Source organism: Chlamydotis macqueenii, chromosome 2 (genome assembly GCF_036417535.1).
Source record: "Chlamydotis macqueenii isolate bChlMac1 chromosome 2, bChlMac1.mat, whole genome shotgun sequence".
Classification (NCBI taxonomy): Eukaryota; Metazoa; Chordata; class Aves; order Otidiformes; family Otididae; genus Chlamydotis; species Chlamydotis macqueenii.
In genome coordinates this window covers 127,446,633-127,688,906 of record NC_141557.1, presented here as the reverse complement: position 1 = coordinate 127,688,906, position 242,274 = coordinate 127,446,633, and the positions used below count along the sequence as shown (strand labels likewise).

The 242,274-nt window shown below is 38.2% G+C and overlaps 1 protein-coding gene across 1 annotated transcript; it reads right to left on the bottom strand.

Annotated features, from left to right (window-relative positions):
- Nucleotides 1-15,190: 15,190 nt before the first annotated feature.
- Nucleotides 15,191-198,090, bottom strand: PREX2 (phosphatidylinositol-3,4,5-trisphosphate dependent Rac exchange factor 2). The gene is made up of 41 exons (XM_086740922.1): nt 197,999-198,090; nt 197,692-197,900; nt 145,708-145,779; nt 145,511-145,633; nt 143,509-143,613; nt 140,596-140,697; nt 138,581-138,742; nt 130,360-130,493; nt 126,574-126,677; nt 120,037-120,186; nt 114,497-114,641; nt 113,762-113,862; nt 109,816-109,919; nt 108,423-108,472; nt 107,792-107,867; nt 106,995-107,067; nt 105,716-105,858; nt 105,470-105,562; nt 104,059-104,207; nt 101,499-101,584; nt 99,150-99,286; nt 94,967-95,084; nt 93,872-94,056; nt 90,932-91,093; nt 86,866-87,088; nt 86,308-86,515; nt 79,222-79,401; nt 75,718-75,812; nt 73,709-73,791; nt 73,282-73,372; nt 71,656-71,784; nt 65,813-65,854; nt 62,966-63,183; nt 60,098-60,200; nt 57,741-57,884; nt 53,933-54,047; nt 40,537-40,603; nt 38,282-38,472; nt 27,780-27,882; nt 20,957-21,024; nt 15,191-16,630 (listed from the first exon to the last, which is right to left on the bottom strand). Exons 2-41 carry the CDS (start codon nt 197,830-197,832, stop codon nt 16,585-16,587), a joined length of 4,821 nt encoding a protein of 1,606 aa, XP_086597048.1. The 5' UTR covers nt 197,833-197,900; nt 197,999-198,090; the 3' UTR covers nt 15,191-16,584.
- Between the last annotated feature and the right edge of the window lie 44,184 nt (nt 198,091-242,274).

The following is a 242,274-nucleotide window of genomic DNA, read 5'->3' as shown; positions in this document are numbered from 1 at the left end:
GGGAACTAGGGTTGTTTAGCCTGGAGAAATGGAGGCTGAGAGGAGACCTTATCACTCTCTACAACTACATGAAAGGAGGTTGTAGCAAGGTGGGTGTCGGTCTCTTTTCCCAAGTAACAAGTGATAGGATGATAGGAAATGGCTTCAAGTTGGGCCAGGGGAGGTTTAGGTTGGACAGTAGGAAAAATTTCTTCACTGAAGGGTTGTCAAGCAGTCAATCAGGCTGCTCAGGGAAGAGGTTGAGTCCCCATCCCTGGAGGTATTTAAAAGACATGTATATGTGGCACCTAGGGCTTAGTTTGGTGGTGGACTTGGCAATGTTAGGTTTACACTAGGACTCAATGATCTTAAAGGTCTTTTCCCATCTAAACTATTCTATGATTCTGTGATTATTTTTGTCTACTATTTTGTATATTATTTTAGAACATATTTTAGAAAAATTTCCAAATTACGGCAGGTTTTTCTGAAGTAAAAAAAAAAATAATCTTCTCCCTCTTCTCAATGTCATAAATTTAATAAAATACAAGAATATCAAAGAAAATTCTACCTCCTCTCTGTCAAAAAAGCCTTTACAGTAAGCTTTCAAAATGTTTTTTACATTGTACATAGCAGAACACAGATGCAAGACATGATATTGACAGTGCCAGTGCCTTATTTTACCAGAAAAATCGTGTAGAAATAGGTGTAGTTTGGTTTTATATTCATAGCACCACGCTACATAAAGCCTTTCCTCAGAAGCTTTTTTTGCTGCATATCTAAACATGAAGACTTACAGTAAAATACTCTGTACTCCTTCAAACACGGCACTACAGAGCTTCACCGACTCAGCTGATATGTCCTGTTTTCAAAACCAACTTAAGCTTTCAGGGGCCTAAATCTTATTACTTTTCACTCAAGGCTTAAGTGTCTTTTGATCCAGTGCTCACTTTAGACATACAAAACCACGTGTAGTACTTCTGCGACCAGTAGGAGGCCATGACCATGCTGAAATCCAGATTCAGTTCTGTATCATAACTTCCATCCAAAAGAAACATCTTTACATTCTGGATGAGTACCGTCACTGGTATTTCAAAAAAGGTGAAATAAAATTGGAGTTACTTGAGACATCAGTGAGTCAATCAAAGCCAAACACACCTAGTCTTAAACTACTCCTTCTCCACTGTTTCTGTACAGCCAAGTAGAAATGTCTTTGCTAACACTTACATGGCAAATAGCACAAGAGGCAGATCCAGATAAACATGTTGTTTATGCCACTGGAACAACTGGACCAGCAAATTTCTGGTCTATTGAGGCTCCAAATGCACTCTTTTCTTCTTCCTTTCCAAAGGTAATAACACCAATCTAATTCAGATGTACATAGCTGTCTCTACTGCAAAAAGCAAAGCTCTAGCTTTCATTAACCAATGTTCAGATCTAGAAGACACTCCCAAATGCAGTCTGAAAAACTGGAACAATTGATGCCATTTCCATCTTACAGCTTTACGTTATTGCGTAGCAGGTCCTCTCAACTGACAAGCAAGAATGATTTTTTCAGCCTTTTCACAGTTTATAAAATGCCAGCCCTCAGTTGTTTTGAATTTTGAAATTTTGAATTTTGAAAATATTGTGCAATGATGAAAAAAGTATTTTTAATTTTTTTCCTGGGAGGTGTGGCCCCTGATGTTTTAAATGCTTCACTGAAAATACAGGAATTCACTCCAAATGATCAATACCAGTCCTATACAATTTTAGTGATTTCAGTCCCACATACTTAGTAATTCAAGTCTTTCGGTGGTCAATAATCCTTCTCTCCTAAGGAGACTCTTAACATCTTATTTGTCACAGAAGAAAAAAATTGTTGGTTTGTTTGTTTTTTTTTTCACAGCAGATAAAGCTATTTGGTGTTGCATAAATTCCAGTGGGAAAAAAAGAAAAGAAAATATATCAGCAAAGCAGACCCCCCCCCCTTACTGGAATTAAAGTTTTATTCAGTACACAGAAGCTCCCTGTTCTTCACGTTTCTATGGTGATTCGTTTGCTTTTCTTTACTATAATCCAACCATAGAGAATTTTCTGCACACAGTGTGTGCATCTAAAGCATTGTGGGGGAGGGCTTGGGGTGGTTTTGTTTATGTTTTACAAATATATTGTTTCCTCAGGCCTATGTCCTTGTACCTCAGTTTTCTCACTGGAAGTCCTGAAGAACTGTTGAAAATTAATTGCCAAATTGTTCTTTCTTGGGATAACAAACAGCCATGTTAAGGAAGTTTCAGGAAAAAAAGAAGTTCAACAGTCCTAAGAACATCTCATTTACAGTCTCTGGATTTTTTTTTAATTCATTTTGGAAGTTAAGAGGTAACTAACGCAATAATGCATTACTTTCCCAGTAAGTATTCTGCAGTGAAGTAAAAGCAAATGCCTATTGGCAATATAGTCCATTTACTGATTCCTTTCCTAAGTAATCTTTCTTTGAGGTGCAATATGAAACTTTTTTTCCTGTTTCACAACTTTTATACATGCACACAGTGTATGCATTTAAAGAACTGTGACTAAAAAGTAGCAAGAATGTTCTGTTCCAGGTAGACATCCTAGAGACACTTTTTCCAAACAAATTAAAGCAACAATGCACTTTAAGGCTCAGGCAAATCTAAATTTAAACCGGTGTCAGCTTGACTACTTGAGCCTGGAAGACGCTTCTGCACATTAAGGATCCTCAAGGGCTCTTCAAAATACTTGCCACCAACAAAAAAAAAAAATGGCAGAAAACCTGAAACATTTTTATTCTCTTGTGATCGTAGGTGTGATCCTGCTCCCAAAACCCTCTTCCTTCAGCATTAACACCACTGGCAATCAGCGGTGTATGTTTAATGTAGCTTCTGAGCAATATCAATGGCTAAAGCCTCTGTATTCTTCTTTACAGAATTGCAAAATTACGATTTATACAGCTTACTCAGCCCACGTCGTAATAACCAGACGACAAAGCTTTGTCATTATCTGAGCAAATTTTATGAAGAAAAAAAATCACCTTAGATGCAATCCAAAACCTATTCAAATTACAGATATATGAAAGATGAATCTGTTGCTCTAGTTCTTCCATAGTTGTTTTTCCTGTGTGTGTCTGTAATGTACATCATGGATTAGTGTCTGTATTTTTCCTGACTACACAATGCTCCGTGTACTTGCCCAGCTGCCAACCCCCACATAGTATGAGAACTGAACTTTGAAAGGTTTTATACTGCCATGCTGATGATTTTTTTAGTTTCATCAGTAGGAGTGAGGAGAGCTTTCTCTCATCTTCTCATTCAAATGAAGACTCTTTCAAAGCCACCTGCGGCCAAAAGAGCTTTTGCCATTAATGTTACTGGATTCTGAGCATGGCATCTATCTAATGAGCTTACTCATCTTACCAGGTTACTTATCTCCCCCTCCTCCTCAGCTGCTCTCTTCTTCCTCACCAAGTTTGGTAATTTGAGGGAAAAAAAAAAGATTCTGTATGCTTAGAGAAGGAGAATATGCTAAATAATTAATACACTGATGTAAAACTTAACTTGTCTTGCTCACTATGTAGACAGAATACAGAAATATTGCTAAACACATTTTGTTGCAAACGACCAATTTGTTAGAACATTTAGGGCAAACCAGAGCTAATTATCACCAGCAGAATTATAGACTTGGCAAATTGCATAGCTTCTCTTTTGATAGCTTCAGAATAAATACCATCCTAATAGTGAGCCTGAAGAGTATTGACAAGGACCTGACTTGGCATGTCTGGCCCATGTAAGACTTTATTATAGAAATAATCTACAGTTATGTGCTGAAATAATTAGGGTTCAGCTGTTCCTGGAAGCCTCTGCCAGAAGAACTGAAAGATTCAGCCATGCGCCCCCTCTCTCAGTTGGTGCCTCTGAAAGGTTACCAATTCTCCAGAAAGTCCAAAGGACACTGATCTTCCTCTCTGAGTTTCATGTAACTGTATAAAGTGCTTTACTGCTTGTAAAATCAATAAACACTGGTAGGCTGGACTCCCTATCTGCCGGAGGATGACCTGGCTGTACCACCTCGCTCTCAAGGTTGTCTATGAGCTCTGATCTGACATTTGTCTTCTAAGAAAACTCCTGCTAGCAAAATATGCAGGCAAATATCTACTTTAAGTTTCCGAAGAGGTTAAATTGTTTACTAGGTAACAATAGAGATTTGCATAGTTTTGAGTATGCCCCAAAGCAAGCAGGCAGGCAGTTGACTATGGAATTTTACTGGTGCAAATATAATGACTTTAAAGGTTGGTTGGCATTAAGAGCATCAAAAACTTGGATACAGATGCTTGTAAGCAGTGTTTGCATGCTTTTATATAAAGAAAGAGGGAACAAAACCAGAAAGACCTTAAAGGCTGAAGGAATAGTGTTATTCACATTTTACAGATAGAATCATAGGATAGTTTGGCTTGGAAGGGACCTTCAAAGGTCATCTAGTCCAACCCCCTTGCAAGGAACAGGGACATCTCCAACAGATCAGGTTGCTCAGAGCCCCGTCCAACCTGGCCTTGAATGTTTCCAGGGATGGGGCATCCACCACCTCTCTGGGCAACCTGTTCCAGTGTTTCACCACCCTCACTGTAAAAATTTTTTTTCCTGATGTCTGGTCTGAATCTACCTCCTTCTATTTGAAAACCATTACCCCTTGCAGAAAAGATGCCATGAATGAACCTAAGGTAAATCCTTAATTGCATGTCAGTGATTGGAAACTAATCTAAGACTACTTAAGTCCTTGCAATGGTTGGGAGCTATCCTCCTTTCCTAACTTAGTTACAACCCTGCAATAGGACAGGGAGCTTATACATAACATTTGCACATGGATCTAAGAATGATGTGGTATCTAGAGCACTGAATAACAACATGAATATGATGACTCTATAACAATCCTTTAAAATTATCATGGTGACTTTCATTATCCTCAGGGAATACTTGTTGGGGATTAGCTCTATCCCTGCTGTTTCAACAGAAACACTGACTTACCCGAGTTCTGATCTTCCAGACTGTGCACAATTTTTAAAAAAAATCTTTGGATAGTTGAGATATCTGGGAAGCTGTGATGGTACAAGTACAACATGATTAATAAGGTTCACAGTGGGTGGGAGCCAGCCAGAGAGCCTGTCATTAGGTGGTTAGCCGAGACATTTATATATTCAAGGACATTTGGCAAGGAGGTTAGAGAAGAGGAAGCTCTGAATATAAGCCAGAATCTCTGAATAACTGATCATTTTGCCAGTAAGGATTTAAATATAACTTGCCATACACTGAGATTGGCGGTTACAGGGAGAGGTCTTTACAGCAATGACTCAAGCCAAGTTAGACAAATACATGGTGAATTGAACTACAAGTGAAAGTCTGTTGCTTTGGCAATATTAAATATGGGAACTTCATGTGAGTATGAAAAAATATGCACTGCTTTTATGGCTGGAAAATAATAAATGAAAGATCAAGTTTGTTTATAAGAATCGGTATTTCACTCTTACTCTGAAGGAAGTTTATGGCACCGTGAATATTACCTTCTTCATCCTACATTTTATAAGTGTCTAGATGAGACTCTTAAAGCTACCTCTTCACAAATGGTGCAGATAGCCTGGCATGATTTTCAAAAGCGTTTTGATTACTAACTGCCATGGCAATAATTTGGACAAGGCTTTAGAAATCGTAACAAGTGGTTGTTTTCATGATTAGGTATCCAAATACAAATGTCTTATAAAAGGGATTTAAGATTTTCCTTGCCGTAAGTCAGAAGAACTTAGGTGTTTACTGTACAATTATCAGAGCTGGCTAATGGAACAGGAGAATTAGTTCTGTTCTCAGAAGTGATTGATATACCTGGGCACTTAGTATTTGTTGACACCAGTGATTAAATTAATAGAAGCCAGGTTGCACATCAGAATCTAAGTCCAAAGCTGGATTTTTATTTTTTTTTTAATTCATGTCTTAATGCCAGTAGGATATATATATTTTTTGATAACCTAGCCCTGAGTCACTTTTGAAAAAAATTACATAATGTCTGATTGTACTTTTAGATAACTACAACTTCAGTACGTATACCAGGATGTCAATCATTAAGTCCAAAGGTGTTACTCAAAATGGCTTGTGAGTCTGCCTAAACTCTCCAGATGCCTCCCCTCTGGATGAAAAAAAAAATCCCTTGAGCAACTGCAGCTCTGCTCTGGGAAGGCCTAGGGCTGACAGGACAATAGGTTGGAGCCTAGCTCTCATCTAAGTTCCTCCAGGATCTGGAAACAAAGCAGGCCTGATCCAAAGCACATACATTTATAACATCTAAAACACATGAGACTGGGCCACATGCTGAAAGGGTATAAAAATCTTCTCAGAGTTTTTGGCCTGGCAAATTAAACTTTATAGTCCAAACTAAACATCCCACTCTCCCCTGTATGAAAACAATTGAACGTGCTTATCCCAAACTGCACACCAGTAGCCTGGCTGTGCTCTAGAAGAGGAGCAATTCTTTATCTGTCCTGCTGAAGCTACACAAGATGCACTGGACTAACAAGACTGCAAGGGAAAGGAACCTCGACATTATCTCTGGTCTGTCCTCCCACGTCTTCATGCTGCTATCCGGTAGCTGAAAAACTACACAATGGTCACTTCAAGATGTTGAGAGCAGACTATTTTTCAGTAGACTGACTGTTTATATCCAGGTTGACAAAAGCCTTATTTCCCATAGCAGCATATTTGCATAGTCCTGTACGAGATCCCAAGAAGAAATTTCACGAGAAGGGGAATAATATTTCTTCTGTTTCACCTCATCCTTTTCAGAGCAGATCTACTTCCAAGTATCACAACTTTGAAATAATCTGACAGAGCTTGTATTTCTGCACTGCACCAACAGCCCTGCTCAGTGACATACATCAGACCAACGCTGAACGGAACAGAAAATGGCTGTGGCTCAGCACACTTGAAAAGCCTTCGGCACCTGTGATTTTCTTTCCTTTAAACATGAACAGAGTCCATTTTCCATGCTGGTTTATTCTTTGACCCCTTCATTGAGTTTGCTTTAAGGAACATTCCCAGGGATTATTGGTGTTTGGAAATAGGGAAATAGGACTTGGAGAGCAGAACAGTAGAATGAATTCCTCAGTTTATATAAAATTCTCTACTTCTTCGGAGGAAATTTTGACCTGCTTTGAATTTTATTGAAATCCTGATTATAATCAGGATGCATCCTCATTCTTTTGATCTAATGTGGCCTAAAGCAAATTTAAATATTGTGGACACCTAGGGACAAACTAGAGATTTCCACTGGTTTTTTTCTGCCCTTCTCATTCAAACTTTATTACCATTCTAAAACATAATATAAGCAGTTGTCCCACTTTTATTCTAACTAACTGGTACAGAATATCTGTTTCCTGTTTTTCTAGCAATCAGATATATGAAAGACCATCAGTAAGGCTTATGTTCTACTTTCACTATACTGACCTGTATTTTTTGTTATAAGCTCATTTAGATCACAGCTAAACTCAAATGAAAACAGAGTGCATTTTTAGCACAATCTCAAGAGGAAGCACTTTGGTCACTCCTCCATCTTCAGAGTCCTCTCTTTGCCTGACTCCTCACCACCAGGACAAGGGCACCTGCAGGAAGCTCCACATGGACTGTGGTCTTCAAGAGAGGTTTTGAAAGCACAATGGGCCCATAACTCCTATGTAACTGGAATCTTAACTTCACCTGTTCCTCTGAAAGGTATCTCACCTGGCATGAACAAAGGAGCTTATTAAATGAAAGAAGGAAAAAAAAAAGGAAAAGAAAGTCTTAAAATCTCATTTAACACATTGTTTTGTTACTGAGGACCATAGACAGAGACTGATGATTTCTCACACTAGATATAAAAATAGAAGCTATGATTAGGTAGGGAATTTGTATTTCTTTAAAGATAGGGGTTAAGAGATTCTCTTTCTCCTCATGACTGTGGTGTGATGAGTGTCCAGATAATGTTGTTTAGTCCCACAGTACAGTGTCAAATATTAATGCTTTCTCTCATGGGAGCTAGTCCAGAAATGAAAGCCTTCTGTCTGTACTGTCTGTATCAGGCCCACAAATGTCCTTTAAAATTGGCACATGATTATACTTAATTCCCTGTGTTTCCCAAGCTACCAGTTTTCTAGGGCATGTTAACAAAATTCCAAACACCTACCCTACTTCTGAATATATGGAAGAACAGCATCTAATTATTGCTAAACATTCAATCAAGCTTCACCTTATCTTGAATTTGAATTCAACTGTCACTCTGCGTATTTTGAAATGTATTACAATACAAGGAAGTAGCACTGTTCAGGATCAGACATTATTTCTCTCTTAATCTGGGTGATACTCGGTCAACTTTTGCAATGATGCATTGACTTTAGTTAATGCAATACTGATGTTCATTTGCTTGCAACCATGCCCTGTATTGGTTTGATTAGACTTACTGTATGTCTGGTTGACGACAAAACCCCATTGATTACATGCGGTCTGCTTCTCATTTCCAGTCAAGCTTGAGACATGAGTAGTTTCATTAATTAGGTGACCTAAACACATTGACAAGCGTTCAAGCTAGCCTGGTTCTGGTGTAATAGTCCCAGTATTATGGATTCACTCCCTGTAGCCAATGAAAATTTGGTTATTCATTTAAATGAAAGCAGAATAAAACCTATTGGTGTTCCTTATATTTGATTATGCTCCCAGAATATATCCAGTACAATTTCCTCCTGCTTTTAGAGGCTGTTATGCTTCACAAGGGAAAGACACCACTTATTTGTTCTAGATGTTAAAATGCATCCTGCTCTGACAAAGAAATCTAACAAGAACAAAATATGACTAGCTAAAACCTAGAGCTTTAAAAACAGTTCTGAATGTAAGCCAAAATAGTAAGAATTTACACTGAGTATTCTATAAAGGATGTAGTTGTTTAATAACGTATCAGCTGTGCTAAATATTTGGAAAAACTGAAGTCAGATCTTCAGGATATTTCATGGCTGTGTTGACACTGCTCAGCACTCGTCTTGCCTTGCACTCCTCCCCAGTATAACGAGTTGTTTTTTTTTTTTTATCCCCACCTGCCCCATCCTGCCAGGTTCTGGAGATGCATTTTCAAATGTTTCCACCAAATCAGACCTATAGAGCATTTTTGGATGCCACCCTTAGTCCCAAGATTAAAATCAATGGAAGAGGCCTCCCATCTGTCTTGTGACTGGAAATGGGCACTTTTCCCCCCAACAGCACTCTTATCCATTATCTGCTTTAACGCAGCATAAGCCACTAGTATGTCAGATGTGGCAGAACCTGTACCAGCATTGGATGTTCCTCTTAGGGAGCAGCAAGAGCAGGCCCACTCCCCGAGAGAAGACAAGCCAGGATTTGTGGGTGAACACAGCCCAGTTGCCTCCCCCTGGCAGGACCAGGGTGACCACAGGCTCTGCTGACATTCAGAGATCATCAGAGAAGATGAAATTTTGAATCAGGTGCAGAGTCCATCCAGAAAGTCCAGTCAGAATACAGGAGAAGATGGGACTAAAGACAAGGCTAGCCGTAACACAAGTTTCTAGGTCCACCCAGGAGATGAAGCTGGAGACAGCAGCTGCCCAGGCCTGAGCCGAAATGCTGCCCCAGACCCATGGCCAGCAGATACACGGGTGAGGCTCACTGAGGCAATTAGGGTTTGTTAGTGCCCTCAGGACCCTGGCACCTCCACAAAGGAAAGTGTACACAGAAATGAGTGGGGAAAAGAAAATCAAGTACTATCTGGAAAAACAGTTTCAGAGAATTCACATATCTACAAGCAAAAATGAAGAAATTGTTAACAATTCCACTTCATTAGTATGAGCATCATCTATGTGCATGACAATGAGCCATTAAAAAAAGCAATCAAATACATAGTGAAAGTAAGTTTAGGAGTAACATTTAAAAAGAAGTGTCTTAATTTTCAAAGATTAGCTGACACATACTTTGATGTGAAGCAAAGATATATTTTTTTCAAACTGTGGACTCACACTGTGCCTCATATGACCTCTGACATGTAGGTGTAGCAAGTCCCTTTGCAGACATTTTGACTTTCAAATCATTATGACAGCAATACTTTCTTGTGAAAATGAGAAATTACTGGACAGCCAAGTGCTGCCACGGTATAATTTATATCTTTCTCAGAAGCTGTATCAAAGCATTATTTATTCCCATTGTGTACACTGATCAAGAAAGCAATTCATGATTCTTTGGATTTTTATTTCTGGTGTATATGTGGCAGCAGATCAAGACCCCAGAAATGAGGAGCACTGAAAAAAGAAACCTAGTTTATTATGGTAGAAAATCAGGCCGTACTTGAAATCATCTGAGCTCTTCTTCTTGATACTAATCCAAAATTCCATGCTACCTTCCTTCACAAAATTATGGAGAGAAGAATACTTGGGCCGGAGGAAAAAAAAAAAAAAAAAAAAGTAACCCATCTTTTGAAGTCTAGTTATCCAGAAATACTTTCATCCTCCTGTCCATTCCCATGCTAGAAGGTGGAGGAAAAAAAAAAAAAAAAAAAGGGATTTTACAAAATCATTGTAGCTGCTTTTAGACCTGCCTCCACTGTTCCTCTTGGTCTTGATTACAACAACCACATAGAAATCCGAACTTCCTTCATGTAGAGACAACTGCTCAGCAGGGTCTAATATTTCATCAGCTTCAGTCCTATGAAAGAAACATTCGGTGCAAGTCCTCAAACCCCCAGCATCTCAACAGTAGCACGGAGCTAGTCTGCAGCTCCTCTAAAACATCAGACATCTATAGGTGTTTTTTTTTTATCACAGGGAATGCAACACTACATTATCCTCATCAGGTTAATCCCTCTTCACAGCAGTAAACAGATGATGGCCGCTTCACACTTCAGTCTTCAGACAAGGGAATGCCAGAAACAGTGGATGTTTTGGACCCTGCTGGGGCAGTAATGGCACCATAGGGCAAGAAAGGGCTTTCCTCTCTTCCAGCATTTCTCTCTTCCAGCCTTCACAAAATACAGCTGCCCAAAGCCAGGGACTACTGCTCATGCAAACTTCAGTTTTCCACTGGCTATAAAGATATACTTTAATTGTCAGTAGTGAACCTATATTGAGCCTGGATTCTCAGAAGAGATTCCTATTATAAACATGTATTTCTAGAAATCTAATTTCTGTTCTCTGGCAGCAGAATTCCTAGAGCAGCCATACTGAAAGGGTTAAAGACACCCACCCCCCAATTCATTTCTTGCTTACAAAGAAAGAGATTTGCAGTGGCCATATTATGAATGGTTTTATTGCTGTCTGACATTTTGTAATACATTGTTACCATTCCAGTCTTTAATATGTAGACTAAAAAAATAAACCATAGATCTAAAAGTACACAGTATTAGTTTAACCCATAATCAATATAGCAACTGATTCAAAATATGCTACACAGGCACTTTACAAAAAAAAAGGAAAAAGTAATTTAAATCCACATTTTAAGGATATTTAACATTAAATCCCAAAGGTTACTTCCAACAAACTCAACTACCCACAGAACTGCTAGTTTGCCTGTTTTCAAAGAAAAGCTCACTGAGCGATTCTGTGTATGGCTGTACTTATACAAAATATTTCAAAGCAGTAATGCTCTCTTGTGCTTAATGAGACGTTACAAACAATATATTCTTCATTTGAAAAACGTGTGCAATACTCAATGCAAAATTTAAGTTCATTTTTAAAGTCTAACACAAGTATAACCAAATACGTACACTATATACAGGGTGTTAAAAAGTTAATAAGGCTGCTTAGTCTTTCTAATCTGGCACATGGTACAGACAGGACGCACAAACACTAAAGATGTTGCTGATATTTCCATGAAAGTCCAAATCTAAGTACTTGCAGAAATGTCCCAGCTACTTTGAATACTCCATTGGACTTTCACACTGAAGCAGAAGTTATTTCTAAAGTAGTTCCACCGTAGCCATACAGGACTTCTAGCACGGAGATGTTATTTCTGGAGAAGACCATAGGAAATGACTACTTGATTGGCCTCTGGACAATCTGAAATTTCTCACCGGTGTTAACACCTGCGTGACTGTGCATGCTGTATATTCATTTATACACACATAACAAGAAAACATAAACCCACGTCTTCTAGCAGAAAGAGGGAAGTGTTCCTAATAATACATTTTCTGTAGGAAAACTTGATTGATATATACAGTATACATAAAAACCCTACACAATTCTCAGCATACAAAAATATGAGTTCAGTATCTTTTTATACTTCAAACCCTAATGATTAAAAATCCAGGTATCCTGAGATGGGTAGGTACTGTGCATCTAATATACCAATGCTGGTGTACTGCTGGAGTACAATTAGAAAAGCACTACCTGCATTTATCAACAAGTACAGAGATAAAATACATAAGGCAATGCATTAGCTTGAGACTCTCTCCTCTTTTCATAATATTAAACAAAAATGGTGCAAAAATATGCGTAAAATGCTGGCAGACATATCCATGAAATAGCTGTAAAGAGTATGGAACAATATGTATATATACTACAGTTACTGATTTCACAATTTAAATGAAAATAAATGAAAAACACTTTCCTTTTTTGAGTATCATGCTTAACCACAATGTGTATACTCACATTCAGGCAATTGTCTTCTATATATATATACAGACACACTACATCTGACAATGAATTAATAAAGCAAAAAAAATCACTGCTGTTTGCTTGTGAATTTCTCTGGATAAGAAGAGATCAATAAAACTGGTTCGTTGTTTTTTTTTTTCCATTAGAGGATTCTAACAAATGAAATGAAGTATGATTACTATAAATCCTCATCAACTGAGATTTAATTGTTTTGGCTCTAAAACTGCAGAAGAGCAGTTCTGACTCCTATTGACTGCATTAATAGTATAAAACAAATAAAAACAACCTGAAAACTTGATGCATTTGCTAAAACACAGTGAAAACAATCTAAAAAGCCACTAAAGAGTGCAATTCTCTCAGTGGACATAAAATTGGTTGGTTGGTTCAGCTGATAGCAGGAATATTTACTTTAAAATAGATCCTAAACACAAAAATGTTTGACATTTTTTTATTAATTTACATTTATAATCTGCAAGGAAAATAAGCATTATGAAATACTTGATTTGGGGAACTAGACTGAATCAAAGCTCATTTCATAGATTAAAGACTGTTTAGCATCCTATTATTCATAGATGATGGTTACAAAGATAGGCCAAACATCATCAGCTCTACCTTAAAATCAAAAATCTAAGTTTTCAACAAGCATGAACCCTATGGCAACTTAGTTGTTCCTTGGCCCTTAACCTTCCCTTCCCAGCTGTTAAATCTCCTGTACACCCCCCATAGACTACCACTGAATCATAGCAGTCAGTATTTGCTAATGTATGTCTCTATATCCTTGAATTTGTTCCCAGAAGAATTACACTTGTCTTGGATGAAAAAGTGACCATTACATACGGAATGCTTTCCCTAAACCAGTACAACACATTGTCATAAAAATAGGCTGCATAATCTGTTGCTGTAGAAGCAAAGCTATGGGTGTTACAGTTCTTGTAAATCATCACTCTTGGTCATCTCTTCTTGTCATCTGTAAGTCTAAAGATTTATGAGAGGATAAACATACTGTGATGAGAATGGATTTTTTTTTTTTCTTTTCACACTTTGCAAGTGCACCTTGCCTAAGGAACAAATACCTCCTCTACATATAGCAAACAAGATAAATAGTTTTAATAATGAACATATGAAAATTTATAATTTAAGAATGGGCTTGTTAACAGTCCATCTAATATTATTAGAAGCCAGATGTGTTAGAAAACAAAGGGACAAGAAAAGCAGTCGGAAAAGCTGCACAATCTTTCAAGGAAACATTGGCTTTTGAAAGAAATTTTTATAAACTAAGCACCCACTTTCCATAGACAGTCAGTGGGACATTTATGTCTGATTTCCTCTGGAAATCCTATCTTTACATGCTGCCTGTAATCCCAGAAAGCCAGGGCTTAAGTTTGTCAGCCCATTTGATACCAGGCGAAAGAGATACTTTATTTTGCAGTATAGGTCACCCATGAAGCTCATAGTGCTGAACAAGTTTTTGGAAACTGCCTTGGGGGTGGGGGAAGAATAAAGAACAAAAAATTAGATACAAAAACAAGAGGTCAAGATTTCTGATGCACACTCGTAAAACAATAGCTAAAGAATGTGGTGACTGATCATAACTATTTGTCCCTCAGTGTTTACAAATGTCTATTATTCCATGTTTTCAACAACAAAACAAATTAGACAATTACCATATTATACAGAGAGACTATTTTGGCATATTTGCACTCCTATCATGTCCAATGCAATAAAGAAGTGATGAGTAGTGACAATAATATGTGTGCATACAACAGATTTTGTCCTCTAGGTTATTCTATATTACACAGGATTAGCAGCTCCGTGAAGCTGACTTGCCTCATAGTAAAAAAAAACGAAAACTCACATGGACAAATCTCACAGGAAGATGCAAGCTCATACCTGGGGCTGACACCACTACCATCCTTGGCATGAGGGGGTTATAGCTTCTCTGTGTTGCTGATGTCTGAACAAGAAGAAACTGAAACATTTTGGGCACTTTTGCCTGGAGCAGGAATTGCCCTAGCCACTACTGCCTCTCTGAATAAAACACATCCAAAAGTATGAGATCCTGACTAGAACAGCAACTACAGAAATCGTGACTCTTTCTTAGTACAAGCATCAGGTCATTCTAGACAAAAAGAGTAAGTTTCTAAAGAGTAAAACTTTGCTTTCTGGGTTTTGTTTGTTGTTTTGGGTTTTTTTTTAATCAAAAAGATTATAGTCCCACAGCTTCCAGAAACTATGAAAGAGTGTAAGCTTCAAAGCACAAACGTGAAATTGTAACTGAAGTGTTCGTTACTGCATGTCTTTGTCACAGTTTAAGGCAAACATTCTATATTTAAGGTTGGACCAGTAGTTGATATTGATATGGGTACATAAATACATACATATTGAAACTCACATATATGCGTAGACAAATGTTTTTATATATCCACAGATTATATTTTTTCTTCGCAAAGTTAAAAGTCTGTGTAAAAACATCAAGAATACTGAAAAAGGTAGGAGACTAATTCCTCCTTTGGAGAAAAGTAACAAGTCCCCTAGATATCCTATATAAAAAACACTCTCTGGAAGAGTACAGCTCATTTTTAATTCTCATTTCTTTCATTGTGGATTAATAGATTTGTTGAAGATTTCATAAATAATTAGATAATATGCAACAATTATGATGTGAGGTTTGATGCTACAGTGTAACTATAGGCCCCTGTTGTACAAAAAATAAATTTTATTCAGACAGAATATGTCTTGCTCTAATAGAATGTGAAGCTACTGCTACAAGTAAAACTATTTCAGAATATAGTTTTTGTTTTACATCTTCACATAGGAAACCTCATATGGGGGCATTTTCTCTGAAAATTCTTTGGCCAATAGAACAGCCAAACACAGATACATTTTCCCTGGGCCCTCTAAATACTCAGTAGAATTTCAAAATAAATCTATAATAATTACCGCTCCAAAGAACTGAAATGCTATACAAAACAATTCTAACAGAATACGGGAAATGGTAGCATTAAACATCAAACCCCCAAACTATGCTTCAACTTAAACCACTGACATTTCCAGTTAAACATAACAAAACTGCCTCGTCCTCACCTTATGTAGATTTGCTAGTACAGTGCTATATAAGAATATACACAACTCTGGAAAACTCTGAAATGCCGAGGCACAATAACGTAAAACATCCATTAGAGTCTGAAATTCAGCCTAACTATAGATGAAGATCAGACTTACCCTTCTTCTCCCTCATTATAATGGCAACTGAAAAAGGGCGACACTTCCCCTCATATGCCCTATCAGTATTCCTTCTAAAGGAGTATGACAACGGACTGTTTAAAGGCATAGCTGAGTTTACCGATGGTAAGCACACGTTCATAGCAGCAGCCTGCCTGCAGCCATTAGGCACAACTCTGAGATGAGTTTTTCATCTTTAAACCTCACTTACATTATATCCTTGAAAGAGTAATGTCATCATTCTGAGAAATTCTGATGGCGACAGGAAAAAAGGGATTATCAGTGCAAAGAGCCCCATATGAAGTGCATACTTGTTAACAAGCCTAGTTTATCTAGGCTTTTGTTCCTTCCACAAGAACACAGTCTGTATAGTGTACAAGTGAAGCCGTTCTCTCTGAACGAGACATTTGTTTTCAAGCTGCTGGCTATACCTATTGTGTGGCTGAACGAGACACATCAAATGAATGTGATTCCAGTGTAAAATTCCCAAGGAAGATTCCTGTTCTACTAGTGTAAGGCTGGAGTGCACAGATTACAGAAACACTTTTTGAAAGTAATTTTTTTCCAATGCCAATACAGATTCTGTAGGGTATTTCTTTCTTTATCCTGAGTAAAGGTTTTTTTTATTTATCAAAGCCCCAGGCACACACTGCTATAGTGCAGTTAGATTTTATCATACAGTTCCAGTATCCTAAAGGCCATTATTGGATTATTTTCTGGAGCAGTTCTCCTCATTCTTCTCCAACAGGTGGTGGTGGCTGGCACAGCTTGTACAATCTGACAATGAAAAAAAACAAAGCAACTGTTATTCTGAGACCTTGGGCATTATTAAAATGGGTAAATTTAAGGAACATAAACTAAATCTAAGTCTTCCTGCACTGCAAAACTAGAGGTACTGAATTCAGTTTAATAACATCAATATAAAACCAGTAAAGTCTTACTCATGAGCATGAGTGTTTACAGTGGTATCATTAAAACACACATCTATAAGCAATCTAATAGAGACATTCCAGTTTAGTCAAGTTTCCATATTTTTGCATTGAAGGCCTCATCTGGAGAAAGCTGAGTTTCCACTAATCCAATTACCAGTTGTTGCTCTGAATTTCTAAATTGGAAAAGTTGCTTGGTGAATGCAATTGCCTCCGTTTTTGTTTTGTTTTGGCACAGATAGACCTCACTCACATAATTCCCTATAAAACTGATGCTGTTTGAAGAATCTAAGACAGATGTCAGACACATGATGCGCTAGCATGAAAGTTTTAAACTCTCTCCCCTCTGTTTTTACATGTATTAAGTCAAGACCAGTAAGATTTGATTCAAATGGCTACCTCAGTACAGACTGAAATAACCACTCCATTTATAAAGACTTTTGAACTTCCATTAAATCCTTTTTCATGGACTTGGTTATTAGCAAGTATTTGAAACTTTACCCTAATATGAGGAATACTGAAAATAAACAGCAATCATTCTGACCTCAGGCTCTGTGTTCTTTAAGTTTGTCCAGCATACAGTGTCTCCCCTGCATCCACAGCAATGAGAACCAGCAACAGACATGATCTCATTTGGAGATTACATATTTGCCTCAGGGAAAGTGTGTCATTGAAGGAATAGCAAAGAGAAGAGACCAAGCATGGCATGGGAAGGAGAAAAAGCATCAGAAGCCAAAAATGAAGAGACAATCACACCGCATGTGTGTTAATACTTAACATGGAGAATCTCTGATATTGAAATATCAAAGCAATAGAAACAGCAGGTTTGGTAAGTCTGGCTACAGGCAGGGTGTTGAATCATCTGGTGGCTTGGGGTATTTAAGATGCTCAGGGTATCTGAGTTTTCCAGGTGTATTTTGCAAATTTGCCTGCTAAACATCATATTAATTTATATGACTCCATTTTAACTAAGCATGAATTTCAAAATCATACTACAAATCAACAGAGAAAACAAAAATCTGTACATGTGGCTGGGCTCCATGAACAATTCAAGATCAATGGCCTGATAAATGGGCACGATACTCTGCTACTAGAATTATGTGAAGCATGATATGTATGGCTGCCCTTGTAAGTATTAAAAGTCTCTTCAACATCTAGGCACATATTGTCATAAAAAGCGTCTGGGGCTATGCAAAAGCCGATTTCAGTTCCTACTCCGATTTCAGTTCCCTTAGGAGTTAAAACTCACGGGGCCTTGACAACACACAATGGCCGTGGGCTAAATAATTTTTCTCTGAATCTCACTGGAAGTGATTATCAAGCGGTGCTGTTTCTGGATGGTAAGAATGGGGAGCGTCAGTTCTATCAGCCATACAGCAACTGCAAACCTGCTTTCAAACCTCCGCCATTCTGTTCTGAAGATCATTGCGCTCTTCTGCACTGTCATCTGGCAGATTCAGAAACCTGATCGTTTAAGGTCACATTGTGCAGTCACCAGTGTATTTGTTAGGAGCTATCTATAAGCCAATACACATGTATCTCATAGCTGTATACCTTCAAGACAATAAGATGGCCTGATCTTTATACAGACAAGTATGCAGAGAAAAATAAACAGGGGTTATTAGAGTTATTTGATTCTGCTGATGTAATAAAGCAGTAATATTCAATGCTGGCAAACGACAGATAAAATTACTGTCAGAATCTCATCTAAGTGATTGCAGTGGGGTTAGTTCTTGATTGTGTTTTAGCAAGATCTAATTTCTATGGAACAGGGTGCAGAAAAGCTCAGCCCCCAGTACCAAGGTCTGTGTATTCTTCAGGTTAAAATGATAATAATTAAGATTAGTTGTCTTCAAAACAAGTGATGTAGGGGAATTCTGAAGCAAACTAACAACAGGGGTAATGGTTTTTAAATAGAGGGAGGTAGATTTAGATTAGATATTAGGAAAAAATGTTTTACAATGAGGGTTGTAGAACACTGGAACAGGTTGCCCAGAGAGGTGGTGGATGCCCCATCCCTGGAAACGTTCAAGTCCAGGTTGGATGAGGCTCTGAGCAACCTGATCTAGTCAGGGATGTCCCTGCTTCTTGCAGGGGGGTTGGACTAGATGGTCTTTGAAGGTCCCTTTCAACCCTAACCATTCTATGATTCTATGGCAACCTAAATCCCTAAGGAGCTATAGTTGCTGAAGATGGTATAGAGCAAAAACAGCCTGTTCTAGGTCAATATATATGAAACAACTATTTGAGATGGTATAAACAGATCAGGTAAGAAAAGGCAGAAAACATTGGCAACTGCATAGAACCAAGAACACTGTCAAGTGATGTTGAATGGAACCAAAGGTAATGGTAGAATTCTTTCCAAGGCAAAGAATTGAGAACCCACAGTATCATCTATCTATATATCAAAAAGTATCACTCCTGCTGATGACTATTCTCACTTACATGACTCATCTCTCTAATGGTACACCAAATGCCCCAAAGACTGAGGTCAATGAGATATTCCTGTGACACTGCTGTTGCTGCTGACTGGCAAGTGTGCTGGATGCATCTGTCTATTCTATGTTCTAGGAGCTCTCTCTTAATTTTTCTTCAGCTTTTCTTTGCTATGTTGTGGAAGTGTCAACTGGAAAGAGGCGATCTCTTCTCAACTGATGCAAAGCCAAAAAATGTCTAATGGCTACGTTTTTAATAACTTAGATTTTTCCTTCACCACAAAAGCTCTGAATCTAGATAACGTGCCTGTCATTTAGAGGTGCAGAAAGTTTGGGTTGCAACAATTCTTTGGTTATCTTCAGAATTATGTCATGAAGGAGGAGTCTATTTAAGGCAAAACTATACTGTTCAAAATCTGAAAAGGCTTCTCACATCTTTTAGTGTAATGAAATGTTATTTTACTGCCTTAGGTTTCCAAAATGTAAGACAGTTGGTCAGACAACTTTGGTCCTGGATTGTCTCTAAGCTAATCACTACTGTGAGAAGGGATGTCCTCATCTGCTGGGAAGGGCAATGACTTTCTTGCTGATGGGTTTACTCTAGAATCAGTACTTTTGTTGGATCTTATATAATCTCCTTTGTGGGGCATGCAAGATGTATATGTGCTCCAACAAATGCTGCTACTCAGCAACTGAACAGCAGCTGCTACTCAGATTTACTCATATCTTGTACACTTAAGGTACACTCCTTTTCTAGAATCAGATCGAGCACAGGCATGGAACAAGGTGCAGTGATTTGTTACAGACAAATTATGAGCAGTAGACTGATTCCCTACTGGGAGAAACTGGAACATCTGAGAAAAGGGCAGTAAATTGCATCAGAAAATGTTCCTGAGTATTAGTGGTCAGAACCCAGAAGACAGTCTTTCTGTGAGGCTATGGATAGCGTATGTGTTCATTCACATGGTTACCTCTTATCAGGTATTACTAATTCACTGCTTCCTTACTGAAATTTAAACACCCACCGCAGTGGGTCTGTTACATATTCCACATATCTGTTTAACTCATTCAATGTGTTATCATTAGTCAACCAAAAACATTATGTTTTAAATTTATGTTTAAAAAAAAAGTTTACATTATAGCTGGATTAATAAAACCACTTTAAGATAAAATTAAGAACATTGTTGTTTTGTTATTTTCATTTGTAAGTAATTGTGCTTGTTAAGAAACATTTCAGGTACCTACAATCCATCAAAGCATTAAAAAGCTGGATAAATATAGAACAGTCGCATTTTTCATTCTAATGAATGTTTCAGAAAGAGACAAAGAAAGACTACATCATCTCTAAAAGCAACTAGAATATGATTTTGCTGAGATATTGCAGTACAGTATTTCATTAAAATGGGGTTATGGATTTAGTTATGACTATTTCCCCAAAACCACTAAACATCACAAGTGATGAAGGACTTACTCCAGCATTTTCATAATTAACATGAATTAGGTTTTATTTTTCAAAATTGGACATGTTTTGAAGCGCTACATAGCCTGAACTTCTGCAACTAATTACTTTAAGAAAATTGTATGGCTAAGAATTGAATTGATTTTATGTACACGAGAAGAAAAATCTTACCAGTTAGTGCACAATACAGTCAATGTTTACCATTAGCTTTTGAGCAGCTAGGACAGAATTTGGCACAAACTAGACAAAATCATTGTCTAGGACACAAACAATCAGTTACCTCGGGACAGACTGTGGTGTTCGATCCCTCACTCCTAAATTCTTGGCTGTGTTCTGTACTCTCGCACCCTGTGAAAGAAAAAAAAAAACAATTTTGCTTCATTTATTCTAACACAAGATAGAAAGTTTTCTGAGCTTTCTAGATGAACATAACTATTGATTATAATTAATACATGTGCTCTGTGTCCCAAAACAACTCTCCTCTTCTAAGGTTAAACAAGTTAAAGCAGTACATTAATTCTCAACTTAGAGAAATATGCAGAAAAGAGACAAAATCTTTCCACTTGTCATTAAATAAATGCATATGTATATATCTTACTAAAATAAAAGACTTCATACAAAATTAACATTTAAGGTTTAAAACAATCCAAACACATCTTGTTTCAATTTGTTTTACTTTTGTCACCATTCTTTGTAGCAGGCATGGATAACAAAGTTCCCTTCTGAAATGTCACTTATTTCCTGTGAACTTCTGGACAAACAAATATTACAGATTATTCCCTATAAATAGCTTTCTAGTTAAATCTAGAGAAATTGCCTAAATTGAGGCACTGAATTAGGATTAGAAAAATACAGCTCCTGATCTTCCTTCATAATCAACAGAATCACAAAAAGAATCAGGTTGGAAGGGACCTCCAGAGATTGTTTAAAGCAGGGACAACTAGAAAAGCTGGTCTCCCTGTACCTCAACTGATCCTTTGAAAAACAATAATGAAAGTACTTTTGTCTCACTGACTCACCCAGTAATGAAGAAGTTGATAAAACACATAACGTTCATACACCACGATAGTGAAAATGCAGACTGCTGCGAACAGACTAGCTTAGACATATGGAAGAACTTACTAAAATTTGTTTTTAAATGATGAGGTCTAGCTTTTAAAGTGCAGTTATATTAATGTAAAGTAGTCATCATAAACACACACATCCGTTAGACTTACAGTCTCTTTATTTTTTCTAACATTTTAAAGGAGATGGAAACTACTTGTTCTGTCTATAATACATACACTGAGTCTCCCTTTATTTCTCCTTCTGTACTACCTAAGTTCAGGACAAAATAACAGGGAACAAAAATATATAATCTCAGAATTCTTATAATGAGATCTTAGATTGGAGTGAAACTTCAAAGATAATTCATATTCCAAACAGAGATGCAACAGCAGCTCCACATGATGCAAAAATGAAGTATAATCATTGATTCAATACATAGAATAAGACTAGACCTTGCATTAAACTGAAATCTTATACCCAGGCAACTGAGAAGGTATTAGTTCACTGTTACAGGTTCAAACAAAAGATGAAAAAGGCTGTCTGCTTACGCACAGGTAGGTTCTCAGAGTTGTAAATCAACAAGGCTGCAAAAAGTACTGGTCCTTACACTTGTTTTATGAAAAATAAAGTCGTAAAGTTAGAGAAAATAACTGCAGTACCTACAAAACTGAAGGCAGAATATAAAAGTGATTTTACTAGCTTTACATCTAGCTCAGAAAGCTTGTCTTCCACAGTTGCAAAAGACACATGACTACAGACCACGACACGTCTTTCCCCAGAAGATCCTTCAAAATTCAATCATTAGTCACTCAATACTTCCTCTGTTCAGCAGCGAGCACGTATTTGATCAATTTCAGTGATGCTCTTCTCTTCTTTCCCATCTCATCTTCAACCCATGAATAACTTCACATCACTAACCTCCTGGTGGAAAGAGATCCACATCTTGAGTACAATCTTAGCTTGTTGTGTCAAGAACCACTGTTTTCATTTGGTTTGAATCTGCCGGCTTCATTTGATGCCTTTAGTTCTGCACTGGTGAGGACAATGGTCAGTCCTTACCCATGTTATATGTTCTTTAGACCTCTGCCATATCCTCCTTCACTCGTGATGTCGAACTATCCTAGATTATTTCTTCTGTCTGTCCTGTCTATAAATCATTCCCAACCGTTGATCATTTTTTCTGACCTTCTCTGAACCTTTTCCATTATGCTTTATCCTTATGGAATGGATCAGAACATCAGACAGTTCAAAATGAAAGGTCATGGCAGCATAATTTCTACTTTCTCATCTATTCTTGCCTAAACCATTATAACTTCTGACTTGCTTTATTGATAGCAACTGAGAATTGAGCTGATGTTTTGTATCATATCCTGAGGTCTTGAACATGAGATGTAATAACAAACTCACAGTCAATTACTTTGAATGTGAACTTAAGTTTGTTTTGTCCTCTCCATGTGCATCACTAAAGAGTTAACTACACTGGTTTTCACCTGCATTTTACTGCTCAGTCATGAAGTTCTAGAAGATCCTTTTGTAGTTCTTCATAGTCACTTCTCAATTTTAATAAAAACTTGAAAAGAGTTCAGAGGAGAATAAGGAATCATAGAATCATAGAATCCTAGAATGGTTAGGGTTGGAAGGGACCTTCAAAGGAAGGAGAATGATTAGGTAAGAAAACAGATCAGATGAACTGATGTTCTTCTATCAACATAAGTGATGGTGTATCAGAGACATGATAATCAAATTTGGGACAAACTTTTTAGTAGGGCCTGTAGCAATAGGACAAGGAGTAAGGGTTTTAAACTAAAAGAAGGTAGATCCAGACTAGATATAAAGAATATATTTTTATTATAAGGGCAGTGAAACATTGGAACAGGTTGCCCAGAGAGGTGGCAGATGCCCCATCTTTGGAAACATTCAGAATACTAGAAGTCTACTGCTAAAAAGGGAGTAAAATCTGTTCTCAAAGTCTACAGTATGCTGGACAGAAAACAGTAGACTTAAATTGAAGGAAAAAAAAACCACGTCAAATGAGGCACTAAGTAAAACATCCTAATGAAAAGGTTAAGAAAACTCTGGAACAGACCACTTGGGAAGCACTGTGCAGGAGTCTCCATACTGGAGGTTTAGGAACAGATACAACAAGCATCTATCACTAATTACATAAGGGTAGCCGATCCGGTGTTGGTTACATAGCTAGACATGTTGAGTCCAGACCTTCATCATCTTCATTGTTCTTTCCTCAGTGCTGTTTTCTAAAATTTTATCATAATAAAGAAATCCTACCATGACAAACTGCTGAAACTGGCATGTGATTAACATAACAGAAGCCAGAATATAAATGGGAAAACTATCTATATTAATCACATGTAGATCCTGAACGTCAGTGCTGTGACTACTTCTGAGAACAAAGCCAGTCTATTTTTACTTGCATCACTCACTAGGCAAATTAATTTTGGTATCTTGCTCACATAAGAAAACAAACGCATTGATTTTAAAAGGAGTCTAGCTTTAAACAACCACATAATTTATTGTTTAGCCGGAGAACAAATTAGACCTTACTTACAACTACCAGATTCTTATTTCTTTTGAGGAAAAGCCCCCAAGAATAACTAGCAACTTGCTACATGACATCTTTTTGTCTCCACTGAGCACCATTATAGCACTTATCTTTCAATATGCTGCTAATTTATACTTCTTCAATATTATTCTTAAAGCTATAGCAATGTAAATATGTGAGATGAACAGTGCCAATAAGCACAGGGGATAGTTGTGCTACGCTGCTCCAGAATACTTCCCTCTGCATACCAGCACTGGTGAAAGATGCCGGCAATTCTGAGGAGACACTACCATCAATCTGGATTCTTATATACGAACTAGTATTCTCATTGCCATGAGAAAAAAAAAAAAATGATAGGTTTATTTTCAAACTACATACTAATTTAAGGATAGCAAGAACCAGTCACATAAAGAAAACAGATTATCTTTATGCCCTGCTCAAAGAGCTCTAAATCACAACAATTCTTATGAGAATTATTCAAAATGTAGTGCTGTTGTTATACTCATGCAAAGGCACGGAAAAATGATTACGCACTTAAAGACAACATAAATTCTCTCCTAGCCTTTTCTGTTTATCAGTGTTCTAGTCACCTTTCTTTCTCAGAGCCCTGTGCCCTCCTGCAGCTCCTTTCCTAGGCCTCTGTCCTCTCCACACTTCACTGCATTGTGAAGACACACTCCTGGCAGGATGCTTTATATATAGTATGTTGTCTGTACAGATGTTTACATGAATAAACATACATGAGTAAATAAAGTTAGTGAAAGATAGTTGGGACGTTTTGTCAAAACTTTTATTTTAAAAATAAATCTAGACTGGATTAGCAGATGAAAAACAGAAACTACTTAACTAAAACCATCCCACAGACCCAAGCTCATACCAGCTCCCACAAGTTGTCTCTTTTCTTTAGTTCTCGCAGAACAGATGCTTGCAAATACCTAATTATAATTTACAAGGCAATTACTTTGAAAATTCTTCCAACAATATAGTCAGGGCTATTATGAGTCTTGTTAAACATGATCATGACCTCATTCAATTAAAAAAAAAAAAAAAAAAATGCTTCCTGAGGTCATTCATTCAGTCCGGTGTCCCCAGTTATCCAGTACTGATGCCTCAAGCTGGAAGAGGTATCAGCTTCAAGTAGAGACAATTTCCACTTGTGGAATGCTGATACTGCTAGGGGCTAACGTTGCTGGCATCTCCAGAATAACAGATGGAATAGAGGTCCTTTCATTTGCACCTCCCTGTGGCTAATCTCTTTATTCCACAAAAGACTCAGGGTGTAAAAGGGCTAACAAAGTTTTTGTTTGGTTAGGTTTTTCATATTAAACCAGGTTAAAAGACACATGTATTGCCCTTAACTAAATGTTCTGCATCAAACCCCAAGAAGCTTCCCCCCCCCCCTCCAAGTTTTATGTCCTGTATTATGCTCCTGACAGTTAAATCCTACAGATAATTTAAACATTAAATCCAGAACAGGTTTCTAGAAAATACCGTAGTGTGTTGTTGAAATTACTCCAAAACATTTAGAATTTAATGGAGGGTTATATTTCTACTACAGAACTCCAAGACGATTTAAAATTACAATAAAAGATTATTAAATGCTGTAGTGGTTTCCTACAAGAGGAAGAATGTGTGAAAAAAGTCTGGCTTGATATACTAGCAGACTTTTTTCCAGTATCCGTGGGTGGTATTGAGATAGCAGTATCTTTAACAGCTATTGATCACCTGCTGTTTTACTTCAGACAATGTAGCCTCACTGGAGGCTTCTTTCTACATCTCTGTTTGAGCAAGTACAATTACAGCTGCTCAAAACCATGCAAGTTGCTTCCATTTTCATTTAATAAACTAATGAAGATCCACAAATGATTCGGCATTTTTGAAAACGGTCTAGAACTGTACATTGAAAATGTAGTCTTTGATAGAATATATCCTGCAAACAGTTGTATGCAAAACTATGTCCACATTTTTTGATTGCAAAAATACCCAGGTCTGCCTTTTTTTCTAGAACTTCAGGAGCAGACATATCAACCTACATATGGAAGTTTATCCTTCTATAGCAGTAGCTTTCTTCTCAAGTCAAATTAAAGCTGTAATTCCTGAGCAGACCTACATGACCCGATTCAAGAACTTTGAGGGTGTTTATTCACCGCAGAAACTTAATTTATGCATCAAATAAATTGAAAGTCCAATATGAAAAGGAATGAGACTAATTACTCTGATATCCATGTTAGGCAGCAGCACTTACATATAACTGATCAGAATCTATGGCTTGAGAATATCTACACAATTGCTTTAACAGACTGAAAGTTTGATCTAGCATATGTTTATTTTTGTCTACTGCAAGTTATAAGTAAAGTACAGCTGTTTAATCATTTTTATAACTCAACTGTGATTGCTGCACAGTATATGTAGCAGAATTAATGAAAATAATAAAATCAGATGCAAACTAAAAACAAGGAATTATGAATAGTCTGTGATTAATTGTTCCAGTATTTAATTATCTTTTTTTTCACTTCAAGATTGTGTGCACCTGTATCTTGTTCATACTTTTTTCATAAGGTTAAAAGTTACCACAGGCTGGGATATATGTTCCATATGCACACAGAGTGATTAAGTCCCCACTCAATCTCTCTTTGATCAACTGAATAGGTTGAGCTCTTTAATCTTCACTTCCTAAGCCTTGTCTAACAACCTCTAGATCATTCATGCTCCTCCTTTGAACTGCTTCCAAGATTCCAAACATCCTTTTGAAATTATTTATCTGATAACAAGATATTCTAGGAAAAGCTGTGCCAATACAGTAGAATATATCCCCCATTTTTAGTTGATACTGCTTTTTAATGCAGCATTTTTTGTCATACCTTAGAACTAAGAGTTCACATTGACGTGGTTATCTATGTACAACAGCCTCTAAATCCTAATATTCTATTATGACCAAAGAGTGAAAAACACTGTTTAGAAATAAGCACATTGTCCTCAGGAATCCTGCCTGGAAAGTTAAGAACTACAGTATTTATTTCTCCCCTTCCCTCCTACACTTCCCCTTCATTGAGTACATGAGTCACTTTTAATTAACAATAGTTAATAATCTTAACTTATTTTTATGGATAATATATGTTAAAATAAAGATTGTCTTACTCAGACTATTCTGATGTAAGGCAATAGCACAGCAATTACTACACAAAAATTAAGCAAAATCATAACCCTGTAAAAATTATGATCTCTTTATGTATAAAGAGAAAGCAAGGATCTGGTTGAAAACATTCTGTTTCATCATTTGAAAAAAAAAAAAAAAAAAGAAAAACTCACCTTTTAGTCAACAATAAAGAAAGAGAATTAGAAAAACAAAAAAAAAATACCCAAAATAAGAAAATTCATACAGACATTAAATGATGTTAAGATGGAGGTTAAAAAATGCTTGGTCAAGTCATTCCTGTTTGATTATTATACATCTTGTTATGAAACATCAAGATCTTACCAATAGCAAGCATCTTACCTGTTTACGCATGACATCTGTAGCTTGCATGATATAGCGAGGAGGTAGCCCATGGCTCCGAGCCAGGATGATTGCCTGCTCTAGAGTAACACTCAGAGTGCAGCTGCAATGGAAGACAGAATCTGCTAGCAGTGATTTCCTTAAGATAATTGCTTTTAGATCAATTATCTTTTAAAAAAAAAGAGTTAGAAATCAAAAGATTACATAGTAGACCTGCCACCTATCCCTTCCCCATCTGTGCAGACATTAGCCTGGACACAAAAATGTTTCTTAAATAGAAAGATTTTGAATGTAACAAGTGTTCCTGCTGACTTAGAACAAAATGCTGCTGTTTAAAAACAAACAAACAAACAAAACAAAACAAACAAACAAAAACCAGCAAAACCCACAACCCAACTATGGCTTAGCAAGTGCCATACAATTTTTGTAATTGTATAAATCCCTTTCCAGGTGGTTTCTGCACACTATCTCTCACTCTCCTCTGCTAATGCAGATCTCAGCTTTGGTACCAAGATCCTGACTTCTTGTCATTAATTTAGCTTGATTATTCTCATGGCAGTTCAGTTCAGTACAAAATTGGGACATTTACCCCTTTCAACAAAGAAAATAAATAAATATGGCATTCCGTCAAATAGATTGTCCTCTCCTACTTTGCCAATCTTTTTCAAGGGAACACTGGAGAACAAAAATTGATCATGGTACCAGATCTTAATGAAAAGGCTGTAATTGCCTTGTCAGAGCAACCCAGAAAGTTTTGGAGCTAAAGACCTTGCTGCAGGACAATCTGCCATCACATCGGACAAGAAGTAGTAGGGATGTCATTTTGGACATGCCATCTGATTTCAGTTGTCATGGTGAGGACAAGGACGGGCATTTGGTTTCTCACACAATTAAGACCAAAGCCGTAGAAGACACTCAGATAAAGGCAACAAAACTGAGTAGAAACAGGTACTTTTTGGAAAGCACTCCATATTTGAGGGCTGCTGTCATCCAAGAGGGGAGAGTGGCTCTATTCTGCACCAGTAAGCCAACTGCTTGATGATTTTTCTGTTCACAACTGAAGTACTGCAATAATCAAATCTCTTCAACAAAAAAGATGAGGTGTACAGAAAATGATCTTACCTCAGCAGAACCTGACAAAAGCTGCATATTTTAAGTTCAAATAAAAGTAAGACACCTGGTTAAAATATACTTTTGAGTAGCCTTTTGGCAAAATCCTGACCAAAAGATTCTGCATAGCTTATATTATGCACACAGAACAGACAATATGTTTCAATCACTCATCTTGCTGAGCAGAAGATCTGTAGGAGGAAAAATGTGTCTGCATTTATTTTCTTACTGAACAAAAAGAAAAACCCTGACACGTTTTAAATACCGCTTAAGTAAATTTATGGACTGTAAAAAGTTTCACAGTAGTGAGTGCAGAAGATATTAAATTTGATCTGTAGCTTTATTCATGGCCTTTCATTAAAAATTTATAAGCTAAGTGATTTTCCTTGGTAATGAAATAATTTTATCCCCCAGTGTCTTGTATACACTGCCCTCAGAGTTAACTTGAAGAAAAAAAAAAAAATCTATTGATCTTTTGTGTTATATGTTTGATTAAGGTGCATAGTAGTCAAATATTAGACTAGAAATTCTAAACACTGTCTTTTCATCTTGTCTTTGGAAGGTGAAATATTGCACAAATAAAGTACATGCTCATAATATTTTCCAGCACCAAAATCTAAACATCTAACCTTCAAGACCAGACTGCAAAGGAAGCTTTGTCCCACTGATAATGGGAAGAAGCAGAAGTATCTGAAATCTAATATGACAGGTGTAATCTAAGCCAGAGAAAAAGGGTAAAAAGTCTTTCTGTAGATATAATACAGGTTAATGGGCTCAAAGCACAGCTTTCAACCAACCAGATACTAAGCCAACTTTCCCATAAATCCCATCTTCCTGGAACTCAAAAGACTGAAAGAACAGATAAATCATATTTTGCATGCGTGAATCAAAACTAACAGAAGAACCTCCTAAACTAAGGTAGCTTGAAGAATTAGGTGCAAACACTAATCTTGTGATTGGAAAAGACTGCCAAACTGCTCCCTATCCAAAACCTGATGAAATGGCTGGTGATCATGGACATTATGAGCTGCCTACGTTTTGACAATGCCAAACGTGATTCAGAAATAAGGTTGTAGATAAAGACATAACCAGAGCAGGAAAAGCAGAGACAAAAAGTAAAGTAGCATAACAAAGACTTCTTTAATAGCCTACTATGGAGGTAGGCAACATCTACAGTACGAGTCTGAAACATATAGGCTAAAATTGAAGATCTCGCCTCAAGGCAAATAAGAATAGTAGTTCCAAGGAAAATATTTTTAATTTATCCTAGGAATTAGTAGTGAAGACACTCAAGATGACAGTAGTGATGATATTAACTATTATTACACCTCTTTAATAAAATATTTTACATTTGAGGTGAAATCCTACAGTAGTGCTGGTTAGATACATCCCCTATTTCTTTAAAAAAAAAATTCTTACTTGTTAATGTATGTTTTAAAATGTTAAAATAGCATCAGTAGCATAATTACATTTCAATATATTATTTCAGTAGAGATGTCATTTAATACCACTAGCTTTGTTTTCTCTTAAGGCTTGTAAAAGGTCTGATGAATGGCAGAATTTAATATAAATTATTGTTTATGGCTTTTGTCATGTAATTATGAAATAAGGTTACTACTTTTTAAATACAAAAACCAACAACACTCAAATAGCTTCATTTTGGTTGAATACCAAATCAATGAGATGGCATCCTCTAATAAAACTGATCATATAAGACATAAGGAAGAAATTTTTTACATGAGAGTGGTGAAGCAACTGGAACAGGTTGCCCAGAGAGGTGGTGGATGCCCCATCCCTGGAAACGTTCAAGGTCAGGTCGGATGGGGCTCTGAGCAACCTGATCAAGTTGGAGATGTCCCTGCTTTTTCCAGGGGCATTGGACTAGATGACCTTTAAAGGTCCCTTCCAGCCCAAACTATTCTGTGATTCCATATAAACCTTCCATGGTGCTATACTGAACTAACTCACTAGTAAATATGTATTTACATGCTGGCGCTTTCTCCTATCTCTTCAAATATAGTTTTTGAATTCCTACATGTTCATTATCACAAATCAAACTGCCCTGGAAACCCAGTGTGAAATAAACGAATGCACACACTGAACATCAGATGGTAACATGGAAAAGTCGTAACTGGAAGTACCTCAGCAATAGGGCTGCCAAGCACAGAGAGATCAACCAAATATAAATTTAAACAAATACAACTTGCACAATTTTATGAAAAAAATATAAAAGCTGGAAATTCCTGATACAGTGAGACTGTTCTAGTGGTCTGTGTAAAGTTCAATATCAAGGTTTGTCAGAAAATATGTGCAATATTAATAATCTACCCTTCTCTCTCATTTTGAGAGCTGATAAGCAGATGGTATTAAAGTTCACAAAGCAATTTAGAAGCAGTTCTGACCACTGAAAGTATCTGGTCATTTAAATGCAATCAGCCCAGAAAACCAAACAAGGAAAATATTAGGAGAAAAACTCATTCAATGCTCTTGTAACATTCTGTTATGGGAACCACAATTCCCAAATCCATACATTTTACAGTGTAAGCTAATCAAAATCTGTTCTCACTCCCTCTCTTTTCCTCTCATCTCTTCTTTCATGTCACAAAAACAAAAGATCCAAATTCATCATCTCAGAATCACAAATTCCTTGCCTTGACAGATTACAGCAGCAAGGCAGCACAGACATTTGGCTTTCCCAGCACAACTGGGCTGAGAATTCCTCATTTCACCCATTTGGTTTCCAAGAAACAGAAGAGGCAGCAGCTGCTCACAGCCCCTGCCTGCTATCCACAGTCTCCCATCAGTCATGACAGTATTGATGTGAAGATTAAATACAAACTTTCAAACATCTTCTGGATCAGACCAACCTGAACAAAAGAGGTTAAATCATTTTGTCACCAATAGTCCATTTGTTTCTGACTGGATGTGATTTTTAAAGGGCAGCAAATCAGATGGATAGTCATACACCTACATTGAAAAATGCAGTTGTAAAAGAGGAAAACAGATTGAAATTTTCTAAGAAATAGATTATTTCGTGACAGCTTGTTTAATGTCACCTGAAAGGAAAAATAATTTGAGTTCATGTACACCACCTACAGAGGTGCCACTCAGCAAACTGTATATCTATGTTACCACAGTAAAAAGAATCTAAATCACTCGATTCATTCTCAGGATTCAATTAGGATTCCAGCCATCCTACCTCCAAAGATGCATCAAAACATCCCATAGAAAAATGCCCTGAATAGAAAAGATGAGGTGAAACAAATTGGTTTAGTAGTTACCACAGTCAGAAATGTAGAAATGAATTATGTTGTGGCTACATGAATAGAAAAAAAATATGAAAAGGACGCATGTATGCTTAGTTTAATTAAAATCTAAAGCTTCTACTCAACATGCAATTTAATGCCATTGTTATTATTTTAATTACTTGTCTTTCCATACATCATAAGCTAATTATACCTACATTTGACCACCTTTTGAACCATCTACACTGTTATGTATTCATTTGTTTCTGTTGTCATTTGAATTAATGCTTATAGAGCAGCTGTTACTTATGTCAGTGTATGCAACAATTAAACACAGTACTAAAGTAAATCACTTTGGGGCAAAAATTTTTTGGAGTATTTCTCTATAATTACTAGTGGTGGCTGGGTAATATGTATTGATTCTGATGAGTAACCCAAAGAAGGTAATAAGTCATGATAAACCTGAAAAGGAGTGAAAATGTTGTTCAGGACTACAAGAAATAAGCGTTAAAAGTAAAGGCAGGTCTAACTCCAGACTTATCCAAAATTTCTAAGCTGTTCTTATTGTGGGAATATGTCTTCATGCAAGTAAAACTGAAGTTTGCATTCTCTGTGCCCATATACTGAAACTTTCCCGAACAGAATTTCATTTCACAGGGAGAGGGAAGCTGGGCTAGCCAATAGGTATTAGAGAGAAAATGAGCATGACATTCGTACATTAAACTTCAATACAGTGTTTAATCATTACAGTAAAATTTCTACTGGAGTTCAGGACTCGGGTTCAGTCCCTTTATGAACCTTTGTGAAGCTGAGATGTTCCCAATGTGGAAAGACCACTGCTTAAAAATCAGCCTTGGATTGAACCCACCCACTGAAGGTTAGGCCAAAACTTGTGTTATTTTTACCAACACATAGCAAGCCATTACTCTGCACATGAAATATATTTATTCAATTATGATGGTTCAGTAATCACAAACAACGCTTCCAAAAGTGACTATCTGTGGAAGATATTACAACACTACACAGAAATGGCCAGTCCATCGTTAAGGGGACTTCTGCCTTTTATTCATTAAGCATAAGCATGCACAGGTTTCCTTCACAACAGGCACCGCAATGTGCAAACCTCAAAATAAATAGATCCCAACTCCCACATCAGGCATACATCTACTATCCCATGACAGAATACTCAAACTCTGCTCTACTGCCAGGTATTTTCAAACACAAGCTACCAACAAAGTTCTGACTTAGTGAAGTAGATGGCATGAATTTATCAAGGTAGAGAATCAGTCTTGGGAGGTAAGTATACATTAACCATATTTCAGACCTAACCTTGATTAATGACTACTTTCATAGTTTACAAACATAGTTTTAATCAGGTTTATTAGATTCAATATTAGTAATTTTCAATCCTGAGACATGAAACATGCAGTAGGTAATGATGACGTCTTCTGTAATTTATTTGGAAGGTTATTATCATCCAATCTATTTCTGGAAATAAAATCTAACTGTTCTACCTTTTTTAAAAACAGAATGCTTCTCAAAGAATAATTAAAAAGACACTAAAATCAGCACTTCCTTTCACCATACATCTGTCAGTGTTAAAAAACTACACAGAGTATCTTTTCAGAAACAGTCTTCCTGTAAGATCTTGCCACCTTTAATCAGCTGGAAGTGTTGCAAGGAGGCAGTTCCACCATAAAATATTCTGTGTTTGATGAAAGAACAGCATTTTCAAAAGATTCAAAAGTATTCCATGCCTTTTGTTTGCTCATCCTCAGTCATACTTGAAAACAAACAAATAAACAAAAAAAAATCTAAAGTCAACTGAAAACCCAGCTTCAGTCATTATCTTTTGTTCTGTGCAAAAAGTCTTTCGCATTAAAGGCTTCTTCCCATGTAAGGCAAGTAAGTCTGCTGAAAAATTGCAATTTACTTCCCATCTTGTAACAGTTCAGGTTATTCAGTTAACTCTCTTGCACCTCAGAATTTAAAGAAGATTTTTATAAGTTTTTAATGTTAGCTTGTTCAAGAGGATCTATTCTGTTTTTGTTGTAATGTAGCAGTTTTTCTAAGGAAGAATCCGATTCTCCAAAAGACCTGGACTGCAGATAAGGTAATGTTGCAGGAACTGAAGCGTGAGAGGATGATTCTACAGAGCAAGGTGATAGAGTTGTGTGTCAGCCTTCCTACTAAATGTCTATCCTGGTCCATTATGTTAAAATGAATCTAAATAGGAAAAAAGAACACCTTGAAATCCATACTGGTAACAAGTTAGATCCATCTTATCTGTCTCAGTGCACTTTGCACACTTCTCTGCATTTTCAGATTGCATTTTAAACAAAATAGTGTCTCAGAATTTAAAACATGCAGTAGAACTTTAAGACTACAACCCTTCACATACATATGAGAGATGAATAAAGCAAAAAGGTACCAGATTGTCTATGAAACGCAAATATAAAATGATCATCACTGTAGAAATAACCTATTTGCGTTAAATGTCTTGTTTATTTTATCTTAAGACAAATTATCACATATTTAGCAATTACATAACTGTTTTCAAAGAGTAACCAGCACAGAATGAAGTACTCTACTGTCTTAAATTTTCTTAGGAAAACTGAAGTTTGTTTATGCCTCAGAAGGTAAGGTATCACAAAAATGCACTAACTGTAGACAGACAACACAGTTGCCATTTAAAAAAAAGAAGGGAATCTTGACTAAATGGGAAGGTAGCAGGACTAAAAGCACAGTTTAGACCATAAGGTTGGAGTGCAAGGGTTAGTTCTTCAGCCTGTGCTGACCTGCTGCCTGAAAGTAGTTCCACCGATTCCAGAAAGCCTTCTTACTGTGGAGCTAACAGTCAGCCTAAATACAGCTGCAAAAGTTCAAGACAACTTTTTTTTTTTCTTTTTTTTTTTTTCCGGTAGGACACAGTCATTGAGCTCAGAATTAAATTCCTACAGGAAAAGTTTCTAAAATAATCTAAAAGGAAGAATTCTTACAATAGAATATCTTAAATATAAGGTCAGAGTTCCTATTTTTCACCTTGTTTTATTTGATTCACAGGAAGGCAGCTGGCCACGATGGACAGCTTATGGTGTTACTCTGCTTTGCTGTGGGGAAGATGGAGCAGGTTTAGCTGGATTGCAGGAGCTGTGCCAGCTACAGGAGACAGCATAATCAACCCTTGGCAAAACCTGCCTCATCATTCAGCCGAGCGTCTGCCAGCCAGAACCCCACTGCTTGAAGGATGGTAGCAGTAAGGAGAGACTTTTTGGAGGGGAAATTAAAATTCAGAAAAGAAAATAAGACCGTGATTTTTTGGGGATTCATCAGGATTATAAAAGACTTCTCTCTCAATCCTCCAGGAAATGCAAAATTTTAAATAAACCTGGGATTTGTTTCATTTGGATGCTTTAAATGATTCCTTTGAGCCTGTAAGGCCAATGGTCCCTGAACAGACTTCTGCAGCTGCTGCACCTAATTTCATTTTGGCATGGAAAGAGGCTAGGGTATGTCTGTGCAGTGCAGTCTCACTCTTCTCCCTCAAGCACCAGCTAGCATCATGATTCAATAAAATTTAAAAGTGCCTTTCATCACCTACATTTGCACAGAGTGATTACAACTTCAAACAGAACGAATACAAGTAAAGAAAGCAAAGTATTGTTTGCGTGACAGCTGATTGGCAGGCAGAAATATAATTATGGATGATAAAAAAAGGGGGAAAATAGAAATGCAAACTATTGATTTCTTGGACTCATTTAGAGCTCTGCTCCTGATGTTGATCAGGAAAGCATGTTCACTTACGATAATCCAAAGGGAGTTTGTAGTATTCACATGTCACTTAGGACAGTGAAGGTTAAAGGGACTTAATTTTTCCCATCCTTGTTTTTCTGGTCATCAAAATATATTTGAAGAGAACTGCTGTCTGAAATAGATATTGGATTTCAGGCTCTAATGTAAATTGGTAAACATATTGTGATAACAAAAATCAAAGCAAAGCAATCACCAGCAATGCAAAATCCCCAGCATTATCTTGGATATAGGGATGAAAATATGAACTCTGTCAAGCTGTTTTAGCCTACTGCAGTGTAAAAAAAGCAATTTAATATGGATCACAGAGAAGTCAGAAACCAAGACACTGCTGATCCAGAGATCAGCAATCACTGTCAAAGCAAAGTTGCTGTTTCATAGTTCTTGGCCTCTTCTGCATTGGACTGCCACCCAGCACCTCCCGCCCAAGCTATCTGGGATTTGCTTCCAGTTAGGAGGAGACAAAGGGTACCAGAAATCTCCCCCCATTGCCCACACCTAAGCTGAGCAAATACTGAAAGGGATCTCCAGGCAGTTCAGTAAAGGGCAGATAAATTCAGTGAATTGTGATTCATCTATATTTTGTTTAAAGTATATTTAAATATATCTAAATTCTGACAGATAAAGGTTTGCTAAGTTCCAATTCCCCATGAACAAAAGAAAGATGCTGACCAGCAGAGCAGCCTGCACTCTTCCACAGACTCAGAGATTCTCTCCCATTAGAGACAAATCACAGAAATTAGGCTAGAATTAGTTTGTTTGTTTAAAGAAAGCATACAGGCACCTTGCTTTGAGTTGATTATTTTCAGGCTGGCAAGACTAATAAATGAAGCATATACTTTCAAATTTTAACCTGCAAGCAAAAATCATATCTTTCCCTCATTTGCTTGCCTAGTGGCATCTTTAGGTAATACCAGTTTTCAACTCATTCAGTATCAGCAGCATAGTGCTAAAACACAGTCATGAGTCCTATGTCTGGGCCTCCAAAATGTCGATTTCTGCAACTGATTTCAATCAAGCACTTCACAGCATTTTCTTTCTAAGAACACAGAAGCCCAGATCACCGCTGAATACAACCAGAGATTAATATCCTCTTACTGAAATTCAGTAGCATGAACTCTAAGAACCGACTTACAACTTGAAGAGCATTATTTTGCATGATTATCTGCCCTGATTAAATAATATTTCAAACAAGCAGAAGAATTAAGCCTTCAAGATTTCAGGCAAGAGGCAAAATCATGTGTGTCTTTGGGACTTGATCACATCCAGCATCTTATTCTTCCCTCTTCCATCCTCCTCACAGGATTTCATGGTAGTGCAAAACATTTTCACCCCATAGAGCAGCAAGGGGAGTAGGTACACAAAAAATACAGTTGAATTTAGCAGTACAAAGGTTGGGAATAAAATTCACACAGCAAGCCTACTAGCTGGAGACAAAACAAGTTTTCTATCTGGGTAAAGGCACTTTCAGAATGCCAAAAAGCAGATCCTTCTTAGTGTTGGGCTGTGGAGATGTGGCGTAGGAAGGCCAGAAAGAAAGAACAGCAGTGTGTGACTTTATATGACTTCAAATTATAAGGGAAAACTACTTCATCCATCCAGTTTGTATGCACAACAGTAACTTCAGGAAACCATTAAAAAAATTCTCAACTTTCACCACTTCAAAAAATAATAGCACAAGAACCCTTTCTAGTCTCTAAATACGTGAATTTTTTTCTGAACTTTTGGAAATCCACGGCAAAAACTAGAGAGTACTAGAGAGCTCTATATCAATGCTATTGTCATACTTACATATGTCTATTAAAATCTTTCAGCAGTGATGATAAAGATCAGTTCATTTTTTGAAATTGTATTAATGACACCAACTGGTCTGCAGGCTGAACTTGTAGTTATCACAAGGCACACCTGCAAAAATGCATCTCTTTTCTGCTTCATTTTTTGTCTTGAAACCAGCTCTACTATGATTCTCCCTAGCTTACAAAGCAAACACAAACTTCAGCACTTATTGCCTGTATTAAGAGTTTAATATAGAATGTGTTATTGACCTAGGAAACCTTCCTTTTTCTGCCTTAGCAATTAAGATTTCTGCCTTTTTCTGACTTGAATGAGGAACAATCCATTACAACTGCACAAAACAAAATTGTACTGCTCATTCCTGTCAATCACTGCAAATACAATTCTAGAATTTCACCACAGATCTTTCAAGTGTGTTAGATATTTAGTCTAAGATGCTACATATTTAGTGTAAGACCTCTCTATAAATAAAAAGCAGCAGTCTCCAACCTGCAATGACTGAATGACTGACTGAAACAAAGAGAGGAAAATAAATTGTCATACCGGTGAACTCCACTGTTGCACATAATGATGTGACAGGCTCCAAGTCTGCTACAGAGTTCAGAAGTCACTGAAAGCAATCCAACCCCGGAAGCACTGCACGCAGTGTATGCGCAGGCGGCGGTGCGCTTGGATCGGATAAAGGATCCTATCAGTCGGTAAAGTTCATCCAAGCAATTGAGAGGCCTCATCAGCTGCAAGAGAGTAACAGAGAGATATTTAAATATTTGCTACTGAGAGCCCATGAAATGCTCTTTTAGAGCAGGTCATCACAGATGCAGATGGAGCAGCAGGGCTGGCTGAGCCAGCGGAAGCCAAATTCCATAACATAAATACAGAGCATACAGTTACATCACCTATGGTAACTTTTTCAAACTTTTAAATTCTTACCATCACTGACACTTTCATTTCCAGTCCTGCCTACAGAAGTGTTTTTCATTTCAATAGACTGAATAGACCCATCAGTGCCATTTCCATCAATGATACTGGCAAAGAAAGGAAGCCATGAACAGGCAACCTACAACCATATGCATATACAGGAAGAATGCCAAGAATGGTTAATTGACTCAGTGAGAAAATCAGCTTATTAAAAAACCCACTGTCCTTTATTTATGCAAATGTGCAGTTCCTAATACTGACTAACAACGAGGAAAAATAAAAATGAACAGAAGTGACAAAAACATACTACAAAATAAGAACAGTTAACTTTGCAGCGGGACTTAAAACTACCTCAGCATTACTGTACGGAAAATAAATTATATACCTAGTAAAGAAGACAGTTTCAAGTGAAAGGCTGCTCTCAGAAGACAAACATTCAAGAGTGTTCTAGCAACGAAAAACATCATCTCGTGGTGCTTTGTGTAAAGGAGACATTCACAAGGCAGTTTTGCAGACCTCATAATTCCAAATTCCCTATTCTCTTTATTCCAGAAACCCTTAAAAATTCCAACAACCCCTCCTGCTACTCAGAAAATGAATCTTTGGAAAGACAGATTAATTCCCTAAATACAGTTTTAACTAATTAGGGAAATGGCAGCCTCACTTGCTCATGTATGAATGTTACTTAACTGGAAAGCATAGAGGGTCAAGTAAAGCAATTATAACAACCAGCATACTTAAACCTGGGTACAAATAGATTTAACTTTGTTTAGGTCCTATTGGTTTAACTTATATCCATTTAAATTTATTTTAGCTGGTGCCATTTACTAATGCAGAGCTACAGAGCAAAAGGCACAGCCACAAACAGTTCATGCACTCACTGCCAGCTTGCTCCAATTGCAAAATAAATGCATTAGCTTAACCTAGCTCCCCTTGGTCAGAACTGGATTAGGCAATGCTTTTATCTCGGCCTTGAACTTTTCACTGAAATAGGTAGGAAACAGGTTTAGGGGTAATAAGCACTCCACATAGAGCTAAATATCTCCCGCTGCACCTGTGACTGCTTACAAAGTTAAGTTGCTGACTCACCAGGGAAGGAGAGGCACAGGCACATGTCCTCCTCCCCTCCCATGCAGTCCAGCATGGATCCAAGAAACAGGAACTATCAGTCTGTTAACACCCATGCTGGATGCGACATAAAATTTTCCTCTGTCATAGGGCTCATTTGATGATCACTGTATTTCTCAGGCCACAGTAGCTCCATCACGTTTGAAGTCAGTGTAGGCAAGACCCTGGGAACTTCTTTTTTCCCCCCTACTGGGCTACAATACAGGCATTAAATCACCAACAATAGGAGAGAGCATTACATGAGTTTTCATAGCCCCCAAAATCTGTCAGCCACAGAGGTTTAAGGACAGATGAAGGCATTTGAAGAAAGCCCAAACAAGGAGGTTCAGAAGAAAGCCTTCTGAGCTGAAGGAGTATTCAATTTGGAACAGTGTTTCTAGTTTTCGGAACAAAGAACTTCTGCCTGCACCTGCTCTCCTCTGACCCTACCATTCCAATTCCCACATGCTGCTCGAGCAATTGCATTGCTCTGACAGCACAGTGAAAAAGGAAAGCTATGCTTCCCCTTCTCAAATACATTGATGCCCTCCGGCCACACCTTCTGATACAGAACCACAATGGCACCACATACTCCTAAAACACAGGTGGGACAAAATGCCGCAAGAGATCTCATCCTTTCCCTGCTCCCCCACCCCATCTCAGCTTCAAATAATTCAATTTTTCAATGGAATTCAGAAAGCCTCAGGAACGGATTACAATAACACAGCATGTAACATGCAAATTTTAATTAGGCACTTAACATTTTTATTTACCTTATCTATATAAGCCGCTTTAGATGTTGAATTTGGAGGCAAGTTTGACTTGTCCAGGTAGAATGCCCTGAAAGAACAAACATAATAAGGCAAAAAATGTTAATTGTTTAAACTCCTGAACAAAATGTATGTAAGTGACTATTCTTACAATGTCTGTAAGTGACACCATCCTAAGGTTGGAATTTGTTTTTTTGTTTTGTTTTGTTTTTTTTTTATTTCATGCTAAAAGAGGATCAAGGAATAATACATGCGTAAATAGGCACTATCAGTCTTTCTTTTAAAGTAATAATGAACATTTTTTTTGATCTGGAGACAAAAACTGTTCCCCTGAACTTTGATAGTAGGATGTAAAAATCTACTGTCTAATTAGTAGAAAATCTGGTTCTGAAAGTGATTTTCACCAAAGCTATCCATGAAAAGGTTTGTGACAACTGTCTAGATTTTAATAGTGACTTTGGGAAACTTGGCATATAAACAGTGCCTGAGCCTCATGCACTACAAGTTGTTTTTTAATATATATTAGCTGTATATAACTGCAATAATATAAAACCTGAATCTCAAACATGAAACAGTACTGACAGAGGAAGCCTACACAAGCTCACAATATAAAAAGAAACAAAAAAAAAAGCAAAAACCCTACAAGGGGCAAATATGCATCATACAAGCAAAGTGGTATTTGCAATGTGTGCACTCATGCATGTATGTGCAAATAAAAAAGAAGCTGCCTTTCTTTAAAATTTCTGCACATTTCTTTGAAAATGAATTACTGCATGAAAGGAAAATCCAAAGAAAACTGTCATTTACCTGCAAAACACAAATGTGAGAGAGAAAGTCTACTTACTGTATCAGATTTACCTATTGTGCACTAAAGCTCATCATTCTCCCAGTTCCTTCCATAACCTTTCACTTACCAATGAATAGTACCAGAAAAAGTTTCTATAAAATGGATAAATGCAACACGTGCTGTTTTAGAAGACAGAGGGTGGCTAATTTCTGTGTGGCACAAAGGAGGCTGACGTTTTGTACAGAGGGCTTTCATGCTATCCTTCTCTCCTAAAACAGGAAAACAACCCTTACTCAACACCAGAAAGGAAAAGCTTTAGCAAAGCCTACACAGGAAGCAGGGAGCTCTTCTGTCTCCTTCAATTCAGGAACTCAGAGCAATATTTTTTTTCTTACTACCTTATAAGCAAATTAGTTGCTTACCACAGATGAACTATCATTAAACATCTCATAGGCAGGCAAAATATCTTACATATCTCTGTGATAATATAACAGTTTCTCTCCCTCTGCAGCACTGTTTAATAAAAAAAAAAAAAAATTGTCCCTGCCTATATCAGAGGGGTTGGACCATATGATTTTTAAAAGTTCCTTTCAAACCAAACCATTCTGTGATTCTCTGATCACAAAACTCATTCTGCTGGTCGAAAAGCTCCTAAAACCTGCCGGAGCAGCTGAAAATAGAAACACTTGGTAGGCTTTCCTGCCTGTATGAGGCATGCAGCAAGAACCAGGCAACAGTTCCCACTGCAGCAAATCCAGTCAAGGTTAAAATAAAACAAAACAAGAAAAACCCCACTGAACTATGGAACACGTAGGAAGAAGAAATAGATTCTCCAGTGGAAACCTCAAGGTATTACTACAATACAGCTCCATTGCCTGTGCACAAGGAGCAGACCTGACTGAAGGTCAGAACTGAGCCATGACCCACACTGGAACTGTGGAGTGTGGGAACCAAATTTCAGTTGCCATAAAATATGGAAGTAAATACCGGACAGAACGCATCCTTGCATCCTTACTCTCAAATAATAGGACCATCTGGATCCTCCAGTCAAAAACATTGATTCATGTAACATATATGGCTAAAAATAGCTCTCCTCCCTTTTTTATGGTTTTATCTGTGAGAGAAGTTATTCACAGTTACGTATTTGCAGAATTATTCCATATTCTGGAATAACTGAGCTGAGAAAAACATACACCCATTTTTAATTCTAGTAGATTTTGCTTCCCAAAGCTTTGCTTTGAAAAGCATCTTTTCCCAAGTTTAAGGTTTGAATTAATCCCAACAGCAAAGCTAATCTAGTTCTATTATTCCATTAAGCCTATTGCACGATTCAGAATGTAGTCTGTGCAAAGGAAGCTGGAGACTATTGAAAGGAAAAGGAGTTTGCAGAGAAAATTACTCATAAATCACTTTGAGTGGCCACAGCACATAAAAGCTACCTCAGCAGCAGCAGACCAACCTTTTTCTTTGTTAGCAAAGCTAAAAAACAAAGCATCACCCTGCCACCCACAGAAAATTATCGGACTGAAAGCCTATACTCTTTTTTCCTGTTATGCCACAGGAAAATCTACTTCATTCAGAGTCTGTTCAGCACTCCCATTCTCTTTGGACTGTTATTTCAGCAAATTCAGCTGCATTAAATGAAACCAGAAACCAAATATAGAACAGTACACACATTAACGGAGTACATGGAAAATAATCAACTCGGGGTACAAAATGAAGCAACATGGACACTAGAATGGAATATACAATTACAGAAATTACTCCATTAATTCAGTCAATTATTCATTAACCTAAAGAACAAACAAAAATCAACTATACACAACAAATTTTAAATATCTAAATATCCTGTTACAAATGAAACTATCCCCCCTCCACAATCAGATAACACTCCCAGATGTTTCTCAAGTGCTTTATTTTTATTGCTTTTCATAAAAACTGTCTTCAGTATTTTACAGAACATGACAAACTGTGGACAGCATATAAATTTCCAAAGCACTTCACTTAATTACTAAATGCTTGTTAAGGTCCTTAATCATATTTTATGGGAAAAGTTAATGGCAATCTTGGCTTGGTGCCCAATTTGGACAATATTTTCTAATCCATTTGAAATGAACAAGAATGAAATCATAGTTCTTTGTCTGCAAATGTAATGCTTGCTGGTTTTGCTTCTAAAAGCCTTATAATTTCTCTAAGCTGTAGCAGAAATGTCTTTCTTTAAGGAAAAGGAAAGGTAGGAAATCCAACAGGCATTAAAACTACAGGAGATCATTGCTGTGTTCCACATTTGTAAGGTATCCCATGTGTAACAATGTCAAATAATGGGACAGCTTTCTTAAGGAAAATTTACACTGGAATGAGGTAACAAACATCTTAGGTTTCAAAAAGAAAGATCTATCACAAGATGAATGCTTTCCAAAGACCTTTTCCTGTAACTTGAGTATAAAGGAGATGAAGAAGTATTGATGTTTTTTTAGTGAAGCATTTTACAGGGTACCCTCCAAAACTGAGCTGGACATGTAAAATCCTGAGAATTTGAAATACTGAAAATCGAACTCTAAGGAGGCTCCAAACTTGTAGAGACACACATTCCTGTGTAACTTTGTACATGAAAATAATTAAAGCAAAGTCAAGTTTCTTGTCTTACTATGAGTTTGTTGTTCCAGGAAGCCCATAGTATTATCCTAGATGTTGATCATCTTTTCTCCAAAATACAAGGATAGTAAAGAAGTGATTGGAGTGAGGGAGAGAGGGAAGGGCAGGTAACTGAGTTATGGCATTAAATAAAGGCAAGTTAAGGGTTCTACTCTAGAAAGGTTTTGCTTTGATATTCTAGCAGAGAAGAATTTAGTCTTTCATACTTTCTTCATCACTGTGTCATACATATAAATAAATTCATACTAGCTTCAACAAAAGGATGGAAATACATTTTAATTCTACCTGATTTTCAATCCCTTGGTCACAAGATATTCAAGATCATGTAGATAAGCATGGTCCACAAGATGGCAAAGGATACATCAGTACAGAGGTGCAGAATCGGGAAGTGTTAGAATTAGTGTCCCTAATTCTTTTCTTTGGCTCAAACTAAATATGTCATAGATAAATAATATCTCTCTGTATTTGCATATATATGCAAACATACTTTTGTATTTCTTTTATAAAAATTCTGTGTTCCACCATCTGGTTATTAACTGTATAAGTGAGCATGTGTATAGCACACATATATATGTACACACATACATTTCATTTTTATATACGTACACACACACAATTTATAAAAATTCAGTTGTTTCTGTAGTACAAGGTGTCGCTTGCAAAAAAACCAAAAAACTATTTGCTGTCATAGCAAACAAATCTAAGTGTGTTTTACATGTTTTAAAATAGAGGGAGGTAGATTCAGACTGAACATAAAGAAAAGAAAACTAATACAGTGAGGGTGGTGGAACACTGGAACAGGTTACCCAGAGAGGTGGTTGATGCCCCATCCCTGGAAATGTTCAAGGTCAGGTTGGACAGGGCTCTGAGCAACCTGATCTGGTTGGACTTCCAGGGGGGTTGGACTAGATGACCTTTAAAGGTCCCTTCCAACCCTAACTATTCTATGATCCTATGTTCTTTCCACTAAATGGTAAATCTCAATAAGTGATAAATTACCAAGTATAATTACTCTCTCATCTCATACTAAGACCTAGTGATGTTAAATTATGTGTCCTAACATCTATATCAGTGATAGAATCCTATGCATGGTGTCATTAGTAGTTAGAGAAAGGTTTAGTTATAGCAAGAGAAAACCTTCATGATAGTATCGTGATTTTAAATTCTCAAAGAGCATAAATAGTAATATTGTTACCTTTCATAACTACTGTGCAACTGAAGTGCATAACAGAAAATTTTAACACCATGTGGCTCTGAACTTACCATGGGTAAACTCATATTTCACATGTAAGCAACTCAGTAAGCCCTTCCTTTGTATTCAGCATTAGTGAGGCTGCACCCCGAATACTGTGTGCAGTTTTGGGCCCCTCGCTACAAGACAGACATTGAGTTGCTGGAGTGCATTCAAAGAGCAATGAAACTGATGAAGGGTCTAGACCACAAGTCTTATGGGGACCAGTTGAGGGAACTGGGGTTGTTTAGTCTGGAGAACAGAAGGCTGAGGAGAGACCTTACCGCTCTCTACAACTACATGAAAGGAGGTTGTAGCAACATGGGTGTTGGTCTCTTTTCCAAGGTAATAAGTGACAGGACAAGAGGAAATGGCCTCAAGTTGGGCCAGGGGAGGTTTAGATTGGATATTAGGAAAAATTTCTTCACCAAAAGGGTCGTCAAACATTGGAACAGGCTGCCCAGGGAAGGAGTGGAGTCACCATCCCTGGAGGTATTTAAAAGACATGTAGATGTGGTGCTTAGGGAAATGGTTTAGTGGTGGACTTGGCAGTGTTAGGTTAACAGTTGGACTCAATGATCTTAAGGGTCTTTTCCAACCTAAATGATTCTATGATTCCTGCCTTACTCCAAGCACAAAGTGACAAACCAGCTTTTGTCAGTCTCTACCATAAGTGTAAGAAAACAGAACTGTGGGAAACAGTGCAGTCTATGAGGAGGAGGATGCGACTGTAAGGGGACACAAGGAAAATACACAGAGAAAAGAGGATAATAATTAGATTTAGTTATGCACATAAAAACCTACAAGTGAGGAGTGGTGTTAAGAAAACATCAAGAAATTAAGGCCTTTCTTGGCTACTGCCTGCTTTAGTATAGGCGACTGGGAGCATAGCTGGGACACAGACTTTCAGCCCTAGAAAGCCAAATTCTTAAGAAATTGAACTCTTAAACAGAGGGAATGATTCTTCAGAGTGCTCCTCATTTTCTTGCAAGCCTGCAGCACCTGGCTAAACTCTCCAACCAATTTAAACTCCCTCCAGTCTGTGAAGAGGGCATGTTGAGAAACTGGTGTCAGAAGGAGTACAAGTATCTGAGGTGCAAACTAAGGAAGATGTGCCTGCTACTACCCCAGCAGGCACATGACAGCCCCACTCTCAAACCTTTATAAACACACAAGCAGGGGATCATAGAAATGTGAACACAGAAATGTGAAGACAGAAAGTCATGGATGACAAAAAAAAAATGGAATAAAATCCCATCTGCTCTATGTAACACCGCCCTCTTTTCACATGCCACATTTTAACCCCTACATTTCCAGGAATCTAGTTTCCAGCATCTCTACTTGCAAAATCACTTGAAACAATTCTATTTGTGATGTGAAAGGGAAGTTCTTGGGCCATAGACCACTTACAGCTGCCTTCCTGCTCCTCCATCATTATCCAAACAGCCAAATGCACACTGAACCCATTAGTACTAACTAATTGCTTCCATATTTGCCTTTCAGACAGTAAATGTTTCATTTTGGCCCCTGATATTCCACACATGGAATACACTTTTAAAAAAAAAAGACAACATAACGAATAGTCATTGGGTGGTCAGAGTTTCTACTACAGCTACAAGCTGTACAAGCTACAGGCTTGGCCTGGATTCCTATCAGTGACCAGGGAGTGAAAGAAAAGGCTACACCTCAATCACTGCAGATACATGTTCTCTGTGTTTGCAGAGGATATATAAAGCAGAATAAACCAGATGTCCACCTCAGGGAGCAAAGACTCAGTATACATAACCTATCAAGACACGGAATTTTCAACTTCAGAACACTACCTATAATAAATACTGATCATACTTGGTAAAAAAATCTAAAGAAACAATGAATTTGCTCTCACAGAAACAGCATAGCATCAGAAGAGGAAAAAAAACCCAAAGTTAAATTCAAGCCAGCTGGCAATATCTTTTAGACCAGCTCGACAAATTTAATTTACTTTGTCCAGGATCTCTCTATTCTCTCTCTGGTCTTGCTTCACTTAGATGCAATGAATCTTAATTTCTGCTCTACCTAAAGTGCTTCTCATTAAGTTCATCAGGAGACAAATTTAGCTATTATTTCCTTGTTATATCCTTCAGAGTGAATGCTTAATTTTCAATCTCTCCTTCATAAAGATTTTCCATTTAGAGAGAGTTCAGCCACAAGTTATCTAGTTCATTTGCAACCACATCTTAAAAATCTAAAAGGCATTAGATTTCCAATTTTTATAGTCATATAAACTACATTATAAATTTCTGTATGTAGCATTGCAGTCCAGTTTTACTATTGCTTTTTTAAACACAAAACAATGTATCAAATACCTAGTATTGAAAATAGGAAAACAGGTTTTCACTTGCTTTATAAATATCCCACTGCACTAAAAAAGAAAATATTTTCACAGGATCACACTCTGAAACCTGTAACTCTCCTCAGATTACTCTTTTCTGAATTTGACAGCAATGACAAAAACTGTTCATGTTGCTCATTAACATGTCGCTCACTGAAGTGGATAAACATGAAGAAAAGCAGAGTAAGACTAAAATCACAGGACACCAGTGGCACAAGGACAAACAGCATAAGCTTCTTAACCACATGAGCAATTTGGTTTGGATAAGCTTTCCACTGGAAACAGTGGGGGAAGGAGTCTGCCAGTTTTAAAGTGGATTTTAGTCCATTTATTACAGGAATGATCTGGTCTTTGTGATAAGGCATGTATTGTCTTGAGGATCCATCAGTTTGTTCCAGAGACAGACAAGCTCTTTCTTTCATAGTAATTAACTATCTCTAAGTGGATATGTCCTTTATGTCATTGTATCTCATTTATACGAAAGCAACTATTAGACAATTTTTGTTCAGCCTGAAGCCATGAGTGCCATCACATCTATTTTGTGCCTTGACTAAATTATACAGGTTATGGAAAACATCAGCCTGCCAAGAAGCCTGCAGCTTCAGAGGCTGCTGTGCATGTATATGCATGTGTATAAATAAAAAAGATGTTATAATCCTCAGACAGATTGTGTCCCATGCTTACATAAATTCCAGGGATAGAAAATTTCCTTTGCTAGTCTTTTTAAAAATTAAAAGAAACAAGAAAACCCAACAACATGAAAACCTCACGGATTATAACATCCCTAAATAATTATATTAAATTTGCCATCATTCTGTGGAAGGCTACTTAGGCCGTAAAATAAATACAAGAGGCTTAAGACAGAGAAACTGTTTGAAGTTACATTGTAAGTGAAACACTTTAAAATGAAAAATATTACATTCAGTGTAATCAGATGTTCAGTGTAATGAGGGTAGTTAGCGAAATCATTTATCATTAGATTCACTGATTATAATTGCTTCCTTAGCGTAACAGATTTGCATTTACCTCCTAAAACGATATCCCAGAAAGCAGCAACATAGGGAAAAAGCCACAAAAATTGGCCTTTTCCCTTTACTGTTTGTTTTAATTTTTCTTCTATTATGGCTGAACAAGAGGCTACAAAAGTAGCTGCCAAGAACTCTGGACACAGCTGACTTCAAAGAATAGTTCCAAATCACACAGAATGGCAGGCAGGAAGGAAGGAACATTTTTTCCAGACCTTCTTTGTCTATTGATGCACAGGCAAGTTAATTACTACACAGTGGTAATTAGCACCCACACCAGTGGTGGGGATGGATAGCAGTCCTCAGCTGTCTTTCCCACAGCATGATCCTATTTTTGGAGCAAAGAACTGGGTCACCATGTAGTCGGGGTGTAACAAGAAAGTGCCATGCTGGGGATAAAGCAAAAGTCATGGGAAAGTAGAGCTCTTCTAACTTCACCTTCATCTATTATTTTCCTTATTTCCCTCTGAATATTCCCAATGCAAGCCATCATAACATCAGGAACCAATTTTTAAAGTTGTTTAGATGTCTAAATGCAAGCATAGGTGCTGAAGAGGCATTAAAAATGCTTATGAATCTAAAAGACAGTGATTTCACTTATTTCTTATTAGCTAAAAGTTATCTGCACAGACACTTTTGGAATCCAAACAGGCATATTGATGTGCAGCTTTAGGCACCTATATTCCACCATAGTTTGCTTTTGCAGTCAACAACATGGAGCAAAGCAGACTGCAGAGCCCTAGAAGCTGGAAGAGTACTTGGTATAGCCACAGTCCTGCACCTCACTGAATGACCTGTGCCCTGAACATCCTTCTCTGCCTCTGAGATACATCCCTCAAGTGCACGTTCATATCCAGACCAAAAAAAAAAAACACCCTCTTAAAGAGCAGATGTGTGTGGACTTTTCTGATCAAGAAGCTAACCAGGAGCACCCGTAGAAAATTGCATTCTAATAGAATGTCATAGGAGGGACTCAATTTTTTTTTCCCATAAAGTGAAATCACCAATGAAAAAAAAAACCCTAATCCGATACAATGTCAAATACAGAGAAAAGACAATTGGAAGAGTAAGCTTCCTTACTACTGTTGACTCAAAGTCCCACCCTGGGCCATCAAGTCCAAACCTCTGGTAACTTGGACAAACATCACGTAAGTTGTCATTTCTACACTCATTGAGGTCCATTTTTAAAAATGGCTTACTTTTTGCAGAAAGCTAATCCAAAATCTGAGTTCTCTGAGGATAAAAACTGTTCTCGCATTCACTAAATGTTTTATTTTAAAGTCACTATTCTGTCCAAGGATTGGCTGAGTTATGGCCATTCAGCTAACCTGTCTGTCAAGGTCTGCCCCAGGTTCCAACAGGCCTGCCTTGCAACCAATCTTTTGGTTGCAGTAATGACCTTAATATTTATTTCTATGCAACGTAATAATAACTACCATACTGAATCTCACTCTGCAGGAAAGAGACCTTTACCAAATATAAAAATCATATTGAAAGGACAGCATTAATTTTAACTAAATAATTCTTAAAGCAGTAATATTTCAAAAATTACAGTTAAAGTTTACCCTCATGCTTTTACAATTACATGGCACAAGATTTGCAAGAGAATACTTAAACCAGTGAAGCAGTCCTAGTAAATATAGTACATTTGTGAGTTTTCATTATTCCTATCAGTGCTTGTATTAGTTAAGGATTCAAACACAATTGTGCCCTGCACTGTTGAAGCAAAATGATCTCTGACATCCGCAAAAGCAAAAGGGCTGATCCAAGATGGAAAAAGTCTATTTGAATAACAAGGAGCACCAAAGGGGGAAGATGGGAAAAAGTAGGAGGAGGCAGGAGAACACAGAATGGTCTCACTTAACATCAGCCTCTGTACGAGTTCAGATACACAGGTTCTTTCTGATCCTCTTCTAAACTGGAAGACAATTGCCAAGTTATCAAACACATCATAACAGAGATCTTGAAAATCTTTGCTGACCTAATTACTTTCACTTGGTTGTACTGCACGTTTCTCATTAGTAAACATTTTGATGAGCTGAAAGCTACATTGCTGGCAACTACTAGCACCAGCTCAACTTGCAAAGAGAATCTGAGCACAATTTATTTCTCCTTATCAGTGTCAGAGAAACAGAATTGGTGAACTATAAAAATAAGTGAGATCTGGCTGACTGTGACAAAGAAATCCAGCACAATTAAGAATAATTGTGGGCCAGATGCTGAAGATTTCCCAGCAATTTCAGAAATTTCTTAATCTAGGTATTGGATTTAAAAAAAAAAAATCTTTATTTCAATAAAGGATTTCCTACATATTGCTGGGGTGAGGATGTTGCTCAGGAGCTGCAGAAAAACTCAACTTTAGCTGTCCTTAGAATAAGAGTTCCCTTATCTTATTAATTAGATTCAAATAGCTAGGGTTAAGTCTATTACAGAAGATGGAGGGACATTGTCTCCATTCCACATAAGCATGAAATTCTGTAACAGATTTTCAACTGTCTTTCATGCATTCCCATAAAAATGATAATCTTATCATTATTATTTCATAGTTGAGGTATTGTTTGCAAGAGCCCCAAAGCACGAACCATGAAAGACAGAAGCTCTTATGATGCTCAAGTCGGTGTCAAGGAGGACAATTTTGCACCTGGATTTATTGTATCACTTCTGATATTGTGGAAAAGCTGGTCACAGTTCCATAGTTACGAGTGAATTTTGCAATAAAAGCAAGGATTCAGCTTCTTGACTTTATATGATGAGGAAAGGTTATCCTTCCTGAAATCCACTAAAAATGTACTATATGTCTTTTGATTCATTCAGATAAATAAGTTGTAAATTAATTCTTTTAAGGCACACATCAGTATCAGATTTGTCACCCAAAAGACACCACATTCCTCAAAAATGTTGTATGTACTCAAACTTCAACAAGACTTTACCATGAGAAATTAAGACGTAGCTGAGCAAAGGTACTACTCATTTTTAATTTTACTGTCCTGCTTGGGGATATCCCAAGTTAGACCACTATCTTTGTTTTAAGTGGGATCATACACAACAAAGCATTCCATCTGTTTCGCATTGTTAGAGTATTATTTTCTAAAAGTGTTAGGAATAAGAGAAGTTGAACTTGTATCAAGAGTTCTCAGCAACGGATGGCTTGGCTGCAGAGTCACTGCCAACCAGTGGTTTCATTCCTACTAGTCCCCATCCTCTTCTCCCACTCCTTTTTCCTTTGCTCTTGCTCCCATTTGCTTTCCACTATGGTAGTGATAGAGAGCTAAGATGGACATCAGATAGTCATTTCACCAGCAAGTAGTGCATTCCTTTTCTATGGAGAAAGAATGGTTTATGGATTGTGTCTTGAATGACTGATTTTATTACCGATTAGGTGGTTCTGCACAGAGGATTTTTTTTTCCACATGAAAAGTTTAAGATAGTATTATTGCACTTAAGTAATGTTTCCAGGGAATATTCACTTTCACTTTTTTGAATTATCCAAATGTTAATGTCTTTTGCTGCGATAGTTACTTTAGTAGATTCTCCTGGCCAAACACCTACACAGGCTAGCAAATGGCAGAACAAAAACAAAGCATCTGCTTTTCTGTTTTTCCTCTTCACATTATGTCAGTGAATTCCTGAAGCTGTTTGTGTCTCATTAAAGAAATGGGTAGAGGTCACCAGAAAGCAAACAATAACAAAACAAAACAAAAAAAATAAATTACTGAATGTTCTCATCAGACATTAGACAGCTGGAAAAAAATCCAAAGTTTTCCTGTTCTTGTGACTGGACAGAGCTACCCATGGTAATTTTTGTTGAATGTCAACTTTTTCATAGTAACTTCTTGCAAAACTAGGCCTTAGAGGTTAGCAACTGTTAGCTGTGAGTCACAACACTGTAAGAGGAATGTACCTCATTAGAGCCACAGCATGAATGGAGGTCCTAACACACACAGTAAGCAAAGTCAGGGAACACTAGAGCATAAATCTAGGAAGAATTTCTTTTAACGATTTTCATGAGAGCTAAATTGGGCCTATTCATGGAAAAAAAAAACCAGCACAAAAAATCTTGCCGTGTCCAACTGATAGAAATCTCTTTCCAACGCTAGCTGACTTCATCTAGGCCAAATAATGGCATGACCAAAGCTTTCTGTAAAACTGATTTACAACATAAGCATTGTCAAATAAATACTCAGGATGATTTATTTTTTTTTCCAAATAGGAAGTGCTAACAAAAGAAGGTAGAAAACAGACTAAATAAATACTATGTTTGTTATTCACATAGAAGTGCACTGACACAGATATCACAAAAAAAAAAGAAATATACAGTGTATCACTGAATACAACTGGCTTTAAAATCACTTTTGCTTAGATTAAAACAGAATCTAGAAAGTCCACTGCTTTGATAGCATAATAGAGAAATGCTTTTGCAAGACCCATGAAGAAAACCTTCTAAAGACAAGAGTGGGCCAATAGATGAAGGAACTGGAAAAAGAAATGCTAATTTACCCCCTTTCCACTTCTCCACAGTCCTTAACCTCTTTTTTTAACTCCTCTTCTCTGCTGCTTTCAAAAGCTAACAATTCCAGTGAAATTATGTTTCCATTTGAATCAAGAATTTTAAAAGTTAATAGATGTGATTTTACTGCAGTCCTTCACACTCTTTTTCTTCAGTTCCTGTGCAAATAAGTGTACTCAACCAGGTGTTTTTCCACAGGTACAGTGAGATGCAAGAGTGGTCCATGTACACATCTTCATTATTTTACTTCATAAATAACAGATTATTTTGTATACCAGGAATTCTGTCTTTATGTGCAAGTTCTTAATGAAATATTTACTGAAATACAGGTGCATAATCTTTACATATACTAGCAAGTATGCACTCTGTAACCCATACTCGAATCTGATGCAAGTATCCAAATATTTTTATATTCACATTAGTATGGTGGGGGGTGAGGAGGAAGTTGCTCAGCTATGAGGAAAATAACACTATTTTTAAGTCCTATTCTGTAGAAATTAGGTAAACATTGTCTGCAAAATCAGATCATAATGTTTAGCAATCGTGATATTCCATTTGTGATCAAGTAGATATTTCCTTTTCTATACACATTAGTACAACAACCTGGAGGCAATTACAGCTATAGGTTTCATGGGAAAACAATTTTTTAAAAGATAATTCAACAATGCGGAAATCAAAAAAGTCAGAACCATAATCTCTGATCTGTTTCAACCATGCACCAGAAAACAACCACCATACATGCACTTCAGTTTAAAGACGTGTCATAGAAACTGAGCTGAAAAGCAGAACTCAGTTAACTCAGGAATATTGGTTTACTACCCACCGTAGTTTCTGATTGTACTGCTTGACTTTTTCTAGTGAGGCTGCATTAATCTGAGCTTGAAATTCTTCCACTGAGACACTGTCTCTGTAATAATATCCTTCCATGCTCTCCAAAGCTGTGAAAAGAGAAACAAGAATGGAGAATAGAAAAATCAGTATTAAATATTTAGTGTTTGCATCCTTTGTAGCTTTGTTCACACACTGGTGAATTAATTTTTAACCTTGAGGCTGTGACCCCACTGTGGATTTCCGTATGTTACCAAATTCATACAGATCACTATTTAAGATTTCATTTACAAGAAAAATTCTATTTCCTGCCCTGTGGAAATACAAAGGAGAGCTCTAGCTTGAGTTCCATTGCTCTAATTAAAGTACTCATGCCCTGTGAATGTAAATGTGGGGTTCAGTTCTGATATATCCTGGAAGAAAACAGTAGGATGAGCTGGGCTAGAGGAAAGAAAGGATTAATCTACAAACTGCTTTCACAGAGGGAGATCTAACAACTCCTTACGAAGCCCAAATCTGGGAGATGTGGAGCATCTGAACCTCTAGTTATTCCCACTGATAATGTGAATGCTTTCTTTTGGATCAAGTAAAGAAAACTTCTTTGGATCTTTGAAAATGCCCTATAAGCTCCTTTTCATGGATCTGGTAAATTTCTGAAGTGAAATACTTGAATCTTTCCACATTTATTGTATTCACTTCACCAGGAACTGAAAAAAAAAAAAAAAAAAAAGAGAGACTTCCATTAAAGGAAGGATCATGTGTCCTTCTCATACGATCATTTGCACAGAAATTAAAAGGAGCAAAAATTGAATGCACTACCATTCCATTTTGGGATGCTCTTCCTAGCAATAGTTTTCAGAAAAATAAAGGAAAGAACATTCCTCTAGCCCCTTTAATTTAGATACGCAAGGAAGTTTAACCTTTTCTTCAGACAAATCAAATCAAGTGTTTGAAAGGTTCTCAAGAAAATTTGAACTGCAAAAATCAAGATCTTCACTTTAAGAGATTAACCTTATTATAACATAAAACACAGGCTCTTGGTGAAATACATTTTTTGTGCAGAAGCACTAAAGATTTTACAATTAGGAATATTGCCACTTTAATAATCCATACACATGCTAAGAATTCATCACCCTACCAGAAAATGCAAACAATAAGTAGAGTTCTGATGGAGACATGCTGCCGTCTTCCAGCTTCAGCTGCACACAGAATATTAATTCTGCTTGTTCTGCTTAATATGACCAGTTAATAAATAATTCATTCATTGTGAAAGAACATGCAAATTGTACTCCCCTTCTGTGCTTTTGCAATTCTACTTCTGTGCAAAAATTATTAAGTTTCAACAGTAAGACTTGCTTCTTAATTTCCTTGGTTTTAAGTCATACCAGAAATCCCCCACAAAAATATCTCCTGAACTCCATTTATAATAGCCTGTTAGTGCAAACAGATTTGATAATCCATACTGCTTATTTTACTGGCATAAAGTTGGTTTTATCCAATTAGACTACGCAACCAGGGGACTCGGTAATCTGTGGGACTGGCTGGAGCACACAGTTCTGTCTCTACAGGCACCGTGGGGGCCACGCTCACAGATGTTGGCAGGGAATCTCACAGTGTGTGCTTTTGCTGTCCCCTTTCTGAAGGGTTTAACATTTTTCTAGCTAATATATTAGAAAGCTCTTTTGTAAGCAAGTTTTCCTTACAAACACATCTTCTATGGTATCCTTGAATCCAAGTTAGGATATTATGGACTGAATGCATAGATAACTGAATGGGAAAAAGCCTGGAAGGATGGGAAGGCTGAAAAGGGTAGTAGCTAATGGGACATGGTCTACCTAGGGGCCCACTACAAGCAGAATACCAGAAGGATCTATATTGTTCAACATCTTAATCACTGACCTGGAGGAGGTAAGTCAAGTTTGCAGCTAATACCAAATTGGGAGAAGCAGTGGATATACTCAAGCGCAGGGCCACGTAGAGAAGGACCCTAGACAGGCTGAAGGATTGGGCTGGCAGGAACCTTGTGACATATGTCAAGTCTTGCACCTGGGAAGGTAGAGCCTGAAAAGCAGCTCTGCTGAGAATGATCTCAGTGTCATGTTAGACAGCAGGCTGAATATAAGCCTGCAGTGTTCTCTGGTAACCAAGAAGGCCTACAGCATCTTAAACTGTATTAACATAAGCATGGCCAGTAGACTAAAAGAAGTGCTTGTCCTTACTTTACTCAACACTCATTAGATAGCATCTTGAATACTGTGTCTAGTTTTGGGCCCTATAGTACACAAAAGCTGTTGATGAACTGGAAAGAGTTTTCAGTTAAAGATGGGGATCTGCTGAGTTAGTTTGATGGCACCTCAGACAAACGCCATAGGAAAGAAGTAAAAAATAGAATCCCAATTTACTCATTAATGAGGAAAAAGACCTCAAAATAATGATTTAAACACCAAAATTTAACTTCTTATCCAGGACTTCTTATTCTTGGAGTCTAATGGACTATTTTGGAGGGGGATCCTTGAAAATTAAAGAAATTTGCTATGATAAGGAAAGAATAAATCTTCAGTATTACTGAACATTATTAAGCAGATGTAACACTTGAATGAATCTTTGCCCTTTTCCTTTAGTTGACTACACAGATGCTTATTCTAATACTCAAATATTTGGGGCTTCTGGAAACAGAAAAGGAAAAACTTCTGAAAAATAAATTCTGTAGCACACTGAATCCCCTCTCAAATAAAAAAAAATATATATATATATATATTATTTCCAGGATTTCATCCTAACCAAGGTATTTTCTCTTCTTTTTATGTGCTTTTTGTCTGCTCTGCTGAAATGTGTCTCCTACTCAGTGTTCTCATTTTCCCCTGTGACTGAAATCAGTGTATCCAAAAGAAATCCACCAAAATCTGTCTTTATTAGTTTATTTAAAAATCAGACTGCAGGGACCTTATTTTCAAAAAATTGTGTTTTAAGTTCACAGTAAGGTCAGCTATTTCTTCACGTACCTTACTGTTTGCTATTTCCTTTTACATCTTCTTTATCAGAGACCAAACCCTCCTCAAAACCTTCATTTGTATGCCTGACTTCTCCCTATTCCACATAGACCCTGGCAGCCTTTCGCAGGGTATGGAGTACTTTTAGCTCCCTCCGAAATCAAAGGCGGCTCAAGGCAATCAGCACCTTACATTCACCATTTCAGTGAATCAAATTCCACACTTCTGATGACTGTAATGACACTGCAGCTAATGCAGGCTGCCTGCAATTTATGAACAGTCTGAGCATCAGCGCCACCATTCATCACTTCGGGAACGCTTGCGGTGTCGTAACTACAAAAGCCTGGAAACGTTATTTAAGTCTTCATAACATTTTAAAGAGACAGAATTCTCAGGGGATAACAATTTAGTCCTTAAATTTGAAGTAACAGGAAAAGATTACGACAGCTTTTGGAATGCCAAACACTTTTAAAAGCAAGTTTCATGGTCTAACTATTGTCCACTAATGCCTACAAAGAACAAAATATTGATGAAAAAGGATTCATTCTTTGCTGTTGGAATCATATAACAGGTATAAACTTAGAAATGTACATCCATGCCTCTATTTTTTAATCATAAATCTCAGCATGTCTTAAATTCACATTTTAATTCAAAGTTCTCAATGAATGCCCACATTAAACAACATAATTAAATATAAGCATTGTGCCTTACAGTTACAAAAGACTTCAATCAGAGTGAGTAAGTAGGGTTTTAAAGACAGTTAGATATTATGTGAAAGAATTGGGGGAGGGAGGAAATTAAAACTCAAGTTACCTTGTGAAAAAAGTACTGGGTGGATTTTAAATCCTGCTCCATTCTTCAGCCTTTGAGGAAGCTGTTCAAAATGATAAGTATCAAGGTAGAAGTAAACCTTCAGGGTTTGCCGGCTTCCTTCTGCTTGGTATGTGATTGGTACATCTAAGAAAACAGTCAATATTACTATTTCATTAACATCAATGACAGGTGCTTTTCCAGAAACTGTTGCACCCAAAATTCACACGATTAGATAAAAATCACTGCAGACACTAAACTAATATGTGCAGTATTTTACATTATACTCAGTGTTGCTGTGGTCACTTTTGGCCTGTTTATTACCAGTAAGTAGATAAACAGAAAAGCAGTGACTGTCATCTTCACCAGCCTGTCAATGACAGCAAAAATACTAAGCAAATAATGTAGCTGGCAACATCCTACTTGTATTCTCTGTAAATCTGAAGAAACATCTATGTACAGCATGTAGATTGAAATCTCTGGAAGGATATCTTTAGCTAGATTTCACATTCCTTCCTCAGGTGCACAATGTATAAGGTCAGCGTGGTATATAGAGTCAGAGTCTCAGATTTGTGTGGGACGGAACAGAAGTAAATATACAGTAGCTACCAGCATATTCATTAAATTTTTATTAAAAGTCAGGACTCAACTGAGAAAACAAATGTATTATGATAGAATATATAAAATTGTAAGAGCACATTTCATTACACTTTGGCAAGGAAAATGTCATAATACATCAACTGGTGTAGAGTTCGGGGCAACTAGCAGTATCATTTTGCAGTCACAGTGATTCTTCAACATATGTTGTGTGTATTATGCCAGATGATTAATATGTCATGACCATTAGCAAAAGATGACAGAAATTTTCCATTTAGCTAAGTCTCTCAGAGGAAGTCAGTTTAATTAAATTTAAGCTTTGTATGTTTAAGTATTATTTCCATACATAAATCTCCAAGTTGAAAGCAGTAACAATAAAATTTGGTGATTTGTGTTAATAATACTATTATGTAGTTTTTACACTGCTTGCAAAAACTATTTAAAAGATTCCAAAGGAACATTTTTCACTATTTTTAGTAATAAGATTTTTTTTCTTTTATTGATTATGCAGAATCATAAATGGAAAAAACAAATTTGCCAGTTCCTTGTCTTCTGTAACCATAGTTGGGGTGACTGTGGTGGCAGCACTTAAACAAAAAAAAAAAACAAAAACAGAGTTTATTGCAATCCTGGAACACGTGGACTTTCCATTTATCTCTGTTTTAGCACAGACACCTCTGTTGGAAGACACAGCAATATGAACAGTTCGTGACATAGGTATAGGGTTAACTCCTCATCAAGGAGCCCCTCCTGAAACTCTCGTTCCATGTTGTTACCTGGCTTGGTAGGGCTTCTTTTGAAAAGAAACACTCTGAACAGGGTCCTTACTTGAATTATAGAGAAATAAATATAGTCCTTTATAGACTAGTTCCTACCTGACTACCAGCCCTGTGCTACTGAATTCTTCGGAGCATAGGCAGCATTGTGGAGGAACTTTGTGTCTTCTGGTTTTGGTTATTGCAAAAGTTCTCTCATGTGTGGTCTTGATCCGGCAAGGGAATTGTTTTAGAAAAGCTTGATGTGAAGCAGACATGCTTTCCTCCCTTCCCAAGGGATTTATGAGACTCAGGAAAAAATGAGGGCTTTTTGCTCACTACACAAAGTTCACTGCAGGAAAATCTCTACTGGCTGAAAACATATTACTAAAGGAGGGGCTGAAAATGAGTGTATGGGTATAAACAGCAGACTGCAAAGACAGTCGCTTCCTGTGAGCTGGGAGATTATTGGGATGAAGGGTTCAGGGCGCTGACTGTCTGTTCCAGCAGATCTCAGAGGAAGTTTCTTGCACAATTTAAAGCTATTCTAATAGTGTCTGCTGTGTCCTTTCAAGTAACTCTTCCAAAGTCTATTTTATCTTTCAGATGATATAATGAAATGGTTTTCATGCTTCTCAATCTTGTCTCAGTTGCATTTCTCTATTAAGACCTTGAAGCTTATTTTACACAGGACTCTTCAATAACAACTAGATCTTCCAGGGACTTTCTGATGGACTGTCAAACTCCCAATGGAGTTCCTCGATTAAGGAAACAGTTTTGTCCCCATGGTTACTGACATTGCCCAATAATGACTCTGTATTGTCACTGATGTTAACTGTCTTTCAGGAAATCTAGGAATATTAGGAGAGCTACAAATCTACTAATTATCCATAATCCCAAATTATATAATATTCCCTGCGGTAGCTTATGTTCTAGGAGAGAAAAATGATGCAAATACAGAAAATGTTTCTGAACAGTAAGGCCAAGATGTTAATTGTAATTACTCACTGGCAACTAGTGGTTCTGGCTCTGATTGCCTGAAGTAAAAAGTAACTTTTTCCAAGTCAAACAGTGCAACTAATGTATCTTCTAGCATGGCTTGCTCATCAGCCTAAAAAAGGCAAAAGAAAAAGTGAAATGGTCATTTGAACCAGATGTTTTCCCTACCAAAAATAATATGAGAGCAGGACATAAAAGTAACTACATAATGTTGCACAACATTTCACTGATGCAGTGTATAACCAAATTAACTCCTAGATAATGTAAATATCTTTGTTTCTGTTGGCACTTTTCCTTTTATTAGTAGTCCAAGATTATTAAAATGAATGTTATAGTTTCACGTAGTAAATTAACAGGTAATTTATAGCTACCATTACTTGTCATGGCTTTTAATCAAATACTGTATTTGATATAATTATTCTTTATGTAAGATACCAGACTTCAACAGGTTGTCTTGACATCAAGTCTAGCTTGTAAAATAACAGAGGAGAAAACTGAAAAACTAATTATTTTTAGCAATTTTCTTTTAAAAATGCCACAACTTCAGCAGTTCTTTTATAAACCACAGATTAGAGTTCATCATGTCCACTCTAAGCACCAATAATTGAACGAGTAGCTCAAAACAAGTACAACTCAGGGTGATTTGCACTACTCTAGATGCCAATCAAGTATGCAGATATGCAAATATTCTGATTTGCACCTATGGTTCACTCTGTGCACTGCTGAGCTAAAGAGATAGCTAAAGAGATAGCTAAAGAGATCCAGACTAATTTACCAAAAAAGCTTCATAAAGTAAATTACTAACTTCCCAGAACACTTTACTGAACTTTTAAAAAGGAAAATAGCCATCTACAAGTATGGTCAAATATGCAGAGCAATTATAGCAGAAATCAATAATCACTTGAAGTAATTCTATTCTTTATACAACCCTCCTGTAGCACCTTAAGTTAGCAACGGCCAAATGGAAATCCGAGGCATGCGTTTTTCCTCCTCTAAGAAATGAAACAGCAGGAAGGCAAAAAATAATAAACTAGCTGCCTATAAAAGAAGAACAAGCTATAGCTTACTGAATTACAGAAAGTAAAAAAAAAAAAAAAAAAACCATAATTTTCTCTGATCTATATTGTGAAATAGCATTCCCCCTTGTATTTATGAAAAAGCAAAGCTGCTATAAATATTTGGTCTCCTGGTTCAATTTATGAAGTGTCTACGGATGGAGCAGTTTTATCAGCAGAACAGTCTGAAAACCATTCAGTGACATGGGAAATCTTTGCACAACTGCTCATTCTTTGCTGAACTCTGGCCATAATGAGTGTCATTTCCTTCAAATACCCTTGTTTAAAATAACATGGATCATTTGTAAGCAAAATATAGTGCTGAGAAGGTATTGAAAAAGTTGCCTTTAAATACTTTTCCCTTGGTTAAGAACAGTTAGACAGAAGAGACTAAATGTAATTTTATTTTCTATTCGACAATGCATACTGCTGGTATCTGATTACGTGAAAATGGCTAAGTAGCATACATTTTCACTACAAAAGAAATCTCTACAATCTTGAAAGAAAAAAAAAAAACAGAAGTATTCAGTGCTGTAAAGACAATAGGTATTTTGTGATAACATGACAGCTAAGCACATGGAAAAACATAAGACAGACACCAACTGAATTTACTCTTAAACTCTGAAAACACTCTGAAACCAGCACCAGGATATTGCTGCCGCATTGTGCTAAAAAGCGTCCAAGACTCAAGACGTGACCCCGAGCTCCCTTGACCATGCTTTCTTCACAAACTCCTCATGTGGATAAAGAGCACTCCTGTTTCTCTTAGGCACTGACTTTATCTGGTTTTAAGCTGTGCACCTTGTCCTGACATACCATCTTCCACACAAGCCCATGTAAGTACCTTAACTACCTATGAGATAGGTGCTCATGCTAGCTCAAGTTGATGCTCTCCAACAATACCACAGACTAATACTTTATGACAGTGATTTAGAAACACTTTTATTTTTGTTGATCTCTTCTGCTTCTAAAGTTTATCAGGTCAACTTGTCAGCAATTTGCTGCTGAGATAGACAAGGCAAGGGAAGAAGACCTTTAATACCAGGAACAATGTCTGTTATTTGTGTAGACTTTTATACAGTAGGATGTACCAAATCAGTTATTCTCAGTGAGGAACTCCAGAGGTTGAGAAGACTGGCATGGAGCAGATCATGTAGATTGCTTCACAATTCTTCAAGCTAGCAGGAACCAGCCTAATGTGAGAAGCATCTTCAACAGCTGAAGAAGCACTTTGGAGAACTGGGGATTAGAGGACTACAAAGCCATGTCCCTTTCTCAACTCTTTCTTAAGCCACAGTTCTTTGCCAAGCCTTGTGAAGGAACAGCGGATTTCCAATTACCCTGACAGGCTATAAGGATTTGCCCTACGACAGGAGCAAAACAGACTAGCATGTCTAGTCCTTCAACTACTACAGACTTATTGTTTTTGGGGGGAGGGGGTGATAAAATTATCCAAACCAGGTATTTTCTTTATCTTGCATTGCTGCTTATTGCAAACTAAAGTTCTAGTTATCGCCTAATACTACATTCACTCTTAGGGAACAGCTACGATAGCAGTGGGGAGTCAAGGGTAAACTTACTATCCGCTCACTCAAAACAAACATAATACTGTCTTTGTGGAAAATTTCCCATATCACAAATAAACATTTCCCATATCTGTAATTATCTAAATTGCAAATTTGCCAAATAGCAGCTGATTAAGTAACAAGCTAAGCACAAAGGACACAGAAAATCACATTTAGAACTGAGACTGTTTAACTGTGCCCCTGGCTCAGAGAACAAACATGGGCTGTGACCAAGCACACCACATGAAGAGTCTTACCAGGTTAGGTGAGAGTAGAGACTGGAAATGAAGGAGAAGACCCGCACTGGCAATCTGTTCCAACCACCTTCTGCTGGCCTCCAGTGTCTCCATTTCATATTCTTTGTTGTTGTCAAACATCTGATTTAAGGCCACCATTAGTTGCTCTGAAAAAGCGCAAACTGTAGCCACTAGGCTCTGACAGAAGACCATGTCTCGCCTCAGTTGTATCTCGCTATCTGTAATGGGTAAAAGCCAAAAGAGGAAAAGCAAAAATAAAACAGGAGATTAATTAACAGCAAAAGAATCAGGATGGATTTTTTTTTTAATTTAAAAAACAAGTCATTTTAATGTAAAGTAAATTACAAGTTTACAGCCTAATGTTATTCGCAGCAAATAGCGCTCCATGACCAAACCTCCTATTTTCCATATTAAAATATTATTTTCTAATTCTAAAATTATATAGAAATGTATTTCAAATCTGTAATTTAAAGTAGTTCTTCATAAACAATGTATGTTTATCTTGTAGATTTTAATGTACATGCCATCCATTCTATGTACTTTTGCTGTTACAAGGTGACAGAGGTGAGTCAGATCTCTTTGCTGCAATGTGAGAACCAGCTGGGCACAAAAACATTTACTTTGCACAGGAAAGTAAGGATAGTCAGAAGCTCTTAATATGATCGCATCATCTGGTGAACTCAGCTACCACCTAGGTAGGACTGCCTGCTGTAAAGTGCAGACAGGGCATACGGGAGTGCTGATACTACAACACGGTCTATCCAAATAAAATATATATATATGAATATGAAATCTATAAAATAAGCACAAAGCAGCGTCATGTATCCAGATTTATGCTGTCAGGGAAGTCCAGGACAGGACCCTAGGTAGAAGTCTATGGAACCATTAGCAGCTGATTTACATTAGGGACTAGCTAACCTACCAATTTATCCTGGAGGGCACAGGCATTAGATTAGCTAAAGGTCAAAGAGTTAGAAAGGGAAACATGTTCTCAATAAAGCACAAAATTGTGGTGATAAATATTCAGTGCTTCCTTCTCCTCTTTTCTGAAGGACTTCAAGTATTTTTATCACTATGACCTGTTAGGCAAACATCAATCACAAATGGTACAGGTAGATTTAATCTTTCTTTGCGCAAGAGAAGATTAGGTGATATCAAGGTCTTTTCAAAGCCTAAAATCTTTGTTCTCACTTTTAGATTCCTCTGCCTCTAGAGGCTTAGCTCCTTTTCCACTTTCTCTATGGAGCTGACAAGACTTTATAAGACTGGATAAGTCAGTAAAAATAACTCTGTACTCACAAAATTAATACTGACTTCAAAAAGGTGCTTTTTTGGACTCCAAGTATTTCTCAAAGTAACTCCATTCTGTCTAGTTTCCTTCTGAGATCTTCCTCAATCTTTTCCTACACTGTTGATAATAGTCACCACTCTTTTACCATCACTTTGATTCAATTTGCCAGCCTCTCAGGACCTCAGGAATGTTTTCCATAAATGGTCTAATCACCACTACTTCCGCACTGTGACTCATTGCTTTTTGTTTTGGTTATCAAAATTAACCCCCCCCCCCCCTCTCTCTCTCCAGTTGTGCAGTATCCAGTACAGACAAAATCTTTAAAAACTCCACCCATCTCCAGTTTCAAAAATCCTACTGGCTTCTCCACTGTAAAAAAACTTCCCAATACCACAGCAGTGCTCAGACATTTGAGCCCAGCACACATTCTCTCTTCATTGTGCTCAATTTTATCCCTCTTTGTGTAACAGCAGCTAACTTCAGTGCCTTCCTCTGTATTGCCTGCTTCTGAAGCAGCCCTCTTGTGTCTCCAACACTTCATTTCCAAATCTCATTTAATACTACTTCAACATCAAATACTGCATACAAGAGCATTTTGGTCTGTTTTTTACAAAAAGAGTTTTATACAAAGTCAACTACAGCATTTATAAACTTGTGACAATATGTAAATAGGGAAAAATGCTTTAAAATAATCAAGTCTGGAGTATTTTCTCAGGTCACTTCTTATTTTAAAACATCTGAGCAATTACTAAAAACTTTTATAATATTTGGAAGAAATCTGACAATAAAGCAATGTTATATTCCCCTTTATAAAACCGCTGACAAATTAATGAAATAATAATGCATTCATATAGTGCTACAAGGTTAAAATAATCAGCTTCTACAGTCAAATGTGACTGCTTACTTGAACACTTATGCACCTACAAACTTTAAGAGAACCTTCTGCTTTAAGTATTATTTTCTAAATACTGATTTCCTCACATATATTTTGCAGACACACGTGCCTATTTTGTGTATTTGAAACCGTATGCTGTATGGGGTGATCGCAGAACAATACATAGAGTAATCAGACCCCTTCCATAAACGAGCGACTTAAAAAAAGGTATTCTCTAAAAAAATTATAAAAGGAAAGACGTGGGTTAGAACAGTAAGGTAAGTCTGGAAATAGATGGGAATGAAGATAAAAGAAAAAATATAGCAAATAGGAAAAAGCCTCAAAGAAGAAAGACAGCAGAAGTACTGTGCACAAGCTCAGTGATTTAGTAGTTAATTCATCTGCCAAAATCCAAAGTAAATGACCAGAGAAGGTATTCTGTATTAAGAAAAAAAAAAAAAAAGAATTTGCAATGTTAGTTAAAAATGTCTTTAGAATTGTTGTGTTCTTCAGGAATCCTCACTGTAAACACAACTGTAAAGTTGTTGATCATCAGGTTATCATATCTGAGATTTTTCCTTTTTCTCTAAACACAGTATTCTGTCCAAAAGCAAACAAACAAACAAAAAAATCTCAAACCATCCATGTTTACTTCCTGCACTCCCAAAACAAGCAAAGTTACCTGTATACTCAAGAAGCGCCAAGAGTATTCGTGCCTTCACCTCTAAAAGAAAAAATAAAATATATTGGGGTCATGGTTAAAAGTGTTTTCACCAACATAATAATGCATTTGCAGTTTCTCATTTTATACCAGCTTAACTCCAACTTCTTGTGTAGGCAATCCTGATTTATATCTACAAAACAGTAATGAGTCTCATCTTCACGTAATTTTACATATGACTTGATAAAATTGATAATAATCAAAAGCATCAACACTGAGAAAAACACATGAAGAGGCAGCTGCTGTCTCAGAGTACATGTGTACCAGTTGGCCAGTGCAGGTCCACATATGAAAGATTCCAGTCTTAAAACTTTGAAAAACAAGACCAGGTTTCAGTGGTTCCCACACTACACCAATTCTTTCTTTTCCTTCTCTTGTTCTGTACTTTAAAATCTAAAATTATCCTCCTTTTAATGTATACCAAAGCGTCCAGGAAAAATACAACAGCATTTTCACTTTATTCTCAGCCTTCAGGATTTTATTTTGCTTCAAACTTTTTTTTTTCACTTAACAATCTATGAAGTAAAAAAAGTACAGCTTTAAAAAGAAAAAAGGTCTTAATTTACAGTGACAAAAAATTGGGTTTATATCTCTTTGTCTTGTGGGAGTGGTTTTGTTTTTGTTTCCTTTCTTGAGTGGTGGGGTCTTCTCAAAGTTTGTAGGCTGAAGGAAGTGATTCTTCCCTCTCTACCACATACCAGAGCACAGATTTAAATATGTTAGCCACCACTGCAAGGAACAGGCAGATTAAAAAGCTGCCACAACCTTAGAGAGTGTCAAACTTCCAGCACAGCAGTTGACCTACAGTAATTGCCTGTAGGAACACACTGCTCCTTCAAATGCTTTCACATCTTTCCAAACTTTCACACACACAGTTTTCTGTGCAGTTCTATTCCAAGCCCTATTCAGTGGGCCAGAAGAGCTGCTATTGGGTACATGGAAAATAGAACAATTTGGGAATATGTTGCCCCCTACTAAAACTAACCTAATGCATTTGAAATTTGAATACAACTTGGATAACAGAACTGACATTGGAGATGACTGTATAAACAACACAGTCTGGATTCTGTGTGCACTCAAACATACCTATGAAAAGCCAGAATCTTCCCCAAAGGTGACTATGCTTAAAAAAAAAAGAAAAGTTTTCAAGCTTGATCTTCATCCATGCTGTACACACATTGCAAAAAGAAGTGGCAGTGTCTACATTTCTGAAATACATGCCCACAGTATCTTGAATACAAGCATTAAAACACTCAAAATTTCTAGTTATTCTTGAAAATTGCCTGGTGAAAGGTCTTTGCATTAGCCTTCTGTCTTCTAAAAAAAAAAAATACCACCAAAAAACTTACAGAGATTAATAACTTGGCGTCTTGGAGTCTGAACACAGCTTAGCAAGTGAAAATAGAATACAGGGAAATATAGCTTTTATCTGAAGAACTTAGATACACTGAGGCTATTACATGCAGCTTGTTTTATATGAGATTTGTTGGATCTCTGAATTCAAAAGCATTTGAGGTATCTATAAATAATTATTTCCTGCTTATGGGAAAATTACAGGACACTGCAACTCTCCTTTATCATTGTTGGAAGTCTTCTCAGTTTCAAAATACACCTACAGGCAAGAGAGTATTTTTAGGTTATTTGTATAAGTAAAGACTTTCCTGGGGTTAGAAGTGAATCTTGGATGTCAACCATTTGCATTTCAACAAATTCCAAATGCTGTGGAAGTTTTCACCCCTTCTTGCTACATAGCATATGGAAAGGAATAATTCCCCAGCAATTTCTACTTAGATTATATGATTTGTAATGCAATATGCCTTCAACTTCTTTTGTTCTTAAACATTCTTTTGTACTTTTTTATTTTTATAATGATATTCTGCTATTCTGATATTTGCCTGTAAAGGCTAGATTTTAGTTTTATTTTGTTTCTCACATGTGAAAATATTTTTGTAATAAGATGGAGATTTGCACTGCATCTTTTATGATTTAAGTTGAAAGACATTTTTTATACCTTTAATGACTGAAAGACTCCTTCACTCCTCACTCCTAATTTAAATTAAAATAGACATGAACTTTCTCAATTGCATAGTATTTCCTGTTTAAACTTAAAATTATTGTTCTAGCAAAACAACTGCACTTCCTCACACAGCTATATGACTAGCTGACTAGAAGCCTGACCTACTCTAAAACATTGATTCTTTTGCCCCAAAACCTTACCTTTTTTTTTCCTTTGGGAAAAAGCAAGTACAGAAATTTGTCCTCCTCTTTGTTCTCTTTACACCTGTCTACTGTTATGCTGGCCAGTTTTAATTTTACGTTCCTTCTGAAGGGTCCCTTTCTTTCCTTCCCTCTTGCTGATTTTCCTGGTTCCTACTCAAGTAATCTCTCAGCTTTTCCTCTTGTGCTTTCTAATTTTCATGTTACATATCTCACGTGTATCCAGAACCCTGTCCCAACATTATTCTTTCTCTGTTAAGTGATGGTTGAATTCCTGCCCTGACTACTGCTCTCTCCTGCACCAAAATCAAGCACTCCATCTTCAAAGATTTGTCTGTGCCAACAGCATATCTTTACTGGTTTAACAATTTAGTAGGCCCAGTCAGTCCAAGAAATAACTTTCATCTTTTCTTAAGTGACTTAGCTCCAGATAAATCCTCCTAGAATCTGTATACTATTTCAGAAAACTCTTTAATTCTATCAACTTGATTAGCCTTCTAGGGCTGCCTTTTATGTAACCATGGAAAACTTTTCTTTTTCTAATTATATGGTAGGACAAGCGAAATGAGACAAAGCAATCTCCACATACATTTTAAATTTACTGTCAAGAAAGGTTCGGTTAATTTTTTTGGTTGGTTTTTTTTTGTTGTTTTTTAATCTGTGCAACCTTCATAGGTTTGGTTTGGTTTTTTTTTTCCACATTGTTCTCCCAATTCCAGTACTAATAAAAAAGAAAACTGACAATCCAGAATGATCATCCTCAAAGCATTCTGAGTTTTCCTATTTCTTCATACTTATTAAACAAAGTAAATATAAAGAATGCTAAAATCTAGGACTTATAACGTCTCATTTTTGTGCACCTCCCATATCTCCTGCTTTACAGCACTAATCAGTGTAATCTAATGTAAGACATTCTACAATACAGCAGAACAATGACTAAAAAATTACAACAGCCTGTGATATTTTAATGAAAATTAAAATGAGTCAATTTTCAATAAGGAGATGCACTTGCCGCAAACATTCATCCTTTCTTCAGCATTCATCAATAACAGTTAAGTATGTTTATAACAATTACAGGTTTTCCCCATGGTGAACAAAGTTAATTTGTGGAACATGCTAGAAGAGACAAATATATCTCCTTTCCTCAATTATTAAAATACCACCTTTTACTTACAAATAAACACAAAGATTCTTCTAAAATCCCATGACTTTGTTCAATTTGTTCTTATAAGCCCAGCTAAGTAGTCAAATTAGGGGACATCTTTTTTTTTTTTTTTCTGAATCAGGAAAATAATAGGGAAAACAGGAAGGTAAATTTCTGCACCATGTGTTAGGTTTTCAGCCAGAAATAGCTCAGGGCAGTACTAGTGGTTCTCCTAGGTATCCTGCCCATTTGTGAATACAATGCATATGGCAAGATTGGAAAGGAGAAAACAAGAAATGAAGATATGAAAGGAAAATCTAGCTGCTAAAGCATGTTTAACCCAGCTTCATGCTCATCTGATTTCAGTTAGATCCAGTCACTGGTTGTGTGTCAAGTTTAATTTATACAGGCCTAAGTCTGTCTAAATCACAGCGGTCTCCCAAAACTGCCTGAGGTGCACATTTCTGCCCTGAATCTTTACAACACTGAATTACATATACCTGTCCAGACATGCCTTGGAAACTAATGCCTGAGAAGCAACCATTTACTTCCATTCTCCTATTTCTCCTTCATGCTGTTTGTGCCAGAGAAGCCACAAGAACCTAAGCTTTCAGGTATTCATTACATTACACAAACTCCTTGGTCCTGCAGGCAAATCAAAATTATGACGAAGGTGTGGATCATGATTCTCCAGAGTATTTCTCAGGAACAAGTACTAGTGATATCAGTTTGGGGGCTGGTGGTGATGGAGTAGGAATCAAATTAAAGAAAAAAAAATACAAGAGTACAAGAGAATAGGAAGATGTGAAGGCTGATGGTGAATAAACAACCCAAGATTATAATTTTACATGTAAGCTCATGTCTTTGGTCAAGAAGATGGCACAGAAGCCAGCTGTTGGAAGTCTCTGACAAAAGCTCAGATGCCACGGAAGGAATGGGAGAGCTAAGAATATTTAAAATTGGCAGAAAACTTCTGAGACCCAGTGATGAGAGAAGGTAAAGCAGAGAGCGTGCTCTCCTTGAACAGCAAAAGGATAATGTCTTTCACTATTTAGTACTAATTAGCTCTCTGAACCATGTAATAAACTCAGCTCAATATTGAGGGTAAACAACCAACACTGAAATGGGTTAAGTCTATTAATTCTATTTATGGGCAAACAAGTTATGTGAAAATGGTCTGTTAGGCTTGGCTTCAGAAGGGGGACAATGAAGGGCACTGTTAAAGACACATTTCCATTTCTTCTGAACTGTGAAAGAAACCGGGATTAATACTTGAATATAATTTGGCTTAAGCTGAAGATAGACTTGTAGTAAAAAGGATCAAAAAATATACATTCATTTTTCACTCAGTGACAGCCACCATTAAACTAAAAGAAGTATTCTTAGTATTGGAGAGTCAACCCACTGTGACTGACATCAAAACTAGGAGATATATTTGTGGTTGTTTTTATAATTTTCTAACCCAGGGTCCAAAAATATGATTATATCTGAAAAGAGAAATACCAAAACTCAGAGGAGGAGGAGTTTGTTTGGTTTGGCCTATTGGAATTTTATCTTAATAAAACTTATCACTAAGTCTTTTTCCAGTGATCTGAAATTTAGCAGTTTCTTTATGGGACACCATGGAAATTAGCCAACAAAACAAAAGCAGCTAAACACATACACAAATCATTTAAAGCTAGACCTGACACAAGTTTTTGTTCCCACGTAGACTCCTAGTGCAAAGTAGCTTTATAGAACTCACTTTGCTCATTATTTCTGTTTCTCTATCAAACAGCACAGGAAATAAAGCAGGTGATGAAGAGGAGCAGACTACTAGGTAACTTTTAGACAGTGGTGGGAGGGTGTTTGGAGGAGTGATAGGATCAGTTGTGATGGTAAAAAAAAAATCAGTGGAAGAGGTCTGGTTTCATGGCAGAAGAGGGAGTATGATTTTAGAGGGATAATGATTCCAGATCAATGATGGATAAGAGCAAGATAAAGGACAAAAGTTGTCCTGCAGAGTCTTCATCTTTCCAGTTAACATTGTAGAAAAAGAAAAAAAAAAAAAGGAGTTTAATTTCAAGAAAAGTCTGATTTTGGTGTACTGGTTTCGTGAAACTCTGTGACAAATCAGACAAGCCCAATGGACTTCAGCAGCAACTGAAATAACATAGCACATACAACATTCAGTTCAGTTGTTTTCACTTGTCAGAAGAGATCATTTTCTCTTCAGTATCTGAAACCAATAGAGTGAGCATGAGACAGCTGAGATACTACTCCACTAACCTTGTTACTAAGAACACAAAAAAGTCCTGAAATTCAGGCATGTCCCATAGACTACACTGTGTTCAGCAAAGCTTGTCTAGAAGCAATGTGAAGCAGTTTTATCTTTCCCGTTCCCTTCCTCAGGCTCTCTGTCATTTATCAAGTGTTTATTTATGGTCATGTCGTTCTTACCAACCTTCAACAAATTTTCTGATATTCTGGGCAAGACTTCGGACGCTGCTGGGGAGGTTCCAAGGGTCTTGCTTTATCTGGAGTCGTAGCCTCTTTGGACAGTTAAGCTTCGGTTCCATTTCCTGCTGAAACTCTAAGCAAGGACAGAAATAATATTTTCATGCTTGAACCTGCTGAGAAAGCCACAGTAGGATATTATTTCTTCCTAGGTGTTTTCACAGCTCAAGGAGTTGTCAACTTATTTATCTTTAGTTAAAGCTAGGGTGATGGATCTAACAGTCATTTAAGCTCCCTACTTAGTTAAAGGAGAAAGAAAGCAGTGTTCTCAAACATGATTCTTTCAGAATCAGGTACATAAGATGCAGGTATCTGTCTCCAAAGAGTAAGTGAGACCCTGGAACTTTTACAGTCAAAATTAACTCAATCAGAAAATTTAACTCAAAACAAAATTACTTCTTGCTTAACCTAGTCTATACTTCAAATCACTGAAGTGTTCCTTGTACAGTTCATGAACACGGTGCAGATCAAGAACAAAATATCTAACACATCCATATCTTGTGTCTAAGTGAATACTTATTAAACCACTGAAAGGATAATGTTTTGTTGTGTGAGCCTGCCAGGTACTCAATCTGAAACACTGATAAACATAAGAGAGTAGAAATGTTCTAGGTTCATCCCTATTATCTTGGTCCCAAAATAGGAAGAAAGGAAAAAAAAAAAAAAAAAAAGAGGGTCTGTGGTCTTCCACAGGTTCAGTGATGGGGAAGTATTTCAGGCTTTGTAAAATAGTAATTATGCTCTGTTGACCTCAGTAGGATTTTGGTGATTTATAAAAGTCAAAGATCCACCCGTTGACCACATAAAATTATTTTTCTTTACCAGAAGACATATGCAGGATCAATGACATCATAATCAAACCTATTATATATACTAATACAACATTCAATCTCCCATTGAGCCTTAAAAAAAAAAAAAACAAAACAAAACTCAGTTCACTGAAAGAAATCCTTTGCACTTTTCATCACAACCTTATGGCTAACACCAGATACCTTTTTATACACTTAAACTTAAGCAACTATGGGAGTGTTAGTAGAGCATCTGAAACTACATACAGGATTTTTTTTGTTCTTTTAAACAATCAATAATACTTATATAAGCATGTATTTGGCATAAAAATTACTGTGACTATAAATTTACATTTGCAAATTATTTATAAATCAACTTCACAGATAATGTATCTACAGAAAATAATAAAAATCTGACAGTAGTAATAAAATAGATCAGAAATGGCTTCAGTAGTTGAGACAAAAACGTAATAATCCGCAAAATACAAAACCTGTTTCTTGCTTTAAACACCTCAGTAATTCTATAGTAAGTTCAGATTTTACAATTTAAAGCTGACTTTCCAACAAACCTGAAATTCTTCCATATGTTGTGCGATAAAAGTGTAAGAAGCCAGTTTTGAACTAAGAATAAGATTTACTTAAGAATTTCAACAATCAATTATAGCAGAATATGCCAAGATTAAGAAAAAATCAGTCCTTTAACACCCAGCTCAAGGAGCAGATAGTCATATCCATGTACCCTTTCAAGCTGCCTTTTGATTCTCACAGATAAAATTAAATGTTACCTTGGAGGCCTCGACCTGGTGTAAAGTATTTTGTCTGCTCAAAAGCCCTCATCACAGCTGGTCCTTTCAGAAGACTGACAATTGAATCGACCTGTTGGGATTAAAGTTCTGTGAGAAAGATGGTTTTTACAGCAAAAATTTGAAATTATTTCTTTAAGAAATACAGACTACAGAAAATAAGCTTTGGATTCTTTCTTACCTAATGGCTCTAGTTAAATAAAAAGCTAGGGAATGTTAGACTAAATCTAAGGACCTGTTTAATTCACAGTTTTGAACTATTTACAGAAAACTGAAGGACAATGAGTAAATACATACCATCCCAGTAAACAGTGGAAAGCAAAAGTAAAAAGAAAAAGAAGTATTTGCTAAAGACATCTTAGCGCAAACATGGATATTAGTATCAAAGCCAAGAAAAATAATCTCATACTTGACCAAAAAGATGCTCCAAACAGCTATGGAGCTTGTCCTGTTTATCATGGGAGATTCGAACACTTATGGGAAGCTCATCGCCTGAAAAATATTTTTAAATGAGTAACTGTTTAGAAGTTTCAGCATATTTTGCAAAATCTCTGTAGCTTAGATAATCTGCTTTGCACACAGACTGACACTTGGGCCTTCAGAATTATAGTAACTGTTCTCCCTATATATTTTGCATTTAGTAGTCACTCAATAATACAGAAATAACTCTTAGAAAAAGGACAATATTCAAAACCCAACTGGACATGGTCCTGGACAACCTGCTCTAGGTGATCCTGCTCAATCAGGGGACTGGAGTGGATGATTTCAAGAGGTCTCTTCAAACCTCAATCATTCTGTGACCAGAACACATCATTCTTCTATGCTGGAGAACATCCTAAACACCAGACTAAATGGCTTAGTGCGAACCTAATATAGCAGACCACAAAGTCAGTGAAATCCATTCATCATAACATTTTTGTAGGGACTCCACAGACAATTCACAATCTTAATGTTCTTACTAATTAAATGATTCTGAGATTGTAGTAATTCAATATGAAGGTTTTAGTACACAGCACATAATTTCCTAAGAGAGTACAAAGGAGAAGGACTCTCCTAAGTCACTGCCCTTAGTCACTCGTGGTCTCAGACAATGGGTGATGCAAAGTGCACTCTTTCAAAAGCTGTGAAAAATTGAGCTTAAAACTGACTTTCCTCCTTGCTGTTGCAGTGACAGATAAGAAGTAGCCACTTGATAATTTATAAACCAAATTTATTCATGGTCAATCTAGACTAATTTTTCTTGTCAGTGAAACACTTAAAAAGCACTTTTCTCTCCTTGATTTTTTTTTAGCTCCTTTAGATGTCCTTACAGCCAGTAATTACAACCCTTCAACAGGATTTTAATTGCAACAGATGGAGCATGGTGCGAAAGAGCCCTGATCTGGAGTTAACCAGGTTAGCTTTGGAACTAGGAGAAAATTAAGTCATCAAGAGAGTGAGAGTTTCACTGAGCAGCAGTATTTATCAACTTGAACACCGTATCTGCACTTCGCTAGCACAGACGTGTTCTTTTAGGCACCTCAGTTGGTACTTCAGCTTGATGCTGTACAAGTGCGTATCAGGTCATTTATATCTTAGAGTTGAAAATATAGACTCTTCTTTTATTAACAGTTCATTAGGTCCTTCATCCTTTCCTTTGTATCTGCTCAGCTCTAAGTACATATCATTTCTGGAAAATAGTTGCCTAGGATTGTATTATTCACAAAGTATCTCGTATACCTTTCATAATGTCATTAATACTTTGCTGTCTCAACTGCAAACACCTCTCCTGGTACAAAGAGCAATAAAATTTGCCTCCCCTACAGCCAAGTCTCATCAGTGGCTCTTACTCAACTAATATACCCAGTTCTTTCTTTTCTGAAATCATTCCCAAATGATAAACTCCCAACTTAGAGCAAATATTTTTTATTATTAGTCTCTGAGTATATGACCTTGTACTCCGTGCAGCTAAATCCCATCTCATTCCTATTAGCAGCTGCATTTATTTAAATTCCATTTGTCATGGCATAAACAAGAATGTGCTTCTATGTGGTCTCACATTCCTTCCTACAAACATACACAGCCATACTCTACCGTCCGGATGCTGACAGAGGCTGGGAGAGCATTTCACACTCGCATAAAATACTACTTACTCTGTGCAACACACTGTCAAGGTCAAGGCATGAAAGTGGTTAAAAGCAGTGATTCTAAGAGCTCTAACTAACTCAGTCTATTCACAGAGATGCTGGAATGTTGGCTCTCTTTCACAAAAGGACTCCTAAGGGCAGCACTAGCATGCAGAAGCAAAATGATACACTTGTATTACCAAGAAGGATGCAATTTTTAAAACAAAACCAACAAAACTGCCAGGCAAATTAACAGAATAAAACTGAATAAAGGAACAGATGACAGACTCATAGCTGACTTTTCTAAACATACCTGAATCCATTTCATCACTGTGAAAGTAAGAACTGCACTGACTGCTACAAATGCTGGTGAACGAGGCAATGGAGTTCCTATTGCTGTTGCAATCACTTGGCAGAGGGAAAAAAAAAAAAAGGAAAAACGACATAAAGTCATGTTCTTTAACACAGGCTCTGTATTAACATTATGAAAATTCCCTTTTCCCATTTTAAATTTAATGAGGAGATGGTCTGTACAATTCTTTGTCAACCATAAAGATCCCTATACTTAGGCTATAATTTAATTTGCAATCCTGGTAGGACTCAGAACACCAGATTCCCAAAACAGATGATTCAATTGTCTCCCTTCACCTTGCACATGACAAGTACTTGCAGAATGATAATATACACTTTAAAGCAAAACAACCAACTTTTCTTACACGAGTTACAGTTTTTGAAACTCTAGCCTCAAATGTTTTAGTAACTTCACACTTAAATTCTGTACTCTTAGTCCATAGCTAATACAAATGCCGAAATACTCTGGTTTATGACTTGCAAACTAGAGACCATAAAAGGTTTATAAGAGATCTGATGCATTTGAGTAGCACCAAAACTCAAATTACAAACTACTTTACCCCGCCAGCCAAAATATAGTTTATGATCCCATCTCTTCCAGCTGTTCATTTTGGTAGAGATGTACAGAAATTTATATCTACGACTTCAGTGGAAACTTCTATGCATACAAAATGTCACTCACATTGGTCTAATAAGGAGATATGGGGATTAAATTTTCTCTCAAAAATAAATTGTTCTGTACAGAAAATAGATGGAGAACATACCAACTTCTGCAGAGTAAAACATAGCCTTTTATATTAAAAATTCTGTGAAGATAAATTTGAATTCAAAGTCTTCAGAGTTATTTAGCCACACAAAGATCGTTTTGTTTCACTGCAGAAAATGCTTGTGTGGTTATCCAGCAGAGGGAGTCTTAAAAACCCAGCTGAACATTAGATAATGTAGAAGTGTATCCAAAGGATATTTATATATAATGATGTAGAGTGGGGTTTATGAATTGGGTGTACCCATTCACCAAGATATACATATCTATGTTATACATAATGCTACAGTTACATATGTACTTATGTGCTCCCTACTTGTTTTTTGTTTGTTTGCAGAAGTGATCTTTTACTCATTTTTGCATACTGACTAATATTTCTTGGCTAAGGTATGTGTTTTGGATCTGTAGCCAACCAGGTAAGCGAACGGGGAAAACTTTTAAATGAAGAAGTATGATATAATTACAATAATATACATTAAGTAGATGAAAAGACATTACTAACAACATGTTCCTAACAGAAGGTGAATGGTCCCAAGGCGTATTAAGAATTTCTGGCTGGATATTAAGGAATATTTTCTAATCAACTCTGTTCACATATTAAAGTCTCCAAAGGCAAAATGAAGGTTATTTAAAACTGGATTGTTCAAAGCATGAGAAAATAAAACACAGGAAAATAAGAAACAGATTAGATGTATTAGTGTGATGGTGTGCTCCAACCCCCACTCTCAACCTGGCCACTTTTCCCATAACCCTGCTCAAGTGATAGTGATAACCATCAGTGATAGATGTGTCTGGTCTGATGGTAATGGTGGCTCTGACACAAAGTAGATTTGGGGAAGACAGATAACACAATAGCCAAGGAATGGTGATGCACTCCCTTAACCACGGTGCTGATCAATGTCCAACTCAAGACAAATTTGGAAGAAACTAACATCTACAGTTGGTGTGCAAATATGACTATGAGTCAATTATCTTACTCCATAAATAGTGAGCAGCCCAAGAGCCCTTTGAGCTCTCCTGCACGACAGCAAGCTGCACGTCGGGATCTCCCCGCTTCTCAAGGTTACTCCTCAAGGTTGAGAGATTCCTTGCCACAACAGCTCCTCGGTAAGCAACTAATAGCATGCTAAACTTTGAAATCTTAGCTAAGTGACATAAAGGATTGATTATGCACGTATAATCTTTTAGATATAGACTGTTGGTCAAGCCTGATATTAGTACTGGATCCAGCTGCACCTAGATACCTCTCTAAGAAGGAGTTCAGAAAGCAAAGAGGTCCTTTCTGAATCTCATGACTCAATGGAAGGGTCTTCTGACAGTTTTGTCTGATTCTGTCCTCTAAGCAGTAAATTATCCAGTGTACCTTGCCATCAAATCTTGTTAAATCACTGTTGCATTTACCATTTACTATCAAACTTTGTTAAATCACTATTTTAGATCAATAAAGTATATTGTTGCTTCTCTCTTATGAGTGAAGTGCATCTCTCCCATCCATAACAATTAGCTATAATATTCTGCATTTTTAGTGTTTTATTGCAAGATTGAGAATTAGACCCTACACAAAAAAAAAAATGAGATCATTAGAAAGTAGAGAAATTAGCCTACTAGTTCTAATAATAACCACAGTGGCATTATGGGATCTGGAGATTTTAAGTATTGCCTAATGTAATTATTTAAGCAAAGAAAGAAAAAATTCCAATTTCACTTGAACAATTGTTCTAAACTCACAGATTTTATTATTATTCTGCATATGGAACCCTAGATTTTATCATTCCCAAACAGTTATTTTGATTGGAATCAAAATAAAGAAACTGGTTTAAACCCCTAAACATACTTCAGCTCGAACAGCACTTTGCTTGTGTGTTCGCCATGGTTAGAACATGATGGACTTAATCTGTGAAAATAATCTCAATATTTATTTGTGTTCAAATTTATATTTCTGCTTCTACTCTGACAAAGAGTTCCTATCTACCATGCTGCAGTAATCAAATATTAGCTTATGAAAGAGATCTCAGCAACACAGGGTTCTGCAGAAAAATGATGACCCTACTGAGATTCTACTTTCTGAGCATAATAATGAACCATGATAATGAACAAATAATGAACCCTTATTTTACTTGCAGCTAAAATTTTAATGTAGATATTATAGCGTATAGTTAACTAATTCTCTCTAAGCAACAGAAGATAATCTTTATAAACCTATGCTTGCTAAAATTACTCCTTCCTTTTCAAAATTCTTTGTATTTTCATTCACAGTACATGTGATGCATTATGGATTCTAGAGATGAGATGATGGTACATATTTAGAGTGGAAGAAGGTGAGGAATATATGTTGAGAGCTAAATTTTTTTTTTTTCTTTAGATCAGCAAGAGTGGTGGCTCTCGAATCCTGCTTTCCATGCCAGATATTTGGTTTGTGGTTTGGGAACATAAAAACAGAAATTATTTCTGTTTCTTATAAGATAGATAATCTACAGTAAAGCTTTACAGTTCTGGCTGTGTTATCCTATAAAGGTTAGGGATATCAAGACCTAATAACTAATCTGTACTCATAAAAGAGTTCATTTTACACATCTTGATGCTATTTATTCCTCTCTTAGAAACATCAAAATCATTATATACTGAGAGTCTTCATAGCCACTTGACAGTCTACAAACCCAAAGGTCTGATTCAGTTGACAAATAAAAATATTAGTAAAGTTACCTGTAAGAATCCCTGTTGCTGATGGTATCATGACCAGAATCTTCTTGTTCATCACCTGTCATGCTGAAACAGACTTTCTTGCCATTCCTTTCCCCCTTTTCATTATCACTGTCTGCTGGTATTAAAGGCTCAGGTGTTTTACGTTCTGATTTGGGTGAGTATGTTATTGAAGAAAGAAGGCTGTGAGACAAAAAAAAACATTAATCATGTTTTTCAAAAGTGAGCTAACAACAGGATAACATTTCTCATCAACATCCTGCAACTATTCTTCTGTAATATGTGAAGGGTACATATTAATTCAGTCCATATCTACTTGAAACAAGGGAAGAAAGTGATATATTCTGGTGTTAAAAAGAGTAGCAATGAAACAGATTAGCATTACTAAACAATCTTGTATGAAGGCAATGATTCTGGCTGGGGAAGAAATACAGCACGTTCTTGAATGACTGGGGTCAAATTTTACATTAACGTAACTATTTTTAAATATGAACCATGTACTTCTCAGCATAAATGAAGAAAACAATCCAAAGAACCTACATCTCTGTGAAAAGTATATTTTCTCAGCTACTACTGCATTAGACATGCCAGCCTGCACCACAAGGCATTCTACAAAGGCATTTTAAGAATTTTTATTAACATATTTACATATTTCCTGACATTCAAAATGTCTAACCCACTATCACTAGTAAAACTGATAATTAATCTACATGTTTCTGTGATGAGCGCAAAAATGACATCCAGTCAAGAAGAAAGAACACTATAGACTGCTACATTTAGAACATGCACAAATACTGGAAGCAAAAGATTAATATTCTTGGGTGATTAACTCATATTGAGATGTTCTAATTTACTTTCAAGATCAGAACAGCTATAAGGTGCAATTGTCCTTTAATTCCTATTACTCAAACACTCCATTAGAATGAAGTTTTCAAACTAATATCTGGATTTGAAATGCAGCATTTTTCTGGCAAAAAAAAAACCTACCTTCTAGACACCGGAAATCAGAAAATACTGAATTAAGCTTTTTTTCCTGTAAAGTACTTTGACGCAGTAGCAAGGTTTTATTGTAGGAGCTGTCAGAATGGTCAACCGGCAAACTTCCTATCAAATACACATCAGGACTCAAACATATGTTAGATGTTTTTGTTATCCTTAATTCTTACTTCTAAAGGGAAACTATGGCAGATGTATATATATTTTGAACAAAAATGCTGCCCTAATTGTTATTAAAGGGTAGCATTCAGCATTCCTTCCTTTACTCTTAATTCTCGCCCCACATATTAGCATTGTTACATTATGCAAGGGTGGAAATCTGATTTTAAGCAGTTTAGAGCTCCATCTTAATTTTGTGGGGCTCTGCCAGTTGAAGTAATTAATTCTTAATCCTAACAAAGTTAAGTTTGTTCAGCTACAGTTACATCAGTACTGAGCTATCAATTTTTCTACTTTTTTTGACAAACATATTCCACCAGAAAACCTGATTCTAAGATGTTCTTGACAGTTGAAGTTTCCAGACTCAGAGCAATGACTTTTAGCATACAAAACATAGAAAATGTGTTTGACGCAATGTTCAACTATAACATTTTTGAGTATACACAAATAACTTCCTGACTCTCAGGAATGGCCAGAGTTTTAAGAAAGAAATTAAAAAATATACTCTGGAAACAGAATAGGGTAGATTATCCCTATAATGCTGCCTGTTGACTGTACAGCAATGAATACATACCTCAAATGGTGTATCAAGCTTGGTCTCATAAAAATCATGACCTGATAGGTGTTAACATAGGGTTTGACTTTAGGGAAACAAGGATGATAAGTAAAGGTTTTTAGCAAAACCTTTCATAATTTCTGCATAACTTTCTCTGGCTAAGAGCTAACAAGAGATAGATATTTGTCCTACACATAGGAAAAGAAGAGAGTGAACATAACCCCAATTTTTAAAAAGGGGAACAAGGAGGACCCAGGCAACTACAGGCCGGTCAGCCTCACCTCTGTGCCTGGCAAGGTCATGGAGCAGATTCTCCTGGAACCCATGCTAAGGCACATGGAGAGCAAGGAGGTGGTTGGTGACAGCCAACATGGCTTCACCAAGGGCAGGTCGTGCCTGACCAATTTGGTGGCCTTCTATGATGGAGTGACAGCATCGGTGGACAAGGGATGAGCAATGGATATCATCTACCTGGACTTGTGCAAAGCTTTTGACACTGTCCCACATGACATCCTTCTCTCTAAACTAGAGAGGCATGGGTTTGATGGACGGACCACTTGGTGGATAAGGAGTTGGCTGGATGGCCGAACTCAGAGAGTGGTGGTCAACGGCTCAATGTCCATATGGAGACCGGTCACGAGTGGCATCCCCCGTGCTGGGCCTGGCCCTGTTCAACATCTTTGTCGGCGACATGGACAGTGGGATAGAGTACACCCTCAGCAAGTTCGCTGATGACAGCAAGCTGTGTGGTGCAGTTGACATGCTGGAAGGGAGGGATGCCATCCAGAAGGACCTTGACAGGCTGGAGAGGTGGGCCCATGCCAACCTCATGAAGTTCAACCAGGCCAAGTGCAAGGTCCTGCACCTGGGTCATGGCAATCCCAGGCACAAATACAGGCTGGGCAGGGAATGGATTGAGAGCAGCCCTGAGGAGAAGGACTTGGGAGTGCTGGTGGATGAGAAGCTTAACATGAGCAGGCAATGCGCCCTTGCGGCCCAGAAGGCCAACCGCATCCTGGGCTGCATCAAAAGAAGCGTGGCCAGCAGGTCAAGGGAGGTGATTCTTCCCCTCTACCCTGCCCTGGTGAGACCCCACCTGGAGTACTGTGTCCAGTTCTGGAGCCCCCAACACAAGAAGCACATGGACCAGTTGGAGAAGGTCCAGAGGAGGGCCACAAAGATGATAAAAGGGCTGAAGCACCTCTCTTATGAGGACAGGCTGAGAGAGTTGGGGCTGTTCAGCCTGGAGAAGAGGAGGCTCCGGGGAGACCTTATAGTGGTCTTCCAGTACCTCAAGGGGGCCTACAAGAAAGATGAGGAGAGGCTGTTTAGTAGGGCCTGTTGCAATAGGACAAGGGGTAATGGTTTTAAAATAGAGGGGGCTAGATTTAGATTGGAAATTAGGAAAAAAATTTTTACTATGCGGGTTATAGAACACTGGAACAGGTTGCCCAGAGAGGTGGTGGAAGCCCCATCCCTGGAAACGTTCAAGGCCAGGCTGGATGAGGCTCTGAGCAACCTGATCTAGTTGGGGATGTCCCTGCTCCTTGCAGGGGGGTTGGACTAGATGACCTCTGAAGGTCCCTTCCAACCCTAACCATTCTATGATTCTATGATTCTAAGTGTTCAGCTTCAGTCTACCTGCTAGAGTATGCATGTTCTTGAAGATGTCTTAAGATAAATGTGTTATGAAAATGTAGACCTTAGAAAAATCAGTTCTTCATACTTGTAAAACGTTTTCTGAATTCAAAAATGCAAAAGAGGTTCAAAAAGGGATCAGACAAATTTATGGCAGATCATTCTAACAACTCTCTTAAAACAAAAGGTCCATTCCAAAACGACCTTGTAGCACTGCATGCTTGAATATCACATGAGATATGGACAAGGATTAATCTATACTTTTGCTTTTTATGGTGTTCCCATTATCACTCACTTCTAGGAAAACAAAAATGAACTTTGGGTAGATCCATTCTGGTAACTTCTTGTGGACTTTGTTGTTGCAAGGAAACAATCAAAGAGTAAGAAAGAAGCATAATGAACTGCAATTTCAGCTCCCAAAAATATCTTCCCCTGAGTAATTATTTGTCAAGACATAGACAGACTGTTATATCCTCTTCTTTTATGTGACTGTTTAGTCATTGCTGCCAAGATCGCAGTAAAAGACTGATGAAGATAGCTGGAGCTTTTCCTACGGGAGCTTTTCACTTTCTCTCAGCAGGCAGGCTCTTTTTCTAAGGAATTTTTTTCTGCTGAACTACCATGAACTTTGGTTAACAGAGTTCTGGAGCTGGTAGTTCCTGAGGTCACTGTAGTTCTCTTACAAACCCAGTTCAGGGAGTCTAAAACACACAAACCCAAACCTGACGCAAAAATCCCCCAATAATCATGCTTAAATAGGCCTTAAGTGTTTTTTTTCTTCTTCTTCTTCTTCTTAAACACAGCATATGCACGTTATATTTTCTTTGGAGATGTGTCTATCCCAAACAAAATTGTCTTAAGACCTCTATCTCTCATAGGAGAAATATGTGAATGAGCAGAAAGTCTCTAACTATGAAAAAAAAATTTCCATTAAGCAGAGAAATTTAAATCTCTACCAAAAAAAAAGTCCTTGCATGTAGAAATAATCCTATTAACTCAAATCAACACAATCCTAAAAGTATGTCAGAAACAAACAAAACCTGCTATGGTCAGTCAAAGCATTAAAAATGTATAGCCACAGGCAGTAACAAAAAGCCTATGTAACCTGTGAGCTGCTTTGCCTCTTCCTCACTCAAGGAAGCTCAGAAAATGTTCAAGTCTCTTGTATACGTTCAACAGATATCTTTCCAAAAAACCAGCTGAGATAGCGGGAGCACATTGAGTGCATGTGAACCAAGAACATAGTAGAGTCACCATATAGAAAATAAGTTGAAGAAGGACTTATTTCTGTGTAACAGCTAGCATCAATGGTGGGTATCTGGCAATGGTACTAAAGAAATACTGAAATACTATGCAACTATTTGAACGAGGAGTCAGTGGAACTTTGACAGGCTATGGAAAGGGGATATACGTGTTTTTTGTGTGTATCTCTCTCTCCATAAGTACTGTATTCCTTGCAACCCAATCTCATCAATGAGCCATGACAAAAAGTTATTATGAAGATAATGCTATGAGTACACAACTTTCTCTTAGACACTCCCTTCCCATAATCCACAAGCTCCCACAGACCTGCTCTTCAGGTGAAACACTCGTTTTTCAGTTCACTTTCATTCATTAACAGATAGCAGAGGTTGGACAGATATCACTGCCCCAAGATTTTAGGACTTGAGAAAGAGGCCATTACTGGCCTCAACATAGAGGGCAGATATGTAGCAACATGTTTTTCAACAGTACTGTTATAAAGGGTACCAAAGAGTCATTTAGTAGCCCAATTTTTCTATCACTCATATAAATTTAGAATTGTGATACCGTCTTCCTATTTTTCTATCCTGAGAAAATTAAATGGAGATTGCCTATAATAACAAACAATTCAGTAAATAAAGACATCCATTTTATTGTTGCTATGTTGTAATAGAAAACAGAAGTTCTACAGTCTTCATAACGTTCAAGGATCAGTATGTTTGAGCATTTCCTCCTAGCCACTGAAGTATGAATATTTCTAATTAAAGCACAACTGTTTGATTATCCTATCTTGTTACTCTGTCTTTTGTTTCTTAGTGGTCCTCTATTTTTTCTCAAGACTTAATTAGTAGCTGTAACTATGTTCTAATAACATACACCATGTACTGCTGAACTGCTCACACCCTGACTGTCCCAGCTTCCCTCTTCCCTGTTCAGTACTTTGAAGTAGGTTCCTTGGCTATTCTGTTTCCTGTAGAGAACCACTTTTCTCCACAGTCATTACACACTGGCAGTCCACTCAAAGTCTGTCAGGAATAAAGCATGAAAAGTCTCAGTCTTAAAAACAGCAAAAGGTAAAATTTGCTAAATAGATCTGCACACCTTATACAAAGCCTGCTACAAGGTCAGTGTACAGGAAATTTATGAAAGGAAAAAAAGTGAACCCTTGCGTTTACTGGTACAACTGTGTGACTCTCAAAATGAATACATGTATATGCATATGCGTATATACCCACACACACAATAGATGTCTGTGTGTTTATATACACGTGTATGAAAGAAAGGCGCAGAAGTTCCTGTGATTTTGCAACACAGGCTCAAGGGAGTGGAAAGGAAAGGTGTGGCAGACTGGTAACTGGAACTTCCCAAAATATTGACTGAACTTCCATATATAATTTTCTGACTTCCTTGAGGAAGAGTGACAACACAGGCTTTACAGACAGTCATTCTTAAGCGCACCCAACCACTGAAATGATCTTAAATTTAATTTAATGACTTCATCTTCAGCATGATAATTAGGAGAACTACATAAAGGCACAGAAAACATTGTTTCCTTTAAAAAAAAAAGAGGTCACTCTTAATTTAATTCCTATTGCAGTATGTAATACATCACAATTACTCATTACTGTGTAACTACCGCATTACATTACTATTATAACAGTACCAAAAAAAATTCCCACTCTGAAATAACTATGAAAGGACAAATCATTGTACAGTCTTCAAAATAACAGGAGAAGCAATGATACACCACTTTTCCAAACTGGGGATCATAAAAGACTGTCTTTAAACTGAAAAAAAGAAGATGTTATTCATATTTTCAAAATTAATAATTTCTGACATTTTAATTACATACAGGATTATTCAAAACTGAAAGATCTATCATCCTTCTTCATCCTCATCCCAAGACAGCAAATAGTCTAGCAGTCAACTCACTGACCTCACAAATTAAAAAGAAAGTTTTAAATCCTTGTCCCAAACTCGGACAAACTGTGATGGGACTCTGGGTCTCCCACATTCAATTTAAGTGTCCTAATCACTCAAGAGTGGCTTTTCCTAGATCTGTAGTTCTCCATTAAGGCCCTTTTTTTTTTTTTGAAAAATATCTAAAAATTGAGCAATCTTCCTACGAGTGAAAAATGCTTTAGCTACAAATTAATCTTGGGGACTATTCAGCAATATCTGAAGAATTCAGTAAAAGCTATTTTTATATCTCTGCACTTTGTTTCCATTCCTAGTGAAATTCTAGATGACATGTGGGCCTCATTTCTCTCACCTCAAAATAATTAGCATTTACGCATTCTAGAGAAAAGCTACAAACTAAAGTGGGGGGGGGGAGAAAGGGAAACTGGGAAAAAAATATATATTACTTACACTTAAATTCTTTGCCTTATTTCAATTACATCTGAAGTCAACATTGATCCTACGCTACACAAAAAGAATACCCAGATTTATCGGTATCGAAGAACTAAAGGCAAGTCCAGATGGTAACATTTACTTACTCGTCTATTTGACAGACACATGTTTCCACCTCTTTCAGTGCAGCCTGTAATTTGAACAGCAATTTTTGATAGACATCTTGTGTTTCTAAATCTTCTTCTTTTAAGAGGTACCTCAGACCATGGCCCTCTTGCTGGCTAAGAGACTGTCCTGAAGGTGCAGCCATAGTAGTAATGGTATGTTGGACATAGATCATGGGATTCAGTTTACCTGGGAATAATCCAAATAGATTACAGCATTATCTTTTTTCAACATTCATTTTGAACTTAGTCAAATACCTACCTGACATTGAAATATTTTCCTACTTAAAACTTAATGTAATTATTTAATTTTACTTTTTATTTTGCATACCAAAGTCAAGCTATTTAAAGAAAAAGTTATTGTGAAATTATGACTAGCCTTTATTATGCTTTAAAATAAACCTAAGTATCAAAAATAGGAGGATTTAATAAAGGCTTGTCCTTAATTTTAATATCTGGGACATAAACCTAAACCAGCTACCTTTTAAGATTCTATATCAAAAGCACTGGAAGTAGTTCTTTCAAGCTCAACTGTCTTACCTTGATCAGTATTTTTATTTTCCTTTTCATGGGAAGAATGTTTTCTGCTGTCTAACTGTACACCAAAGGCACTACCAAGGGAAGTTGAGGTTTTAGGGTAAGACACTTCCATCACATTGATATGGCAATTGGTTGGACAGAAATCACTGCTGTGAAGTGGTGAAATCTTTGACTTAGCTTGTTTGAAGGTAGGCCAAGCTCTGTTTTTTAATACTCTTGAAAACTGGAAGTGAGAAAGAAAAAAAAAATTTTGATTAATGGCTCTTGATGTGTCAGCACTTGGCTGACAAAACTTGTGTACCTGACTAGAAAACAAAAGTTTGAAGTATTTCTGGCATCCTTGACTTCAGATGCCTTGACTTCATAATCTCCATCTTTCTCTACAAAGGGAAAAAAAAAAAAAACAAACCACTATTTTTCATTTTATATTTTTGATGGGCTGGTTTTTGAAGTAAGTTATATTCACGAATGCGAACAGCCTTGTAACAAGGAGATATAATTTATTTTCCTTGCATCTTAACAAAATATTAAGTGTCTTCATGGGGAGAAAGTCTGGAAATGCTCTATGATCCACTGCTGTACTGCACATGACATTTATAGATGTCTGCTGACATAGATGTTTTCAAGTAAGTGTCGCAAATATTTCTGAATTTTTTGCCTGAAGTTACAAAAAAGACAGACTTGGAAGCTATGAATTATGAATTTCATACTCAGGGAAGATTAAGTCGCCCCTAATGGTTTCCTGGGCTAAATTAGGACAGGCATTGCCAGCAGGTGGAGTGAAGGGATGCTGCCCCTCTACTCAGCACTGGTGAGGCCACACTTGGAGTGCTGTGTCCAGTTCTGGGCTTTCTAGAAACAGAGAGACATGGGCACACCAGAGAAAGCCCAGTTAAGGGCCATTAAGATGATTAAGGGACTGGAGCATCTCTCCTATGAGGAAAGGCTGAGAGAGCTGGGACTGTTCAGCTGGAGAAAACTCAGGGCGATCTCATCAAGGTAGTCAAATACCTGAATGGTGGGTACAAAAAGGACAAAGCCAGGCTCTTTTCAGTGGTGCCCAGTGCCAAGACAAGAGGGAAAGAGCACAAACCAAAACACAGGAGGGTTTCCTCTGAACATCAGGAAACACTTCTTCACTGTGAGGGTGACTGAGCACTGGCAAAGGTTGCCCAGAGAGGCTGTTGGGATCTCCCCACTTGGAGATGCTCAAAAGCTGTCTGGAAATAGGCCTGGGCAACCATCTCTAGGTGGCCCTGCTTGAGCAGGGGGGGTGGACAAGACCTACACAGGTCCTTTCCACCTCAACCATTCTGTGATTTTGAATTATTCTGTAAAGGTTATAGACACTAGAGCATAAAAATTGCAAACACCATATTTTAGAGTTTGCTAGTCCATCACCTCTTCTCCCTCCATATATCAGCTCAGCAATAATCAACTTTTTTTTCCCCCCATAGTTTTATGGTCTAATTCTAATACAGTGCTAAGACACATCTGCACTACAACACTTGAAATTTTGTGCACACTCTTGTACAAGCTTAGAGTTGGGGTTTTTTTTTTTTTAAGATTAGATGACGTCAACCCAAAATGGCTAAGACTGAACTGTACTAAATTTGGACACTTAGAAAATACATCTACTTCAGAATCATAAAAGTCACAAGATCATGCTCTCCCACTGGAAAAGAGACTTGTCAGTCACAAGTAACATTTTCGTCAAGATGAATGTTTTACACGCTGTTTGTTGTTAGGGGAGATTTTTTTTCTGAAAAAGATATAATCAGTTACAAGTCCCTAGTATTTTAACCACAGTATCTCTCCAGTCAAAATATTGCACAGATCTTCCTCAGCTATGGAGCATAGCTCATGCATAAGAATATTTTTCAAAGTTAACTTGCAAAGTTCCTTCCCTGACAAATGTCAGTACAAATCCATTCAGTCAAGTTTTGACTAACACTTCAGCTGAACAAAAGTACACCACTTCTGAGTAAAACCAGCATTTTTGTGCTGGGATTTAAATTTCTGTTTATTTTGGTGTCACATTACTTCAGTCTGATGAACATTTGACTGATTAATTACATTTAAATCTTTATATCAGAACAAGATCTGAAAGGTTACAAGAAATCCAATTATGGAATTGTTTGAAAGCTAAAGAATGTACAAATAGTTAAGAAGGGCACTGAGGACATTCAATGATGAAAATGTTCCTGCAAGCAGTACATACTTCACATCTCAATCTCCCACACATCCTGCTCCAGAGAGACTAAATGCCTGGCTACAATTTAATCGGGTCATAAGTCAGGCCCAAAATTCTTTTCATATATGTGTTGAGAAACATCTGGGATTTATGGCACTGGACTCGAGGTCTATTATGAGCAAAATGTTCTGATAATCATAATAGTAGGAACTGCAGAAATCTACAGGGTTTCTATTTATAGAATTAGAACTTTCACAGTGAAACCAGGAGCCAAGCCGGGCTCAGGCGCTCTCAAAGTTTCCTGTAACTATGGTTACCTTTACCTTGCCAAGAAAATGACATATCTATTCCTGAAATTCATTGCATTACTAATTGTCATCAAATGCTGTAACTATGAAACTACTGATTTTTGAGCAGATGAGATTGAAAGTGCAGGTTGTATCAGCAAGATCTGCTTCTAGACAGTACAAGCACTATGAAAACTGCCTTGAGGCTGTTTTGAAATCCAGTACAACATAATAAAATTTCATTTATTGTCTGGCCTCCTGTAAAGACACTGTACATTATGCTCAATTTTTTTGGCTACAGGAAAAGTATAAACCACCTGCATATTACTAAAACTCTAAATACACTATTATTAATGTTAAAAGTAAACAAATTTGGTTTTTTTAAAAAAGGTATTTTGATTTTTAATCAATTTGAAAACATAGTTTTATAATTCAGGCAAACAGAGAGATAGGATGTTTGGAAATGCAGCATCAGAATCCTGTTGATGTCTCCTTCTGTAATTCAGCTCCTCAGTTTATTCCATTTCTTGTTGCAAAGCCACTTTTTGGCCTTCATCCCTATTGAAGCTACAGGTTTTCCTTACAGTTTTCCCTCCTTTTCCTTTGTAAAACAAGAAAATATTATCTGTTCTTTTCCATGCAACCATTAGAACTGTGTGAAGCTTCTACATTGAACCTCTTTTTCCTTTTTTTTTTTTTTGCATATTAACTCTTAGAACAGATGTTTGTAAACATCCCAACTCAGATCCCCAATTGAGATAAGACAGAGTAGAGCCAGTTCTTCGTAGCCATTTTGGGTCTACCTCAAACTAGGCCCAAACTCCCAAGAATAAGGTTATATGGGAGAGGAACCAGAAGCCAGGATGAAAAAATAAGTTTGCATTAACAAATTGACAAATGTTTGATACATTTATGCCCTGCTTAGCTAAACTACTATAGAGAAATACATTGACAGCAACTAAAGGTCATACTCCTGGTTATTTATTCATTCACATCTCATTAATTTAGATCTGAAGTGTATGGAAGTCAGCACCTTCTCCGTTTTCCCATGCTACAATGTTTTATTAACCCAAGTTAATCTAACAATTTACAGAGCTATTGCTATTAACAGCCATGCTAGAAAAAGTAACATCGATTTGAAGGGCATAAAAGAGGAATAAAAGGGTAATAATTTGCTATTTAAAATTAAGATGCATCAAAAGGAAAAAAAAAAAAAACAATTCTGCTGTTATTGCTTCATTTTTTGGTTAACATCTGCAAATTCACTAGAGTATTGGTTTAAGGCATTTACAAGAATGCTAGGCCTTTTGTGGGAAATATGCAGCTGATTTTATCTACAACTGAACACAGCAAACAAAAAAGGATACAATCTAGCCCGTATCTAAAACAGGGATATAAATAGCATGGTTTGAAAACAATTTATGCAATTACTCAGTTTAGGCATTCACGCCTCAAAATAGCTAAACTTTTAGCCATATTTTTGCATTGCAATAGACATTTTGAAGAGTTATTCAAACTGTACCACATTCCCCTGTTTTTGCCTTAAAAGACAAATATGACCAAGCTTAAGACATGCCAGTGATACCTTTTTATAACTAGAGATTCTTCGGTAGATATGTTCAATTTTCTCACTGCAAATGACACTGAATTTACTTTGAAGCTCGGTGGGAATCACTTCGTTTAAGGAATGGAGGCTGTTGCAATTCTGGACAAAGTGTTCATCGCTTTTTGCCAGTGCTTCAAGAATCTAAGATAATAAAAACAAGAGCAGGACATTATGAAATAAGATAACTAAGATAACCCCTTACTTATCCTTTATAATTAAAGCTGAAAAGCCTAATAATCAGTTGCCTTTTAACATTACAGACATTGCTGCATAACAACAATTAATGAAACTTGGGAAGCAAAGAGGTTTCTTTAAATCTATCCCCTGCATAAGTTAGACCTACAATAAGTAGGTATATATTTGGCTTCTCATGACATTGTCTGATAATGGAATTACTACTAATTTCCTACAAATGCAACCACTACAGATCCTCTGAAATACATTAACTACTGTACTTACTTGAAGAGCACATATTATGCAAAAGTGATGAATTAATTCATTACTCGTAGCAAAACTTTGGTCTAGCAGTATAAGGGATGCTAACACATTGAAAAAGTATACAGGAAAACTGAGTGCTATCCTCTCGTGCATTCTGCATATATAAACAGGAAACAGAATAATAGCTATACTGCCCAGCAAAGACTGAAGTCTTGCTATGATGGAAATAGCACCAGCAAATCATGGCGATAGAAAACCAAAAAAAAAAAAAAAAAAAAAAGGCATGTTGAAGAGATAAGGGTAGTATGTAGTCCTTTTTTTTGGAGTTTGAGTTAACATTCCAGGCATTGAAATTCACTGTGTTACGGAATTTGGACCCAACCAGCAATAGGTGTCTTCCAACTCTGAAGACGTGTTTGAAAAACACACCCAAAATAATTTTCTAACAAAGGCACCCAAAATCCAGATTAAGGCACCTAAATAAGAAAAGGCTCACATTTTAGGGATACTCAAAGAAGCCTGGACAAAAAAAAAAAATGCATGCAGTCTGTAATTCACTTCTGCTACAGTTCATCGTTATACTATCCACCATCACAGATGTAATATACAATTTATAAGCTTGACCAAAGAGTTTAGAAAAAAAAAAATGACAACGTACAGAATTTTGGAGTGCAGAATCTGAAGTTTTTAAGAAGTCACAGATTACAAATGACGAGATCTTGAGAAATTTTTTTTTCTCAGGTCCCCAACAGCATGAATGAAGGAAAGCCTTTAATTCTTCTGCTACAGTGTTTAATTACTGTATTAAAACACCCCAGTCACTTTGGTCACACTTTTAATCTTCCTTTATGTTAAGTTTAATAATACAAATTTCAATAATTCAAGTGGTTTGGTTTTTTTTTTTGCAGCTGTACTTTAATTTAAGTGCATTCAAAACCAGTAACTTCTGCAGTACAACATTGGATACTTCCTCATTATAATCAAGATTTGCACAACACAGGAAGTGGTCCAGGATTACTTCATTCCCCTACTACACATGATGCAGAATAGAGATGTTTAAAAATGCAGATCAACAATAAATTCACAGTAAAGAGAGAAAGAAGCATAAGATTCCACTGAATGCACAGAGAACTCTATGCTTAGATTATTCAAAATCGTTTGCAGTTATATTTGATGAAGTGCCACTACTATTTTTATTATTGCCTTTGAGTTAAGGGACCTGATTTTTCTACCGGTGGACTTTTTGTAGTCATTTAGACCACTATCACTTGATAGAAACTTTGTATTATTCTAACACAGTCACATTACATCTTCTTAGGTTATTTTAATAATTTCTAAATATTTAATTAGCCAGTCTAAACACTATGGGTGATGACACCACATTATTTAAGGCCAGAATCAGCGTGCTGGAAGTACTTCTTTACTTAACTACTCCATATACAACAATGGAAAAAATATTTCTTAAGTAGTTAGGAAATTATACCTTAAACATCTTCTACGAATTCGTAGTTATAGCAAAAATGAACATCTTTCAGGCCAATGACCTGAAGCATTGACTGGACCAGCTCTAGCAAATCTCGTGATGTTGGTGCAAGAAGTTACTTGCATGTCTGTCAACCTGACCTGCTCCAAAGTGAAGTCAGGAAAAACAAACACAAGCCAACGTCTCAGTCACTTCAGTAAAAGATTAGTACCTTAGTTTACACTTCTGATGGAAAAGTAAATTTTCAGTTATCAATATACTCCCTAAAAGTTTGGGTGTTCATACTTTTAATAAGTGTACTTTGTTAACATGCATATGTGTGTGAAAAGATTAAAAAAAAAAAAACTTAAAGAGCTGTATTACTACATTATTTGTCAACTTGATGCAGACAATACGAGATACATATAAAAAATTTGATCATCCCATTTATAGCCATCACCAGTTTTACCATTTGGAAATATTTGCAAAATAGAAGTTCCAACTTGCACTTGGGTCTTTTATCCTTCCACTGTGATTTTGCCAACGTGTGCACCTGTATATGCACAGCTTTATTTTACTTTCAGACACAGAAAAGACAGATGTCCTGCTACTCCTTTTACTGAAACAAGTTTTAAAAGTTGCACATGAAACCGATTAGATTAAATAACTTTTGGAAACCACAGTGTGCTTTCACCAAGTTTTAACACCTCAGTGAGTTTTTTTTTTTTTTACTTTCTTTCAAGTTCTATTTGATAATTAAGAAAAAAGGGAGAGGAGCAGGAGGAATGGAAGACTTTGAAGTTCTTTAACATCCTTTCAGTTTAGAGTCTTAATTTATAACCCCACCATAACTTAGTTTGCTTCATGACTACACAATCATCCTCGAAAATGTCAGAGGGATAACGATGACTAATTGTAAGATATTAAATGAAATACATATAATCCTAAGCAAAAGACACATGTTGCTCCATTGGTATTAAGCACAGTAAGAAATAACACATACGGAAATTGTTTCATACCTTTGCAGTCAAGCTGAAAAATCCCTTTGGTTCGATCATTTTTTCTAACACATGGCACTTTATTCCAGCTGTGCTGTCATACTCATAAACCACTCCATACTCCAGATGAACATTGTCAACAGTCAGACTCACATGATCTTTCTTCCCATCAATTATTGCCATAGTGTTAAATTTGTCAATTACCTCTAGAATAAAGAAAATAACACAAAATCAGTTGAGGAGGGCTGGCCATCAAACAAACTAAAAAGGACATAAGCAAACATTCTAGAAACAGCTATGCTCTGATCACTCTATTTAAAAATGGTCAAAAAAAAACCAAAAAAAACCCAACCAAACAAAAAAAACAAAACCACACCACCTACCAGCTGAAGGATTTAAAGATCAGAACACCAGTAGGTTTACACATGCTAAAATACTAAATTGTTAAAGAGACACGAACAGACAAGTCACAGTAGTTTCCCATTACAGTTATTTTTCTGAAGGGGACCAATTCAATTTCTTTTATAATCCAGAGAGACATAAAAAAGCAACCAAAAAAAAGCTGAAAAACTGAGAATTTCTAAACAAACTAGAAGAAAATTTTCATTAAAAGTGTCAGAAATGAAACCACAATATCATCATTTAACCAGAAAACATAAATACAGTTTACATGTTAACTGCCTCTTTAATTACCATGATGCATATGAATGCAGCTTTATCTAAATGTTAATTGCCTGAAAGTAATCCGAAGGAGAGCTGATTTGTTATTTCTCACACAGTAGTGACTAATGCATCTAATTTAGCCTTAAATTATGACTAGTGGTGAAAATAAATCAGGTATTCCTAGGATTATGTATCCTACAAATGACAATGGAACAGATTTTCCCTAAAAGTGTTCACAGCAGCTTTTTCTTGAAATGGGAAATATAATAATTTCCAGAGAACAGCATGTTAAACTTACATCTTTAGAATACATAAGAAAGCAAATCTTCATGTAAACTGCATCTTACAGCCTGCTTGCAATTTCCCCTCTGAAAACAAAACCACTGTCTATATTATCCTTGCTACTACACCAACATTCTCAGCAACAACAAAATCAAAACTAGCATCACATACCTTCCACTTTGCAGTCAAAGGCATCTCCTCCATCATCTCCAGATGGTTTGGTGTTTGTTTTCTGAAGATCTTCCTGTGCACTTTCAATGCTGTTGTAAACCCACTGTATAGAATCTTGCTAAAAAAAAAAAAAACAACAAAAAAAAGAAACCTAGGAAAAGCTTTGCAAGTGCAATTGATAGCAACTCATTTCACTGCTCTCAAAAAAGAAATAGTGGCTTTAATTCCCGAGTTATTATCAGCTTTATTGCCTTCTGAGTTCCAAGTTAAAAATAATATTTTGAAAATTATAGAGAATTTTGGCTTTGTCTAAAACAATCTGAAGCATTTTGTCAACTTATTTTTTATTTCAGAGTATACTGTCATGAGACAGTATGAAATCTGTGACAGCTTGACATCCATCAGTTTCATGTCTCTTCCAAAAATAATTTTAGACATTTCAAATCAAACAGCAGACTGAAAAATATTTGAGACAAGATACCATGAAAAAAAATAAAGAGAACTGATTTTTGCCTTGCTAAATCTGCTGACAAGTATTATGGAATGCCAACCAAAGATAGAGCATGTCCACTAGCAAGAAGAATATATACTACAGCCTTCATTACTTCTATTGGCCTTTAGAACAGTTACTTTCCTAGATGTTCTTTATTTTCCCCTCATATTAGAAGAACTGCCAAAAAAGAACATAATCACAGGCCCCAGAAGTCCAGCATCTTATGTGACTGAGTGACACGTGAGCACAAAAATGGTGGCTTGGTCATACAACCTCTGAAGAAGCCACACGTATGTTCAGCCTGGAGAAGAGAAGGCTCCAGGGAGACCTTATTATGGCCTCCTAGTACCTACACGGGGCTTATAGGAAAGATGGAGAGAAACTCTTCAGGAGGGCCTGCTGTGATAGGACAAGGGGTAATGGTTTTAAAATAGAGGGAGGTAGATTTAGATCAGACATTAGGAAAAATTTTTATGCAATGAGGGTGGTGGAACACTGGCACAGGCTGCCCAAAGAGATGGCGGGTGCCCCATCCTTGGAAACATTCAGGGCCAGGTTGGACAGGGCTCTGAGCAACCTGATATAGCTGGAGATGTCCCTGCTCCTTGCATGGGAGTTGGAGGGGACTAGATGACCTTTAAAGGTCCCTTCCAACCCAAACTATTCTTTGATTCTACATCTTGTTCTCCCCTCTCACTTGCTCAGCCACACGCCCATCACATCCTTGGGGAAAGGCCTAGCAAGTATGGCATCTCCAGACTACTCTTCTCATCCCCTTACACATCAAAAGAAGCTTGACAGTCACTACCTCTCCAACAGCTACAGCAGAATAAATGACACTATTATAACTAATCTGAATTCACAGACTTTAAGAAGTTGTTTGTGGAAGAGTTCAAAATTAAGCAAGGATAGCAAAAGTTCAAGCTGAATGTTAATTTTTTTTTTTTTTTTTTTTTTTTTTACACAAAATGCCAAGTACATCTGATTATGCTTTGCTAATATACAATATCCAGCTGCTATCTTTATCATGGATAACTAAATTTTGTTATGATTAAGGTACGATTTCTCTCTAGGTTTCCTAGATACATCCATGCCTTACTTTTCTCTCAATAGCACTGATATATTTAATAAGGAAACCTAAGTTTCAGAACTCTCTGTTGATTGTTGGAAGACAGTTCTGCACAAGCTGATCTACAGAAACACTTCTGAAAGCCACACTTCTTTGCAAGTACATCTGAAAGCTTGCTGCTTATTTATAGAGCCTTACAGGTTTTCTTGGCATCATTAAGACTATCATGCCAATCTCTAATAGTAGATTTACATTATTTGAACTTAATATGGCCTAATAGAAAGACTACCTACTTCAACCAGAAGACTTTCAAAAGTTAACACAAGATATAATGCAATATGATTTCGAGCAATATTTTCCAAAAGCATTACAGAGGCATAAACTACGCATAAATCTGTCACATCATGATTAGTTTCACTGCAAGGAAGTTGTAATTCCAAGAAGTAAAATCTGCTTTCAATTTTCTTAATCCAGACAAGACAGAAAGAATATAAATATTGTCCAAGAGAAGTTGCAGTTATTCACACTGCAAGAATCTTGAAACTTCGTACAAGGAAGACTCCTCCTCTGAGAAGTGGAATATACAGGAAACAGATAAAGATCCCCTTTCAATCATGCAATTCCCAGCCACAGGAGAGACTGCAATATTCCTGTTAATTAAGTGTTAGGCTACTGTACTGTACTTACAAAATAGGAGAAATCCATAGTCATCTTCCAAATAATTAAAAACCAAAATTTCTGACTGAGAAATTAAATTTTAGCTGTCTTGATACCAGTGGGAATACTGTCATTTATTTCACTCTAAACAGTTCTCCCATAGCATTCAACAGCACTACTCCTAAATTAAGTTTTTCTTGTCAGTCTGGGAATTTAGTTATCCGTGATTTGCTGAATTATGATCAGATACTTTTTAAGACTGAAATAAATACTCTGTATAGGAAAAAGGGTTATGTTCTCCAACACACGACACAAGTAGATTAAAAAAACAGAGTCATTTCGCATGTCAAGTCATTTGAGCCAGCCAACATTAATCAAGCCTCTTTCAATGTCACTTAGCTCTATGGGAACTCTATAGTTACACACAGAGGCTATACACTTGCTATAAAGAATTTAGTTTATCTTTTACTCTAGTCAGTTTTGCCCCTAGTGTAAAAAGCACCCTTTCTTTACTAGAGCACATCTTCCTTTAAAGAATAGGTGAGCTTGAACTTCATATGCTTTTGTGGTTTAGCCCCACTCAACAGCTAAAACACCACACTGTCTCTCACTCACTCTGCCCTCACCACCCCTTACAGTGAGATGGGGAAGAGAACTGGGAAAGAATAGAAAGCAAAACTGGTGAGTTGACATAAAAACAGCCTAAGAGGACAACAGAAGAAAATAAAACAGAGATAGAAAACAAACAAAACCAGTAACAGCAAATACTGAAGCACACAATTGCCAGTCCAATAGCTCCGCATAGATTCCAACACCCAGCTCCCTCCCAAGTATCAAGAGCCTCCCTTCTGCAATGTCCCCCTTTTTTTATACTAGGCATGAGTCACATGGTGTGGAAGAGCCCTTGGGCCAATTTGGGTAAACTACCCCCGCTGATGGCTGATTAGTAACCTATCCCAGCTGTGTCCTCCAGCCACAGGCCAACCAACTCCAGTTCCTCTCCCAGCTCAGATGAAAATTCACTCTATCATAGCCAGAACCTGTATGTAACAACTTCAATTCTATATCAGAGCTTAAATACAAACATCCACACAAATATTTTCATGAAGACTGCATTTGTATGACACAGTTCCAACTAACTCTTACTTACAATTCTTATCTCATATCTATGCAGTAGGTGAGGGAGAAGGATTTCACTCTTCATTTTAATTGGATTTTCTTCTCAACTAACATGCACTGGAAGAGTTTGTGAAGTTAATTAGTGATATTGGTTGACAGTTTACAAAAAAAAAAATTGCAGGGACTTGGAAAAATTACATTACAGAATCCAGCTGGTTTTTGTTTTCTTCCTTAAATTTGTGTCTTGGAAGCCTGAATTTTCTCCTAAATTAACGTGAAATAATAACAAAAATTGCAAGCTTATACTAAAAAAAAAGGGGAAATTTTAAGTACTTGAATGTGTGTTTATTCCCAAGATTGGAATGCAATGGGAACACAGAGATTTTTATAGATGGAATATGTGCACTCTGCTCTCTACACCCTGAAGTGTTGCAGAATTCTGGAAGAAGATCAGCTTTTGGCATTGCATTCTCATGCTGCTGAGCAGGCAGTGAGCTGTGTAAATCCCTCTCCATCGTGATGAGAATATTCCTCGTAATGCATAAAACTGCAGAAACACTTGAAATAATCCCTTAAAAATACCATATGAAAAAATAGTTATAAGCTTAGATTTATTTGAATGCAAAAATTAAATAAACCTTGAACATCAGCAATTCATTGAGCAATCTTCAGCTTTTATAATTCATCTGGCTTCCCTTCACTTTTATTCATCACTCCTTTCCTCTCATCCCATTCAAACACAACAGATACGTTGACAGAGATACACACCACATTGTTTACTTTGACCAAAAAAAAAAAAAAAAATATTTATAAGAAAATCTGCAAGGGTACCAAGTGAGACATACCTGCATTGGCCGCCTATACTTCCTGCATGCCGTGACATGAGCAATAACACTGGCATGAGTCTCTTTGCTGACATTAATTCCATTCACTTTGATTATGCATTGGCCAGGGTGCAGACCTGCCGCAGCTGCCACAGTTCCTATTTTAAAAAATCCATATAGTTAACAGACATCTCTCTTAAACATCTCCTTTAAAGCTTACAGTTCATAAGCTCCATTTTTTAATCACAATCTGCTCTCACCAATTCTTACATATCGTTCTCCCCTGACTACAGGTTGCTTCTGCAGTCAGCTGGACTCCAAGAAAATGGAGTTTCCCAGCAGATGATTCCATAAAAACAGACCAGACTAAAGGTTGTTTTATAATGGTTGTTTTATAAAACAAATGTTGGTTAGTAATATGAAAATGTGGAAAACTTGTCTTAAAGAAAAGGATTTTACAAGGATAAAAAGGTTCTAGCGTGAAACTCATTAATTACAACTTAGACCATTTTTATTCCAAATTCTTTTATATGCCTCAAGCTTATGAGCTTCTTGACTACTTTAGGTGTCTCTATTTTACATGCAAACCAGAAGCTTTCTAACAATTCATAAAGAAGAATCAGAGCATGCAAGAGTTCTTTGTTAAACATTAGGTGAAATATCCAAATTCAAAGACATTTTCAAGGATCTTGTTCTTATTTTAAAATTTTACCAACTCGATTATAACAGAGTGCCTTACAGCTTTAATCAAAGTACCCAAAGATAATCAAGTAGGAGATCTCAAATTCAATTTTGGTTTGAGGAGGGGAGGGGGGACAAAAACAAAACATTATCTTTGAGCAACATAAAATACACGATTCTGTGACTTATTTTCCACAGGGGAATAACCACTTTAGGAAAATCTTCTATCCACTGAATAGCTACAACAAAAATAGCATCTGTCCAGGTCTTTTCACTATGATTCAAGGCCACTTCTAAAAGACAGCCTGCTGGAGTATGACCTTAGTTCCAGCTACCCGAACCTTAGTCTCCTTATGTCTCTCTTGATACTACCACAAAGGTGCCATGGAAGTCAAAATCTATTGCCAAGACACTACAAGGCTGAGGTGCAGAAGCTACGTGCTATGAAAGAAAAGGCTATACTGAATTTGCAGCACTGACAAATAGAAAAGCTATGTCAAGACTTGTCAGCTGAGCATATATGACAAGCAAAAGACTTAAAGAATATACCTAGATTTCCCTCATTTTAGGTGCTATCCAGTTAGATCACAGTTGCATTTTAAATCTAGTATCAAAGACAATCTTTGGAAATGACACCGTAACCAGATATTGCAATCCCCTCCAAAAAAAAAGAGATTTAAAAATAAACACTTAAATAGGCCTTATTAAATATCTCTCTCAAAAAAAAAAAAAAACCTCTTTTCAAAAAACACAAGGTCCCAATTCAGCAAAGTATTTAAGCATATGCTTAAAATCTTTCAGGTTTAGCAAGCCACACAAGCAAGCACTTACATACTGTTCAGGCTAATTGGAATAAAGTATGTGCTTAATGAATAAGGATAGGCAGCTGAATTGAGATCCAGGTGCAGAAACAATTATCACATAAGCTCAACAGTCTGTAGTTTATTAGACTTTCTCTTGAAAATCTAATTTCTGGCACCACAACCTAGAAAAAAGGTCATCAAGCTCTGTTCAAATCTGGCTGCTTTGCAGATAGGTTCACTTTAAATTCCTCAATTACAAAGGGAAGAGGGGGGGAAAAGAACACAACCGCCCCACAATAGCTGAAAATACTGTGTCAGTTGGCTCTGCCATTGACAACATGTGACAGCAACAAAGAATGCTTCAACTTCTTTTATTGCCAGTGCACCAGTCAAGAACATACTGAGTTAGGGATGGCAAGCATTTGACAGTCACATCACAAAATGAACAAAACAGTATTTACAGGAGACATCTGCAATTACTTACATAGACTAGATCACTAGCACCCTTGAAAAGATTTGTGAAAAGTGCATTTTCTGTAAAATGTTTCATAAGATTGCAGAACCACATGGCCATGTAACAATTAAAGCTCAAGAAGTGAGTGGTTCCCAACACCCATTCAGTGGAGAAGATGATTTTGCATCGATCAGCTGTTCCTTAGACTATAAAGAATGCATGGCCTTAACTTTCCTACATTCATACAAATATATACAAAAAAAAAAAAAGCACAAAATAATCTTATCTTGTTTTACTTAATATTGTTTGTTACTTTGGGAGGAAAAAAAAATCTAAGCTGAATCACTGGACCTAATTTTTATTTATCTCAGCCACACCATTTAGATACTAAATGTATATTTACCACTACCATTGAGAGCTCTTACGGCTTACCTCTCCCAACAGCATGGACAACTGATGGGCCAAAGCCCCGGATTTGGAATCCAAGTCCATCTGCAGAGTCAGGAATCTTCACTGTCCTGATACAAGCCAAGATTCAATATTAATGAAGTAAAAGGTAGCATTTTGTTATTCAAGATAAAAGTGGACATCAGTAAGTAGGTTACAAGGGTGTAAAACTCCACACTTTCATTCAATTCACAGTTTCAGATTCAGCATAATTCATATTCCAGATACTTTGCACCACTGACATCAGAAATAAGAGCAAGCTGAGATAACAAAACCAGAGGAAGGCAATGCCATTCCACAGGGAAATTCAATATGTTGATTATGACCAAAGCACCACCATAGCTTTAAAATTTCTCCCAAAGGGACTGTGATTTGGGTAAGCTGCCACAGCACAGCAACACGGAAAGCCCTGGGAAGGCAGGCAATCTCTCAGCCAAGAGGACAGAGCCTGGGCATCACTGATGACAGCAGACCTCGTCAGACGAGCTGCAGAAGACTGCAGAGACTAGATCCGTATTACAATTTGTTAACATTTAAGTGTCTACTTGCTAAGTTTTATTGAAAAAAAAATATTTTGTTGCAGGTTTTCTGAGCAGCTATGTGAAGTACTGAGTTTTGTAAAGCAAGAACCGCCTACTACAGTTTATATAACTTGTAAGCACATTGTGCTACCACTCCCATTTGGTCTAAGTACAACAGTAATAAACCTACTGACAAACATAACCAACAAAAACTGTTCTGAGAATCAAAATTCACATTCACTGCTTAAAATTAAGCCCTGAGATCCCCCAAAGTAAGCTAGCATATGTGACAGCAACAAAGGTCCACATGGTATCAGCTCAGGTTACAGAAAAGCAACGCAGCTGCATTAGCCCTCATCAGAGCTCATTAGGTGACGCATAACAGTGCACTGATTTAACTTTGCAGCCTTTACTTCCGCAGCCCGCTCTGTTATTATTTAAGGGATCTTTGCTCCAAGCTCCATTTGCCACTGCAAAAGCAGACAAATTCAAACTGATGCTGAAAAGTTATTTTAAAATACATTTGGACTGTAATAAATTTCATTTACAGGTACTTTTGAATAACATCATTGTATCGTTTCTTGTACTTTCATTTTTTTCTACTATACATAATGTTTAGCATTCAGAGACAATTATCAGCAAAGGGGAGATCCAAAACCCCCTGAAGTGTATAAATTTTAAAAAAAATATTAGAATACTCTTGAGATTAATAAATTTTCCTTTTAAATATTTTTATAATTATAGCATAATTTAGTATACTTATATATTAACTAAGGTTGATAGAATATATATGGCTTCATTCTGACAATTCTTTGTGAACATGCTAATAAGCTATGAACGACCACCACCGGCAGTTTAGGCTAAGAATTTAGGAGAGAACTGTCTCTTCTGCCAACACAGCTGTGCTAGCAGCAGCTCCTGACAAAAAGCAGGAGGCACAGAGAAACAAATTCTTCACCTCCTCTGAACTCCTCATTCATTAAATCATCTCTGTCAAGCTTGAAATTCACCCACATTTTCACAGCAAGTTGGTCAGAAATTAAACCAAGATCTACATTAAAGAAAGGCCAAGATATGCCTTTTACTCTTGCTACAACACTATAATCTACTGGTTTGGGGGATTTTTTCTGTTGTTGTTTTTGTTTGCTTGTTTGTTTGGGGTTTCTTTTTTGAGTATCAGTCCAGATTATCATCTTTATGCTGTATTTGCTTCCATGCTCTTTTCCTGTTTCTGGGTGCCACTGTATTTCTCAGGACACCTTTGCTGATTAACAGGAGAAATACTTCTTCATTCTACCGCTGAACCAGAGCCATTTCCAAGGCACTCTGTGTGTGCCATCTGCTAACAGAGGATGGTTTCTCCCTACTCTGCAAAATTTGATCAAAATTAGTCCTGACCACTGTTTCTTACCCTCCTCTTTCTTTGGTATGTATAAACTAGTAACAACTGCATTAACTTTACTAACAGACCTATTTACATACTTACTGAACCTAGCCATTAGGCCTCACTTTGTCTTTATATTATGTAACAAAAATTGCATTCAAGTAGGAATGGTCAAAACTGTGTACAGAAATGCATCTCTTACGTAAAGATGAGGAGCTGTTTACTTGCTCCTGTTGTTTACACAACCAGCACACAGACTGAAGGGGCCCATTAGATCAGAGTTGACTTCTACCAAACCACTGACTAATCCCCAGACAGAGGAACTTGTTTAATAAACACAATGAGAGGCAAGTGATCAAAACTGTCCTTATAGTCAAGGAAACCTCATCTACACTTGCGGTTCTTGCATGTATTTAAAGTGGCAGAGCTGATGATCTAAAGCACTTACGTTTCGCTTTTGCCAACTGACAAATGTAATAAAACAAAATCAAAGCAGATCAAATGGCTTGACTTTACAAAGTCAGATTAGATACAGCATTTAAAATAACTTTACAGTAGTGCTGTCCGAAGTTTCACTGGTCTTTTAAAATTCACTTAAACTGTAGTTTGTAAAAATTCCCCCAAAAGAATGACAACTTACTCTCGTGGTTTCGTGCTCACAAGAACCCGCAGGGGCTTTCTGCTGTTTAAACACGCTTTCAGGAAGCAATCCACTTCACTGAAGGGTCGCAGAAAAACCAGGTCACCGTTAATGGCAAAGATTTTTTTCCCAACTTCCAAGCCTGCCATCTAGAAAACAATAACAGCTGTGTATGTTTTTGCCTTTTATAACCGCTAAGACTATGCTTTCTTCTACTGGCATGCAACCCCAATAGGAATAATGACACACGCATTTCCTTTACATTCTTTAAGCCTTCTTCACATACCATGCACAAAAGACTTACACCACAAAATGCTTCTAGAACTGGTTAAATTGAAATGAAGGGCACAGTCAACGCTCATTCTGAAGAAACCTAAATACGAGACCTAGTCTAAATCAAGATTTTATGAGAGCTTTACAATATCAGTTAATACTGGTAATAATTAATACAACAGCTTTTATTGAGCCAGTATATTTTTTTATGGCATTACCTAATTTGCCATCATTCTCCAATGGAACTAAGCTTCTTTTCATAAGGAGAGACCTGATTAATATTTTAGTAACTGAATATTTCTTAAGTTCCAAAACAAAATATTATCCTTAAGCGTTTCACGTCCTTTGAGCCAAAGGTATGGCAAAACAAATTACATACAGTTTTTAAATTCTGGTCTAACTTAGCTAGTTGGATGGCAGGAGTGCACAGAGTGAGTCAGGACACAGGCTAAACCTTAGCATCATCTGAGATCACGGCAGAACCTGACTGCTGGATGGTATGGAATTATGCAAAGCTAACAGAACTAAATCACTCTGGATACAGCTCTGTGGATGTATTGCATTACCGATTTGCTGTATCTATTTTTATCCTAAATTCCTATTCCACTATGAGATTTTAAAAGGCTTGAAATCTAGGTCTAAATTTTTTCTCTCATGGAAGAGACTCGTTCTTTATCTTTACATGTATACAGAATTTACTCATTCAGGTTCTCAAATTCTAGACTATTCAAAGCTTGATGAATCATTTATTACAAAAGATATCAAGTGCAACTCACAGACTAGCAAACTACCTTTATACTAATTTCATATTCTATCAAAAATGTTTAGTTCACTCACGGTTAATGTTATCACTGTAATATAAAATGTAAAAAAAATAAACCCATAACTTTTATATCACCACTCAATATGACAATTTACCTAGGCAGAAAATGAGTGTTGATAATGGTCAGAGCAATATTTAAACAAAAAGAAAAAAAAAACCACACACACACACAAAAAAAAGAAATTCATAACCACAGATTTCTTGGAAAGTTGACTTCTTACCTTCTACTACTATAGGTTCTCTTAACTAATGTACAAAACATACACTTGTCATTAAGTGAATAAAACAGGGAAGATATTTTTTAATACTTGATACCTCAGCATTTGATCCTTTCTCCACCACTTTAATTATTGGCACCTTATTTTTATCTTCTAAACCAAAACCATAGGTGCCTTCATTAGATTTAATCTGAAAAATAAAATTGTTTAGAATATTGTTCAGAAAGGCATTAAGAATAGTTAAAGTATAGCCCCATTAAGTAATAATACATGGCACTAACTTATTGTCGCTACAATGAGTTTTTTTACTCATCAAAACATACAATCCTTGGGTTTCACTCACCAGTAGTGACTTGGCTATGACATTTTCCACTACTTTCAGATCATGTTTCATGAGTCTGTGCTTCATATTTGACCCTTCCATTTCTTCATCCGCATAAAAACGGAACAGCAGTGGTTCATCTTTAAATTCACTTTTCTCTAACACTGTATGATACAAAACCAAACACATTAGTCCTTTTTTCTTTTGAACTTTTCAATATGTCTTTCATGAACCATAAAACACTGAACATGCGTACAAAGACTAAATGCCAGCAAACTATTTTGTGTGTGAATCTAAGGAAATCTTTTTTAACACAAGCAATTATTTTTATTTGGATCCATTACAGACAGGTATCGCTAAGCTCATTTTCAACATCTGGATTTCACTAAGCTGAGGAAGACACACTCGTGTGAAATGGTTTTAGTCAGAATACCAAGCACAAGAGGTTTTTTCCTAAAATGGATTTTAAAATATGATTTTGAAAAGTTCTGCTGGACAGCTGCTGGAGATGCTCACCACCAAGATCTGGCAATCTCCAGGTGGTGAAGCATGTCAGGTTCAGTACTAGAAATTGTTTCTGTGGGATGTGGAAGCAACTAGAACAGCAGACAGATGCAGCTTGTATGTTTAAAAATCAGAGGGAAAAGAATGAACGGTGCCAGAGGAGAAGTTAATTGTCCCTCCTTCTCTAAACAAGCTGATGGGAAAAACATTTCTTCCTCTCTGTATCTCAGCAAATGACCTGCTGCTTCAATCCCTTCACTGAAATCTTCCCTCTGGTGGTATTAAACACGACCTTATTCACTTTGGTTTTGGTACTGCACATATCTCTGCTCTCCTTTCTTCTTTGTTCTATGCTTACGATTTTCTCATTTTTCTACAGTTCACTTTCTCCTGCTGTCACCACTTCACTTTTTTAAACCCATGCTCCTCCGTACTTCATTCATTCCTCCAAAAATGCCTTCTTTCTTTCCTACACATTTCCTCAATTTTTATAGTCTCATCTGGGCAAACATGTATTACCGGCTTAAGAAATTTCTTCCAAAGTGCTTAATAAAACTGCCACCCCAAAATCCTTCAGAGGATGAATCCCTCAGTGCATGCTATAAAAATGACTGAAAATAATTTTCAGAGTATACAATAGCTATTTGTTTTTCTTGAAGACTGTGGCATAGGTCTCTTCAGCGATACAATGAACAATTTCTAGCCTTTCTGGAACATCTTTACCTGCCTCTGCATTTCCTTCCTACTACGAAGATAGTATTAAACAAAATAGCTTGTACATAATGTTTTTACTTACCATGGTGCATAAACCCATTATCACAAAGAGCTACACCAAATATCATAGCTTCTTCCCTCGTCCGGCAATCCCCCTGTTAAACCATAGCCAATTTTTAAACATATATTTTAATATAGCAGCAAAATAAATTCTATGCACAATGGCATAACCTCACAGAGCCAACAACGATTGTAGATTATATTTACCACCGCCACCTTTATAGATGCAGTTATAGCACACATTTTAAATAGTATATACATGTTTATATGGTATACCTCTGTATAGTTACAAATAAATACATAAACATTTTAGTACCACTGCATTCTCCATAAAAATTTGACATAGTAGAATCTAAAAGTATCAAAGTTTTTAAATTTTATTTTATAAAACTGATGCATGTTGACAGAGTTAAGACATTACCTTGTTCTTGTTCCTAGTTCACTTAAAATAAAACAGAACTGATGACAGCAAATTGGTACAGACTTTCATTCATCTAGTTAGTAATTTAGAATTTTCAGAGCCTATCAGTTTCATTTTAAGCCATGAACAATGTTACATGTTGAATCACAAAGGTAAGTCTCATTGAAACATTTAAAGTTCAACTGCAAACAAGGAAGATAAGCACAAAGGGGACGAACAGCATGGCTGCTGACAGCTGATTTCTGTTACTTTACTGGTTTAAGAGGATTACACTTGCATAACGCTGTTCTAATAACCCTCACACAAAGTGTTTGCATGTTATTCTGCTTAATACATCACTACCTTTGAAATTGGAATTTAAATGCAAAAAGTACATAAATCCAAAGGTGTATACTTGCCTGTGCAATCAACCAGTCTATGAGTTTGTTAGCCATGACTACAGATTTGTAGGTTCTCAAGTGATAATCTTTATCCCTGTTCAAAACAAAACCAAATTTTAAAATCAAACAAAAAGTCAAAAAAACCTAACAGAAATAAATTTGTACTTTATAAACAAGTTAGCACAGGCGTGAACTGAGTGTTTTGTAACAGTTTAGAAGTTGCCTCTGGAGTAAAAAAGCAAGTCAGACCTTTCAGCGTAGATAGAAAGGAGAAAGCTGACCGTATCCTACTTGGGCGATAATGTCACTGGAGTATTAAGGCAGTTGTCTTGTTACAGCTGGGACTCTCCAAATGAGACAATGGAGTGTTAGTAATTGTATATTAATATATACAGTAAGCATCTAAGCATATCCATCAAGACCTAGAAGGCTCTAAAAGTCTGTAAAAAAAGGTCATACTGAACGGAATTTGCAGTTATTTAATGATTCAGTTACGCTTTTGGTCTTGATAGCCCTTCAATCTTGTCTGATTACTCCCAAGAGACCAATCTTGAAAGGATGGGTTAGGTTCCTACATTCAAATACAGTGTCTTCAGATTATATATACCTCTTCCAAATGACTCTCTAAGGATTTCCCAATTGGACTCACCTAATTACTGGGGTAAACAGACTATGAAGGCGGCAGTACAGTCGTACACCCTGTTAAAGAGAAGGATGACGTTAGTCAACCACACGTTCACACCACAGAGAATATAAGAGGAACAGACACATTAAGGAAGCCTATATGTTCTAAACATATCTCATTCAGATAGTAAAAAAGTCTGTTCAAATATCTATATATTTTCATGTGCCAAAATTTAATATGTCCAGATAGCAATACTGATGAATAAACCATGAGAAAGAAAACATTTCCAATCTAATCTGAGCTTCACTGAGACACACAAAAAAAGACTATTAGCTTTAAGGTAGCACTAAAAAATTCTGAAGGTATAGTACTGTGAAAGAAAAGTACACAAAACCTGAAAGATAAAGCCATATTTCCATCCATTAAGGTTTCCCCAATCACTGGTTGCTATTCTACACACAAAGTGAGTAATTAAAGTAAATAACACTGCATTTGATTATATGCATCAATACTTTACTTACAAATTGAAATTATAACTAACTTTAAAAAAAAATACAAGAAGATTCAAAGATTGGAAAAGTTCTCAATTAAAAACAAGAAATAAAACGTGGAGGAGTTTAAGAAACTACCATCAGAAAATTGTATTTAAAAAAGAAATCACATCAGTATTAATTAGCAGACAATCAGAAAACAATTATGTTCGTAACATGCAAGAAGAACCATGTATAACAATTACAAGTTGTGTCAAATTAGATTCCATCCTATTTTGCTGTGCCTGGCAGTTCAGTATTGAAGATTCTTCTAGATATACCTTGCATTAATAAATGCCAGCAGAAAAGTGAATGACACTGTAATGTAATACCCACATGCTGACATCTACTGCCTCAAAATCATGAAAAGTCTGACTATTAATGAGTTTAATGGCAACTTTGTTAAATCATTTTATTATGCTAGATATGCAGAGATAGCACTACCTATCTCTGTTTAAACATCTGCACGACTGCAGATTTACTGCCTTGTTAAGGCACTAATAAAAGACACTCAGATTTAAGAGAAAATTAAAAACAATTTCTATATATAACTTCATATCTAACAAATTTGACTGAAAAATACAATAGACTAAAATGCCAGCTTCAGAATCACCCAGAAATAGAAGTAATGCATCCTGCATATGAAACCATTAAATAACAAAAATAACTAAAAAATAACAAACTTTAATTTTATATTTAAAATGTGTAACAAAAAGCCAAAATCTTCCCTTATAAACAGAAAACTGAATTTGATTCACACAACTACAGAGACAGGCAAGTGTGAGGGGATGTTGTTTATCCTAGTGTAATATTTTACATTATTTTTCAAGCAGAACCTCTATTTCTGATGTGTTCTTCCTAATAATAGCAATTATTTTATTCTGTACCTTAGAGATCACATCCTGCATCTCATTTCTGGGATAGTACGTTCCATCGTCATATCGGAATCTGTACAGCATGTGTTCAGGTTTGAATTGGTGCTTATCTGTAACTAAATTAAAAAAAAAAAAAAATCATATATTGTTTGGTGACTTTCTGAAGAAACCAGCGAGAGAGAAGAGGGTCAGCATCATTTCTTCTAATAACAGCCCATCACACAGCAACAGGTAGATTTCAGACAGAGAGGGCAGGAAGCCCAATTAGACCATCTGCCTTAAGTTCCTTTATGTCCCTGGTGACAATATTTCTCACAACTTTTAAGTAGTCCAGAAGAAACCAAAAATTTCAAGTCACAAGGCAAAGAATAAGAAAGACAAACACGCAGGGAACAGCCTCAGAAATTAAGCACTCAAATCTTTCTAGTCTTCAGTGCTTTTGCAAAGCTTACCAGCCAAATAGCCAAATAAAACTTCATTTGCAACCATTCATATTATTTTTCCACAGTATTCTCTGTTCTAATCCTTGCTGCGGCTAATCTCAGGTGAGTCAGTAAAGATATGAACCCTCCACAACACAGCTGACCAGTTTCGCACTGGGAAGGAAAGGGAGAGGGAACATCTTCCTCTATACAGAGCCAGCTGAGTCTTAAGTACAAGAGACCAGCAATCATGACGGTGTTGACAATTCATTTCCCCAAAGACCCACAAAAAGGATCTTAATGGCTGGATTTCCAGAGTTTCACAAGATTCCAGCAACAAACCTCATAACTTCAAGTGTTTTGTCAAAACAGTCATATCATACGATACAAAAATTCTCCTGGAAATAGTACTACAGGAAGTCTTCCTGAAAAACAGGTGATTCATTTGACGGCTGAGGACAGTGCTAGACACTAGCACCATCCTAGGATAACTGTCTTGTATTAATTACTGCTTTGCTTGCAGATATAAGCTTTAATTTTGAAAGTAAATTTGCTTGTCATCAGCTGATAAAGGAGGGTACTGTAATGTCTCCATTAATCAGAGTAATAGGCCTGGCAGTGTCAGGTAATTCTTCTGTGCATGCGTTCCTATACCGAGTGATTAAAACATCACACATTATTCTCTTCAAAAAATTTAGTTAGGCATCATAAACTTTGTATAGTAAGGTGCCTTCTGTCTGCATCATTTTTCATGCCCCTTCAAGCTCTTCAGTATCTCCACACACCATCTGATACACGGACACAAAAACTGGACTTCATACATTAAGTGGTTTCACCAGTGTCATATGCAAGAGCAAAATAACTTCTCTACCTGTATTTGATATATCTACTAATAGTAAAGCCCAGGACACTACTCCAATTGCCTTGAACTGATGGTACACACTGAGGTGATTATCCAAAATAACCCTTAAGCTGTTTTACATATCATTGCTTCTCAATACATCAGATTTAGACCACAAAATTTTCACATATAATGCCTAGTTTAAGTATCTAAATTAATTTTAATGCATTGTGACCATCTAACTCAGGAAAAAAAAAAAAAGAGATCTTCTACTTCTGCAATTAAAAAAAAAATTACTACTGTTTAAGAAAAAATATATTCCACTGGATTAACATATATTAAGAGTTTTTAAAACCAGCAACTACAGAAAATAGAAAAACAACCACCAGACAGTATTGCCTAAGGCCAAATTGTTCCTCTCTGTTACAGAGATACAGTGGGAGGAAACCAGGACTACCAATCACCTTTCCTTTCTTGCATGCCCATAACAAACAGAACAGGCTGTGCCCTCCAAGGAGCACAAGCACCGCTCTGTCTTTGCAGCCCCTACTTACACACAGTGCATCAGAAACTAAGGGAGCAGGTCCACAGAGCTGGCACATCCTGAATTTCAAACACTTAAAGCTGATAAAATGCTGCACTACCACTAAAATAAGGAACTCTGAGTTGTTCTGCGTGCCACTCCCAACAATGTACCTATATTTTGTGTTGGGATAGATATTTATATCACACACACTAAGAAAAGGGAACCGATCCAGGTTTAAACTGGTCTTTTCTTTTACTCTTTTTCCCAGGGGATTTTGACTCCGATCAGTACACCAGTACAAGAAACTGCATAGCCACATAAATATCTATTAATTTTAAAACTATCTGATATTCAGGTTATTTTTGTAACTACAAAGCTCCTTACTGCCCTGAGAGGAAGCTTCCATCTCTAATCACCAGCAGCAAGAGACTGGAGAAAATATCTCAGCCCATTGGCTGATATAAGTCATGTATTAGAGAATGCCATTAGATGGATTTAAAGTAGCAACATACAAACAGATTTTCCCCTTTTGCAAAACTGGAGGGGGAAAAAAAACCCAAACAATGGAAAACCATAACTTTTCTACTTGCAAGAGTTCATACACCAGGAAGTAAAACAATGTCCATCACAACACGGGTCTGGCACTGCTAGAATGAAGCCCAGCACAGTGAAAATAATGTCCAGCACAGTGAATATGCAAAGTCTAACAAAGCCCTCTACAACATTTGCAATGTGACTAACAGTCAAACTTTCTTTCCTCCTTGGTCCCTCTGTGAAAACAGATGGTGCATTCAACTTTATTTTAAGAATTCTATTTTCACTGAACCACAGCTGGATCCACTATTCAAAGTAGCATGTCTGGCTCACATTTCTGTGCTCTAATATAATTACCCTTTTATCTCATGAAATTACACAATATTCATTTAACTCTGTATTGAGAAAGTCTATGAGTGTATTTGGGATATAAATTACAAGATCAGGAGAAGAATCTTTGTCAACAGAATCATTCAACTGAAAACAATTCTCTGTGTGTAGTAAACATAATAGCATCTGACATTTGAATGACGGTGGAAGAAAATCATGTAGACTGATATTAAAGAATTAAAGACTACATGACTACTGATTAATAACTTTAATGTTTTTCCTCCTACTCTGCGTATGTTTAAAATGCACACAGCTAAGTGGCACTCTGTTACTCCTACTTTCTTACTAGACAAGGACACTGAAAACATCATGGCAAAGAACATAAAGTATTAAATTCATTGCTGGCTGAAGTATAGAAGTATTCAGATGTATATTATCAATTATTCCATCTAAATTTACACCCTGGATCTATGCTGGAACAGTAGCTAACTTCACAACTGTTTCACTACTTTTTTTCTTTTGAGTGACTGTACCTGTTGTAAGCCAAACATGCCTTCAAAAGCAGCAGTTTCTCTAGTTTGCTTATATGGTCCTATTGGACTATGCCTTATAAAACGAACAGAGATGAGAAATTGCTCTGGTAAGAGAAAAATGTTGCCAATGCAAATTACCTCCAGAAATCAAACCTTCTTATTGGCTCAAAACCTAAACCATTTCAGGGATACTCCGCTCCAGAATGAGCTAAATGCAGATAACTGACTGAAAGTTTTAGCATAAAAAAATATCAGTTTTAGTAACTATACACTGTGGTGAAAATAAGGCCTTAAAATTCAAAAGATTAAACTGTTGGGCTCTAGGTTGGATTCCACCAGCTTCACTTGTAATATCTAACAGATGAGCAGGCACATTTACCAACAGCCAACTGTGACTCACTCTTTTCTACACTTCTTAGTTGAACATGTATCCCTAAAAAGCCTGGCCTTAATAAAAGGTTTAAATCCTTAAAAACAGTCTACTGTTCTCTGTTGCCCTAGAATTTATTTTTGCTTACAAGAGAATAGGAATGTCCCTGTTTGCAATGTTGTGATCCCAGCAACATAGACGTAGTCTGATTAAATCAATGGAGCCTCTCAGTAAATCTGCTAGGCATGGACAATGGCCCCATGAGATCCCTGCAAGGATATAATGCAGATTCAACAAGCTAGCTTGTGTTAACAAGACCATTTTTTTGTCAAACAAAATTAAGTCCACTCTAATTACAACAATTACCTTGAAAACAAGTAAGTTAAAACTAATTATATTTACCATGATGGATAATGCCATTCTCTAATAAAGCTTGGCCAAGATGAACACCTTCTTCAGATCTGTGTATCTCTCCAATTTCCAACAACCAGGACACAAATTCACTGAATTAAAAACAGATACAAAAAAAAAAAAAAAAACCAAAACCTTTAAGTGTCATACCACCACATCTACTACATTTTCCAATCAGTTACTAGTGTTTCTTACTAGCCTAATAAGTGATTCTTAAGCCTTATGATCTTCAGAATGCCACAGTACCTTTAAAAAAAAAAAAACACTAATTTCAACTTTTTTTATTGAGATGTCTTTTATTTTCTGTTCAGAAGTTTTACCTTTGCACATGGTGCACCATTAGCAAGTTTGCTGACGATACCTAGCTGGGAGGTGGGTATCATCCACTTTTTTAAGTGGAATAAAGCAAATTTGATGCTCTAAACTGGGCATTTCAGAGACAAAATCCATTAAGCAAATTGGTAATTATTTATTTAAAGAAACTATTCTATTTAATGCATTTTCATATTTTCAACATACCTTTGCAGTCTTGTCCCTTGAAAAAACTACTTTGGAGTACAAGTACCCATAAATTTGAAGAGATCAGTTTCCATTTTGGCTAGATTCTGGGAGGCAAATAGGCCTAACAGACATTACAAATAAAGCATGGTTTCTGCAGAATCCCAAGTAGGATTTAAAATGTAGTTTTAGCTCATTCAAATTTATGCTATAAGATGCCTATAATACCTTCCAAGAAAGCATTTGGGGAAAGTGGTTAATTTCCTCTTCCTGTCTTTGATGAGATTCCCTTGTTTGCACATCATTTTGTACAGTCTTTCTCCTTGCTCAGAGATCATCACCCAAGTGTCTTGTTCCACGCCCAATTTTAAACCTGCCAAAAATGCATTAAAATTTTATGAAGTGATATTGCCATTATATTTCAATATCTTTCCTGAAATGCAGAAGCAATACCAATATTTTACATACAAAAACAGTAAAGTAATTGTTTTCCATTATTTTTCTCAGAAGTAAAATTGAAACCATTGATACTGCAGTAATAAATACACTGTGATTTTCAGATTTCAGTATATGAACATTTGCAAAGGAGTAGTCACGTCTTCACAAGTTTAAAAGAAAAGGGCCTTGGTTTTGCTCTTACCGTGTGATAACAAAAATGTTTTCATATAAAGGAAAGTTTTTCAGATGTCCAATAAACAGTAACTAGTTATCTGTCACACATTTGTTAGTTTCGCATAAGCTTAATTCACCCCTTTTCCACAAAAGCATTTACATAACTTGATGTTTATTTGCTTCAGAATATTCTCAACAACTGAAAGCTATCAAGGGTTTTAGTTCAATATTTCTTATCGGGTTTTTTTTCCTGTTTCTCTTCTTGAAAAAATCATATTTTCAGAGTAACACATGATCAACAGTTTTTGTTCAATTATGCATCCTACTGGCCACTCACAGAAGCTTGTGCTTCCAAGGAATATCACACACCTTCATATCCCATGTGCTTTCTCCATAAGCAATTATTAATTCTGGACAAACCACACATTTCTGGAATGTCTTATGTATCTGTTCTCAGTTTCTGTTCAGGTTTTCACATTTTTAAAACTATAACTGTACACAGTAAATGTGATTAATAGTCTGCCACTTCTTTAATTCTGAAAAAATAGGCAGAAAAAATGTACCTGTCGTGAGACAAAGCTAACAGATACAGGAAGGTCTCTCATTATCCATGAACCAGATAGTGATGATGCCACACAAACAGATAAAACCTAATTTATTCCCAGGAAAACTACTACCAAAATAAAACTTTTGGAGTTTTGTAGGATGTTGATGGTTTTATTTGTATTGACTGTTTGAATCAGGTCATCATAGTATCATCAGCCTTAAAGATTATCACCTTTTAAATAAATTTCTAACTTGCTGGATGCCTCAGATTGTTACAGGAAAGCCCCAAAGCTGACAGAAAGTCTTCCTAGCAAAAAGTTTCTGATTCAGTTTGATTCCTCCTAGCAAGAAAATACCATCTATAAAGTGGTCCTAGTTGATAACTCAATTACAACCGCTGAAATCTCTGCTGAAGTACTTCATTCGGGACATTCTCTCCCCTTTGCTCAGCTTCTGCTATCTGCATCCCAAATAAAAGTAAAGGTTGAGTTTCCCTAAGTACACTGAATCTCTGAGTCTCCCAGCATGAACAGCCCAGCAAGCCCCAGCTACAATGGCACACTCAAGCTGTATTTCCGTGCCCCACTCCTGCTCCACATGCTGTATTTACCTGGTCTGCAGATCACTGCAATCTGCCATTCTGTGTGAGACGTGGGGCGAACAGCATCACTACGAATGAATGCATGGGCATGTACAGCACAACCAGCATGGAGCCGCTCACGAGTCTCACTCCCAGCCCAGATCCAACAAGTGTGCCCCCTTGATTTAGCTGGTCTCAGACTTGCAAAGGAGATAAAGCACTGTTCTCACATGTGCAGTCACTTAGATTTCAGTGTAATTGCCTATATATAGACACATGAACAGGCTCCATGTCTTATTAAGTAAACATACAATTAAAGCATCCTTGTGTCAACAGTGAATGGGAAAGTGTTTATAGCTACATTTAGATATAGTATTTGAATTCTAAAAAGATAGCTGGTTCCCGAGTGATTTGGCAACCTGTCTGCAATTAAGTTGATGCATCCTGCTTTGTAAGACATGTTTATACATATTAAAAAAATGACATATTAAAAAAAATGACTGTGCTAGAGGAGACGGATAAATTTATAAGTTGACAGACTAAGAGAGATATTCAATAAATACTTTCTAAGATTTTGTGTTGCAAAATGAGTCTAAGTGTGTACCGAATCCTATTCTGCTCTGCCCTGCCCTCTTCCTCTTTCTTTCATGGTTGTCTCCTTGATGGCAAACCCACTGCAAACACCAGGATTTTAACAATTCCCCAAGTCATAGGATGCTAAAATCCTAGGTCACGGCTTGACCTTTGGAAGGCTAGCTCAGACCTCAAGCTTGGCAAGGTTTAGCTCTAACTCACCTCTACTACCAGCTGCTCAATAGTATAGTGTGAAATAGTAAGAATACACCAACATAAAATACTCTCACTTACTCTTTCTATTTCTTACCTAAATGTATCAAGAGTCTAAGGAAGCCAAGAAACTTAACACTAGAGTGGGATTTTCAGACAGCGCCCTATACAGAAGCAGACAGTCCTGGGGTTTGTTGTATTTGACACCATCTCTAGCACACTGATTTTTAATTTGTCACTTTAAAATGTGTTGCAGTTTAGGCCTGCTCAGGACCAAGCTACACGTCCTCTCACTCAGTCACCCCACCCTCCAAGGGAACAGGGGAGAGAGAACATAACAAAAAGGCTCGAGGTTTGAGATAAGGACAGAGAGAGATCATTCAAGTTACCATCATGGGCAAAACAGACTCACCTTGGGGAAAACTATTTCAATTTATTATTAATAAAACCAAACTAGGTTAATAAGAGAGAATAAAAACAACTTCCCCCTACACCCCACTCTTCCCAGGCTTAACTTCATTTCAAATTATCTCCACCACCTCCTTCCCTGCTAACCCAAGCAGCACAGAATGGGGGTTAAGGTCAGTTCATCACATGTCGCTTTCTGCTGTTCCTTCCTCGTCAGGGAAAGCACTCCTCACATTCCTCTCCTGCTCCATCGTGGGGTCCCTCCCATGGGCTACAGTCCTTTAGGAACTGCTCTGGTGTGGGTCATTTTTTCCTCAGGGTGCAGTCCCTCAGGAATGGCTGCCCCAGTGCAGGCCCTCCATGGGCCACAGTCTCCTCTGTGCGTGGGGTCCTCCACGGGCTGCAGGTGGACCTCTGCTCCAGCATGGACCTCCACAGGCTGTGGGGGGACAGCCTGCTTCACCATGGTCTTCACCACGGTCTTCACCACAAGCTGCAAGGGAATCTCTGCTGGGAGTGACTTTACTCCTCCCCCTCCTTCTTCACTGACCTTGGCATCTGCAGCCATTCCTCTCACAAGGAATTCTTCACAATTAGGCTCAGGCAGATGCCTCTCAGGTTCTCTTCACATCTCGTCTCTTCACTTCTCTCAGCTGGGCTGGGCAGTTTGGGCCAAGTCAGGCCCAGATGGCCACCCAGTGGGAGGCCAGAGGGTGAGGGCCACAAAGTCCACAAGGCTCACAGTGGGATAGAGTGCACCCTCAGCCAGTTCACTGATGACATTAAGCTGTATGGTGCCATCGACATGCTGGAGGGGAGGGATGCTGTCCAGAGGTACCTTGACAGGCTGGAGAGGTAAGTCTGTGCAAACCTCATGAAATTCAACCAGGCCAAGTGCAAGGTCCTGCACATGAGGTGTGGCAATCCTAAGCACAAATACAGGCTGGGCGGAGAATGGATTGAGAGCAGCCCTGAGGAGGACTTGGGAGTGCTGGTAGACGAGAAGCTCAGCAACATCCAGCAATGTACACTTGCAGCCCAGAAAGCCAACCGCATCCTGGGCTACATCAAAAGAAGTGTTGCCAGCAGGTCGAGGGAGATGATTCTCCCTCTTTGCTCTGCTCTGGTCAGGCCCCACCTGGAGTACTGCATCCAGCTCTGGAGCCCCCAACACAAGAAGGACATGGACCAGTTGGAGAAGGTCCAGAGGAGGACCACAAAGATGACCAGAGGGCTGGAGCACCTCTCCTATGAGGACAGGCTGAGAGAGTTGGGGCTGTTCAGCCTGGAGAAGAGGAGGCTCCAGGGAGACCTTATAGTGGTCTTCCAGTACCTACAGGGGCCTTATAGGAAAGATGGAGAGAAACTCTTTAGCAGGGCCTGTTGTAATAGGACAGGGGTAATGGTTTTAAAATAGAGAGAGGTAGAATGAGAATGGACGTAAGGAAAAAAATTTTTACAATGAGGGTAGTGAAACACTGCCACAGGTTACCCAGAGAGGTGGTAGATGCTCCATCCCTGGAAACATTCAAGGCCGGGTTGAACGAGGCTCTGAGCAACCTGATCTAGTTGGAGATGTCCCTGTTCCGTGCAGGGACCTTTAAAGGTCCCCTCCTACCCAAACTATTCTATGATTCTATGATTCTGTTCTTCCATTTACAAGACAATGGAGGCACAAAACAATGGCTACTACAATAGGCCACGGGAAATCTACGCAGACTGGGAAAAGAATACCAGATCTAACCACAAGGTCGTATTTTCTTTCAATATCAAGGCTCCAAACATCATTACTGATTAGGATATTTTGGCTTGCAAATTAAATTAGCTGCAGAAGATGATGATGCGTCATCTTTCCTTGGTTCTACTTCATGCTGGGTTCACCTTGAATACATGAGGTTGCTTATGGTTACACTGGAGATCAGGATTATATATCATCCAAATATTCTTCCACCGTAATACAGTTATTACAAAAAAATAGTTGTTTGCTAATGATGATTTCTTACTTTCTTCGGTAGGGGAGAACACAGCAAAGATGGGGTTGTATGTATGTTCCGTGCCATTTCATGTTGGATCATCTGCATGAAGATCCAACACAAAATCTACTCAGGTCAGTTGTGGGAACAGAGAGTGCAGCACAGCTGTCTGATATTGAAGAATTTGAGCTATGTCCTTGAACACCACTTGCTCAATAACAAAAAACAGCAATTAGAACAAGATAAGTAAATACCAAAGGCAAAAATAGTAAAGACAACTAAAAATCTATAACCAATCCAAATGAAGTTTAAGGCGCGTGAACAGTATATTGCTACCAATTGAATGAGATGATTAAGCGTGTGCATTCCACGTGTAACTGAGAAAAGATATAAAAGACTTAGGCTGATGGACAATAAAGGCCTCCGGTACACCATCCACGGAGTCCGTGTCCTTAATGCAACAGTCAGTGATCAAAATGTCCAGTCACAAAAGAGAATCAATGCATACAAATCCCATGAAGCATTTAAGATAGGCCCTCATATACCACAAACCGTAATAGCACACAGGCCTCAATGAAATCATTACAATTTGTACTGGTTGAAGATAAGCTGTAAAATCATAGATTAAATAATCAGCCCATTTCCAAAACAGTTTTCACTACCAGCATATATGATTCAAGCCATTATGCCTTTCCCAGTACAAGGTTGATTTATTTTTTCCAAGTTGGTATTCATAAACCTTCAGCCAAACGTGACAGTGCAAGTTTGCCTAGCAGATAGTTTTGCTTTATATCTCAACACAAAAAAAAAAAAACCCAGCATGGCTTTCTCGCAAAGTAATACAACGGAGTTTATTAACCTACCTTTTCTTCTCTCTCGCTCTTTCAAAATAGCTTCCAGCCATTCTTGCTTCTCTTCAGGGGTTTTAGCCATGCATACAAACCATTTGTTCTTTGCTGTGTTGTGGATCTTCCAGCCATTAATAACAGTGTGGCCACTGCTGTGATAGTCAGCTGGGAATAGAGAAAATGGCTTCAGGAGAAACAGCTCTTAAAAAAGCAATAGTTATTATAATTTTTAAGAACTCTTATCATTATAGATAAAGCTTAGGAAATGTAGAAGAATAAAAACAAATGTAAAGTTATCTGTGCCTCTTGTGAACTATATTATAAGTTAATGAGCTGTACTTTCAACTTTTAGTAAATAATGTCCTTTTTAAAATATAACAGACAATTCCTAGTGTGTGGAAGAAGGTACAAACTCAACACTAAAGCAGGCAGAGTCCTATAAAAAAAACATATCACAGTACTTGGAATATTTTTTTTTCTGATAAACTGTAATAAATAATTCCTTTAAAAGCAGCATTATGATTTTGTCCCTTAAATTACTCAAAGCTGCTGTGCTGATTGAATGATTTACTATTAAATCTTTGAAAAGACTAAATATACAGAGGGAAAAACACAATTTCCATTTGAAGAGTAAGCAAATCATATTAATTTGATGTATCTTTACTGGTTACCTGGATAAAGAAATATATATACATTTACTTGTTTACAAAAATTAAATATAAAACAAGATTCACTATGACCTCAAAAAAATGCACTAACCAAATGCATATGTTTTTAAAAAAAATTTCTAAACCTATGTTCACTGTGCATGTTACGGGAGAGAAATAACAATTGCTGATCTTAGATATCTTGAACTTCTGATTTGTAACTTGTAAACTACTATGCTATAAAAAGCAGGTAATTTACTACTTATTACTCTGTCTTTACGTACATAACATTTGATTATAACATGCTGGGCCATAAATCTTATTCAGAAATTACCTCTCCAAAACTAACACCCTTGAATAGCCTTCACTATATGAAGAACCATCTGCATTTCCTGGGGGAAAATTTGTGAGGCATATGTCTCATGATCACTTTTTTTTTTTTTTCATAAAATACAGATGAAAACTAGAACTAGCAAATATTGTACATAATATTAAAAAATCAAAGGTCAACATTCTCTCACCATGAACTTTCATTAAGAGGCAAGAAATTCCTAGGGCCAGCTCTGAACTACTATAATAAATACAGAGCCTTTTACTTTGTATATACTTTTCATAATTCAGCCCTGTTTTGTATAACGAGATGGGATTTTCCAAAACTGAAACCCCTTCTGAAATGCTTGCTAAAATTTATCATAAATCTCAGCAGACACGCTAGTATCTTTTCAATAACTCTGCATTTTAATTAGATGGAAAGCAGCCAAGCTTTGTATACTGGGCTGGGAAATGTCAGGAACTACTAGAAAATCATGAGACTGATGGCTAATTTCTAAACCAACAAAACTTTCTAGTAATCAAAAGTGTTTAAGAAAGTGCAACCAAGTTTATGACGGGGAAAAAATGTAGTAAGTTATTTTTGCAACATCATCTTTATACCAGCTACCCATTTATCATATTTTTATTCACATAACCTATGTATAATATCTTTTGTCCCTTTAAAACCACTGTTTCTTGAAAACTAGCCATCATATCATTCATGTACTGTCAGAAAAATCAGACTGAAAAGCCAGGGAAAATAAAGAAGTCTCAGACAGAAGCTATCAGCTGACAGACGGCAGCATTTTGGAGATCAGAGGCAGGAGGCTACTGATCGTAGCTACTAAGGTAGCTATCACCCAGTTTTGCAACATTAACCCATTCCACTGATGCCCAGCTTGACTCCAATCTCTGCCTTTAACTGCAACACCCCTGCTTTCTCTTTTCTCCTCTTGTTCCCCATGACTACAATCCACCAAGGCTCCTGTCAGCCATCTGTTCTCCCCAACACATCCATGCTCATGGTCTCCTGAAGAGCATTTCAGCATTACACTGTCATTCCATATAAACTCATACCTTTTTTCAACTGGCTATTGGACAAAATCTGGTCAAGAGCCACAGATGTGCTGGCCAGCCAGGACGTATGAGGTATGACTGGCCAGAGGCACAGGATATACACACACTCTTCACTGCAAGGCAATCAATCACAGCTGCCAGTCAGGTTAAAAGAGTGATTTGCAAACCCAAAATAATAGTTAGAGAAGGAAGAAGAGCATGAGACTTCAAGTGGCTCCATGCAAAGTCAGAACAAGCATGCTTAACAAATCATTAAGTGTCCAACTTCCCAAGAAAAGGTGATGAAAGATGACATCATCTTCTAATGATACTTGGTAGTACATTAACGCTTGTGATTCGAGCTGTAGTATACTGTTCAAAACTCAAGACTCAAACCTTTGAGAGATGCATAACAAGCAATTTGTTACAGCCATAAACAATAGAATTTGTTTCTTCCCTTAAAAAACCTAAACAGAAACCTCTGTACTGAAGTACATCTACGTTTCTCAGACTTAAGGTTCTTAGGAGCACTGATGCTTAGAAATATCAAGGAAATAATTTCTGCGTAGTATCAATTCCCTTCCACCTCTGTATACTTTTTGAAGCAGCCTCCGGTTACTATTATCACGTAGTGTTTTTTCTGTTTCATGCCTCATTTCAAGACAACAGGGGATAGAATTAAGATAGTATAAGCAACCATATATCTAGTATTTCCTAAGTCTCAAGTGCTTGTCTTCAAAAACTAAATAACATTCATGGCTGGTTAATGCCTTTAGAAATACACTTTCCTTTCAAAATTGAATTTTAAAAAATGAATAGAGAAAAAAACTATACCATCACAATATACCTTAGAAATAAACCTCTGTAATACTTGCAACTTGTTGTGTAGCCCCATTGTTTTAAGAACAAAAATAGTCCGCCCTGATAAGTAATATGCATTCCACTTTAATCAGTGCAATCAAAAAAAGGCAGAGTGCTTCACGATGCTGAAACAAACAAGAAAGCTTCCACCAACTGCACGGCTCAGCCAAGGCCTAATTTCATCAAAGAAAAATTGCTTTGTTAATTTCTGTAGGCATGTCATTAGCATGACAATAAACCACACTGGGAATCTGTTCTCATATTTCTATGCTTCTACTTACAAACAAGGAAGACTACATTCCTACATCTATCAATGCTGAGAGCAAACACCCTACATTTCCTTATACCAAGTGAGCAGAGGATCCCAAAATCTACAGTACAGAACTGTGGAAGTGTCATCTAGACTCAAGTCTAGACCCATGAAGAGCACATGAGAAAGAGTCATGCCTAGATATGAAAATATAAGCACCCTGCACTCAGAGCTTACACTCTAAATTAAGAATTATGGATACATAATAGATTATTAAGGAGAATAAAATAATACAGTATTTTAAAAAAGCACATGCAAAGCTAAAGTAAATGAGGCTCAGACGACCAGATTACTACATTTGGGAATGAGATGAGACAAAAAGGATGCAGGAGAATAGTACTGGGTTACAGTTCAAACGCAGACGACTACAGAGGATGAGAAACAAGACATCTGGGTGCAACAAATGAGAACAGTACAGAAACCAAGACAGAAGAAGGTTAAAGAAGGGCATCATGATCTGAGGGAAAGAAAAAGTATCACTGTGAGGAGAGGGAATGCACTTCTGACTACAAGGAAGGAAATTTTTTTTTTTTTTAAAAAAAAGGGGAGGAGGTGGCAAGAAAAAGGCAGAAAGGTGCCACAGGCCAGAGAAAAAACACAGACATTTCCGTATTTCAAAGAGAACTACAGAAAGGAGGGATGAAATAGCAGTAGTTACAAGAAAAAGGTATGTTAGTATATTGGACAAATTGAAACAGAGAAGGCGGGAAATGTGGGTATATGGGAAAAAAAAAAAGCAGGTAAGAATAATATAGAAATAAAAAAAAAACCAAACCAGTAACTGATGTCTCAGAAGTGTGGAAAGGAGGAGGGATTTTAGAAAAGTTGCATACATAAAAGTGACAAGATTTGATATGGGTCAGGAGAGCAAGTGGGAAGGAAGTATGATAGCCTCCAGTATTGTTTGTGAAGCTATAGGAAATGGAGATGGTAGCAAAATTTCCTGTGTCTGGAGGAAATTAGACTACTGGCGTCTGGAGTGGAGAGGAAGACGATTTGTGCTTAGCCAAATTATACTTGGAGATTCATTGAGGAAGAAAACAAATGAGCAGGAAGGAAAATGGACACTGTGAAACAGATCAAGGACTAGATAGCAGAAACAAGCAAATGAAAAAAGCTACAATGGAGTTGAGAAATACAGGAGAGACATGGAAGGAGGAAGGAAGAAATACTTGCTAAAGCCAACACTAAAAGCGTGGCAAAATATGGGATTGGAATTAATGAAAGTAAAAAGTTAGCAGAATTCTTGGAATATTCCTCAGGAAGAAGATCGTGGGTATAAGCCTCTGTGGCCACAGTAACATCAAGAGTTACAAGTAAAGAGATGCTGTCTTAGAAAGTGACATAATGGAAACAGGAAAACTGTGTTTTATTTCTATAGCATATGTAAGGATGATGAAGGAAAGTAAGTGAAAGGTAGTCAAATAATACATGATGTAAAAGACTGAAACACTTAACTGCCTTTTTTGCAAAAACAAAACAGTAAAACTGAGATTTCATACAAATAAAGCTAGTAACAGGGCATGAAAAAAAAAGCCAGAAAAAGGAAACAGCAGGATATAGAAAATTGGATAAATTATATTCAGGTCAATGAAGCTTGATGAAATTCACTGTAATGTGCCCATAGATATCTCTAAACCACTAACTAAATCAGTGGGCCTGGTGAAGGACATAACCCCAAACAGATGTCAAGGAATTCTTACAAAACATGTCTAGTAAACAAACAGAATGAATCAAGTGTGACCCCACAGTGCTCTACACCTTATATTTAGCATTTTGCAATAGTTTAATCAAGAGTTTAAATGGTTTGGTAATAACATTGCTTGTTCATGGAACCAAGGCAAGAGGCATTGCAAGAGCTCTGGGGAACACGACATGAACTGTGAAGGCTTAATAAATTGTCGAAATAGTAAGATAAAATTCAGTACAGAAAATAAAGCAATTATTAGGACCTACTCTCAGATATTAACACAGTATAAGATATAACAGGACAGGCACGAGTACGGCACAAAAGGATCTGGTGTGGTATTCTGGAACACAAACTAAAAAAAAAAAAAAAATAATGCTCTCGGAAAAGCCAAACAATCCCGGGATTAGTAACAGGCATCCCATATACAGCACTATAGTAATTATTCTGTTCTACTTGGCACCAGCAAAGTTTCAGCTCTGAACACTTCATAATACAAATGAAGCGAACAAATGGAAAAAAAAAAAAAAACAAAACAAAATCTCAAAGGACACAAAAAACCCTAAAAAACTTAGAAAACATAACCCATTAAAATGGTTGAGAAATTTAAAAATAAGATACAGAGGACAGACAGAACAGCCTTCAAATAAACTAGTTTGTTGCAATAAGAACAATAGTCAAATTGTTCTCCAAGACTATCAAGGAGCACAAGAAGTGAGTGAACTATTTTGAAAACAAGGAGCTCAAAATCAAAAAAAAAAAAAAAAGAAGTCTTAATTTTTAAGAAATATTTAACTTCTGTGAAGGACTTCTATGCAGCTTACTTAAGCAGTACAACCCTTGTCATTAACGCTCAATTTTAGAAAGAAGTTACATTAAGAAATGCTTTGAATCCATAGTAGATGTAGGACAAATCTAATGTTATTTTAAAATCAGGAGAAGTAATACACAACTCACAGAAATTTTCTCCAGACCTACATATTTGCAATGCCACTGCCAGTTTCTCCTATTATTTTTTAATTTTATATTAAAAAGCCCAAAATATATCAGGTTTTCTTTATTAATTGTACGAGAAATAATTGTTAAGGTCAAAGGTTAAACTCAAGACTCTAAAACAAAAATTTACATTTGTAGAAATATTTTGGGTTTTCACTCTTGTAATGTATGTCAGGAAAATTTCAAGTAATCATATGGATTATATCCCTAAAGGTATTAAAAAAAAAACTCTTCCTTTTTTCTTAAACACTTATGTTGTAATTTCAGCATTTATAGTGTTTGAGTTTTCTTTCCAGCAGAGGTAATTTTTCCATTTGCTTTTACAAATATATCACATACTTAGGGATAACCAACTTAGAAGTGCTGGAATGCTGTGAAGTGAAGTTAAATATACTATTTCAGCTGAGCAATAAATGTCACCTTATTTTAATACTCCATTCATGTTAGCATAAACTTGTCATCTATGACCGCCCAGCTAATAATGTATGAATCCAACCATGTATGAATCCAACTCATGCAGAAGTAGAGTTTTGATATGAGCAGACAGTCCTTTTAAAGTGGCATCTTAACCTTTCTTTTTAAGTACAAGGAGCAGCCTCCATTATCAAAGAAATCATGAAACTGCATTTGATTCCATCACCTTGAAAGTCTGCTCTATAAATGAGCAACACAAATATACTCACCTGTTCCATCATCTACATTCTCTACTTCCATCACTTCTGTGTTTATTCTGCCCCGAAAAAGGTAACGATGGCCATCTGTAGACGCTTTGCTGTTCTTCAATCGCCTAATAAAAGAACACAGGAGGATGTCATTCACCACATTTTGCCATGATTCTGCAATGCTACCTGTACATGTAGTATTTAAAGACTACTGTAAGAATCACAGCCCATTTATACATGTGAAATTCAACTATGGAAAACGTTGCTGAACGGGACACTGCTGATGCTAAAGCAAAGATGCTACCTCTGGTAAGAGTAAGCTGCAAATTGTTGGCTGATACAAGAGTTTATCAGGAAAGAAAGCCTCATTCTGTAAGTGCCCAGTTCAAAGACTAGTGCTTATATGCCACTGCCTGCCATCAAAGACAAAATACTGCATTGGGAGAATCTTTCCTGCTAACTGATTTAAGCCTCCTTATGCTACTCAAGAAATTCAACACAAGGGTAGCATGACTGAAAAACTTTTGGATATAAATCTTGACCTACACACATTAGCCTCATAATTTGATTTTATGCATGGAAGAGCTATGAAGACATTTTTAATTCCTCACATAAGGCTTAATCAAGAATTATAATTAAGAACTACCGAAATCGTGAAGTTGTTTCACAGTGACATATTCCAAAGTGCTTTGTATTCCTATAACTCTGCTCCCGGTGAAATCAAGGCTTTTTGAGAATCCCAGTTCTAGGCAGCTTTTCCCACCTCAGATTAGCCAGGGATGATATTCTGTCCATTTTGGTGTGTAATGATAATTAATACTGTATATCAAACCAAGTCAGTTCCTGAGAATTAATGATCATCTGAATTCTGACCTTCACTCACGCCAGAGAGGTGCCAGTCTTCGGAAAATGCCCTGCCACTCAATAATTACTATCTACTGAGTAACTCCACTATAGTATAAGTTTCTTATTAAAAAACTGAATAATACATTTTAAAAACCGAAACGAAACAGAAGCAAGCATAAAGGTTTATTATCACATGTTTTTTCTCTCCAATAACTCTCCTTTGTACCTATGAACCCTAATTTAGCAATCCACATTTATACAACTCTGCAGAAAAAGGATGCTTAAGAATTACATAAAATATCGCGTACCATAAAAATAGGACTTTTGTAAAATTTCCAAAATACAAACCTCCTGTGTGCGACACTCTCTTTACCTACTTGCCAATTAATACTTAAAGTATGTTGCTGGCATATAATCAATTCATTTTCCACCATAAACCCTGGTGGAAATTGAGTTATTCTCATGTCTGCAGAGGTGTCACCATGGTACCAGCCAATGTAGGACATGATTGCTCAAAACTAAAGAAACTATTGACTTTTCATGTGTTTTGAGATTTTCATCCAATAGTGCATTTTAGCGAGAATGTCTAAAAAAAAAAATATGTAATTTACTGCTTGACAAGTAAAAAGATACTATGTAATCAGTAATTGTAACTGCCAGACAACAAAATAGAGCAAAAATGTGAAATTTTGGAAAGAGCATGAGTTTGTACTGAACCAGTCTGCATAAAAATGAAACTGAGCAGTTGCAGAATTATATCCCTGAAATAAATTCAGTATTCAAAACCAGGTTTAATCACAAAGTTCTTAAACAGTTCATACCTAACTGTTCCAAGAGGTCTGCAACCTAAGCAACAGTCGAAACTTAAAAATAAAGGACTGAATCAGTATAGCTAGTGAAGTATTAATTATCTGTCTTCTCATACGTAATCCTTCCTGTTAACAGCGTAATCTACAGGAGGAAACTATTCACTGGGGAAGATTTTTCAGCCTCCCTCAGGGCTAGCCAGAAGCTTCTTCAGTAGTAATACACTGGGAAAAACAGCATTTCCAGTCCAGTCTGAGTAAGGTCCTGGTAGAACAAGCTCGGCAGCTTTACAATTTAGATAGATTCTTATAATGCATTCTTGATCAGTAGGGTCTATGGCTGCTTTCCACTACTACCACTTTCTGCTTTCCACGCCACTTACTGATGAGTCTGATCTTCCCAGATATTGGTTCAGCAAGAAGCTCTACAGGTGCTACAGTGAATCTAACCACAAGTCTACAATTACTACAGGAGGAGAGAAAAAGGATATCGCTCCCCTAGCCACCTGCTCTTATGTACGACATCACAAATATGAGTATAAACTTATTTGGAAAAATATTTTTTAAAAGATTTTGAAAAATACTTTCAAATTATGAGTCCTATGCAAAAACGCATGTGAAAAATACCATATATAAACTATATATGATAGCAGACAACAAGGGTTCCTAATAAAATTTTAAAGCATCCATTAAAAAATGGTCTCAGATTCATGCATTTTATGCATAAATTTCCATTTACTTTCCTGATTGTAGTTGTGCATATAATCTGAGGTTACAACTAGACTATACAACAGATTGATACTGTGGTACACATATACAGGTGTTCTGGCCTCTATTACCCAACTTTCACATCTCTTCCCTTTCATCCATCCCTACCAAGAACAGGCAGCAAGAAGGGGACAATAATTACCCACTATTTCCCAGCTAAAACAATGGAGGGGGAGGAAATCATTATGGCATCAAGCTGCGTGATCAGCCCTTTCATCCTCAAGTTGATGGTGCTGGATGCTCCCACATGCTGGGCTGCATGGCCAACTACCTTCACCCGAATACAGCAAGCATACATTTTGCTATTAATATTGCATTTGACCATCCTCTCATGCACAGCCTTCAAAAGCAGCTGGACCAGGATCCATCCTTTAACACATGACCACTGCCAAGCCAGAGCACTGATCAAAACAAATGGGTATTACAAGTGGATTACAAATTGATATTACAGTGCACTCACTTGGATGCCACACACAATCCAGGGCATTGGTAAAAGCCAGTTGGAAAAACAGGATGAAAGTTGGCTATCAAATATGGAGCTACTCCTGAACAATCTTATAGCACTCACTCTGATCTGATGGACATGGCTGTGGTGATGGCAGTACAACCCAGATTTATGAAGCAATAGTTTCAGCAGCTGCAGTCAGTTTCCTTGACTGGACACTGAGGTCAATGGTGGAGTTTCCTCTGACATCACCCACAAGCGTGCAGAGGCAGAGGCAAAGATAATGGTATTTAGCAGGGCTGTTAGAGAGCATGCTCAAGGTCTATCATGTATCTAGGAACCTATCAAGGATCTATCCAAAGTCAAAGCAGTTTCAAACTCAAGTGATTTCAAGTGAGATGCCTGTAAGTAGGAGAACTCTTATTTTTCAGAAGCATAAGAGCACCCAACATTAATGGCAAAAGCTTGTTGCTGAACTATGGAATCGCTCCTTGCAATGCAACAATCAACTGCTTTCTGTCTGTTTTCCCTGATTAGAAATACAAGGCTTGAAACTCTTGAATCTGTAGAGACTAATTTTCTAGCATAAGCTACAATACTAATTTGTCTGAACTAAAAATTCAGTTGGTTTACCCTTCCTAGAAGAGAGCGAGGTCATCACACATAACCTGTTGTGGAAGACTGACAAAACAGATTATTTCTCCCTGTACTTCACCATTTGGAGTCTGCATTCATAAAAATTTTTTCCAATGTTTGAATTAAATACATTTTTCTGTATTTCTGGGTTATAGCTCGCCTCTAAAAATGCTGACTTTTATATTGCAATTTACTGCAGTAAACACTTCAGTGTTGTTCAAATACTCTTATGAAACACCATACAGAGGATTAGCTCTACTGTGAGAAAAAATACATTATTTTTCAAAGTATAAATTAACCATTTACCTGTGCTTTTTTTTGCAGTAGACCAAAAGGTTATCAAAAAGAAAAAATATCCTCTCTTGGATATTTCCTGCTGAAATTTTCAGTAGTAGTCCACTTCGCAGCATTTCCGTGCATGTGTCTGTGATGTTGGACCCCTACAACCAAATGGAAACAGATTGGTTTTTATTCTGTGGGAACTGAAGGATTCTGCACCAATTAAGGAAAAGCTTCTTATACAAACTCACAACTGTAATGATTCTCTGGAAACACCAAGAATAAAACTCATGGTAATCTATTACATTGTAATTAAATAACCATTTCTAATGTTTACTTGACAATGCTTAACACCAGCTTTGTATTCATTTCGTATTGCCATTAACTAGGGGAGAGGGTTTGTGGCTTTTTTGACAGATAAAGTTTAATCACCACAGTTTCCAAATTGCATTACATCTGTGCATGAGACCTCTCCTGAAAAATCAGGCCAACTTTATACAATAATTCTTATCATCAGTAACTTTACTATTTAGTCAGAAGTGTCTGAAAATAGGGCTTTAGAATACATAACCTATGCCAAGATGAACTTGGAAGCTGAAGCAACCTAGAATTTGAACATCATTAACAGTTTATACTTCTACACCAAATCAAGCTAAACACAAAACCAAAAAACAGCAAGATTTAAAATTCAGACAAAGCTAATAGTGGCACGTACAACTAAGGCTGTCTAGTATACTTCCTCTTACCATACTCTGAAGACATCAGAATTTTGCTAAGCTTTAAATGTTTGGGATGAAACTTCCCATGTTTCATTTTTGCTTCAGGCAAATCATTCTTTCATGTGAAAAGAGGCAAGCATTTTCATAAAGGTTTTCATTGAAAAAGAAGCAACTTTAACAAAGCATAGCATTTTCCCCAAAATATTTCTATGAAAAAGTCCTGGCATTTCCATGTCTTATAAAGAGAAATTTACCTCTCAAGGAAGTCTGCCTTGAATTCAGATGTATATTTTGCTATTCTGAAAATCCATGCTCCTGTCCTCATGGACAGAGCTCCTGTCCATGTGCTATATGCACCCAGCCATGTGGTCCTATTGATAATGCTGCGTGCTGTCTGCATCGAGCACACGCCCATGGCTCGAGGAGTTTCCTATCTTGAGGCAGTCAACAGTAAGCTTGGAAAACCTGCAAAAGCCAGGACTTGCCTTTCATCTACACATGTTCTGAATGACTTATGCCTGCAATAGCTGCAGTTACTTCCTCTTCTTGACCTAACCACAGTCGCCCAAAGAAAAATGCATTCCATTAAGAGCCAAGAAGCAATCATGAGTCCTGCTCTCATCTTGCTGTTCATCCTCTGTATGTCACAGCACTCAATATTAAGCAATAGCTCAGATGCTCTTCTAAGGAGAACACGGTCTGTTTACAGATATGATAAGAGATATTGCACAACCATCACACTGGAACACAATTCAGGTCTCTAAATAAAAACATTCCAGTATCAGTATGAACTAACCACTCCTGCTTCCATTTTGGATCAAAGGAGCCAAAAATGAATGTCATCTATAGCCAACAGACCACACTTCCCCTCCAAAGACAGAATAAGCTCAAAAAGCTGGCATACTAATTTTACAGTTTTACTTTAAACTAAACACTGGAACACCTTAAAAGCACACTCAGTAATACAAAGTAAGAGTACATTAGGGCTGCACTTAATGTTTGCTGACCACAACTCCAGAAAAGCAGGTCATTTCTTTCCATTTTATTTCACTGCTTTTGTGTATTAAAAAAAAAGTAACTGATACCTTATGCTGCTTTTACAGTTTGCTGGAACAGTACTTACAAACAATTTGCATTTTAAAAGGCTGGATATTTTTAAAGGTTTTTGGCTTCTTTTTATTGAAGACTTCAGCTTTGCTGGAAATTCATAATTTTTTGTGGGGAAGCCAAAAAAAATTCAGCTTAAGGATTAAAAACTGTTTCAGCTTTCTAGAAAAGGGTGTATCTTTTCACAGAAAGGGTTTTATGAAAACATTTTGTCTCTTTTTACTGAAAAATTTCATTTTCACTGTAGAAAAACACAACCTTTTCACAACAGTCCCAGCAAGATCTGCTACTGTGCCATCATCATGTCATAAAATACCATATTTTATACATATTTTAAATGCATATAATTCAGGCTACTCGAATTATCAGAATTTGCCTCATTCGTGATTCAAGTTCAATACTGCAATATGACAGCAAGTATGATCTGCATCACATTACTACCCCTTTGTTATTGTTTTCCTCTTCATTTTCCTCTTTTTCTAACATAAACTACTAGATTATGACAAAAAAAAAAAACATTCTAGAGATATTTTTTCCCCTTGGAAACCTCCCGTCCAAATACTGAACAGTGTTAACGTCAGTTATTGGCTACCTTTTGACAAGATCACAACGCATGCTGGTGTGGCCACAGGTCAGTGAATATTGTTATTGCTGTTTTATTTGCTGAAGTTCAAGGGAATAAGATAACAGGATCAGAAGTCACATCTGGCTGTCCTACATAACACTGCCAGTGCAGAAAAATCCCTTGCCACCTTCTTGCCTATCTAACACTGTTAGGGTCAGCCTATTCCTAGAATCTGGGTGGGCATGGAGCTGAAAGGGACAAAAGACAAAGGCCATATAATGTAAAAGTTCTGCTGTCTCTACACCTGGGGTGACCACTCCTCTCCACCACTTACCTTAGGGATGGAAAAAGGGCCCAAATAAGGATAAAGCAAAGAGTACACAAGCACTGCCATATCCACCATGAAATTCAAAGGAGGACTGACAACTATAACATTTTCTGAAGGATGTAGCTACACCTTGAATCTCCACATGGGATTACAGCAGGATCATCAAGCTACAGTTGATATCCAGCCCAGTAGGGTAATTCATTTATCCAACTCCAAGCTGTTCCTCTCATGGGGGAAGGTTCAAGGCTGCAGTAACGGATGAGAGGTCGTCCTTGTCCCAGAAGCAGGCAAGGGTATCTACTGCACAGCTAAAACTGAACTACACTACCTACAAGCAATACTTTTGGAACAAGTATTACCAAAACCTTCTAACACAAACATGTTTTCATTAAAAGTTTGAATTGAAACTACCACAGAAATCTCAAATACGATCAATTTGAACCTGAAAAGTAATTTGCTATTTCAAAGTTTTCATGAATATGTACATTTATACTTAGTGCTTGCAAGGCAAGATCACATAGTCGCTCAACCTAAATGTAAAATCACTACTGCTGTGCTACAATTCATGTTTCTATACATTTAAAGTACCTGCAATTAGAGCTGATGGGGTATTTTCAGTGAAACCAGCATTTTTATAATACATCAATTTGAAAATGCAATGTATTGTAGAAAGAAATCTATTTTAATCACCTTCCAATAAAACATATAAAGGATTCAGTTGCCACCAAGGCAACAGCTCAGACAAGAGGTCTGCAATGTGGGCTACCATGACCATATCATAAAATAAATGAATTTAAAATGTACTGGAAGGAGAGAGACTATATGCAAGAAATTTAAAACAATATCTCCTCATCCTTAAGTAATTAAATACTCATCTTTGACATTAAAAAATGACCTTTATTATCTTGATATGAAAAGCAGCATTTGTTGGTTTTATTACAAAAACTACTTATCTACATATTCTCGGCAAATTTCAGTCAAACATGAAGGTCTGACCATACTGATTCAGTGGCCAGCACAATAACAGAAATTACAGATATTAACTTAGTCTTCAGTAATTGCACGTGGGCATAGGAAAAATAAAATAGGGGAAAGGGATAAAAATTCTGGCATTTAAAACAGAAATCTCTATTAAAATGCTACTTGATGATATGACAGAATGGAAAGCCACAGCATAGTCCATGCTATTGTCACTAAGTTGGCCTATGACTCAGACTGAGTTGCTCGGTTTCCAGCTTACAACAAATACAACAATTTTATTTTTTCTTCTCTCACTGAAACATCCACGCAAATTTTACTGACAGACTCCTTCAGCTGCTGAGCCATTCTCCAGCTGAGACAGCCACCTACACAAATACTGAATTCAGGCCAATAAATTAAACCACTTAGGAAATTAAGTGAGAAAGTCATTATACTCAAAATTTTCTTTCTTGAAACAGATGTTCCATTTTTCCATGAATTTGTATTTTTATCATAATAAACACCAGCTTCATTTTATGACACTTAAGTATAGGAATTCAAGTCATGCTTTGATCAGATTCTAAAAATAGTCTGTATTTTTTTCCCTTTCCTTCTAGTTGGGGCCAAGCAATGTGCTAAGCATTTCCTTCTGGAAGGAAATTCTCCAAGAAGTTTGCCACTTTATTTTTAGGCAATGCAGAAAACCAGATGTTTATTTAATTAAATCCACTCTCATACGTTGCATTCAGAGATTTTTGGTAGTTGTTGGGAATCATTCAAAATACTGTTAGCTCTTATACATACTCTGGAATTCTTACCATTTCAAGGACTAACCATATATTATGTTTGAAAAGGATGCGCACATTAAGATCAGGGCAATTTTGCAAGATTGGGCACCCAGTGGTTGCCGTATGATGACATCAAACCCGATCAACTCAACTACAATAAACACCATATAACCGTAGTGAAAACATGCTGTTTTAGGACAATGTCACTACTTCAGAGTTCAAACACAAGTGAAATCCTAAAATTAAATCTAGGGGGAAAAAAAAAAAAAAAGGAAAAAAACAAGGTTGGAAGGAAATTACTGATTACTATGTTACGGTTCACAGAATACATTCAGAGCACAGAAAGAATAAGTCTATGTTTCGCATGCTTCTGTCCATATTGTTACCCTTCCTTACTGTTACTTTTCCTTGTTAATATATTTTCAACAGCAAACATATTTACTACTGTATATTTTACTAAGGATTCATTAATGCAGGAAAGTGGATTCCCTTTTCAGGCTTAGAAGTTTGTGAACAGTCAGTTCTTAACCAACTTAAATGACTAATAACGCATTGAGTTAATAATACTGTAACTTTACACTTGAGTGTGTTCATTAAGATGCATTTGACAAATATCTATAAAACTCAGGCACTGAAAGCAACTAGAAGAATTTTAATCACTTTAGTGCAGTAGAAGACTTAATTGAAAAGCTGAAAATAATAGAAGGAATAATGTTGGTGATAGTCGATAAGGATTATTTAACAAATTTCCTTGCCATAAAATATTTAGCAACGTAAGCACTTAACTTGCAATTGCTTCTATCATGAAGTTATTGCACAAGCATGTCTAATGCATTTTAATGGTCACATAAACTAATCTTTCCAAGTTATTGCTGATGACAGCAAGTTCAAGCTAATTACAAAAAGAAACTTATTTTCACCTAGTCCAAAAAGCAGCTGTTACGATATTTGCTTCTTTTGGAAAGTGTTAGGTCAACTAGACCTCCTCTCAATTACAACATTTAGAAGTTTACTTTACCTCAGTAGTCCTTTCTTTTTCAAAACCCTGCCAGCAATATCATGGCAGGAGTACACGCTACCTGTCATTTGTCTTTAATGGCTTTTTTAAAAATTTATTTAAGATTGAGGATTACAATTAAATGTAGAAAGGCTTGTCTGAATACAGACCAGCAGTCATACAGCTTTGTACTTGCTAAAATTCCCTCTCTTGAGGCACAGTGATTTTTTTTTTAATGTGTTACAGTGACAGTCCTGTACCAAAAGACTACAGTGCCCTGAACACTGGCTTAAGTCTGTTCAGTAGGGCCTGTTGTGATAGAACTAGGGGTAACAGCTTTAAAATAGAGGGAGGTAGATTTAGATTGGATATTAGGAAGAAATTTTTTACAATGAGGGTGGTGGAACACTGGAACATGTTGCCCAGAGAGGTGGTGGATGCCCCATCCCTGCAAACGTGTTGGACTGGGCTCTGAGCAACCTGATCTGGTTGGAGATGTCCCTGCTCCTTGCAGGGGGGTTGGACTAGAGGACCTTTGAAGGTCCCTTCTGACCCTAACCATTCTATGATTCTATGATTCTGATTCTATAAGAGGATTTCGGTGCTCTAAATTATACCTTCCTCAATTATAGAAATTGAAAGGCAGTTCTTGAAAATGCTGCTACACAGAAAAAGAAAAAAAAAATACCTTAATTGATATATTTCAAATCCCACAGTGCACTAAGAAATACAAAGAATTTTGATTAAAGTAAAATAAGTGGCTTAACCATGTCTAGAATTAATCAAATCTTCCCACACTACTCAATTGACAACAAACCAAAGGTTTGTGGAAGTCCACAGATCAGGAGATTTCACGTGGAGTAGAGAAGGAAATCATTTTGCAGTGTCATGGGCAGTATTTAGGGGGTTCTTTGTTCAGTGTAATTTTTATGCTTCTTTCAGATAGTGGCTTGTTCCACTGAACCCTTCTGGAAGGCAGGGGGAGACTGAATCCACTGCCGCAGAAGAACAGCACATCCTTAGATACAGCAAGTTCAAAAAACAGCAAGTGTGGTAACAGCAGGAGAGGCAGGGAGGGAACAGAGCTGCATAGAAACAATATTTTTTGTTTCTGCTGTTTTATCTATTACTATGAATATCTCCTTGAAAATTGACTATTCTAGTCAATATTCTAATTTTCAGTTGTCAGACTTCTTGGGGACCTCTGTTAGTTAAAGTCCAGGCAGGTCTATCTCAAAGCTTTCTTGATTCAGTGTCCCTAACCTTTTCTTTTCTCTGCGCTGTACAAAGGCCATTCCCCACTACATAGCTGAAAGATCAGGTCTCATTCTATCAGACTGAAGTGCAAAAAAATACATTTTTCTTGCTACATTTTGAAGCCAGCAAGCCTTCCACAAAGATTAAAGGGATGAAATCTCTTCCTCTAGTTCTTCAGCAGCTCTCAGGAAGAGAAGTAGCACATCTGAGTAAAGTATTTAAAAAAGCAAAGAACTACTTGCATGTTGAAATTCATGTCTTTTAAAAACTGTATTATATTCAAAATTATTTTTAAAAAAATATATGTATATTACTTGCTTTATATTTCTTTTACTGAGACTTCACTTACGTTTCCCTCCCATCTCAGCGCAGGCAGCTCAGACATTTCAATACAAAACACCCAAGGCAATTTAAATATACACCTGTATGTACATCTATCTTTCTGGATAAAATAATTGTAGTGCTCAAAATAATACAAAAGGAAGATTTCATGCTACAACTACTTGATCTTGTTATCTAGGGGAAAGGGTGTCTCTTCTAGTTACTACTGAAAATTCTAACTCAGGAACCGGCCTATGATTTCTTCACAAAACTAAAGCATTAAAGCTCTTCCATTTGCAAACTATATTAAAAAAAAAAAAATCTTACACAGAGTCTATTGAACACATTTGTACTAGTTTAGCTCAGCTAATAGCAAGGGACTACCTGCAAGCCGACAAAAACAAATGGACTCAGTGTTTAATCAATAATAAATAATCTTTTTTTTTTTTAATCAGATAAAATGTTGTTAGATAGGCATTGACAGCAGTAAATCAGAGCAGCAGTTAAATTAGGTTTTATAGACGTGCATGTGGGCATACATACATGTTGATGAGGGCTGGAGCACCTCTCCTATGAGGAGAGACTGAGACAGTTGGGGCTGTTCAGCCTGGAGAAGAGGAGGCCCCGAGCAGACCTTATAGTGGCCTTCACTACCTAAAGCGGGCTTATAGGAAAGATGGGGAGAAACTCTTCAGCAGGGTCTGTTGTGATAGGATGAGGGGTGATGGAATAGAAGGAGGTAGATTCAGATCAGACATTAGGAAAGATTTTTTTACAATGACGGTAGTGGAACGCTGGACCAGGTTGCCCAGAGAGGTGGTAGATGCCCCATCCCTGCAAACATGTTGGATGGGGCTCTAAGCAACCTGATCTGGCTGGAGATGCTTCTTGCAGGGGGGTTGGACTAGATGGTCTTTAAAGGTCCCTTCAAGTCCAAACCATTCTATGATTCTATCATTCTGTGTAAATGATCAACATTCCAAGTCAAACACTAAACATTTGCTCTCTTTCCTGGAAGTGTGCTATTTTATATAGCTCAGTTATGGACAATACTTAATTTACAGAGTAGATGCCAAATAAAAGCTGTGATTTCACAGAACTGAGGAGTTGACAATATCTCAGAATTACAAAACCAGTCCAATACATGTTTGTTGAAAACTGTTACTCCCTCCTAAATATACAAAGCAACAAATCTTATGACAGTACCTCCCATCCTTCAACATGAGACTGCCATTCTTCCAAAAACTCTAATTTTTCCATTTGTCTCTTGGCTTCATTTATGTTGGAACAGACAGCTTTCATGGCCTGGAGGGCTTCCATTAGTGCTGCATAGTCACTGTGCTTCCTTGGAGTCCGCTTCAGTAACTCCTATTTACACATTAAAAAGAAGAAAAAAAGAAAGAAAGAAAAAAAAAGAAAAAATAAAAGAAAGGGAAAAAAAAGAAAAAAAAAGGAAAAAAAAAAGAAAAAAAAAGAAACCTGTGTTTCATCTCTAAATGTACATTACAGGAAGCTTAAATTCCCTAGGGTACAAAATCAAAAAGTAGTCAGACTTCTCTTTTGCTAGGTGGAAAAGTAACAAACCCTCCAGCATTGTGTCCTAGCAGGAGACTAAAACTCAGAGAAATACATTACTAGCAGTAAAAATAATCATTACTTAGGAAAAAGTTTGTATTTCAGCTACTTTCTTCCCCAACAATGTTTCTTCATGTTGAGCTTTGGGTGTTGTTTTTTTTGCTTGTTTGTTTTATATATTCCACAGGATAGAATGGTTCAACAGCAAGGATAACAACTCTGCTTGAAAATGTTAGCTTACTCATGTCAAAATTAACACCTGCCTTTCCTGGAACTCAGGGCAAAAGCCACGTTCTTTTAGCTCTACGCTATTGTTTAATCTAGAGCAACACAACAGAGCACTGAACAATATCTTAGGTGACTCACTGATTTCAGATGGTTACTGGTAACAGTAGCCCTACGAAAAAACAAAAGTGGAGTTGCCAGTATTCATCTGAGATTTCCTGTCTAAACTATCACCTACCCATTTGCAGCTGGACCGACTCTGGACAGCTTTCAGCACGTATCCTGGCTGAGTAGGCTCCTTCTGGAGCCCTAACTCTGCTGTTTAAATGTATTTAACTCTGCACTTAAGGGTATTTAACATTAATATACTTATATCATTGCCCCAGAGCAATTCCTTAGTAATTTTCCCCTGCTTTGTCTGTAGATCCTTCATTCAAAAAACAGAATATAAAAACAATTTCTAAATAGGCCAAGGGAACCAGCCTAACGCTACGGACACCTGGAATGACTCAAATCTCATTGCAATTATGACATTCTTTACCTTGCTTTAAAAATCTTTATTTTAACATGTTTGCTTTTAGGTTTTTATGTCAGTGCAATTAAATATACCTCAGTGCATATGCCTCATAACTGGCAATATTTCCCATCTAAACTCATTCATGCATTGTGAAAAATACTATTCAATAATAAGGTTTCAAGTAGCTTCTAGAATAGAATCTGCTTTGGCTCTTCTCTCACAGTTTGAAACAATAAACAATATTAAGTCTACTTTGTTAAGCATAAATTAATTTTAAATATTCACTTTCTTGATTACTGCATTATTTTATTTCCTAACATGCGAAAAAATTCAGTAACTCAGAGGTCTGAATATCTAATATTTATCAGCATATTTAACATTTTCCTTTAAGTTTTAAGTTGTAACAGCAAGATAAGAATAAACATACAAATGTGCATAGAACCACTTAGAGCATCTTACTGTTCCTCTACAGTTTTTCTTACAAATCATTTTCACAAACACTTTTCATTTACAGTTTGATGACTGTAAATTAGAATCATCAAAGCATGTCCCTAACAAACTCTGTTATCCGAAGCATTTTAAGCAAGGACCTGGTCAAACCTAGCTGAAATCAGTCTCATTAAACTCCTTTAAATGTCTCACTTCCGTTCAACAACGGAGAGGCAACCTTAAGACTAGATGCAGAAGGGAGCTAATCATCTTGACCCAGCCAAACTCCTCAGTCCTTTTAATACTGATGTCAGAAGACTTGCCACTGGCTTTAATGAGAGCAAGTCTGGGTCCAATATCTAACGAAGAGATTATTATTCACTGTGTAGAGAGATTGTTCCTGCAGTTCAGAAATATGCTTAGCAACCAGTTTTATACAGAAGTATAAAGTCCTAGATAAAAATCTTGTAAGTACCTTCAAAAGAAGCGGATACTTGCATATCCTCTGTATCGGTGTTACCAGATATCCCTCCAATGGTACATCTGTGTTCTTGCGTCCTCCAAGAAGCATGCAATTCTAGAGTGTGAAGAATTTCACAAATTATTTTAAAAACCCAATAAAATTATCAGTAATAAAGACAAGGGCATATACACACAGCAGTATTGCCTAAGCTATACACAAATTATATATATATGTTAAATATGTGATGAAGAAGATTTGCAGAAGTGTCAAAAGAACAAGCTTGAACACATGCACAGGGAGGTACATTGACTATCAAACATGATAAGGAAGCTGCAGTGGTGTTATGCAGGCATCTCCCCTAGGTATCCTCTTCATCCAGTCTGATTAAGAACTACCTTTTTTTAAAGTTTAAAAATAAAATACAGTAAATAAAATGCTAAAAATACACTTTCACACTTCAGCAAACAAAACCCAAATTAATTCAGGATGACCACTATAGATGCTGTTGGTTCCAAAAGGTGCATTCACGACAGTAAGTAGCATCAAAGATGCTTTGAAAAGTTTGAACGTGGCTATCCTAATACACACGCAAAAACCACTCCTGTTTACATGCTTTTATATTTGTGTAGTATGTAATGAATAAAACATCCTTAGTCATGGGCTAAAAAATACGTGAGTTTTGACAAGATATCCAACTATGGAAGCAGAGAATATGTGAAATACTGGGTGGAAGCATCCATTAAAAAAAAAAAAAAAAGGTAGCTGAGAGAGAAAATCGTAAGTGCAATTTGAGACAACAAAGTATGCAAGGGACATCACAACAAATGTTTGAAATTGCTGAAATTAAAGTGTAAGTACATAAAGACCTAAAGTAATGATGGAAACTATTTTATGGAGAGATCAGAAGGAACTGTGATGCAATGTTATGAGATAAACCACAGCTTCAAAGAGCAAGATGTCTAAACTGAGAACACTGAACAGAAGTAGTTTAACACAGCCAGATGCTATATGGACGCAGGCCACAAATCTGGATGAAGACACATTGTTGATGGAACATAGGCTACACAACTGGGTGGCAGCTCCGCTCAGCACGTAACTCACAATGCACACACCCCATGACCAGTGCTGCTATGGGGATCTCTATGCCCATCCTTAAGTGTCTGCTTTGTACTCACAGTTAACCAGCTTCTGTCTTATCCTAAAGGATCATTTATCCTAAAGGATCTCACTTAACCTGCCAACAAAATGCTTTACTGACAAAGACCAAGCAAGATCATGACAAAGTAGACTATAGGTGTGTATATAATGACTGTCTCTACACTTAAAGGCTCAAAAGTCTGGTTTCAGCTCCCAATTGCTTATAGATAATCACATCTCTAATGAGCTGAACTGTTCTGTCTGGCTAGAAGGCTTCAATTGTACTTTCAAATCAAACAGTTAGACCTTCTGTTCTCTCAGACTGCTGCCACTTTTTCTACAGACTTGTCCTGAATCTAAGAGCAACCCCAAGCAGATGTGGAAGCCCTGTGTGTGTGCCCAAGAGTACATGACACTGACACATCATGAACTGCCACAATTGCACACTTGGCTTCCTTTGTCATGAAACAAGCTCTTTGCAATCTTTCTCTGGAGTATTTTGGTTTTTGTCTCTGTAGTCAGCATTCACTCCTTCTTGAGTCCAGCCATTCTGCTCTCAATACAAGAACCATGTGTATGAAGGTTCTCAGTCTGAGGCAAGGTGAGGGATACTGTGTCAATCACTGAGGGAAAATAGGACAACTTTGAAGCTATTTTTAACTAGGAATGGAATATTGCTGAATAACAGACTCTTAGTAAAAAGGCAGATGGCAATTCATATCACCCAGTACCCCTCTACAGTAAGGAAATCCCCACACTGCTCATTAACTTGGCTGTAAGTAAATACAGCCAGGAAGGGAGTCAAATCCAGTATCTTTCAAAAATTTAGTGAGCTACAATAGGACAACTTCAGCAAAAATTCTGTCAATAGCAGTAGTGAAAGCCTACTCATGCTAAAAATAATTAATAAAATTACATAAAACTTGTGATACTGCCAGCATTGGCATCATCTCTTTTTTTAAAACATATCTGCGATGCTTTGCTGATAGTGTCTCTTGCTCTCCAGTCCCAAAATGCAATAATCAGATCTGATCACTCCAAAATTTGACATCATATCCAAGGGCACGTTCTCAGTTATTTAAATTCCAGTATAGCAGATCCCACATTTCAAAGCTGACCTTGTTATCACAGGACAACATGAAGAAAAACACAAAAATCATTCCATGCTGAATCCTTCTTTTAACAAGTAATGTCAACTATTAAGAAACTCAGTATTTACATGGAAACTAATTTTGCTGTGGGAAAATAATGAGGACTGCCATACTTAACATCTTAAAACCCTTCCTTATTTGTCTTCTAAAGTGAAAGACTAATTGTATAGCTGTTTCTTTTGACCTCAGATTCAGTCAGCGCCTAAGATCAGGATGGCTACTCTAAGATCCACAACAAAATTTTTTTCTGTTTGACACAGCTGTGGTTACAGCACCAGAATGTGGACCTTCTCTTCAGAAGTTCTGACAAGTCCTTCAGCTTCCTTTCTGTAATTTCTTTCCCTATCCTTCCTCATATGTCTTACCTTATTCTTTTTCCTTTGTACAGACATGGCTGGATTTACACCCTTGTCTCTTGTCCAGAAAGTTCAAGGCATACTGCCTAATGCTGTGTTACACACGGATTCAAGTGCAGCAGTGAAAATATGATGTACACAATCCCTTCCTCAGGAAACACCACCCCCAGCTGAAACTGCCTCCTAACCCCTTGCAGGTTATGTGGTGGAGCTGACAGTGCTAACAATTCACTGTCCAGTCAAAAAATATTAGTTGGAACACCAGTTCAAAGTTTATTTACCAGAAGAAATGTCCGCACTGTTCTTATTTTGTTAAGGTCAAGTAGAACTTTCTGTGCCTTCTCATGGTTACTGCAGTATTCATCATAGATACGGAATTTTTCTTTCTGCAGAAACAAAGAAATTCATTGTTCTTCACTTGCCATTTTTATTCTTCTTTAATTAATAAAACATGGAATGAACCCTTTTCAAAGCTAATATAGTCTTCATTTTTGAAGGTCAGCTCTTTCTCCTATGTTTATTATTTGAGATCCAGCCTCAAATTAGAACTATGAACAGTCTGGAAGCATCATTTGGGAATTTAAATCATAGAATCTTAGAATACCAGGTTGGAAGGGACCTCAAGGATCATCTGGTCCAACCTTTCTTGGCAAACGCACGGTCTAGACAAGATGACCCTGCACCCTGTCCAGACAAATCTTAAAAGCGCTCAATGCTGGGGAATCCACCACTTCCCCGTGAAGATCATTTCAATGGCTGATTGTTCTCATTGAGAAAAATTTTCCTCTTGTGTGCAATTGGAATCTCCACAGAAGTAACTTGTATCCATTCCCCTTCGTTGTTTCTTTTCCATGTGACTCCTTGTAAAAAGGGAGTCTCCATCTTCTTTTAGCCACCCTTTAAATACTGGAACATTGTGATAAGGTTTCCCCTAAGCCTTCTTTTCTCAAGGCTGAGCAAACATGACTCTCTCAGCCTTTCCTCATATGCCAGGCTTCCCAGTCCTTTCATCATCTTTGTGGCCCTTCTCTGGACCCTCTCTAGCCTGTCCACATCTTTTTTGTACAGCAAGGACCAAAACTGAACACAGTATTCCAGGTGTGGCCTGACAAGCACTGATTAGAGTGGGATAGTGACTTCTTTATCTTTGCTTGTGCTGCCCCTGTTGATGCAACCCAGCATTCTGTTGGCTTTATTTGCTGCAGCAGCATACTGTTCACTCATATTGAGTTTGTGGTCAGTGGGACCAGGACCCCCACGTCCTTTTCCAAAGAGCTGCTCCCCAGCTAGGTAGATCCCAGCCTGTGTTGCACTCCTGGATTATGTTTTCCCAGGTGCAAGACTTTACATCTTTCTATGTTGAACTTCATAAGGTTTTCCTGAAAAATTTCAGAGGCTGGACAATCACAAAAACACAGAATTAAACGAAACAAGAAGAAAATGCACAATGAGCAGCTTATTTGCTGGTATCATTACCTATTTTGTGTGTAAACATTTGTTTGCAAATATGATCACTGATGTTACTCAACTTCTGCAAAACGTTTCCATGAACCATTTATAATTTTCTCCTCCCACAATGAATAAACTAAGACATAGCAAACAAATGGGACTCTAACCAGAGAGAACAATGAAATCTAGACTTTTTGTTAGGCCTATAGTTGAAAGCAAACTAGCTTGTTCTGATCTTGCAGAGCTCTGTAACACTAACATTCTCGTTCTAGAGCTAAATGCTCTTAGAAATAATACTCCTTAAAACCAGTTACTACAGGATATAGAAACATATTTGTGGAGGTACTGCAGTTGTGAGAAGTAAAATATCTTCAAAGTCCAGAAACATGGAGATATTTTACTCAGCATATGCAATTCTTTGTTAAATATTCACATTTTTGCCTAGTATCAAAGGGGAATAAAAATAAAGCATACTATTAATTTTGCTGTTTCATACAACCCTGATCCTCACACCTCCGTCTCACGTATAGGCATCAGCCTCGCCCATGCTGCAGGGCTTATTTTTTCAGCCTGGGCTAATTTGGTGAGCATAAAAGTGATGAAACAGCAAAAGGTTGACCGTTTAATATTTTCTTTCTTCATTCTTCTCCCCTATCTTTTTTTTTTTTTTTGGAAATGACAGTAACCAAGAGATGACCTCAAAGTTTGCTACATTATGCAATCAAGTGATATTTTGTCTTCCTGGCTACATACACTCATAATCATGACAGTGATTGATAAAGACAATTAACGAAGGAAAAAAGTTAAATAAGACTGTAATAAAAGATAGCATACATAATGAAGAAAGCAGGTTCCAACTTCATGCTGTGCATTAGGTTCTGGCTGTAAGCACTCCTCCACCAGGGACAGGAAGTTTTTGTGAACTGCAAGAATATCTTCAATATTTGAAAACAACATCTGCAAAAGAGTAAATCATACATAAATAAAACATCAGATACAAACCAGAAGAAATATGCAATTAGGAGACTAACCTTAACTGTCTCTTCTGTGACATTTTTATCCACTTTGGCTGTAGCACACTGGATCATTCGGTGAAGGAAAGCCTGCATGAAACAAGCCAAATAAGGAAAAAGTTATTTCAGGAAGACAAGAACAACTTTTGGCATTTTACGCTTATAATTTGTTTCCCAAATTTCTTATGTTTTGGATATAGAGTCACATCAGAGTATTATTTGGAATCTAAAACTAGTATTTTATTTATAAAGCATTTGGTAGTCCTGTTATCCTAACATCAAATAAAACTCTATCTAAACAGTGTTAAAAAGAGTTAAACAGTGAATTATTAATGCAGCTGAGAAACCGAACATTCTCTCAAGTACTACTTCCACCCTGCACGCATATTAAAATCATAAGAGCAAAATAGGTCGTTTTCAAAATCTCACTCTAGCACTTTACAAATTGACTACAAGATAAGGCAAAATAAGCCACTAATTTCTAAATTAAAATTAGTTGGGAGACACTATTATGAAATGTAACTTCTACCATAGTAACCAACAGTAAGATTTTTGATGTATTAATAATTAAATCTATGGTAAAGTAAATTGGCTTAAACAACAATCAGCTGCAGCTGGTTTTGCTTAATGAAAACGTGCACTCTTCCCCCTCCAAGAACCTCATCCTCAGAGATCACATGAGAAGTTAGTAATACCAGTAATGAAATACCAAGAGAGTAAGTTTTCTTATATTTCACATTTAACAACTGGAAACAACAAAAAGAAGAGATGTACAGTAATTCATTCCAAAATAAATAAATCACATTTCAGGTACAAAGGACATAATTAATAAAAATTAATTAATGCCATTACAAAGACTTGGGCACTGAAAATCCCTACACACTGTAAACTAAAATCTCATGTTGCTAATTCTTCACACAGACACGTATATTCTTTAGTCATTAAAAACTGGCACCACAAGTGCACAAATGTCATGTCTTTCATAACCATTTAGCTTCAAGCCACCGTGCATTGTACACTGTACACAAACTCATCTAAATTCTGTTGTGGTGCAAATTCCATAAAAGAGGCAATAAATAACCCCTGTGTGGAAGGAGAGCAGTCACAGCATCCCTTTTTTTTCTCTCTGCTGGGATTTAAACATTTTCATTCCAAAGCAACTATCCTTTCTCTGCTGAAAAGTACTACGTAACTAGCATTACACATTTTTATTACTGAAGAGACAAATCTAGTTATCCAGGACATAAACAGAACTAAGTTTGGAATATTGCTAGCATATTGTATGTTTCATATCACTCTCCACCGTGATGTAGATTTTCTCCTTCTTTAAACCCCTCTTTTTCCTGACTATGCTTTCTTTCCAACGTTTTGTTGATGGTAAAAAATGCTATTAATTCATTTGCAGCAGTTAATTGTTGGTGGACAACAGCCCTTGATATCCTTCCTTGCTAGGAATATCCACAGGGGTTATGGCAAATCTGCTCTGCACATCGCCTGTACAGTGCACAACCACACAGAGTGAAAGCCGCTTTAACAGTATGACTAAATTCATTTTTGAAAGTTTTCCCTAAACCAGCCAACAATATTAAATGTATTTTGTTGAACTGAGAGGGGGGAAAAAAATCACGAGAACTACCTCTGAAACTCATGTCTAATATTTTTGTCTGTAATCTCTCTCTGTTCACATTATTTCCCCAAACATACTGCTCATCTGCACTCATGTTATCCCAGAAGATCTTCATTTCCTGTAACTGTGAAGGAAGGTGAACGTTCAGCTGGCTGAAGGCAAAACAGAAAACGATCTGGGAGCTGGGGCATTGGTTATTCTTGAGTGATTCAAGCCACTAGCTGAGAGTCGTGAGGTCAACAAGAGTATACATCAGCTGCAACAGAGTCCTCATTTGTCCAAGCAGCACTGTCTCAGACCCTCCATCTGCGGACGTTGTCAGAAACTAAACCCAGGAAAATCTGGCAGAATCCAGACACAAGTCACTAATTAAGATAGGGAGGCCTAGGATACCTTCAAGCCCTTCCAGCAATTTGACACAAGCCCATATGTTATTTGACTCATACTGCAGGGGTGGTGTGGTGGCAATGCCAGTTTTTCCTAAAGATTTGCCTCCTGTTGTCCCCATCAATGCAGATTTGCTTCCTGAAAAAATCATAACACTACCTTCCACAAATCAATGGATGTGATCATTTGAATCTTTTGGAGCACTTAGATGAGAGCACTATGAAATCACACATATCTCAAAGTAATTAGAATAATCTCACATTTTCTAGAGGAGCAGTGAAAGAGAATTCAGGAGAGTGCAGGTAGGGATGGAGGTGTCTACCTCCAATCACCTACCACCAAGACCTATCCCTGGTGGGCTTCACCTGCTGTGGAGTGAGCAATGCAAAGTAATGATGAAACCTCTGGCTTCTCCCCATGTTTCCCTGATGCCAAATGCCCTTACCAACCCCCTCCCTGGAACACAGAGACACTGCTTACTCCATACACACAACACCTCTGCTCTTGGACTTTGCTAGGGAGAACATATAGCTGTCATCAGGCAAGATGATGGAGATGTAATTGCTTTTGCTACAGTGTAAACTAACCTTAATTCAGCACTGTGACTATGGAAAGATAAATGTCTCTGAACTTGTATGAGCACACTGTAGGTCGGAGGGAGAGATGACTATTCAAAAGACTCCAGAATTGTTTAAACATCAACTAAGGACAACCAAGAACTGTTCTTCAAAAAGCAGTAAACAGAAAAAGCAGGTCATTTGTAGATATAGCTTTGAGGAAGACCTCAACATAGAAATAACAGACCTTAAAAAAAATATACAAGGACGTTCAGAAACTACTGAGGAGCTGACAGCTGCTGAGCTAAGAGAAAAAAAAATTATAGAATTATAGCAGCTTTTGAAGATAAACTACATAAACTATTACTAACCATAGAAAAAACACACCTGTAAAAAAAATGAAAGAAAAGTAAAATGGACCTCTCAGCCAATTTATGAGTCACTAAAGAACTGGACACACACAAAAAAAAAGTCAGAAACTCCTCTGAAATAGCACTAATTGGTTTCTAAAAGTTCTGTCATAACTTCAAGTCTGCTGCTCAAAGTCCAGACTTATTACTGAGCACGACATTACATGAAGGAGCAAAGCATTACATGTTGCAAGGACTAACTAGCCCCAGCTCCTGGACTGAGCAAACAACTGTAGCAATCAACTGGCATACATGATTCCCATGCTCATTAAAAAAAAAAAAAAAAGGGGGGGGGGGAAGTGAAAAATCAGCTCAAACTTAATCCAATTTCATTTATCACGCACACATGTTGGTAAACATGATTCATCTTTTTTTTTCCTGGAGTATACTGCATGTCTTGCTGGGGCTGCTTCAAGATTCATCTACATTACTGCAGATGTTTCTTAGCACAACATCAAGCACAGAGAATAACACGTATCTTTCTGCACTCCAGGATTCCAGACTTTTGTCTGAACCCCAACTTTCCCAAGGCTTTTCAAGTAGATCCTAGAGTTTCCCTTAACCTACCTTCAATTCTTAGTTTTCTCAAGTAACAGCAAAGCCATATGGTTTAAACATAACATAATTTTCCAAATTTTCACCTTGTGCTACCAGCATTCTAGCTATATTGCTATAGTACAGGGATTCACCCTTGCAGCATTGCAAATGGAGATCCACTGCCCCTGGCACTCTCTGCCAGCCAGACTCTTGCTGATTCCCTGAATTCAGAGTTGAAAAGAGATCTCCATGAAACATTTCAAAGGACCAAGTTGGCTGACTACTATAAAGAGCAGCCTAAATTTACAAGATCAGATGAAGAGGAAAGATAAAAGAGAGCATGTTTGTTATTTACATTTAAAAAAAAAAAATCCAGTTTCGTTTGCCAGTTTTTAGAGCTCTCTGTGGAAAACTTTGTCATTCTAGGAATAACATACTTGAGTCACAGAGATTGCTACAACTCCTGCCTCCACAAAGTTTGAAATTCAAATTACAAACCTAAACTTCCTCAAGCATCCTTCTGGAAACTCTGTTAGCACAAAACGGCATCTAAACGATCAGGATATAGCTGCTTTGGAGAAGGAGAAGAAATGACAAAAATGCTGAGAAAATTCTTGACATGAAAAGGCACATCTTGAGAAGTTTGGAATCTTTAGAAGCTTGAGGAACTCGCAGACCAAGCCGTGGGGTATCAACTGAGCCTTTTGGAACAGGGGAGCTACATGTAAAATAGATGATAACAGTTTAGGGCTAAGCTTCCCTAACGCTACTCCAGGCCTACTGGGGACTTAAAAACTCTGTTTCTGGCTCTGACTCAAGATCTTCGTACCACACTGGTAAGGAGGATGGTAATTCACCTCTACCTTAGAGAAATGTGGCAAAGAATTACACAGAACATTTAGAGAAGATTCCATATTAATAATACCAACGAAGATAACTAAATCCTTTTTTCATGCTTGAGCATTTATTACCTCCAAAATATTTTGACATACTTTCTGTATTAGTCCCTGTTCTAGCTCTTTTACCCTTTGCCTGGCAGTGCTGTAACACACTATAGGAAACATCGGGACTAAAAAGCCAAACATAAAAATGAAAATCCAAATTCAAAGAGTTATAAAAGAATCTGTTCATTATGTCAAATAAACACTAATGTGTTTGCCTGTCTGTTGATCTGCTGCCATTTTGAGAGGCAGTGTGCTTCAAAGAGAACGCACTCTGAGTTCCTGTTAAAGGGATTTTACTTCTGGTCTTATCAAAATAAGAGTAGCATTGCTGGGTTGTTTGATGGAGGTTTTTTTCTCTATAGTTGCTCTGTGTGTTGTTGAAAAAGAAAAAAAAAAAAAGAATAACACCACCACTACACATAGCACAAGAAGCTCCCAACAGCACAAATTACTTCTCTGACATCTGGAACGAAATCAGCGAAGACAAAGAAGCCTGCCTGCAGAAGATTCCCAGGGCACAAAGAGTTTTTGCCTTCTTGATAGATAAGAAATTAAGTCCTGAAATTATGTCAGAGCACCTGGCTCACAAAATATATGTAACTTTTTCTGAAAGAAACCATCCTACCTTTTTGAGCCTAGAAAGAAATATTATTTTTCATTTGAAAAAAAGAATTAAAGAAAAAGTTACTTATTTTTTCCCTTCAGACTGCTTTTAACATTGTTTCTACCCTTAAATCTATACTGTCATAAACAAAACCAAGATGGACTGCAAAAATATGTATCTTTTTATTAAGGTCATTTACTGTGTATTTTCACTTTAGGAAAACCAGTTTAACTGAAGCACCCAATCTGTCATATTGAAGCCTGCTGAATAGAGCTGGCAAGATGTTTTGTATATTAAAATGGAATAAAATTCTATTTTGTGCACTGTCAAAAACAAAACCCGGAAAGAAACTCTCAACAAGGAAAATGTTCATATATTACAATTTTATAAGTGTCTATGATAATAGGCTTGTCTTCACAAATTCAGAAACACAAAGCTGAAATACTTGTGTACTTTGTGTTTTCTCTTTACGTTCTTAGTGTATCTATAAGCACCTGGATGGTGGAAGATATTTTGCTCTTTTCACAATATTCCAAATGATCCTAGAGAGAACATGGAGACCTAGAGTTGGGAAGGAAACTGCTCAAGACTATAGGTGACCAGCCAAATGTATTTCTTTATCATGCCTAATTCAGCTCACAGACATCAAGGTAGCATTTTGCACAGCAGCCTGAGGTTTTGTGCATTATAATTAAAGCACGTCAGATTCCAGGTCCCAGAAGAACACCAAGCTGTTTTTGTTGAAGCACTTTTGCTTGATTTTACCACCAAAAAAAAAAAACAAACCCACAAACCAATTTCAACAGAGAAGGCTCCAGCAGCAATAGCAGCTGTGGTAAGCACTGTGTGCTTATCCCCCTTTTCCCATTAACCTGTGCCAGAAGCAGTGGCAGTAGCTGCTCAGGCTGGCTTCTGCTACTGAACAAAAGACTCTTCTTCTCTCTCCAGTTATTCACCAGCTGAGGCACCACCTGTTTCTCCCATCTTGCCTGTGGGACGGGATGAATCACAAGCAGCAGAGAGAGTATCAGCCAAGGTCAGACATATTCTTTCTCCCTACTGTACCTACAGCCACTTTCAAAGCTGGCTTCAGATATTGCTACCTGTAAGGACAGGGGAATAGATGGACCACATCTGCAATATTTTCCATTTTAGTGCAAATCTCCTTTCACACCTGACCAAATTGTTCCCTTCTCCGTTCATCCCACCCAAAGGGGCATCAGCCTGCCTGAAAGATCATCCCTGGCTTCTTTCCTTAAAGTAAACACACACAAAAATGATTGCGTTGAAGAAACATGGATCTTCATAACCTTCTCATACATGATGAGTGTGCTGCCACATTTTGGGATAATCTTAACACTTTGTCCGTCATGTATAATTTTTTTATTTTCTGCTAAAGCTTTTCTTGATCATATCTGAAATAAAACTTCTTCCAAGAGAAGAGCAAGAAAACCTTTCCTCACCCTGTCCTGTATCTCAATCACCTTTTCTGCACTTCTCTAGTCACTGATAATATTTTTCAACTTTTTACTGCACATCTTGTTCATCTTTTCCTGCCCATGAGACTCCTAACTCAGTTTCCTCCTTTGACGAGAAAGTGTCCCCTAAACTGATCTCCCTCACCTCTAAAATCACATGAGCTATTACTGTGCTTTCACTTTTGATCCCTTCCTTCCTTTCAGCTCCATCGCAGATGAAAGCAAGAGATTTATAGCCAAAGTCCAGTTCCCCTCAGCCAGGAGGGAAGTCAGATGTCTCCACCCTCTTCCTTGTACTGAAGCCATTCTCAAAAAGATTTAGTACAACCTTTTCCTGGCCCAAATCAGAAGATATCTGTTCCCTTTTCTTCCCAGATGTCAAGAATCCTGTCACTCATAGCTAATATTTTCATTTTGGGAAGCTGGTTTGCTGAGGACTGGCTACGCTCTGGCTGTTCAATACAAGTTTGGCTGATGAATAGCGACGGAGCTGTTACTCACACACTCATAGTTAAGGAAATTACCAGATGAAAGACTGGATGTCAGGCAGGCGCTCACACTCTGCTGCCATCTGAAGCCAAATGCAGAAAGCTGCCAGAAGATCATCTAAACTTTTTCTTGATTAAAATACAGCTTAACGAGAGCTTTAGAGCAAGGCCATACACTGGCATAAGGGATGAACATCCATCTGCAAGCTGAGCAAAAGGCAGAGTCCATCTAATATTTTTGGCAAATATTTTTGCATTGCTGCTAACCAGGCCTTTATCCCATTAAAATGCAAACAGGTTAGATTCCAGACTCAGCATTACCAATGGAGAGTTTTTAGAAGGGTAAGGGGAAAAGAGGGATTTGTCGGCCCCATGTGAATTTCTGACCTGACTGCTGGGATTGCAACAGATAAACCAAAAAACAAGAGGCATCCATATCAATAAATAAAATGTTTCCAGAATGCTTGTGAAGAAGTACAAGATTCATTTTTATTGTAATTTGAAGATTTCCTGATGACGAAAAAGCTAGTCTGGATTGAAAAAAGTTCACATGTATGTGGAATTCTCTCTGGTACTACATCATATGGTGCTGTTGGTGCATGTTACAAAGTGAGTAATATACTGGTAATGATACAACTGATCTTTTATCACTCAAGAGGGAATGGAAAAGAAGTGACGTTTACAAACAAAGTTCACCTCTAGTAAATGTCAGCAGTTTCCTGAATTTACAGAACACTAGGTTCTTCCTGGGAAATCTCAGCAAATTCAGCTGTGTCCACTACCAGCAAATCAAAACAAGAAACTAGGAAACCTCAGAGCAACTGTACACCTGGAAGTAACAGTATGTTCCCATTAAATTGCAGTCATAATTACAAAAGAATTCAAACATTTGAAACCTTTATCCTTCATACTATAGTTTCTGCTTCTTTTCTGCAGACACATCTGCTTACTCTATTCAATAAAAAAAAAAATCTTGAATTTTCATTTAATTTATACTCCCAAAATGATGATATTCCTAAATTACTTTTTTTTTTAGCAGGAGAACATCAATTCAGAAGAATTCAACATTTCCAAAATATTTTGGAGGCTTTTTAATTCTACACATCAAATTTTATTTCTTTTAGTAACTCATTAATTTCAGAAAGTGTAAAATAGTCAAGATGAGAAATAGATTTGTCAAAATTGATGCCTTTGAAAGAATCTTTTGGATTTTCTGATTCAATTTGAGAAATAATAGTTAGAAATCTCAAAAAAAAAAATCAAGAAAGTAATTCTCTGCTAGTCTCCCTTCTTTATCTTTCCAAAGTTCTTTAACATGTTTAAAAACAAGTTTCAGTCTCTTCTAACTCAAAAACATCCACCAGAACTGAGAGCTATAACCTTTATCATCAATTATGAGAAAGAAACCTGAAATAACACATCACATCTCCACTTGCAGAATTAAAATTTAAAGCTTAATTCCTATTGCTTCTGAAAAAGGGAGGAAAGCTGACTCAGCACCAATGAAAATGAATTATTAAGTCCTTCATGATTAAAGCAGCTAACTAAAAAAAACACCTGTTTTACCTATAAACCGAGCAAAGTTGAATCTACTGACAGGTGATGATGACGGAAGCCCACAAACTCTTTTTACATGCTCAGTTTTCAACACATAACACTTTTTTTTTCTAATATTGGATTGCAAGTCCTTAATTGGGAGTTTATTTAATGTTTAATAAGGTTAGATGCTAATTAGGGATTAGACTGTTTGAGAGTTCCACAATTTTTATTGCCAGAGTTGTATAAATAAAGTGTACTTCTCAAACCCTATTCAGTGCCAATTCTGGCTGCCATTTGTATTTGCACACTTACGCCAAGAAAAAAAAAAAGAAACAGCAGGTTTCTATCCAAATTTCAGTTAGAATCATAGAATCACAGAATGGTTAGGGTTGGAAAGGACCTTTAAAGGTCATCTAGTCCAATCCCCCTGCAAGGAGCAGGGACATCTCCAACCAGATCAGGTTGCTCAGAGCCCCGTCCAACCTGGCCTTGAATGTTTCCAGGGATGGGGCATCCACCACCTTTCTGAGCAACCTGTTCCAGTGTTCTACCAAACAGTTCTTCACAAAGTCTACAGGGAAGCTAGAGTCAGTATAGTACTTCTAAAATGAGCCCTTCTGATCACAGGAAAAAGCAGAAACATCCCATTTAAGTTCTTTTCGAATCAGCAGAAATCAAAACACTTCCCTACATAAGGAATCCTCTCTTATGTTTGAGATACATATCTCTAGTTCCTACCACTTGTCATTTAGATGGGTCTTGTGATGATGCCTCATTTCATGCAACAGTCATGTGCCACATTTCTGAGTCTTAATAAGACAATAGTCTTATTTTGGAAAAACTCCTAGACAATGATATACACTCTGGCTTTTCCTACAAATATACCAAATACAGAATCTGAATAATCAAAAGACATCCAGGTCTACACTATGACGATGCTGCTATTTAAATGCATTGTGAAACAATTTTTATCTTCAAGGCAAAATAAAGTTTTAAGAAAACTGTCTTACTTACTTACTTTACTGTCTTAGTTTGGTGGCCTTCTATGATGGGGTGACGGCATCGGTGGACAAGGGACGAGCAACTGACATCATCTACCTGGACTTGTGCAAAGCTTTTGACACTGTCCCGCACGACATCCTTCTCTCTAAACTAGAGACATGGGTTTGATGGACGGACCACTCGGTGGATAAGGAGTTGGCTGGATGGCCGCACTCAGAGAGTGGTGGTCAACGGCTCAGTGTCCATGTGGAGACCGGTCACGAGTGGCATCCCTCAGGGGTCCGTGCTGGGCCCGGCCCTGTTCAACATCTTTGTCGGCGACATGGACAGTGGGATAGAGTGCACCCTCAGCAAGTTCGCCGACGACACCAAGTTGTGTGGTGCCGTCGACATGCTGGAAGGGAGGGATGCTATCCAGAGGGACCTTGACAGGCTGGAGAGGTGGGCCCGTGCCAGTCTCATGAAGTTCAACCAGGCCAAGTGCAAGGTCCTGCACCTGGGTCATGGCAATCCCAGGCACAAATACAAGCTGGGCAGGGAATGGATTGAGAGCAGCCCTGAGGAGAAGGACTTGGGAGTGCTGGTGGATGAGAAGCTTAACATGAGCAGGCAATGTGCCCTTGCGGCCCAGAAGGCCAACCGCATCCTGGGCTGCATCAAGAGAAGCGTGGCCAGCAGGTCGAGGGAGGTGATTCTCCTCCTCTACTCTGCCCTGGTGAGACCCCACCTGGAGTACTGTGTCCAGTTCTGGAGCCCCCAACACAAGAAGGACATGGACCAGTTGGAGAAGATCCAGAGGAGGGCCACAAAGATGATAAAAGGGCTAGAGCAACTCTCTTATGAGGACAGGCTGAGAGAGTTGGGGCTGTTCAGCCTGGAGAAGAGGAGGTCTGGGGAGACCTGATAGCGGTCTTCCAGTACCTCAAGGGGGCCTACAAGAAAGACGGGGATAGGCTGTTTAGTAGGGCCTGTTGCAATAGGACAAGGGGTAATGGTTTTAAAATAGAGGGGGGTAGATTTAGACTGGAAATTAGGAAAAAATTTTTTATGATGCGAGTTATAGAACACTGGAACAGGTTGCCCAGAAAGGTGGTGGAGGCCCCATCCCTGGAAACATTCAAGGCCAGGCTGGATGAGGCTCTGAACAACCCGATCTAGTTGGGGATGTCCCTGCTCCTTGCAGGGTGGTTGGACTAGATGACCTTTGAAGGTCCCTTCCAACCCTAACCATTGTATGATTCTATGATTCTTAATTACTTATTTCACAGAGCATTAAGATGCTCTTAGCTTCTGAATTCACTTCAGCCACTAGTTTAGCAACACTGACAGTACTGCAGAATTGTTAAATAAATACAAACTGTAAGTCATAGAAAGGCCTTGAAAACATAGCAAATAATTCCAGACCAAAAGAAAGGTTTTACTATTGTCAACAAAAGCTAGAGTAAACAAAAAAAAAAAGCATCATGGAGAGTGGGCTCCCAAGAAACACAACAAAAATTCAAGTGAATCCACACTTTTACAGCCATCCCAACCACACTTACCTTTGCCCAGTAATGACAACCTGTGTATATAATGATGTCCCAATTTAAGAATATTAACATTGACATTTCCAGATTCATTTGAAATAATTTCACTAGAGCTGTTTTCATATGTTCAAGCATCTAGGCTGCACTCATGCATTTTAATGTTCTGCAAATCATGGGGGGAAAAAAAAGCCTTACCATTTCATGCACAATAAACGAAAGTCTATTTGAACTCCAAGAGAATGCTAACCTGTAACCTTTCCACTGGATGTGTAGCATTAGCTATAAACCAATTCAATTATAACTTTGAAGAAACTATGTACCAGAACAGCCAAAGCAGACAGAATAGTCATTAAAGCAGGCTTTAACAATAACCCCCATGAACAAAGTTGTTAAAGCACCTCCATGAATTTGATCTTTAATTTTAAATCCAAGATTATATACCTCACACTTTGGATCAGGAGAACCATTCCGACAGCAGTGTGTCTTAACAGCAATTCCTCTTCTATGCAGACATGTAGAGCAGTTAATTTTTGATGTAAATGTTCAAGGGCGTATTTGTATTCAGGTAGATAAACCAAGCGTAAGTCCTATATGCCTGCCCTGGTAAAATTACATGGGTTTGCAGCTTTAAATTACTTCTTTTTTTTTTCCCCTCTTTTGTAAGACTGTGAAGTTCTCAGAATTTCACTGGAAAATTGGATCTTCTTGACCAAAGAATTCAAACACAGAGAGCAGGATCTCTTTGTAAACAGGTTAGAAAGCAGTTTCAGCTGTAATGCGTTTCTCTATCCAGCATAAAATTAGTGACAGACCATTTTTGAATATAGTATTATTTATAGTAGTGGGTATAAGGAAACATAGAAACACATACACTTACTTATGCGTAAAAGAACAGTTTACAGGGAGAATTATACCTATTCTTGCTGTACCATCATGTAGTACAAAATGTCATCATCAGACAAATACAGTCCTACTGCACCTGTATAAAACAACTCTAAATGTCTGATATTTGTTTAAACTCAAAGCTCCTACTATCACTCCTAGTTTTCACACTTCAAAATTTTAATTAAATGTAATACTGTGATATGAATGCCCCCCAACATCCCAAACCAAGGAACAGTCGGTCTACAAAAGCTAAGCTGCATTGACTGCTATCAACAGCAGCTTGTATACCACCTGCATCTTACACTGTATTTGTCAGATGTGGGAAATGAAACCAAATTAAAGGATTTCTCAACAGTAACGGGGTCTTCTTGTCAAATAGTCAATAAACTCTTCCCTGAGCAGCACACAACAGTGAATTAACTTATTTCCAACACGGCTGACCAAAGCCATGGTAATTACTTAAGGCATGAAGATGAGAAAAAAAAAAAGTTAATTTCAAAGGAGAAACACACAACTTCATTACAAGAAGCTGACAAACTCTGCTTCTCCTGTTGGAATATTTTGCCAAAATTTTAACTACTTTTTCTTGGGAAATGATCAAGAGTAGGGAGGTTGAACAAACTAGCCTAGCAGCCTACTCTGAGAAATCAAATTGGCTGCAGGAGTAAACTGAGGTTTACAATTTCTGTATACTGGCACAGACCCAGCTCTCAGACCCCAGGACTTCGGAGTCAGGATCCCACAGGAATCAGTGACATTCAATGAAAGAACAGCTGGATGTTACTGCAGTGTTAAAGGATTAAACTACAACCAGGATTGATTCTCCATTGAAGATACTCTGATGATAAGAAATGGGCTTAAAATTCACCTTGAAAAACTAGAAGTATTTTAGTGTTTTATTAAAATGCATTTATTTTTTTAAAGAATTTAATAAACACTGCAGTGGTACATGTATACTTGTATCATCCATGGGAAAAAAAGTATGATTACAGCTAGGCAAGTCTTGCAACCCGACTCGAAAAAGTATTTTTTTTTACTTCAAACAAGAACTTAAATATAAAGAATAAAATCAATAAATGAGGAAACTATTGGCTTCTGAAGATTAGATGCCAATGTTAGTTGTCTTAACTCCATTCCAACAAGAATAGAACCACATCAAAGTTTAAATTACTTTATTTTACACATAGCTTAATACAAACAAAAGATTGTTACATGACCCTATTACCTGCCATGAATTGGTCTTGTGAATTTGCATCCGCCTATATGGTTTTGAGCCAATTTCCATGGAAATGCAATCATTAATAATATTTTTCCGGCTTATATTTGATTCATGAGATGCTTCAATTGTTCAAATGCAAAGAACAGTTCATCTTTCATTTCTTCATTGGCTTGATAACTATCAGAAATAATATATGATAAAAAAATTTTAGCTCTCTGACTTTTTTCTTTATGCTACCATCTAAACATCTGCTGACCATTAATTATATCACAGGATATTTACATGCTAATCTCAGTTTACATCCATCAAACAGGTTTCATTTTTTGAAGGACACAATGATCACCAAGGACATTACTTTAGAAAAATGAATGCAGTATATTCACATCCAGAATACAGCTGCAGGAATAAAGCCATGCCATTTGAATTTATCCACATTAGCTGGATTGCCTCACTGTCAAAAAAAAAATTCATAATTTCAAGAAATATGGGCCTGAATTCTATGTGCATGCTGGGGAGAAATAACACCTCACACACATTCACAGGCTTTCCTTCTCTCACTGGCCCTTTCTTTTCTCCTTTCCCTATTCAAGCATAGACATTTTTTTTGTAGGTCTTATGTAGGTCTATGGCCTCTCTTTGGCTTTGATGAGTTCCCACCATAACTGCACAATTTCACTGAACCATCTGTGAAGTATGTGTTCTTCAGGAACACAAAGATAGCATGGCTGTTCCTGCTCCTTTCATTAATTTTTATAAGGGAACAGAAGACAAAACCTGATTACAGTACAATTTTCATTGCCTTCTTAGTGAAATTTTTGTTTGAATGCTGGGACCTTAAGATGAGAGAGCTTACTATTACCTTTTCCTGAAGGAAGAGCCTCATTCTTTTCAGATATAAACAAAAGCCTTAAACAATCCTCCAGTTGCAGTAGAAAGGATTGAGGATTTTTTTAGATATTAAATCTATAAAACATAGTGTAAGAAAAACTGCCAGTCCCAATCAGTCCTCAGGGACAGTTTATAAGAGCACTACTCAAATTAAAAACAGCAAATATTCAAGTGTTATAGTGTCGTTGTTTAGCCCCAGCCAGCAGCTAAGTGCCACGCAGCTGCTGGCTCACCCTCCCATCTCCCCAGGCGGATAAGGGAAAGAAAATATAGCAAAAGGCTTGTGAGTCGAAATAAGGACAGGGAGAGATCATTCAGCAATTACCATCACAGGCAAAGCAGACTTGACTTGGGGAAAATTAATTTATTAAAAATCAAACCAGAGTAGGATAAAGAGAAACAAAACCAAACCTCAAAACCACCTTCCACCTACCCCTCCCTTCTTCCTGGGCTTAACTTTACTCCCAAATTCTCTGCCTCCTTACTTCCTCCTCTGTGGCACAGGGGGACAGGGAATGGGTGTTGTGGTCAGTTCATCACACGTTGTCTCTGCTGCTCCTTCTTCCTCAGAGGCAGGACTCCTCACAGTCTTCCCCTCCTCTAGCACGGGGTCCCTCCCATGGGAAAGAGTCCTCCACTAACTGCTCCAATGTGAGTCCTTCCCACGGGCTGCAAGTTCTTCATGAACTGCTCCAGCATGGGTTACTTCCACAGGTTGCAGCCCTTCAGGGACAGACTGTTTCAGCATGGGGCATCACAACTCCTGCCTGCAAATCTGCTCTAGTGTGGGCTCCTCTGTCCATAGGGCCACAGGTCCTGCCAGGAGCTTACTCCAGTGCTGGCATCCCACAGGGGACCAGCCTCCTTCAGGCATCCACCTGCCCCAGTATGGGGTCCTCCACGAGCTGCAGGTGGATCTCTGCTCCTCCATGGGCCTCCACGGGCTGCAGGGGGACAACCTGAGCTGCACAATGGGCTGCAGGGGAATCTCTGCTCTGGCAGCTGGAGCACCTCCTTCCCTTCCTTCTTCACTGACCTTGATGTCTGCAGGGCTGTTACTCTCACACATTCTCAGTCCTCCCTCACCATCGGCATGATGGGCTAGGCAGGGCCCAACACAGACAGTCACCAACACAGAAGGCCAGACTGAGGCCCACACCTCCCCCTTCTCTCCCCTCTGCTGCTCTTTTTCCCCTTCTTAAATCTGTTATCATAGAGGCGCTACCACCATTGCCGAGGGGCTCGGCCTTGGCCAGTGGTCCATCCCTCTTGGAGCCGGCTGGCCTTGGCTCTATTGGACACAGGGGACGCTTCTATCAGCTTCTCATAGAAGCCACCCCTGTAGCCCCCTTGTCACAAAAACCCAACACACACAGCATCATGCAAATCACCTTCCTCACCAAACTGCCTGCACCGTAACTGCAGACGAGTACAAGCAGAACATGTCATTGGCAACTGCCGTCTGTTAATACTCAAACGGAGTTTGAAAGCACTCAATACTGCTCGTACCAGCACATACTGCTGCTTACCACGACACCCACATTGATTACAGAAACTGAAGTCTTACTGAGTCTTTCAACATAAGGTTACACAAGGATACGGAACATTTTTAAAATTATTTTTATTTCATTAATTAATTGTCATGAGGAACGTACTTTCAGTTCCTATTCTCCAAAGTAAAAAATATTTGCTTAAACCATTCAAAACCCCAGATACCAGACTTCTAAGAACAACACAAGGGAACAATGGTGTTAGTGGGACCAGGAAATCAAGAAACCATAAATAAATATCAAGTATTGTTTTCCAGCATCTTTCATAGTTTTAGATCCTGCAGTCCTTCCTCTGGATGAGGAAATGACGCCTCCACAAGTTTTCCTCATGTCCATAATAGGCCACTATTTTTTGCCATACCTGGGCAAACTGAAGGCATTGAATGTGTAGGTGGCAAACCACGTACAGGCCCGTCTGCTGGGCAATAAAAGCCACTGTGACCACAGACTCATTTCTTGACTACAAGGTGCTCCTCCTCCACTACAAAGCCCAATTTCCCCATTTAAAGCAACAGAGTACGGCTGTCTCAGGGATGACCATCTGAGCCATGCACCAGTGTACTGGCAGAGATAGCCTGAAAATGCAGGCAAAATAGCTTCAGGAGCAATGTCATGGCTTGGGAGGAGAGCTGACAGCAAGATCAAGTCTGACAGTCTTCAGGTCTATATATGATAGTGGTAGAAACATCTTTATCTTCCTTATTCCTTTAGAACCTGCCCATAGGAAGGACCAGCAGCACGGAGGCAAGTGAGGCAGCGAGGCCAAGGCCATATGTTCTCTACTAACATCATTCCAGATGTGCAGTATTCACAATTATATCAAAAATGAAGAGACAAAGAAGCAAAACTTGTGGGAAGACAGGTTTGCTTTAAATTAGGAAGCACAAGCCCAGAAGAAGAATTAATACTTCACACACACAAATGAAGCGGACACTACACTAACAGGCTGAAATCCTGTTAGAAGGAAGAAAAAAGAAAAGCAGATTGCTTGGTGTTTCAGGCTTAATCTTACCTTCCCCAAACTGCCTTTTGAAAAGCTACTAATTGCTAGACTTTGATTTTTTTCCAGTGGCATGTGAAAGAAACTGGGATAAGTACAGAGGAAAGTTGCCAAATCCACAGAGTTAGAAACTTTCCACAAGCTTTTTTTTTTAAAAAAAAAGAGACGGAGTTTCATTTCAAAATATTTTTCTAGCCTCTTCTACTGTGAAGACTGCAATGCAATGATTTACAGAATGGATGCTATCTCTATAGATAAACAAAACCACCATTCCCAAGAGATTTGACCTTCACCTTCCGTCCTAAAATAGTATGGCCAATTACATAGCAGCAGCAGCCCACATCCTTAAAATATGTTTGACTGAGTTATGGAACTACGTGCTAGTTTTGACTTCTCAAAGTTTGCTACGGACTGCAACTAACTAGAAGAATAAAATAGACAATTAAAACAAACAGTTATGTTTGTCAGAAAATAAATTCCAGCAACTAAATGGTGATGCAGTAGTATGTACTGTGGAATTTGTTGTTCTTGTTAAAAAGAAGAGCTCAAAAAATGCACAAACTGACTTATCTTTGTTACATCAACTTCGGCAGTAAACTACAAGCTTCCAGGAAGTTTATCATCCTGTTTGCTGACTATAATTTGGCTTGTTGTGTTTTCATAACATGTTCCTGTTCCTTCAACTCACATCCTCCAAACCGGGCAAGCACTGGAGTCTCACTGCCTGTGCTCCACTTACACAGTCCACATATTTTTTCATCCCAGAGAGGCTGTAAAGAGTGTTGTAGCATAGAAACAGCTTCACATCTTCCCTCAAATCTGAAGCAAAGAGCAGAACTGTGGATCATTTGCCTAGAGAAGGATAACAAAAGCACATCCATGTGAAAAGCATCCTAAATACACTGGACATTACTGACCAAGCACAGTGCAAATATTTAAGTAACAGGATGTTAATCTGCTACGTTGTCACTTAAAGAGAAAAGCACTAGAGGTCCAATAAGCAAAAAGATTTAAAGTTTACAATTTGGTCGCTATTTGTTGGATGTTAAATTACATTTTAATCTTATTTTTAACATTATTTTTATGGAATTTCCTTTCCATTAATACACTGCTTCGCCAGAATTACCAGTAACAAATGTGCAGAAGAACAGCACAAATCCACAACACAGTCTCAGCCCTAATACTGCCACTATCATTTCTGCCACAAGGATAGCTCTTTGATGACCAACATGGCATACTGCTCACTACATAATTTACATTGTCATATCATTTAAATGGTTTTCTGCAAATTCTGGGATAATGGGATCAACTTACCACACAAGAGCTAAGTAAAAATTTAAATCCTTATCAGTGATTCTGAAAGCCCTCTTTCAATGACCAACTCAAAAGCAGCAACTTTTGAAATACAATAGTCATCACAGAAAACTGAGCTTCCTTTATAATAAGACAAATCAGCTGAACAACGTTTGTTCAAACATTAGCATGAGAGAAAAACTAATTTGGTATTACAAAACATCTCCTTTCCTTTGTAGTCTGCCATTATCTATGAAGCACAATAGACAGAAATCACATTTTCTTCTCTGTGTAACGAAACTAAGCATCCCGGAATAAGGCAACTGAACAAAAATAAAATTTCAAGCTGATAACACGCCAAATATGGCAAGCTTTCCTTCCGAACTCCAAGTGGACAGGCATCCTGGTCATATATAGCAGAGAAATATAACATCTGTTTTAACAGAAAAGTCTTCTAGAAATGCCTCCATTTAGTGTTAAGGACAACATGGCAAGGCTTTAGAGCACAGAGCTGTCCTACATGAGGGCTGAAATTTCCAGATCTGAAGAGCTGCAAAGAGCTCACAGACACAGGATCCCTTCTGGAAGCAACAGAAGGATTGTCTCATTTTCCAAAGGGATGGGTAACATCCAGATATTGTTTTTCAACTATCGTTTTAGACAGCAACGACACTTCTTTTTCATTGTCATCAAAAGAAATGAACCAAAGGAAAAGAGCACAATTTCCTGCCTATTTTGAAAAATCGGAGTTCACCTAAGGAACAAAGGAGGGTGGAGGCCTCAACACTACTTCTGAACCGGAGTAAGTGCTCAGAAATAGGCAACACTCATAGCATGTCAACTTAGAGCAGTCAGGTCACGCTCAAATAAATAAGCTTGACAGACAAATTTTTTTTAAGGAAAAGTAATCTCCATGTGCAGAAAAGCTAGGCCAAACTGAAGCCAAATTCCCAGTGAAGACAGAGCGGCTCTTGCATGAGCTACCCCCGAGCAGCTCAAAACTTCAGCACGCTTTGCAAGGCAAATGTAGTTTTCCTGGTCTTGTGACATTATCGAGCATTGGAGCGTGCATTTTTAGACAGAAAGGGGCCTTGGCCATGGGTCTTTTTTCAGGGGCTAGGGCAAGAAAAGGATCAGATTAGCTAGACTGGACTGAGAAGTCAAGCAAAAGTGTCTGTCACGCAGCTGGTACGTAAGCAGTTAACAGTGACTAGCATGGCTTTACAGAAATATCTATCTACACAACTAATCATTTTCAAGAAAGCAGGACTAAGTCATTCTACAAATACCCCACAACACTCTGAATTTTTATTTCTTCTTCCAAAACCGGACATCGATTTGAAAGGATTTCATAACATGCTCCTGTTCTGCAAATGGGCAAGAATATTATAATTGCACAGACAGGTTCTCCGACAGTATCCATTTTTGCCAAATTTCTTCTGCACATTAAAAATTCCACTACCAAAGTTCTGGATTACAGCACACTGTGAAACCAGAAGGGTTTCTGAATGAACCTTGTGCAAGTCTGTGCAATGCTGTCAATCTGGCATCCATCTCAATAGGCACTCAACATTTTTCTTTTGAGCAGCATGCAAAGGTCGGGAAATTTCCCAAACTAAAGAACAACTAAAGTTATCAATAGACATGAGTCTCCCACTTCTGCATAATCAGATTCTTACATGGTCCTCCCAGACTACCGTACGAGGAAATCCTCTGAGAAAACACAATAAAACAAAACAAATCTCTCTTCTTCCTCAAGTGTACAGCATTTATTGAAACTGAATGCATGTTTCCCTTGCCTCCCCACAATGGAGAAAAAAGGACCTGCTTGCTTATTGTATTTGCCCTGTTTTGTTCTTGTCCTAGGTAATGGAGGAACCGAGGTGAATTTCTGCTCTTACTTCTGAAAGAGCACTTTTCCCAGTTTCTCCATTAATTCCATGATCTAGATCAAACTCTTAAAGTGCACATCTTGTGTCCCAAAGCCTCCATCCTAGTAACCAACCAGACCACTGGTTTTCCACTGGATCACACAATATAGTGTAGGACAGGCTTCTTAAAGTCCAAAACCTCCTCTGGTATCTGGTGGGAAGTCAGTGCATTGTGCTGTTTTTGAGAGAGGTGCTCCTAGTAACTCATAGACAGCCAGGTTGCTGAGATATGGGCTATTCAAATTTTTTTTAGATTAGTAGAATTTGTACAATTCAGATAAAGTAACAAAGTCTGAATGAGCTTGGCTCACAATACTGGACTAGTGGCTGCAATGTTCATGTGAAAGCTCCCATGATCACCAGGAAAAAAATCAGCAGTTCCTTCAGGCTATTCAGTCTCACAATTTCCAGTGCTGTGAAGATCTGCACAAAGGTCTGATGTGTCTGTCTGGTTTCTGAGATTTCTGCGCACTAGAGACAAGCCAAGTAGACACAATCCTCCCAGCTCCTATGTTTAGACAGTGTATGCGCTTTGCAATCCCCATGAACGCCAACAGATTAATTTTTTACTGCTTGCTTCTGGTTAGAGGGGGTGCAAAACTGCAAAAACCTTGAAAGGAAGGAGGACCAACACTTATCTGCTTTGCCTTGCTTCCATGAACCAAGACTTGCTCTCAGAAAAAAATTACTTTGAAAAGAATAACATTTTGTCATCAGTTTGCAATGTTTACCCTGAGTTGACAAATTTTGTCTATTGACCACTCTATCAATAACTTGAATGAGATTTTGCTAAAAGCTGACTTTTTACTGTGCCTGAGAGTATACATACAGGATTACCACTCCAAAGTGCTTTACCAGTGGTCTTCACACTCACAGACATGGATACAAAGGCAAATATATCAACTATTATCAGATCCACAACCATGGTAAATAAAACCAACACATTCTAAATACAAAATAACAACATGCTTTCTAGCAATTTATAAGTGGCCTGGAACATGTCAGAAGGATATATCTGGGTAACAATTACTAAGGCTTTAGAAGATCACAGAAGATTTCCTGCCTAGTCAGTCATTTAAATCCAAGAAATAATAATCATTAAGCACTTGCTTTAGAATTCCTTTATCTCTATATAACATAAATATTTCCTCATTAATTAGTTTGAATGAGTTTTCCAAAGAAATAAATAGTACAGAAGGGGCAGAGGACAGGATGATAGATGGGACATTAAGATCTTAAGGTGTAGTAGCCTCTGTTACGTAGCCTGAAATACCAGACGCATTACAAAGTGGAGTAACTTCTCACTGGCTAAAGCCACCCTACATGGAGGCTAGACTGTCAGATTATACAGATGTAAAAATGCACTGTCTCACATGAAGAGGCCATACAGGTGAAACCAGTCAGAATATGATTAAAATGATGCAAAACTGAGAGGATAACCTGTTCTGGGTTCTTGGGTTTTTGTTTTGTGCTACTGTTGCCATTGTAGATAGCAGGTTTGTTCCCTTGTTTAGCAGTCCTAATGAACGGCATATTCTACCTGTATGGTAGAGTAGGTATGTCGTGCTCCTGTAGTTCTCATGCTATGAGATGAAGGAGAAGATAACTGAATTCAGCCACATATTTTTTATAAATATGCCATGTTACCTATTTAAAGTATGCTATCTGTATGATGTTAAACTAGGGTATTCTAAGCGAAAAATAAAGTAAAATGTCACTGCTGGATTTTGCCACTTAGAGCACACAATCTCGCATGGACAGAACAGTAATGCTATTTTAGAATTTGGTTTAGATGGCTACAGTGATTTCACAACATGTTTTAAAGTCCTCTTACATGATTCCAAGTATCTGGCTGGGTTTATACTGGGTTAGAACTTGAGGATCAAGCAATTTTGCTAATTGGGCATACCATCATTCAGTTTTACAAAGGATAGAGACTCTTACTGAAACATATTCTTCAAACATGAACTTTCTTTCAGCCAAAGCCTATGCAAGGCAAAATCCAGCATCAATGTTTTACTCTATCTTTTTGCTTATCCATGGGACTGTATGCTAAACATATCAGATTCGAGATTCAAAAGCTCATAGAAGTGCCAGTTAACTAGATATCTGGGATATAAAAAGAATCGCTTTTCCAAAGAATTTAATGTAGTATTTTGGAAAAAAAAAAGTAACCCTTGATAGAGTGTATTAATTTAACTTGCAATCACTGGCATGTTCTGCCTCTTTTTTCCGCACCACAACACAGTCAGATTGTAGGAACTTCCAAGGTCCAACATTTTTGTCTAAGCTCTATGAAAACAAAGCCCAGAAAATCATTTCACTCAGCCTCACTCACAGAAAAAAAAAAACCTGGAGAAAGCAGCCAGAACAATAAGGATGTGCTGTTGCAAGCAGGAACCCAACCCTTTTTTTTATGTTAGAGGAACATCCCTCTCAAGGAGGCATTAGGTCAGAGACCTCAAAGGCAAAAGACTGGTAGCTAACTCTGGGCTGAAACAATGTCAAGGACAATCTCTCTTTACTGTGCAACAGTGCAACGCCCAATACTAGTGATGCAACATTAGAGAATTAGTAGTTCTATTTCCTGTCATACATTAGTCAATTATGTTTGCAGTCTGCAGACCTCTAGAGTTTTGGATTACATCTTATAAAATATCCAGGTTACATCTTAAAAGGAAAATCATAGAATCATAGAATCATTAGGGTTGGAAGGGACCTTTAAAGGTCACCTAGTCCAACCGTGCTGCAAGGAGCAGGGACATCTCCAACCAGATCAGATTGCTCAGAGCCTCATCCAACCTGGCCTTGAATGTTTCCAGGGATGGGGCATCTCTCACCCTTCTGGGCAACCTGTTTTTCCCGTCTTTCCTGTAGGCCACTTTTAGGTATTGGAAAACCGCTATAAGGTTTCCCTGGAGAAAATACCAACCTCTGTGTAAAAAAGAATCTTTTAAATCATTTAAGACTTACAAGCCATGCTCTCAGAAGCATGCTCACAGCCCCAGAGGACTGAACCTGAGGCTGTGCTATTCCTGGTTTCTGCTACCTACACCAGCCAGCCCAGCACTGCTGTCCAGGCAGGGCGAGTGCCGCATGGTTGTCTCAGGGAGCTCTTCTAAGGTGTCCACAAAGACAGAAAAGAGGGCTGTGGTTTCTATCCTGAATGGGCCCCAGTAAGTGTTCAGTTAGGTTTTTTATATATATATTTATCTCTCCACACAACACACTGAACTTCCACAACATACTTGCAACATTAAATAACCTTTTCTGCACATCATAGCTGTAGAAGCTGAAAGTTAAACATGTACAACAAAGCACAACTTCTATGTATATAATCAACTGGCATTCCTTGCAAAGAAAAGTTAGTTCCAAAAAGATACAATGAAAAGGCTTAATTTCAATGAAGGACATTCAAAACTGAGAGGAGTAAAGCCACATAATTCATTAAATCCACTTATGTTCAGCTGGAATACGTATTAAGGTTCATATTCCCATAACAGATCTATGCAATTGTAAATGTACCCGGCAGGAAGCCTTCAGTGCCTAATAACTCCAGCTAGTGCAGAACACAGACACAACTCTGAAGCAAAATAAACTGGAAACGTGACGCCTATTCACTTTCTCTACAGTATTTTAATATGGCTTCAAGGAAACACACAGGCAGGGCCTTGACGATGTAACAGATTGCCAAACTGCAGCGTAATTATTATGATGGACGTTTCTGCTCCCTAGGCTCCACGCAGCTCTCTGCAAGTAATAGTCTAATTAATTCATACGAAAAAAAAAAGAAACTAAGAGCATAGTCAGTGGTTCTACAAGAAACATTTCCTAATGTTCTTACAGGAAATAAGGCACATTGCTGCCTCAGTCACCTTCCGCTTCAAGTGCGGAACACATTATTTCATTTTGTCTTCCCTGAACAAAAACATAGCAATAAGAGTATTTAAACAGGAAAACTCATAACCCTCCTGAAACAAAACACTCAACTGCACATTCTTTGCCCCTCTTCAGAAAAGATGAAAAAGCAAAGATGATACGACAAATGCTAGTCACATCACTTAGTATAAAAATGGAAGACACTCATCATAATGTCCACAATACAAGAACCTACAAAGGGCTAAAAGTTTTGGAGACAGTACCTGTGAGAAGAACTTCTGAGACTACTGCTGAAGCCTATCCTCTTCCTATGAGCAATTCACTCAAGGTCTCCTGAAAAGTATAATCTATTGCAATAGCAAAGGAAACTGAAATGTGAAGAGGTTTCCTTCCTTTAAATGAGTTAAAAATCTAAAGAAAAATGAAGTACATCTATAAACCTTACCGACAACAATTCAAGTGAGACTGTGTATGAAGCAGCTGCCTTTATAGCAGGGAGATCCACCATTTCCCTTCTCCACACAATGGAGAAATTCAGTGCCCTGAGAGAAAAGCGCAGACAGTTTAGGCTTCAGCTCTAACACCAACCACTGACAGCAACCCTGCCATCCGAGCCAGAGAGCCAGGCATCAGGTCAGTCCCACCTTTTATATAAAATTCAGGGGAATTCTACAATGGATTGTTGTAGCTTATTTCTTATTTTTACTCCCAAAACTTCAGTATGAATGAAGTCTGATTTCTTTAAAAGTAAAGGCTTGCTTTCAATGGTTGCTTTATCCTGCGCAAAGCTGTACTTCTAAGAGCAACGTCAAATGATGACTAGTATCATCATCTGTCCTATAAAGGGTTAATATTTGAGAATTCTGTCAATCTGCTTCACAAAAGTAAGATTTCTGACCCACGTAAGGCAATCCCCTCAACAGGGATTAAAGAACTAGCTAAAATGGTGGTTAGTCTACCACATAAGATCTTTAAGGTCTGAAGCTAACAGCATCTGCTTCAGGTTTTCTCAAGAGCAGCACAGCCAGCACCCATCCTTGACTTTTAAACAATTTATTAACATATTCTCAAGTACTAATAGTTCCCACTTCCTTCTGATAATTTGATCTTTTTCTGTATGATATTATCTCACATATACTCTTCTACAGGAGAGCCCACTGGCTGACACAGGAAGACAGGGTCATCAAGACATCTTTGTGAACGGGCTGTGACCGCTGCCTGCAACATCTTGCAGTAGCAAGTGGGGAGGTGGGTGTAATAAAAGAAGGAGCTGAACGTATATTACTGTTCCTTGCTTATAATTACAGTAAGAGGAGTTTTAATTATTTTTTTTCTTCTTAAACTATAATTTTCATATTGCCTCACAAGGTAAGGGAAAAAAAAAAACATTATAAATTATTATTACCTCAGAATTGAGGGAATTTATAACAGCGGACTGGTTTAAGGAGCATTTTTATCAATATCTACTAGATAAACATCTTGTTTCCTAAAATTACCATAATCTGCAGTCTCTGCAGTTAATTCTTAATTAGTAAGCACATAAAAGTCATAAATTTCAGAGTTAGAAATGCACTGCAGGTGCCTGGAACAGGCTACAACAGTAAGTTTATCACTCCATTTAAGGAACTATGTGGAGGAATTTACCCACTGAGCAATATATTTAAGAGGAGTTTTAGTCAAAAAAAAAAACTGTAAAAGAAGTTACAGTAAGATTAGAACAGGAAATAAATACTTACAAATGTTAGCATTCTGCCTAAGGACCAAATTCCAAACATTATTAAGTTTAACCATAAATTTGAACTTCCTTCATTTACTGTAGCATGAATTGATCCCTGAAATAAAAATATAAAATCCTTTCTTGGAGTTCTTTTTCAATTAATGGAATTGATTAGAGTATTTCATTATGGAAATACTTTTGCCTGTGTGCATTGCTTTAAAACCTCAGAATCTGAAGATTCAAAACTTTTCCCAGTTTGTACTTCTCTGACTGGACTGTCATCTGATGCAAAAAAAAACCAGTGAGGTAGAACAACAACATAAACCAAATGAACACATCCCTACTACTGCCAAACTTTGTTTGGTAACAATATTATGATAAAAATCAGAGGTTTTTGTTGTTTAAGATCAACTTAAAACACAGAGAATGCAATACTTAGTTGTGATCATCCTATTCTTGTACCAGAAGTATAGAATAAACTTAAGTGCATCTGCATATTAACACCATATTTTACCACGGATTTCTACAATTCAATTACTTTTTGATTATAACCTAAGTGTACTATCTGACGTATAACTTCCCATTTGATTTTTTTTTAATAAATCCTTGTAGAAGCAAAATAAAATTTCAGCATGTTGAAGCATTATAGTATTTTTATCCTTTCCTCCATTTTCATAGGTATTTACAGAGCTGTGGATTAGGATGAAGGAGAAACAGGTGAGGGTTTTGGTATTTTGGTTTGTCTGGAAATATCATTACATTGAAGGCTGTTATCTCAAACTACTGAGGTTTGGCACTTGCACAGAGCATGAAGATTGGGAACAGACTGCACTTCTAATTACACAACTGGAGAGCATGGGACCTCTGTGCTGGAATCATTTGTTAACAACTTTGTTTAGATAAGACACATATGCCTGAAAGTCTTCCTGTTGGAAATGTCAGACACCTTATGGATCTTATCATTAATTCACATTTAATTTCAATGGGATACAGTCTTCAGACTCTCTTGACCATCTTTGAAAACCCCTAGGCTTCATTCAGAAGCAATGAAACTAAGTTTAAGGAATTACAGTGTTCCTTTTATAAAATAAGAAATACAGGGTCACCATCAAGAAGAATCAATACATTCTCTTTCTCAAATTCTTGGGTGCTCCACTGAAGAAATATTTCAGGGGTTGAAAATTTTTACAAATATTGGAAACAGACAATTTTGTTCCCCAATCTATAGGTAAGAAGCTAGGTAATCTGTGCAGCACTGGAAGAATGAGTTATATTTTTTTGAAGGACCACTAAGAAAAAAAAAAAAATTGTATCAGAATCTGTTTTATCTTACATTTATATGTGTCAAACTATGCAGAAATGAAACAAAGGAAATCATTCTCCAAGTGTAATGAAGCAATGGGGAAAATCCTTAACAATTCTGGGTTTATGGAGCCTAATTTTTTGAAAATGGAAAAATTATTAAATTCTGCAACTGCCTGTTGGATTTCATAGGGACAAAGAATTCAAGTAATTTTACTAACACATTGAGCTTCATAAGCCTATGTATATGGTTGCTGAAATCTCTGACCTTCAATTCAAGACTCATGGAATATGAGGTACAACGCACTGCATTTCAAATACATTAACGTGTTGGAGACATCTTTAACACATCACATCTGGAAAAAAAACAAAAACTCCGATTCATATCCTGAACTTCAAGGCAGAGAATAGAGAATCATTGCAGCTCAAGTTGTACCAGAAAGGAAAATGCCAGAGCATAATTATTTTTAATTGGATCCCACTAACAATGAGAACACTTCTTACCACTCGAAAAATAAGGCAGAAGTATTAGTCTAATCATCATCACCCAGGGCACTGTTGTAACCACTGTTCTGTTTTCATACACTTTTTGGGGTCCTCTTTCATGAATATCTTTTCTATTGGGTGCAAATAATTTAAATACCACCTCTCAATTGCACTTTAATACAGTGGGGTATGTTTAAGGACTAAACAAAACAGCTACACAAATTTTTCCATTATGAAGACTTATTTCCATTTTTAAGCATCCTAAGAAACTGCAGACAGCTTAGTGCACTAGAGGGGAAGGAGAATGTCCTCAGATGGTAATAATAAACAAACACCCTTTTATTCTGGTCAGACCTAGTAACGGCTGGGCACGACAGCACTTAGCTCATCCTAAGAATTTAGATCACCAAGATCTTTTATTCTGATTCATCATCATCTTTAATTCCTTGAAATACTTAATTTTTTCTCAGGCACTGAACCCATCACTGTATCACTACTTGAATGTTTCTGACGGTGAAGTTTGGAACACGTTTTAAGACTCTTTACCTACCAGCCAGTAGGATGGTACAGGCTCATTCCATACACAAAAATGAATCTACTGTGGCTTTAGGCTGAGACCTAAACTAACACAAAACCTGACTATATACATCACATTGATCATATAAAACAAGCCACAAAACTAGAAAAAGACATAATTTCTAAAGTGACTGTTACTTTGCCATCTAGGTAACAACAGGGAAAAAGAAATCTGCTTAAATTTCTAGCTCTGCAGACTAATTCAAACTCAGCAAAGCTATGACGGTACAGGAGAAGATTATTTGCTCCTCATATTTCAAGAGCTGGTAAGAAAATTTATTTTCTAAGTCATACAGACTACTTTCGTCTTTAGAGCATTAATACCTAGTAAGTGGGAATACTTTTTGCAGTTTTTTCAGCTACGCACAGAATTTTTTGTCCTTGCTGAAAACAGTTTTATCATCCAATTAACAGTTTTCATTCATTAACATAACTTGGGGGGAAAAAAACTCAACCAACCCACAAATTTAAAATTATACAGTTCTAATTAGAGACATACACAAAAAAGTTACATGTGAAAACAGGTAAGGATAGTTTTCAAGGTTAAAGAAAAACCTCGACAAAAAGCTGATTACGGTCACACTGATCACTACAGCTTTATTCTAAATTCTTCAAAGAGTTTTTTCCTTTACAAAAACAACAGCACTACTGCCCATCCTCCAAACTGAAATCACATTAATTAGCTAGGCAGCAAAGTTTCAAAGCATACCAAATGCTTACTAGAGCTCACTCTGCTATTGTGTTTAACTTTGAAAACAAGTCATGATGAGGGAAATCTACATGGTAAGCAGACTTCAACTAGAGAAAAAAGGTTTTAATCTGCCTAGAAATTGGCAACCGCTCGCTGTGTTTTCTATACTTTATGTTATGTTTCTCTGCTCGCTGGAACGAATTGGCTGCTATGAATGAAAAGAAACTTTGCATCTAATCAGTGGCATGAATTTAGACTGAAAGCTGCTGTGCTGGACTTCTATGAAGAGTCTGGGCCTTCTGCCATCCTTGTGCTTGTGAATGAAACGGCGTGAGCCACATGCCCTACTCCTCCCCCCGCCCAGCTGGGGCCTTCGCCCTTCCCTTTGCTGAGGGAACCAGGGAACCAACCCTTTGCTGGTGAAACGACCATGACCCAGAAAGGCATTCAGTGCCATCAATGCGCTCGCTTGAGAGATCTCAGCTGCGCTTTCCATCCTTCAGCTTTCACTCCTGGTTTCTAAATCAACTTGCAAACCAATGGCGAGGCAGCCCTCCTGACTCACTCCCTTGACAAATAGGCCCCTAACCTGATCTCTGACCTCTCCGCATACTTCTCCTAAGTTACTGCTGACCCTGGAGACTCTGCACCCTGCTGCCTGTACAGGTTTGACTTTGTTTTTGTATCGGGACATACTGGTCAAGAAGAAAAAACAACCAAACAAAAAAAAACATTTATTACCATACAATTACTCGAACAGAAAAATCTCTATTCTTCTGTTCTCTCATAAGAACTACCATATGTTTTTTTATTAAAGTACTACAGCCAGTGAGTCTTAAGGAGACACAAAAGAATACAAAATCTATTTAGGCTAATAAAATTTCACTTTTCTTTCAAAATTAGTGATAGATGTCCTACTTAACCAAAGAAGTGCATAACAAGCTAAATTTTAAATATAAAATATTACTGAATCTGAATAAAGAACTAGCTGCTGTTGAGTAATTCATTTAAGTAACTTAAGAGCTGAGTCAGACTTGGAGAACAATTAAAAATTTCAAAGGACAAACAAAATTATCTGTTTCAGATGTGTATTTGTTTAGGTCTCTTCTATAGTCTTTAACTATGTTCAAATACTACTTAGAACAACTTCAATAATGCCCTTCTCAAAACAATTTTAAACATATATACTTAAAAGAGTAGAACTATAAAATACCACCATTTTCCATTGAATACTATATTATTGGTTTTCCCTCATGTGAAACATGAGTGTACTAAACTTCCGTGCACATAATTCAAGTTTATCAGTTACGTTTTCAGAAACTTCTTGATATAATATGCAAATTCTCCCATTCCAGGAGAAAAGCACTTTTTATATATCTACTCAAAGAATTTATGCAGATATGTTTCCATTCAAATAGTAAATATTACTAAACCCTTGAGCTTCTGGATTTTTCATTAATGAACACTTCTACTTTTCTAAGTTATTTTAAAAAGCATCCCATTTTACTAAAAAAGTATACCCTCATGCCTCTCAAATAACTTACAGTAATATACGAAGACCACAACAGATCAAATCTAAACTGTCAAGGAAGCTTCTGGCTTCCAGCATGAGGAAGGTTACTGATCTCCACCACATGCAAGAAACCTTTCCCAAGCACAGGACCGGTATGAATCCAGAGGCAGCTTCCCTCATCACCTCTGTCCATTCCACACACATGGCATCTCTTTGTCCCATAGTCAAAGATACATCACACAGCAAAACTGCAGATGAAATGTGAGGTGATATAACAAAAGTTGAGCTCAAAGCCGTCTTCAGAGGAACACTTCATACCAGAGGTAAAAGCAATGGACTTCTACTGTGATCAGTCCCATTCCGTGTTACATGACAGATCCTCAATACAACATATTGCCTGGCTGTTGCAAAAAAAAATGGGGTTGGTCAAGCAAAGAGATGCTCATGGCAGGAAGCAGAATCGGGATTAATATCTTGTCTAACCAGAAGAGCAGGGACTGGCCTAGTTGTCCCCAATGTCATAAGACTGTTGCACAAATTATGTCTTTATCGACAACACCAAGCAGATCCTATACGGAAAAAAAAGAAAAAGTTTTTTGTATGATGACACTCAAAACAACCAAGAGGAGGAGTAACAGGGTTAGCAGAACTTCAACAGACACCAGCCACTGGCACTGCAACAAAGACTGATCTTGCCCTGCCTCTGTCTGTCTCACTTGCCGTGAGCAAGGAAGTATGCTAATCTCTAGTAATCATTGTAGGGGCTTTTTTAAGCTGAAAAACATACCTTCTGCCGTGTACACTGATACTCATCTCTGCATAAGTCATTAGCCTTTACATTCAGAGCAGAAATCTCTACTGCTTCAGTAGACTAACTGGTAATAATGAAATAAGAATAGATTAAGTAATCCTTAGAGTTTACCAGAGCAACAGGTCATACTTTCTGAGTGCTTCACAACTATTTCTAAATAGGCAAGGAACAAGCAGGAAGACCTAGGAACCCAGAATTTCAGTCCAAGCTTTCTATGCACAGTGCACTCGAGTGTTCTTACCTATTGATTTCTGCTTATAATTTATTGGCTTTTCCTGCCTGTCCTCTCTTGGTTGCCATTTCCACTCCCATCACCCACTTCCAGCTCATAATTCTGTCAATTTCTGCTTTTATGCTCCTTTTCCCTGATCCTGCATTTATTGGCACATCCATGGAGTGGGAGAAGAGACACAAAGTCTTTTCCAACCCAGCTTTAAGGTTTGGTACGGAAAGGGTCTAGGCTATCAGAGATGTAACTGCGCAGAAAACCTCACTCAGGCCAGTGTCTCTGGACTGGAAGAGGCTCAGCAGCTGTAAAGAGATGGCAGATGAAGAGTGAAATCAGTGCAGCGGTGTGCAGACTGCCAAGAACACTGAGTGCAAACAGATTCTGTGGGCAGCGACAGTGGAGGCTTCTAATTAGCCCCCATCAAGTGCTTCCGAGCTTTTCACTTGGTTGAACTGACTGGACTCACACACAAGAGTAAAAGCCAGTTCTCCAACATAAGGAAAATAACTCCACCATATCCTCCACTTTGCCTCCCTCTCCTTCATGTTTAAAAAAGTTCTATGAAATATGAAGGTGCCAGTTTCCTGACCAAACACACACAGAACTCTATTCTTGCATCTTATCTGTTCACTAAAGCAAATGTAGTGTGCTTTACTGACTTGGCCATAAAACAATAAAGATAAACTTTTCATTTGTGCTGAGTGCTTAAATACAGGCAGAATGAAGTTACTGCTCAATGTGCTGTACAAAGTCAGCATCATCGTATTTACACTATAAAATTATTAAAACATAAAAACTTTAGAGACCTCTTTTCATCTTAAAAACTTTAAATACTACATCATGAGATCAAATAAATGAGGATTTTTTTTAAAATTAAAGCACTATCTAACTACCTTTTGCTAACACAGAAAAAATACATTTCACTGAAAGGCACCAGTTCATATTTAAACTATTGTTAACATCTGAAGCACAGTGTTTTCTCTTATCCATTGCTATGTTTTCCCTGCAGGACCTTCAAATGAACAAGCCCTCTCCTTTATCTGTTTCCAAAACAGTTATCCCAGCCAGGTTGCCAAAGCATGCTGCTCTTTCCCCCAGTAGTATCGATGGCTACTCTCTCTTCCAGCGATCCTGATCAACAGGACAGCGGATCAGCTTTTCACATCCTGTTTTCTTGCACTATGGTAGGCCAGTCTATGCTAGACAGAAGTAGCTAGAGGTTCAGTATTTCAGAGACATCACTAGGAGATAGCTAAATTTACCTTTCATGCTATTTCCCTAACCAAATGTAGGAGACCCGTAGAAAGCTTACAGCTTCTGTAGGTACCCGTTCAAACTTAAAAGTTACCCATAATTATTCAAATGCTTGAGCTAAGAAAATAAAATTCCAGACACTCGAGTCTCTTTGCAATTTGTTACTGGCAGAGCTAGCAGTTGCATTAGCAGCCATCAGTCACTGTCTCTGGTCCTCCCTGTATTTCATTCAGCAACGACTCCAGATGCCAGATGTCAGAATACCCACCCACAGCAAGAAGTGGCACTGCTGACAGGAACAGCATGGTTTGAGTTCCAGTTGTTCCAAACAATGAAAGCCTGAATGTACCATAAATAACATGCAAATCTCAGAATAACTGTGGCATTTTGAGAATGCTTATCCATTATGTGTTATCCAGAGCTATTATCAGAATACACAATCTACAACACACATTAACAGTCTTTTTGGCTAATGTAAATTTGGACTTTCGAAGTAAATATTTATTAAAACTAAGACAAAGCACTTCCATTCTGACACTAGAGTTCCAGGATAATGTTAACTTCATAGTGCTTTTTTGAGCTACAAGTACATACAGTAGCTCCTGTAAAAGCCTTTAGAAACACAGACACTATGTACGCTTCTGGAAACTTAAATATTTTATTCATGGTCACTTAATGAATTCTTTTTTGTGGTTACCAAAGAGAAGTGACAAAGACTGTCATCTTTTATCCATACCAGGGTCAGACAGAAAAGACTGAAAGTAAAAGAATAGAACATGAATAAAGGAATTCTTTACAGCCTAAGAACAGTTTTCAAGGGAAATCTAAAGCTGAAAATTTATAGACAAATCTGATGGAAATTCTGGCTGCTGAAGTAACAACAATAAAGAAAAATGGATCATACAAATGAAAACCCTATTGGTCAGTGTTTGGGAAGAGTACCTAATATGGTAACTAAGTGAAAAAAGAGAGACAGAAAACCTCCTAACCAAGGTGTTCTGAATTGCCTTGAGGCAATTTCTCTTCCCCTATTAACTACCTAGATAAATAAACTCCTAAAAATCTCTCTAGTAGATTCCTCAGGTTAGGAAAGATCCCTGCCAGTATCTGCATATACACAGTCATAATTCTTTTATTACTCTGATTTAGCTTTGCTTTGTCTGCCTCTATCTAAAAAGAGCCTTTTTAAATAAAACTGATATCAGACAGATTGGGATGAGCAGCCCGTTCCCTACCTCACCCCAGAATCTAAGGTAAGTTTGTTTTCCTGTAATTTCCAATTATGAGCATACAAATTTAGAATTTTATTGTGCAAAAGTTTGTTTATGGAAAATTAGGGGCAATCTAAATGTATTTTCATTCTTGCCTTATCAAAGAACTTATCACTGAAGCCATTCTTTCTCATTAAGGGAAAAACTAGACATGGACTTCTTAATTAAAAAATCAGAGCCTCTGTGGGGCAAGAGCAGCAGTATCTAATTCCCCAAGGCCAGGTGGCAAAGTCCTGAATAGTAATAATTAAAAGAGCATTAAAAAAAAAAAAAAGAGGAAATTATCAAATATAAGTACCCCGAGAGGTTGAGATGAAGTGCTTTGCCTGAGTCCTGTCCCTGGTGGGAGTACCATGAGCACTGGTAGATGAGCTGCTTTCACTCTGCGCCAGAAGCGCTGGAGATCTGAGGAGAATCCAAAATTTAACCAGCAGCCTGGGTCCCTGGTTCTTTGTCTTAGTCTGAGCATAGCATCAGGCCATGTCATAATTTACTAATTAACCATTTTTACGAGGATATTAATCACCTTCTAGAAAGAGCAGATTCACATGGACAGTTGATTTTTCCTTCATACCCCAGGCACAGCCTATGTACATACAGATACCAAAAGTCAGAGGCGTGAGGACCAGCAGTGACAGGGTGATGCCTGCTATGGACATGCCCGTTTACAGGGAGCTACCACTTAGGGATTTCACAAAGATTTTGAAATCTCTTTACAGCATTTATCAGAGAATATTCTTCCAAGACTGTCTATAGTCCTTAAGTATTTTGAAGCACTATCTTTAGCTCTCAACCTCAAATAGATTAGTTACCATTGGTCTGTAGTGCTTTTTGAACAATTTTATTGTACATTTTTAATCAAAAAGAGAAAAATTATAATATAACACACTTTTCTCATGGATACAAAATATGAGACCTGAATTCAAATATCCATAAGATGTTCTTAAACTCCACAGACCAAACATTTTAGAAAAAAAAAACCCTCACACACAAAAAAAACCCCTCACAAAACCAGAAAAAAAAAAATACAAGCTTCCAGAGAAGGAAATATGCATATAATATACAACAGACATAAAACAAAGGGAGAACATTAAAGGTTTAAAATTTGTTTTAGCAATATGTTTCTATAAAAATTAAAATGTGATAAACAACTATACAGTACTCATCATGGCTTTATAATCCACATAATATTTTGGCATGTGTGTAAGTTAGAATTAGAGATATTAGGATATTAGATATATGTCTATATGACAACAGTCTGCTGAAGTAGAAATCAATTTATAAAGTGATATGAAAAGCCTTTACATAGAAGGTCGAGATTTGATAACACCCGTGGTAGCCACTTTTCCTAACTGTAAAAATTCAGGAAGCCAGTAGTCCCCTGAAATCTTGGAGTTTATTGTATTAGTAGAGGCTTTTTAGAGGCCAAAAGCATTATTCTAAGCTCCTCTCTGCACTAGTTATGCTTCATTTTCTCTCGAAATCCTAGAAATGAATTGCATTAGAAATTTGGCTGCATGTGACAAGTCTGCAGGTCATTTACATTTTTCATTAACCAGAAAAAAAAACTCAAATCTTTCACTTTACAAGGCTTCATATCACAATAGGAATACTTAATATGCAAGTATCTGCTTCCCATCCATAATGCACAGTAAAGCTATAGCTGCCCTATAGCCACTGCACCTATGTCTTAAGTCCAGTTATCTATCAAAAACAACACCTTCTCCTGCAAGACAAAAATAAGTGAACAAAATTTGAATAAATGGCAGAATAAAGGGTCAATAAGCAGAACTGCTGTGATATACTGGTAAATTCCTTTTGGAAGTCTGTGGGAGAACTATAGTGAATACTTCATTCCTTTACCACTAGCCAGCATATGAGAAATGTTTACTCCGTGAAATCAAAAGGTTTAGAAATAAATGGGAAAGTCAGAGGCTGATGCAGTGTATTAGCCCAGAGCTCTTTGGTGGCTGCAGAACAACAGGAAAAGGAATGGAATAGCCATTACAGCCTTTATTGCCATGGCACATTAAAACAGACAACAGCGTACAAAGAACAAACAGCTGAGACACAAAATAACATTTTGCCAAAATCCTGTTTTACATCTAACAATTCTTGCAGTCAAAAGCCAAATTATACTTGGCAAGTAAGAATGGCGAATTTTTCAGTACAAAGATGCACAATATGCGAATGCGTAATAGTAGCAGAGATGGTCATATTTGAGGGGTTTTTTTATATTGTGATACCATTTGGTCCAAATCTAGCTATTATTTTTTTCTTTATTAGTAAAAGCTACAATTGCAAAAATTCATTGTTACTTCCTGTGCTGGAAGTTGCTGTAATACAGATGAAAACTAATTAATCCAGTGTATTTCCAGTTTCCATTTCTCACATGATGCCCAAATTAACTTCATTTTTCATGACACAGCAATTGCCAGCAGAAAGCTGGCTTACACATCCCATACAGTAACCTACATAAAGTCAGTTTCAGTGTCAGCAGAACTGAGTATTTTATGTAACACTGCCATTGATAACTGCTGTAAAGTGACGTTTGTATACAAAGTAGGTTTGACAGAGAAATAGGAGAAGCTTCAGAAGATAAAAGGCAATTCCTTTTTACCAGTTCACCTGAAAATTTTAATGTAGACCCAAATACAGTGAAAGAATGGATCCCATTATCAAAAACATTTCTTAATGAAGAAGTGTGCTGCCAACAAATTTGGAAAGCCTATGTTTTACTGGATTGTTCATGTTGCAAGCTGCATTACAAAATATAAGTTAAGAACTTACTGAGACAGAGTAGTAACTAGTCAACTTAATGACTTAAAAACTGATAGTACCTCAGATGATAAACTACTATAACTATAAAATATAATTCTACTTTTTTAAAAAATAGTTTTTAACTTAGCACAAATTTCTTCATTTAGTCTATTGAATGAAATGAAAATTAGTTGTAGCAGTACTACAGCTCCTGTTAAACTTGTATTTTCATGTGTTCCAACTAGAATAACCTTTAATAATGGCTGAAGGTCATCTCCACCAACTCCCAGGAGCGTTCTGTAACATATGCATATGAAATTTAGACAAGCAATCTCTTATGAACTCATCAGGCTGAATCTTGACTTACAGGGGTTTTGCAGTGTTTTTTGGGGGAGGGCCAAATCCTTTGTCTTTCCCAACCTATGGAAGATCACAGCTCATCTTGGAGCAGTATCAGTGTAATTTACCCTCAGCTTCGCATGAAAATTTCGTCACTTTATTTGCTGAGACACTGATTTACCAGCTTTTCCTAATTTTGTCCTGGCACAGTAGACTAAAAATACAAAAAAAAAAAAAACAAACCAGTTTTTTTGCAGTTCAAATCCTTACTATTCTGAAAAGCTTCCGAATCTGCTATATTTATATTATCCTCTGCTTCCCTTTTGAGGATGTCAGAGACAGGCCCACGGTAGATACACACACGTGAGGATTATTTAATATAATTTAATTTAATCACCTATCCAAAAGCATTCTAACCACTGCACAATATTTTTTAACATTTATGAAGAGGGAACTTTGAGCTTTCCCTGCTGTAATTTACTGTTTCTAAATGCAAATACTGAAATGTAATCAAGACAGGTAGAGTGGACAGTAAATTGCCTGTCAAATATTTAAGAGAGTGAAACACTGCTTTTCAATAGAGATCACAGCAACTTCATACACTAATGAAAACCAGTTATTCATGCACTCTCTGAAGAAAGCTTTACCTTCCTTGGGGCCAAAGACCTCTTCAATATCTGCAGAAAACAGGAAACTTTCCTTCCCATTGTTTCTGTCCAGTCTGACTATAAGTTCAGTGTAACTAAACATGGGAAAAAGTCCCTTTATTTCCTGCAAGGACAACCTTGTAGCATATGGGAAGAAATTAACACACTCATACAGAATATAACTGCCAACTTCCAGGCATTATTCTTAATAAACAGGATCTCACGCAGTGTCAGAGAGATAAATGGATGAGGAGTAACCTTAAAGTAAATTAAAATAAAAGTTATTGCTATCAGGTCTTCGCTCTCCTGCCCCTGCTCACATAAACAATGCTTCCAGGTATATTACAACATATTTAAATGTGGTAACCACATCCAATTAATTTTGTAATTTCCACTCATTAATTCCCTATTATTAATGGTAGTTACATATTGGTTTGTGTAACTGAATTTCAGAATCAACATCTTATTAGAAAGCTAACCTTTCTACTTAGAGAAAACAGCAGCTACAATCCTTCTGTTTAAGAGGTCTCCTCTGTAATTCTAACCCACAGAAAGATCTCAACTCTGCCAAAAGTATTTCCAACGTTATGAAGTAATCTACAGCTTGTCACTTTCAAAATGTTAAATCAGTCATATCATCTCAAAAACCTGTATCTTTTACTGCTAAGCTTGAGACCTACTGAAGATAGCTCCCATTTTGCTCTCTTTAATTACAAAATTCTCAATTATCTCTTAATAATTATTGAAACTTTATATTTTAACATAAAATTAATTAAAATAAACACACAAGAACCAAATGCAAAGATAATGGTATTTTTACACCACAAGCTGACTACATATGAAGATGTCTAAGAAACTGCATTTCTACCTTATTGCTAGCTCACTCACTTCAACCATCCAACAACGTAGTTAACTTCCAGGACCACGAGTGGCACCTAATTTAACACTGCAAAAGCCAGTGATGCCTGTCCTATTAACACATATACTACAATACAAGGAAATCTCACCACATACTTTACGTTTCAGAGGGTTTTTCGTGTGCTTTTTCATTTGTAGAAGAACCAGTAACCATTCCCTCTTCCTTTTCTACCTTGTTCATGCATTTTTCCTTCATTTCCAGTACTGTTTCCCTCCTATTTCCAGAGCACACAGTTTCTCCTGTAATCTCACACCTCTCATTCTTCATATTTATTCCTCTTGTTGGCTACTTTTATCCTTCACTGAGACTCTTTCCACACCTTTTCCCCTTACACTGTTTCACACTGCAAAACAGAATGGTGAGAAGGAGCAAACGGCAGCTACAACTCGTACTTCAAGCATCTTCCCCAATCTCTAAAAATACCACTTTCAATATTCAAAGGTAAATGAAGAGAAGAAAGCAGGGTCTAAGTAAGGTGCTAACTACACTTTGCAAAAGAAGGATAAGCAGAATTCTTTAACATCTTTCAGTAGAAGAAAAACTACAATTCAGTACCTCAAACATCTATTACACATATTTGGGGGTTTTAATTTTTACCCTCTGAAAACTGCTGTGCAAAAGATTAAGAACAATGCCAGACTGAAGATCAATGACACTGACACCAGAAGAATTCATCCCAAAAGAGTCTGAAAGATGATCAGAAGTATGAAAGGGGTTTCATAACAGGAATAATTAGACTTGGACGTCTAACAAGAAAAAGAGTGACGCAAGTACTTAGTGAATTTTTCAGGCAGGACATTTAAAATGAGCAAAAGGAATTATTTTGTGGGAAACACATTCAGAAATTACTGGTGCCAAAAAAAATAGAAACTGTACAAAAATAAAGGAGGCAAACTCAAACATCAGTTTGCTTCCAGGCCCTGAATCCACAATCTCCAGTACAAACAGCTCCCAAACCACTGGTGCCTGAAGTACATCCTCCTTAAGTAATGATACTAACCACCATTATAAAAAAAAAATTACTGTGATCGACCTATTATTAAATCCATCACAGCAATTCACAGGTTCCTTCTAACACCTCTCATTTTAGGTCTTTATCTTATACTGCAGGTTGATTTTTAAGTGGTATTTTATAAGCTTCAGAAACAAAAAGCAGCAGGCACTGGAAGGAAGGAAGCAGCTATCATAAATTTAGAGTGGCCATTTTTACAAAGGCATTCTATGAATCAGGATGTATTTACTGTCTTCCTGCTCTCCTATAGACAATAAAAGGATAAATAGGAACTATTCAGCAAGCAACATTTTACAAGGTACAAAACACCAACTCTACATGTATGTGCCGCTTTTCCTTCCCTCTACCTTGTAAGGCTTTGGTATCTTTTTAATGAAAGCAGTGCTTATACACTGCAGAGCTGCAGTTGCCTGCACATCTGTTTAAGTCTCAAACGCCTCTGTGACTCTCAAAGCAAAGTCCCTTTACCACGCTCACACTGCAGAATCAGAGGATGTTGTCTCAAAGCATCCTGTCGTATGCTGTTTCTTCTAGGCATCTGGATACACCATATGCTTAAATTCCTTGGGTAAGGTAACTTAGCACATACCAAGCAATAAAATGAAGTGATTTTCCAGTCTTGTTACATGAATTCATAGCATCTCAGAGATCAATCACTTTGTTATACACTACATCATTTCAGCTTTATAGCTTTGTGCTTTTAGTGCTCAGTTTCTTTCACAATGTCACAGCAGGGATTAAGAAGTAAAAACATGGCCAATTAACTTTACAGAAGAACCTGACAACGTCCTGAAAGTGTATTAAGGACCAGGGAAGACAAATCTTGCTTATCGATCTTCTATTTTGTATCTCATACTTCCTAGCTTGTTTCAATAACATAAAATGGGAAGTTAATGATTCTTATGGTATCTTTTATTAAAGAAAATTCAAGCTAATGAATTATTTCAGGGATTGCTCCACTTTCATGCTGTTACCTAGTAATCAGTACTTAACTTAATTCCCAATCTGGAATTTTTAGCTGGGTAATAACATAAACATAGCTTTGTCTTACATACACATTCATCATTTTTTGAACTGTTATGCTTTTGGGGGTGGAGGTTAGTGAGGACACAAATATAGGAGATTTAGGGTTTGCCACTAGACATGTCTTGAAGTGTCTCATCTACTCCACCAGTTTGTGCCTATTACAAGGTTGTCTTTCCAATACAGACACCTGGCTACCAAACTCGCTCTTCACTGCTTGCCAGCAAACTCTTCGTAAAAAAAAAAAAGCCCCAAGATACAGGTCTCTGAAGGCTTTCTGTAAGTGCGGCATCATTAAGTTACTAAGGCAAAGAAACGAGGCTTTTCAAAAAACTGGACATTTAGAAGAACAGGCATAAACACAATTCTAGCCCAAGTGAGAAAGTTCTTGTAGTTTAGCCTTTCTGGCTTACAGTTCCTGAAATATGCCCCAGCTATATCAGCTGGGGACGCAGAGGTCATAGCCACACATATATTCCAAGTGTCACCTTCAGATTTGTTTCTCAGACTACCAAGTTTCTCAGACTACCAGTGACACTAGTCACTGTCCCTCAGCTAGCCAGACCTGGCCAGTCTTTAAGCTCTAACCAGCCACTACCCAATTGTATTTTCTTAATTGCTTTTTGTGATGGAAATAAAAACATACTTATTATCTACCAAGAGGCTAAAGTCCCAAGTACAGAGAATTATCCGTGGCCCACCTCATACCTAACCAGCTACAATGAGGATTAACTGCCTAAATCTCATGGATAACTCTTCCTGCCCTAAATATTCTCCATGTTTGCAGCCTATTTCTCCTTTTCTGTTCAGCCTACCAGATGATTGCTCTTGCCTAATCCATGCTCTTGCCTAATCCATGCTCACGGAGCTCCTAATATCTCATCTTTAAATATTACAGAAGACATTATGCACACACCTCAAGCAACTCAGCGCTCTAATACACCATCACATTCCTGTTTCGAGATCACTGATAACACGTTACTAACATGGATATCCTATGGGGCAACAAGTTATTTTCTGAAACTTGTCTTAGAGCGCTCTGTCTCCACTGATGGTCCTCTGTCACATCTTGTTTGATTTAGGTATAACAAGGCTGGGATTGTTAAGTCAACATGTAGGAATACGTTCATCCCTCACTCTAGAAGTGACTCCATTTAAACAGTCTGAGAAATTATCAGTATATTTTACAGGGCAAATTATAAAAAATGTATTTCATGTAAATTTACCTGTCAGTTGATACTGGTCACTTGCTCTAGCTGCTATAATAGGCAAAACTGTATTTAGAAAGGAAACATATCAACATATGCAATGTATTTAAACTTCAGGTGCAAATAGCAGCAGCTAAAGCTGAATTTCATTTTAAAGCAAGAATGCATGTAGAACAATGGAACAGGTTGCCCAGAAAGGTAGTGGATGCTCCATCCCTGAAACATTCAAGGCCAGGTTGGATGAGACTCTGAGCAACCTGATCTGGTTGGAGATGTCCCTGCTCCTCGCAGTGGGGTTGGACTAGATGACCTTTGAAAGTCCCTTCCAACTCTAACCATTCTATGATTCTATGATTCTATGTAAAACTTCCCTAGAAAAGTCAGGGAGTGGATTATTTTACTCTGCTCCGTTCAGGACAATATTACCAATTTGTCAGGGGACCTGCATCCCACAAATGAAACTGAAATAAAGAAAGCCACCCTACTACATTGTCTTACTGTTCTCTCTACTACTTTTCAGTTCCAGCTGTTTCTCTTACCCATTCCCCTGCACTAAAATGCTCTTCAGCCTTGAACTTGGAAAGTATAGAAAGCTCATAAGGTATGCCAGACAACGTGGCAGCCAGTCTACCAAAAGTACTATGGAGAATCAGGAGGTCTCCTGGGATCTAAAGTAAGTGTCAATCCCTAATATCTCAGTTCTGTCTCTATAACCAGATAACTTCAGCTGTGAACAGTCTACAAGAGAGCCACAGGGGCAATAAAGCTTTAACAAAATGAAACTGGCTATGAGAAATTATCCTTGCAGTTTCTCAGACATTTTAAGTGGACACTCATTCTTCTAGCACCAATTATATACAAAGGGAAAGGGCTGCTTTGGTGTCAGAGTACTGAACTGGAATCAAGACATCAGGTTATATTTCTGGCTGTGCCACAAACTTCCACTGGGACTCAAAAATCAAGATCTGTCTCTAAGATTCCTGATTTATTAATAACAGCAAGGCACTGAGAGATCTCTGAATAGAAAATATTACAGAAGCACCATATATTTCCTAAGCAAATATAATACTGTGGAAAAGATATCTGTGTGTCTGAGTTTCTTCTTGGATTTTGAATATTTGTTTGCTGAACAGTATAGCCTCACCATTTGCACTGCAATTTCAGAGGACAGAGGAAACAAAGTAGAGGTGCAACCCTGAAAAATTTGCTCTTCTGAAGAGTTGAAACTTCAACACAGTCTGACTTTTCCCCTCATCATATCAATAAAGTGCAAAACTAATGAGTTATGCACCAGAGGTCATCTAGCCCAGCCGCTTAAGCAAAGCAGTGTCAACTACAACTGGTTGCCCAGTCTTGCCTAGTTGAGCTTTGAACAGACTTCCATAGCCTCTGGGCAACCATTCCAGTTTTTGACCATCTTCACAGTAAATAATATTTTTCCCTCTTACACTGAGTTGGAATTTCCCATTTTCCATTGCCTCTCCTTCTTCCACTGTGCACTTCTGAGAGGAATGTGGCTCCATTTTCTCCATAGCCACCCATCAAAGAGTTGTAGACAAGAATAAAAATTCCACCTAGCCTTCTCTTGTTAAGGTCGAAGAAATCTTGTTCTGTTAGCCTCTCTCTATTTGTAAATAATAAGCTCCAGGCTCCTCATCACCTTGCCAGCCTTCCACTAGACTTGGTCCAGTAGGTAAATTTATTTCTTGAACTAGGGAGCCCAAAATTTAAGTCACAAAGGTCTCAACTGTAGAGTAGAGCAGAAAAAAAAAAAAAAAAAAAAAAAAAAAACCACTTCCTTTGACCTACTGGCAACATCCTTGCTAAAACAGCCTGGGACGCTGATTATTTTCTGCACTGCAAGGGTGCACTGCTGCACTTTCCAGTTCTTGTCCACAAGCACTCCCAAAGCCCTTTCTGTAAAGCTGCTTCCTAGCCCCCAGCCTGTACTCATGCATAGGGTTATTCCATCCCAGGTGCAGGACTCTGCATTTGCCTTCACTGAACTTCATGAGGCTCCTGCCAGTACTATCAGTACTGCAGCCTGTTGAGATCCCTCTGACTGCTGAAAGTGCACCTTCCTATCCCACCATACAGGACACTACTGAAGAGATGATACAGTATTGATTCCTGAGGGACTCCACTCATAACTAGCCACCACTTGTACTCTGTGCTGTTGACAACTGTCACTTGAGTCCGACATTCCCAGCAGTTTCCCACCTACTTTATTTTCCATTTATCCAGTCCAGGTTTATGAGATCTGGATGTAAGGATACTATGTGAGACCATTGGTTAAATCAAAGTAAACCATATCCATAGCTCTCACCAAGTTCACTAAGCCAGTCATCTCCTCATAGAAAGCACAAGGTTGATCAGACATGACTCACCCTTGGTAACTCCCCAGAGGCTGCTTCCAATCATTTTATTTTCCATCAGCTGCATGGACATAGTTTTGAAGATAATTCACTCTATCACCTCTCCGAAGACTGAGGAGCAGCTGACAAGCTCACACATCCCCACATCCTCTTTCTTGACCTTCCTGAAGATAGGTTTGACATTTATGTTTTCCCAGTCATCAGGAACTTCCCACAATCACCATGACCATTCAAAGATGACAGACAGACCTCACACTGACATTAACCAGCTTCCTCAGATGCATCCCCTCTAGTCTCTGACTTGTGTATATCCAATTGCCCTAAGTACTTTGTAACTGTGCCTTCTTCTACTATAGGCAATGGCACACTCTAAGAAAATGTGCAAGCAGGCTTCCAAAAGTGTAAACTCCAGAGAAAAAGCATGGACTACCTCAATCTTTTTTATGTCCCCTTTACACAAGGTTTCCCGCCCCACTGAGCAATGAGCACACATTTTCCTTAGCCTTCCTCTTGCTGCCAATGTACTTACAGAAGTCCTTTCTGCTGCCCTTCTTATCCCTAATTTCAATGCCAGCTGAGCTTTGGCTTTGCTATCTCCACTCTCACATGTCTTTGTATTCCTCCTGAGTAGCCTGTCCCTAAGGACTCTCTTGACTTCCACACCAATGTACACAATCTGTTCACCAAAGACAGGGCCAATCCTGCTCAGTCTAAAACAGAAAATTGAACCAATATGCATGTAGTTTAGAATTAAAGCAAAAATAGTTAAACAAAATCCCTGAAAAAGCATACGCATGAGGACCTAAGTATACAAAAGTATTCAAGGTACTCATATAAAAAAGTACAGACTAAATTATTATAATTATTAACCTAAATTATTATCTTGTTCAAGTCTATACATCATTCATAGGTAGCCCAATTCTTTTCCAAACAGGAACATATACTTAACATACAGACACACGGTTATAGCCTTCTACAGACTGGCAAGTTGCCCCCACCACTATCTTAGGTCAACTATAGCCAGTTTGGATTTGTTTATTTTGGCCAAAACACAGTTCCTTTTGGTTTCCAATGTGAAGAACTTCTCAGTTCTTCCTATAGTGTAATACTGTTACTAACTTTGAAATCCTCTGCTTTGACAAAATTGTTCTTCACACTAACCCTACCAAAAAAATAAAACCAACTTTGGAATGTATAGTTTCAAAGCACTTGGTGTTTTAAAATGGTGACAAAAATTACTACTGAAGAGGGTTGAAAAATATGTCTCCATAAATATTTGAAATCACTGCAAACAGCACACTATTCAACAGCGTTAGGCTACATAGAGTAACTTAAGTCTGGACATATTGATTGATAGTCCTCTCCAAATAGTCTCTTCTAAATTAGCAGCTCACATTACGAACTTGTGAAATATATGCAGCAGGAGAGTCAGGACTGAGCTATAAGGCAGAGCAAAGGAATCACTCAAACACTGCAAATATACTGATATTTATAAATACAGATAAATGAAGAAGTTGTACAACACCCCTACGTGTATCATGGTCTTCGGCATGATACATCTTAATTTACAGTAAGTCTTACAAACAGAAAAGTTTCTTAAATGCTATGAAACAAAGATTTCTCCTTTCAGTATCTTAGACTTTTCCCTGAAGAGTGAAACAACCTTTTTTTCCTTGAAGAGCAGCTTTTCAAAATACGGTCTAAGTACATCTGAGAGCAACAAGAGGAAATATATTGAAAAGTATGAAACATCTCTCCAGAGTATGGATTTAGTATCTAGTACGTATCTAGTGCAGTATAATTCCCTACACTTCCAAACAAGATATGTGCTTGAAAATTCTTCTGAAACACCTCTGCTTTTTGCATGTCATACCTTGCACGAACTCTGTGCTCAGCTAGTAGAGACGCTAATAATCTTTCTTGCTAATCCACTCTATAAAGCAAGAATTCAACTTCAGGGTCAGGGGTTAAAAAGAAATAAACAATCTTTAAGCAGTTACCCTCACTCTGATAAAGACTACAGGTCGAGCCATTGATACAACCAAGCAAAGTCAAATCAGAATAGAACTCCACTTTCAGGTTTTTTGTAATGCTTAAGCAAGTTAAAACCAGCAGAAACTGGAAGCAAATGGAAAAGATATTGACTTTCTATAGTAATTGTGTTTGCACTTCCTTTTGACTTTTTATGATGAAGTAGCCATAGAATGTTGTTTTTCTTTTCCTGAAGAGAAAGGAAATCACACAACCTTATCAAAAAACGCAGCCAGCTAAATCCCTTCCCTTCCATTCATTTAAATCCCTTTTATAAAATATAAATGCAATTATGCAAACCATTATGAGGTTACTAATCATTACCGTAATTGAGACATACATATGACATATTTTGGGAGTTGGACTTGATGATCCCTGTGGGTCCCTTCCAACTTGAGATACCCTGTGATTCTATGATACTGACACATATGCACAAAACCAACCCACACACGTTGTTACTGTACCAAACTCTGGCCATAAAAGATAATTTAGGAGTGGTTCTTTTGTTAAAGGCCCAACACCTAATTTCATCAACTAGCATAACCACTTGAGGAGTTTCAATCCAGGACCCAAATCCTCTTTTGCTGCTCAGGGTTAGGAACACTGAATTTGACTAAAGTTTACCTGGAGTCTCAATTACTATTAATCACTCGTCCAACTAATTAGTCTGCTCAATAATAAGAGAAATATCTATTGAGCCATGAGAAAGGAAAAGTTCAGGGCGGCAAGGAAATACAGATCCTAAGGAGTCACACAGCCCCTGAGGAGGCTGGGCAATAAGCCTTATAAACAAAATCTCTTTATGCCCATTGAACAGCAAGGATTCGGCTTCCCTTAATAGAGCACACATCTAAAGAAAATGAAGCCTTTTTCCACTTTAGTGCAAGCAGGAAAGAGGAGAGAAGATTGTACAGTAGGATCTAACAGCATTACACTGAGATTTCAGAGTTAACTGGCAGAAATTTATATATATTCACAGAAGAGACTCTGTAAACCATACTACTGTCTACATAATAAACTAGCTTTTTTCTTTTTTCCCCCAGCTGCTTCAGGATCTAACTAGTCACCCCAGCTGAAGCCGTGGGGTTTTGGAAGGCTTACACAAGTGCCAACATCTGCTTCTATTCCCATCAATGTCAAATTTTTCAGAACACAAATCTGCACCAGAAAAACAGTATCTGTCACAGAAAAATAAACTCTACTTCCATGGCTATCCCCTGAAGTATCAAGTGTAGCAGATTTACTGCATTTCCAATTTATATTCCAAAATAAAATTTCTTTCACAAAAATATTTAAATACACTTATATTATATATATATTTATTTTTACCTACTATTCTATCTAGCCTATTTCCCTTCAGTGTATCTGCATCCTAAAGTTCGTCATGGCTTGGTTTGCCTTTGCTGGCCAAACAGTCATAAAAAACTAAGCCTTATACTACGTTACAAGGTGACAAATTAAGCCAGACATTTTTTGGCCACTCTTTACTATTAAATACTTTTTAATTTCTCAGCAACTTCTACTCACAGTTTTACTGGTCTCTTTATTACTGCTACATTGAGGGTTCAGGTCAGTACCCTGATTTATATAGTAAATAAATCCTTATATGAAAACTTTAAGCAAATAAAAAAAAAAAAACCCAACATATTTTTAAAGCATTCATTAAAAAGTTGAATATATGCCCCAGCATAAGATCGTGGACCAATGAGAATCCTGGGAAAGTTGATGTAGTTTTACTCTAGTTAGCTAATTGTGCTTATAGAGAAAAATAGGAAATTTTCATTATGTTTACACAGAGCACAGTAAATGTACACACTTTGTCATTTGCTGTAAAAAAATGAAATAGATATTGATATACATATTGATATATACATATACATACTGATAAAGTCACAAAATTTTTTTTAAAAGCATCTTTACCATGAACACTCAAGGTAATACTAATTATTCAGTTACACGGTTGGATGACACATAATTATTTTAGACAGATTAAATATTCAGCAATTGTCGCTTTTTCTCCTCTCCAGAAAGTGCATTTTGGGAAAAAAAAAAGATTCCCCTCTATCATTGCAAGTACAGCTTCTCTTTCACTGGCAAGCAAAATTTCGCCATAGGAAGATTATATGATCACCAGAGAGATAACCCAGCAGCAGAAAAATCCCAATTGCTAATTTGGTCAGTAAAGTATCAATAGTTTGTAACACAGACCTCATATTGTAGCTCATAAAAAAAAAAAAAAACTATCTGTAGATACAGTTTTCAAAGATATTTTAATGCCTTAGATAAGTTCTTCCATCACTAGATTTATTCCTTTTAAGAAATGCCAAATGCTCACAAAAACAAAAGCTCTGGTATTGCAAAGACACCTCAAATGTTATAATGAAATGTCTGAAGGAAAAGTGTAAGCCTTTCTTCATACTTTCCTGTGCATGCCTCCTCCCTCCAACACTGCTGCGACTACCGGTGGACTTCAGTTTGTCCACATCACGTATGTTTACATACCTCACGCAAGTGGGCTCAGAATTGTTATTGCTCAGTATTACTGATGTCTCAACATACTCTGCTGCTATAGTTTACTACTGGAAGAATCAGGAGATCCTAAAGAATAATATTAATACAACCAGACCTTTCCACTCAGATTTGATCTGTGATGAGTGCAGATTAAAAACAATATAGTGTATTTACGCAGCATCAAACCAAAAAGAAGAGGTGAAGGAACTCACATGGGAATGACTACTCAGCTACATCTATCTAATAAAACAATGAAAATACTAAATCTTCTGCTTCTGCCTTGTAGACTTTTGACACAATACACAAACCAAGCTGCTTCTCACAGCAGCTGATGATAACTGGAAGATAACTGGAGGATGAAGGATCAAGAATCACAGAGGAGTAGGGGAACAAAAATACTTTAAACAACCAACCAGAAGTTTGTCCTCAGTGAGACACTCTTTAATTCCAACATAAACTGAAGAACCTAAACAACATATAATAGACATGTTTCCAGGGCAAGGAAACCAGCAAAGCATTTCCCATGTTGACACACACCAGGAAAGTCACTTCCTTCTGGTAATCTCTTCACTCTCCAGCCAGCCACAAGCTGTACCAGGCAAAGCCCCATTTCCCCAACATGCCTACATCAGCAACAGAGGTCTCCTCCTCCCACCACTCGGATAAATCAGGCTTACGCTTCACTTCCACTCCCGTCTGTACTACATACTGCCCATTGTGACAGTGTAATTTTGCCTCAGCCGAAGGGGTTGTGCATGTTATCATTTCACTTCACAAGATCTCATGAAGTACTCAAGAAAAGAGTTAGGTGTGGTATGATATATGTTAAGCTTCCACACAAATCCCACGTATATACTGCCTCTTTCCTACACAAGAACAATTGATTGAAGAAAACTGAATTTTTCTGTTCCTTAATTTAACTGCCCCCCTCAACAGGGTGTACACACACAATGGAAATTACAGTCCAAATAGGTGAAAAGTTAGCTCTCTTGCCCACCACTACTACACAAGTGCTAATGTACTCTTCCATATGAACCATATACATCACAGAATCATAGAATCATAGAATTGTTAAGGTTGGAAAAGACCTCCAAGATCATCAAGTCCAACCATCAACCTAACACCACCATGTCCACTAAACTATGTCCTGGAGCGCCACATTTACACATTCTTTGAACACCTCCAGGGATGGTGACTCCACCACTTCCTTGGGCATAAAAGATTACATTCTGTAACCCGCAGAAAAAATAGGCTCTAACCCTGAAACCACAGGGATTTCTTCTCTTCTCTAAGTGAATACTCTGTTCCTATTAGCTACAGTGAAAACTGCAGGTACTCTGTGCAAACTGTTAGGAAGACTATAAATGGCTTCAGCGTCTCAATCATAAATGAAACAGTTTATACTGCAATGAGGTCTCCTGACAGGGTTGAGGCAACCTGGAAGCCTACCTCTTAACTTTTATTGGAACTTCAACCCCTTGGGCTGCCTCTACTTTAACAAGACATCCTGGAAAATAGGATAGGGTTTGGACAGAGAAACAGCCAGTGCTGGGACCCAACACTGTTGGTGGGGGGGTCACTCCAGACTAGCTCTAGTCTAGCCCCAGAAACTGCACACTCATTAGCAGCCAGATGGGCTCCTACAAAAAACCTTCCAGTTCACTTCCATCCAAAAGGAACCCAGGCTGTGTGCCCCAGGATCACCTCATGATGTGAAACAAAGTAAGCTCGGATAGTGTTTGTATCTCAGAAGATCAAGCCCTAGAACTGATAATGGTGTTGAGAAAAAGAAAGGTAATCATAAGCCTGGGACACATAAATGAGAGAATCTAGCCTCCAGACAAAAAAAAAAAAAAATGAGCCACAGGAACAAGTACAATGATAGTTATGATAGCTTATGTAAAATAAATGTGACTGTCTCCATATTGGCCATACGCCAGTGGCCCTTGTAAATCCACCACCACAGCTGCTCTCAACAGCAGTCCAAGCAGGTAGGACAAAGGAAAACTTAGCAGTTGTTTCCCCAAACCAAGGCTGAGGTATAGTTAAAACACATGGTATTTCCCTGTGAAAGATTTACATCTCTGAACTGCCTCTTGAAGCTTGTTCACAACCATTAATGAATACAAAAAAACTTGACGTAGATCCAGGAATTTAACTCCAGCCCTCTTCCCTTCCTCCATATCATTTATTTAGATCCTCTTGATCCAAACTGCAAAAACAGTTATTACTGAATTCAATATCTGGACGCAACTCAAAATATGTACAGAGTCTACTCTTTAGAAAGAGCTGAGCACTTACTGCTTGAACACCAATACCTGTTATGTTTTAACCGGTACAAGCCAAAATTAAAGATATTACAAATTCTTTAAATTTGCTGAAATGATCTAAGACTTTGACATACCCCAAATCCGAGGTTTAAGATAAAATATTTGTTTGCTTGAATATTTGAATTGATTGAGTATTTATTTGATTGTTAAATGGAAGCAAGTCAAACAAAATCGCACAGCCACTTTCTCAAACATGTATGTTAAACTTAAAAAAAAAAAAAAAAAACAGACAACACATTGGACCATTTACCATTTTTCATGGTTCTGCTGAGGATAAACATATGGAGAAAATAAGCTACTCTATAGATCTTATTTCACTCCAGTGTCTGTGCTTTTATTCTCCCTGTCACAGCCGGGTTGAGAATTTCCTCTTTCACGATAACGAGCAGTGAGTTCGCAGATCTCAAGGCAGCAAAGCAGGAAGTTTGCAGTTTGAAGGATTTCCCCTCTTCAGTGGGACGGAGGGGAGAGAAGAGTACCAGCGGTGTACTGTGAAATCTTTACTTAAGCAGCTGATTTGGACATATTTATCTCAACGGGGTCCTAAAGTGATGCTACAGAGACCACGCGCAAATGAAATATTGCCTGCGTCTGTTCTGTAATAATGTGTCACTGTGGATTTTGGAGAGTGAAAACTCCTGCCTTTCCGATTACGGTATTACCTGGCACAAACAAGCCTATGAACAGTGACAGATGTAGAAGGAAGCTACAGCTGCTACAACACAGCTCTCACCAGACCTGAAGGCGCTACCTTCCCAGCTGCCCCTGTGTCACACCACAGCAGTGAATGCCACATGTGGCTTTAACGCCAAGCAGCTGCTGCACACCAGCACCACTCCCCCCCTCACACACCACCCCCCCCCCCCCCACCCCCACCCCCAGCCCCGCACCGCTGTGTTTCCAGGACTATCGCAACTCAGGGAACCACGGCGCCCTGGGATGAACGCAAGCCCTCCACACCCTGGGCAGACCTGAACCCAAACACACGACCCCCCGCCTCAGCTTCCCATGGCCGGAGAAGTGAGATCACCCGTGCTCAAGTGAAATCACCAGTGCCGCTTCTCCGAGGAGGGCGGCCGGCTGGGGAGGAACACACGACCCCTTCCTCAGACATTTCAAAACTTGTTACCCCCCACTCCCTTTTAAGCGAAAGCGGCCTCCCGGGGTGGAAGACCCGCGGCCAGCCGCTCCCCCACGCTGTGGAGCGAGGTGACCTCCGCACCCCGCTCCACGCCCCCCCTGCCCCCGCTCACCGACACCAGGAACTCCAGCGTCCCCACGTAGTCCCGCTCGGTCTTGAGCAGCTCGTTGAGGACGCAGACCCGCAAGCGAAGCTGCTTCTCCAAGTCCTTCCCGCTTTCCCCCTTGCCTTCCCCTTTGCTTTCCTCTGTCATGGTGCGGCGAGGAGGAAGCGGGGCTCCCAGCCCGGCGCCTTTTCCCGGCTGCAGGCAGCGGCACTGCGCTGCGGACAAGGGACAACAAAAGACCCCTCAAAGTTACATAGCAGGGGCCGGGCTCCAGCCGATCCCCAGCCGCTCAGCAGCTTCAACCCCTTCTCACCCAGCCCCAGCAGCGGCCCGAGGTCCGGAGGCGAGGAGCCACCCCCAGTGTTCGCTCTTTTCCCGTCAGGAAGGGGACAGAGCCTGGAGGAAACTAGCGGTCACTGGTTCCCAGCTCGCCCTGTTAGCTGCGAGGTTGGAAAGCCTCCGCGGCAGCGCAGACTTGGACATTAATCAAAAGCTTTGTATCCATGTGACTCCAACCCCTTCCTCCCCCCATCCGTCGCTAAATCGCAGGAAAAAGGAAAGGAAACAACTTCAGGGAAGGTTGCATGCCAGTAGCTGCCTGCTTCACACACAAGCGGCGAGCTCCAGTTTGAGGCTAATTGGAAATCTCCAACCACAGAACAAAAGAATCAGAAAAATGTCCCAGCGAGCTTGCTGGCCAGGGAATCCGCAGTTGTTTTTGTTTTGGTTTAATCATCAGCAAAAGAGCCGTTTCAGCTTCCCTTTCCACACCTTCCCACGAAGCGTATGTTACAATGTATATCACACCTGATGTGTGTTACAAATACGGGCTTTGCTGTTCCTCCGAACAAACACACACAGCTCAGCGTGTGCGTGTGCTAAGCAGGTACAAACAGTGTGTTCTACAATAAGCACAGAAAAGTTCTTCTGAGACAGGGGGTTTTCTTAGGGGTTTTCTTTTTTCATAGAATCATGCAAAGGTTTGGGTTGGAAGGGACCTTTAAAGGCCACCTAGTCCAACCTCCCTGCAAGGAGCAGGGACATCTCCAACCAGATCAGGTTGCTCAGAGCCCCTTCCAACCTGGCCTTGAACGTTTCCAGGGATGGGGCATCTACCACCTCTCTAGGCAACCTGTGCCAGTGTTCCACCACCCTCGTGGTAAAATATTTTTCCCTTATATCAAGTCTGAATCTGCTTCCTCTATTTTAAAACCATTACCCCTCATCCTATCAAAACAGGTCCTCCTGAAGAGTTTCTCCCCATCTTTCCTGTAGGCCCCCTTTAGGTACTGGAAGGCCACTATAAGGTCTCCCTGGAGCCATCTCTTCTCCAGGCTGAACAGCCCCAACTCTCTCAGCCTGTGCTCATAGGAGAGGTGCTCCAGCCCTCTGACCATCTTCGCGGCCCTCCTCTGGACTCGCTCCAACAGGTCCATGTCCTTCTTATGTTGGGGGCTCCAGAACTGGATGCAGTACTCCAGGTGGGATCTCACAAGAGCGGAGTAGAGGGGGGGAAGCACCTCCCCTGACCTGCTGGCCATGCTTCTTTTGATGCTTTTTGTTTGTTGAAACAAGATGCTATAAAATCCCCAGGTTATACAGTTTTCCTGTCTGCATTGGATGCTCAGATTTGCATGATACATTGAAAGAGTAAAAAGTAATTCAGTAATCTTTTAAAATAGTTAGCAAAAGTATATTACTACTTTATACAAGAGGAATTGATTTCCTGAAAACTGAAGTATGTCAGGACATTACCATGTGAATTTTGGGACTACTGTTGAAAGCTGAAGGTTTCTCTGGGTAGCTCTTCGATCTGTGACTGGAAAGAAAATCCAGGTATTCAACTTGTCATAGTTCAGCCCCGACTGGGACCAGACTATGCAGTCTCTCTCTCACTCCCCCCACCCTCCGAGAGAATAGGCGGAGATAATGTAAGAAAAACGGCTCGAGGTTTGAGATAAGGACAGGGAGAAAATCCTTAAGGTTACTGTTACGGGCAAAACAGACTCGACTTCGGGAAAACTATTCATTTATTACTAAAAACAGCAGGATAATGAGACAGAGAACAAGATAACTTCCCCCCACCCCTCCCTCTTCCCAAGCTTAACATTATCTCTACTACCTTCCCCCCTGCCCCGAGCGGCACAGGGGGGAAGAGGGAATGGGGGTCGCGGTCAGTTCATCATGCATTGTTTCACGCCGCTGCTTCATAGTCGGGGGAAGAACTCCTCACATTCCTCCCCTGCTCCGTTGTGGGGTCCCACCCATACGCCACAGTCCTTCGTGAAACTGCTCTGGCATGGGTCATCTCTTCCATGGGGTGTAGTCTCTCCCGAACGGCTGCCCCAGCGGGCCCTCCACAGGCCACAGCCTCCTTCAGGCATCCACCTCCCCCGGTGTGGGGTCCTTCACGGGCTCCAAGTGGATCTCTGCCCCTCCATGGACCTCCATGGGCTGCAGGGGGACAACCTGCTCCACCATGGTCGTCACCACAGGCTGCAGGGGAATCTTGGCCAGGAGCCTCATTACTCCTCCCCCTCCTTCTTAACTGACCTTGGCGTCTGCAGCTGTTCCTCTCACAAGAAAAGTTCTTCACAACAGGCTGGCAGACACCTCTCAGAATCTCTTCACATCATCCATCTCATCTCCTCTCCACCTCTTGCAGCCGGGCCAGGCCAAGTTGGGCCCAGTCGGCCGCCCAGTGAGAGGCCAGAGGGTGAGGCCTGCAAGGCCCACGAGGCCCGCGCCTCCCCCTCTGCGCCTCTGCCCCCGCTCAGCTTCTTCACATCTTCTTTTCTCTCTTTTTTTTTCTGTTTTCCCATTCTTAAATACGTTATCGCAGAGGCATTATCACGGAACATTCTGCTACCAATTGGCTCGGCCTTGGCCACAGCGGGTCCGCCCTAGGCCTGGCCGAGTCCACTGAACAAAGGGGAGCAACTTCTAGTAGTTTCCTACAGAAGCCACCACCTTAGGCCCCCCCCCACACTAAACAAAACCACAACAAACTTCAAGATTTCATATCAAAGTATTTTTCTAAACCTGCAACATCCTAAAAGGAAGGAATGAAATGGAAACCAGGGTGTAAAACTCTTCTACAGTCACAGTACAAGCCGAGGCAGCAAGAAGAGTCCTTACTGTGAGGGAATAAGCAAAGACACTCATTTTCTGATAACTAGACATCATCTAGCTGTCTGACTCAGACGTCTTTTGGGAAACAGAGACTGCAGTTCCCACAAGATGTTTCTCAAAGAGCTGAAATAAAAAGCCTGTTTCTTTGAAAGTGTCCTACTTCCCTGCATCCCCCGAATCCCAAATGCACACAGCTCCCTCGCATAAGACCTGCAGCAGCTGGTGTGACTGGTTCTGGTACATGGATCCCGCTCAGTCATTTGTGCACATGCAGACTGGTCTGCAAGCTTGCCTAATGACCTCAGTGTAGCTCTTCCCTCAATGGGACATTACTTTGGGACTACTGTTTTCATTAAAATCAGGACTTAATGTTTTTGAGGACCTCACTGCCCTGCCAAATCTGGTTCAAATGGATTGATGGATTCAAAAGAGACTGAGGCAGAAAAGCCGCCACATTCCAATCATTGAAATGTGCTTCCTTAGGAAGCCTGCCTAAAATAGGCAACCTGTCTGATGATTTGCTAGAAGCTTTCTCACCTGCTCACATGAGCTTCACCAGTGAGGCACAGAACTGAAGTCCCAAAGCTCTGTGGCATCTGTACTGATCCTATGGAGGAGATGGAGTGCCTCACACTTGCTTGCACGAGCACCAAGAAAGTTGATGCTATGGTGGAAAGGAAAAGAAAAAAAAAAGAAGTGATCCACTGAACCCCACGATGTTTTCACAAGTGATAACCAGCAAATGGATCTGAAACCACCAGAGCAGAAAACCAAGCTACTGTTTTTCCACTCCTAAACACATGCAGGTGCCCTTTCTCAGACAGTTAAATGCCTCCAACTAGCTAACATCCCTGTCAGCAAGCACCCTCTCTTTCCTTTGGGCGTGTAGAAATAACATACGGCTACAGTTTCTGATTTTGGACATTCCCCGTTGCTCTTGGCTTCAGCCATGTGCCATTAGCTGTCACAACCCACGTGCACACTCACAGACCTAGGTCAAGTCTAGAAGAGGCAAGAGCAGCAGCTTACTGTCTTTTTCCTCTGCCTCATCTATGGCAATAAGAAACCCTTCACTTCAACGGTTTGTCATCTCATTGCCAGGAGACCTTATAGCAGAAGTGATCCTTGCCCCAGTTTACACTGTCACTGTCCTCACACAACTGATTCTTTCTGCTTCATTCAGGCAGGCAGCTCCAGCTACTTGGGCCAGCGAAAGTATAACTAACAGTGAGGAGATTTTTATGACTTACTCAAGGCCACTGAACCCAGCAAAGCCCACAGCAGATGTGCAATGATAGGGAAAGCAGTTCTGAGTACCAGACACAATCTATGGAAAATATATGTGCATACAAGCTTAGCCAATTTTCCTGCAACCTACCTGAAATACTAAAGACAAGGGCAAATTATTCTTTTCCTCCTAGTTTTGAGTAAAGGCTGAATGGCTCCAATTGTAGTTTTCACTACATCACAACTGGAAAAAAAAAAAAAGAATAAAGCAAAAGAGAGGTAGAGCACACACGGAAGATGAAAAATTTCAGCCCAAACAAAATATTTTAAGAAACTAAAGAGCAGATTTTACACTGTGATGTATCAGGGAACCTAACTAACAAGTAGCACTACCTCTCTGAAATACAGAAACAAGCTACATAAAACAATATGTTCACTATGCTAGCATGTGAGAGACTTATGCTAGCAATTCTTGCTCCCTATGGAGAAAGCCACACATTTGGAGAAACCACAAAAATCTCATTGTTCCCATGGGATAATGCTACACTTCTGGAACACAACAAAAACTACTTTGGTCTAAGGGTAATTGAGGCCCAAGACTGATTTCTATTTAAAGAGCCCTGTTGGAAAAATACAGTGCCACACAACTTTAGGCCTATTCACAAAACCACATAATTGAGGATGGACGATACCTCTCAAGATCATCTAGTCCAACCCCTCTGCTCAAGTAGGGTCAGCTACAGCAGGCTGCTCAAGGCAACAGGACAGGTAATCCAGACAGGTTTTGAGTACCTCCACAGACTCCACAGTCTCTCTGGGAAACTTGTGCCAGTCTTTGACCAGTGTCCTACAGTAGAAAAAGAAAAAAAGAAAGCCTTCGCTTGTGTTCAAACAGAATTTCATGTTTTAAAATTTGTGCTCATTGCCTCTTGTCCTGTCAGCAGGCACTACTGAGAAGAGTCTGGCTCCCTCTTCTTCATTCACTCACGTCAAGCATTTAGAAACATTAATAAGATTGCCCATGAACCTTCTCCTCTCCAGGCTGAATAGTCCCAGTGCTCTCAGCCTCTCCTCATATATAAGACACTCCATTCCCTTAATCATCTTCATGGTCCTATCTGATGACCTGGAACAAGCTTCCAGATATTAAAACCTTTACACATGACTGTCGTAGTTCAGCCCCGATCGGACCAGACTACGCAGTCTCTCTCTCACTCCCCCCACCCTCCGAGAGAACAGGGAGAGAAAATATAAGGAAAAACGGCTCGAGGTTTGAGATAAGGACAGGGAGAAATCCTTAAAGTTACCGTCACGGGCAAAACAGACTCGACTTGGGGAAAACTATTCATTTATTACTACAAACAGCAGGATAATGAGACAGAGAACAAGATAACCTCCCCCCACCCCTCCCTCTTCCCAAGCTTAACATTATCTCTACTACCTTCCCCTCCCGAGCTGCACAGGGGGGAAGAGGGAATGGGGGTTGTTGTCAGTTCATCACATGTTGTTTCATGACGCTGCTTCATGGTTGGGGGAAGAACTCCTCGCATTCCTCCCCTGCTCCGTTGTGGGGTCCCACCCCTACGCCACAGTCCTTCGTGGAACTGCTCCGGCGTGGGTCACCTCTTCCACAGGTGCAGTCCCTCTAGAACAGCTGTCCCAGCGGGCCCTCCACGGGCCACAGCCTCCTTCAGGCATCCACCTCCCCCGGTGCGGGGTCCTTCACGGGCTCCAAGTGGATCTCTGCTCCTCCGTGGACCTCCATGGGCTGCAGGGGGACAACCTGCTCCACCATGGTCGTCACCACAGGCTGCAGGGGAATCTTGGCCAGGAGCCGCATTACTCCTCCCCCTCCTTCTTAACTGACCTTGGCGTCTGCAGCCGTTCCTCACAACAGGCTGGTAGATGTCTCTCAGGATCTTTTTTTTTACATCTTATTCACTTCTCATCTCCTTTCCACTTCTTGCAGCCGGGCTGGACCGAGTCGGGCCCAGTCGGCCGCCTGGCGAGAGGCCAGAGGGTGAGGCCTGCAAGGCCCATAGGCCTGCGCCTCCCCCTCTGCGCCTCTGCCCCCGCTCAGCTTCTCCACATCTTCTCTCCTCTCTTTTTTTTCTGTTTTCCCCTTCTTAAATACGTTATCGCAGAGGCGTTATCACGAGACATTCTGCTACCAATTGGCTCGGCCTTGGCCAGCAGCAGGTCCGCCCTAGGCCTGGCCGAGTCCACTGAACAAAGGGGAGCGACTTCTAGCAGTTTCCTACAGAAGCTACCACCTTAGGCCCCCCCTCACTAACAAAACCACGACAATGACGGATGGTAGTAATTAAACTTCAATAATCTGCTATGACACTTGTGTAGTCTATAGGAAAACCACATGGATTTGTTTCTCTGTTGCTACTGAGTGGTGGCTATCAGTGCAAGACAGTTCCAGTATCACACATGAATGGAATCAAACATTCTGCAGAGCATATGATCTTGTATCACAGCATTGCAAAGAACTCTTCGGTCCAGCTGGGAACTTCAAACTGTATTCATAGAATCACAGAATGGTTTGGGTTGGAAGGGACCTTTAAAGGTCATCTAGTCCAACCCCCCTTCAAGGAGCAGGGACATCTTCCATTTGATCACTTTGCTCAGAGCCTCATCCAACCTGACCTTAAATGCTTCCAGGGATGGAGCATCAACCACCTCTCTGGGTAACCTGTTCCAGTGTTCCACCACCCTCTTCGTAAAAAATTTCTTCCTTATATCTGATCTGAATCTATCTCCTTCTATTTTACCCCTCATCCTAACAGGCCCTACTGAAGAGTTTCTCCCCATTCTTTTCAGAGAAAGCTGAAGTTTCTGAAGCTGTATTAGTAGATGAGATTGCTTATTTTGCAGGCTGCTCACCAACACTGAAGACTTTTCTTTCTCCAAGGCTAGTTTTCCTGAAGGACAAAAGCCAGGGACAAGTTAACACAAGCTAGCCATTTTCATTCCTCTTGTAGAAAACCTTACTGGGGGTCCCCTTTCTCCAGGTAATCTTGATAATGCAGCAGTTTCTCCCACTCTAGCCTGCTTAAATGGTCCATACTGTGCAGAATTGGCTATCAAAGCTAAATCTAACCATTTCCCCTAACAAACAGTCTTCCCTACCAGAATTTACCAGAGCTGAAAAAAAGAAAACAAACTCTAAAGAAATCTTAAGAGACCCATCCAAGAAATGTGATTAACAAGCAACACTAAAAATGCTTACCTGAATAAAATCAGTTTGTTTAGAGGTGGTTCTGTACTGAGAATTACAAAGGTTAATATATAAGGCGCTACCTGTAAACTGTTAGAAAGTGTTGGGAGATGTGTAAATGGAGGAGTTCACTTCTGACACACTGCTATCTGCTCATTCACTGCAGAGTTCACACTAAACCACCTTTTCAGCCACAGGTTTTAGAGAGAGTTCATTATTTGTACATAATGGGCCAAAACAATGTTTTGTAGTCTTCCTTTATGTCATTTTTGAAGGAAGATGGAGGTACTTTAACGACAAAGACATTTAAATAGCTCCAACCACCATACGTTTGTGGAGGCAATGCAGTATCATCATCAACATAATGATTACAGTGGGCTCATGTAATCAAAAGATTTCTTCAAGTATACTGATTAGCAGCAGTCCTCCACCCCCAAAACCAGACTTTTTTACTCCAAACTGCTACAATATTACATTCCAAGTATGAATACACTGGACTTCGCCACACAGTTTTTCCACAAGCCTCTAATAATAGTACACACCTAAATGCAACACTTTCAACCATTTTATTCTCACCAGCACAAGGGACAGAGCAAACATCTGTAGCGAACACAAACTTTCAGCTTTCCTCAGCATGTAAAGAAATACTGTGCAATCCAAATCTGATTTATCAAAAAAATAAACCTAAAAGGATATATTTAGATTATAACTCTTAAAAAAAAGAGTGATTAGCAATTAACATGAAGGAGTTTATTTGACTTCCCCCATAAGAATTAATTGTACCTTTAAGAAATCCTCCAGCAAGAAGCCACCTAAGTCCTATAACGGCAAGTGATCACTACAGGTGGTTTTTCTTCAGAAGGATATCTAGCATGAGCCAGCACATCTTCAGAACCTCAAGACAGGAGTGCAGTTAGTACGCATACCTTTTGAATTTATATTAGTATTAGAAGAACAAGAAGTGACACATATGTATGGCAAGATCTCTTCAGGAAACTGTAATTAGCTCAGGAAGAAACTGACCTTACATGGAGCCAGTATGATAAAGTAAAAATGGTCTCCATGAGCCTCAACACCAGCTTAGTGTACCTTGATGAAAGCTATTTAAACTAAAACCTCACCTTATGTAGCATTTAAGCAGAAGGACAGAATGGAGACCTGCAGACAATTCCTCCACCACAATTTCAAGCAGAGATCTGATTACAGCTTCTTCATACTAGGCGTTTAGCAACCTCTTTAAAAGCTGATAGGAAACTGAAACAAAATTAATTATAAACCATGGAAGCTGAAATAAGCTATACAGAATTTACACAAGTGATCTCAAAAAACCTCCTGTATCTTAGTGAGAAATAAAAAAAAAAAAAAGTCAGAGTATACAAGGTCTTTCATGTTGCTAGCCAGATTTATATCACTCTGGATTCTACATGGGAAAAAAAACCATAACTGATCAATTAAAACACCTTTTTTGATCTGCTCATGGGAGCCCTGCAGAGCAAACAAAGAGAGATTGAGGAGCAGGGCTTCATGTGGAAACAGTGACAGAAAAATAACTCAGCCACTTCTTTGACTTTTGGAAAACAGAGAGTAAAACTTGATATGAAGGAAAGCATAAGGAATTTCCTTTTGGTTTACTTTAGGGTAAAACGAAAAACAATCTTCTAATAGTAAGAAGAACCTCATTATAAGCTTTCAGGAGAAATGTTGGCTGATGTGCAGTGAGTTTTCCAAGGACAATAGCATTAGTTTCTTTATAGTTAACCAGAGGACAGTAACTAAACAATAAGTTTCCAGGACTAGTGGTTGAATGATTATATTAACATGCGCAACTATTCTGCAGTATTTAGAAGGTGGAAAGAACATTAGATTCACCAGCTGCTACAAGCTGTAAGACAGACACATGTGTATCTAACTTTCACAAACATCCTGTATACTTTGGTGAGTACATGACGTGTAAATCCACTTGAAGGCACTCTTTCACTCAGCTTGAAACACCTTTGGCATGAGAGGTAATTTTATCACATCTAAGTAAGGAACTTTTGTACCTGGAAGTACAAAGCCTCACTACTAATTCAGAGGCTAATACAGTAAATATTTTATTTAATGATATCTTTGGTTTGCTGTTCAAAAAGCTGATTTTTTAATCAAGTATTTTAATATTCTTACCCTTGTATGTTGACTTAGAAGAGGCTTTTTTCATCTTTTTTCGATGTGTAAAATTGATCAGTAATCTCTCCAGTCCTTGTATGTGCAGTGTAAGGTACTGTCAATATTTGCTGAAAATCTTAATCTTAAATTAAGCAAGCCTGTCTACTAATTAGGTTAAACATTTTCTATCTTGCTTTAATTGCTGGATAAAGTGATACAGGAGCCTCAAATATCAATCAATTGAAAGTTGAAGACACAAGAAACTCCTCAATTCCTACTTTGTCAGAAAAAATTCTTTATGCTCACAAATGTGTGTTCGGGGCAAGGAGGAGGGAGCAGGCAAGAAGAGGTAACATAAAGCAGATGTCCAGAAGCAAGCTGTATATACAAGTAAGCAGAACACAAGTCACACCGGTAATAACAGCACAAAACAAACAGCATTTGACTGGTCTCAAGATTTCCATTCATTTTAAGTAACCAATACTTGCACTGTGTCTCTTTGTCTCTGCCAAAGCAAGTAAATACAGATTGTTCAAGTTATTATGTGCCATAAGGTACGTGGCAGCTAAGCTGCTTTTTTCTCCTAGTTTTTTTGTTAGTTTTGTTTTTTTTTTTGCCATGCAACATCTTGCAGAGGTAATAAAAAACAGCTGAGATACTGAGTTCACTGGTTAAAGTTGAAAGTACAGAACAAACTGCCATTATACTCCAGAGATTTAATGTTGATGATACCCGAAGTAGATATTTTGTATTTCCAATCCTTCAGAGACTACAAGAGTGGAGAGAGTAATATTTTGAAACGGTTCCAAATTAGAGGTTCTAGTAAGACCTATCAATCAAGAAAAGATAAATTTTAAACTAAACTGAATAATTAATTTGAATTTGATTATGGTTGATACATTTTCTTTATTAAGGAGCTGAAAGAATGATACCTACTACAGAGAAATCTAAATATGTTCTTCCCTAGATAGGATCGAGACTGTCAGAAGACGAAGCTTCTGCCAAAATGAATCCTTTTAAAAATCTTTTTCTATTATTACCAGAAAAGCAGAGTAAGACTGGACATGCCCAGAAAGCATGACCAAGTACAGCAGAGTATTACAGTATTCATTTGCTAGAAGGTTTTTATACAAAAACTGACACCATTCTGTTTGTAAAAGCAGGATTTTTAAAAAAATCTAAAAGTAAGTACGTTTACCACAGTTGCAACTTATGATTTTACAGCAAGATATTTCACAGACAAACTGCGATTTGTATGTTCTGATGTTCTCTGTTCATTTATCCAAACAGGGAACAAGCGAAGGGTCCGCAGTCTAAGCCACGTGCTTTAACCACGAAACAACATGACACAAGGTTAGATCATCAGCTGACATAAATCACCATAATTCCACTAATTTCACTGACCATTAAAGACTCAAATGAAATATGGACTAGCAGTCTAACCCTACTTGAACTATCATCCATTTCTTTTAGCTATGTATGTGACAAAGAACAAACATATCGCCATGGAGTTGCAGTAGTGATTTGGAGGCAGAAATGTCACTGTTTTAAGCGTGTTCCTAATATACTTTTATTCTCTGGGAAGGTAGGAGGACAGAAAATATTAAAAACAAAATAGAAAATCACTACTAAAAAATCTATGAGCTAAACAACACACAGATTCCTCATAAATGTACTTAGTTCTTCAACCATAAAAGGGTTACACATTAATAATATTAAATGTCTGTAGAATACTTTAAATAAAACATGATCATTTACTCTGAATCACTTTCTTTTTAACCTTCCCTTTCACTTCTACCTGTCATAATAACATATATGATTTTATCAATATATTCACATAATTTGCCCCCCATGAGCTACAAAATGTCAACTATACCAGTACAAATTTCTTTCAGGCAAGACTGATCGAACAACAGTGTTCTACTGGGTATGTCTGAGGAGACACAGTGCCCTCACAGTGCTGTGCTTTGTACTGGTAGCTACAAAGGTGTTGATAACACACCAGTGTTCTGCCTATTTCTGAGCAGGCTCCACAGCATCAAGGAGGTCTCTCCATCATTCCCCCCTCACCAGTAGGCTGGGGGTGGACAAGATCTGGGGAGAAGACACAGCTGGGACAGCTGACCCAAACTGACCAAAGGGATATTCCATACTATATGACGTCTGCTCAGCAATAAAAGCTAAGAGAAAGGAGGAGGGGCATTTGTTATTATGACGTTTGTCTTCTGGAGCAACTGCTATGCATACTGAAACCCTGCTTCCCAGGAAGTGGCTGGACATTGCCTGCTGATGGAGAGTAGAGAATAGATATTTCATTTTTCATTTTCCTTTGTTTCTATGTGCCTCCTTTGCTTTTGCTTTATTAAACTGCCTTTGTCTTGACCCACAAATTTTTTTCCCATCATATTTTCTCTCCTCACATCCTTCTGAGGAGGGAAGTGATAAAGCGATTTGGTGGGCACCAAGGTGAACCCACCACAGACGTATAACTTCTTTTTTTAAAAATATATACTTCTTAATTCGACTCCTCTATCTTCCAGGATTTTGTTTCCATAACACAACCATTTTGATATACCACTTCAAAAACTGACAATTTACTTACAGAACTGGAAATACAAAAGTAATTTCATACAGTAGAAAATGAAAAGATTCAGTGTTAGGCTTACTTCTACCTGAGTTTAACCTAAACATCTAGATCTTGCAGTCAAGTCATACTGACTAAAATCCAAAGTTTCTTCAGATTTTTTTCCTAGTTTGTTCATATGTGACACTACAAAAATAGGTTACATTTGCAGTAGAAGAATCTCAGCCTATCAATAATCACAGCTTTCCTGCTTGGCTGAAGTTCCTCCAGAAGCCTCTGATGCACAAAACTAGTATCTTTTGTCCATAAGCTTTTCCACTTTTCTACAGTTTTCTACATTGACCTTACACTTCTGAGACTACTGTGTTTATTTTTTAGAAGCCTCTTTATGTAGATTTTTACCTGATCTTTGTGGTATGAACCAAGTTGCTACTCAGACATTAAGCAACATGACTGGGATCTGGCACGTGTTTATTCTCTTACCCTTCCTTTAAGGGGAAAGGCCTGTGCTGTTAAGTGTTAAGGTTGGGATTTAAAAAAAATGACATATCAACACACAAATACTGCTATTTATAATGGACAGTTGAAGCAACACTCCTTGCATTTCGGGCAGAAACTGGTTAAGACAACAACAGTCCTCAATTTTGGGTCAAGTTAATTGCAGCCCTTTGAGACTATGAGAAAGTTTTTCACACGTACAACTAATAATACAATTGTTTAAGAAATACTTTGGTTAGGTAAATCTAGACTTTGAGGCTATGTTTCTTTTCCCTGCACCATGGGACCAGATAATGGTCTGTTCTGGATCCAGCCAAGTAAATCAGACAGAATTCCTCTAATCTACATGGCTTTATCTGTAGCTCTAAAATCCCTTTTGCCTGGTCCCTATACCAGAGGTCTGGAAGGAAGCAGAAGAACTGTTACATATAACCAAAAAATCATATAGGTGGAAGGGACCTCTGGGGCACTTCTGGACGAAACATCCTGCTCAAAGCACGTACAGATAGAGCAGGCTATGCAGCTGAGCTTTTCATACCTACTACTCTGGGCAACTTGCTCCAGTGTTTCACCACTCCTATGGGGTTTTTTTCCCCTTGTAGAGCCAGCATTTTCCGTGTTCTAAGTTGCGTCTGTTGCTCCTCATCCTTCCACTGTACAACTCTGAGAAGATTCTGGCTACATCTCTACACATTGCAATTTAGGGAGTTACAGAGAGCAGCACCACCATCACCTGCTTTTGCAAAGGCTGAACAAACCCAGCTGGTTCTCTCAGCCCCTCCTCATACACCGTGTTGTCTAGCCCTATAAGCTTCCTGTTGGCTCTCTGCTGGACTCATTCCAATATGTCAATGTCTCTCTGGTACTGGGGAACCCAAAACTGTGTACAGCGCTCCAGCAGCAGTCTCTGAAGTGCCAGACACAGAGGAAGAATCACTTCCCTCAACCTGCTGGCTACACTCTTGTATACTCAGCCCAGTATGACATCCATCACTGATTAACTTCTCCTTATGAAGGGAGTGCAGGACGTGCTGACTATGCTGATTTTAAAACATTTCTGTTCTGCCAAGAAGCAATGCAACCTGAAACAGAGCCAAATGGTGTCTCAATATTAATCTCCTCTCAATTATTATCTAAGTTTAGCATCGTTCCATAGCTAACAGAAGTGTTAGAGGTCAGCAGCAGTATAATGCCGCTCTGAGACAAAAGCTTACTAGATGCAGGATATAAACATGCCTGCCGGTGACAGCATACTGATATATGAGTGCTGAAAAATCATTAATTTGATTAAAAGTTAGGTTCAGAACACCAACCATTTATGGTCATCCATAAAGGCTGTGTAGCAATAAGTGCAGTAAAGCAGCCATGGGAATGGATGATTGGGAATTTCCTGTGGAAGTATCTTTTTTTTTTCCACAGTAAGAATTCCCACTCAGCCACTATGACATTGTTTGGAATCTAGAAAGTTTCCTGTACAGGTGCTCCACGAATGCTGGAAGGAACTGCAGAAACGTTTGTGCGACTAAACAGCACACAAACAGGTTCTGTCAACAACATGAAAGAACAATTAAAAAATGTTTCAATGTAGAAATGAAGACACATTGCTCACTGTGTCTTCACAGCCTCAGGAAGCAGTAAACAAAGTACTGAATCTGGAGTTTACCACTAATTTGTCAGGTAAGCACCATTAAGTCATTCCTCTACATGCACCTCTGGGTTCCTACCAGCGATTAGCTCCATTTATACACTTGACTACTACTAACCCTCAAAGCAATATGGGCTTTTTTTTTTAGCAGCTGTTATGTTTTCATAGGTCTTCATAACTCACATTTCCTTGCTCACATGATGTCAAAAATCCCTGGTGGCATTTCCACAAAATACCTCCCACTGAAAAGAGACACAGATTTGCTGCTCTTGTAAACTGGAAATATTGCTAAAGGGCTGCTCTCTTACAGTAGCAGGAATTTCACCATAGGAGCACCCATCAGTGTAAACTGTAATACCTATTAGGTTTTCCCTTCTGAGACAACAGAATTTAACCTGTTAGAGTAATAATGTTGCCTCAATATTTATCATTTCCATTGTTTTTCAAATAACTACAATACATAATATTTTATTTTTACTTTATAAAGGAATTTATATACAACAGTAGCACAGCTGAAAGACCTGCTGTCCCAGTGAGTTTGCACAGATTTGCATACCACTTGCTAGGCTTCCCTGTGAGACAGTGGCATACAGCGCTGGTACCTGGCTCCATGAATGCTTAATAACTCTGGATGCAGGATCTGGACTTCCAGCAAGGACTGGTGAACGGAGGTTTATCCAGCAAATGACAAGAATGATTGCAGTGTTGATTTGAGGACCTGAGCAGTATCGTTATACTGAAAGATCTTTATAAGATTCAGACTAATAAGCCCAGGATGGCCATGTTGCTTGTAGGATGAAGAAGTTGAGCCACTTCCAACACATAGCTTCAAAAACCAAGGGCTGCACTCCTTTTGGTAGAAAATATCATTTTTATTGTATCGTTCTTTGATAAACTATGACACATTTGGTAATACAGGAACTTTATCTGATATCATTACTATCTATATATCATCACTATCTATATATCATCACTATCTATATCTGAGACTGTTTAGCCTAGACTGGGACTCTGTAGCCTGGAGAAGAAAAGGCTCAGGTTAGGGGGAGGGGCAGATCTCATCTATATATACATATACCTGAAGGGAGGCTGTAAAGAAGAGGAAGCCAAGCTCTTTCCAGTGGTGCCCAGTGCCAAGACAAGAGGCAATGGGCACAAACTGAAACAAAGGAGGTTCCCTCTGAACATCAGGAAACACTTTTTCACTGTGAGGGTGACCAAGCACTGGCACAGGTTGCCCAGGGAGGTTGTAGAGTCCCCCCCCAGAGATATTTAAAAGCCATCTGGACATGGTCCTGGGCAACTGGCCATAGGTGGCCCTGCTTGAGCAGAGGGTTGGACCAGATGTCCTCAAGAGGTCCCTTCCCACCTCAGCCATTCTGTGATTCTGTAAACTGCCAGGCTCAGAGGGTTTTGATCACTGGCACAAAGTCCAGGTGGAGGCAAGTTACTAGGGGTATACCCAGGGCCTGATACTAGGTCTAATACTGTTCAACCATTTCATTAATGATCTGGATGATGGGACAGAGGGCATCCTCAGCAAGTTAACATATGACATAAAAACCAGGAGGAGTGGCTGATGCACAAGATCATTGTGCTGCTGTTCAGAGGGACCTCAACAGGTTGAAGAAAAGGTCAGAGAAGAACTCAAGAAGTTCAAAAAAAAAGGGAATGTGAAGTCCTGCCTTGGGGAAGAATTACTGCATGCATCAGCATGCACTGGCAGCTGGCCAGCTGGAAAGCAGCTTTGCAGAGAAGGACCTGGGGGTTCTGGTGGACAAGATTAACATGAGCCAACAATGTGCTGCAGCCCTGTGGATAAGACCAACATGGAGCAGTGGAAAAATGTGAGAAGACAGAAGCAGCAAAATAAAAGTAAGGAGCAGAAAAGGAAACTGCTACACACCAACCCCAACTGCCTGTGCCACCCATCACCTCATAAAAGGGATTGGGAGTAACCTGCAGCGACAACAAGGGAAGTGAAGACCAGGAAGATGGAAGGAGACGTGTCTGGAGTTAAGCCTCAGAAAAGGGAAGCAAAGGTGTTTTCCCCAAGTCTTTCAATGTCTGTCTTCTTTCTCAATACTCAAATCAGTAATTAAGCATTTATATCAATTGGCAATAAATTCTCCAACTAGAGTCTGTCTTGCCCATGACCACCCTTTGACTCCTGCATGGCCATACTGTACCACCCCTCAAGCCCCACTTTGACAATTCTCCCCACATGCACATATGCAACAACTATCCCCACAGTCTCAGGAGTCTCACCCTGCTGTTCCTTGAAGACCTTCAAAATTTCCCTTGGCCTGCAACCAAACAGCATCAACGTCTCAACAACTAACAAACCCACCACAAGTCTATGCCACCAGCAGTGCCCCTGATACCAAACACTAACCAAGTACACCAGTCTCTGACACCAGTCAGAAAACATATTCTGTATATTAAGTCATTGTGTGTGGAATTTAGTCTCAGGTTGTTATTCAAGTGTGTAAAAGTTGCCTTCTTATGTCAGTCCTGTTTCACCCCTGTGCTGCCATGTCAGTTCATGTGGCCCATCCTGCAGGATGGAGCAGGGCTATTGCTCCAGATTATATCTGCTTCACACTCCCGATCCTCCCTGTTTTCTCAATCACCCAGAAGAGAAAGCAGAAATAAAACAACAGCAGCAAACCACTAAAACCTAAATATATTTGCTTTGATTTTCACCTAGAATTTAACTGTGTTAACTGCAGCAACCCAACTGCAACCCAAACCCTACAGCTTCCGCTCACATTTTGGCACAGTACCTCAAAAACTAAATACAACACAGCTGTTGTGTGATGTACCACTATGTCACCTAAACAAACAATTCCTCAATCTGAAGCAACCAGAGAAAAATCTTTTTCTCAAGCAACTTTACTATGAAACCAATCAACTTTTAGAATAAAGTACAATGTCTGGTGTCTTCCCTTAAAATTGCACATGCATAAGAAGAACAGCTGTGTTGAGGATTTAAAGGACAAAAATATATGCGGGATTTAACATACTCCACAGGAAAAAGCCATTATATATACAGCAGGAAATAAATAACATGATCTATATCAGTGATTGAAATAAGAAGATATCTAAAATGCCATCAAAGGTCTGTCTCACTGCTTGAAAACAGCTCAGTTAGTTACTTTAGCAAGCTCAGGATACCTGAGGCTAGACAAAACTCCGTTCAAATTTCTTTCTTATTTGAAGGTAGGAAAAGAGGTATATGATCTTCTGTCTGGGATTAGACAACTGGACATGGTCCTAGGCAGCTGGCTCTGGGTAGCCCTGTCCAAGCAGGGGGGCTGGACCTGAGAACCTCCAGAGGTCCCTTCTCACCTCAGCTGTTCTGTGATCCTGTGTGATTGCCTCTGTACAAACTCATAATGATGACTCTACTTTGCCATTTAAATCTTTAAAAATTCACAGACAGCAACTTCAGGTTGAGAGTTTTAGAAAAAGATACATTTTCTGTCAAGTATGAGCACAGAAATGTACATACTTTGTTAGGGCCCTGAGGCCCTTACCAGCCTTAACAGTCTTGCCCTGCCTCCCCGGGGCTCCCCCTACCCTGCTGTCCCGGTTTTGGCAGGGATGGAATTAATTTTCCTCTCAGTAGCTGGTGTGTTTTGGATTTCGTGTGTGAAGAATGTTGATAAACACCCTGATGATACCAGTTGTTGTGAATGAGACCAAGGACACCATCCTGCTTTCCAAGTCTCACTAATTTGCAGATGCAGGAAGCTGGGAGAAAGACAGACAGAATAATTGACCCAAACTGGCCAAAGAGAGTATTCCATGCCATAAACGTCATGCTCAGTATATAAGTGGGGGCTGGCCAGGGTGGATATCTGCCTTCCTGGCATCCATCTTTCTTCCTTGTTTTGCTGGCATCGTTCCCTCTACCTTGCTGGCTCCCTTTTGCTCCTTAGCTTGCTGCTCGGTTTTGTTTCCATGATTGCTGCTCAGGATGGGCTGTATCGGTCATTGGGACATCGGGCGGCGAGAAAACATATATTGTTCACTTTGTATATTTTAATATCCTTATATTCTGTTATTATTGTAGTTTTCCCTTGTTATTTTAGTAAATTGTCTTCATCTCAACCCACAAGTTCTCCTTCCTTCCCAATTCTCTCCCCCATCCCACTGGGGAGAGGGAGGGTGAGGGAGAAACTGTGTGGTAATCCGAGCTAAACCATCACACCTGCCCACAGCCCAGGAGGCCATTTCAGTTCCCCACAGCTCCTCTGACCCTGCCCACACCTCAGGACCCCACGTCAGCTCCCTTGGGGGTCCCTCCACCCTGCCCACGGCCCAGGACTCCATGTCAAACACCTGAGGCCATCAGCCTGTGCCCCAGCGATGCAGCAGCAGGGCTGGTCCCCAGCTCCACACAGCCCTGCCCAGCCATGGGCCCCAACGAGTCAGGCCCACCCATGCATTGACATCCCAGCCTGGCCTCTGCCTGGCCCCATCCCCATGGCACTTCCCAGCCATATCTGACCCTTGTCCTCCTCACCAGACCTGATCCTGACTCCTAGCTGCAGGCTAGTGTCCCAGCCTGGCCTCATCACCATGGCCCTGCCTGGCTGCTGCTGTACCCAACTGCAGACTCTCTCTTCATCTTCTGTATTTTTGTTCCTTTACTATCAAAACAGTAGTGATGCTGCCACTGCAATGTGTTTTTCATGTGTAGGTCCACGTTTTCTTGCAAAGCAATTGCTTCTGTCTTTATATTCTGTCCTAAGTAACTTATGTGTGCTTAACAGCACCGGTCTGTATCACAGCGATTAATGTAGAAACCGTTTAGAAGCTTAACAAACAATACGGGAAAGACTGCTTGAATTGAAAGGTTCATTATATGATTCCTTATCTCCCAGAGCATTTTTGCTTTGGAAGTGAGAATTTCTCCATCACCTTTCTCCCAGCCTAATTTTACCTGAAGACTCTACTTTGCTGTTAACCGTATTTCATCTTTCAGAAAATACTTTCTTTCTTCATAATTGTTACTTCCTCTGCTACTCATACATCTGCTAAAAATGGCAACAATTTCCTACTCTAAAAATGTAATTACAGCTTATATTTATTAAAAAAGGCAAATGTGTTACTTGTCAAATTAAGACTTTTCCCTTAAGCTCTGCATTACAGATATCTGGTGTATTACTGTTGTTCTCATGCACAGAAAATGGGAGAAAACAGGAGTATCACTTCATACAGACACATCTCATCCTCCAAATCTCAGGTTTTATTTAAAATACTTAATAAAAAAGATAAAAATAACTCAAGTCATACTAAAGAAAGAAACATAGAACTTCTAAAGCAATACTTGTGTAGTCTACCCAACCATGATTCTATGAAGTCAGTTAGGGACTCAGACACAAAACCCTTCTTCTAAGGACTGTTAATACATGACAATATATACCTTGTGAGAGGATAACCATAGAGTATCTATTAAGATTCATCATTGTGGGGGTTTAAGGCATTATCAAGATAAATTCTTGCCATCATCTTAGGGTTCCAGAGATTGGGCCATGCATTTTACCTATATAACTCACATTTACATATCCTGAGGATATTTGTAGGGAAGAAGCAAATTTCAACTCCAACATTGAACGGTGTTATATAATTTAAAACTTTATAAATTGGTCTACATTGTAATGTTATAAAAGTGTGGTTTATATTATCATAGAGTTATGCTGAATTGGATTTTGACAGAAGTTTTTTGTTTGTTTTGGATTTGGGGAGTGTGTCAAGGGGGCATATACTTTCTTTCACAGAATCACAGAATGGCAGAGGTGGGAAGGGACCTCTGGAGGTCATCTGGCCCAACCCCGCTGCTCAAGCAGGGCCACCCGGAGCCAAGGACTCAGGACCACATTCAGATGGTTTTTTATTATCTCCAGGGATGGAGACTACATAACCTCTCTGGGCAACCTGTGCGAATGTTGCTTTACCCTCACAGGAAAGAAGTTTTCATAAGGTGGATAGCAGAAGTATTATTCTCTCTAAGTACTGCTCCATCACTACACAGCTCTTTTTTTGTTTGTTTGTTTGTTTGTTTCTGGTCATTTACCAGCTAACTGGCAAACAGCACTTCTAATAATGCAATTATTATTATGCTTATTGAAAGACTTAAATATGATTCCCTTGTGTGAAAAAAAAAATGGAAAAAAGCGGAAGCTCAGAGATTCTAATATGGCACCAGAGAGTGACAAAAGAGTAGCTCTGAAGCAGAAACAGTTGTCATGTTCACCAGCACAGTTCACAAAATATATGAGAACTATGAAAAAAAAGTTCATGAGGAACATTTGAGTAAATCACAGAACAAGTTGAGTCATTCTGCAGAACACAACTGAAGGAACAAGAGCTCATTGATATGCCACTGGAAAATATGTCTTAAATGTAGTTGATCCACTGCCAATACTGTAATATTGTCGCAGCAACTGTAATTAGGACAGAATAACATTTAAGAGTATCCTAAGTACTAAATACAAGTGAAGTGGTGATGGTGCCTCTCTCTGGTCATTAGCTATGTCTCACATGCTGTTTGATCACATTTTTCATAGCTTCCAGACTGATTTACACTGTGTAGGAACTTAGCTCACAACATTTTAGATATCAATCATCATATCTCTTCAAAACGTATTTTAACGTTATTTGATTTCCTAGTAGAGGAACAGACACATCTAGACTATTTATAGAGAACTTTCAGTGCTGTCTCATCTGGGAAATGAACCACCTATTTGAAAAATGTATTTGTTTTGGTTATGTTTCCAAACTGATTACTAAAATATTTTAAGTACCTAAATAACAAATAAGAATTTTTTGCCATTTTCTCACAAAAACAACCTTTCCGAGTTATGTATGAACACAAATGCATAGCACCAACAGCTGAAGAGCAAGTAAGAACAGACATGCAGATAAGAAATTAAAACTGCCCAAATATAATTTGCCATATTTTTTCATACTCACTAGAGTATGGATTTTCATCTGTGCTCTTGAATTAAGTCTCTGAGTCCACACTCTTCATTACAGATAACAGTCAAGTTTTCAACACAAACGCAAAGTAAAAGCATGAGTTCACATTTTCTTCTCTCATTTATTTTCTTTTATTTTCTTTTTAAATAGCTAGGCTGTAAAGTCCTTATTAGGCATGGAAATGTACGTGAGCTGCAGTGTTGACAACTCTGTCAGCTTTTACAGATGTACAGGATCTGGCTGGGATGGAGTTAATTTTCAACATAGCAACTCGTATAGTGCTGTGTTTGGGATTGGTGACCGAAGTAGTGTTGATAACAAACCAGTGCTTTAGCTATTGCTGAGCAGTGCTTGCACGGCATCAAGAGTTTCTCTGTTTCTCACTCTGCCCCTCAGCAAGTAGGCTGGGGCTGGGCAAGAGGCTGGGATAGGACACAGCCAGGAGAGCTGACCCAATCTGAGCAAAGAGATATTCCATACCAGATAATGTCACGCTCAGCAATAAAACTGAGGGGGAGTTTTTCCAAAGTAGCTCAGGGGCTGGCTGGGTATTGGTCTGCATGGTGAGTGACTGCTTTTGCATCACTTGTTTTCTTCTTTTTTCCCGTCTTCACTTATTAAACTCTTTATCTCACCACAAGTCGTCTTCTCACATTTGCCATTCTGATTTTCTCTCCCATCTCGCTGGGCAGAAAAGTAGGCAAGTGACTGGGGAGGCTGCCTGCCAGCCAGAGTCAATCCACCACAAGAAGTTTCACAATATCTCATTTTATTCTTTTTTTATTCTTCAGTGTAAATTCCAAATTGTACTTATATAGTTCAAGGGCATTCTTAAGTTTAAAAAAAAACCCAGAGATTTAGTTAAATATTAAGTTTTCCTTAAGACTTTAATTTGCTGAAATCATCTTGCTAGTTCTTGACTGTTCAGATATTACAGTATTATGTCATGCAACACTGTTTTTTGAAGTGTGTTTTCATTCTAAGCTGGAGAAATGAACTTTTTCTGTGGTTTTAAACTGTCTTGTGTTGCCTTGGGTTCAGAGAACACCTGAAGACTGAAGCTCTGACTCTGAGCATCCATATAGTTTTATCTCTACCTCAAACAGTAGCACCACTGATTTTAAAAAGTACTACTCATATCAATAAAGTTAAGCAGATACATAATTAGTAACAGAATAAGAGATATGTTCAAAACAATTAATTTACAGAAAGATATATTTCTGACTGTATAGCTCAGCCAGCTAATTGTGTGAAAGCAGAGACATACTGATAATTCTGAAAGTATTCAAAAACATTTTCATATATGTTTTCCAGTACAGTATCTCAAGGAAAAGAAATCAAGATAATACTTCTTTTGTGCAAAGTCTAAAAAGATTGAGAGTGAATGGCTGGCAAGTATGTGATTTTCCATCACTAATGAAGGAGAAAATTATATCATTCTCCAGTAGTTTTGATTACCCTATATCTTATAAGAATTTGATTAGTTAAGTTTTGTTTTTCCTACTTAAAATTGCAAGAAAGAGAAAATAGCAGTGTAAGTCTTATAAATGTACACTTTCTAAAAGTCACCTTCGGTAAAATAACTTGTCAAGAAAAAGAAAGAGAAAACTCTGAGGAAGGGAAACGAACCAATGAAAACAAGGAAAGCCAAACAAGCTACAACAAAACTCAGGTTTAGTAATTGGAGGTGTTCACTGTATTTAATGTATTTCCATCATCCTTTTCAACAGGTACCCTTCAATTATTTAAAAGGTGCCAAGGAAAGAGAAATAACATGGCAGGTTAGTTCAGTTTTGTATACTTTCAAGTTAGACTTGTCACTCTTAAGATTGTTTAAAAGAATACTAAAATTAACATCCTTTGGCCAAGGATGGCATTCCACTACGTTTTTATCTTTTTTTTCCTTTGAACTACTTTTCTCAGTATTCTGCAATGAAGTCCTGGAAAATTATAAAACAACTCAGATTCATATCTGACCAAGTAGGCTACTTTTCTGTGTGCTGAATTCCTAGCCACTAACATTAAAAGGAGAAATCAAATTTTTTAGTGCTTTTGGGAAACAATACTACTCAACTAACCACTATTGTGCCTATCTGTAAGCACAGAGAACACAATGTATTCACCAAGTTCTTTGCTAACCACATTAAGAACATTTTTACCTTCACATCTTTGGTATGAGGTAAGGATTCATTAATCCCTTGACTATCATTCACCTGTTACACCAACAAAATAATCAGAGCTTATCCAATAAGACATAAAGCTCCAGACTGTGCACCTACCAGCACTAGCAGATTCAGCTATTCACAGCCATTACATGCATCTGTAACCATATGATACTGTGTCACCTGAGGTCCTTGTATAGGCTTGGGACTTCAGTACTTCTTTCAATCCAACATCTCTTACCTCAAGTGAATATGGTTCAAATTTACAAAAATAACAGCCAGAGTTTGATTTACCATGCAATTTTAAAACACTGTTCATTTCCAGAGCCAGCAACAGAAACTCACACTCCTGATGCCCAGAAAGGCACACATAGATACCCATATAGCTGGAAAGACAGCTCCATCCAGGAGGTAAACACCACCCTTCCACACATAGCTGCTGTAGGAATTATTTGTGTCATGAATCTGAAGGGAAGGGTCTTCCTCCTTGAGAAACAAAACAAACCAAAACACAACAAAACTTCTGTGTATCACTTAGTACACAGGCCTCTAAGTGAAATTCCTCACTTATATTACTCTGTATCTAGAAGTGAAGGGACTTAATAGTTCACTGCTGTAATTAAGGTTTTACATTTTTAGCTAGAGGTGCTATTCCTTTCACCACAGAATAAGATAGCTTGACAAAAGTTCAGTCTACCTAAGTAAAATATTATTTCCTTTTTCCAGCCATATCAGCTAGTCTAACCAAATATATTCTCTTTCTCTTCAATCATTGCCTTGATTCAATTATAGCCTTGACAGTCGTGGATGCAACAGGTATTAAGAGTATGGCATCATGAGGCTATGGTCTCACTCCTCTCCTGTCCATGCTGCTGACTGTAAAAACATAGGATCTACCTTGGTTTCTCCTGGTTATTTTTCTATTCTTTTGTCTTGCTCAATGTATCTCTTCCACATACAGAAACCATGATAAAAACAACACTGCCGTCTCAACACATTCACCCTCAGATACTAATTTCTTTACTCACTTCAGATAGGAGTGACTCAGAAAAAAAAAATGTTTTTCTTCTGAAACATGTTCCATACATTCTACTCGTGCTGCCAATAATGATTAGGAGAATGATGTCTATCAACAGTTTTTAACTTAAGCTACATATATCAAACAATACAGCATCCTACTTTCACTTCTATTTTTATCTGATTTTCATCAGGACTTCTTATATTAACTTATTTCTCCTTTAATGACAAAAATGTCTCTTATTTAATGTCACTTGCATAGTTATTCAGGAAAAGGAAAAAGAAGTGAAAGTTGTACATAATTTACAATTTCTTTTGATTAGTCATCTTCTGTTGGCAGAACTCATCTTTCATGTAAAAAGCTTGGGTACACTGGGTAGTTCTACTGGACTGACACCATATAAAAGCTACTGATCAATTATTCATACACAGATTAAAGTGAATTAAAACTGTAATCTTGGAACATCAGTAAAATATAAAATGACCAAGAATTATTACTATAAAAATCTTCAAAGAAGTTATAAAAGTCAAATTCTCAGCTACAAGCCTACTGTTACCTTTTTGGTCCAAAAAAAAATCAAAGGAAAACTTATTTTCTTTTTTTTATACAGTCATTCCATCCTTTCACAAATTTAATTAATTCTGCCAAAGATTTCAGAGAGTCTTGTTCTATTTAAAGGAGACCATTTCAAGGGAAAAATTCCAAAGTAGTTCACAGGATTGATTCACAGTTTTATGCTGACCTTAAGCCCTATGCAGTCCTCTCTTGACTAAAAGAGGCAATCTGGAGCTAAATACTTCTTTCTCATGATGCCTACAAGCTGTAATATTTATGTCTTCAGTTCCACCACCAACTGTGGAAAAAAAAAAAAGAAAAAAAAAATGAACCTAGCATCGTGGAGCAACATCATTCTGTAATAAGAGCACCAAAGAGTTTTCAAAAAGTCCAGTCATACCTTTATCAATAAGTTTTGGCCCTCATTTCAGTGAGGCTGAGGATATCATTCAGAAAATCCAGATAATATACAGGCAGTCTCTCACCTGACACCTTGTTTTGCACCAAGACTGGTCTGTTATGATCCCAGTAAGAAAGGCACTCAGACTCCATAGGGTAAAATTTTAAATTCTGTTTATTAGAGTTAACACTATAACGACAGAAAAGTAAAGGTAATCTTATGTCCCTTTAGATGCTGGGAACTCCTGTGGCTTTTTACTCATTTTTAGCCTTTCCATTCACTCCTTTCTCAAACAGAACATGCTCCTTATTTCTACCAGTTAGTTCTACTCGTATTCACCCCTGTTCGTCCCAGCTGTGCACAAACAGGAGTTTGCACACATGCACGCTTCCCATGCTCGCAGCCCCTGTCTGAACACCCACCCTTCACTTCCATACGCGCGACAATACAGAGAGGGGATGCAACACTGCATGACTGTGTGAATATATGTGTCTCTGTGTGCTTTGGTGTGTATTCATCCACAAGCACACACACATATACACATGCATTTGACTGGGTCCTGGAGTAGAAGAGGATGCAGGCAAGCTCAGTGGGACACAAACCCACATCTCTGCAGGGAGAGACAGTTGTTTCTCCACCTGCAAGCTGTGATATATAGGATCTTAATCACTGCTGCTCTCAGGGCTGAGCAGAGCTCAAATCCAATGATAAATTAAGCCTTCTAACAGCATAATTGAAGTCTAAAACTATGGAAGGCTGAAGTCCTGTGCCCAGAACTCCCTGTACCTGACCCCTGGGGAGGATGAATTTGATGTCCTGCCTGTACAAGTCACTGGCTTCTGTACTAATATTCAAACCATGATGCACCAGAATTAACCACAGAGAATAAACACTGCTTCCCTTTATGCAGAGCACATCTAAACAACCGGGGCCACATTGTGGCTTGCCCTGCACCACACACTTAATGTAGTTACTGGGCCTATCACGGTATTTGCAGGCAGGAGAAAAGCACCCAGGTTAAACTGACCACCGCACAATGCAGCCACATCTTGGTCAGTGCACAGAGTTGTTCTCAGACAACTGGTAGGAATCTATAGAAACATTTCCATACCTACTGAAGGTAAATTTCAAGCCTGATGTGCGACAAAGGAGGCATGGTATCTTCTACCACAGGAAAGAAAGGTGAGAGGGGCACATGAAAATATCTGTTATGTCTGCAAAATGCTTAAAGGACCATTTGCTATTTTGGCTTAAAACTTTGTTTAGCTTCATTAGCTCATTAACTAAGTAATAGGCAGAAAGTCAGCTTCTGTTAGGAAAGACAAATTTCACTCCATTAATACTCAGAATTAAAATAATTCAATCACAAATGTATGCTGAATTTCTATCATACATGAGGTGCATCCTTTTCATCACCACCACATTGCAAAGCCAATGTATTATTGTCACAAGCACAGGTGATTTAGTCACTAATTAATGAAATGCTGCAACCAGGAACTTAGCATACAAAGCCTTTGGGACTAAATGAGAAATTCTAATCAGATTTAAATAGTAACTGTTCTGGTTACTGCAACAATCTTTGAATTCATAGAGGGTTTTTTTAACAGGATGAGACAATCAGACTATCAAAAAAGCCATTGCCCAAGTACAAAACTATACATACTATATGCACTCCTCAGTTGCCCGATTCTACATGCTATTTCAAGCTTGAAACCCCTGTTGAGCCAGGGGTTTGTTTGTTGTCATAATTTGTTATCACTAATTTTCACAGATTGTATTTCACTACATTTCTTTTTTTCCATTATGGCCACGGCACCTTTAGCATAATGATTTTTTTTCTAAATCCAGCTTGCTTCCTCTTTTCAATAAATATACAGCACTTGTAGTTGTGAAAACAGGAACCAAGTATAACAACAGATTCCAATGTCAGAAGATAAAGTTCACCTAAAATTATACTAAATGTAATAATTTTGACATACTTGACTCAATATTTTTTTAAATAATGTAAGTGAGTGATGCTGGGGACCAGCCTCCTTGTTCTTTCTCATTGTTTGGGTGCTGTTTGTAGAAACCTGCAGTGCAATACATCTGCTATTACTCTTGCTGTGTACTGCCCTCTCGTGGAATTGTCTGGGGGAAAAAAAAAAAAAAAATCCACCCAAGAAAGAATATACACCCACTAAATTGTTTTCCCAAGCCCTGTAAAGACTGTCCATGCTTGAATTCAGTCACAGGAATTCACACTTAGGCATATATATATAAGAATTTACAGAACTGATCTTTAATTAAGCAGGGATAAATATATTAACACTTTGCATTGTGTATATTTTAAATTCAAATTATAGCTCTTAATGTCATCAGGGAATACCTATTCATGTTTTTAACATCAAAATATCACATAGATTGGAACTTCATAGCTTCAGCTACAAAACTTAATCTTTGTATGCATTATAATTGAAAAACACTTTAATTAATGAATGCCTTAAGCTACTTCAGAATCAAGCCAAGTATTTTTAAATGAAAACAAAGTCTACAGAGGTTTTTAATAGGCATTTATAAGTAATTTAAATAAATTATAACTCATGTAAATTTATGATACACATTTTTTTTTAGGCCAAGACTGGTAAAACATCCAAATTTTGACTACCAGAAAGAACATTTTATATAAGCTGCAGAAAAGAGACTCTCTTCAATACAGTTGACACATTGAGCAAGACAGATCTGCAAATATTCTCAAAAAAAACCCCTTTGAGCATCAACACTGTTGTTCACTCCATGTGAAAACACAAGTTTCTCTACAGTTCAATCTGCTTCTGAAAATCACAAATTCCTGCCTTTTTCTTTTTTCTTTTTTTTTTTTTAATCATCCAAGCTAGGTAACTAATTTATTTCTGAATTTGGGGGCTAGAAGTTGGCTGATTTTTTTTATAAGGCAAAATCAGATGTACTCAAAGGGGTGCCACAGGAAAGGTTCTTCCGTCTACAAAGTGTAGGGCTAAAAGCCTGTGTCAATAATCACATTCAGCCCAGCCCAAAAACCCCATATTCCCTTCCACCTCCTTCCCCAATTAATTGATTTGCAACTAATTCTGAGAGTCCTAAAGAAAAAGAACAGAAGCTCTTAATTAACATGGCTTACTGTAGTATGAGAAAACAAGCCCTGCCACTAATCAAGGAATAAAATACATTGTTTACACCATATGTTAAATCAGAACTTCAGAACACCATAAAGTATTCTTTATTTCTACCCTATCAAAAAAGTCTGCATCCCACAATGCTCTCACAATGAGCAGATAGACATTTGACAGAAAAATCAAATCCTGATAGTCTAGGATTTTAATCTGTGTAGTCAACTCTCTTATTGCTGAAATTAAGGGACCTTGGCCAACAACTTTGTCAGGAAATAAAATCAAGCCTGTATTGGAGACGACAGTTACATTTCATGACTCGTTCTAGATGTGATGAGGGATAACACAGTCTGGAGTTCAGTGCTGTAGTGAAACTGAAGATTCAGCCCACACTCTGAATTCATTGCCAGCATCGAGGGGCAGATCAAGGGTACAGGTTGCCCCATGCCAGGGCACCGTCCTCCCCACAGTGCTGCAAAAGGCTCCATCAGAGCCCTTCTGCTACGCAGCTGAGTCTGTGCTTCAGTATGACTCTCATTTCTTCTGACTCCCAGAAACCAGAATATCCAGTGCTTTTCAATTGTTTCATTCAGGATTTAGGTTTTGTGGCATTGCCCATTTTTACATCCACCTCAGGGAACAGATGGATAGGATGACAATTTTGCATGTCTGAAAAATATAATTCTTTATGGAGCAAGCTGCCAGATTTTAGTATTTCTAATTTACAAGAATGCTTTTAGACCTTTTATCGGCATCAGACACCAAAACTAACTTTCAGAAGCAGCTAGAAGTAAATAGCTATTGATTTTAGAATGGGTAGAAGAGGAATGCACTTCAGGGAATTTAAAATTCAGTAGAAGTCTATCTGAGCTTTTGGTTCTTTTATCCAGGCGTATTTTAGAGCCAACTAGGAACGCTACAGAATGACTGAAGGAAAGTTTTTCCTCCCAGTCATCCAATCAAATTGAGTGGGTCAGCTTCAGAAAGGAAAGCCTTCTTCTGTTTCCCTTTGAGATTCATACGCGTGCATTGATGTGAGATTCTAGTTTGTGCCTATTCTCTACTCTTGTATTAGCACAAGAGGACCCAGGCTCAAGAATACTGGTCTTTTGTTTGATCTCTCTCACAGTAGTAAAATCAGAGCAAAAGCAGGATTCGGCAGAAGAAAAGGGCCATAAAGAGCTTTAGAGACTTGTGGATTCCACTGATTTCCATGGCAGTAGCAGAAAACAAGATTGGCCTTATTAAATTTCCTTCTATGGGGCATTGCTTCCTTCCTACAGTAGACAGCACTAGCAGCACCTATTATCAAGTTTACTACTTTCCACCTAAAATGTTGGGTTTAGTTGTTTATAGCTTTGCCAAGTACCAGTAGTTTGCCCTTAGATTTTGCTTCCAGGCCAAGTACTATGTCAGCTTGAAACCTGGGGAGGAAGGCCAAGAAAAGGAAAGGAACAGATTTCAATAAAAATAGCTCAGCTGGGTAGTCAGAATTGGCTGAGGCTGGGTTTGCCTGTGTTAAAAAAAAAAAAAAAAAAAAAAAGAAGTAATCTTGTTTTGTTAAAAGTTCTAGCAATTTGTTCTTTGAAGTAGGGACTTGAATTACAGGTGGGGAAGGATGGGAATGGGGGAGTGCCAGCCACTGCATTGAGAATGTGGCTTTTTAATCCTTTTGAAAAATCCACACAAATTGGAACTACAAAGTGGAACAACACTCTAAAGATCCTGAGAGGAGGCTGAGATCCTAGCAGTGTATTTTCTCATCCAGTCCATCTGCGCCCAAGCATGCTTTAACCCAGTCCAAGCAAAAGTGGTTTTGTAGTGGTAGAGGTTGCCTGCCAAGGGATGTGTTTGGTCTCAGTTCGGGTGCGTGCACAGACACCAAGACACCTATCGCCTGTGTGCTTTCAGGAGCACCCATCCTGGAATCATTTTCTGCAGACAAGGAACACACATGTGTAGACACACACACACAGAGCAGGAACAGCATCCAGACGTGCTCTCAGTGAGGGCTTTGAAGGAGCTGGCTGAGGATGAGGGAAACCCACAAGCAAAGCAAAGAGCAAAGGCAATATGAGACTATGGGGTGACCTGACTGTGGGCAAGAGAAGAAACTTGAATTCTGAGACCAGAGAGGTCTGAAAGCAGGATTGAAACAAGCAAAAGTGCTAAGTACAGCAGTACATACCCACATCAGGATATTTAGACAGCTGTCATGCAGCATTAGAGAGATGGAAAAAAACATTTAGTCATCAAAATGTTTGCTGCTTCAGTAGAGCACTGAACAAATGAGAGCCTTTTAACTCTGTTTTGATGCCATAATATTTGGGATGTGTGAAAGTGCATTTGGTTTACATAGCAAGGTTTCAGTAGCAAAGGTGAGCTACCAGAGTGGCTTCTGCGAGAAGCTGCTAGAAGCTTCCCCTGTGTCCAACAGTGCCAATGCCGGCCAGCTTCAAGATGCACCTGCTGCTGGCCAAGGCCGAGCCACTCAGCAACGGTGGTAGTGCCTCTGTGATAACATATTTAAGAAGGGGGGGAAACTGCTGCACAACAGCAACCAGAAGAGAGGAGTGAGAATATGTGAGAGGAACAGCCCTGCAGACACCAAGGTCAGTGATGAAGGAGGGGGAGGAGGTGCACCAGATGCCGGAGCAAAGATTCCCCTGCAGCCCGTGGTGAAGACCATGGTGAAGCAGGCTGTCCTCCTGCAGCCCACGGAGCAGAGATCACCTGCAGCCTGAGCAGGTGAATGCCCGAAGAAGGCTGTGACCCTGTGGGAAGCCCACACTGGAACAGGCTCCTGATAGGACCTGTGGACCCATGGAAAGAGGAATCCATGCTGGAGCAGATCTTCTGGCACGACCTGTGACCTTGCAGGGGACTCACATGGGAGCAGTTCGTGAAGAACTGCAGACCATGGGAAGGACCCACTTTGGAGAAGCTCCTGACTGACTCCCATGGGTGGAACTACAACTTAGTAACTTCTGTCAAGTTGAACATGGTATCGAGATGCTATGGTTGGAAGCAGTAGCTCTTTTCATTTAAATCACACAGCTAAAAAACTTCAACTCCTCTTTCCAAGTAGATGGTATTTATCGGTACTGCTCACATCAATTTTAAGAAAGTTGTCCTGCTTGGAAGCTGCTTTTCAAATACTATAGTCACTAGTATAGTGTACTTGTGCTTCATTTGTGACAAGGAAAACTAGGAACACCTTCAGGAGAGGTTACATTAGTGACAGTAATCATGTAACTCTAACACATAAGATTCTTTATTTCATTAAAACATATGTCATATTATGTGCTGCTGGCATATAAAAATTAGTGGTGCTCCCCTTTTCAAAGAGCTGTTGTTTCTCTGTTGTAAATGCAAGCAAGCCCTACATATTTGTCTGGAAATACTCCTCATAGCAGTGGATCTGCAGCCTTGCAAGGAAATACTAAGTCCCATCAAGGTGAAAATACGGCAGGGTAAAAATAACTGCACAAGTGCCAGTAAATCAGCACCTACAAATGATAATCTGAGAAGTGAAGTGTATTCAAAGGGGATATTTCACAAAAGTGATGGAACGGTGATCAGAATAGCATGTGATGTTCCCAGGAGTTTTGAGAAAAGCAGGCTGTGACAAAAATCTTGAGAGCACTTTGCACAGATGAGAGCTCCAAGCAATTCAGAAAATGACAACCAAAATATGGAAAACAGTGACTAAGCTATTTTCTATGAAGAGAAACAAACAAGTGCATCAGAGAAATGAGGTCTACAGATTTACTGAGACTCTCTGCATTGCTGATCCCCTATTTCATTTCATAGACAGCTCTGCTCTGCTCTGAAATGCTAACTGGAAAGTTCTTTAGCAGCATTGTTAAATCAGCAAAGAAAAGGGTTCATACTGACGGCTCTTGAAAGTCAGGTTAACCATCTAAGAAAACTGCCGAGAGGTTCACAGAATCACAGAATGGTCAAGGTTGGAAATTACTTCTGGAGGTCTTCAAGTCCAGCCCCTCCTGCTCAAGCCAGCTGCCAAGGACCACATCCAGATGGCTTTTGAGTATCTCCAAGGATGGAGACCTGCAACCTCCCTAGGCAACCTGTGCCAGTGTTTGGTCACCCTCACAGTGAAAAAGTGTTTCCTGATGTTTAGAGGGAAGCTTCTCTGTTTCAGTTTGTGTCCCTGGCCCTGGCACTGGGCACCACTGAAAAGAGCCTGGCTCTGTCCTCTTTCTACCTACCCTTCAAGTATTTATAGACATTGATGAGATCCCCTTGAGCCTTCTCTTCTCCACGCTGAACAGTCCCAGCTTTCTCAGTCTTTCCTCATAGGAAGATACTCCAGTCCCTTAATGATCTTAGTGGCCCTTCTCTGGACTCTCACAAGTATGCCCAAGTCTTTCTTTTACTGGGGATCCAAGATCTGGACACAGTACCCACATGTGGCCTCTCCAGTTCTGAGGAGAGGAGCAGGATCACCTCCCTCCACCTGCTGGCAATGTCCCTCTTAATGCAGCCTAGGACACCTTTGGCCTTCTGTGCCAGAGGAGCACATTGCTGCCTCATGGTCAACTTGGCATCCACCAGGACCCCAAGGGCATTTTCTGCAGGTTATCTTTGGTTTCTCCCAGTAATGCTTTTGCTATGCGTTCTCTCTTCCACCAGCTGCTCCACCTCTTTCTTCCTTTCCTTACCATTAACTGAGAGTCTTCTGGGATTTCCATAAGGTCTTCAGACAGAAGACAGAGAAATAACCATAGGTTGTCTGAGGAGGCACCAGTTTTTGAAAGTTGTATTTTCAAATAATAGTATATTTAGATTATTTTGATTAACCTAAAGTTTAAGTTTTATACATTAAAATACAGTAGGAGAAATTGAAACATGACCTAAGTCATAGCTCAGCAGCTGAAGATGCCAGTGATTTGAATTGTGATTTTTAGTAGTGATCATGGTGGTAAAAACAGATGCTAGATTACTTAAAGGCTGTTGTGTAACAATGCACACTTACATTTTTTGCACTTTTCTTTTTTCTGTGTGTCTGACATGAATCCTACTCAAAAGCACTATGCCAAAGCCATAGCTTTAGCTCTAGGCAGAGATTCCCAAGTGAGGAGAAAACACTAAAGCAGTAAGACAAGGTTCTGTCTCACTCCCTCTTGCTGATGCTGAGACAGGGAAGTCCTGTGCACTCCCCAGCATAAGGTCTGCCCTGCTGGCCCCATGGCCCTTCTGTCTTTTCTCCTCCCAGGGCCCAGGACAAGAGCAGAGTGCGGGGACAGTATCCCCGCTGTGATCTGGTGCCACCCCCAGGCAAATACCTCCACTACCTCTTGGCAGAAGAGACCCTCATATCTCCCTAACTGCCGCTACAGCTTTGCTGTGAAGCAGCCTTCATCTCCAGCTTCACCCGACCATGTTACACATTATTCCTCCAAACCTAACTCAGCCACACAGGTCTGCACCCCAAGACTAAGGGGAATGGCAGCTACCCCATACGCTGTACCACAGAATCACAGAATGGTTGTGGTTGCTGAATACAAGACAACAGCTACTATTGTATATTTTCTCCTAGCATTGATATTTCACCTATAAATCTTAGCAAAATTGAAAAACAAAGAAACAAAGGAATAATGTAAAATTGTAGCTTTGTAGTTTAGCTTCAGTTGAGAGTTAGGGAAAAAAAAATGTAATATCTAATATTTATATTCTTTTAACATTTGGAGCAGTGTGCTCAAGCAGAACCACAATAATGTAGTACGATATAGAAATTCAAATTAAAAATCAGCACAAATGTACATTTGCACATATTCTGTGGGGATTTAGATCCTATGCAACCAGAGATATCAGTGATTCAGCACACAGTACGAATTGAAAAGAGAACTTTGCCCAACATATATAAATAAGTTTTTCTTACAATGAGCATTTTAGTTTAGCTAAAAATTGTATACCAGCTTATATTGTATACCCCAGGCGCTTAAGTCTACAAGGTCAATGAATCAGCTACACAGCCAGAAGTCTCCCTTGTGACAAGTCACCTTGTTTCCAGATAGTTACGAAACAAGAGGATTGATGCTGTGTCAGAAATCTGTTGGGTTTTTTTCTCTCTCTGAATATTCAGTCAAGTTAGAGCTACAGAAGTGTGTGAATGACAGCCCTGGTGACTGTATTCCTTTGTGAATTCACAAAGTGCACCTTGAGCAGAATTAGCACCAGCCTCCCAACACTGTCTTACCAACATCCATCAGCCCTGGCCTGCAGTGACCTCTTCCAGCACTGAGCTTCGTTTAAACCCAATTTAGGCAGCAGTTTCTGTGATGGCCAAAGTTTGCGATGCTGACAGCTCTGTTGATGTGGCCAATTGAATCAGGATCACCAGTACATTTCACGTAGTTCTCCAAACAGTAGATAGATGGTGATTGTTGGTCACCATCTATCCAAGCTGTAATGTATTATGAATTGATTTTTATGTCTGCAATGACTACTATTTGCATCTATATCAGTATCTTTTTAAAGACAGCTCAGGGAGCTCTTTCTAGCAAGATATTCAGGCCTTGATATTAGTAGATAAATTATTCCATAAAGCAATTAAAACTCTGCAAATAGCAGGAAGAAATCCAAAGGGATTGCCTAAAACTTACAGTTATCCTGTGAAGACTACTGTCTCCAAGCTCCCTTGTTGCTCAGCAGTAAAAGAGAAGTTTTCTTGGGCACAGTTCAACACATGACCAATTTTAGTTACCCTGCATCTCCCTGTAGAAGAGTCCCAGTGGAAGCCTAGGGTTATTAGTTTTATACAGCTTAAGTTAACAGGATGTAAAAGACCCTTTAAGAGGTGCTTTGTACAGTAAGAACAAGAGAAGCTTTGGGGATTTTCATGTTTGTTTTTTCCATTATTTTTCACTGCTCAAAAATATTCCTTAATTCTGCAGATTCGTAAAATTTTAATTCTCAATGAATAACTCTCAAATTTCTTACAGGATAAATTTGCAGGGAAATATGTTACTTTTTATTAGATGTACTCCAGGGTATGATGTCCCTGTAATTTCCTCTAGGCCTATTTGACAACAACTGCCATTTCAGTCTGACAGCCCAACACACCTGCAGCAGGGAAACACAACAATAAGAGTTAGAGAACACCACCTATTTTGACATGATTACCATATAAGAAAAAAAACTAAGAAGTTCTGATGTCTGGTTATGGGCATATGAGGTCTATAACTAGGTAAACTTAAGAGTTGGGTGGGGAAAAAAGGAAAGGGGTAAAGGAAAGCACTGCCTACCTGCACTGACCAATTCCACAATTATACTGGAGGCACTGTTGGGGTCCCTTATTGCAGAGACCGCACCGAGCTACCTTTGCTTTGTAGAAGCTTACTGGTTTACACTATTCCACTCTGTTACTTATTCACAATAAACCTCATATTAAGCTGCAATAGCTTAGTCATTACACTATTTTGACTCAAGTAACAAAATTCAACCAATAGAACTAATATTCTTAGACCATCATGATTACAGTTTGGAAATGCCCACCTATTTTGAGGGAAAAAAAATTTAGAAATTATCAGTTTGAGATGCATGTAAAGAAATTGCATGATCTTTAAAAAGCTTATTAATAAAATGCTTTGCACTACTAAAGTGAAATGCGCTAATTACACCTCTCAGTAGCCATTTCATAATTAGACTTATATATTATTCATACTGTTGTGATTACAGTAAATATCTGAGATAATTCCCCAAAGCCTTACAATATTTTTTTAAATATTACAGAACTGTATTTTTCTAGTGCAAATGCTTATAGATAAAGAAATTAAGCAGCTTTAAGAAAACAAAATTGTTATACTGGTTTTGAAACACAAATACTTCTTATACGTAAGTGACAAAACTGGATGGAAACATTCATAATTATGTGGTTAAACACTGTTCAAAACATAGCAGACCAGATCCTGATCCCACGCATATCATCCACAGAAGCTAACCCATACAAGCCTGGACGGCATGCTAGCACGTCCTGATGCTCCAGACCCCTCACACACATCCTAACGCACCTTACGTGCTTCCCATGGAGAAATTTGAAGTGATACAGAATAAAAATAGCTCTTACTGTAAAGTAAGCAGTGCAAGATATGTATGTACACATCATATATTAGTCCTCCATGGAAAGTAAGAATTTTTAGATGTGATCTGAGTGATTTTGCTGTGGTATGGCAGAGGTATTTACAGGAATAATGGTTACATTCAGGGGATTTTCTTAAAATATTTCCATGATGTTTAGAATTTGTCCCATACACATCAGGGTTAAGATATGCTGCAGATGTCGAGCAGCTGGAATGATAGCCCGTTATACATTACAGAGTGAGAAACAAGTTTAATTGGTGCCTTATAAAGACACCATCTTGACCTTCATATATAAACTGGGTTATAATTCACTGGAAGCAGCCTAAAGGGCATTTTTCCTGTTATTTTAATCACCATGAGTTTGTTCAGACAAAGCCTTCTTTCAGATCCTATCTGGTAATAGTCCATGCATTTCATTTAAACTTCCCAGACCACTGGCTAGCTACAGGTGAATGGAAATTTGTAATGCCATCGCAGTGTTCTACGCAGCCATACCAGAACATAAAGCAAATGGCACACCTTTGACAACTTTTCCTCATTGGGGTTCCTGCTTGCCCTATTAATGCAACAAGTGGATTCCTAAGATCTGTTATACATTAATTGCTTACTTCTTCTTTCTGACAAGCATTCAGCATGTGATAACATCTGTTTGTTAGCTTGTTCCCTTTGTCAGATCCTTTGAACTGATTAAACAGCTTAGCAAACTGCTTTCTCACCACATTCAAAGCTGAAACCTGCTCCACAACTTTCCATCAAAGAAGATAAGATTACAAAGGTGCCAACACATTAGTGACGTCTGAAAAATCTCCTCAAAAAACTGTTCCAACATCACTGATATTTCTTAAGTTAGAATTTCAAGGTCCACAGTTCCTGTAAAAGTCCTAAGCAAATAACTCAAATATCTTGTTTAGAGACTATATAGTTATATTAAATTATGTTTCCCTGTTGTGGTTTTGTTTAGTGAGGGGAGGCCTAAGGTGGTAGCTTCTGTAGGAAACTGCTAGAAGTCGCTCCACTTTGTTCAGTGGACTCGGCCAGGCCTAGGGCGGACCTGCTGCTGGCCAAGGCCGAGCCAATTGGTAGCAGAATGTTCCATGATAATGCCTCTGCGATAATGTATTTAAGAAGGGGAAAAGAGAAAAAAAAAAAAAATAAAGAGAAGATGTGAAGAAGCTGAGGGGGGGCAGAGGCACAGAGCGGGAGGCACAGGCCTCGTGGGCCTTGCAGGCCTCACCCTCTGGCCTCTCGCCAGGTGGCCGACTGGGCCTGACTTGGCCCGGCCTGATTGCAAGAGGTGGAGAGGAGATGAGATGGATGATGTGAAGAGATTCTGAGAGGTGTCTGCCAGCCTGTTGTGAAGAACTTTTCTTGTGAGAGGAACAGCTGCAGACGCCAAGGTCAGTGAAGAAGGAGGGGGAGGAGTAATGCAGCTCCTGGCCAAGATTCCCCTGCAGCCTGTGGTGACGACCATGGTGGAGCAGGTTGTCCCCCTGCAGCCCATGGAGGTCCATGGAGGGGCAGGGATCCACCTGCAGCCTGTGGAGGACCCAGTGCCGGGGGAGGTGGAGGCCTGAAGGAGGCTGTGGCCCGTGGAGGGCCCGCTGGTGCAGCCGTTCGGGAGAGACTGCACCCCGTGGAAGAGATGACCCACGCCAGAGCAGTTTCATGAAGGACTGTGGCGTATGGGTGGGACCCCACAATGGAGCAGGGGAGGAATGTGAGGAGTTCTTCCCCCGACTATGAAGCAGCGGCATAAAACAACGCGTGATGAACTGACCACAACTCCCATTCCCTCTTCCCCCCCTGTGCTGCTCAGTGGGGGGAAGGTAGTAGAAACAATGTTAAGCTCGGGAAGAGGGAGGGGTGGGGGGAGGTTATCTCATTCTCTGTGTCATTATCCTGCTGTTTTTAGTAATAAATGGTTTTCCCCAAGTCAAGTCTGTTTTGCCCATAACAGTAACTTTAAGGATTCTCTCCCTGACCTTATCTCAAACCTCGAGCCATTTTTCTTATATTATCTCCCCCTATGATTCTCCCCCTCTACTCTGCCCTGGTGAGACCCCACCTGGAGTACTGTGTCCAGTTCTGGAGCCCCCAACACAAGAAGAACATGGACCAGTTGGAGAAGGTCCAGAGGAGGGCCACAAAGATGATAAAAGGGCTGGAGCACCTCTCTTATGAGGACAGGCTGAGAGAGTTGGGGCTGTTCAGCCTGGAGAAGAGGAGGCTCCGGGGAGACCTTATAGCAGCCTTCCAGTACCTCAGTACAGGAAAGATGGGGAGAGGCTGTTTAGTAGGGCCTGTTGTGATAGGACAAGGAGAAATGGTTTTAAAATAGAGGGGGTAGATTTAGATTGGATATTAGGAAAAAAATTTTTACAGTGAGGGTTGTAGAACACTGGAACAGGTTGCCCAGAGAGGTGGTGGAAGCCCCATCCCTGGAAACGTTCAAGGCCAGGCTGGATGAGGCTCTCAGCAACCTGATCTAGTCAGGGATGTCCCTGCTCCTTGCAGGGGGGTTGGACTAGATGACCTTTGAAGGTCCCTTCCAACCCAAACCATTCTATCATTCTATGATTCTGTTGTCTCGGAGGGTGGGGGGAGTGAGAGAGAGACTGCGTAGTCTGGTCCCGAACAGGGCCAAGCTACGACATTCCCATAAAAAGATAAACAAAAGACAGAGATTAATGCAATCACTTTTTGGTAGAGCATTTTAATAAGGTAGCAAAAATTAATTTGACAGATATCCATGCAGTATGATGCTGCTTCCTCCTCAGCACATCATCTTAGATTCCTACAGCAGTTGACAATGTGATCTCCAATGCAATTTTGTCATTTTGTTTCCTTTTGAGAATTTTCTTTCCAGTGTCATAGAGCTACTAAACACTCTTCCAGAAAAAAAAAAATGTTTGCCAGAGCTAGAAGTGGTTATTGCAATTCCAGAAAAAAACCTTTTTTTAACCAACTCATTTCTCACATGCTCAAATACGAATGTAGCAAATAAATTGTGTGTATACATATATAGAACTGAAACAAGTCTTCTACTTAAAATTAACCAGGAACTTAATTATACATAGGCTGAATTAGGTGGTAAGTATTCTCATTTGTTATCTTTCTAATTTAAGGGCAATAGATTTATCTGCAGGTGCTTGGAAATTAACCAAAAGATTTCGTGGTGCCTTGTCAAAAGCTCACTATGCCTTTTCCATGGAATTTATCCAAGAGACATATCCTGTTTCTAAATGCCAGACACTACCTATATAGCTAATAGATCACTGTGAATTTTAGTTTATGTAAACAAGCTGGGCAAAATATGCAGAAGGTATCAGAGTTCCGTGTGCCTGCTGCTAGAGTGGGGGAATATACCAAGGGCATTACTGGTATATTGGCATGAGTGATATCATCCTACTTCCATTTTCAATGGCCTTTGTGATTTTGAAGTTTAATTTGAACACGTGCTTATCCATTTGCAGCTCAGTTCAAAGAATAGCTATGTGGCAAGTAAAGAACAAAAAGCGCCTAAGAGTCACAGGCTAGAAATATCAGTCAGTGGTGATCCTGGTTTTCCTACAGTGCTACTCCTAGTGTGTCTTTAGACAGTCTTGGGAAAGGACGGGAACATGAAACGCATGTCCAACAGCAGCCTGGAGAAGATTCTGTGGCTTAGTCTAGACACAGACCTCTTCCAATTTCCCTTTCCTAAAGGGGAAGGGATAATTTGTGGGTGATCTTTGCCTATTATATAATTCTTCCACCACAAGTGTTGGGAAGATCCATGGCTTTATTAATTCTACAGTTTCCTTCCCACATTGCTTCCTTGACACAACAGCACACTGATATCTGCCTACTCATCACAAGTATCTTACTGATTGGCATAAGTGTTAAAATGTAACCTTAATCTAGATATATATCAGTTTGTGTGTATAAACCTGCAAAGTTCAAAGGGAGATATTTTTTTAAAGGGAAGAAGATAATATAGTATTTGCCAAATAGCCAGAGTTAGAAGAGCTCATCAGTGCAGTAATACTGTGTTTACGGGAGTCTATCAAAACTTTGTCTTGCCATTATGCACCAAAATGAATATTCTTCGGGTCAATGTTATATCCTGTTTTGACCTTGAACCTTTCAAGCTCAAATAAGAGTGAAACACTGGCAGCAAATTAGAAAGGACTGTCAATCCAAAGCCTAGCAAGTACACAAGGAGGATCCTGGGCTGCATTAATAGCAGTGTAGCCAGTAGATCACGGGCAGCGATTATTCCCCTCTGCCCGCACTTGTTAGATCGCATCTAGAATATTGTGTCTGGTTTGGGGGCCTCAATACAGAAGAGAGACTTTTTTTCACTCTGCAAAGTGTGAGGAAGAAGAAAAAGAGGAAGAGGTAGTCATAGATAACTTGAAGACCTGGAAACTAATGGACAACAAAGAGACTGAGGGATGGGAAAGTCTAACAGGATTCACTTCACTGTAAAAGGAGCATTGGCCATACCAAAGTGCCTCAGGAAGATCCTGCCTGCCCACCTTTCTTTATAGCAGCCCAGTCTTTTGGTGACGGAGCTGCAGAAGTCTTCCAAAACCTTCATTCAGGCTGCTGCAACAGCAGACTGCCTCAAGACACTACAAAGTAGGTGAAGAAGTTAGCAAAGTATGCTTTACCGACCACTGGTTCATATATTTTGTATTACCCTAAAAATATACACCAAAATATGCATGCTTACTTGAATTATCATATAGGGTTTTCTTAAACTATGCAATGCTCAGGTACGGACCGCACCTTGTTTCAGTGCCAAATGGATCAAAAAAAATGAAAGTTAGGTTTTAGTGCATACATCAGAATCAGTAAATAGATAAAAGATCTTTTGTCATATACACAAATACATACATACATATACACCTATTTTTGTCATGCTAAGATGCTAAACACCGACAAAAAATATAACTCCATTATATCCTTGTCCCTGCTCCTTGCAGAGGAGGTTAGACTAGATGACCTTTAAAGGTCCCTCCCAACCCAAACTATTCTATGATTCTGTGTTTTACAGTTTTTGTCAGCACAGTTTACAGTTGCAAGGGCATGCTACCAACCGTAGCAAATGTGTTATTTCTGACACTAGATGGCAGGAGATTGAAGTAAACTATTTCCAGTGCATCAAAGTAGCCTTCTTAGTAAATCAGTTTAAAAAACAAATGCCTGCCGTTTTGTAAATCGGACAATAAAATCAAATTGAAAGAGATAGTGAAGATTCTGAAATAAAACAAAGCAGATTTTTATGTTTTTAAAGCTAAGATGTTTCTTGGAGAATGTGTTAAAAAACACACATATAATCGCAGTAATTAGATGGAGTTCATAATGGGTTAAAAAAATCGTAGAACTGATTCTCCAAATTTCAAACCCAGTGAAGTTTTCCCAGATGTGAGTAGAAGGCAGTTGTGTATTTATAAACTAAATTACATGTAAGAAAGTTGTGAAACCCAAACCTCAGGGTCCATGTTTGTTAGAAACAGAGATCAGGACAAAATCTAATCGGAGAGACAGACTGTTCCACACCAAGTAAAAGCTTTTTATGTCTTCTACTGAAGTGCTACTTGGCACAGCTAAAGGAAGTAAGCTGGACTAGAGGGACTGAGGTTCTGATAGCACTTCAGATAGTTTCATACCCACCCTTTGCTCCCTTCTATACATTTATTCTTTATAGTCTCTGGCTTAAACCTACATTAGTTTTGGACAGGAATCTTCAGTGTTATCAGTGCAAAGGGCCTTCTTAATGCAATTCTTACAAGTATAGAATCATAGAATCAGAATGGTTAGGGTTGGAAGGGACCTTTGAAGGTCATCTAGTCCAATCCCCCTACAAGGAGCAGGGACCTCTCCAACCAGACTAGGTTGCTCAGGGCCCCATCCAACCTGGTCTTGAGTGTTTCCAAGGATGGGGCATCTCCTCCAACTTTTCAAGCCCATGAGGCTGATGTGCTGCAGGAAAGCTGGAAAATAAGAAATATTATGTATGCCTTATGGGTATCATTTTCAATGGGTTTATTTAAAAAAAAATAATAATAATAATTCTTGATAGGAATGGCTCTGTCAGTTTTTATTATTTTCCAGAAGTGCAGCTGTCACTGGCAATTGAATTGCAGGACAGGGCAGGAGCGGTGCCTATCCACACGTTTAGTATGAAAGAGATTGTAAACAAGGGAACAAGGCATTTTTACTGAGAAGTTTTGATGGTCAGAGTAAGTGGTTCCTGGTCAGCTGCCGAAAGAAGATCCTGAAGCTTGGTCTGCAATTACCTATGTCATGCCACAAGTGATCTGCACTAGCTAGAAAGACAGAGTATGTCTCTGCAGCTATATGGGGCTACTCCGCAAAAACAGCACAGCCAGCTGTGGTGATACATGGTCATACTGATTCCTTGGTTTCAACAACTTCGAATATCATTGAATGCTTGGAAGGACACAAGACTCCAAGAGACATCCTCACTTCTGCATTCATTAAGTGTCTTGTCAGTCTGTTTCTTTACAAGAAACATGCTCTAGAGCAGTTACTAGCTACATCCATCACACAAGGCTGTAGTTAAGGTAATACAGAGCCAGTTATACTAACTGACACTTTTCACTTTTCGTTAAGTGTTCTCTAATAATGGTGAGTACCATTATACCTCTTTTCTAGACAGGGAAACTTAAGCTGAGGAAGATTACATAATTCGTGCAGCGTCATCAAAATTCTAGCAGCAAGGTCCTATCAGAAAGCTAAGTCTCTCAGACTCCTGGCCCCAGATTCTAGCCACTGTCTCCCAACAGCACGGTAAATACCCATAAATAGGTTTTAGGTTATTTTGTCATTTAATAACTTTTGGTTTAATATTGATATTTCATATGTAGTGGGTGAGCCAGGAGGTCAACTACCCCCTGGTAGTGGAAACTGGGCTAGTCCCAACTTCCCACTAAACCACCTCAGCTGATGGTCCCTCCCACATTTAATGTGGATCCTATCAAACACAGGATGCCCATCTCAGATGTTATAAAATATCCATCTACAAATGGGAAAAGTATGTCATAATGAACTTAAACCACCCAAATGATTCTCTGTAACTGATTGCCCCTCTGTTTATTGCACCAGTTGAAAATGGTTTGTAAGTAAACGCTTTCCAGTAGTGACTTTACATTTACTTCTAAATCACAAAAGAAAATCCTACCTCAAACTTAATACTTATATCTATGGAACTCTGCTTAATTACATTTTTCCAATAGCCACCACTTTCTGTGTTTATCTGCCAGCTATTTCTTAAACTATTAATTTGCACTTTATTGATATTGCATAGAGCCATTTTGGATTTGTGCTAATCAGAACATCAAGCAATATGAAATCATGTACTGTACTTCTCAAAAGCCTGAATATATTGCACCTATATGGCAATCAATCCCACTCCCAGACAGCCAGCTTATACTTTGTGAACAAATGTCAAGCATACTTGATTTAAATCATCTGAGGTGGCTTTTTTTCACAAACCATACTGACTGGCACTAATTCCACTCCAACCCTCAGATTTTTTTTCTAATTGCACCCTGTATAAACCAGTCCTCTGTCTTCCCTAGGACTTGTATCAGATCAACAAGCTTATGCTTACCTGGATCAGCCACTTTGCCTTTGTAATAAATAATATGGAATAATATATGACTTCCAGAAAACTTTCAGAAATCCAGTATTTATTTAAAATTATGAAAAGCTAGGATACAGGTTCTTTGACCGGGCCAATTAGGTTTAGGTTCCTCCTAA

Coding starts and splice junctions, on each gene's coding strand:
- PREX2 (XM_086740922.1), bottom strand. CDS start 197,832: ATGACAGAGGAAAGCAAAGGGGAAGGCAAGGGGGAAAGCGGGAAGGAC. Junction 130,494..138,580: donor CTCATGTTGAAGGATGGGAG/GTACTGTCATAA, acceptor ATTTGGTTGTAG/GGGTCCAACATCACAGACAC. Junction 109,920..113,761: donor GAATGGCATTATCCATCATG/GTAAATATAATT, acceptor TTTTTAATTTAG/TTACAGATAAGCACCAATTC.